Genomic DNA, 288,358 nt, shown 5'->3' on the forward strand with positions numbered 1-288,358 from the left:
CTGAATCAAGACATTGACTATTTTAATGTGGTCCTTTTGGAAAAATAAGTAGCACTGTTGCCATCTGCTATAATACCTATGTTTTTATGATTATCAAAACTGTATAATTTTTTCAGGAAGCAGTTTTAGAAGTGACCTATTTATGTGCAACTTTGAATTAGAGATGATTTTTTTTATTTTTGGAGGCAGAAACAATTTGTTTGTGATAAACCACAATAACATTTACTACATTTTTGGATGATGTCCTAGACACTTTTGTCATTGTCTTGTAACTACATTCTCTTTTGGACATTCACCTTATCGTACAGATTTTCTTTTAAGATTATACTGGATACTTTTAAGATTATACTGGATACTTTCTTTTAAGATTATACCTATTTACTACATGTCTTTTATACAAAATGTTTAAAATATATATATCACTCACCATATCACAGCTCTAATTGCTTGGAATTAAAAAAATGTGCATTAATATATTTGTAAAGTGCTCAGACCCGTAACCTTAGATGATGTTACTTCCGGGAGGTGGTTCTTGTGGAGCATTATAAAAAGAGCAGGTACAAATGGCACTCCTCTTTCAATCTTGATTCCCTTGCAATCCAAGTTGGTACTAGCTGTTAGCAGGTAGGTGAATAGGTATTGAATTGAATTAGTAAGTTATTTAAGTATAGATTAATGAATTGCAATAATTATATGTGATAACAATTTTGAATTGAAATAGCAATTTAGATATATTAAGATTAAGTTGTTATTTTAATTAACAGTGTCCCCTCCTGAGGAAAAGTTATGTTCTTATGATTCTGCCTCCACTGCCCTGCTCCAGACCCTTTGAGTTGGAATTCCTAAAGGGGAAGGAAGCTTGGCTGGCCTTCAGATTTTATTTACGAAGCAGAGTTTTGTAGGGTAGGATGGTGAGTTCTGCAGACTCATTCATTTTACAGAAGAATCCAGATTCAAGTAACCGGCACTCTCACCCAACCAGCAAAAAAAAATTGTCCCCAAAGTAAGCAGCAGTTATGAGATGCAAACCCCCCTCTAGCCCCGAAGCAGTAGCAGCGGTCCTGAGCCACAAACTCCCCCACCCTCCCTTACATGAAGTAGCAGTTGCAGCTGGTCAGCAGAGGCAGTGCTGAAAACAGTCTGCTTGCAGACAGCCTCGGTAGGGCCTTTCCTCTGATGCGTCACTTCTGCTGCAGCTGCTGCTGCTTCGGTAAGTGAGGGAGGTCCAGGAGTCCAGACTCGCGCAGTGGGGGGGAGGGGATATGTTCATTCATTAAAGATGCTGTGTATAAAAGCCCTGTACCATAGGGCTCAAAAAAATCTGCAAAATACTGCCAAGATATTCTGAGGTAAAATTGATTAATCCATTTTAGTAGGAAAAAATAATGCATAGTAAACCACTGTGATAATGGAAGAAAATTGATCAGCACAAAGAGTCAATTATAAAATTTCTGGACCCTTAAGTGAGGGGATAAAGTGGCTACAGAGGATTTCTACACCAGACATATACCACTCCTTTTTTGAATTAAGGGACAATGGGCTAGATTCACTAAGGTTACCTTTGCTGGGCGATCCGTGGCCAAGTCTTCGCGGGCGATTGATTCACCAAGCCTCCTCAAGCAAATTAATGCAATCGGAGGCACGCCCCACAGTGACTGCACGGATTGCTGTAGAGCGATCCTGATGCATGCACAGACCATTTTCTTTGCCTGTAGATCATCTGTACATGCACTTTGTTCTGTGGCTTTTGCTTTTTGACTTTCGCGAGCCCGTGATTTTAACCCATGGGTTTAAAGTGGGGCTGCACTACTCTGTGTTCAGGAACAGAACAGAACATGCCGTAGTGCAGCCTCACTTTAAACCTGCGGGTTAATACCATGTGCTGGCACTGCTGAAGACTGCTCTTTCATGACAGGTTCAGGTCTGCATAAGTCTAGCTGCAGGAAGATTACATGCCAGCAATCTCCTCCCGATGGAGAAGTCCTACTCTCACAGGTTCAAAAAAGAGCCCAAAAACTCGGCAGCAGAGAGCAGGAGAGTCCTTCCCTGCAGTGTGAGCCGGGAGAGTCAGGGAGGCAGAGAGCAGGGCAGTATGTATGGCGGAAGTATTACTTTGATTTCAGGGCAGCAAAGAGCAGGACAATCGGTGTTCTTTCTTGAGTTTAGTGAATCGCTGCCTTCCTACTTTGCATGCCATTTTTTCCCCTCATTTGCATGCACAGATCAGATCGTGAGGAAGGTTAGTGAATTGGATTGGGGTTGCAAACTGGTCAAGACACACGATCAGTGGGCTTAGTGAATCTAGCCCAATGTGTTCAGGTGGCCACCAAGACTTTTGTTAAGTCAAAATTGTCTTTACATGAAATTTCCAAGAATGAATCCTTGTTAATTTACTAATATGCGTTCAGGGATGATGATTATAGATAAAGTCAGAAAGGGTCTAAAGTTATAAATTGTACAACTGACCTGAAGATATTGCAAAATTCATGGGGAGTGATCAAAGTAAAGTTTATAAAATTGCTCAGAGATATGGAACTCTATAAGGAAGGCTTGAAAACCTCCCTTGGGTGAAGAGTTCACCTTCCAGTCATTGTAGTTTTATAAAAAAAACTTTGATCACTGACTCCACAGAATATTGCCTGAAGCTGTTTCAAAAAACTCTAACACTTGAGAGTCTCTGAGCAATTTTATAAACTTTATTTTGATCACTCCCCATGAATTTTGCAATATCTTCAGGTCAGTTGTACAAAAAAAAAAAAAAAAGAATGAATCCTTGGCTTAAATTCAAAGGTTGCACCTAATGAAAGCTCTATGGAGCAAAGACTGTCTCTGCTTTTGTGTCTGCATAGCATCATGCACATCTAGTGGCACTAAAGATGTGTTCAGTAATAATATCTGGTACTTACATGCAAAGTTGAATCAAAGCCCAAAGACTCTGAAGAATCAAATATAAACAAAATACCTTCCTGCACCAAAAAAAAAGTGGGTGCCTTGTCAGCCAATGTTCTAAAAGCAGTGCTTCTACAAACTTAGGAAAATAAAGTATAACTCACAAGCAATACTGCCATTTTCATATAAACTGTTACTTTGCAGTTCTTTGAATTTGTAAAAGCTGAGTGAGTTTAAAAGATATATTTATTATAATTAAATGTTGGTTGAACACATTTAGACCACGTCCTGTGGCATAGATACGGACTCTGATTTCAGGTTGATCAGAGAGTTGCTTGCTTGAGCCAGTTCTGCAATGGAGACTCTGCCGCGCTGCTTGATAAACTGAGCCACTGCTGTCATCTCCTCATGGGTGATATAGATAAACTTTCCTCGGTCATCTATCACACCTGTAAAACACATTACCAACAAATTCAATGCTAAGCCACCACACCCCAGCATTTCACCAAATAACCCTCACAACACATTGATAGAAAGGTGGTGTAATAAATTATTCTGTTACAATATAGGAGGTGCTGAAAGTTGTGAGTGACACACTTCTGCAAAACCCGGTTCACGGGAATGGATTGAATACCGTATTTTCACGTAGATAACGCGCACCCGTGTAAAACGCGCACACGGGTATAGCACACGGGAAACCGAAATATATGTAACAAAATTTTTGTATACCGCGCATGCTGCCCGACTCTCCTTTCGCCCGCCCCGACTCTCCTCTGGCCATCCCGACTCTCCTTTCGCCCACTCTGACTCTCCTCTCCCCCTTGAAGTCCTGTCCCCACCCTGAAAGCCTGATGCCCCCCCCCCGATGTCCGATTTACCCCCCCCCCCCCCGCAGGACTGCTCGCACGCACCCCCACACCCTCCCGACTCCCCCCCCCATCATGTAGAAGCTCCTACCGGTGTCCTGCTGCTTCCTCTTGGCGGTCCCGCCCTTTCTCTGACGTCAAGCCCTCTTGCCCCGCCGACTCCCCGACACGATCGGGGCAAGAGGGAGCTCAAGCCCTCTTGCCCCAGCCAACCGCGGCACCCCCGACACGATCGGGGCAAGATGGAGCTCAAGCCCTCTTGCCCCCCCGACTCCCCGACACGATCGGGGCAAAAGGGAGCCCAAGCCCTCTTGCCCCGCCGACTACCCAACTCCCCGACAATATCGGGCCAGGAGGGAGCCCAAGCCCTCCTGGCTCTGGCGACCCACCCCCTCCTGCTAGTTGTTTGGGCCAGGAGGGAGCCCAAGTCCTCCTGGCCCTGGCGACCCCCCCCCCCTGCTAGTTGTTCGGGCCAGGAGGGAGCCCAAACCCTCCTGGCCACGGCGACCCCCTACACCCACCCCGCACTACATTACGGGCAGGAGTGATCCCAGGCCCTCCTACCCTCGACGCAAACCCTCCTCCCCCCAACGACCGCCTCCCCAAGAACCTCCGACCGCCCCCCTGCCGATGGGGGGGGGTGCGAGCGGTCCTTTGGGGTGGGGGGTGCAGGTGCGTGCGAGCGGTCCTTCGGGGTGGGGATGCGAGCAGTCCTGCGGGGGGGTGAATCAGACGTCGGGGGGGGGGGGGAACTATGTAAAAAAAATTTTGTACAACGCGCTCATGCGTTTAACGCGCAAGGTTATGCACGGTTTGTAAAAATCGTGTATAACGCGCGCGTTATATGCGTGAAAATACGGTACTTAACATAGGGATTCCTGAGTAGATAAGAATAGGCTTACTGGATCAGACCAATGGTCCATCTAGCCCAGTATCCCGTCTTCACAGAGGCCAATCTAAGTCACCAGTACCTGGCAAAAACCCAAATAGTAGCAGCATTCCATGCCACCGATCCAGGGGAAGCAGTGGATGTCTATCTCAATAGCAGTTTATGGATGTTTCCTCCAGCAAATTATCCAACCCTTTTTTTAAACCAACTACATTAACTGCTCTTACCAAATCCTCTGGCAATGCATTCCAAAGCTAAACTATTCTCTGAATGAAAAAATATTTCCTCCTATTGGTTTGAAGTACTTGCCGAGTTTTACTTTTTGATGTTCCCCAGTTCAATTTTTATCTACTTAATTTTGTTTCTAATTTGTCACCCCATGTTTATATTTGGTGAGGATCTGTCAGCATGATAGTAATAACAAATGGGGAAATTGGAGGAAAGGGATCAGGGGGACCTCTCCTTTATTTCTGCCCTGGGCAACAGCATGTCCAACACTGGCCTTGACCTTTTCTGTAGCTGGTAGGATCTCCAAGCACAATCAGTTGAGGACCTCCTCCAAAGATGGCCGTAACTCCCTCTATTAAGCGTGGCAGCCGTTGGCAGCATCCTTGCACTAATGAGGTGCCAGCATCTCTATGGCTTAAGGTTGTTGTTGCCAAGCTCAGTAAAAGGCAGTTTTGGCCACCTTCAGAAGAAGTCTTCAGGAGGAAATTTTTTTTCACTCAAGAGAATAGTTACACTCTGGAACGCATTGCCAGAGGTTATGGTAAGAGCAGATAGCGTAGCTGGATTTAAGAAAGGTTTGGACAAGTTCCTGGAGGAAAAGTCCATAGTCTGTTATTGAGAAAGACATGGGGGAGCCACTGCTTACCCTGGATCGGTAGCATGGAATGTTGCTACTCCTTAGGTTTTGGCCAGGTATTAGTGACCTGGATTGGCCACCATGAGAATGGACTACTGGGCTTGATGGACCATTGGTCTGACCCAGTAAGACTATTATGTTCTTATGACAAAGCTTGAGGATCCTTATCAGCTAGAGTATTTATATTTTATATTTACATTAGAGTCTCTGGCAGAGACCCATTTATAAAGTATGTATTCTTCCAAATTAATAAAGTGTCTACTTATTTGTAATTATGTGTGCAGAAAGTGAAAAACTATCTAAACTTCACTTTCTGCATGTTGCACTGCTTTCAGCTGTGTATAGCTGAAATTATCAGAAGCAATTAAAGAAAGATTTATAAGCCATAAAGAGTTTTACCTCATGCAAAACTGTGATTTAGATTCTAATCTAAAGTATCAACTGCAAGAGACAAAATTTTGGTGTAGTCCTCTAGGCTTTTTTGTATAGGGGAGAATCAATATCCAACTTGTGCCTGGAAAACTTGTGCCTTAAGTGTTAACCTTCACCTCTCACCTCCTCCAGCACTGGACACAACCATCATCTTACATCAAGCAGTCACCGCCAGGAAAGGTGCCAAATTTCACGAGAGTTCACAAGATTAAGAACATAAGAAACGCCTTCACCGGATCAGACCCTAGGTCCATCTAGTCCGGCGACCCACACACACGGAGGCCAAGCTAGGTGCTCCCTGTTGGAGACCTTGATTACCTGTATCCCTCAATGTGATTTGCAAGAAGGTGTGCATCCAACTTGCGCTTGAATCCCAGAATGGTAGTCTCCGTCACAACTTCCTCCGGGAGAGCATTCCAAGCGTCCACCACTCTCTATGCGAAACAGAACTTCCTGACATTTGTCCTGGACCTGCTGCCCCTCAGTTTCAGTCCATAACCGCTTGTCCGTGTCACATTTGAGAAAGTGAATAATGATGTTTCTTGGTCTATTTTGTCGAATCCTTTTAATATTTTAAAAGTCTCTATCATATCCCCTCGCAGTTTCCTCTTTTCGAGGGTGAAGAGTCCTAGTTTTCCGAGGCGTTCTTTGTAGCTCAAATTTTCCATACCTTTTACTAGTTTCATGGCTCGCCTCTGCACCCTCTCCAGCATGCTATCCATTTCCCAGACTCAACCTGGTTCTCCAGCCCTGTAAGGACCCTGAAGAGGCAAGGCTTGAAGCCCCCGCCCTCTCCCCTCGTGTTCTACAGCATGTGGTACACAGATGCTCCTCTGCCAGTAATCCAGCACAATCCACACATGATTTTACATCTACACTGGTGGAGGAGTCCATCCCTGCCAATTTTCAACAAGTCGAGGGGTTGTGAAGCAGAAATTTGAAGTTTAAAATTAGATCGCTAAAAATCCAAGATGGCCGCTACCAGAAAATTCATGCCTAAAATGCCTCATGGAGATGTCACAAAAGTTCAAAAACCAGCAATAGGGGGTTTTGGGGGTGGGAGACCTGACCCCTATCCCCATAAATCACTGAAAACCCTGTTTTCATACCACCCCTCCCCCCCACCTCCGATTCTCCCATAGGAAGTTATGGGTCTGCACTTACATATTCCATAGTGCCTGCCTGTCAGCTCTGTCTGTGCAGCTGACGTGAAGGGAAAGAATTTTCTGCTTCAGATTTTCACCAAACAGCTTAATCTTCAGGATCTTTGGGCTGCCAGTCAGACAGATCCCGACCAAAACCTTCTCCCACACAGAGCCTCTTCACGTGACTGGGGGCAAGAAAATGCAGCCCGCGCCCTGATACCCTGAGGGCTGTTACACAGAGTGCATTCTGCCTGCGCTTAAACTTTTGACAAGGTCAGAAGGCAAACATACTCCCAGGAGGACAGACCCCCAAGCTCCGAAGGCAGCACATAGCAGGCTGGCTCCACAAGTCCACATGAAGCTTGCCCTGTGGAGCAGCAGTCTGGTTTCACAGAATTGTGTTCTTTCCCAGGCAGAGAACCCTCCAAAGGGTCTCCGGGCACCAGGGCCACCAAGAAACAAACTTTAAGCAACAAAAATAAGAAAGGAAGCAGAGCAGATCAGAAAGACCTCTGCATGGTTTGTTTGCAGAAATGAAAACTGCAGGGGGCTCTGTGTTCCTCAGACAAGTGGGAGGAGCAGAAGAGAAAAGTGTGTTGGATTTCTGCAAAACCTGGTTTGCAGGTTGGGATGAAACACCTGTTATAATGATTCTGGAGTGGATGTAACAGAATTAAGTGTTGGAAATGCTCCTTGGATGAATCTGTTGCAGTAATAGTAAGATGGTTGAGCAACTAGGCGTGTGATAGAAGGACACTGCAGATGTTAGGAGTGTGATCAGCAGGCAAGTTGCTTGTTGTCATATCAAAGGCAGAAAAGATACAAATGATGTCATTTAACAATGCTTCATTTAAATCCAAAAGCAGCTTCTGTAGTTTGTTTGTTTTGGTTTTTTTTAATCACTGAGTTCAGCTTCCATAAGAACTTAAGAATAGCCTTACTGGATCAGACCAATGGTCCATCAAGCCCAGTAGCCTGTTCTCATGGTGGCCAATCCAGGTCCCCAGTACCTGGCCAAAACCCAAGGAGTAGCAACATTCCATGCTACCGATACAGGGCAAGCAGTGGCTTCCCCCATGTCTTTCTCAATAACAGACTATGGACTTTTCCTCCAGGAAATTGTCCAAACTCTTCTTAATACCAGCTAGGCTATCCACTCTTACCATAACCTCTGGCAATGCGTTCCAGAGCTTAACTATTCTCTGAGTGAAAAAATATTTCCTCCTATTGGTTTCAAAATTATTTCTCTGTAACTTCATCAAGTGTCCCGTAGTCTTTGTAATTTTTGACAAATTGTAATTTTTGTTAAATTTTTCCATATTGATACTAGTATTTTATAAGACATTCCATCTAGCTGGAAAAGCCTATTTAAAGTCTAATCTCAAGCATCATGCACAAATGATATGAGGACAAAGTTTGTCCCCATCCCCGTGTCATTTTCTAGTGAAAGCTGTTACATAGATTCAAGTTAAAAGCAAATAGATAGTTTTAAAAAAGGTTTGGACAATTTCCTGGAGGAAAAGTCCATAGTCTGTTATTGAGAAAGACGTAATAATAATAATAACTTTATTTTTTCTATACCGCCATAATCTTGTGACTTCTAGGCGGTTTACGGTGAAAGAGAGCTATACAATCAGCAAATTATAAGGTGAGAAACAGGTAGGAGTCACTGAGTAATCAGTGTTTACAGCTTACAGTGTAATCTTAAGCATTTTACATCAAGGGGCTGGATGGTCAGCGAGTTACATAATACAGGTGGGGAGGAAGACACTGAATAGTCAAGAGAAGAACAGAATACATTTGTGAAGAAGTGTGGTATCAGCATAAAGAGAAAGGTTTTAGGATGGGGGGGGGGGTTATCTGGCTGGGAAATAAATCTATTGAATAGAGCAGCCTTGATTTCTTTCCGAAAGGCGCCATAGGTCTGCCTGGCTTTGTCGGTGAAGTTGCCTAGCCAGGTTTGCTGTCTGGCAGCTTGAAACTTAAAAGTTCTATCCAGAAAGGTTCTGTATTTGCAGCCTATGATCTTCGGGTAGGCAAAGAGGTTGCGATTTCTGGTTGTCCTTGTGGGGGTGTAAAGTTCGAAGTGAGGTAATAGGTAAATTGGGGCCATTCCCCACACCAATTATTGGCCTCCGTGAGGATGGGCTACTGGACTTGATGGACCACTGGTCTGACCCAGTAAGGGTATTATATTCTTATGTACTTTAAAAATAAAGTATCACTGATCATGTAACATAAAAAAGTACCTGTTAAAGATCCATCTGAAAGTAAGTCCTGTATCCTATGAATTGCATCCTGTGAAGACAAGAGAAAATGCTTTCAGGAATTGTCAATTTATTTTAACAAGGATGTTAAAAGCAATAGTAAAAATGAATAGGCCAGCTTGATGTCCCTGTGACAGTGCCATGCATTGTCACAGTAAGAGCAAGATTCCATTTTGAAACCTGGCCTCTGCTCTTCAGACTGAGTAGGATTCAATGTGCTACAGAGAGAAATACCGTATTTTCACTCATATACCGCGCACCCGTGTAAAACGCGCACACGGGTATAGCGCGCGGGAAACTGTAATTCATGTATAGAAATTTTTATATACCGCGCATGCCGCCCCGACTCTCCTTTCGCCCGCCCCGACTCTCCTCTCCCCCTTGAAGTCCTGTCCCCACCCTGAAAGCCTGATGCCCCCCCCGATGTCCGATTCACCCTCCCGCAGGACCGCTCGCACCCCCACCCCGAAGGACCGCTAGCACTCGCACCCCCACCCCGAAGGACCGCTCGCACCCCCACAGCCTCCCCACCTCCCCCCATCATGGAGAAGCTCCTACCGTTGTCCTGCTGCTTCCTCTGCCGGCGGTCCCGCCCCTTCTGTGAGCCCTGCGTCTGCGCTGCTTCCTCTTCCGGCAGTCCCGCCCTTTCTCAGAGAAAGGGCGGGACCGCCGGAAGAGGAAGCAGCGCAGACGCAGGGCTCACAGAAGGGCCGGGACCGCCGGCAGAGGAAGCAGCAGGACAACGGTAGGAGCTTCTCCATGATGGGGGGGTGGGGAGGCTGTGGGGGTGCGAGCGGTCCTGCGGGGTGAATCGGACATCGGGGGGGGGGGGAACTATGTAAAAAAAAGTTGTAAAATGCGCTCACGCATATAACGCGCATGGTTATGCACGGTTTGTAAAATTGTGTATAACGCGCGTGTTATATGCGTGAAAATACGGTAATCAAATTCCCTGGGAAAGGAAGAGTCACAGATATCATGGAAGGGAGGGAGGGAGAGCAAGAGGGAAGAAGAGGAAACAAATGACATGTCTCCAAAGTGATGTATTTTGTCTCAACCAAACAGTTGTACACTGCATTGGATACCACTAACTTACTAAAAACCTGCCCTGGCAGCTAGTGAAGTTTCCAAGCTATTTATGATTTTTTTTTTTCCCAATTCTTTTTTCATTTTTTCATCTTACATCAAGTACACAATATTACATCATTTGAACTTATACACATCACTTGAATTTCTTTCTATTATCATCTTAAAAACATTAATTTACTCCCTCCACCACCCATCTTTCCAGCAAATATTATAATCAAAAATATCATATAAACATTACATTTATAATTATTGATTAAACCTTTAAATATAACTATATGCCACTCCCCTTCCCATAATTATAAATGTACTTTCAGTGTAAAATGGTGTCTAATCATTACAATAAGTTATCAATGGCCCCCGAATCTTTTTTAAAATTATTATAATTCCCTTTTTGTACGGCAATTGTTCTTTCCATTTTGTATATATGGCACAACGAATTCCACCAGAAGGTGAAATTAAGTCTAGTGTAATTTTTCCAATTCCCGGTGATATGTTGAATGGCGTCTCCTGTCATTATCAATAAACAATAAATTATTGCTTGATGAAATTTGACTTTTTATTCTCATTGACGTCCCAAATAGAATTGTATCATATGATAGAGCTACATGGTTCTCTAATAAACAATTTGAGACCAAATTGATTTCCAAAAGACCATGATGCAGGGACATTACATTACATTAGTGACTTCTATTCCGCCTATACCTTGCAGTTCAAGGCGGATTACAAAAGAGCTGACTGGACATTTCCAATGACTTACAATAGTTTGTTTGTTTTTTTTTGGTTACAAAAGAGGTGAGAAAGCTGGATAAATTCTGGAAGAACTTGCAATTGGATAGTAAGATGACTGTACATTTCTAGGTAATATAACTTGCAATTGGATAGTAAGATGACTGTACATTTCTAGGTCATATAACAAATAGGTTACAGTTAGGTTACAAATAAGATTACATTACATTTCAGGGATCTGTATTCTTGGTTGGTGTTTTGAGGAGGAAGAGATTACCTAAGTGGAGGCTTTGGGAGGGGAATTTACCTGGGAGGAGGGGGAGGGGAATTTACCTGGGAGGAGGGGGAAGGAGGGGTTAAGATATCTGGATAAATTTTTTGAAAAGCAGGGTTTTGATTTCTTTTCAAAATGTTTTGAGGTCGCCCGTTGCCATCAGCAGGTTGGAGATGGAGTGGTTAAGTTTTGCTGCTTGCGTCGCAAGAAGGTTGTCCCTGCATCGCTCCTTGATAGGCTGCCACAAGTTCTCACAGGATTTGCAGTAGCCTATCAAGGAGCAGTGCAGGGCCGGCCGGCAGCACAAAAAGCTTGCTCCTGCGTGCCGGCCTGGGTGTGCCGCTGGCTACTACCTTTACAAAGGAGAATTTCAGTGCGGGATACAAGCTGGATCACCAGGGAACAGGTACGAGAGGGAGGGAAGGAGGGAGGATGATAATTATTAGTGTCGGCCGGGGTAGGAGACGTGAGGGATCCCTCTTGTCCTGACCTATCACTAGGTGGTTTAAGTTAAGGAGAAGGGTTAATCTGCTGGCTGGGTTAGAGGGGAGTAAGGGACAATCAAGCCATTGTAACATCACTGATGAGGTTGGCTCTTTTTAGGGGGAAGGGGGTATAGGGAAGGAAGGTGGGACAGTCTTCAGAGCCTGGCAAGGAGGGGGACTTGGTTCACTGCCTGGTAGGGAATGGGACTGAGTTCAGGGCAGGGAGGGAAGGAGGCTGGGTGCAGAACTTGGCAGGGCAGGACACTTGAATATTAAGCCGCCTGACTTATATTTGAGTCAACCATTTTTCCTCCTTTTTGGGGGGAAAAATAGGGGTCTCAAGTTATATTCGGATCGATTTATATTCAAGTATATATGGTAAGTATGTCAGGCAGGCCACATGAGCGACCTAAAGAGCGTACTTGTAGTGCTAACCATTAAATCACTCTGTGATGATAAAACCAAACTAGTATGAGCTGACTATCTAGACGGCTGTAAGTCCTACAATTAACTAGAAGCTCCAGTAGAAACACAAGCGTTCACATAGCTGGGTTACTCTGGCAGGCAATGCAAAGGGCCTGGAAGGCCATATATTTGTGAAATGACCATGCTAATATTGCAGGCTACCTAAAGTTTTGTGGCTAGAAATGAGAAAGATGGGTACCAAAGCAATATACAGGGATCTTGTATGCTTTTCTAACTGAGATAGTGGAATAGAAAGGAGGAAGACAGTAAACAGTCTGTCCTGGATATGAAGCAATATCTCAGGACAGGTGAGTTTGCTTTGTAGCTAGCAGCAGGCATATATCCTTAGTACTAAGGGCAGACAAGATGAGCCAGATGGTCTTTCTGCCATTATTTTGCTACTTTGTAATAACGAGTAGTATCCAATACACATCTCATTATTTTTCACTTTAGATCTTACCTGTGCTCTAAGACCAAAATGTGATCCCAAGTCTTCTAGAAGAACCACCTTGGAAGTCTATCAAAAGAATCATATGGAAAGAATTACATGGATGGATAAATTCAGTGAAAGGCTGCACAAAACATTTACGTTCCTTTAAAAAAGCATTATTTCCCTAAAAAACTACAAAAGGTTTTCGTGCTCTGAACTCGTGTAGATGCAATAAAAATCTTTGCTTTTTACTTTATTTTGTTTAATATTTATTATTTATTTAATATTTTAAAATTTCTATTCTGTTTAAAACCTAAGTGGATTACAAGCAAGAATAGTGAGCTGGTCACCATCTTGACTGCCCACTCTTGCGCCTTATTGCAGTCCTGCTGTATGGCATGCTGGCATATCAGCTGTGAGCTGCCCAATATTTATCTCATTCCAAATTTCACTTTCTGTGTTATTTCTATTTAAAAATAAACCATAGGGGTCTGGTCTATTGTCTTTTTTGGGGGTGAGAGGGGAAGTGCACAGTGAGGAGCAGGGTTTGGTCCTCAAGTATCATGTGACTTCCCTCCTCCCCTTCTGGATTGGAAGGGTGGGTAAGATCTTAAGCAATATGTGCAGCTGGATCAGCACTTAATTCAGGATTGTCCAATCCAGCACTTGCCTTACACAGGTTGATAAAATGAAACAATAGTGAATCCCTATACCCAACATGTATTAAAGATAAAGGACAGAGTCAAAGGGGTTTTGAAGGAAGCAAAAAGGTTCTCCCCTTAGGTATAATTAGGATTTTTCCACCTAGAGCAAGAGGAGTTGCATTTATTAGCAGCGAAGGGACAGGCATCTAATGGGGAAATATATCAGGTTTGGGAAGCTCCAGGAGGATTATGAATTAAATGGTAAGGATTACTTTTATTACTTACAAGTAATAAAGTATCTTAAGGGAACCGATTTACCAAGGATAATATTATTATTACAAGTATTGTTTATATACCACCTATTAGAGAATGACATGGGGACAAATTTTTCCCCGTCCCCGCAGGAACTCATTTTCCCGTCCGTCCCCATGAGTTCTTTTCCTGTCTCCACCCCATTCCTGCAAACTCCATCCTCATCTACCTCAAACATTTTAAAATCAAATGTGTTCGAGGCTTGTGTGGTTGAAGCAGAACTTACAGGAATGGGACAGGGACAGCGACAAAACTTGCTGGGACGGAATGGGGAAACTGAGTTCCTACGGGGACAGGGAAAAATTTGTCCTCATGTCATTCTCTACCATCTATCAATGGAAGCTGTCTAAATGGTTTATTCACGTAATAGAGGGTCTCACCCCACTGGAGCATCTTTAGGTGTTGAAAAGGCATCTAATGGTCCAATTTCACAATTGTATAGGATTGTGAGGGAATACATGCTTAAAAAGTTTAGATACACAGGTAGATGGGAGAGAGGTCTTTGGAAAAGCCTAATGGAAGAACCCTGGTGAGGGATTCTTGAAGGAGCTGGTTACTCATTAGTCTGCTGCAATAAAGGAAAACAGTTATAAAGATACTGTTAAGGTATTGAACACTAGAAATACTTCATAAACTGTCTCCTCTGATTTCAGAGAGATTGATTCACATTTGGTGGACTTGCTCAAAATGAGAGGGTTTGGGGGAGCAATATCAGAAGACCCTTAAAGATATTTTAAGGAGAAGGTCAAACTGAATCTTAATTTGGCTTTGTTGGAGTTGCTTCAAGGAGATATAAGAAACAAAAAATAGCATGCTTGGAGTAGTGGGTTAACAGACTACAAAAAGTGGCTATGATGGAAAAGATCATAGCCCTATAGCATGGGACTCTTGAGAGGTTTGAAGAGGACTGGACAAATATGCTCTCATTGACATCCCATGGGGGTGTAGCATTGTAATAATGTTTGCATTTCTCAGTTTATCAAATTAAAGAGCTAAGACCAGTACTGGACAGACTTGCAGACTTGTCCCATATGTGGTGATTTGGTGTAGGATGGGCTGGGGAGGGCATCAATGGGAACTCCACTAACTTGGAACATGAGGATGTTACTGGCCAGACTTTATGGTAGATATCCTGCAAACAGGATGGTGGGATAGGTTGGCAAGAGCTTGGATGGCAACTTCAGCATTTGGACCTAGGACAATACCAGGTGGACTTTACAGTCTATGACCCAGAAATATAAAAGAAGAGACAAGTTAATTTAATCATATATTTTTAATGGGTATAACTAATGGGCAGACTGGATGGACCGTTCAGGTCTTTATCTGCCGTGATTTACTATGTTACTCTTTTTATTAGTGTTTTTGGACTGAAATAAATCTAACATATCTCTGATGGGCTAGGTCAGGGGTAGGCAATTCTGATCCTCGAGAGCCACAGGCAGGTCAGGTTTTCAGGATATCCACAATAAATTTGCATAAGATAGATTTGCATCTCAAGAGGCAGTGCATGCAAATCCATCTTCCGTGGCTCTTGGAGGACCAGAATTGCCTACCCCTGGTCTAGGTAAACAGAAGATATAACAGCTAATGCTAAAACTAGAATATTAACTGCCTTATGGTCACAGTTTCCAAAAGTTTGCAAAATAGAAAAAAAAAAGCACTAATGTGATTACGATCACTGCTAAATTTTGTATGAGGAGGTGCTGAAAAGTTCTCAGCCCAACCAAGAAGAGAATGATGTGCAAATGTCAAACCATAGACAAATTGGCACTTAATTAAATAACACTCTTTTCAGCTACAGTGGTAGAATTTAGGAAGTTGGTTGGTTGGGCTGAGAACTTTTCAGCACCCCCTCATAACAGTCACATAGGCAAGAGTAAATGTGGCAACATGCACAACTTGTAATCACATTAGAGCAGTGTATATATAGTATTTGTTAAATCACTGGTATCAATACAAGTGAAATGTCACTTGCTGATGCCATATCAGCATAATTGCTGCCAGAGTATTGGATAGGAGCTCTTGAAAGAACTTAAAGTTATTACAAGAAACAGAAAGCTTATTGCTGTACTGTATATACTTGAATATAAGCTGAGATTTTTAGGGCCAAAAAGGGGGGTCTCGGCTTATATTCGGGCCATCGCCTTCCCGCCCCCTCTTGACCCAGCCAAATCCAACCTCCCCCCACCCCACACCTCATTTGCACACCCCTCACGTACCTCCCCCCCCCACGACTCATTGGTGGCCTCGTGGATGAGAACTTGCAATAGCCATTCAGACAGCGGCCTGATATGGAGCAGGAGAGCCCGAAGATCGCTCCTGCTCCATGCACACTGCACCGGCTGGCTATGTGGGACCTGAAAGGAACATGAGGGAGGTGGAATCAGCCAGCGGCTTCGAACAGAGCAGGAGGGCAGGAAGATCACTCCTGCTCCGTGCACCAACTGGCTACGTGGGACCTGAAAGGTGCATGAGGGAGGTGTGGATGTCCAATTTTGGTAGGCACAGGAGGCAGAAGGGATTCCTCCTGTCCCACCCACTGCGAGGCCACCAAGGAGTTGGGGAGTACAGGGGGGTAGATGGATTCGGCTGTGACAGTAGACAGGGGATCCCTCATAACCTGGACCACCAGGTCCTGCAGCAGACCTGGTGGAGGCCTGCAAGGTTATTGGGAAGGAGATGGTGAGGGAGGGGGGACAGGTTACAGAGCCTAGCAGGGCGTGAGGGAGGCTGGGTGCAGAGCCTGACAGAGAGGGAAAGGGGCTGGGTGCAAAGCCTGGCAAGGAGTGAGGGGGGCTGGATGCAGAGCAGGGAAGGGGGCTGGGTGCAGAGCCTGGCAGGTGAGGGAGTGGATGCTGGGTGCAGATCCTGGCAGGGCAGTTGACTATTAAACCCTCATTGTATATTTGAGTCAACCATATTTCCTTCTTTTGGGAGGAAAATGGGGGTCTCGACTTATATTTGAGTATATACTGTATACTATTCTATTCTGTTATGTGTACTCTTCAACTACTTGTTAGTAGACAAAGCATAAATATACCGTATATTCTCAAATATAAACCAAGATTTTTGGGCTCAAAAATGGGGATCTCAGTTTCTATTTGAGTCCTCTGGTCTGCACCACTCCTCCACCCCCCCCCACCCAGGCCTGCCTGAAGTCCTGGTGGTCCAGTGGTTAGCCAGGACAGGAGCGATCCTTCCTGAGTCCTGGCCTGGCCAACTGTAAACCATCCTGCCGCCCTCTCATCTCCCTGATCCCTGTAGACCTTACCTTTAAAACCCTGGTGGTCTAGCGGTAAAGCAAGGTTTATATTCAAGTCAACCTTTTTTCCTCCTTTTTGGGGGGAAACTGTTACCTCGGTTTATATTCTGGTCAATTTAAAGTCAAGTATATACAATACTTCCGAAATAAACTCATTGTCATTTTGTATTTAAAAAAATTAAATATGCTACACTAAAAACAGAAAGCTTAAATATAATAAGCCATATGATTATGCCTCTTTAACACTACAAAGCATTTGCAAAAGCACAACATGAAAACTTGAATGATCTTATTCACTGGAATTGGATCCATGTGGATCCTGCAATCCATGATTTAAAAAAAAAATACAAGAACAGCAGCAGGCTAGTTGTGAAGTCAGAGACAGCCAAGCTAGAGAACTGACTACCATGGACTGAAGACAACAAGCTGGAACCAGTTCATGGAATTCAGTTCTCACAGCTGGGAACTGCCAGAAAAATCATCAAATCTTCTTTTGTATGGATTAGTGCTTGGGGGGGGGGGGAGGCAAAGCATTTAACAGCAACAAAAGTCTCTCAAGTTGTAGCAGGATCTGTTTAAGTGTACCTAGCGTTCTCATAGATGTTCTCAAGTAATGTTCCTGATACAAAAGGCAATTCAGTGTTTAAGATTTATAAGCCAGCACACCGTTATCTACTAAAGCAGTTTGGGAAATTCATTTTGCAGCGAGAGTGGTTCTTTTTTTCACACTTAAAATGACAGAATGGAACAAATGACCAGTTTTTCTGAGAAATATGACTTACACAATAGGTTTTTTTTAAAAAGGCATTCAAAAGCTTGGCTTTTTACGCAGTCCTTTAAATGACTGAAGTAAGAATCAGTTTATTCCCTCAACTGAACATTTGAATCAGTTCTAATATGTACTTAAAAAGTTATTTATATAAGTTAAAGGAAAGGATTATTGAATTATAGGTGAAAGTCGGTGAATTTTTTTTGAGGGGGTAGCAATTATTTGAAGGCTTCCTGTGCTGTTGGTGAGGGATGGTTCCAGTGTTGCTTTGAGCAGAGACAAGCAATGATGTGTTTTAGTGGATGGGTTTTGTAATTTAAATGTACAGTATATTCCATGTTATTTAATATTTATTATATCTGTTTTATCATAAGCCACTCAGCTATGATGAGTGGCCTATACATGTTTAAATAATGTTTGCTTGTTTATTAAAGAGTATTCCACACCACTAATTCAGATGGGGTAAGTGGAGCTAAATGGCAAAAAGGTGATTAGTTTATTTTAATAATGTATTTGCCTACCCCAAAAGGAGGTAATTTTATAGGAGGGTACCTAGAATAAGGTGCTATGAAAGTGACACAGTAGGTGCCTATTTTTCTTTACAGAACAGTAGCATAAAGCACCTACACATACCACAGAGCCAATATAAATGCTTGTGCCTAAACTGCAAAAGAACATGCGTAGATATTTTTCATTGATTTTTCAGAACAAAATCTACAAGCACGATACTTGAAGGAAAAGCACATTTATCAAGAAGATCTAGAACAAATACAGTCGTCCTGGAACTAATCCCCTCCCCACACTGGATACCAGTGTGGGGAGGGAATTAGTTCCAGGACCCCCTGCAGATACCAAAATCCACAGATGATCAAGTTCTCTTAATTTCCTCCCTCTTTCACCCCCCCCCCCCCCATGACAAGGTCTGGCATCTTACACCTCGCTTTCTCTCTCTCAGATTCCCACATCCAGTGTACCTTGGCAGCCAGTGCACAGGCCTTTCCCTCTGACCCAGCCCGCCCAGGAAGTTGCATCAGAAGGGGCAAGAGTTACATCAGCAGGAAAGGCCCAGTATGTGAATGCAGTGAGTCCTTTACACAATGGGAAAGGACAGTCATATTCTAAACTCTGACAAATAGCACAAAGCTGTGAGGTTGAGGAGTAGGAATGCAGAAGAGCTTTAATCAAGGAGAGATGACCACTTCTCTACAAAACAGAACATCCATGTCTTTGGACTACAAGAAGGGTAAATGCACACTTACTAGGCACACAGTAAAATGGAAAAAATTGTTTAGCTATCCCAAAATTGAACCTTGAGAGCAGTAGTGACAAGAATTAAAGCTTTGAGCTCAAATACTATTCACAGGTTTCAAATCTGGGCTACTACATCCATTTTTCTGTACATGCTTGTGACAAATGAATTGACAAATGAAGTCGAGGACTGTAAGTGTCCAGAACAAAAAATATTCCATTCCTATTCGCTAGGGGACTCATAATAATAATAATAAAAAATATATAAATGTCCAAAAAGCATCCTAAATCAGCACTTGGACATCCTAATCGCCAGAATGTCCAAGTGCCGATAATCGAAACCGCCTTTCTGGACATCTTTTGAGGTGTCCTAGCCTCGGTGCATCCAGAGCTCGAGATGGGCATGGTGGAGGCATTATAGATAGGCTTTGGGCATGCAAGGATGGGTTACACTTGGGCATCTGGCAGTGATAATCGAATGTATTGCAAGATGTCTTGGATAGAACTTAGATATTCGGAGCTAGACTTGTTTTAGAAGCGTCTAAGTACCACAAAGTTGCCCAAACTGACCAGATGACCAGATGCATCAAGGTAAGATATCCCCTTACTCCCCCGGTGCACACTGACCCCCCTCCACCACATAAAAATGAGAACACAAAGGTACATACCTGACTATAGAACAGCGGCATTGGGTATGGGAAAGCCTAGTAGAGCAATCACAGAGAGGAGGACCCAGGCCCATAAGGCACTCTAACCACAACATCTGTGGCAGTGTTTCTCAAACTTGTTTGAGCCAGGGCACACTAGTGGCCACGGCTTGAGGCACCCAGAAGTGCACGGACGTCGCTGTGATGACATTACACGCATGCGTGACACCATCTCGCTGACATCCATGCATCTGCAGAGGCCCTCTAGATAGGCCCTGAAATGCCAATAGGGCATGCCAGCAGAGAAGTCTAACAAATATCAACTGAGTACCCCAACTCCACCCTAGACCCACCTAAGCTCTTCCCCAGATCCCACCCCCTTTACTAATCGTAATGTAATTTTTTTCCATTCATTTTTCATATACATACAATATACACAGCAGATATAAATTCTCAAATTGACACATTTCAATCACTATATATAAAATCATTTTCCCTACCTTTGTTGTCTGGTGACTTTATTTTTCTGTGCTTTTAACTATATTTTCAGGGCCTTCTTATCCAGTGACTCTTTTTCTCTCCATCTTCATTTTCTGCCTTGCATCCATCTTTGGCATTGACTTAACATTCAATATTTCCATTTTTCTGCTTTCTTCTCAAAATCTACTTTTCCATGTCTTCCCTTCCTATCTCTATCTCCTTCCCCCTCCCCCTCCTCGGCCCGACAACATCTATCTCCTTCCTTTCCCCCTTCCCAGTCTGGCATCTCTCTTCTCTTCTTCACATAATCTGGCATCTCTCTTTACTACTACTATTATTATTTCTATAGCACTACCAGACTCCCCTTCTTCCCTTCTATTACCTGGTCTGATATCTTGCCCTTCCTTTAGTCATCTCTCCACCCCTCGTGAAACATTTCTCTTTCCCTTCCTCCTTTCTGCCCCCTGCAGTCTATCTCCCTTCCTCCTTTCTGGCCCTCCTCCCAGTCCAACATTTCTCCCTCCTTTCCACCTGTCCAACATTTTTTCTTTTTCCTCCTTCATGCTTCTCCTCTGGTCCTCCTTCCTTCCCGCAACCAACATCTCTCTCTCTCCCTCCATGAGTCCAACTTTTCACTCTCTGCCCTCTCCCCCTTCCCCAGAGTGCAACATTTCTCCTTCCCTCCTTTCTGTCCTCCCCATCCATCTTGCCCTCTCCATAAGTCCAACACTTTCTCCCTCCTTCAAGCTTTCTCTCTCTGTTCTTGCCTCTTCCCTCAAGTGGCATCTCTCCTTCCCACCCACCCCAACCCAACATGCTCTCTCTCCCCATCTCACCCTCCCCTCTAGTGTGTAGCACCTTTCCTTTCCCTCCCTTTCTGCCAGGTTCAGCAGCACCTCGTCTTCCTTCCTTTTACCTCTCCCCTGTCCCACAGTACCCCTTTTCCCTTCCCTGCTCCCCATGTCCAGCATTACCACTTCTCCCTTCCCTCCTCCCCCATGTCCAGCATCACCACTTCCCCCTTCTCTGCTCCCCATGTTCAGCAGTACCCCTTCTCCCTTCCTGTCCAGCAATACCTCTCCTGTCACTGCTAGCAGCAGCTCACTGTGTGCTTTTAACTTCGGCATACAGCTGCCACTAGCAGTAGTTTAGCCCGGTTTCATCAGGCAGCCTCGGGGCCTTTGCTAGGCTGGCCCGCTTCGATGATGCGATGTGGGATGGCCTAGCAAAGGCCCCAAAGCTGCCTGATGAAACCGGGCTAAACTACTGCTAGTGGCAGCTGTGTGCCAAAGTTAAAAGCACACAGAGCTGCCGCTGCTGGTCCGAGAGCGCAGAGACGAGGAAGATAGGAGTCCTGGGGACGTGGAGACGAGGAAGGCAGGAGTCCCGGCAGATACGCACAATGCGACGGTAGAAGTCAGCTGACACAAACACCGGAGCCTCTCTTCCTGCCCTTTGAGCCGCTGCACACTTAAAATCTCAAAAGGCACACTAGTGTGCAGCAGCACACAGTTTGCAATACACTGATCTATGGTATTTAGTATGAGCCCATCAAAATCCACCCAAATCCTGCTATACTGTCATATAGGTGCCACCTGCAGCCAAGAGGACTATTGGGGTGGTATACAGATGGGTAGAGTAGGTTATGGGAGAGTTTGGGGGGATCACAATAAATTATAAGGGGGTTATGGTAAGATGTACATCTGACACCTTTTATGCGACGTTCACAGAAGTGCCCTCTAAGGTGCTCCACTGCTCTGTTGGGATGTCTATGTGGCTAATCTAAATCTATTATTATGCTGGCCCCTCCCACATCCAAAAGGTCTGGATTTGGATGTTTTGAACATGGATGTTTCTGTGTTTGCAAATGGCCAAAAAAGTTAAGATGTCCAAACAGGTCATTTAAAAAATAAAAAAAAGTGGATGTCTAGTGGTTTCAAAAATGGATGTTTTCCTGCCCCAATATTTGGAAATCTTGTGAGATATATCCAAAGTTGGACGTAGACACACTATCGAGTTTTAACAGATTCTGGATTTGTTTTCAATTCTAAAATTATAGAAAAATATTTTCATCTGCTTTCAAAGCATAAAATCACAAAGAAACAGAATATGTACCACTGATTCCTAAAATGTATGAAGGGGGTACACATATGCTATCTAGTAAGAAGAATGCTGGAAGCCTTGACAGCCAGCAGATTTGCAGATTATTAGCAATGGCACAAGAACATAAACAACCCTACAATTGATGACCTGTGTCCGCAACACATTTCAGGAAAGAAAATTAAAAAGTTAGGGAAAAGAGGTAGACTTACCTTAATGTAATCGATAAACTCTGTTAGAAAGCTACGGGACTGGGTATATCAAAAAGAAAACAAATTAACCAAAATTAAGATAAGAGAAATATTTATTTCATTAGATATGAGCAACATTAGACATACACATGACCAAATTTCAAGAAATATTCTTTTTTTCTGGACAAATACACTCCCAATCTTTTTTTTAATTTCAAATGAAATACTCAATATGGTGTCACATTTGCCATTTTTAAAAGTTACAAATTATCCAAAATTTCACAGTACATCTGATATTTAATCTGAATAAATTTGATATCTTTCCATTTATTTTTTTTTTTTTATCAGAAATTATATTGGTTTCCAATACAGGCCAGGGTATTATTCAAATTGGGATGCATTTGTTAAAAGATCATGTTTGGTTTAGTTCCTTCACACTTATATTCTCATATTTCATTTTCTTTACTAAAATGATCTTTGCAAAATATTACTTATTTCACTTTTCCGTCAGTAAAGGAATGCAAATATTAAAGATATGCAACCAATCTATTTTCCTACCAAATGGGAGTCTTAATTCGACCCTTAATTTCACTATCATTCCCTTACATGCATTTTAGAAGATTAATGAAAACTTAATTGTTTAGTAAACTCTGAAGATTATTTTTGAATATTTTAATTGATTATAAATTCAGCACTTAATTTGCTGGTTTTATCTTTTGTAAATCGCATAGGACCATGAGGTATCTGTGATTCATAAATAAAGTTTTATGTTTTGTTATTTGTGAACCCTTCTGCCACAACTCTACCCTACTATAATATTGTTAGACAAGTGTTATGTCTTATTTTTCACTACTGCCCTTCCCTTAAGTATCTTAGCTATTAAATACTAACTGTAGCTAATTTCTGTATAAATGTTATATTTGATTAACTTTGAAATTAATGTTTAGATTATATATATTTTATATAATTGACTCTGTAACTTAAGCCACCCCATCCTTTTCAAGTCCCTTTCCTTTATAGCAGTATATTAAATAAATTTGAACTGTAAACTATAATTAAACTTTTCAAGATAATTTTCACAGGGATTTCCACAGATTAAAAGAAATTTATTGATAGAATACATTCCACCCCTGCATTTAAAGACTGCCTTGGGACTTCCCTGGGGAAAATGGACAGAAACAGGGGGCAAGACCAAGGCAGGCCAAAGGAAACATGAATGAGGATTTGGTCTGAAATCTCCACATCTGTTTCCTTCTCCTTTTCCCCACAATAGTGATGACAAGGCAGATTTTGAAGGCAAACTCTTCAGGAAGTTCCTCTTCAAAATCTACTTGCAGGCCAACAAGTGCCTGGTACGAGGGGGTGCAGAAAAGTTTTCAGCCCAACCAAGAAGAGAATGACATGGATATGGTTCAATCAATGATCTAAAACAATATAAAAAAACATAGAATTTTATTTCTGCAAATTGGCACTTAACAAAAATGCCACACACACACTCTTTATGAAGCTGTGTTAGGCTCTTTTATTGCCGACCACAGTGGTAAAAACTCAGATGCTCATAAAATTCCTATGAGCATTGGAGTTTTTACCACCGCGGCTGGCAATAAAAAAGCCTAACACACCTTCATAAAAGCTACAGTGGCAAAATAATGCTCAGAATTTAGGAAGTTGGTTGGTTGGGTTGAGAACTTTTCAGCACCCCCTCGTACCTGTCCGCAAGCAATTGCCCTCATACACTCTAATGTAGCAGCATTAACAAAAAAAAACCCTCGAAAAAGAAAAAAAAAAAATTGAGAACTAAATTGGCAATTTAAAAAAAAAAGTACTTGAAAATTCTCTCTCCTCAATATCTCCCCTCACAGTTCTAAGTCTTGGTAATGCAGAGGCATTACTGTGCTACCCTTCATCAGAATCCCACACAAGAAGTATTGATAATTGACAAAATGAAAATAGCATTGATAGCTCAAAAGGGCACACAGCAAACTTTGTTAAAAAAAACCCCAATATGGGAAAATAGGCAGCTGTAATAAGTGCAAACTTTATAGTCTGAAAGGATTTAATTTGAGCAATAAGGTAAACTTGCACAGAAAAACACTGAATTCCTATAAATGCAATTAACCCCCCTCTTCTACTAAACCACGCTAGCAGTTTTAGTGCGGGGAGCCGCGCTGAATGTCCCGCGCTGCTCCCAACGCTCATAGAGTTTTTATGAGCATCAGGAGCAGTGCGGCTCCTGATGCTAAAACCACTAGCACGGTTTAGTAGAAGAGGCCCTAAATGAGGAAGCAAGAGTAAAGAAAAACACAAATTGCAATTTTAAATAACTGTTAGTATTGCTTCTTTAAGTTAGCATTTAAAGAAAAAGTATGAGCCCACCAGGACAGATAGGGAAAAATACTTGAGTACCTGAATGTAAACCACTTAGGCTATAAGTGGTATATAAATGCTTAAACAAATAAAAATAAATAAATTACAAGGCATGATTTACAGCTTTGATCTGCCCCCAAAGATTAGTTTCTACAGTTCTGTGCCAAATTCCCCTAAGTAAATCTTTTCCATTACTTGAAAATCAAAAAAAGAAGAGACATATTCCTACAAGATAGGAGTAATATTGTATATCTTCATCATACAGACAATTTTCGCACATTAAATTAACTTTTTCTTATAGCACCTCTGTCTGAATGGCTAGTGCAAGCACAGATCCACCACTTAGCTAAGTCCAAAAGCACCTTGGAACATGTTATAGGGCATTTTTTTAGTTCAACTGGAAAGAATAACAAACATGTAATCTCTAAACTCCTGGTTTTTAAAAAATCTTTATTATGATTATTCATTACAATAATAACAAATATTCATGAATATCCACAAAAACTCTGTATATAAAATACATTGAAACATATATAAGGTAATAAATCAACTTGATCAAGTCCACATTACAGTGGTCGCCAGAATTTAAACTAGGAAATCAACTCTATATATATTCTATCGTCATGGACAGGCTAAATTGTGGCTTACTTTATATATCATACATCATCCTCCCAAATGAAAATAGCGATAACAGAAGTTAAACTTTTCATAAAGGTTTTTCCTTCTAGCTGGGTTGGATCGAAAAACACATATTTATCATTTCCATACGAAATAAAGCATTTGCATGGGAATTTTAAAAAGAAAGTAGTTCCCACTGCCAAAGCTTTTGGCTTTAGCTGAAGGAATTGCTTTCTTTTAAACTGAGTATGTCTTGAGACATCCGGAAAAATTGTCACTTGTTGACCACAAAACAGATCTTGTTTTTTAAAAAAATATAATTTCAAAATAGCCTGTTTTTCAAGCTCCGTCTTGAAGGCCACCAACAGAGTAGCGTGTTTACTAATTATATCCTTAGAGGATTAAAGAAACTGCGATACATTCAAACTATCAGGTGAAACTAATTGGTCCATACCACCTTCTTCTATTATTTCCTTAGAAACTCTTGGAATGTAATAGAGGTTATCAACTTCAAAAGGTATTCACATTAGTATAATGTAATATATCCCTCAAGTACATTTTCAAGAGTTCTACTGGAGAAAGGTAATGTGTAATAGGAAAATTTAAAAGACGAAGGTTTTTAGCCCTAATAGACTTCTCCAGTTTCTCTAATTTAGCATTAAAGATGGTATGATAACCTCCTGCTTTTAACTAGAGATGGAATAATGCAGCCTTCTGACATGAGATCATACCAAGACACCCCAAATTAGGTTTTTAAAATATATCCCAACGACAATGGTGCACTTCCAGCATCTTGGAAAGATCATCTTTTATTCCCTCAATCAAAAAAACAAACAACTTATTGGCAGAGCTGGGGTTAGAACTCAGAATATTTTCACTCAAACCAAAGGCTAACCACATGGCCCTTGAATTTATATTTAAAAATTCTATGCAAGGTATTTCTATAATGCTTTAACTGTGGGAGTAGTAGTAAAGGTTCAATTCATCTCATTTATGAAAGGTTTTTCATTTCCCAGATAAGGAGCTGCAAAATGCAGTTTTTGTTGAATGAGAGGCCAAACCAACCAACTGCCACCCCAACCCCTTCAGTAATGTAGGGCATAAAGCTGGTAAGGCCATGGCCCCTGTGACCCAACCTGCTCTGCTGCCCATATGCCAAATCATTAAGGGGTCATTTTATAAAGACACATTTATGCCAGTATAAGGGTGTATAATGTGACTTTAACATTATCCTTCATGTATTTGTTCATGTCCTTTAAATAGCCATGCTCAGGGGTGGATTTTGGGAAGAATGCAAGCAGAGTTGCAATTTATGCACATACTTTATAAAATATGTGCATTTATACTTGCTGTTGAGCAGGTGTAATATCTGTGGCTTCCTTTTAGCTCTGATTTTTGCTGCTTTTCTGGGGCAATTTTATATAAGACATGTAGGCACCCAAAATCAGCCCAAATAAGCAGGTACTTGACCTTTCAATCTAGGTAACCTGATAAAATGATTACCATATATACTTGAATATAAGTCGATCCGAATACAAGCCGAGACACTCATTTTCCCCTCAAAAGGAGGAAAACTAGTTGACTCTAATATAAGACAGGGGTGTTAATATTCAAGTGCCCTGCCCGGATCTGCACCCAGCGTCCCCTCACTGACTCCTTCCCCTGTCATGCACTGCACCCAGCCCCCTTCTCTCCACCCTGTCCCCCTCCCTCCCAGGCTCTGTAACCTGTTCCCCCTCCCTGCCCTGTACCTTGTACCTCCTTGTCTGCCAATATCCTGCATGCTGCCGTGCCTTCCATATGACCCATGTACCTGGAATCCCTAGTGGTCTAGAGATGTAGCGAGACTCGTGAGAACTCGGCAGTCATTCAGGCAGCCGCTCAGCGCCAGGCAGCAACATACAGCTGAACTGTCAGAACTCGCAGTAGTGACTGGCTCAGCAGTGGGGCAGGAGCGCAGAAAGCTTGCTCCTGCCCACTACACCTCTGGACCACAAGGGATTCCAGGTACGCGGGTCATATGGAAGGTGTGGCGGCATGCAGGATATCAGCAAAGAGAAGGTACAATGACAAAGCAGGGAGGGGGGATAGAATGCAGAGCTTTGCAGCCCGGCTGAGGCCTGCAACAAGTCTGGGATGGGGCAGATGGGTGCTGACCCAAATATAAGCCAAGACACATTGTTTTGGCCCCAAAATCTCAGCTTATATTTGAGTATATACGGTAAGTGTTCTATATCTAGGGCACCTGCATATATAGGCTATGGATTGTTTTGTTTCATGTTAAATACCGTACTTTGCCTCTTTTTAGCTTTTCCATAAATTAGAGACATCTAAAAGCCTCAGGAAATTACATGATTTAAATTCTACTAGCATGCCCATATTTTAAGGTTCCTTCGAAGCACTGCTCTCTTCATTTTGTTTTCCCAGGCTGTGAGACTGCTCCTGTGCTCCTTTAAAAGCAAAAACAGTAATGAAGGGGGCAATGTGCAGTGATTAAGAAAAAGCTAAACTCCATGGTCCCTGCCATTTAATATAAAAACAGTGTCTTAGAAAGAGATTTCAGATTTAAAAACGTTCTTATACCACCCAGCCAGTAGCAAGTTGAGGAACAGGCAGTCTTAATGAATTCAGTCCGAATTGGAAAGCAGGGAGAACAAACTCAGTGTCTGGGGCACCGTAAAGTTAAATTTTAGATTTTCTTTTCCTATTCATTGAGCTACACTATCATGGCAGCAGAATTTACCTAGTTAAAGGCCACTCTTGTCACAAGGACTGCATCAGTCTGCACTGGGACTGTGGCACCACTAAATGCCCAGCTATTAAACTACAGGGATCCACACTAGCTACAGATTTAACAGCACAATAATGAAATTTTATGTATAACTTTGTTTAAAATAATCCAGCAAGAAAACAAAACAAAAATCAACCACACAAAAAGGAGCCACTGTGCAATCAGCTCCAATAAAAAGTAGCTGCTCTTTAAAATGCACAGATCTGAACCATTTGCTGCTTCATGACTAGTCTACTCCAATCATCAGCAACGCAGAACTAAATAACATATTTGTAGTTAATATTTATTTGTTTATTCTGCGTTTGTAATTCGCCTTGTACATCTTTATTGAAGCAAGAAGATGGAAAACAAGTGTTCAATCAAATTAAAGGCAGACAAGTAACACAGACACAACATGCATATGATGTATATGAAAGTCAATGATCATGAAAAATAATTTTATTTTAAATTGAAAAATAAAATTATTTTTCAAGATCATTGACTTTCATATACATCATATGCATGTTGTGTCTGTGTTACTTGTCTGTCTTTAATTTGATTGAACACTTGTTTTCCAACTTCTTGCTTCAATAAAGATGTACAAAATGGATTACAAACGCAGGATAAACAAATAAATAAACTACAATCACAATAATTCATACACATCCCTTAATCTCCATATCTTGTCTCCCATTCCTTAAAAAGCCACATCTTAAGAGCCTTACAAAACTAAATAATTGGTAACCTCCTTTAACACTTAAGGGAGCTTATTTTAATATGCAGGGACTGCCCCTGCATATTTTTTCATCTGAAACCTTATATTAGATTGTAAAGGATTATATACTCTATGTGTGTTTCTACAGCAGTGTACACCTGGCAGCTTAAAGGTTAGAGCAATGGACTGAGAGCCAGGAAAGCCCAGTTCAGGCCCTACTGGGCGACTCCATGTGATCTTGGGCAGGTCACTTAACCCTCCATTACCTTAGATTGTGAGCTTTTGGGGATAGAGACATGCTCACAATATCTGAATGTGCAGTGCTTTGATAGCTCTCAGACTTGCAGGTGGTAAATAAGAAATTCAACAACAAAAGAATGGCTTTCATCTTAGCCAGGAAGGACGCATACACTAAGGCAGCATAAGAGAAACATTTCAAAAACAGTGACATACCTCTTCCTCTGTCATTGCTTCTTCAAGCCCCTCTTCCTCAACCTCAAAAGTTTCCTTTAACTTCAGGTATTCTTCATGTTGCCGCTGCTCCTCTTCCTCTTTAGCCTTCCTAGCTTCCTCCTCCTATGGAAACAAATACAAAGCTAAGCTGTCATGTTGTCTTCTACAGCTTACAGGTATCCTTGCAGAGGAAGGCAAACTGTGCTGAAGATAATATTGCATCTATTTTGTTCAGAACAGTCCTGAAGCATAACGATTCTATTATCTGAGCACTTTTTCTTTTGGAAAGTCCAAGCTGGACTGAGCGCTTGATGTTTCACAGTGCATTTAACTGCACTGAAAGCAGAATATGGAATCTAGCTAGTGCCACAATGCCTTGGTCAAATTTGTCACAGGAGAAGCCCTCTTATATAGGAAACTGCCTCCTCAATTTGCATGTACATGTAGCATTTCAAATCTGTGGGAAGTCCCTCTCTCACACCAACCTCGCCTTTATTATAAGGCTTTATTTTTAGCTGCCAAGAGAAATTTTTTTTTAAAAAAAAAATTGTCCTGAACACAGAGCATACAAAGTACGAGGTGTCACAATTGCACATTTCCTGTGGTATCCTCTCCTTGCGCTTCTGTCTAGGCTCAGAAAAAACATGGGAATGTTAATGCAATTATTTCCTCAAAGCAGTTCTATCCTTGTCTGCTAACCTTTTCCAATCACAATGAATGCAGGAAAGTTACCAGTACACTAGATCCGATCACTCTCTAAGCAGACATGTTTTATGGAAAGGGTAGAAGGGAAAGGATTCAAAGCTTAAGTGCCATCTAGGCAAACTTTTGTTTTGTGGTGAATAAGGGGCACTTTTCATACTATCCACATTATCACAAAGTCTAAGGGTACTTCTTACCCACAGACGTCATGCCAATTTTTTAAAGTGAAAGCCTGTACATGCTTCAGTGCTTACCAAGATGAAGCCTCCTCACTGAAACTTGCACCTTTTTTTCTGACTACAATAATATACTACATTTCAAGTGCAATAGGAATAGTATGCTAAACCTTATGTTACTCTGTCCATTTTTGCGAGCATACTATAGAAAAATGTCAATTACAGCTTTCAAAACCTCCTCTTTCTCCAAGGAGTCTGCTGCCCCTTCAGTTTCTCTTTTTGCATGCAAGCATGAAAGGTGTCTTCTGATCTGCTCAATTTATTTCTTTTTTTTATTTTGTGATAGTTTTGTAGTTTTTCACTCTAGATTCCTTTTGATAAGGGTCTACTCTACCTGCATGGAGAGAAGCAAATTTTAAATCTGCAGCTGGCAGGTATATCCTTTGGGGCCTGTTTCAGCCAGCCTGTTGAAGATTAGTGAAGCTCAGGGTCCATTCCCCTGGTGTTTGCTTACCCCTTTGACTTGGTCAGGGGCTGGAGCGCAGGCTGTTTAGGTTCTAAAAATGTTCCTTCAGAGCGCTCATAGCACTAGTTGCGTTTCGTTGCCCCCCCCCCCCCCAACACACACACACTCTTTTCATGAGGTTTGGGAGCATTCAGAATCAGTCTGTAGAGGTCCGATTGGCAGCCTGAAGATTCCAGCAAAATGGCTGAGTGACTGAAAGCAGAGAGCCTCTCCTAGAACAGCTACATCTGAGAGATGCTGAAGCAGGCAGCAGCAGCAGCACCACCACTATTTTCCCACCACTTGGTCTGTGAGTAAGGCTGACAGCCAGTAGGAAAAATTGTGTGTGGGGGGGGGGAGGAGCTTTCAAAAGCTGTTTTTAACTGTTTCTACAACTAGGGCCTTGGTCCCCGCCCCCTCCCCTAAAGTCCTGTTTTTAAAAGTTTGTAGTCAGCCCTGAGGAGATTTTAAGCTGGTTTTTAGCACTAAAATTCACCAGCAGCAATCATTTTGGATTTTTCTGATCTTTTTCTAAGTTCTCAAACTTCTCCAAAACACCTCGTTATGCTTCCAAAGCGCCAGGGATGGAGTCCTCCGACTCTAATACCCCTATATCATGCCTTGTTTGCAAAGGATGGGTGCCGTGTCAAGCGAAGCGGGGAGGCAGGAACTTTAAGTTTAGCTTCCACATGGCCTCTGGTGCATGGCACACGGCTTTTGAACCTGTTAGGGGAGCGAAAATTTCCTAAGGAGCCCTGGAACAGCGGCATGGCACGCTAAACTGGTGCAGAAGCTCTGCAGCTAAAGAAGAGGCATCTCTTCCCTTCTAAAGGGGAAGGAGAGTTGCCTACTAAGGCCTTTACCCCAGAGTACCCCTCTTTATCACCGTGCATGTCTTCTATAGACAGATATAACTCATTTTAATTGCAGGGACCTGGTATTGAAGAAAGTTACTGGTAAATATTTTGCTCTTGATTACATGGTTGGAATGACAATAATTAAAAAAAATTTCATGAAAACCAGTTTGGGCCATTTTTCTCTTTCAGCAGCTTGTACTAAGATGCATGGACCTGCACTGCTGATATCTGACAAAAAATAGTACAAATACAGATAATTGCATTTGTTGAAGATGTGGGTTGCCTGAATCCATATCTAAGCAGCAGTGGTCCTGAGCAGCAAACCCCCTCCCCTCCAGCCCTGATGCAGTGACAACGGTCCTGAGCCATGAAACCCCCTCCCCCATCCCTCCCTCTCTTACCCGAAGCAGCAGTGGCAGCCAATCAGCAGAGGTAGTGCTGAAAACAAGTTGCTCGTGGCCAGCCCCAGCAGGGCCTTTCCTCTGTCATTTCCGATACAGCAGAGGAAAGCCCCTGCTAGGCCTGTCTATGAGCAGCTTGTTTTCAGTGCTACCTCTGCTGATTGACTGCTGCTGCTTCGGTAAGTGAGGGGGGTCCAGGAGGCTAGACCCGCATGGAAAAAGGACAGAAGGGGGGAAAGTTGGACCAGAAGTGTGTGTGGGCCTATTAGGGGAGGATCCAACAGGGGAGGGGCGATGGATGGATGCTGGACCCATAAGTGGGGGGAGAATAGGGGGAGAGAACGTGACCCAGAAAGAAGGGAAGAACAGATGCTGGACCTACAAGTGGGGGTGGGGGGGGTGATAGAGTGAGGTGGGAAGGGAGAGAAAACTATTTTTACAGTAATTCTCAAGCAACCAGATACTACAGTTATCCAGCATCCACCAATCCTCATGGGTGCTGGATAACTGAGAGTTTGCTGTACATACTACCTGTATTAGCTAAAATCCAGTAAAGCCAGAATTCAAATCCTACAGTAGCTCCTTTAAATCTCAGACAATTCCCTTAAACCTCTAGTGGCTCAGGTACACACGTAGACTTGGGTCAGGGAAATCTTTATTGTAACTGAATGTAACTCATCTTGAGCTGTTACTGTAAAAGCTGTGAGCTAAATCCAAATCTTAAATCCAGTACCAAGGATATTGTGAAGGACTTAGAGAGAAATTCTACCATACCATAAGAGCACTAATTTACAGACATCACCTAAAATCCAGAATTAATTTTCCTATATATTGTATTCTGAACCTCAATTCTGTAACCTGTATCAGCAATTGTTTGGTGGCTGGGCTTCATATTTCAGGACTCAAGGAGCATACCAGCTTTCACTCCTTGGCATGTCGTCTTTATGAACTTCTAACATCAGATCCTATTGTCTGACTGGAATTCACTTTAATTTTATACATTTTATTTATTTATTTATTTTTAATCCTAATTTAATTTATTCACTGAATACTTGTTGGGATGTTCATATCTTGTCTCTATCTCTGTTTTTTATATCTTTTCTATCTTTACTATTTTTAATAATTGTTTTCTCAGGTACTTTAGTTAGATTGTGAGCCTTCGGGACAGTTAGAGAACTTCCAAGTACCTATCTTTATTTATTTTTATTTTATTGTATCTTTAATGCATCTTTATTGTAAACCGCTTTGAACCTCACGGTATAGCGGTATATAAGAAATAAAATAAAATATAAATTAAAATAAATAAAAAGGGGGAATTCTATAACATGGCATCCTAGAATTAGGTGATAGGAACCTATTCTATAAAGTAACATAGGCTGATGCCTTTATAGAATACCAGTGTAACTGAGTATCAACACACCTAACATTTAGATGTGATCACTTATGCCAGCCAAAGAGTTGGTGTAAGTAGGGTTATCAGATTTCACAAAGTAAAAACCCAGACATGTGGCCCTGCCCCCAGTCCCACCCCCCACACAAACCTCCTCTTAAGTTTGCGGCTGTGTCTAGGGCCCTCCTCTGAGCAGGTGCAGATGTGACGCAATGATATCACACGCATGTGCGCATGCGTGTGATATCATCACATCACATTCATGCATGCTCGGTGGCCCTTTCAGACACAGCCAGCCCCGAGCCGAAAACTCGGACAAATACCTTACAGGTTAGAAAGACATCTGGATACCCGGACAGTCCTCAGAGGATATGTCCGGGTAAATCCGACGTCTGGTAGCTCTAAGTGTAAGTGTGAGCACCTATGTGATGCAGCTATTCAAATATCTCACAGTATTCATTAAATAATACATATGTCCTACCCACGTGTACCCTTCCTTACAAATACCCACTATGTAAGTTAAGTGGGCAGACTTAAGCTGATTTTATGTGGATTTGAGATAAAGAACAGAGCAGGAGTCCAGAGAATGCAAAGCTTAAATTCCTCATCAAATCCCTGTATAAGAGGTTTGGGGAGGTTAACCCTCCCTAGGCCCAACCACAACCTCTCCCATCCCCCCAACAGTCACTTTGCAGGTACTTAGTTATTCCAATAAAATGTCTCTTCATTTTCTATTTTTTCTATTAATTTGGAATTTAATGATTAGATTATATCAGTTTTGAAGAGTTACATTTGCAATCTTTTTATTTTGCACAGCAGAGGGGTAAATTTATACAGGGGAAAATATCACTGTTTCTGTATATTCGGTGTTGCACTGTATGCAGAATATGGCTTCTTGGAGTTTAATTTATGTCTTCACATTCCTATTATATTAAGTTTGTGGTTACTTATTCTCTTCTTAATGAGGGTGTGTATGGAAGAGAGTGAGGATGACTAACTGGCTTGGTGGTGGAGGCAGAGAGGAGATCAGACTGGTGAAAGTAAGATGAGGAAATCAAAAAAGAGAGGAGGATAATGAGAGTTAGAGTGTTTTGCGTATGTAACTCATTAGCTGAGAGAGATAATTTAGAGGGGTAATGATGGGAAGGGTTGCCGGCACCATTTTGAATCTGATACCAGAAAGAGGCCAGAGCAATGGGGGGGATCAATCCTGAATTGACCTCTCCACTAGACACAAGTGATTGTGTCAGGAAGTTATGCCAGGGAGTGGGGAGCTCTAAGTATCACATACAGTCCCCTTTAAGAAGTGCCTAGGGGAACTAAGCTATGGCTTTGCATCTTGATGCTCCTGGGATGGAATATTACCAGCTACTTTTTCCTGGCAGTATTGTTCCAGGAATAATGTGGTTTCCTCATTATTCAATTTATATAATAATGATCTGTTCTGCATACTTTACATCTCATTACTATACAGTATATCGCATTATGGCAATCTAACTCGCCTTATTGCCCATTAACACACATTAGCCCTAATTAATCTTAATAACTGCCCCTTTAATCATCTATAACAAAGCCTAAGACTTTCAGGATTTGAATTTTGCAGATTGTGAAGAAATGTACTTCACTAACCAGTTCTTCAGATAGAGGAAATACATGGACCCCCTCCCCAATATAATCAACATATATCTTTCCATTTCATACTTCAAATGTTCAGCATCTCCTATCCTCTTCTCTACCCCCTCCCTTCCTGCTATCAGGCCTACCTCTATCCTTTGTTTCTGCCATCAAGGATGTCGGCAGCGCCTGTTTCGCAGGTGCGGGGGGGGGGCTTTGAGCACATGTATGCACTCAAGGCAGGCCACATCCTGTCCCTTCTGAAACAGGAATTTTAGAGAGGGTGGGCTGAGTGAGAACATATGGTCAAAGATCCTGTGCTGATAGTCCTAATCATTCTTTAGTATCGCTGACTTCTACTGCATTGGCACCAATGCCAGCTCTGGAACTGTATTACCGTATTTTCACGTAGATAACACGCACCCGTGTAAAACGCGCACTTGGGTATAGCACGTGAAAAACACAAATTTATGTACAGAAATTTTTATATACCGCGCACACCCGTATACCGCGCATGCTGCCCGACTCTCCTCTGGCCACCCCGACTCTCCTTTCGCCCGCCCCGACTCTCCTCTCCCCCTTGAAGTCCTGTCCCCACCCTGAAAGCCTGATGCCCCCCCCGCAGGACCGCTCGCACCCCCACCCCGAAGGACCGCTCGCACGCACTCCCACCCGCACCCGCACCCCCACCCTGAAGGACCGCTCGCACCCCCACAGCCTCCCGACCCCCCCCATCATGTAGAAGCTCCTACCGGTGTCCTGCTGCTTCCTCTTGGCGGTCCCGACTCCCCGACACGATCGTGGCAAGAGGGAGCTCAAGCCCTCTTGCCCCAGCCAACCGCGGCACCCCCGACATGATCGGGGCAAGGGGGAGCTCAAGCCCTCTTGCCCCAGCCAACCGCAGCACCCCCGACACGATCGGGGCAAGAGGGAGCTCAAACCCTCTTGCCCCCCCCCCCCGACTCCCTGACACGATCGGGGCAAAAGGGAGCCCAAGCCCTCTTGCCCCGCCAACTCCCCAACAATATCGGGCCAGGAGGGAGCCCAAACCCTCCTGGCCACGGCGACCCCCTACACCCACCCCGCACTACATTACGGGCAGGAGGGATCCCAGGCCCTCCTGCCTTCAACGCAAACCCCCCTCCCCCCAACGACTGCCCCCCCCCAAGACCCTCCGACCGCCCCCCCAGCCGACCGACGACCCCCCTGGCCGACCCCCACGACACCCCCACCCCCCTTCCCCGTACCTTTGTGTAGTTGGCCGGACAGACAGGAGCCAAACCCGCCTGTCCGGCAGGCAGCCAACGACGGAATGAGGCCGGATTGGCCTATCCATCCCAAAGCTCCGCCTACTGGTAGGGCCTAAGGCGCCTGGGCCAATCAGAATAGGCCCGGGAGCCTTAGGTCCCTCCTGGGGGTGGGGCCTTGGGCACATGGTCGGGTTGGGCCCATGTGCCTCAGGCCCCGCCCCCAGGTGGGCCCAACCCGACCATGTGCCCAAGGCCCCGCTCCCAGGAGGGACCTAAGGCTCCCGGGCCTATTCTGATTGGCCCAGGCGCCTTAGGCCCCACCAGTAGGCGGAGCTTTGGGACAGATGGGCCAATCCAGCCTCATTCCGTCGTTGGCTGCCTGACGGACAGGCGGGTTTGGCTCCCGTCTGTCCGGCCAACTACACAAAGGTATGGGGAAGGGGGGTGGGGGTGTCATGGGGGTCGGCCAGGGGGGTCGCCGGTCAGCTGGGGGGGCGGTCGGAGGTTCTTGGGGGGGGGCGGTCGTTGGGGGGAGGGGGGCTTGCGTCGAGGGCAGGAGGGCCTGGGATCCCTCCTGCCTGTAATGTAGTGCGGGGTGGGGGTAGGGGGTCACCGTGGCCAGGAGGGTTTGGCTCCCTCCTGGCCCGAACAACTAGCGGGGGGGGGGGGTCGCCAGGGCCAGGAGGACTTGGGCTCCCTCCTGGCCCGATATTGTCGGGGAGTGGTGGAGTCGGCGGGGCAAGAGGGCTTGGGCTCCCTTTTGCCCCGATCGTGTCCGGCCAACTACACATTGTGAATATCCTGAAAATCTGGCCTGCCTGTGGACCTTGAGTACTGGAATTGAGTGGCCCCACCTAGGTGACATATTTTAATTTTTCTCAATGATGGCCTTTCTGTTTTAACTCAGAGCCTTTATTTGTTGTGTGTCTTGTCAGTCTGTCTTGACTAGATTTTAGGCTTCAAGGTATAGGGATTGTTCACTACGTATAACTATAGCCTTGCATGCATACGAAATCATACTTTAAAAAATATACCGTACATATGCTTTGAAAGAGTTTTGGTTGTGCAAGGAGAATGATGTTGATATGAGAAAAAGTCCTATGCATAGAAAAGCAGACCTTTACAGACAACCCTGCAGACCACTTGTGTCATGTCAAGTACTCTGTTTTGCAATAGAAAAGGAAGTTCTCTCTTGCTGATAAGCTGTCAGTTGGTAAACCATTTCCCCACCCAAAAAAACTCCAAAGAGTAAAAGGGAAATTCCCAGAGCAGTGCAGTGCAAAAGAAAGCACCAATTGCATACAGTAGCCTGTACTCTTTTCTAAAGCAGTCAATGATATCCTCCACACAATGCCAAACTGAAAAAAACATATCAAACGAAGCTGATTTGGCTGCAACCCTAGAGTGTAATAATTTATCAAAGCTACATTTGAAAAATTAAATAATGCCTAATTCTTCCAAAACAGTTAAGCATATGGAATAACGGATAAGCAGTTGACAGGATAGGATTCAGGAGCAACATAAAGAAATATTTTTTCATGAAATTGTAATGGCAAGAACAACAGTATCAGACTTCAGGAAAACCTGGGGCAAGCATAGAGGACCTTTACTTGTGAGGAAGGAAAGAAAGTCAGATCAAGTATGGAGGGAAAACAGGCAGAGAAACTGGGTCTTGCGATCTTATTTTGCCAATGATATTATTTCTACTGTATATTTTACTTTGAATACAAATAGCCTTTCCAGAAAGTTAATTTAAAATTAGTCATCTTATATACACTGCCAGGTAACATCAAATTGTGGCTTTTAAGGCTACAGTGAACAAGCTCACACAATAGAAATTTCTGAGCCTTTATTCCTGAGTTGCAGAATTCCTTAGTTCCTTAAAGCTCAGTATTTCCCCCAATGCTATTGTCTAAGTGGTTAATATTCAAAATGACTTAACTGGCCAGAAATGGCTGTTGACCAGTTCAAATTTTGTTTTGAGGCTATCTGCTAATTTTCAGCAGGACCAAACAGGTTATCACTGCTGAAAATAAATGGTTAGTGCCTAAGTGAAAACTGGTTATTTTGGGAGCATTCTGGGGGTGGAGTCAGCACTAGGCCTGAGACAGCACTGATATTCAGCACTTAACCAGCCAGGGTTACCACATAAATGAGACCATAATCCAGTGGTGTACCAAGGGCGGGGCGTGAGGTGCGGACTGCCCCGGGTGCCAGCCCTGGGGGGGTGCACAGCCAGTCAGATCTGTAACCTTCCGCATTGCTCTAAATGGCACCTGCACATCAGCGCGGCTGCCGTACTTATTCCGAAGCACAGTCGGCAGCCATGCTGAAGTGCAGGAAGGTCCCGCAATGACTGCGTCTGCCACCTCTGCCTCCGGAAGACGTGACGTCGGAGGGGGTGGACCAGAATCCGCAATCATCGCGGGACCTTTCCGCAACTCCCTGCATCTGCCGGTCCACCCCCTCCAACGTCACTTACGACTTCTGGAGGCAGAGGCAGCAGAAGCAGTCATCGCGGGATCTTGCTGATTTGGAGGGAGAGAGGAGCATAGAAGGGTGGTGGAGGGAGAGAAAGGGAGTCAGGGTGGTAGAGGGAGAAAAAGGGGCAGGGTGGTATGGAAGGGTGGTGGAAGGAGAGAAAGGGGGCAGATGCTGATGGAATTGGTGTGCAGGGAAAGGAGAGAGAAACATAAGGGGGAAGAATACTAGATGGAATTGGGTTGGAGGGAAAGAAAGGAGGCAGATGCTGATGGAAGTGGGGGGGGAAGGGAGAGGAGAGAGTGAAATGTCAGACCATGGAGGTGTGGGAGAGGGAAGGGAAGAAGAGGCGAGGATAGAGATGCCAGACTATTGGAGGAGGGAAGGGAAGAAGATGGATGCCAGACCAATAGGGGTGAAGGGAAAGATGGAAGGGGGAGACATACAGTTTCTGGAAGTGGCATAGAAGGACAGAAGATGACAAATAGAAGGGGCAGACAGTGGATGAAAGGAAGAGAGTGACAAGAAGATGAGGAAAGCAGAAACCAGAGAAGACAAGATAGGAAAAAAATATATTTATTTATTTATTTGCTTTAGGGGAGATAAAGATGCATTTGATAGCTAGAAAGCCAGATTAGGAGTCTCAATTGAATCCTATTTCCAAACTTTTTTGAAGCACACTGCTCTGTCCCCTCCTATTGTTTTTTTCCCATACTTGTCTTATTTACTATCAACAACTTGTATTTCTTTCCCCATATTTTCCTTTTGTTTAATATGTTTTTTCAGGTTAGTTCTATTCGTTTGTTTTGTTTCCCCCAGAAATTTGTAATTTTATTGTTTTGTACATCGCTTAGAATTTTGAATAAGCGATTAATCAAATTTATAATAAACTTGAAACTTGATAATAAACTTTATTTTTCTATACCGCCAACACCCAAAAAGTTCTAGGCAGTTCACAAAATAAAGAGGATTGGACATTCCAGTGATGATACAAAGCATACAGAAAAGCAGTACAATATTTCAATAGTGAAAAATACAATAAGAAACTATGACAGTCATCAATCAAGTAACAAATTTTTTGAACAAATAGGTCTTAACCAATTTTCTAAAGGTGCAATAAGATGCAGATTGTTGAATCAGGTCGTCTAACCATACCTGAGCTTTACCTGCTTGATAAGCCACAGATCGATAAAAATATTTTTTAAAACGGAAATTTTTGGGATTAGGAAAAGTAAATAAACCAATATGCCGAGTAGACCTAATCGAGCAGTACCATTCAAAATGAGAGAGGAGATATAGCGGAGCTAATCCAAACAACATCTTATAGCAAATACAAGCAAATTTGAAAAGTACTCTTGCTCCCATTGGTAACTAGTGCAGCTGAACGGTAGTAGGGGCTGACATGTTCTTGTTTTTTTAATCCGAAAATTAAACAGACTGCTGTATTTTGGATTAGCCTTAATCTTCCTAAGATGGTTTTATAAGCTCCCAAAAAGATTATATTGCAATAGTCAAGAATAGATAAAATTAATGCTTGAACTAGTAAGCTGAAAAAAGTAGGGTCAAAGAATTTTTGATGGAACGCAACTTCCATAATGCAAAGAAACATTTCTTTACAAGCATATCAGTATGTTCCCCCAGGGTTAAATGGCGGTCAAGTATGACTCTTAAAATTTTAAGAGATGAGGCTACTGGATATTCTTGTCCTCTTAAATAAAGAGTTTTATCTGTAATTTTATCGTTGGGACTAGCCAAAAAAGAATCTGGTTTTCTCAGTGTTTAATTTCAATTTAAATTCAATGGTCCATTGTTCAATCTGTTTTTGTGGTGATGCACTTTATGCAGAGTCCAGCTTCTTGGTGGTTCAATTTAACCTTTGTCTACGTATTTCTATTTTATCTCCCCCCCCCCCTTTTATAAAACTGTAGAGCGTTTTTTAGCGCCAGCCGAGGTGGCAACAGCTCTGATGCTCAGAATTCTTTGAGAGTCTGAGCTGTTACCACCATGGCTAAAACCCACACTACAGTTTTGTAAAAGGGGGAGGGGTTAGTTTGTGATTACAAATTCCAAACTAGGCGAAGGTGTTTTCTGTGTTCTGTGTGTTTGAAAGACATGGTTTTCTGTTAGGATTGATCTTTACTAGTCTGGCTTGTTTAGTTTTTCAATGGGTGTATTGATGTTGTACTGCTCACTGCAGTATGTAAGATGCTACCTTTTCCTAGGTACACTCTTGTGTGACATGTAGATTGTTACTAAAAATCATGTTTTTCATACAGATGGGGGGGGGGGGTGTCAAAAATGATGGACCCTGGGTGTCACACATGCTAGGTACCACAAATGACCCAGATATCATGAAAGCACAATGTGTAAAATGATAAACACTTTCAATAATGGTTGATACTTTAATGTCCTATAGTATTATACAAGGACAGCATAGGCTATTGAGTGAATCAAAATGAAGAAAAAAGCCTCAGAAAAGGGCCCTCCCACCTCCACCAAAGTGGTTAGTTAAAGGTGGTTGAGCGGTCACCTCATTGGCAAAAAAACTTCAATATAATTAAAGCCTTATGCTGTACTTCGCACCTGCCTCTTTCTGCCAAGGCAGATGGGGACTCGGGCGGCTGTCCAGCAGGGGAGCCTGCCGATGCAAAGCTGGACCACCAGGATTGCAGAAAGATAATGGGGGGAAGGGGGGAGGTTATGCAGAAAGATACCAGGGAAGGGGGCCCTCCTGCCAGAATTACGGTAAATTAATCATTTGTTTAAATTTACAACAAATGTAGAGCTGAGGCAAGGGGCCTTGTGCTGGACATGTGAATCGCTTTAAAAAAAAAAAAGAGGAAATAAAAATGTAAAGGCATCAGAGATTTGCATTTTCCAAAGCAGAGTAGGAAACAGAAAGACATCCCTGCCTGCCCTGCGCCCTGTCCCTACCTGCCTGCCTGCCAGCTACTAGGCACTTCCCTGTACCCTGTCTCAGCCTACCACTAGACCACAAGAGGGAGGACAGGGTACAGAGCCTGGCAGGGAGGGGGAACAGAGTGCAGAGCCTGGCAAGGAGTGTGGGGTTGGGTGCAAAGCCTGGCAGGGAGAATTTGGTTCAGAATGTTTTCTTCTTGTTTTCCTCCTCTAAATCTAGGGTGCGTCTTATGGGCAGGTGTGTCTTATGGAGTGAAAAATACAGTATTTGTATAGTGCTACCCAGTGTACATACATAGAGCTTTACAAACAATTAATGGTTTCTGCTTATTGGCGCTTACAATCTAATCAAGACAAATAGGCAAGATGTACAATAAGAAACTTAGAAGCCTTGCTTTAAGGTAAAAAGGTGTGTGTTTTTCAGAGAGGGTTTGCAAGCTATACCCAACTAATTTCTTGCAGCTTTACCAAAAATTCCCACATTTTTGGCATTTGCTATTTATTCTAAAATGAAAGATATCCAATTCAGGGCCTCACAACTACCCTGACCAAAGTCGTATTAAGGCATATGAAACTAGGCATGTGCCTTAGGCTCAAAAGTTTAGGGAGATGTGCTCAGGATTCAGGAGGCTAGGATTGCCAACTGTCAGGATTTTTTTAGGATTCTAAAGATGTTTGAACTATTTGTCTTAAAGCCAGAAAGATGGCTAAGAGTGTGCCTATTTTTCAGAGTTTAGCCCACTATAGCTCTCTAATACTCCTCCTTCTAGTGCAAGGGCTGTGGTAGATCCAGCTAATGGGAAGACAGGGCTGAGCTGCAAGGGCTATGGAGTAAGCTGAGCTGTGCACAAGGTCTCTGAAGAGAACCAGTGAGTGATCTTGGGGTGGAAATTGCTGAAAAGGAGTAGGACTAAAGAAAGAGGAAAGTGTGAAGGGTCTGCTGTCAGCTGAGGGAAAAAAAATTGGTAGCAAATGCTGGAATTTTACATGATGGTGGGCTGACCTGGGGGGGGGAGCAGTGCCAGAATAAGCACATGAATAGCAGGACAACATTTGAAGAGAGCTGAAGATGACATGCAGTGGTGTAGCGAGGGTAGAGGGCACCCTGGGTAGAGGTGCACTTTTGTGTCATCGTGTGTCCCCTACCTTCCCCCTCCCCCCCCCCCCGGCCACATGCATGCTTCCCAAACCCCCAGAACCCTCTGCAAATAAATTGCTAGGAGCTCATTAATATTTAAATGAGCTCTCCTATCGATGCACAAAAGGGAATCCCCCCTCATTTCCAGTCGCTAACTGCCAATAACTTGTGCATGTGTTATCCCATTGGGACATTTAAGCATTGTTACAGTAGAGACATTTTAGGGCAAAGTATTATATCTGCTGTCACATAATTTAAAAATGACCTCAGATGAACTGGACAGTTTTCTCTTGACTATTCTGTAAAGCATCCATCACCTTACTTGGTTCAGTGAGGCATTCTAGTTGTAATTCCAGTCTCCATGAGCCCCCCTATTCAAATATCTGTGTATTGTTTTAGTACCCTGTTAATGTATGTAGATTTAAAGGTACAATAATAATTCTGCCCTATGAACAAACACCTTTCAGAACTACGGCAAGGCGACCTATTACAAAACTAGCTAAAGAAAGCATAAAAGCACTATACATTCTATTAACATTTTCCATATTACCCTTAAATATCTATGTTAATGTTAGTACCACCTCCACAAGGTGATTTAGTATGACAAAAATAACAGAATGACATAATACACTTTCCATACTATTCAAGATACTGACCTTCACTTTTAAATATGGTCTTCTGTAGTATATGGACAAAATGCAGTCAAACACTGCCTACACATACTTACAAATACATATTTACTCTTAATGTATGTGTGAAAGACAAATATAGTGCAATTCTAGTTATCCTATGTAATAATAACATGAAACTCTAGACTTTCTCTAATAGGTTGTGCTCAAGTTCATGAACAGCTCTCACTGGCTAGTGTCCCTATTTGTGGGTGTGGGTGTGGGGGGGGGGGGTATTTTTTAAACAGTGCCTTTGTAGTGATGCTTCCTGACACCAGCAACTACATAGTAACCAGTTTCATTGACTCAGCTAAATGAGAGCTGCTGGTCTCTTTCCTTGGCCTGCTGCTATTACACAAATGGAAATCACACAGAACTGCAAGAAGTTGCTATTTACAGTACATTCATGTTTTTTCCCATCTTCCCACCAAACAAATGTTTCAGATGCACATATAGGAGGTAATTCTATAAAACAGATGCTAATGTGCTGATTACAAGTATAAATGCTTAGAACAAAGGCACACGTGCATAAATACCAAAATTCTACCTAAGCACTATTCTGTAAGTACTCTAAGCGTCAACTGCGACTCATAAGACCATACTTCCACCCACAGCACTTTGCTCTGATCGTTCAGATGATGGTCTTACCTCAACTGGGCTATTGCAACTCCGTCTACCTAGGCAACACCACCACTTTTATCCACATACTGCAACTCATCCAGAACACAGCCATTAGACTAATCTACAAATTAAAGAAATATGATTCGATCACAACCTTCATCAAGCAACTACACTGGCTCCCAATACCATCCCGAATAATCTTCAAAACCTCATGTATCCTACACCAGATTTTGTACAGAAACTCAGCTGCTCCCCTCATCTAACTATTCGCTACTGCTTGATCGACATCAAGAAGAATCCTTAACAGAATTCAACTAAACTTGCCATCCACAAAATACCTCCACTACAAGCAAATCTTCCACTCTATGCTAACTTATCTGGGTGTAAAACCCTGGAATGGCCTCCCAGAAGCAATCAGGAAAGAGACAAACTATACCTCATTCAGGAAAAACCTGAAGACTCATCTCTTTGACAACTACTGTTTCAGCTTTTGTTTATCACCCCTCCTCCTAGGCCCCTCCCCTTGCTTCTCCGAGCCCCCTTCCTTACTCCTTTTTCCTCTTCCTCTTCGATCTGTCGCCTTGAGCTTGTATAGGTTTGTGTGACTCACAAATGAAAGATTAGATTAGATTATATATCTACAAATAAAAAGGTTCTATGGAAGATGTAATCTTTTATTAAAAGCTCGACATGGCCATGTTTCGGCCATAGGCTGCATCAGGGGTACAATATGGACCATTTGCCAAATACATGCTATGTAAAATATACACATAATCAAAAACCACAGAGACTTGGTAATATAGAAATCCAGAAGACAAAGAACAATTTGACTCATGCTATAATGCCTTGTAAGGGGCATTATGAGAAAAGTTCTACATTGCTTTTTTATTCTGTAACTAAAATAATCTTGTGTTTGCTGTTTCATTGTGCCCCTGACACAGCCTGAGAGTGAAACATGGGCATGTTATGTGTTAACAAAAGATCACATCTTCCAAAGAACCGTTTATTTGTGATAATACTGTTTTTAGTCTTCTGGATTTCCACATGACTAAGCCTATGTATTTGGCAGATGGACATACACATAAGAAGAATCCAGGTGAAGCATGGTCAGGACTCATATTTACATATATAACTTACAGAACACTCTAAATTATGTATAAGAACATAAGAAATGCCATACTAGGACAAACTGAAGATCCATCAAACCCAGTATCCTGTTTCCAACAGTGGCCAACCCAGGTCCCAAGCACCTAGGCTAGATCCCAAATAGTGAAACATATTTTATGCTGTTTATCCTAGAAATAAGCAGTGGATTTCACCAAGCCATCTCAATAATGGCCTACAGACTTCTCTTTTAGGAAATTATCCAAGCCTTTTTCAAAACCCATTAAACTAAATGATTTCACTACATTCTCCGGCAATGAATTCCAGAGTTTAATTGCATGTTGTGTGAAGAAATATTTTCTCTGGTTTGTTTTAAATTTACTACTTAGTATCTTCATCAAATGCCACCTAGTCCTAGTATTTTTGGAAAGAATGAACAAGCAATTTACATCCACACTTTCCACTCCACTCAATATTTTATAGACCTCTATCATATCACCTCTATGCCATCTCTTCTCCAAGTTGAAGGGCCTTAGCCACTTTAGCCTTTCTTCATAGGGAAGTCGTCCCAAACCTTTTATCATTTTCATCACCCTTCTCTGTACCTTTTCCAATTCTGCTATATCTTTTTGAGATACGGCGACCAGAACTGCACACAATATTCAAGATGTGGCCATACCATAAAGCAATACAAGGGCATTACAACATTTCATCTTTGTTTTCCATTCCTTTCTTAATAATTCCTAATATTCTATTTGCTTTCTTAGCCACCACCGCACATTATGCTGAGGGTTTCAAAGTATCCTCAACAATAAGACCTAGACCCATTTCCTAGGAGGTGACTCCTAATATAGAACCCAACATCATGTAGCTTAGCTATAGTTCAGGTTCCTCTTTTCCAAATGCATCGCTTTGCACTTGCTTTGAAATTCAGGTGAACACCAGCTCTACAGCTGGTATTAGTGCTTGTGCTTACTTGTATATATGTGTATTTACTTGTCATTGTTCTAGAATTATCTCCATGATGACTGCAATAAATTGAATCTACATCCTGGATGAAAAGCAGTAATTTGGAAGGCAACATACTTAATGTCTGATAACATTATATGGTCTTTTGTTGTTTTCTTCTTTCTCCGTGGTAACCATCCATCTTCCATCTCTGTCCTCCCCTTCCAATTCCCTTCCCTCCCCGGAGGTCTGGCATATTTCCTTTTTTTCATCTCTATTTCCGTAGCTGCAGCGATGGACCCCACCATCCCCAGGTATACCATCAATCCTTTTCTCAACTACTCTTTCATCCAGCATCTCTCCCTCCTTCCCACCACCCCAGGGTCCACCAGCTCTCCCTTTCTCTAACTACCCTCCTATCTAGTATCTCTTTCCCCCCCCCTACACCATCCCTTGTGTCCAACTTCTCTCCCTTTCTGTTCCTTCCCTCCCTAAATCCCATTGTTCATCATCTCTTTCCCGCTTCTGTTTTTAGATTCATTATTTCTTCTATCCATCCCATATCCCCTCTCCATGATCTCCCCCTCCACCATCCATCTTCCCCCTTCACCAAGTTCATCTCTCCCATCCATCTTCTCCCATCTCTCCCTCTCCAGTCCATCAACCCTCTCAAGTCCATCTCCCCTCTCCATGATCTCCCCCAAGTTCATCTCTCTCTCCCCCAAGTCCATCTCCCCTCTCCATGATCTCCCCCAAGTCTATCTCCTCCTTCACCATCCATCTTCCCCCTCCCCCAAGTTCATCTCTCCCATTCAACTTCTCCCCATCTCTCCCTTTCCAGTCCACCAACTCTCCCAAGTCCATCTCCCCTCTCCACAATCTCCCCCAAGTTCATCTCCCCTCTCCATGATCTCCCCCAAGTCTATCTCCCCCTACACCATCCTTATTCCCCCTCCATCAAGTTCATCTCTCCCATCCAACTTCTCCCCATCTCTCCCTCTCCAGTCCACCAACTCCCCCAAGTCCATATTCCCTCCCCCCATCTACCTTTATTTTGACATTACAACATGTTGCTGTGATTTAGCGATTCACTCCTGCCGCCACTCTTTACGACTTTTCTCCACTGCGGCCTGCCCTCAGTGAAAACTTCCTGTTTCCGTTTGGGTCGATGAATGGAAAGAAGATGCCCGGAGTAGCGTCAGGGTAGTGAATCGCATTTGCTACCGCCGCTTTTGCCTGGCCGGGGAGGAGAGGAGAAATACTTCCGGCCAGGAAGGAGAAAGCCTTGCTGCCGCTGATCTGCACGCAGAGGTCCATTTGGGCTTTCCCTCTGCCACTGGAGTCCTTGCTTCTGATGTAACTTCCGGTTTCACAAAATCGGAAGTTACATTAGATGGAAGGATTCCGGTGGCAGAGGGAAAGCCCGAAAGGGTCTCTAGCAAGGGAGCCGACAAATCAGTAAGTTCAATTTTCTGCAAAAACAAAATCGATTTACCCGATGTGAATCAGTGAATCGGGCAGCACTACTTCACACACACGCAGACATTGACATGATGATGTCATGCATGCATGTGATGTCATCACGGCAATATCTGCGCACTTACAGGTGCCTCGAGCCATGACCACTACCTTTAGTGTGCCGTGGCTCGAGAAAGTTTGCAGGACACTGAATTAGACAGTGCCATCTGGCTGAAATACATGCTTCTAGTTTTTTTGGCGGTAGAACCAATGAAATGGAATGGACTACCACAGGAACCGAGTGTTACAGAGTTTAGAAAGAAATAAAGACAAAATAAAAAAAAAAACCAAATTAAAAAAAATACTGAGTGATACTAACCTAATGGTTAGAGCAGGGGGCTGAGAGCCAGGGGAGCCCGATTCAAATCCTGCTGCAACTCCATGTGATTTTAGGCAAGTCAGTCAATTAACCCTCCATTATCTCAGGTACAAAATTAGATTGTGAGCCCTCCAAGGACAGAAAATACCACATTGCTTTAATTGCTTTTGGGCTTGCAGGTAGTATATAAGTAAATAAGAGCTCTTTTTACAAAGCCGCGGTAGAGGTTTCTACTGCCGACTGGGAGGGAAATGCTCCAACTTTCATGCATCTTGATTTTAGCAGTGTGTGTTAGACTAGGTCAAAGGCTGCTGAGAGGTCCAGAAACCCTAGGAGCACATCTTCTCCTTTTGTTTGGTGTTTCAGGACTGAGTCCTGTACTGCTACTAGTACGGTTCCCTTGTTCAGCCCTAGTAAAAAGTGCCACACCCCTTCTGCTGGTGGAAAGGACTGGGTGTGAGAAACATGCTAAATTTGGTATGTATGCCTTGAGGACTAAGCAAACTCGGAAAAGTGCCACAAAAAGGTTGCGATGCACTGTATTAGACCATGCAGTCAAATAAAATCAATTTGAAGAAATAAGTAAAAAATGCACACTAGGAGACAATTCTATAATTGTGCACCACTATTTATGAATTACACTAGCATTCTATGAGAACACTTATATGTGTTAAGTGCTCTTATAGAATACTAGCATAAATGCGCCTAAATGTAACACTTACATAATTTACAGTATTCTGTAAGTTATGCATGTAAATATTAGACCTGTCCATACTCTTCCCTCTAAACACTTCCTTATATTTATACACTAAGGGGACCTTTTACTATTAAGGTGTGCTAATGGATTTATTGCATGCTAAATGCCATGCAACCCACTGTATACAGTACCTATGGGCTGCACGGCACTTTAATGTACACTGATTTGTTAGCATGCACTAAATCTGTTAGTGCACCTCAGTAAAAAGACCCCTAAGTGATTTGCGCATTTAAATTATAGAATAGTACTGCCTGTTCTGCTAGCATTCTACAAATTTAAATGTGCAAATGCACTTAATACCCTGTTATAGAGTGAGGGGGATTCTGTTGGGGTTTTTTTGTTTTTACAGACTCAGATGCCAGCTACTGCATTTGCTATTTCCTTACACAGAAAAGCAATTACAATGTTGAGTGTATCTCAGTATATGAAATGGATCATTTTACCTTTACGCTGTTCTAAACAATTTTTACGAAGCCTATCCAAAAGTGACTTTTAAAAAAAAAATCTGATATTATGTAGTTGTTTTGATGTTAAATCTAGACTGTCTGCATCTTGGTAGATGATTCATTTCATGTTCACAACAGATACACCCACACACTGGAATGGAGAAATTAGAATATTTGAGCATCACACCCTTCTGAACATCTCATACTACAGACACAACAATATTGTCCTTTAAATTCATCTTTTTACTAAGGGTAAAGCCTGTGCATATTAGTTCATTCAAGAGAGAAACTGACTTGTATTGCTATCATGGAGCTAGTGACGGTTTCTCCTTTCTAGCTCTTTAAGAGTATGTTGCTCATATTAAAATGCAAATCTAAAAGGCCATGCAGGGATCACTAAACTCAAGTAAATCCTAGAAGAACCAGTAATGTCTGCATATATAGCATATCCTGTGAGAGCTTAGATTTTGGACTTTTGACTCAACTGCCAACAAAAATTCTACATTTTTTAAAATCTGTCCCTATTTTAGCAAAGAGAGTACACAGAATGAATTATAAAAGGTCAAACACTACCTGTGAACTTGTCACCTTCATGACTGGGATGGTAGACTGTGGTTTAGATACAGCTATCGTATGGGTCATCTCACCTTAAAATGAAATGTTATTGTTCACATATCTGTTCTCTAGTGGGGATGTGCCCTCGAAGTTTAATGCAAGGAAAGTAGTATTCTTATTTGAAGCCTGTGTTTAGATAAATTAGATGGATAAATTAGATGGATCTGAAACCAACTGCTGTTCAGGTTATATACATCTGCCACTCAAGGGCAAATTCTATAAGAAGCGCCCAAAAGTTAGGCACCAATGTAGGCACTGTTCAGTGCGATTCAAGTAAAATTGGGTGCTGTTTAATGAATCACGCTGAGCGGCACCTATTTTGGAGGCGCCCATTAAACAGGCCAGCTCTATGCACAACTAAAAAAGTTAGGCACCCACGCGAGTGCTTAAGCACGCTTGAGAGAAATGACTCTGTAAGAAGGCGCCCAACACGTAGCCACGCCCATGCCTAACATGCATAGCGCCTATTTTTTTGAAGGCCGCCTAAATATTTAGAGGCGCCTCGTTAAAGAATTGCGATTTCTTGATAGGTGCCTATGTTTCAATCAGTGCTGATTAAAAAGCTTAATTGAGCTTGTCATTCATTTTAGATAGGCGCCTATCTTGATGGGCGCCTCCGAAATAGGTGCCTAACTTTAGGGGTTCATAGACAATGGCGCGAAATACAAAGGCGCGCCCAGACAATTGAGCACAGCGCGGAGGCGCGCACCGCTCAAAATTACTGTTTTTAGGGGCTCCGACGGGGGTTTTGTTGGGGAACCCCCCCACTTTACTTAATAGACATCGCGCCGGCGTTATGGGGGTTTGGGGGGTTGTAACCCTCCACATTTTACTGTAAACTTAACTTTTTCCCTAAAAACAGGGAAAAAGTGAAGTTTTCAGTAAAATGTGGGGGGTTACAACCCCCCACACCTCCCACAACGCCCCCACAATGCAGCGCGATGTCTATTAAGTAAAGTGGGGGGTTCCCCCCCACGCCCCCCCCCGTCGGAGCCCTAAAAACAGTAATTTTGAGCGGCGCGCACCTCCACGCTGCGCTCAATTGTCCCGGCGCGCTTTTGACCTGACACCAACTTTAGGCGCTGGTTACAGAATTTGGGCCTCAGTGACTACTAAAAAAGTATTATGATTCCTAAGATCCTTAGTGCTGCTGTGGAAAGATGCTGAACTGTTGTAACAGTTCATGAAATACCCAGCAAAATAACTATTTAAAACAGTGTATTAGTCACAAATTATGTTTGGTAAGTTATTCCATTTTGTTTTAGGTCTATATCTCTTGTCAAAGCTGATGACTGAGCTCTGGGCAACTGGGAAACCGAATAATATCATTACTCCCTTTTCCCTAAAAGGTCAGTAGCAACTGATATCCAAATATTGATATTGAATATCCAGGTAAAGTAGTGACAACCAGCATTATCTGGATACTGGCAATGTTCAGTGACGGCATCCAGGCAGCTACACTGACAACTTCTGACACAATTTTTGACTCTAGTCAGCACTGCATATTTGATTAATAGTACATGCTACCCAGATTAGTAGCTTAGAACACCTTGCCCTTAAAATTTAGATGCTAACAGTTCAATGAAATCCAAATATAGGAGAATTACACAAGGAACAGAGAAGGGTGAATAAATGATAAGGGATGGGACTACTTCCCTATGAGGAAAGGCTAAAGCGGATAGGGCTCTTCAGCTTGGAGAAGAGATGACTCAGGGGTGATATGATAGAGGTCTATAAAATACTGAGTGGAGAGGAAAGGATAAATGTGAATCACTTGTTTACTCTTTCCAAAAATACCAGGACTAGGGGGCATGCGATGAAGCTACCAAATAGTGCAGTACTCCCCCGAATTTTGAAAAACCGCAAATGCATTTTTTAGGCAGTGGAGAAAGGGCAACTGGAGTGCCGGCAAGTGAAGGAAGTCACTCGCAGTCTGCTCCGGCCGCCTCTTCCTGTAGTAATAATAATAATAATTTTATTTCTTATATACCGCTATACCCTAAGTTCGAAGCGGTTTACAGTGGAGTCGTGTCTAGAGAGAGTACAGTGTTGACAGTAGGATACAGGATAATACAAAGTGAGCAGGTACTGGGGTGATTACAGTAAGGTACGAGATATTAATACGAAAAAAACAGTTACAGTTGTAGTTACAGTAGTAAAGTTGAGCTACACCAATCAGGAGCTGCTTTGACATGCAGCTCCTGATTGGTGTAGCCCGACTTTACTACAGGAAGAGGCTGTTAGAGCAAACCGCGAATGACCGGGTCCCCAATTCGCAAATTCACAGGGGAACACTGTACATTTAAAACAAACCAGGAGAAAATATTTATTCACATAATGTATGATTACAGTAAACTCTGGAATTCATTGCTGGAGAATGTGGTGAAATTAGCTAGCTTAGTGGGGTTTAAAGAAGGTTTGGATAATTTCCTAAAAGAGAAGTCCATAGGCTATTATTGAGATGGCTTGGGAAAATGCACTGCTTATTTATAGGATAAGCAGGATAAAAATCTGTTTTTTACAACTTGGGATCTTGCTAGATACTTGGAATGGCCACTGTTGTAAATGGGATACTATGCTTGATGGTTCTTCAGCTTATCCCAGTATGGCAATTCTTATATTCTTAAGAGCTTGAAGCTCACTTATTTGGTGTGTGGATGTGAGAGATATGAGAAATACTACTTTCCAAGTGAGATGTTTGAGAGATGAAGATGCAAGTGGTTCAAAGGGAAGCTTCATTCGAGTGGAAAGGATAACATTGAGATCCCAAGCAACTGGAGGAGGTTTGATTGGAGATTTGGTATGATAAAGGTCTTTCATGAATCTGGAAACCAGAGGATGTACTGTTTATGGCTATTTTATCCAGAAGTGTATGGAAAGCACTTATAGCACTGAGATGAACTAACTGAGTAGTTTTGAGACCAGAGTTAGAGAGATACAGAAGATAGTCCAGAAATGATGGAAGAGGACAAGTGATCAGCTGTAGCAAGTTAAGATGACAAAAGATTGTGAAACGAGTCCACTTGAATCAACAGCAGTGCCAAGTAGAGGATTTTCTCAAGGCTTCAATAATAGTTCAGACTGATGTAGCTATCTGAAAAGTGTCCGACTGAGAGAGAGATACCACTCTGTGAGAGCTAGAGAATATAGGTTGGGATAGAGAAGATAGTCCTCATTCTATGTGAGTAACGCTGGAAGACTTGAAGGGTGATGGGTTCCCATACACTGAATTATAGGAGGAGAGAGGGAACCATGGTTGACATGGCCACTGAGGTGCTATGAGAAATCATGGTAGCTTATTCTTGGTGAAGTTTGAGTAAAGTCTTCCCGAGTAGAGGAATTGAAGGGAAAGCACAAAGGAACCTGTTCTGCCAGTCAAGGAGAAAAGCATCCAATTCCATGCAATTGGGAATGTAAAGTCTGGAACAGAAGGCTGAAAGTTTGTGATTGTGGGAGGAAGCAAAGAGATCCACCTCTGGAGCCCCTATCTGAAAATATCTGACATAAAATAAATTGAATTGAGTGACACTCGTGCGTTCGTAGAAGTCTGCTCAACTTGTCTGCCAAGATATTCTGTTTCCCTGCTAGATAAACCACTTTCAGGAATATGTTGTGAGGTATTGCCCAGAATCAGATTTGAATCACCTCTTGGCAAATTGGGTGAGACCCTGTACCTCTTTGTTTATGTAGTACATGGATACTTGGTGGTCTGTTTGAATGAGTACTATTTGATTGAGGAGGCAATCTTGAAAAGTGTATAGAGCATTGCAGATTGCTTGAAGCTTGAGGAGATTGATATGAAGAGTTTTCTCATAAGGATTCAAGCAAGATGCATCGTTATTCACGTTGTCAAATGTGACTCGGACGAGAGGTCATGTACTGAAGTTGAGAGGCGACAGGCCCAGGACAAATGTCAGGAAGTTCTGTTTCGCACAGCGAGTGGTGGACGCTTGGAACGCTCTCCCGGAGGACGTTGTGACAGAGACCTCCATTATAGGATTCAAGGGCAAGTTGGATGCATACCTCCTTGCAAATCACATTGAGGGATACAGGTAAACAAGGTCTCATTATGAAGCACCTAGTTGGGCCTCCAACGTGTGCGGCGTGTGCGGATCACCGGACTGGATGGACCAAGGGTCTGATTCGGTGAAGGCATTTCTTATGTTCTTATGTTCGCCATTGACCAACTGAGCATGAAAACATCCATTGTTAATATTTTTTGATATGATGGAGTATGGAATAGAAGGCTCCTGAAAAGATTGGCCTGTGATAACTACCACTGAAGGGAGTGATGAAGAACTGAGGCCACTTGAAAGCGTTGGGAAAGTGCTCTGGTGGTTTGAGACCATTGGGTTGAGAGTATCAACTGAGGTTCCCTGAGATGATATCATCAGTGACACGGCACAGGGAAGGCCGCAAAGCAACCTGTTCAGAGTGCTGCTGCCGCTGCTGTTTGGAGCAGAGGTATGTCAGTCTTGCGGTGGGAGGGTTGGCAGGGTTCTGCTGCATAGGGGGGAGAGAGGGATGGAAAGATGCTGCACAAGGGGATGGGTGAGAGGGGAAGAAAGATGCTGCACATGGTGGGTGAGGAAAAAGTCAGGGATAGAGTCAGGGACATTCAGGAGGGGCTTCGGCGGTTGATCTAACTAGGGCTTATTTTAGGAGCACTTTTAAAAATCACGCTAGGGCTTATTTTCGGGGAAACACAGTATTAGAGGCATCTGCAGGGCATTAGTGTGTATATACAGTGGATATCATTGGTATACTTACAAACAAACAAATATGCGCACACAAAACCCAAAAAGGTATAATTTCTGTAGTACATTCAATCTGATATGCCTACTTAAAATCATATTTCCATGTATTTCTCACAACACTGAACAGGGAAATTCAAAGTTCATAAGCTATAAGGGAAAAAAATTAAAAGCTGCTATGCAACATTGGCTCATAGTATAATTATAGGAACATGATTTTGAAAAAGGCTGTAGGAAAAAAATGGTGTTAATACAAACATAAATCAAGTGATTCCAGATCTAGAGTCTAATTATATTTTTTATTGTATACAAACAGGTAGATACTTACTGTTGCACCAAGCAACCGGGTTTAGTGTTTCATGCAAATATATTTTGGAAGTTTATGCAAATTATAGGAACAACAACAGGGAAAGAATGGAAGGCATTTTGCCAGTCAGTTTAAACCTCTTAGGAGGGTTGCGTGTACTTAATCGGGGGGAGGGGAGGTATTTTGTGTAATATGAGTGAAATGAGTTTGGGTGGCACACAAGTCAAATAAGTCGTGGCAGAAGGATGGGGGGATTACATGAGTCAAATAGAAAGGAAAAGCAAGGTTCAGGTGCATAACATTATGAAAGATCAGGCAAACAAGATGAACCGAAAAAATAAGTATCAAGCAGAGTGAGGGGGAGAAGGATGTGGAAAGGAAGTGGGAGAGATGAGTACATAATGAGTGGGTGACACTAAAAAGTTAAAGATAAGAGCAGTGAGTGTATAACATATGGTCTGAAGAACAGATCTGGATAATCTGGGTGTCAGAGAGTACCTGAGAGCACTAGATGATTCTGAAAAGCTTTCAGTAGAACTTAATTGCTTTTATCATGCCAATAAGATATTCTGTAAGGTTTTAAAAATTTACTAGAAGACATTAATGGTTGATTCTATAAACATCCTTATAAGTGTCAGTTAAGTGCTTCCTTTAGAAAATACAGAAACATGATGGCAGATAAAGGCCTAATGGCCCATCCAGTCTGCCTTTCCCCACTAACCATTTTCTTCTCTTCTCCCCAAGAGATCTCATATGCCTGTTCCATGCTATCTTGAATTCAGATCCAGTCTTCATCTTCACCACCTCCACCGGGAAACTATTCTACGCATCTACCACCCTTTCTGTAAAGAAGTATTTTCTTACATTACTCCTGAGCCTTTCACCTCTTAACTTCATCCTATGCCCTCTTCTTCTGTAATTTTCCTTAATTTAAAGAAGACTCACCTCCTGCACATTAACACCACAGAGATATATAAATGTCTCTATCAGATCTCCTCTCTCCAGTCTTTCCTCCCGCAGAGCGGGAGCAGTGCAGAAGGCACTCAGGGTGTGGGAGCGTGCTCCACCCCTCCCCATCAACTTTGCACCGTCTGGTTTTGCTCAACTGCTACTCTCAACCACAGCTTTCATTCCCAACTGTTACACCCAATCACAGTTTTCACTCCCAACATATGCTCTCTACAGCATTTACACTAAAATAATTCTTACTCCTACCCATCCAGGTACAACACAAGAAGAACAACTCTCTCACAGCCAACTACTCGTCTACCCCCCTCCAAAATGAAGCTAATCCCACAAACACACACCCTGGCCACCCTACTGATAATCCTCCTCATTACCAGTTGGAAAGCAGTAGCAAACAACTTACCAGCCCCACCCACATGCTCAACTGCAAACAAAATCCAACACCACAACAGGAGAACCCCAATAGTTAGAAGCTCAAACACCAAACTAGCGCTCAACATCCCATCACCTTAGCATGGAGAAGAAGACCACTTCCCAAGACCAAACCTCAACCTCCTCCTAAAACACTCATCTACCCTGAAACGACTCACAATTTCCAAACAGATATCACCACCCTAACATGTGCCTACTTAAACATCAGAGCCTTAGGACCTAAAACAGAACACATAAAAAAACTGGATAAAAACCGAAAACCTCACAGAAACCTGGTTAACCTCAGATGCAGATCCTAGAATAACAGAAGTTTGCCCTCAGGGATACAAAATAACAGTGACCTGCAGAGAGAAAAAAAGAGGAGGAGGACTAGCAATCTTAATCAAGGACTTCCTAACTCTAAATATACTCGAAAAAACATCCACCCCACAAATGGACTTCCTTGCCTGCCATCTCTCAAGCACCACTCTAAAAAACTCACTCAACTGCATGCTCTACTACATAACACCAGGAAACTGGACCACAGTAAGACCTGAATTTGAAAATTTAATATACCAAAACTCATTAACAGTAGAATACAACCTCATCCTAGGAGACCTAAACATACACTTTGAAGACCAAGCATCCAAACCAGCAGAAAACTGTCTATCATTTCTCAATGCCTTATCCTTCCAAATCCTAAACCCACAAACCACGCATGAAAAAGGACACCAACTTGACATTGCAGCCTTCATGATCCATCAACCATCTTCCCCAGAAATTCAAACACCTAATGGAACCTGGTTCCCATCCCTCTGGTCAGACCACTACACATACACATTCAACATCAACTGGACCAAGAACGAAACCATACCTAAATCCAAAAAAATAACTTACACCTCACGCAAACACATCAACCCCTCCAAATTCTGGACAAAAATAGATGAAACAATCCAGGACTGTGACCCCAAGGACTTCATCTCACAGTGGAACTTTCTGACTACCAACATCCTTGATGAACTAGCCCCACTACAAACCAAAACTAGAATCAGCAGAAGATCAGATCAATGGTTTGACAATGAACTACTCCTACTTAAAAAGACAATGCAGATGACTAGAAAGAAAATGGAGAAAAACTAATCTAGATCACACGAAAACCGCCTGGAAAAAAACTAACAAACAATACAAAATACTACTAAAGGACAAGAGAAAAACACATTACACTAATCTAATAGGCACAGAACCCAAGATACCAAAAAACTATTCCAAATATTAAAAGACCTAACAGACACCAAATCCTACATGACCACTAACAATACCCCACCCCCCTCAGCCACCCTCTTAGCAGAACACTTCAAGAACAAAATTACAAATGCCAGAGCCACTCAATTGTACCCCATCCCACCTAACGAACTCACAATTCTTCCCACAGATAAAGAATCAGCTGACAGAACATGGTCTCAATTCCCCAACATACAATGGTCTTAATTCAATAAACTCTACAAAAAGTACAGCCACGCATCCTGTGACCTTAACCACTGCACATCATATCTCCTTACAACCTCCAGCACAAAATTCTGTACTCTACTTCTGCAATGGATACAAACCATGCTCACTGATGGCCTTTTCCCAACTGACCTCAGCGAAATCATCATCACCCCAATCCAAAAAGATCCAAAAGAACCAACCATCCAACTACAGACCCATTGCCTCAATACCTCTATATGTCAAACTGACAGAAGGACTAGTAGCCAAACACCTCATCAACTATCTAGATCACAGTTCTTCAACCGCCGGTCCGCAAAAAAATGTTGCCGGTCTGCGAAGGATTCGGGTCCCCGCCGCAGCAAAAAGTGCCGGCGTCAGCTGACGTGCAACTTCCTGTTGCTGTCGCTATGCCGGCACTCCTGCCTTCACCTCCTACTCCTGCCGCGTATGTCTCCGCACCCCCAGATAAGCAGGGGCAGTTCTGTGTGCTTTTAACTTCGGCACACAGCTGCCCCTAAGCAGTATTTTAGTTGCGGTTTCATGAGGCAGCCTCGGGGCCTTTGGTAGGCCGGCCCGTTTCGATGATGCGATGTGGGCCGGCCTACCAAAGGCCCCAAGGCTGCCTCATGAAACCGCGGCTAAAATACTGCTTAGGGGCAGCTGTGTGCCGAAGTTAAAAGCACACAGAGCTGCTGCTAGCCTACATAGAGGAAATATTTGCTGGAGAGGGAAGGGAGTAGGGGTGCTCCTGGACAAGGGAGGGGAAGGGGCTAGAGTTACTGTTGGATAAGAGGAGGAGGAAAGGGAGAAGGGGGACAAGGGAGGGGAAGGGGGTACTGCTGACAGGGGAGAAGGGGAAGGGATGAGAATTACTGTTGGATAAGGGGAGGAAGAAAGGGAGAAGGTACTGCTGGACAGGGGAGGAGGAACATTGGAAGGAAACAGCTGGCAGGGAGATTAGAGGAGGGGAAGGAGTCAGGATGGAATGGAGAGATCAGATGAGGGAAAGGGGAGAGACAGAGGAATGACAAAGTAGAAAGAGATTGATGCTGGGAAGGGGGGTCAGATGAAAAATAAAGAAAGAGGGACAAAGATGCTAGATCTGGTGTAGGAGAGAGGGGCATAGAAAGAACGAAGATACCATATGGAAGGGGGAGGGGTAGAGGGCAGACAGTGGATGGAAGAGGCAGACGCTGGATGGAAGAGAGTGAAAAGAAGATGAAAGCAGAAACCAGAGACGACAAAAGGTAGAAAAAAATAATTTTATTTCTATCTTGTGATTAGAATATATCAGATTTAAAATATGTATCCTGCTAGAGCTGATGTTAGACATAACTGGGGAGTGCAAAGCCCAGGCAGTGCGTCTTTAGCTTCCAGCTGGCTTAAGGCTCTCTCTGACCAGGAAGCAGTTGCCCTAGTTCCACTCCCCTAACACCATTCCTGCCATGTGTGACTGTGGTATTCTGTTAGCATGATATTTGTGTAGCATTCTGTAATAATTTGGCTTATTCAGTTTTCTTGATAGTAGAGGGAATATATGTGAAGGGGAGGAGAGACGGGGGTTTTGTTGATCCTTGACCTGTATTATTTATATTTATAAAATGACAATTGTACAGAATATTGTTTCTTTTTATACTTTAATAAAATATGTTCAATATAAAATCATAACTATTTGAGGCTTGTGTGGATGGGATCAGATGGTTAACGGGACCGAGCTCGCAGGGATGAGGCGGCAATGGGTTTTTTAAAAATTTCAGTCTTATTAGTTTTTCGGTCCACAAAATAATTATTTTATTTCCGCCGGTCCATAGGTGTAAAAAGGTTGAAGAACACTGATCTAGTTGACCATAATATACTTCGCCCCACGCAATCTGGCTTCAGATCCAACTTCAGCACAGAGACATTACTAGGCTACCTCGTTGACACAGCCAAACAACACCTCAGCACAGGAAAAAAATGCTGCTCATACAACTAGACCTTACCGCAGCATTTGACCTGGTAGACCATAACATCCTACTGCAAATTTTGGATGCAATAGGCATCTCAGATAAAGTATACTCTTGGTTTGAAGGCTTCCTAAAATCCAAAACATAGAGAGTAAAATCAGATAAAGAAAAATCTGAACCTTGGTCCAACCCTTGCGGCGTACCACAAAGATCCCCACTATCCCCTACTCTCTTCAACCTATACACTGCATCTCTCGGAACATACCTAGATAATCTAGGCATCACCACCTACAGTTATGCAGATGACATTACCATTCTCATATTTTTTGATCAACCAAAGACCGCCATGACAAACACACTTCACCGAACACTAGAAACAGTAGCAACCTGGATGAAAGATCACAAACTGAAACTCAACACAGACAAAACTAAATTCATCCTCCTTGAAAATGACAAAGTCCCAACCATAACTAATATAGAAATTAATACAATCAACTATCCCATTCAAACTACCATAAAACTACTAGGAATGACTATACACCGATGCTGCACCATGCAACCGCAAATAAATAAAACAATACAGAAATCCTTCGCAGTGATGAGAAACCTAAGACAAGTCAGGAAATTCTTCGAAAAAACACAATTCCAGCTTATAGTACAATCCCTAATTCTAAGTCTACTAGATTACTGCAACATCCTCTACCTCCCCTGCCCTGCTACAATGACTAAACAACTACAAACAATCCAAAATACAGCTCTGAGACTCATCTACTCATTGAGAAAACACGGCCATATTACAGAAGCATACATCAACTCACATAGGCTACCAATCCAAGAAAGAATACTATTTAAATTCTACTGTTTGTTATTTAAAGCCTTAAACGGAGATAGCCCAACCTACCTGAACAACCGTCTCTTCCAAACCACCTCAATCAGACATAGAAAAACACACACCCCATTCACACACCCCTCGATCATAGAAGTAAAATGGGAAAAAAACTATACGATGGCCTCCTGGCCATTCAAGCAGCTAAACTAGATAACCAAATCTCCAATCTACTGATAATGACACCAGACTACAAGACGTTCAGAAAAGAAATAAAAACTATACTCTTCAAGAAATTCCTGAAACAGCCATAACTTCAGAAAAGAAATAAAAACTACACTCTTCAAGAAATTCCTGAAACAGCCCTAACTTCAAACTTACCGTTCTTCCCCCCTCCCTCTTCCCGCCACACAGAAACTACATAACCTACTCTTTACCTCTCTAGAAAGGACAAATGTTCTTCCATTGTAACCCTCTGTTTTTTATCTCTTTTGTAATCCGCTTTGAACTGCAAGGTAATGGAGGAATAGAAATCTCTAATGTAATGTAATGTAATATACACATTAAGTTCTCTAAGTCTGTCCCTATACGATTTTTGACAAGGGCCACTAACCAATATTATAGCAGCCCTCTGGACTGACTCCATTCTATTTATATCTTTCTGAAGGTGTGGTCTCCAAACTTGCACATAGTATTCCAGATGGGGCCTCAAAAGACTTATACAACAGCATTATCACCTCCATTTTCCTACTGGCACACAAGCATCTTCCTGTCTTTGACAGTCACCTGTTTTGTCACCTTGAGATCATCAGACACAATCACCCCCAAATCCCGCTCTTCTTTTGCACACAGAAGTTTCTCACTTCCTATACTATACCGTTCTCTTAGATTTTTGCAGCCCAAGTGCATTAAATCTTAGTTGCCAATTGCTTGACCAAGCTTTGCTAGATTTTTCCTCATATTATCCACACCGTAAAGCACATTGGCTACCTATTACTCATCGTCTCTCCTATAAAATACTCCTCCTCACTTTTAAAACAAAAAACTCTAACCAACCATCGTTCATAAATAAACTCTAACCAACCGGCGTTCATCATCTAGGACCCTCCGATCAAATGATCAAAATTTACTCTCCATACCATCAATACAGGAACTATTTTACGATACTACTCGCAGATCCATCTTTTCAGTTATCGTCCCCTCTCTATGGAATTCCCTCCCATTAGACGTTCAATTAGAGAACTCACTTGAAAAATTTAAAGCCAAACTTAAAACCTTCCTTTTTAAAGATGCCTTTATTCTTTAGTATTTGCTTCAGCCTCTTAATTCCTTGATTTATGTGAAGCTTTGAAACATCTAATACTTCTTTTGAAATGATTCCCCTCCTAATGTTTTTGCCACTCCCCATTTACCGTCCTTTTTTATTAATTTTACTTCGATGTATTTTAAACAACCTTTCCCTCCCTTACTTTTCTTGTTTTCATGTACGTTAATCCGAATTTGTCTAGTATCTATATAATAAAACCGTAGGCGGCGCATGCGCACTCTAATCCGCGTGCTTCCGTGATCCGTATGTCCGTGGCCGGCAAGAGTGCACATGCAAACTTACAACAGCTCGCACTCACGGTCTGGCTGGCTCTTTAAAGTTTTTTTCGGTGCCGGCTCACCTGCTCCGCCTTCCTCTTCCTGCCAGTCTCAGCCGGACTCACTCCTCCCCCCCTGGCAGCCCTGAACCTGTTCCTCCGTTCCCCGCCCGACGGGCCGGTAAGTGCTGCGCCAGGGGCAATGCAGGTGGAGACTATCGGCGGCGGAGCCGGAGGGAAGGGGGGGTGGGAGGCACGCGAAGCTGCAAGTCGCCGACTCCACCCCCCCCCTCTCTCGAACCGCACAAGGACTGCCGTTGACGAAATTTGCCCCACCGTTCCTTCCCTTCCTCCATCAGGTACAGTTCAGCTACGCCTATGTTAAAAGCAGCTGCTTTGAAATTGGAGTCCTGCCGCCACCGTAACACGTTCCCTCTGCCGCGGTCCCATATGTCAGAGAAGGGGCGGGACCAAGGCAGAGGGGAACGTGCTACGGCAGTGGCAGGCCTCTGATTTCGATGCGGCTGCTTTTAACATTGGTGGAGCTGCACTGCACCTGATGGAGGGAGGGAAGGAAAGGTGGTTGTGCGCTGTTGAGCCCCTCTGCACGCGCCCAAACCAAAAAAGGAGCCAGGACTCTTCCCCACCCGGCGCCGGCAGACCCGAAAAAACGGCCCTACCGAACAGACCCGCGAGCAGGGTTGCCATGGAAACCTAACCGGAATTACATGCAGTCGGCAAGGGTCAGTGAGAGGGGATCAGGAGCTAAAGAGAGATTGAAAAAAAAAAACAAACAGTGCACAAGTAGAGAGAGACACACAGACAGTCACAGAAGGACAGGGGGCTAGAGCAGAGATGCTTGCAGGGAGAAAAAGCTAAGCAGTAATGTTACAGCTTGAGAGTGCAGACTGAGGAAGAAAGCAGAGACAGCGCTACACAGGGAAATGGAGGGAGGAAAGAGACAGAAAGAAAAATACAGACAGACATAAATTCTAGCACCCGTTAATGTAACGGGCTTAACGACTAGTTTTTAATAGTTGATAAAATATTGCTTTAATTTACCTATTTTAATTGTCCCTTATAACTTTTTATATTGTACACCGTCTAGACACTTGTTTTGATAGATGGTATGTCAAAAATAAAGAAACTTGAAACCCTCTGGGGTGTTTATCCTATTATAGAGCTTGGTATCATATGCAAAAAAACAAACTTTGCCAGACAGTCCTTCTGCAATATCACTTACAAAAATGTTAAATAGAGCCGGCCCATGGGCAGATCCCTTCAGCATTCCATTAACAACATCCTTTTCCTTCAAGCAAACTCCATTTACTACTACCCTTTGTCTCCTTCCATTTAGCCAGCTTTTAATCCAGTTTGTCACTTTAGGTTCCATACCGCATGCATTGTTTATTTATTAATCTCATGCGGCACCATGTCAAAAACTTTGCTAAGTACACAACATCTAGCGCCCCTCCCATATCTAACTGTTTGGTCATCCAGTCAAATAAATCAATCAGAGTCATCTAACAAGACCTGCCTCTCGAAAAACCATACTGTCTCGGGTCCAGCAGTTCGTTCAATTTTAGAAATCTCACTATCCTCAACTTAAGAAGCATTTCCATTAGTTTACTCACTACCGAGGTCAGACTAACCATCCTGTAATTCCCAATCCCCTCCTTACTTCTGCTCTTGTGCAGAGGGACCACATTCGCCCTTCTCTAGTCCTCCGGGTCCATACCAGAAGCATTGAAAAAAAATGAAACAATGGAGCTGCCAGAATTTCTCCGAGTTCCTTGAGTACCCTGGGATGTATTCCCCTTAGGTTCCATTGCTTTGTCTGTTTTTAATTTAGCTAGCTTCTCACAAACACAGTCTTTTGAGAATCTTTCCGAATCTACTATACATCTATTCTCATTTGCATTTGTTTTCTGCAGTCTTACTCCCGATCTTTTGTCCATGAACACAGAACAGAAATAATTAAGCAGTTCAGCCTTAATCTTATTGGTTTCTGCATATTTATTCCCTTCATCCTTGAACTTCTATTTATTCAGATACTCCTTACAATTTTACTGCTTGTACTGTATTTTTCATGGCAAAACTATAAACTACAGGTTAGAAGTGGCTTGACGAGTAGGTAAACCTAAAGGTACTTTAACTTCAAGAAAAAGCTAATTAAGAAGCTTCAAAAATATAAATTTACTTTCTCTATATTTCAGAATACACTTGAAAGAGTATCTCACAAGAAGGAAGTCCCAATCTATAATACTCTGGATACAGTAGAATACTTTGTTGTATTCTTTTTTGGGTCATATGAGTAACATCAGGAAATACCGTGTTTCCCCGAAAATAGGACACTGTCTTATATTAATTTTGGGCCCAAAAAAGGCACTATGTCTTATTTTCGGGGTAGGTCTTTTTTTTCATGTACAATGATCATCTCTCCCTTTCTCTCCTCCACCCCAATTCTTCCTATTTCTGTTCTCTCCACCACATGTGCAGCATTTTTCTTCCCCTCTCACCCATCCCCTTGTGCAATGTCTTTCTATCCCTCCCTCCCATCCCCCAGTGCTGCAGAACCTTTGTTGCAGCTTGTATCCCTCCCTCCATCCCTCCCATCCCTTGTGCAACAGACCCCTTGCAACTTGTATCCCTCCCTCCCCCCACCGCCGTACACCCACCCACCGACCCTTCCATCTCTCCCACCGACTGCGAGACCGAAATATTGTACCTTGTAACAAATGGCAGCATCGTAGCAATGTAGACATGTAGCTTTGTGACTTTCTCCTGCCCGGGCTCGTGTGCCGAGTTGCTGATGGCATCATCAGTGATGCGGCAGAGGAACACCCGGGCAGGAAAAGGCCGCGAAGCAGTCTGTCTACATTGCCGCGATGCTGCTGTTGGTTACAAGGTACAGTATTTCAGTCTTGCGGTTGGCAGGAGAGATGGAAGGGTCGGCAGGGGGGTTGATGGGAGGTCGGTGGGGGGGTGCACGGGGAAGCGCTGCTGCTGGTGACTAGGGCTTATATTAAGATCTACCCCAAAAATCATGCTAGCGCTTATTTTCGGGTTAGGTCTTATTTTCGTGGAAACATGATATGCTTATTTTTAGTGAATCAAAAAATAAAAATACTTATAACTACTCTTTTTTTTATACAATACGTTTGTTGTTTTTTAGTCTTCATATTATGCCAACCACCAGCCACTTTATTCTTAGGCTTATTTCTCGTGTTGATTTACATATCATCATCAGACCTAAATTATAAATTTTTTTTATTTTTTTTAAAGTGCTCTGTGTATTTTTAGTTAGTGTCAAGAATTAAAATATATGTGGTTCTCAGAATAACTAGCTAATATATAGGAAACCACTGAGTATCTGTAGAACTGAGACTATAACTAGGAGAAACCTTTTTAATTTGGGTTAAGCCTCAGAATTTGGAGGTTTTTTTCCGAACAACAGGGGTGTCTTGTGGAAACAATCCACTTGCTCCTGTTCACCTCATTGGCAAAACCCGCAGGACGGTCACTTTATATTGCAAGGATTTACACATCAGGACCACCACTCCCCCATGTCGATCCCCCGGAGGAGAAATAAACCTCTCCCAACCAATACTGTTGAAGCTTCAACTGTTCAGCATCATATAACTGAGTCTTTTGAAGGCAAGCAAAAACAGCATCATGACTGCTCAAGGCCTGAAAAAGTTTTGTGCACTTTATTGGGGATGTGATCTCTCCCACATTCCAGGAGACTATCTTAGTGGAGTTAGGATGCATATGCTGGGGACACAGGGACCAGGTGACAATTCTCCCTTACAAAAGAAAGGGGAGGTTCCCAGCCCTCACCTCCCATCATACCTAGCTGTGAAGAAGCATTAAATGAAAGGAATAAAATCAAAGAAAAACAAAAAATTTAACAGTGTCATCCAATAATATCACCCATGCCTCATTCAAAATAATCCCAAGGAACCAAAAACCCACCCCCCTCAAGAGGAAAAATCAATTGGATATCGTGCACATAGATGTAAAAAGTGATACCCGGTGTTTGCAAAAGAAGTGCAAGTAGAAAGAGAAAAATATTGAGGACAGGTCCCATATCCCTATGGGACACCATAAGACAGAGTAACACTTGTGAAAAGAGACCTTCACCATTGTATCTAAAATACTCTGTTGGAAGCGTAGGATTTAAACCAATGGAAACTGGTTATTTGTGATAAACTAGATCTTGGAATCCTTAGGATTTATCTCATATTTCATGAGCATTTCTTTTGAAGAAATATAGTGTGGAGCACAATGACTGATGGCATGTTCTGAGCATTTGGGCTCCTATTTGCTTATTCCTACCTGTGTCATACTGGGTGTGAGTGCTGATGGCAATCTGGCAGAAGAAAGAGCTGGAAGCTCTAGCAAGAAAACTCTCTCAGCAGTGATAGAAGCAGCTGCTATTCCTGCCGCATTGACCAGGATTATGCAGGGGACAGGAGTAACCTCCCAGATAGAAGGGAGCAGCATTTCTGAACCAGTAGCTTTGGGATCACAAGCAGTAAGAATGAATCCTGTCTTTACTTCCACATTACATGGAATGCACTGCTTTTTGCATTTTTGTCAGTGTCCTGGATTGGTCACCCTGAGTACAGTTTACTGGGCTAGATGGACCATTAGTCTGAACCAATAATGTTATTCTTATGTTCTTACAACACCTAAATGAGATCTCACTGGACTCAATCCAACTGATATTCAATCCGCTGTGGTCAGCGTTTTTTTAAATGCTGACATCTGCGGGCAGAATTAGGCCAGTTATTCCAAGTCGGGTCATGTCCAGGCATTGGTACTGAATACTGGGGCCTAAAGTGAGACAGCTGTGGCTACCAGAGCTTATGCAGGTTCTGACAGATATTCAGCTTCCCGCCTTGAGCCTCATGGGCAAACTGATAACAGATGTGCTTGAGCTGATTAGGAAGAGCATATTAGGCTCCATATTCCAAAATGGAGTATAACATGTATTAAGTATAAATACAATATACCGTGTTGGATGTGTGAATAGGGCCCCGAATGAATGATGGATGCTATGAATGAGATGTGAGAAAATGATTTGTACTTATATTTAAATGTTTTATATATATATATATAAGATGTAAGAAACTCTAAGAAGAAATCCTTAGGCAACATCTGGAAATGGTTAGGTTAAAGCTAAAGCCAGGAACACTGTTACCATGGAAACCCTCTGACCTCTAGTATAGGAAGGGATCTGGGCCTTCTGTGTGTGTGTCAGTGAAACTTGAAACTGTCAGTTTTTGCAAAGCTCAGAGCAGAGGGGGAATAGCCCCTCCTTCATCTCACTGTGCTGACAGGAACATGAACTTTTCAGCAGGTTTAGATTTAAAGTTTTCTTTGGCTATGTTATAATAATGGGTTTATGCATATTCAGAAATTAATGTAAACAAAAATATGATTTTAAAAACTTTGCTTTTGAGTTTGAAAAACTTGTAAAGGAATTTCCTTTGTCCAAATCTAAGGACAGCCTCTGTTAATGGATTGGTTAACAAGTGTGATGTCATACTACCTTATGAAAAATATAAAAGGAACAGACCAGTATAGACTCAGAGATACCATCAGGAGAGGTGCAAATTTCAAGCCTGATGAGACTCCATCACACATATGATTTCTGAGACATGTAAGATTAACATTAATAAATAAATAAATTATAATATTGAACTGGTAATATATGTGTGAGTGCCATTATTCCTAAGCACCTAGAGCTTGGCGCAGAGCGCAGCACATGTGCGCTAATCAAGTCACACCCTGCCCCATGATGTAACTTCCTGTTTCCGAAAGGAACGCAGCACAGAGGAGACCTCCAGGGCCAGCACAGGCATCTTTTTCTGAAATGCTGTTGCTGTGCAAAAGAAACAAATTGAAAGGTAAACTGGGGGGAGGGGGGGCTGAGTTGTCACATAGCATGGGGGGGGGGAGAAAGTTCAAGACAGATTGGGAGAGGGAGGGATCCCCAATCTAGACAGGAGAGGGGAGGTTTAAAATATAGAAGAGAGAAAAGGAGGGAGATACCTGAGCTAGGCATAGAAGGGAGAGAGAAATGCTGGACCATGGGAAGGAGAGGAGATAGGGAGATATGTTGGACCAGGTGGGGGAAACAGCAGAAGGAAATGAGGGATTTTAGACATAGGACCTTGAGGCGAAATAGAAAAAGAGGGAGAAATGTTGGATTTGGATCCAGAAATGGAGGGAAAGGAGAGAGGGAGAGATTCAGATCATGGGTGGAGGGAGAAGAGAGAGAAAAAAAAAATGCTGGATTTGGCTAGAGAGTTGCACGGGGACAGAAATCCCACCCATCCCCGCTAAGATCCTCTCCATCCCCACCCATCCCCGCAAGGAATTACCTCCATCCCCGCCCGTCCCCATAAAAAGCAGCAATTACTTCTGACAGGATAATCAATTCCACAGTTTCTTTTGTGTTTGCGCTGCTGTTTTCCTTGTGGAATCTCTTTCGTGGAACCCTTTTTTTGTTTTCTGTTCAGGTAATTAACTTTAAACACCCTCTTTTATTAAGGCTATCGTGTCCATTAAATTACAGTGGTACCTTGGAATACGAGCATAATCCGTTCCAGGAGCATGCTCGTAATCCAAAATGCTCATTTATCAAAGCGAGTTTCCCCATAGGAAATAAAGGAAACTCGCTTTGATACGTTCCCACACCCCCGAGGCCAGCGGCGCTGCTCTATCCCCCCCCATGAGAACCAGCATTGCTCCCCCCGAAGGCCCCCCTGCGATCTGGCACCCTCCCCCCCTCCCCCGCGATTGGGCACCCCCCTGCCGCTTCTTACTGTCATCTCGGCACCGGCATGTCCTGAGCGTTGGTGCCAGTGCCCGAAGATCGGCCTCCTCTTCTTGCTGGGCCTTGAGCATCTGCGCATGCTCAAGGCCTGCGAGTTCACGTTCTCTCTATCTATACCCTTCTATCCCCTTTTCATTCAGGAAATCATCTAATCCCTTACCCCAATACCGTACTCTGTCCTATCACACCCTCTGGAAGCGCATTCTAGGTGTCTACCACCCTTTGGGTGAAGAAGAACTTCCTAGCATTGGTTTAAATCTATCCCCTCTTAATTTTTCCAAATGTCCTCTCGTTCTTGTAGTTTTTGAAAGTTTGAAGAATCTGTCCCTCTCAACTTTCTCTATGCCCTTCATGATCTTGTAAATCTCTATCATGTCCCCTCTAAGTCTCTGCTTTTCCAGGGAAAAGAGCCCCAGTTTCTCCAATCTTTCAGCATATGAAAGGTTTTCCATACCTTTTATCAATCATGTCGCTCTTTTCTGGACCCTCTTGAGTATCGCCATATCCTTCTTAAAGTACGGCGACCAATATTGGACGCAGTACTCCAGATGTTAAGTGCCAATTATCAGCACCAATTAAGCATATTAATCTATTAAGTTAGGCACCTACTCACCAAAAGCCTCACTTATAGGAGAAAAACCTGAAAAATAAAGAAAATTAATGCAAGAAGAACAGAGAAGCTCCTACAACTTCGCTGTAGAGAGTAAGACTGAAGAAACTTAGCACAGCCCAGAGTGAGAGGAGGACAAGCTGAAGAATATATAAATTAGGCTTTCTACAGACTTTGCAGTAGAGAATGACACAGTGGATGTTACCTGTGGCTAGCCGCGAGTAGCTGCGGGTAACCCGCCAAAATGGTGGAGGGGGGAAGGTGCTCACCGCAGGTACAGGGACAAGGCCATCCACCGCCCCGTGGAGCGGTGAATGGCCTTGTCCCCGCAGTTAAGGGAGAGAACGCAACTTCCAGTTGCGTCAGAGGATAAGCTTTTGCTCACACACGCACGCAACTGCACGAACACTCCGGTGGATTTCAACAAGCTACTCAAACCTTAAAACGCACCGCAAAGGTAAGGGGGAGGGAGGGAGATGCACAGACCGCACGAGGGGTGCCGAAGGGCAGTGAGGTGGCGAGAGGGAAGGATGGATGCTGCGGGGACGGGGCGGTGAAGGGGACGATGGGGACGGGGTGGTGGTCCGGTGACGGGGCAGTGACGGGGACAGTTTTTTTTTCCCCGTGTCTGCAGTAAAGGAGGGTAAATACTTGTTGGCCAAGACTGATATTCCTGTTGCATTAGAAACATAGAATCAAAAGTAATAGTAAAAACATCATAAAAACAGAACTACATAAAAATGTATCTTACCAATGGCATACCTAGGGTATGTGACACCCAGGGCCTATCATTTTTTAACAACCCCCCCTATAAAAAGGGATCAGAGGAGCACCCCCTAGGAGCTGCTCCTGGGTCAGACTGCCCCTCCCCGTATCCCCCTTGGTATGCTCCTGCCTGAATGGGATTTTGGTCTCCAAAAATTAGTAAAAAATGTATTAAAATTTGTCCAATAAAAAGATTACCTTATTTCCATTTTCTATTTATAAACATATATTAATACACTTCAGATTTTTTTTTAAACTCTCCTGTACTTCACTAGGAACTATAGCACCACCTGCAGTTAGTACCCAAGCACTGAGAGCTCTCATATTCAACGTGAAATAGAGACATGAAAGGGAAAATTCCCCCAAATAACTGTTCTGATCAACATGTAAACTCAAATTGAACAGCGAACAAGCATGAAAACAGCAGCTGGAATATCAGTGCAATAGAATGGCTGGCTGATTGAAGAGCTCCTCATACTCAGCAGTTATTTTTGAATATTTTATTAGTTTATTTTAAAAAATTTTTTAAAGAAAGTGCTGAAATGGCTTCATTAAAACAAACAAAACTAGAAAACTCCTTTTCTACCGGAGTTAAAGCAAAGAGATTGAAGCCTGAGTCGGTAATAGCTGCTCAAGTTCCCTTACCGAAAGAGAGTGCAGATCCTGTATCAGTGGATATTCTGGAAGAACTTCGGGTGATTAAATCAATGTTAAAAGATAACGCAGAAAATATGGCAGCTATGAGAGAGGAGATTTCTACTGTTACTAAGTAGCTGGCGATATCTAATCGAAGGGTGGATCAGTTAGAGTCCCGTATCGAGAAAACGGAAGTGGACCAGAGGCAGTGCAAAAAAGATCACGCTGAGCTTAAGGACCTGCAAAAACGTATGGAAGCTTATGAGAATTACTCTCGTAGATGTAATGTTAGGATCCTTGGGATGGCTGAAGGATCGGAAGGAAAAGACTGTGTCACCTTTTTAGAAAATTTGCTGCCAAATTTATTTTCAATTTCAACGAAGTTTTCGTTTGAAATAGAACGTGCACACAGAATTCCTGTGAGGCAGTTAAACGGGCAGCCTAGACCAAGACCTATAATATTAAAACTTCTCAGATTTCAGCATGCAATAGAAATTTTGCGGCTTGCTAAAGAAAAAAAGAAAATAGAATATAAAAATTCAGCTCTTATGTTTCCTCCTGATTTTGCCCCCAAAACAGCTGAAAAAAGAAAACAGTTTTTATTATTGAGACCGCAATTACAGCAATTAGGGGCAAGATATGGTCTCTTTTATCCTGCTTATATGAGGGTAACTCATGATAATCATACTATAAAATATGATGATCCTGTTAAACTTCAACAATATATTGAAGGCTGTGAAAATCGTATGGAATAGGATACTATCCAAGATTTAAACAAAAACTGCTATGATTTGTTACTAACTTCCTCAATTTGTTTGAATCCAAACTAGTTAAATCCAAACTAGTTTGTAGCAGAAATGTTTTAAATGCTATTACAACTTCAACATATAATACGAGACTTTTAATTTTCCTGAATTGCAATTTCATTGAAGCAATTTAACATTCAAAGGAAGAGTCCTGAAGAAAGACTTTTTACAAAGTTCTATTAATTTTTTGAGCATTTTTTCTGTTGTCTTTCCTGTGGTTTTAACAAGACTGACTTTCCTGGGGATATAACAAGTCTTTGAGGTCGACTGGTCCTGTGGTTTTGCAACTTCTTATGAAACCTAATATTGATTTGACAAGCTTGTCCTGGAAATTTTGTTCTGGTCATCAATTTTTTGAAATCTAATTCTATTTTCTCTGATGTTATGGATTAACAGATGATAGATGTTTATTTGATCTATTAATTATAATTTATATATCTTTTTTAATATTATGGCAGATACTTCCATAATAACATAAATAGTATAGAGATATGAGTTTTATTTTTATTTTATTTTTTTTATCCTCTAGCTGTAACATTAGTGTTTAGTAAATATGATTTGAATCTTTTATAAGTTGAGAAATGGATTACTTTTATCTTTAGATATGATTTTCTTCTAGTGTGACAAGTATTTAGTATTTATATATATTTATTCTTATATGTTCTTTGTTTGCTGATTTTAGGTTTTTATTTTATTATAAAATTTATAATGAGGGAATGAATGGATACGAATTTTAAAGGTTGGGAATACTGATTTGGAATTTTTATTATTTTAATGTTCATTTATATTCTGGATATCTACTAATAATCATTTTATTTAATCATTTAGTCTTCATTTTTAATATTTATTAGTTTTTCTAAATTTGTTACATGTTTTAGTTGAATAGGATGATAATTTTATATAATAATTTCTACTGTCTCTAATTTAAGATAATATAAATTATATAATTTAATATATTAATTTTAACATTTCATATTTGAATATTTATTATTTTAATATTTTATTGGGTATCTATTAATCATAAACATTAATTTATTTATTCATTTAGTTTTTTATATTTGGTATTTATTAATTTTTGTGATTTTTGTTTTGTTTGGATAAGTTGGAAATTTTATATAATAAGTTTTAATGTCTATAATGAAAAATGATATCAGTTATATAATATAATTTATTATTTTCAAGATTTCATTTTATGGTAATTTTAAGTAATGATTTTAATTTAATTTATTATTTTAAGATTTTATTATAGTATGAATTGATAGTTTGCTGGTTGGGGATTTCTTTCGATTTCCTGGTCTTTATGTGTGCTGTCATTCACTTATATTTGTTATGGGGGATGGGTGTGGGAGGGTATATAGGGGTTTTAAGGGAGGGTAATTGGATGTGTAATTGGGATAATTTATATATAAGAATTAAAATCTTTTCAGGTCATTTTCTTTGGTTCCTTAAAATAAATATAAATATAAATGTATTTTAAAATGTATTCGTTGAATGTTAATGGACTCAATCACCCTATAAAGAAAAAGAAAGCCTTATCTTTTCTTAAAAGACAGGGGGCAGATATTTATTTCCTGCAAGAAACTCATTTATCTGCATTAGAATCAAGTAAGCTGGAAGGGGGTTGGGTTAAACAGTGTTTTTTTGCCCCTGCTGTAGGCAAAAAAGCTGGTGTGGCTATCTTGATACATAAAAAATGTATGGCTACTTTTACTATGTTATCTATGGATCCTTTCGGAAGATGGGTCCAAGTAAAAATGAGTTCAGGGAAAGATACCTTGATACTGTTCAATATCTATGCACCTAATTTGAATCAATCTGAGTTTTTAAAAAACCTTCAACAAATAATTTTACCATCATCTTCCTCCAATTTAATTTTGGCAGGGGACTTTAATGCAGTAATGGACCCTATTTTAGATAAAAAGCCTAGTAAAATTTTAAAATCTTTAGGATTAGATAATTTGATAAATTCTTGTGGTTTAAAAGATATTTGGAGGATTTTTCATTTCAATGATCAGGAATTTTCATTTTAGTCCCATGTTCACAAATCATTTTCTAGAATTGATTATTTTTTCGTTTCAGATAATTTAGTACAGAAGGTTAAGAAGGCAAATATAGATTCAATTATACTTTCAGATCATGGGGGTATTTGGATTGATTTTGAGATAGATGAACAAGAAAATAATAGACCTGTTTGGAGGTTTAATAATACATTGCTAGCAGATTCCAATTTTATAGAAAAATTTAAGTTAAAAATAAGTGAATTTTTTCAGTTTAATGAATCAGAAGAAATGTCTCAGGAAATTTTATGGGATGCCTTTAAAGCTACCTTGAGAGGACACATAATTTCGTACTCAGCATATGTTAGAAAACAACTAAATAAAGATTTTTTAATTTTAGAACAAAATATTAGAGAATTGGAAATTAAATTAAAGGAAAAATGGGAACAAAGTATTTATCAGAATTTGCTAAAAGTAAAATTTAGATACAATGAGATATCTTCACAATTGGCTAGAAAGGAGTTTGTGTCCTATAAGGCATTGTATTATGGAACCTCAAATAAGGCGGGAAGATTACTAGCTAACTATTTAAAAGCAAAAAAAAAGGAAAGCTAATATAATGGCTATTTCAGATGATAATGGAATAATTCATTCTCAAATTAAAAATATTTTACAACAATTTTTGAAATTTTATGAAAGCTTGTATTCTTCTGAGCATTATTTTAATAAAGAGAAAGATGGTTTTGAATTTTTAAAGTTGATTAATGGGCCTAAAGTTCCTGATCATATGAAAGAAAATCTCAAAGCACCTATAACACAAAAAGAAATTCAGAGGGCTTTAAAGTCCCTTAGAGTTGGATCCGCTCCAGGAAGTGATGGATATACAGTATAATTTTTTAACTCCTTTCAAACTATCTTGTTATCCCATCTTTTCAAATTATATCAGTTTCAACTAAATAAAGGTTGTATTTCAGGTACTATGGCAGAAGCTTTAACAATAGTTTTGCCTAAGCCAAACAGAGATCCCATGTTGGTTTCAAACTATAGGCCTATTTCTTTGATTAATGTTGATGGGAAATTGTTAGCTAAAATATTGGCTTTGCGTTTGAATAAGGCTCTCCCTTATATTATTGGTATGCATCAAACAGGTTTTGTTGCTCAAAGACATTCTTCAAATAACACCAGATTAGCTTTTCATATTTTACATTTAACAAAGGATATGAAAGATCCGGCTTTCTCTGTCTCTTTAGATGCAGAGAAAGCATTTGATCGGGTAAAATGGACTTTTATGTATCAAGCAATGGACTGGTTTGGTATTGGTTCTCGATTTATACAAATGATTCAATCCCTGTATAGCTCCCCATCTGCTAGATTATATATAAATAATACTTTTTCAGAAAGGTTCTTTTTAGAAAGGGGAGTTAGACAGGGTTGTCCATTATCTCCTTTGTTATTTGATATTGTTTTGGAACCTCTACTTTTAGCTATTCAACAATCAAAGGAGATAGAAGGTATTCCTTATGCAGGTCGGGGATATAAAATCTCTGCTTATGCAGATGATATTTTGATTCATTTGAGAAATCCGGAGTCAACCATTCCACATTTATTGGATTTGATTGATAAATTTGGAAAATTCTCAGGTTATAAAATAAATTGGAATAAATCAGAAATTCTTCCACTAAATATACATTGTATAAAAGGCTTATTTGATTCGTTTCAGTTTAGTTGGAAGAAAGATGGAATAAAATATTTAGGAATTTGGATAAAAAGTACATTGGAAGAAACAATGAAGGTAAATGAAATATCCTTATTACTAAAAGTTACAGAATTGTGTGAGCAATGGAATCCTTTGCATATTTCTTGGTGGGGGAGAGTGCAAACAGTAAAGATGATGATTTTGCCTATAGTTTGTTACCAAATGAGTATGTTACCAGTTTATTTTCAAGAGTCCTTTTATAAAAAATTAAATAATATTTTGACAAAATTTGTTTGGCTTGGGAAAAAACCAAGAATTGCTTTAGTATCGTTGCAAAAATCAATTGTGGAGGGTGGGGTAAATTTTCCAAACTTTTATAGGTACCATCAAGCCCATATATTGCGTCAAGGTATGTATTGGATCCTCCCTGAGCTTATTGATCATCAACCAGATTGGTTATATTTGGAACGGAATTTGGTGTCCCCTATGAGACTTTCACATGTATTAAGTATCAAATTTCATAAATATGCTAAGGACAATATAATTTTATTGGATACTTGGAAAACTATTAAATTTATTGATAAATTAACAGAGGTACCAATAATGAAATCTACTTTACAGTCCTTATGGTTAAACTCCAAGATTCAAATAGGCAGTGTTGGAATAGCTTGGAAGAATTGGATGCAGGCAAATATTAGGACATTAGATGATCTTATTTCTAATGGTAATCTGCTTGAGTTTTCACAACTGCAGCATTCATTTGGTATTTCAAACACTCAACAATATAGGTGCTTGCAGTTGAAGCAGGCTATTCAGATGGGGTTCCCTGAATGGAAAAATTTGAAAACTTATTTTAGCTTACAAATCCTTTGCTACCAAACAGATTTAATAGGACATCAGGCTGCCCAGTGGTATAAATTGATTTCTGGATTTTTAAATAAAAAAACAAAAAATAGTCTTAGAGACATTTGGAGTATCGAGTTAAAACAGCATATTTCTGTTTCTCGTTGGCCACGAATCTGGACTTGGAGATTAAGATGTACAATGTCAGCATCTATGAGACAAACATGGTTGTTTTTATTACATAGAATTTTTTGGACTCCAGTTCGGTTGAATAAAGTAGATAGTTTTAAATCTAATAGATGTTGGCATTGTCATATTGATATTGGGACTTTGGATCATCTTTTGTTTTTTTGTCCATTGATACTTGGCTTTTGGAAGTCGATATTGGGGCAAATTAATAATATTCTTCAAACCTCTATTCCTTTGACATATGAAGCAATAATTTCTGGTACGATTCTTCAGGATAAACCCACTTTGAATAAAAATAATAGTCGTCTTTTTATGATCCTATCAGGAATAGGGGTTCAAATGATTACATCTAATTGGAAACATCATGATAGGATTAATTTTAGTTTTTGGTGGGCAACTGTATGTGCAACATATAAATATGAAAAAATTATGGCAGAACGTCTAGGGTTTATTAAATCTTTTAAGGGGATTTGGGATCCATTAACTAATTTTCTCGCATTATAATTAAAATGATTCCTTTTCTTTATGTTAGATTCCTATGCACATCCAGGGGGGGGTTTGGGGTAGGGGGGTGTTTTAATTATTTAGAGGTATAAATTTCATAATATTTTATAATATTGTTAGTTAAGTATACTTCATTATTATTGTAGGTTAAGAAGGGATTTAAAATATTTCTTGTATTAATTCTGATGTTAATAATGTAATGTAATGTAATGTAATTTATTTCTTATATACCGCTACATCCGTTAGGTTCTAAGCGGTTTACAGAAAATATACATTAAGATTAGAAATAAGAAAGGTACTTGAAAAATTCCCTTACTGTCCCGAAGGCTCACAATCTAACTAAAGTACCTGGAGGGTAATAGAGAAGTGAAAAGTAGAGTTAGAGGAAAAATAAAAATAAAATAAACATTTTAACAAGACAGCATTGATCTAAATACTTTGGAAGGTAGAAGAGAGGAGAGAAAGGAATAGAAGCAGAAGGGGGAGCCGTTGAACAGTAGAATTCTGGAGAAATTTAAATGATAGAAATAGAACAAAACAAAGACAAAAGGCAAAACAATAGATAAGATTAAAGATAAATCATAAGCTGGAAAGAAAAATAAAATAAAACTTTGTCTTCAATCCACGGTTTCAGCGTCAGTGATGAAGTGGAGCAAGTAAGTTTAGGAGGAGCAATTGACGTTTCCAGAAAGGGCTTCTTCAGGGAAGAGACTTGGCAGACAGTCCCAGGATGCCTATGTCTCCTCCCCTGCAATGTTCTCCCATCCATGCATTCCCTCCCAGACACACTGCCCGTGCCCCAGCCGCTCCAAGGAGGCTGCCCCAGATGAGGCCCACGGTGAATGCAGGATTCTCTCCTCTGCGGGAAAGCCGCCCGGAGCCGACAGTCAATCTTCTTAGCGGATTGCATGGGGGGAAGAGTTCACACTCTTGGTAGGATCGGGTCTGTGTGCTCTCGGTGGTTGTGGCTGGTCTCGTTGCTGCTTAGGTGTAAAAGCAGTTGATCTCCACTGCTGCTGATATTTAAAAGCAGGCAGATTGATCTCTCCAATGGACTGCAGGGGGAGGAGTTCACACTCCTGGCAGGATCGGGTCTGTGGGCTCTTGGTGGTTGCGGTAGGTCTCGCTGCTGCTTGTTTGTAAAAGCAGTTGTTTTTCTACTGCTGCTGATATTTAAAGCAGGTTTTCATACAGTATTCTTTTGATTTTATAACTGTATACATTGTCAAGTTCAAAATATCAATAAAGAAATTGAAAAAAAAAACAAAAAAAAGCATGAAAACAGCTCAGGAAAGACCCCTGCATGCATCAGAAATATATATACAGAATTATTCCCAGCCCAAAGGGCTGACAAGCAGCCAAGAATCAACTTGGAGAAGTATAAGCAGAATGAGACAGTAAGCAGGCACAGGAAGGACAGGGTGGGAGTCTGAAATGTTTCACCTATCTACTGGAAAATATATTATCAAGGTAAGGACAGTAAACAGCAGTCCTGGCTGGGAAATTACATTAATGAATCCAGGCTGACCTACGGCGCATTCCGGAAAGCAATTAAAACTGTATTATTTGACAAATTCATCTCCTAAACAGAAGCCTCACCACCCAGAGGAACGAAGCAAAGAGTGCTCCCACGAAAAATATTTTACAGAGGCCTGTCCAGATAATCTGTGAAGTTAAGTGGCATGATTCCGAATGGCAATCCCCAGTAATAGATATTACTATCAATGGAATAAAAACCCGGTGTACAATAGATACCGGATCAGTGGTATCAACTCTTGTAGCAAGCTATTTTTTCAAACATTTCCCTCATCCTGAAAAAATGGAAGAGGCTAGTTGGATGAAATTAACAGCTGTGAATGGCACACCATATTTGGTACTTGGATGTATAGAAGCAAAGGTGCAATTTGAAGAAAAAGATTTTCCTAACAGTTATGTTTTCACAGTGAGAGATCATCAATCACCTGAGGAGTTGGGAGATTATGCACCGGGATTAATTGGTATGAACATTTTAAAACATATGGGGAATTGTCTTCCTAGGATTTTGCAATTGTCTAATAACCAGTATAAAGAGACAAAATTACAAGTGATTAGAATTTTGGCGACGATTAAGAGAGTAAAAGAATATGAAGAAACTGCTGTAGAAACACGACTGGGATTTGTAAAAACAATTGGGAATGTAAAACATATTTTATCAGCTATGACCGAGAAATCTGTGATGGGAATATGCAACAAAGTAAAGAATATGTCTGTGTGTGATATGGTACTGACCGCTACCCGAGCGATGAATCTACCATTAGGAATTATGGTAGCAAGGTCATTAGTGACACCACAAGAAGGTATGGTCCCAGTGCGCATGATTAACATAAGCAGTAAAGATATAATACTTCCATCTCGTATGCTGAATTGTATAAACCGTGTGCAGTAATAAATCAAACTGAGATTTTAGAAAATAAATCAATTCTGGAATGTCAAATACAAGTGGAAGATAATGAGATTCCTCCTGTAGAAGTAAACTGGGATGAGTTGAACGCAGAGCAAAGTGGAAAATTAAAGGCCCTGCTGAAAAAACATAAAGAAGTTTTCTCATTGGATGACAGTGATATTGGTTTTACAAATATCATACAACATAAAATAAATACTGGGACTGGTCCACCTTTTAAATTACCCTATAGACGGGTTTCTCCACATCTGTTTAAGGAATTCAAAGATCATATTTGTGAATTGGTCAATAAGGGAATTTTAAGGAAGAGTAGTAGTCCATGGGCTTCCCCAGCAGTAGTCCTCAGAAAAAAAGATGGAAGTCTTAGATTTTGTGTGGACTATAGGAAACTAAATTCAATGACAATAAAGGATGCCTATCCTTTACCCCAGATTGATGAAGCTTTAGATGCACTGGGATCGGCTTGCTGGTTCACCTCCCTGGATTTAACTTCTGGCTATTTTCAGTTGGGAATGGCTCCAGCGGATATAGAGAAAACTGCTGTTACAACTCCGTTTGGACTTTTCGAACAGCTGCAAATGCCTTTTGTACTGTGTAATGCACCTGCAAGTTTCCAAAGGCTGATGGAAACTATATTAGATGAATATGTGTATGAACTCTTACTATTGTATCTGGACGATATACTAATTTACTCAGATACGTTTGAAAAGCACTTGGATAGACTAGATAAAGTTTTACACGTTTGAAAGAGACTGGTCTAAAATTGAAGCCTTAAAAATGCAAATTATTGTGTAAAAGTGTGAAATTTTTGGGGTAAATCATTTCCGAACAAGGAATTTCAACAGATTCTGAGAAAACTCAAGTCTTAAGAGGATGGAAGATTCCTGATTCAAGAAAAGCTGTGAGGAGATTTCTTGGTTTTGCCAGTTTCCACCGCAGATTTATTAAAGACTTTGCTCAAATTGCTGCACCCTTGCATAAATTGACAGGTTCCCCAAAGAAAAATAAAACTGAGAAGCCCTTTGTATGGACTCAGGAATGTCAACAAGCATTTGAACATCTTATAGAGAAATTAAGTAGTGCTCCTATATTATTATTTCCTGATTTCAAACTACCTTTTATTGTAACTATTACTTGCAGATGCAAGTAATAGGGGACTAGGTGCTATTCTAAGCCAAATACAAAATGGCACTGAGCATGTTATAGCCTATGCAAGTAGAGGCTTAAGGAAAACAGAGCGAAATGATCAAAATTATAGTGCGTTCAAGCTGGAGTTATTGGCATTAAAATGGGCCACTACGGAAAAATTCAGATAATATTTACAATATAAGAAATTTGTAGTTATCACAGACCATAATCCATTAAAGTACCTTAAGAGTGCTAAAGTACATGCTACGGAACAATGTTGGTTAGCCCAATTGGCAGAGTTAGATTTTGAAGTATTGTACAAGCCTGGGAGATTGAATCGAAATGTTGATATCCTGTCCCGATTACCTAATTCATCAGAAAGTGAACTGAATGAAGAGGAATCTATAGATGGAAAGGATTTCCTTGTGTTATTCCAAAACAGTAAAGAGGTGAAGTCGGATGATTCTGTACATCAGCCAAGCTATCTGGGTAAAGTTTGTACCACCAATTATCAAACTGAGACTGAAAAGCAACAAAGGGAAGATGAAGAAATAGTGGAAATAATTGAAGCAATTCAGAATAATAAAATCCCAGATTTGGAAGATCGCAGTTGGCAGTTTAAAAAACTATGGAGTCAAAGAAATAAGTTAGTAGTCAGAAATAATGTTTTATATAGAAAAATATTTGATCTGAGAGATGGATGTCCAATATACCAGGTTGTGGTGCCAAGAAAATTTCATCATGATGTTTTGAGAGAATATCATGATTTTGGAGGGCACTATGCTACAGATATCACAGAAAAAATATACGAAAAAAATATTTTTGGATAAATTTAAGCCAAGATATACAAGAGTGGATCTCTCGATGCAAGTCTTGTGCATTCTCGAAAGACGCCTGTCCAAAAGAGAGAGCTATGATGTAATGTTTTAATGTAAAAGAACCTTTAGAAATAGTAGCCTTAGATTTTACAATGTTAGAACCGCATTGTCATGGATTCCAGAATGTCCTAGTTATTACGGATTTATTTACAAGATTTGCAATTTCAATACCAACTAAAAATCAAACAGCCAAAACTGTTGCCAAGAAATTAATCCAAAACTGGATTACAGTTTATGATTGTCCTAGAAGAATCCATACAGATCAGGGCAATGCTTTTGAAGCCGAATTAATTAGAGAAGTGTGCAAGTGGTATGGGATAGAGAAAAGCAGAACTACTCCATACCATCCAGAAGGCAATAGTAGGTGCGAATGTTACAATTGAGCAATGCACCAAATTTTGAGAACATTAAGTGAACAGAAGAAAGAGAAATGGTCAGAGTATTTACAAGAAGTAAATCAAATATATAATAGCACCATTCATGGGGCAACTGGTTATACACCAGCTTATTTGAAAGATTGCCTCATAAAGAACTATTTGATCAGTCTGATTTGGACAATACTGAAATTAATTTGGATGATTGGTTCAAAGAGCATAGATTGAAACTTCAGAAGGCTCATAAATTTGCGACTGAAGCATCTGAAAAAGCTTCTCAAAATATTAAGAAGACTTATGATCGGCATTCTCGAGGAAGTCCTTTCGATATCAATGATTGGGTTTTGATAAGGAAACATAATTTCAGGCAAAGGCACAAAATTCAAAATGTATGGGAAACAGAACCATACCAAGTTATACAAGTGTTGGATGCACAAAGAAATGTATACAGGCTTAAAAGTCGTGAAGGAGTAGAAAAAATATTGCACCGTAACCAGTTGAAATTAGTGTCATGGGATGTATACAATGATGAACTTAAAAATATAACAAATGTACCACTCACTATGTGTTAGATCTAAATTTGAACAAAAAACTGATGTTGGGAATAAGTCTACTGTAACTTGTCCGTGGCATGTAATTCAAACAGTGCTAAATGATGATAATACGGGATGTGGAAGTTCATATTCTGATGCTTCAAAGGTGGATGAAAGTTTACAGTCAGATTTTGATAAAAACTATAACTTGAGAAAAGCAAGAGGTAACCTAAATATCTGATGGAACATTATGTACTAGAATGAAAAAATATGACTGTAAAACACTCATCTTGAGATTAGTGTTACTCAAAATGTGGGATGATTCATTGATAAGATTATCTAATCTAATCTAATCTAAACCTTAAGTTTATATACCGCATCATCTCCATGAGAATGGAGCTCGATGTATTAGTTAGGTGTTAGAGGGGATTTATATTGTTTTATTTTAAAAAATGTTTTTGTTAAACATTTTTTTTTAATTTGCCAGGGAGTAATATAACCAAGGTTATAATATAAATTAAATACCTGGTCCATTTTCCAGGGGCAGATACTGTGGAGTGTCAGATACTGTGGAGTATTTGTGCTGGTGTTGTGCTGTGGAATGTTGAGCCCACATTCAGCAGAGGTGCTGTTGGTAGTTTCCTAATGCAGTGCTATTGGAGTAAAGATATTGATTAGAATGTGTTGAGAATCTATGCTAATGTAAGAATGTTTCTGATTGGCTGCACAAGTCTGCAGGGACATCAACTGGCTTGTGACAGTTAAACAGACTGAGTTGTCTTTGAAGAAGGGAAACCGGTTCTGGTTTTGTTCTGTGTGTAAATGAGAGTAAGTGAGATAGAAGGTGAGGTATATGAATGAAACTTTAATAAAAATTGTGTGTATGACTAACAGATTTTTGGAACAGATTTAAGGCAAATTGTTATGTGAGAAAGGTGTGTGTTGTTTTAATGTCTGCCTAAGAAAATGGAAGAATATAAGTGAAGTGAACTCAGTCTGTTACAATAGTTTAAGGAAAATAAAAAAAATAGTTTAAATAGAATTCTAGTTATAGAAACTATTTTTATTTCTTTTAAACTTATTTAGTGGAACAGTTCTTAGGTATCCTGAGCTGACAGGCAAACTTAAGATACTTATAGGGAGTGAGGGTATTTTTCCTCTTATTTTTATTTGACTTAGAGAGGTGTAGGGAGAAGAACAGATGAAGGAAAGAGGCCTGAAGATTGAAGAATGAAGAACAAAGATAAGTAAAATTCACCAAAGACAGAAGTCATTTTAATCTCTACTAAGAACAACCTTTGCCTACCTGAAGTTAAGACTCTATGACTTTAAATGGCATTTAGGATCCTGAGAACTGTGAAATAGAAAGAAAGGTTTCTGTACTGTAAAGGAAACACTGTTGTTCAGTCATCAGTATGTAATTGTGATAAATAGTGAATGCTGAAACACATTAGAATATTAGAATACTGGATCCAGTTAGGCATATGTTATTAAATTATAATGATAAGCACTTTATAACTTATTAAAAGATTTTATTTGCTTTTAAACTTGTTTTTAACCATTTTAAAGACAAATTATTGAATTGGTGCAATAAATTTGTTTTTGCACCTTGCATCTATAGTCTGGCTACTCATTATAATGTTTATAACCTTTGTATATTTTATCTGATTTTCAGAACATTTAATCCTAGCCAGTTCTCTTAAAATCCAAGTTAAGAGTGGCTAGTGTTCATTTTTCTTCTGACTTTCCTCTTTTTCTGGCTGGGTGTTGAGCTAAGCCACTTGGACACCATGACTACAGTTTAGGATCCTCAGCACTTTGGTACAGAAAAAGGAGGGGGGGTTACACTAAGGCATACCTTCCCTCTGTCAATCTCAATGTAACATGCCATCTTTTTATCTATTTCTTGTGTAATAAGTTGTACCCTCATTTCCTGCATTCTGTAATTCGCCGATTGTCCAGCCTTCTTCGATGTGAACTGCCTAGAAGTCTTTCAACTGTGGCAGTATAGAAAAATAAAGTTATTATTATTATTATAATCTCTTTTTCCAGTGCAATAGGCGAGACATTCTAGACAAGTGGGACATACTAAAGCAGTCCCCAAAAGCTACGGCAGGCTGACTGCACGACCCTCAAGACTGAGGACCCAAAGGCAGAGTCTTGTCTTGCCACCACATCCACTCTGTAAAATTCAGCAAACGTGTGCAGAATGGACTTAAGTAGTTGCCCTTCAAATCTCCACAGGAGAGACCGCCTTAGCCCCGCTTAGAATGAGCACAAAAATATGTTCAGAGAGGCAAAAGTCATTTGTGACCTCTAGATAACGCAGAAGAATTCTGCAGATATCCAATTTCCGCAAAATGTGGTAATGCTTCTTATAACCAATAGGCTGAAAAAAACAAGCAAACACATTTCCTGATTAACATGGAATGCCAACACCACCTTCGGCAGAAATGAAGGAATCGTGCAGAGAGAGATCCCTGTCTCCGAGATCCTCAGAAAAGGCTCTCTACAAGACAGAGCATGGAGTTCCAAGACACATCTCACCGAAGTAACAGCCACCAGAAAAACTGCCTTTAGCATCAGGTCCACGAGAGAAGCATCCTTCAGACGCTCAAATGGAGCTTTGGTGAGCCCAGACAAAACCAAGTTATGGTCCCACGAAGGGAACAGCATTTCAATTGGAGGTCTAATGCAAAGAGTATCTTTCAGAAATCTGGCCACGTTAGGGTGAGACGCAAGCAAAGGACTACGGTCCTGGACTATGAAGCAAGAGAGCCCAGCGACTTGGACCCAAAGGGACGCCACAGCAAGGCTCCTGTCAAGACCTGCCTGTAGAAAGGATAGCATTACAGAAATAGGAGCAGAATACAGCCCCACACTTTCCTGGTCGCACCAATGTTAGAAAGTCTTCCACGCCATGGCGCAGGCAGACACAGTAGTTAACTTAGATTTCAAAAGAATAGAAATGACAACACCAGAATATCCTCTGCGCTCTAATGCTTCACGCTCAATAGCCTTGCCGTAAGAGAAAAGTGATCAGGATCCTCCACACAGACCCTGAGAGAGAAGATCTGGAAAAGCCTGCAACTGAAGGCTATGAGCTATGCAAAAATGTATCAGATCTGCGAGGTCAGTCTGGAGCCACCAGAATGGCCCTTCCCTGATGAGTCACAATCCGATAGAGGACTTGACTGATCATGGGACAGGAAGGAAAAACATACAGTAGGACTCCCTGCGGCCATGGCTGTACTAGAGTGTCTAAGCCCTTGTTTTTGGGCTCTGATCTTCAACTGAAGAATAGGTCAGCTTTCTAGTTCTTCGCTATGGCCATGAGGTCAAAGTGAGGCTGACCCCAGCAATGCACAATGGCCTGAAATGCTACCTAGGACAGCTCCCACTCGCCCGGATCCAAGACCTAAGTACTGATGAAGTCCGCTTGAACATGATCAACTCCCACCACAAGCGCTGCCAAAAGGGCCAGGAGATGATGCTCTGCCCAGAGAAAGAGCAGGCAGGCTTCCTGAACCAGAGAAAAACTCTTGGTTCCTCCCTGGTGATTGACATATGCCACCACTGTTGAATTGTTGGAGAAGACTCAGACCGCTTGGCCCTCCAGAGTCAACGGAAATTTCACCAGAGCCAAGCAAAGGCTCCCAGTTTCAATCAGTTGATGGACCTTTTCTTTTGAGAAGGCGACAATGCCCATGAATGGGACGACAGTTGCAATGGGCTCCCCAGCCGCGGAGACTGGCATCTGTCATCACAACTACCCAAGACACAATACGCAGTGGTATGCTCCTGAATAGAAACTGCAGAAGGAGCCACCAATTAATGCAAGAGAGAAACGCATGCTGCAGAGGACACATATGTGCCCTTGTCCAGGGGACCACATCTATATGACCACATCTTGGTCACCATGGACCCCAGGACTTGGGAGATAGTCTCGCACAGATGGAGCGGAGCTGGATTGTCCAGATGACAAAAAAATCTGAGAGCATAGCTTCTCTCTGCATGCCTGTGGAAGATAAACTTGGCCAGCTAGTTATTCCAGGGACTGCATCGGGGTCAAGTTGCTTTTCCTGTAATTCACAATCCAACTCAGGTCTTCCAGAACCTGGACTACTCGATCTACTGTGCGCTGACCCTCAGCCAACAAGGGGGCTCTGATCAGCCAATCGGCCAAATATGGGTGCACCTGCAGTCCCATCTTCTTCAAGTGAGTTGCTACGACCACCATTACCTTGGTGAAGGTATGAGGTGCCGTCACCAGGCCAAAAAACAGAGCTGAAAACTGGTAATGATTTTCCAGAACATGAAACCAGAGGAACTTCTGGTGCGCCGGATAAATAGGAATATGCAAGTAAGCCTCTGTGAGATCCAGTGAGGCAAGAAACTCTCCCAGGGCCACCACTGCCATGACAGACCGCACTGTCTCCATGCGAAAGCGTGGGACCCTGAGCACTGAAAGCAGTGGCTTCTCTCATGTATCACAATGATACATGGATTTTCCTCCTTGAACTTGCCCACAGCTTTTTAAAATCCATCTACGTTAACTGCTGTTCCCACATCCTCTGGCAATTAGTTCCAGAGCTAACTATTGTTTAAACGAAAAGATATTTCCTCCTATTTCCTCCCTTTCCCTAACTTATCGAGTGCTCCCTAGTCTTTATAATTTTTGATGGAGTAAAAAAAATTGATTCACTTGTACCCATTCTACACTACTCAGGAATCTATAGACTTCAATCATATCTCCCCTTCAGCAGTCTCTTTTCCAAGCTGAAGAGCCTTAACCTCTTTAGTCTTTCCTGATTTTGTTTGCTCTTCTCTGAACCTTTTCTATTTCTGCTTATCTTTTTTGGGATATGGTGACCAGAACTGTGCGCAGTACTCAAGATGAGGCATTATAATATTCTTGGGTCTTATTTAACATACATTTTAAAATAATTCCTAGCATCATATATGCTTTTTTGTTTTGTTGCAGCCACACACCGGGCAGAAGATTTCAGTGTAGTGTCTACATTGACACCCAGATCTTTTTCTTGGGTGCTGATTCCTAAGGTGGATCTTTCTCCATAAGCATCACTTTGCATTTATCCACACTAAATTTCATCTGTCATTTGGATGCCCAGTCTTCTTGCAATTTTTCATAGTTCGCATGTGTTTTAACAACTTTGAACAGTTAGTGTCATCCTAAATATATAAATGAACTTTTTTCTTTTACAACTAATAGACATAAAAGAACTTCAATTTGATTTTTGCTTTTCCGCCTTTTAAAGGATGCAAACTTTATAAATATCATCAGTATCTTCTTTCATATCAAGCAGCAGCATGGGGCACAATTGCTCATTTTTACTGAAATTTTTGGGGAATTTAGAAAACATCTAAAAACACATTTATTTCTGAAGTACTTAGGTAGTTAATTTGTAAAAAATTTATACTATGTAATTATCAGATTTTAGAGTTTTTAGCTATTGGTTCTTACTCTCTAATTTCCTTCTGCTTTTATTGTATTTCAAATGTATTTTAAATTGTGTAAACCGCATAGAACTTCACCATTTTGCGTTATATAAATAAACTATTATTATTATGAAACTGTTATCTGCAAATTTAATCATCTCATTTGTCATTCCAATTTTCAGATATTTTATAAATATGTTAAATAGCACCTGTCCCAGTACAGATCCATGTGGTATTCCATTATTCACTCTCCTCCATTGAGAAAAATGGCCATTTAACCCTACCCTCTATTTTCTGTCCAATAACCAATTTCTAATCCACAATAGAACATTGCCTCCTATCCTATGACTCTCTAATTTTCTCAGGAGTCTCTCACTAGTTAACGAAGAACTTGTCATAGTAGGTGGTGGAAGCAATGTGGACTTTGGAGTTTCAAATCCTTTGTGCTCTGGGGAGCGGAGGTGACAGAAGCTCGCTGCTCATAAAATCACCTTGTAGTTGCGATAATGAACCTGGAAGTTTCCCTTGGTATTTTCTGCACTACAATGTTTGCTTTTGGCACAGAGAATTTCTATATTAAGACCTGCAGTATAGTGGAATTTAGCCTCCTTTCCTTAAACATTTCTTCTTGGATATTGTTTTCTATTGTACCATGTGCCCTGTCCTTTTAAAATTTACTTCTAGCAATGGAATAGCCCACTGTAACCACTCTTATCTCTCTTGATTTATGCTTCCTTGAAGCTGGGGAGATAACCAAAGATGAATGCAGTGCTTCCATTTTGTAAACTCTGAGGTGCCAAGTTGTAGGTGACATCCAAGTATGGTAGGAACAATCTGAGACACTATGGTCCAGTCCCAGACATTTATAGCAGGTGGCATATTTCCAACTGGTAGGCATCTTCAAGTCATAAGGACATCTTTCAAATTCCCTGACAGCCACAGTAAATACAATTTTTGAAAGAAGCATGATCATAGATTTTTTTAAGAAGGTATAGAGGGGACTGGGAAGGAGGGAGAAAGAATTGTTCCAGTCTTCCTCCTTGATAAAGATGTCAGTCTGAGGGACAGAACAGGCTCCTCTGTAGAGGAAGAAAGAAGGACAAACCATCTTATTGTTCATGTGTCTTTACAGAGCTTATTGCGACATTAAAAGTGGATTCAGAGCACGGTATACTTTTCAGCTAGCTACTGACTTACAGAGAATCAATTTATAAAAGTTAAGATTCAGTATCAACTAATATAGCATGACAAATGATAAGGGCACAAATAGTAACAGCTTTATAAAAGTTGTTATTATAAAACAAAGCCAAGGCACCACTAAAGTAAATATTTTAGACTACCTAGATTCTTCTTCAGAAAGTTTTACTTCTTAAAACTAGTGCAGCTAATAACACCCCTTAAGTCAAATCAGGTTTTGTCATTTGAAATCATGTCAACTTTTTCACATCATGATCAAAGGTCTACCACAGAGGATTGCCAAATAAAATCACTGAGAAAACATAGTACTACATGTTAGATCACAGCCAACGGACCTAACAGTAAGAGTTTTGCGACCCCCCTCTACCCCCTCATTTTTCAAAAAATGTATGACTAATTACCAGTTCTTTCAACATTAGTAACTGTATTTTTCCATCATTAAACCAAGGCAGAACCCAGGACTAAATATACAAAACCACAAGAACCTCTTCTGAATTTGAAGTGGCACTGATGAGCAGCCCTATGAATAAGGAATTATAAGCCACACAGATTCCCTGTTGAAATGGGCATGATATATAGATTTGCAGTGCTCGTGGCACAGTGTGATAAATATGCCTCCGATACAGCCTCTGCCAGTTCATTAGGAAAGTATGCTAGGCAGCTTTGTTCTCTCCTATTGGTCCGCAAGGCATACTTGTAGCAGGGACAAAAGGTGCATGCACTTGAAAGCTTCCAAATCTTAGAGCTGCCCCTTTATCCAGGGAACAAAAGCCCTACCTGTCTTTCCTCTTCAAGGCGCAATCGCTCGTCTTCTTTGCGTCTTTCCTCCTCTCTTTTTTGCTCCAGTTTCTTGCGTTCTTCACGCTCTGCTTCTTCAGCCTGTTAAGCAACAGAAAAGGAAAATTACTACCACCTTGGCTCAAGTCTCCACAACTAAAATAGCAAGACATTTGGAAGAGGTGGTCTACATAAGCCCTGCTTCCACTAATACAATCTCATGCATGCTCTACTCCTGGTGGGATTCTGCACAAAAAAATTCAAATTCTGCACACAAAATTTACAAATTCTGCAAGTTTATTCGACAGTATTTAAACAATATTTTTTTGCTAATTATCATCCAGAATTTCAGTACAATTCAGTATGTTCATTAAATTATACTAGAGAAAACAGAGCCTTCACATTTTTATTACTTAATGACATTTTTCTAGCAGAAGGTTTCAAATTGAACAATGAAAACTTCTCTCTCTATCATTCTCTGGAGCAAAATCTCTCACCCCTGCGCGCCCCCCCCCCCCCAGCCAGCATCTCTCTCACCCCTGCACCCCCAAGCCAGCATCTCTCTTACCCTTGTGCCCACCCAGCCAACATCTCTCTAACCCCTGTTCCCTCCCTAGTCAGCATCTTTCACTCTCTCCCCATTGTCCCCATTCCAGCAATTTAGCTCAATGCCAATGCCAGTTAATAGCAACCTGCTGTTGGTTCTGCAGGCTTCCCTCTACCGTAAGGTCCCGCCGAAGAAAGAGGAAGTGACATCATTGATGGCAGGATTGTTGTAGAGGGAAGCCTGCACGGCCCACACAGGCTGGCCGAAGATGTTTTCAGCAGCGATTCGGGCCGCAGCGAGAGAGTGCCAGAAAGGACCACAAAATCTGCACAAATCAGAGGTAATTATGCAGGGGAATTCTGGACAAATTCTGCATTGCACAGTAGCACAGAATTCTGCCAGGAGTAATACTCATCAGGGATATACTGACCTGTTTGCACCCTCAAGGGCTGAATTTGAACACTAAAGGACTGGTCTAGTGACAGTGCTGAGCACAGATCATGCAGATGATCTGGTTTTAATCTCAGCTCATATCTTCTACCTCCAGGCATGTGGGGCAAATGCTCATAGCCCATAAAAGCTGTGATCTTACCTATTTTTTCTAGCAGGGGCCATGAGGATAACCCCCCTCCAAAAAAAAAACCTTCAGTGTGAGTGCAAAGATTATTACTTGATAAAACACTGGGCTGGAGAGGGAGTCCTTCAATGACATCTGTCTTGAGGGGTTCCCCTTCTGATGAAGTCTACTTCACCCCCCCCCCAAACATGTTGTTTCCATTAGCACATCTCTCTTTAACACATTCACCATTCCTGTTCCCCAGCACATAATCTTCCAATTCTGTTCACATTCCCATCCATTTTACATAAGTCAGTCTTCACCAACCAGTCTCCACACCAACTCCTTCAAGCTGCATCTGCTCCCAGTTTCTTAATCCTCCTTTATTTGCTGCATAGGTTTGTTGGCAGTGCTACCTCTCAACAGCTATTTAGCTTTCTTCTGGCTCTGACAAGTTTGAGTGGCTCAGTGTCCAACCTACCATGCTGCTCTACAGTGACATGCAGCAACATTTACAATAGGGTTTTCAGTAAATGTGCCAAAAAACAAGAGGGGCTCAATAGTACCAACACAGCACCTCCCATCTCTACAAAAACAACAAGAGGGGCTTGGAAGCCCCAACATCATATCTTTCACTGCAGCAAGAACACCATGGGTCTTGTTAGGCTCATTCTAACACCTGCCACTTCAAAGATAAACAAAAGAGATCTGGTGACCAATATTAACACTTCCCACTCCAGTGAAAATTAAGAGGATCTTGACGATTCTAACATAACAGTTTCAACCTTCAATGGAGTCAGTGGGACTCAGTGACCACCCATCCCAGAAAACCACCACCTGTACTTCATCAAAATCCTCTTTCCCACTGTAAACTATACCCAACAGCTTCTTCCTTTCCCTTTCTCTTACCCCTTGCACTTTTATCTTCAAGCCCTTCACCCACAATCTCCTTCCCTTATCCTGCTGTTCATTTACCTCTTCTCTCATGCCCACTACCTTTTCTCCCTCTCTTCCTATCCTGACCCCCCTTCCAACTTTCCTCTCTGTCCTATTCCACCACTCTTGCCTTCTTATGCACTGAACTTTCCTCTCTGCCCACCACCCCTCTTCCACTTTTACTCCACTTTTACTCCACACTCCCCTCTATCTTTCCATCTTTCCCTGACTCTGACCATATTTATCTTCTTTTTGCTAATCTATACTCTCCCTATGTAACTCCCAACCCTTCTCCCTCTGTAACCCGCCTTCCTTTGTTTCCTTATTCCTTCTATCTTAACATTCAAAAATCCAACCCCATTACATATTTCCCTCTGAGCCACACTGCTCCCATACCTTCTCTCCTTCCCTAAATTCCTCAACCATTGCCTGTCACCTGACCAGGCCAAAAAGTAACAGAAAATGTGTGTTTTATTGAGTTGAAGTTTGTTTTTATTGTAATCTGCTTTGGGATTAAAGTGGACTGTAAATGATTAAAAATAAATACAAGAGTCTCACTCAAAACCTATGCAGTCTACCACGTCAGCACAAATTCTAACGCAAGGACCCTACCTACAAAAAGGTATTGCAGTGGGTCCTATAATATCAATACATCTATCAGGAAAACGGAATAAGCCACTAGTAGCTAAGTGGTTAGAGCACTAGGCTCACAACCAGCCAAGCTCAGTTCAAATCCCGCCTCTGCTCCTTATGACCTTGGGCAAGTCACTTAATTCCCCACTGCGTCAGGTGGAAACAAACTGTAAGTCATCTAGAGACAGGGAAATGCATATTGCACCTGAATGTAACTTGCCTTAAGTTACTACCGAAAAAAGATGCAAATTATATGCAAATTAATAACAACAGAAAATTCATGCTAACAGAATACCTGGCCTCAGACACATACACAGAACACAGATAAATACAAATTAAATGGCCATAAACTGTACACCGCTCAGACATTTATGCACGGTTTATCAAGGCTAAAATAATTTGAAACTAGAAATAGAAATGTGTAGGAAGAAATTAAACTAAAACTCCAAGAAGCTTTTATCCCTGTATTGTGCTAAATATAATGATAGCAGATGTCAGGAATGTGTTAGGGGAAAGAAAAGGTGACCAGTTCACGTTTAGCATCTCCCTCCTCTGTCTCTATCTATGTTCCTGTCTTATCTTCCTTCTGTGTCCAAGTCTCTCCGAATATGATCAGTATCCCTCTGTCTATATTTCTTTCCTTAGGTCAAGAATCACTGCTCTCTCCAAAACCCTTCTTCTATATCTAACATCACTCTTCTATCCCATATCCTTCTCCCTGTAACAATAACTCTGCAAGATCATATTTCAATTCTGTCAGTACTCTGGGATGTATACCATGTGGTCCAGTCAATTTGCTATTGTTCAATTTGTCAAATTGACCCATTACATCTTCCAGTGTTACAGAGATTTGTTTGAGTTTTTCTGGTTCATCAGAACTTAATACTATTTCTGGCACCGGTAACTCCCCCACATCTTTCTTGGTGAAGACCAAAGCAAATAATTAATTTAATATCTCTGCTATGGCCTTGTCTTCCCCGAGAGCCTCCTTTTACCCTTCAGTCTTCTAGCAGTCCAACTGATTCTCTTCCCAGCTTCTTGCTTTTAATATACCTAAAAAATATTTTATTGTGTATTTTTGCTTCCAGCACAATTTTCTTTTCAAGATCTCTCTCTGCCTTCCTTAAAGCACCTTCCTTGTGCTGTTTACAATTATTTTCAGTGGGATCCTTCTTCCACTTTCTGAAGGATTCTCTTTTAACTCTAATAGCTTCCTTAACTTTTAAATCACACTGGATGCCATTTGGTCTTCCTTCCTCCTTTTTTTAAAACATGGAATATATCTAGTCTTGGCTTCCGGGATGGTATTTTTGAATAACATCCACACCTGATGTAAATTTTTTACTTTTGCAGCTGCTCCTCCAAGTTTCTTTTTTACCATTCTCCTCACATTATCATAGAGATTCATTTTCTAAGCACTTAAGACACACAGGGCAGATTCTGTATAGGATGCCGGTCTCAGCAGCTGCCTAAGAAGTGGCTGAGAATCGCACACCAGCGTCCTATACAAAATCGCGCCTAACCCTGCCTAACCACCCCAATTCTCTAAATGATGCCCATGTCACAGGCACTAGTTAGATAATCACCTAGTGATCTCTTGACATCAGCTGATCATGGCACGGTACTACCCCTGCCGTGATCAGCTGAGTGGCCATCTCAGGGAACCTTTCTCCCATGAAGTCCTCCGGCAGGAGAGATACCCCTGAACCCCTACTAAGCATCTGGGCAGGAGGGGTGCCCACTTCCTCCTGCCCCAAAACCCATGCCCCCCAATTGAAGACCGGCAGGAGGTATGCCCACTCCCCCTGAACCCCTATGAACAAGAAACCACCCCCAATACCCCCCAAGGCTGCAGGCTCCACACCCCTAACTCTACCCCCCTAACTCTACCTTGTATTTGAAAGTCCGACTGAGAGAGGCTCACACCCTCTGGCTGTCTGGCCTGGCACTTCACAATGGTGGGCCTACCCCTTCCCATTCTGGGATGCACTGGGGAGGAGCCCAAGGCTCTGATTGGCTCAGATGCCTAAGGCCCGTCCCATAGGCACCTGGGCCAACTGGTCTTAGGCCACTTCCACTGCAACCCAGGATGCACCAGGAAGGAGGCCTAAGACTCCAGTTGGCCCAGGTGCTTAAGGCCCCTTCTATGGGAGGGCCTTAGGCATCTGAGTCAAACAGAGCCTTAGGCCCCACCACAGTGCATCCCAGAATGCACCAGGAAGGGGAAGGCCCACCAGTAGACCACAAAATCATGCTACTATGCCTAGATGCAATGGGGCTCTCGGGAAAGGTAAAGAAATGGTTCCAAGAATTCCTAACTAACAGATCCTACCGTGTAGCCAGCAATGGAAATTACTCCATTACATCGCATCCTTAGGTCATCTACTACAAAAATTAAACTTAAAGCATTACATATACGCAGACGATATATCCATCTTAATCCCCTTAAAAGACATAACACATGAAATTATAGATAACCTCTCTCACACAATGATAGAAATCGAAAAATGGACAACCAACTTCAAACTGAAACTAAACACAGAAAAGACAAAAGTCTTCTTGGCAAGCCCAAAGAACAAAATAACCAGAGCATCGCTAAAATTAAACAACCACGAATACCCAATCTCCAAAACCATAAAAATACTGGGTATCACACTAGATACACATTTAACCATGACTGACCACACAAACTTACTAGTGAAGAAATGCTTTTATACGCTGTGGAAACTAAGGACCATTAAAAAATACTTTGACACGACATCCTTTAGATTACTGGTGCAGTCTCTGATCCTATCTATCCTGGACTACTGCAACATTGTTTACCTAGGTATCCCAAAAAAACAGTACAAAAATTAAGAATAGTGCAAAACACTGCAGTTCGCATGATCTTAGGACTGAAGAAAAACGACCATATTAGCCCTTACTACAAAAAATTGCACTTGTTGCCAATGGAGGCGTGAATACTGTTCAAGTTTGCATGTATCTGTTTCAAACAGATCTGGGGACAAGCATCTTCCTACCTACTACCACACTTCACACTACACAACCCCATACGAACAACCAGAAACCGAAACATCTTTACATACCCAAAGATCACAGGCCTCAAATACAAATCCTTTTTGGACAGAACCTTCATGTTCCAAGCAAGCAGACAGCAATCCTGGCTGGGAAACTACATAAATAGAGCCAGGCAGACCTACGGCACATTCTGAAAATCAATTAAAACCGTTCTATTTGACAAATTCATCTCCTAAACAGATGCCCTTCACCCACTATGATATTTCCCCTTTGCCAACCCCGATGTAATTTCTTACGTAATTCCCATTTCTTATTTAACATTTCACTTCTTGCATTCTGTAATTCGCTGATTCTTGCATTCTGTAATTCGCTGATTGTCCAGTCTTCTTTCAATGTGAACCGCCTAGAAGTCTTTCGACTATGGCAGTATAGAAAAATAAAGTTATTATTATTATTATTTTGGAGTGGCGGGCCTGACAGCCAGAGGATGTGAGCCTCTCTATGGCCAGACGTTCAAATACAAAGTACAAGGGGGGAGTTGGAGGGGCCTACAGCCTTGGAGGATGTCAGGGAGGGGTTTGTTCACAGGGTATAAGGAATTCCAGGGAGGTGGCAGCAGGATAGAGTGGACATCCCTCCTGCCCAGATGCTTCAACAGGAGGTGGGGGCCAGGAGGAAATGGGCACCCCCCTACCTGGATGCTTCGGGGGGGGGAGGGTTCGGCGGCAGGAGGGAGCAAGTATTCCTCCTACCAGGGGACTTGTAAGGGGGGTTTCCCTGCTGCAGCCACTCAGCTGATCGCAGTAGGGAAATTTCCTTGCCATGATCAGCTTGTAGCTGTATCTATTTGGCCCTAGGAAGTAGCCTAGAGCCGCTTAAGTTCACCCAAGGCCACTTCTGGGTGAAACCATACCCATGTCCAGCCTTGGGGGGTGCTTAAATGTCTTCTCTAATTTCTGATAACATTTCATCATCTGTCTGTTTATCTAGGTCAGGTTGATGGTAGTACACTCCTATCACTGTCCTTAAATACAGAGCAGGCTGATTTTAAAGATTGCAAATTATCCATGCCAACTATTGAGTAAATTGTGAATAGATATGACAAACATTGTTTTAAATGTCTGTATGCAAATGCCAGAAGCCTAAGAAACAAGATGAGAGTTAGAATATATTGCACTAAATAAAAAGATAGATATGGTGGGCATCTGTGAGACCTGGTGGAAGCAAGATAACCAATGGTATACTGTTGTACCAGGGTACAAACTATATTGCAGTGATAGGGTGGATCGAATGTTTAGGAGGGCCTTGAATCAAATGTACTGAAAATTCTACAGGAGCCAAAACACACCTTGGAATCCCTATGGGTAGAAATTTATTGTGTAAAGGGAAAGAGGACAGTGATAGGAGTGTACTACCATCGACCTGACCTGGATAAACAGACAGATGATGAATGTTATCAGAAATTAGAGAGGCTAACAAATTTGGTAACACAATAATGTGTGATTTCAACTACCTTGATATTGACTGGGTAAATGTAACATCAGGCATGCTAGGAAGATAAAGTTCCTTGATGAAATCAAGGACTGAACATAAGAATTGCCGCCGTTGGATCAGACCCGTGGTCCATCATGCCTAGCAGTCCGCTCACGCGTCAGCCCTCTGGTCAAAGACCAGCGCCCTAACTGCAGCTGGTTTAAGAAATGACAAGAGAGGAAGCAATTCTTGACCTAGTTCTTAGTGAAGCGCAAGAATTGTTATGGAGGTAATGGTGCTGGGGTCGCTTGCTAATAGTGATCATAACATGATCAGATTTGATATAATCCCTGAAATAAGTTCAACAGGAAATCCAATACAATAGCATATAACTTTAAAAAAGAGACTATGGGGCTCATTTTCAAAGCACTTAGACACAAATACCTTATTTTTCTATGGTACTATGTGGGGCAAATCCTATAAACGGCGTCCTGATAGTAGGTGGCGGTAGGCATCCTATCGCTGTCTAACCAGCCAATCGGGATGCACTTTTTCTTTAAAAAATAAAATAAACCCCGAGGGAGGCATCTACACAGTAGGTGTCTGTCATGATTAAGGGAGATGCGTCGGGACACTTAAGTGCTCCCCAAGGCTGGACGTGGGTATGGTTTCACCCAGAAGTGGCCTTGGGTGAACTTAAGCGGCTCTAGGCATCTTCCTAGGGCCAAATAGATATGGCCACAAGCTGATCACGGCAAGAAAATTTCCCTGCCGCGATCAGCTGAGTGGCTGCAGCAGGGAACCCCCCTTACAAGTCCCCTGGTAGGAGGAATACCTGCTCCCTCCTGCCGCCGAATCCCCCCCCCCTGAAGCATCCAGGTAGGGGGGATGCCCATTCCCTCCTGGCCCACACCTCCTGTTGAAGCATCTGGGCAAGAGGGATGTCCACTCTCTCCTGCTGCCACCCCCCTGGAATTCCTAAAAAAAGTGTGCCAAAAAAGCAACACTCAGTGCAAAAAACTGGATAGCCCCCATCTTGCTGCTGGACTGCTGCCTGCATCTTAACATTGGTGATTTCATTGTTAAGTTGCTAAGGGAGTTGAAATATGTGCACTAAAGTCCCCTAAGATTGCTGGTTATATTTAGGCTATGGTAGCATCCAGCATCCTCTTTGTGACCCTGTCCCTATGCTCTGCCGGTTTGGCTTTGTACACCACTTTGAAGAGCTAGTTTTAGCTGGGGAAGTGGTTAAGAAGAATTAGTCAATAAAATGATTTTGATTTTTGCAAATTTCAAAACTCTTCACCAGTTTGGATCTCTGCTTCCATTTCTGACTTTGGAGTTGCTGATGGAAGCAACTGACTGGTGTTTTCTGCTGCTGGTGGACAGCATTAGTAGTTGTGGCTCTTTTTCTTTCTTTCTCTTTCCTGCAGAAAGAATACCGCAGTTTCCCTGTTCACTCCAATTTATGCCCTGAAAACAGCCAACAACTTGCCAAATAGCCAGAGACAAGTCACTGAGCCTGAAAACATTGGCTCAAGTTAGAGAATATTGATCATGTCAAATTATGTAGATAGCATTAGTCTAATATTGATTTTCTCATGTTGCTTCATGTCATTTTTATCCCAAAACAACTAAATTCTGGGGTTTATCCTGTGCTATAAATAGCACATATTCTTTGGAAAATAATGCACCCTTTTATAATATTGCCCCGAAACAAAAAAAAAAAACAAAAACACACCCCAAAAAACAACCCTATAAAACAAAAATTCCTAACACGGAAAACTAAACAAAATGAAACTTTTTGGGCCGTACCATCCTAATTGTCTAGCACATGTACAGTTATTTATTTAAACCTCTGAAATGAAGCACTTACCTCTCTCTGTGCTTTCCTTGCTTGTTTCTCTTCTAGTTTCTTCTGTTTCTTTGCTCCAATTTTCCCAGACATCTGCGCTTCAGGTGCCTCATCCCTTTCTTCCACATCTGCAAAATTTTGAAAAAGAATTAAAAGAGATGTCTATAGTCTGAGATACTTAATTTTACTTTATAGCACCTTCATTAGTGTTGAGAATTGCTAACATATTATGTCACAGACACCATACATTCAAGGGCACCAAGCAAAGATAACATGGTTTAAGATGGATACACGTGAGACCGCTGAAGCAAGATGAGATAACAAGTAAATAAGATAAACCATTTTTAAGTTTTCCCCACCGTGGCCCATTTTTGTTTCAGTGCAAGGTCCATTTTTAACAATTCTTAGCATAATGTTTGTTTTTTTGGCCACCGCTGTACACTGGACAGAAGATTTCAGAGTAGGGTCTACAATTACACTTAACCTTTTTCTGTCCCGGATGACCGGACATTCCAAAAATGACATAGACAGTGGATAAACAGTCTGTATGGACTAATAAAGAGCCAGGAACACAAAATATTTGAATTTACAAACTTATGACTTATTTACATTATGTTTACAATAGCCGTAAATGATAACAGTGAATACAAAACTTTGCTAAAATAATTACGATTGGAACCAGAGTAACGTAAAATTTATTACGATAGGAAAAGGTTAAATTTTTTTCTTGGGTGCTGACTCTTAGGGATCCTAGTATCAGGTGACTATGATTTGGAATTTTCTTCCCAATGAGCATCACTTTGCATTTCTCTACATTAAATTTGGATGCCCAGTCTACCAATTTCCTAAGTTTGTCCTGCAATCCAACAACAAGTTAACCTACCTCTTTGGGGTCTCTACATCAGTGTTTCGCAACTTCTTCAAGCCAAATACCCCTTAAGTCAAACAAATATGAACCTAGTATCCCCGCCTGAGCTCCGCCCCTGACCCCACCCCCATAATAATAGTACTAATTGTAATGCAATTTCTTCCATTCATTTTTCATATAGACACAATATAATTTTATTAATACATAATGGTAACCACAAAATTTAAAAAAAACCCACAAAGCACACTATGCAGAGAAAATGTTAATTATCATTTATAATCATTTTTTTCAAAGAGGTCAAGGAAGATGACTTTAAAATATGCAATGTCACCTCAGTAACAACTACAGAAAAATAGACAAATATAGTACAAAATATAGACAGCAGATATACTGTAAATTCTTAAAACTGACATTTTTCAATCACTAAATTGAAAATAAAATCATTTTTCCTACCTTTGTTGTCTGGTGATTTCATGAGTCTCTGGTTGCACTTCCTTCTGAGTGTGCATCCAATACTTCTTTCTGCATGCTTCCTCTCCTCCAGACCTCATTCCTCCCCCAACCAACATCTCTCTCTCACTCTCTCTCCCTCCATGCGTCCAAATTTTTACTCTCTGCCCTTTCACCATGAGTGTGACATTTCTCCTTCCCTCCTTTCTACCCTCCCCATCCATCTCTTCCTCTCTCTATGAGTCCAACACTTTCTGCCTCCTGCACGCTTTCTCTCTTTCTCCTTGTCCCTTCCATCAAGTGACAACTCTCCTTTCCACCCCCCAGTCCATCTGTCCCCAACCCTACTCACATGTTCTCTTCCCATGCCCCATTTCTCCCTCTCTCATCACTCACTCATCCTGCAACAATTTTTCTTTCTTCCTTCCCTCCCCCAATCCCATTCACAACTAATATGCTCTCTCCCCATGCACCATCTCACCCTCCCCTCCAGTGTGCAGCACCTTTCCTTTCCTTTCTCCTTCAAGTCCAGTCGCACCTTTCACTTCCTCTCCCTTCTGCAGGTCCAGCAGCATTTCTTCTCCCTTCCCTTTGTCCAACAGCACCTCTCCCTCTCCCCATGTCCAGCAGTACCTCTTCTCCCTGTCCAGCAGTACCTCTCCTCTCCCTAGCGTGATTTTAACTTCCCCACACAGCTGCCACTAGTGTTAGTTTAGCTATGGTTCCATCAGGCAGTCTCAGGGCCTTTGCTCGGATGGCCCGCCTCCAATGATGCAACTTCCTCTTTTGTCAGGACACTCCCAAATAGCTGCTTTTCAGTTCAGTACTAATCAGTTAAGTGCTGTAGGACTGGACAGGACTTATTTCTAGCTGGTTAAAGCATACCCCAATAATTTTAGAAATGCTTTAACTATAATTTTATTCTGCTCACTTTTATAAACTAAGGCATGTATGTTTAGTAGAAAAGTTAGGTCATGGATTGGATTAGTGTGTAGGATGTGACAAAGCAGTTATCAACTGTTTTCACCCAGGGTTCCATTTGCTGAACATCCATCATTGGTTGCTCTGCTATCAAAAATCTTGACCTAGACAATCAGTTTAATTGGTCTTTTTCTAGTGCATTATGCTGTTGACTCTTAACATTTCTTTATGTATTTTTTTTAAACTTGTCTTCAGATTGTCACCTAAATTCATCATAGCACCTCCCTCTTGGCCACATTATTTTATCGAAGCTCAGATTTAGTAATAGATACTGCCAAATAAGTTCTACTTGGTGCACTAAAGACTGTCACCAGATTAAATGGGCATCCTAGGGAGTTTTGGTAGAGGCAGGAGTCCATTTCTCCTGTTGCAGCAGCAGCCAGCAATTTTGTGTGGAAGAAGAAGAGCCCTTTTCTGATGACATGACCACCTGGGCAAGAAAGGCAGACCTCAATGAACCAGCTCCTTTTCCAAGGACTGCCACACTGGAACTGAACAGGAATTTATTTCCACTGCAGCTGCCCTGAGTGGCCATCTATCTCATGGGAAATTTATGTTTGTCCATTGTTTGTATCATATGTTTAGTGACTAAAGGGCGACCAGGATATGTATGTAGCCAATGTGTAAACCGCATAATTTTACGCAGTATATAAATGGTTAAATAAATAAATCTACGTCTGATGCCTTATACCCTATCTCTACTTATAATCTTCCTTGCTTTTATCAGTTCCTTACTAAGATCAACTAGCAGCCAGAAAAGATTGAGAGCCAATGATGAAACAAGGGTGTCATGGGTCTTCTTTCCTGCTGGCATTAAAAAAAAATCACTGACCTGCAAGGTGAAATTTTCTGAGTGGCATGCTCTTTCCAGCAGAGGTGGTGATCCGTCAAAGCAGGTACACTATCTCATAAATCAATGTATTAGCAAGATATTGCATCACAATACTTGCATGCATGTTTTGTCTTGATTTCTGCAATATGATACTGGTAAAAACTGTTCTCTGATGATCCGTGCAGTTTAGCTCAATTCAAAACTCCAAGCCTCTGCTCTTTAATAAACCACAGCTTTCATTTTGCCAGCCGCTGATTTACGGCATGATTAGGATACTAGTCACAAAGTCACAATGGTGGTTAATCAGTTACTATTCTACAGCCACCCACCATTTTCCACAAGGCAAGTTTAAATATGAGCAACTGGGTGACAAATCGGTACAGTCATCCTTGCAAACCTATTTGTTCACAAAATCTTTCATCAGTTATCCCTTTCAAAATTTCAGCAAAATCTGTCAATCTAATAGGCCTATAGCATTGCCGTATGTAAAGGGCATAGTCCCCTTTTAGGAAGCTATTTTAAGCTCTTGTGATTCCAAATAAAGGCATTACATTATAAACCATACACTGTCTGGGTGTCTGCCCTGTCTGTTGCACTCAAGTTGCCACTTGGGGCAATTTCATTTTTTGCTTAAATTCATTTTAGGCAAAAAATTGAAGAAGCATGGTCTACCAAGCTGGAGCAACACCGACAGCCAAGGAAACTAACCAATCTGGCTGCATGCCCCATTTCAACTTCTTCCATTTCTTGCACTTGTATAATAAAGGGAACTAGTCCACCACCTCTATCCTCCAAACCCCTATACACCAATTTTTTGGCAGCAAGCAATGTGAATATGGAAAGAACTCAGAGAAACATAGCAATGATGGCAGATAAAGACCAAATGGTCTATGCAGTCTGCCCATCCACACTAATTGTGTAATTCTATAATCTGTCTCTTCCATGCTTCCTTGAAATCATATACACTAATCTCCACCACCTCTCCTTGGAGGCTTTTCCAGGTATCCACTACCCTTTCTGTATAGAAACATTTCCTTAAATTACTCCCAAGTCAGTCCACCCAAGATGGTCGAAGGTACATAACTGGAACAGAATGCCTTATGACTCTGTCTGTTTAACATTTTTATTTGTTTTCTGGTACTGATAATGGGCAAAAGAAAGGGGAAAAAAAGGTATTTTTCACCAAGAACACTACTAATGGCCAGATGATGCCGACACTGTTTGACGTGACTTCTTCATAAGAAGGCTCTGTATGTGTCCTTGCTGGTGCATTGGCACAAGGAGGGTCAATGCACTCTGAGGAGAGCATCTCGATTGGTTACAATCTGCTGCTATCAGTTCATTGGCTCCTGCAGGAAGGGCAGAGTGCATGATTACTCTGATGGATATGGCCATAGGAGAGAGGGCTAAGGCCCCTTGCATTTGCAAACATCAGGTCCAGCTATCCAGCCCAAGTGATTCTGGTCTGGGAGATGGTGTGGTTCAGATGGGCTTGTTATAAGGCTATGGCATATTCCAGGGCTAAGAAACCTTCTTTAGAACCAACTATGAAGTGTTGTATGGAGTCTTTGGAGATAATCCTTGCTACGATATGGCAAACTATAACCAAGAGGGAAACAACTGTGATTAGCAAGTTGGATCAGGAAGAGCAGTCTACTGGAAATGTGTTAATCAGTTGACTGGGATGGAGCCCTCTTTGGAAAACTGAAAAACTCAAGGTTTGGAGGAGAAAATTAAAGGGCTGCAAGAAGTACAAGACAAGATCATCCAAGACTTATCAATTGTCCTCATAAATTAGAGCACATAGAGAGAAAGGCTTTGTAATCTTACGATTTTTCTATTTCTCTAGAATAGCTATTATGCCTCCAAGAGAGTTATTTAAGTAGTATATGCTGAAAGTGTTGAAACTTTCTACTGATGCTTTTCCTCCAATAAAGTGTGTGCTATTTGCAATCTGTGGAACTTTGTTTCAATTGCAGGTTTGGATCCTGTTTCTTCTATCTTTAAAATGTCCCTGAAATTTTGGAAACTTCTGGATATAGTTGAGATTCTGGCTACTATCTTGGTATATCTTCAGGTTTGAGAGAGAAAAAAAATTTAGCTTTGAAATTGTTTTTCATGAATCTTGCATAATGTTTATAGGTCAAATATTTTAGTACTTTCTGGATATGTGCTGAAACCCAGGACAAGCCTAAATTCTCCCTGGCTCTTTATGCCTGTGCAGTATAGCATAATGCTAAAATTTTTAAAATGCTTTCCTTCAAAGTGTTTGGTTAAATTTCAAAATGTATTCTATATTTTCTTTAACCCAGAAAAGTATAAAGCTTTGAAAACAGATTTCCTTTATAGCTTGGTGGAGGTTCCCATGTTCTTGACTAAGAGGGTATTTTTTTTCAGAATTAGGATAATTATGTCTGGCCCTTAGGCTTTACTTTTGTTTCCTAGATTACCTTAGTGTGTTCTCTTTATGTTCTTCTGTTGGGCCTTATTATTTGGGAAGAAAGGATAGAATTTACATGTATTTTTCTTCTGTTCAATATTTTTCTTTTAATTTTTATTGTTGGTATAGTAGCCCTCTCTTGGATGATCTTGTCTTGTACTGATTTATGCACAACTTTATAACTTGTAAAACCTAAGGCCTCCTTTTACGAAACTATGAGCATTGGGAGCAGCGCGGCCATTCAGTGCAGCTTCCCGCGCTTGAAATTGCTATTGCAATTTCGTAAAACATGAAGTAAAATTTAGAAAATTTTTAAAAAATTGCTCCCGAGACTACCCCCTTACATCCTATGTCACTTGTTTCTGAGCCTTCTTCCCACTGAAAGAAGTTTGTCTCTTATGCATTTAAGCCTTTGAAAGCATATAAGAACATAAGAGTTGCCATACTGGAGCAGACTGAAGGTCCATCAAACACAGTATCCTGTTTCCAACAGTGACCAACCCAAGCCACTTCATATTTCTCCTAATAGACACCCTCTGGAGTGACCCCCATCTAGTTTATATCCTTTTGAAAGTGTGATTTTCAGAACTGTAGACCATATCCTAAAGGGGTAGTCTCATTAGAGGCTCATCCAGATGCAATATCACTTCCTTTTTTTTTTCATTTTGTTTTACAATTGCCAAATACAAGTAAAGAAAATAGAAATATGGAGGAAGTTTATAAAGATACAAATTATAAAGCAGTTCACATACTTCAAACAAATCCTAAACTAAATATTCCCTGTTGTCTCTTTTCCCATGTAAAAAGGATTCCTACTGAGCTGGATCAAAAAAAGATTAGAATTTTTCCCTAATACATTTCCAAGTTTATTTTGTATTTGATATACCACCAATTGGCACAGCCATCTGAACGATTCACAACTGATTCAGAATCTAATCAGGTTCTCAACGTATTTTCCCTATCTTTCCCGGGCAGGCTTACAACCTAACTATGGTACCTGGAGCAATGAAAGGTTAAGAGACTTTCCCACAAGGACTTTCCCACCCATCGCCCCCTAAAGCAGGAGTGGCAGCGCTGCTCTTGCTGGCCGGCCGCTGCCACACCTACTTTAGAGGGCGAGGGGGGAGGGTCAGTGGGAAGTGCTGCTGTCGGCTTCCCCCCCTTGCGTCCAGTTCCCCCCACCCAGTGTCCGGTTACCCCCTGGCGTCCGGTTCTCCCCCCCCTGGCCTGTGTTTCCACCCCCTGGTGTTCGGCTTCCCCCCTGGCCTCCCCACACAGTTTACCTGCGAGGAATGGCCTGCAGATAAGATTGCGATGCTAGCGATCTTTCTACTGCTTCGGAGCTTTTTCCTCCGCGATCCTGCCTCTGACGTCAGAGGAGGGGTGGGAACGTGGCAGAGGAAACAGTTCCGAAGCAATGGAAAGATCGCTAGCATCGCGATCTTATCTGCAGGTTGTTCCTCACAGGTAAATAGTGGGGGCAGGCCTGGGGGGAAGCCGGACATCAGGGGAGGCCAGGGGGAACACGCAGGCCTTCCGTGGGGGGTGGGGTATGAGCAGTCCTTCGGGGTGGGGGAGACAGGCAGGCAGGCAGGCCTTCAAGGGGGACAGGCCTTGAAAGGGGGGAGACAGGCCTTCAGGGGGAGGTGCAGGTTTCAAGGGAGACAGACCTTCAAGGGGAGGCAGGCAGGCAGGCCTTTGGGGGAGATGCAGGCCTTCAAGGGGGGAGGAGAGGCTTTCAAGGGGGGAGGACAGGCAGGCCTTCAGGGGTGGGATGCAGGCCTTTATGGGGGGAAAGCCTTCAAGGAGGAAGCAGGCCTTCAGGGATGGTGGCACATGCCTTCAGGGGGGACAGGCAGGGCTTTAGGGGTGGGGTGCAGGCCTTCAGGGGGAGGTGCAGGCCTTTGGGGGTGACAGACTTTCAGGGGAGGGGGGCCTGGTGTAGAAGTACAGGGAGGGAAGAAATAATGGGTCTGAAAATAAAGGAGAGGGAGAGAGATGATAGACAATGGGATTTAGGGAGGGAAGGAACAGAAAGGGAGAGAAGTTGGATACAAGGGATGGTGTGGAGGGGGGATAGAGATACTGGATAAGATGGTAGTTGGGAAGAGAAAGGAAGAGCTGGTGGACCCTGGGGTGGTGGGTAAGGAGGGAGAGATGCTGGATGAAAGGGTAGAAACATAGACATAGAAACATAGAGTATGACGGCAGAAAAGGGCTGACGGCCCAACAAGTCTGCCCACTCAAGAACCCTCCCTCCTTCGAGAATCCATCTTTTAAGCATTCCTCTGGAGCGACCCCAACTGTCTGTCCCATCATCCCTTGAAGTCGAGCGTGGTACTGGCCTCGACTACCTGACGTGGAAGACCATTCCATCGATCAATTACCCTTTCGGTGAAGAAATACTTCCTGGTGTCCCCATGAAATCTTCCCCCCCTGAGTTTTAGCGGATGCCCTCTTGTCACCGTGGAACCCGTAAGACAAAAAATTTCTTCCTCCACATCGATACGGCCCGTGATGTATTTGAATGTTTCTATCATGTCCCCCCTTTCCCTTAGCTCTTCGAGAGAATATAAGCGCAGCCTGCTCAAACGTAATTCATATGGGAGATTTTTTAGTCCTGAGACCATCCTAGTGGCCATTCGCTGAATCAACTCCATTCTCTTCACATCCTTTTGATAATGTGGCCTCCAAAACTGAACACAGTACTCCAGGTGAGGTCTCACCACTGATCTGTACAACAGCAGTATAACTTCAGGCTTACAACTGATAAAGCTCCTTCTGATGCAGCCCAGCATTTGTCTAGCTTTTGCTGTTGCTTTCTCCACCTGATTCACAGCTTTCATATCTTCTCGGATGATTACTCCCAAGTCCCATTCTGCTACAGTTCTGGTTAGGTTTTCACCATTCAGGGTGTATGTTCTGCTTGGATTTCTGCTACCAAGGTGCATAATCTTACATTTTTTGGCATTAAAATTCAGTTGCCAAGTACTGGACCATTGTTCTAGTAAAAGTAGGTCCTGTTCCATAGTGCCGGGCATGATTGCGCTATCAGATTCTGCTGTACTGCCCACAATGTTGTATAGTTTAGCGTCATTGGCGAATAATGTAATTTTACCTCGAAGTCCCTGAGGCAGATCCCTTACAAAGATATTGAATAGTATCGGGCCCAAGACCGAGCCCTGCGGCATTCCACTGGTCACTTCTGACGTTTTTGAGGGCATACCGTTTACCATTACCTTTTGAAGTCTACCGCTAAGCCAGTCTTCTACCCATGCAGTCAGTGTTTCTCCTAGGCCCATCGCGTTCATCTTGTTCAATAACCTACAGTGTGGGACACTATTAAAAGCCTTACTGAAGTCTAAATACATGATGTCCAGGGACTCTCCCTTATCCAGTTTCTTGTTACCCAGTCAAAGAAGTTTATCAGATTGAATTGACAAGACCTTCCCTTCGTAAAGCCATGCTGGTGGGGATCCCTTAGTCCTTCGTCATCCAGAATCGTGTCCAATCTATTTTGATCAACGTTTCCATAAGTTTACATACTATTGATGTGAGACTCACAAGCCTGTAATTTTCGGTCTCTGAACTGCATCCCTTTTTGTGGAGCGGGATAACGTTGGCAGTTTTCCAGTCCAAGGGAACTTTTCCCTTTGTTAGGGAAAGATTAAAAAGCTCAGCCAACGGTTCTGCCAGAACATCTCTCAATTCCCGAAGTACTCTGGGGTGTAGATGATCCGGACTCATGGCTTTGTTCACCTTTAGCTTTGATAGTTCGTGGTAGACATTGCTCGCCGTAATTGTAAAGTCCCGGAATGGGTCCTCCGAGCACCCTTTTGTCTGGGGCTGAGGTCCGGATCCTGGCGCTTCGCAGGTGAAGACTGAGCAGAAGTAGTTATTGAGTAGTTCTACTTTGTCCGCGTCTGAGTCAATGAAGTTGCCGTCAGGTTTCTTTAGGCGCACAATATCGCTTGAGAAAAGGTGGATCTGTGAATGGAGACGAAAAAAAGGAAAGATGCCAGACCTCCGGGGGTGGGAAGGGAAACGGAAGGGGTGGACAGAAATGGCAGATGGATGGTTAGCACGAAGAAGGAGATCCTGGCAAGCAAGACAACCAGAGACTGGGACCAACAAGATTTGAATATTGACCAGACAACAAAAGGTAGAAAAAAAATTTTATTTTCTGTTTTGTGATTACAATATGTCAGATTTGAAAAGTGTATCCTGCCAGAGCTGGTGTTAGACCGCAAACGTGAGCTAGGATTTAACAGAGAGAGGAAAAGTCCTTTTTGTTTCTTTATTTTGTTTACACCACAGCGCCAATGTGGTTAGGAGAAGCCAAAAGGGGTGAAAAAGCTATAAAATAAACCCACCAGAATGTTTGAAAAAACACCCAATTGGGCAAGAAAATCGAATCGAATCGAAAAACCAATTCAATAGGCTGAATCGAATTGAAATTTTTTTTCCTGAATCGGGCAGCACTAGTCTGGCATTATATGTACAAAAATGGCCACACAGACATCCCTGCAAAACAGAGGGGAAGCCTAGTGATCAATACAGTGAACCCAGATACAAGTCCCATCTTAATTCTATAAAAATGTTATTGTGAGCCCTTCAGGAACAGATAAAAACCTACTGTACCTCAAGGGACAACACTACAATAGCCAATATGCTTATAGGTGTCTTATAAATTCAGGTATAATAGGTATTTCTGTGTGCCAAGAGGACTCATATTTGTACAGAAATAAAAGCGTTACACTTGGGTCACAAATTGTTCAAACTCCAATGCACGGACCACTAGGCTACTCCTTATACTTGATTGCTGATCCATTAGTAATGGCCATAATATAGTAGACTCCAACATAACTGGTACACAACCAACTGACACGCTCAACTAACCGACAAAAAAAAAACAAAAAAAAGAATTGTTCTCCCTCCAGCCCTCAAAGTAGCAGCAGGTTGTGAACTGATGGCACCCTCCTCCCTCCAGCTCCTGAAGCAGCAGCCGCGGCAGCCGGTCTAGACCCAACAATCCCCCCCTCCCCTCCTCCAGCCTCTGAAGCAGCAGCAGCCAGTCAGCAGAGGCAGCACAGTAAACAGGCTGCTTGCGACAAGCCCTGGCAGGGCCTTTCCTCTGCCGCATCTCTTCTGACATGGCAGGGGAAAGGTACTGCCAGGGTTGGCAATAAGCAGCTTGTTTACAGTGCTGCCTCTGCTAACTGGCTGCCGCTGCTGCTTTGGGAGAGCCACAGGTAAGAGATACAGGCTCTACCTGTGTGGAGGGAGGGAGAGAAGAACCATAGGAGAAGAAGTGGACCAAAAGTGGGAGAGAGGGGGGAAGGAAGGGATATGGATGCTGGACCTGCAGAGTGAAGGGCAGGGGAGGGGAGATGGATGGATGCTGGACCCATAAGTGGTGGGGGGGAAAGAAAGTGACCCAGACCAGAAAGGAGGGTGGGAAGGGAGAAACAGATGCTGGACCTACAAGTGGGGATGGGGGGGATGATAGATAACAGGAAGAGAGAATGACTCAGACCAGAAAGGTGAGGTGAGAAGGGAGACAACCAGAAACTACATTTATCCGGCATCTACCAAAACCCAAAGTGCCGGATAACTGAGAGTCTACTGGTATCCAGTGTCACTTTTACTTCTTAGGGGGTTGGAGGGGGGTCAGTAATCACTGGGAGATTAAAGAGAGGCTCTGCTTTCATCTCTCCAGTAGTCAGCTGCTCGATTAGAGCACCTTTTTGTATCCTGGATATGCTTGAAACAGGTCTAGATAAAAACATCTTTCTTTTTTGCCTTGGACACTTCTTCCTGTTCCATTATAGCTGAAGGACATCTTAACTTTGGGTGTGCCCTAGTCCCTCTCAAAGCCCACCTCCAATACACCATCCCTTGTTATCTGGATGAACTGCAGCGTAAAACATCCAAATTCTGCCTTTCAAAAACTGCTATTTGAATGTTTTGGTTAGATGGGCTTTTTATGGCCATCTGCTTCAAAAATGACATGCACAAATTCAAATCTGAGAAATAAGTAAATGTGCTTAAAGTCCCTGGGGTAATTTTGAAAATCAAAATGTGTATAATGTACTTTAGAAAATTTGCTTGTACCCGCACAGAGAAAACTATAAATATATTATTTGTCTACCACGTTTAAAATTAACCCCCATAATAAATGCAACATTGTGGATTTAGTTAAAAAAAAAAAATAGCATAAGCCCATTTTTTAAAAGTTGAAAACCCTCTCAGTAAATTCCAGATGTTCTAGTTATCTTTTAAAATTGCTGCTTTACCAAGTCTGATGAACCATCTACAAAGCCAAAACATTTTTGCTGACTGAAGTGGCCAAACTAGAATCTAACACTGAAAAGAAGTTACTCCCCCATATCCACTACGTCACAGTTCTAAATACTGGAACCCATCTATCACTCTATTGCCTACGTATTCAGTTTTATGAGAACTCTTCATAGCTTTTTGCCATCAGCCAGCTCACTTTTTTTGATACATAGCCCGACTCAAAATTTCCTGTGGGGATTCAATGATAAAATGTGAATACAAGTAAGAGCAAGTCATAATAGGACATTCTTTCAAGTGAGTTAGCCTTTACATTTCACTTACAACAGCACTAAAATGCCTGAATCACCGATCAGTATTTCAATATGTCAAATTCAGAATTTTCACTCCGAGCTTCATATGTTCCAGCGCTAGGTCTGCTCTGATCTCTACTTATGACAAGTTATCAGAGTTCCCTATGCCTCAGTTTATCCAACTCTAAGTTAACAGTTCTTTTGCTTGAGTGGGTAACACTACTGTCAGGTCTCGCAGTGAGGATTTTTTTCTAAATAAATATTTAATAATTAGCCAGTTTCTAAAGATTTAGAAAGAATCCTCAAGCTGAAATAGCTAAGATGAATCTTTGAAGCAAATACACTAACCCCGCATGGCTTAAATGAAGAAAAGGAATGGTATCCATAGCAAATTAAATGATAGATAATCTTTACCAATTAACTTGACAAACTCGAGAAGCGAACTGTCTAAAGGTACCTTTAAGTAATGCAGGATCTCTGAAGTATGCTGTCCAGCTGTCAACTGACATCATGTTCAGGAGGAACTCTTTAAAAGACTGGAAAGTTGCTGCAGTCATTTTAATTTTTTAAGTTCAAGTATTTTTATTAAGTTTATAAAACAAATAAAGTGTACTAGAGAATGACACAGTGGCAGTTACCCGCGGCTAGCCACGTTTAGCCGCGGGTAACCCGCCGAAACGGGGAATAAAAAATAGTTACCTCTGCGGGGACGGGGACAAGGCCATTTACCGCCCCGTGGAGCGGTGAATGGACTTGTCTCCGCAGTGAGGCAATCAAGGATCGCGCGGTCCCCACTCGGCCATCTCCCTCCCTCCACCTCACCTTTGAATTGAAGAGCACTGTTCCTCAACCGCCGGTCCGCACAAGAAAAAAAAACAACCAAAAAACAAACCCTCTCCTTTTCCCCTGCTCTCAGTTGCAGCCGACAGGCAATCTTTCCTTTTTTTTTTTTTTTATTTATAATTTTATACAATATTCCCAAGCATAAACATCTTGTACAGAAAGATTGTATTAAGACAAATAAAAAGAAAGAAAATAAATTACAATACAGTATAGAAGATATTAAACATCTTAACATCTTCTCCTTATAAAAACAATCTCTAGTCCACAATTATTGGATCCAAGACTTCAATAGAGTGAGAAAAATTGCAAAGATCATAATAATAATCTTAAACTTAAGAAAATCTAAGTGGATGACATCGCGGGGAGCTTAATCATGAGTTTCTGTTGTTACTTTCATTTTTTCTCCTTTCTCAAGACGTTTCAACGCCACAAATTTAGTTAGGTGCATCGGATCAAAAAAACATATTTATCTGAACCATAATGAACAATACATTTACAAGGAAATCTAAGGAAAAATTTTCCTCCCACTGAAGTTACTCCAGATTTTAATAACAGAAACTGCTTTCTTCATTTTTGAGTCTCTTTGGTAACATCTGGAAAGATTTGTACTTTCTGACCCACGAACTCTTTAGTTACGTTGAAGCAGATTCCGATAAAGCCGAACTACTCAATGAATACTTCTGCTCAGTCTTCACCTGTGAGGCACCGGAACGAGGTCCACAGTTGAAGGCAACACAAAGCACAGAAGACCCGTTTCAGAATTTTGAGTTCACACCAGGTGAAGTTTACAGTGAACTGGCAAGACTCAAGGTGAACAAAGCCATGGGACCAGACAATTTGCACCCAAGAGTGCTCAGAGAATTGAGCGATGTCCTGGCGAAACCGTTGGCTGAGCTATTCAATCTCTCCCTAAGTAAGGGGAAAGGTCCCCTGGACTGGAAATTAGCTAATTTCGTTTCTCTGCATAAAAAGGGTTGCAGGGCAGAGGCTGCAAATTATAGACCGGTGAGTCTCACATCAATAGTGTGCAAACTCATGGAAACACTAATTAAAAGCAAATTGGACATGATCTTGAATGAAGGGAATCTTCAGGATCTCAGTCAGCATGGATTCACCAAGGGTAGGTCCTGCCAATCCAATCTCATCAGCTTCTTTGACTGGGTAACAAGAAAGTTGGACTTGGGAGAGTCTTTGGACGTCGTGTACCTGGACTTCAGTAAAACTTTTGACAGTGTCCCACACCGCAGGCTGCTAAGCAAGATGGAATCGATGGGGTTAGGAGAGACACTAACTGCATGGGTCAATGATTGGCTGAGTGGCAGACTTCAGAGGGTGGTGGTTAATGGTACCCTCTCTAAAACATCGGAGGTGACCAGTGGAGTGCCGCAGGGCTCGGTCCTGGGTCCACTCCTTTTCAACATATTCATAGGGGATCTGACTCAAGGGCTTCAAGGTAAAATAACACTATTCGCCGATGACGCCAAACTATGTAATATAGTAAGTGAATGCAGTTTACAGAATTATATGGCGCAGGACCTACTTACATTGGAAAGTTGGTTCTCAACCTGGCAGCTAGGCTTCAATGCTAAGAAATGTAAGATCATGCACCTCGGAAGCGGAAATCCATGCAGGACGTACTTCTTGAACAGAGAAACTTTAACTAGGACTTCAGCAGAACGAGATTTAGGAGTAATCATCAGTGCAGACATGAAAACTGCCAATCAAGTGGAGAAGGCTTCATCTAAGGCAAGGCAGATATTGGGTTGTATCAATAGAAGTTTCGTCAGCCGAAAGCCTGAAGTCATAATGCCGTTGTACAGGGCTATGGTGAGACCTCATCTGGAGTACTGTGTGCAATTCTGGAGGCCACATTACAGTAAAGATGTGCACAGAATTGAATCGGTTCAGCGGACGGCCACCAGGATGATCTCGGGGCTCAAGGGTCTCTCATATGAAGAGAGACTGAACAAATTGCAGCTCTACACTCTCGAGGAACGTAGGGAGAGGGGAGACATGATCGAAACATTTAAGTACCTCACGGGACGTGTCGAAGTAGAAGATGATATTTTCTTTCTCAAGGGACCCTCGGCCACAAGAGGGCACCCGCTCAAACTCAGGGGCGGAAAATTTCATGGCGACACCAGAAAGTATTTCTTCACAGAGAGAGTGGTTGATCATTGGAACAAGCTTCCAGTGCAGGTGATCGAGGCAGACAGCGTGCCAAACTTTAAGAATAAATGGGATACCCATGTGGGATCCCTACGAGGGTCAAGATAAGGAAATTGGGTCATTAGGGCATAGACAGGGGGTGGGTAAGCAGAGTGGGCAGACTTGATGGGCTGTAGCCCTTTTCTGCCGTCATCTTCTATGTTTCTATAATCCAGTTCTTATCTGGCATCAATACAACTGTTACCAGCAATGTCGCAGGTTTAACTAATTCCTTCATTGAACTTTCCAGTAGTGTAGTAATGTCCAATTTTGATTCCTGTTGTTCCTCGTTGATCAACTGCTGGTCCAATTTTCTATCAAGCAGGTAAAATACTTGTGTAAATGGTGGAATTAATTCTTCTGAAACTGAGAAAATCTCTAAAAAATATTTTTTTAACATTTCCCTAGGAGACATAGAAGAAATCCTAGGGAAGTTTAGGAACCGCAAATTATTGGCTCGTTGGCCATTTTCAATCATTCCAGTTTCATCCTGATATTTGTACTATCTCTAATCAATTCTGACATCGGAGAGGACGTTCTGGGCCAGCCAATCGCTGCCTGGCTGGCCCAGACCGTCCTCTCCGACTTCAGAATTGAGTCGGAAAGAAGACTTCTGGCTTTTTAGCAGCTGCAGCATGGCGGTAAGAGAAGGGGAAAAGGAGGGAGGCTTCTTTTTTTTTTTAAGCGGCAGGAAGGCAGCAGCTGGCTTTGGCTAGGGAGGGCGAAAGGTAGACAGGCAGGCAGGCTTTGGGGGTGGGACAAAGTGTGGAAGGCAGTGAGAGGGACATAGGAAGGAGGCACTAGGGGCACTAAAGACAGGAAGGGGCACTAAGGACATGGGAAGGAGGCACTGGTGGCACTAAAGGCAGAAAGGGGCACTAAGGACATGGGAAGGAGGTACTGGGACATTAAAGACATGGGAAGGAGGCACTGGGGGCACTAAAGACAGGAAGGGGCACTAAGGACATTGGAAGGAGGCACTAAAGACATGGGAAGGAGGCACTGGGGGCACTAAAGACAGGAAGGGGCACTAAGGACATGGGAAGGAGGCACTGGGGCACTAAAGACATGGGAAGGAGGCACTGGGGGCATTAAAGACAGGAAGGGGCACTAAGGACATGGGAAGGAAGTACTGGGGGGTACTAAAGACATGGGAAGGAGGCACTGGGGGCATTAAAGACAGGAAGGGGCACTAAGGACATGGGAAGGAAGTACTGGGGGGTACTAAAGACATGGGAAGAAGGCACCGGGGGCACTAAAGACATGGGAAGGAGGCACCGGGGGCACTAAGGACATAGGAAGGAAAGAGAGAGGGAATAGAAAGGGACAATTTTTGGGCCTGAGTGCAGAAAGAAAGAAATGAAAGAAAGGATACACAGACAGAAGGAAACGCAACCAGAGACTCATGAACATAAGAACATAAGAACATAAGAAATGCCTCCGCTGGGTCAGACCTGAGGTCCATCGCGCCCAGCAGTCCGCTCACGCGGCGGCCCATCAGGTCCAGGACCTGTGCAGTAATCTTTTATCTATACCCCTCTATCCCCTTTTCCAGCAGGAAATTGTCCAATCTTTTCTTAAACCCCAGTACTGTTCGCTGCCCTATAACGTCCTCTGGAAGCGCATTCCAGGTGTCCACCACACGTTGGGTAAAGAAGAACTTCCTAGCATTCGTTTTGAATCTGTCCCCTTTCAACTTTTCCGAATGCCCTCTTGTTTTTTTATGTTCTGAAAGTTTGAAATCAATCACCAGACAGCAAAGGTAAGAAAAATGATTTTATTTTCAATTTAGTGATCAAAATGTATCAGTTTTGAGAATTTATAACTGCTGTCTATATTTTGCACTATATTTGTCTATTTTTCTATAGTTACTGAGGTGACTGAGCTTGCGGAGATGGGGCGGAAATAGGGTTTTAAAATTTTAGTCCTAGTAGTTTGCCGGTCCACAAAATAATTATTTTATTTCTGCCGGTCCACAGGTGTAAAAAGGTTGAAAAACACTGATGTAGAGTATGCCGGCTTTCTTTTTCGCCCAGCCGCATGCGCGGCTGCTCGAGTTGATCAATCTTCTCCTCTCTTGCAACTTCCTGTTTCCGGTTGCGTCAGAGGAGAATATTGAACAAATGAGCAGTCGCGCGTGCGGCTGAGCGAAAAAGAAAGCCGGCATACTCTACAATACATCTAAGGTGAGGTGGAGGGAGGGAGATGGCGGAACGCTGCAATCGGTCGGGTGTCTGCTGTTTTTGTACCACTGCCTGCCTGCGCTTACGTTCCAGATCCTCCTGCATTTTTAGTGTGCACAAATGACCTGATTCGAGCTATATGGGGACACGTCATTGCAATGGAGGACAAGTCAATTGATTTATTTTATGTTCTGTTTTTACTACAGGGCAGAGGCACTGAAACAGATTCTCAGTTCAGTAGTAGTAGTAGTGGCAGGACTCTCTTCTGTCTTCATGGTGTTTCGCAGTACTGAGGCTTATATAGATGCTGCGGGGACGGTGAAGGGGATGGCTTTAGCGGTGGCGGGGCAGTGAAAGGGATGGCGGTGATGGGGAGATGAAGGGAACGGCGGTGACAGGGCGGTGCAGAGGATGGTGGGCCGGTGACAGGGAAAGATTTTTTCCCCATGTCATTCTCTAAAGTGTACAATTATTGAATAAAACATAAAACAAATCAACATTGCAAATCATGCAGATTATGTGTATAAAATATATATAACAGATGTGTAAGACTAGCACACGCATTATCAGTAAACATTATGTCTGCCTGCATACAAGCATATAAGAGAACTTCCAATGAGCATTACTTAATTGTGATAAGAGAAGATGATTAGTATAATCTTTATACCATATGAACTAAAATACTGATTGACGGTGGTCTAAATCAGTGTTCTTCAACCTTTTGACACCTATGGACCGGTGGAAATAAAATAATTATTTTATGGACCGGCAGTTGAAGAACACTGGGCTAAGTCATGGGCCAGACCCCGCCCATCTCCTCCCAATCTCCGCCCCAGACCCCGCCCCATAATAGTACTAATTGTAACACTATTTTTTCCATTCATTTTTCATATATATACATACATACACAATATAATTGTATTAACAACACATAATGGTTAACTACACAAAGCAAGCACTTTGTATGCTTCTCAATATTCATTTCTACAGAACACAGACAACCCCATGCAAATACGGGACCAAAAACTAAAAATACTAATATATACAAACAAACCCTAAGATGCAAGACTTGGCATGCAATACAACCCCAGAGGAAAAAGAAACAAATGCATTTCTTCCTGAACAGACAGCAGATGTATCTTCAGGCCAGCTCCCTCTTCCTCAGTGCTGCAATGCACAAAACCGTGGGCAGCGGCTCCTCGCGCATCCCACGCCTCATCTGGAAGCCTTCCCTCTGACATTGCAATGTCAGAGAGAAGGCTTCCAGTTCAGGCATGGGAGCCTCTGCTCACGGCTTTGTGCACTGAAGCACTGAGGAAGAGGGAGCCAGCCTGAAGACAATGCCGAATCCATTGCACCATGGACTGGCAGCTGAAGAGCACTGTCTGGGGCCTGATGCACATGCCGGCCCTGTGGACTGGCAGGAAATTTTTGTGGACAAGCACCGGTTCAAGGACCAGCGTTTGAAGAACACTTGTCTAAATTACAATAAGATTGGACCGGGCTTCAAATTATAAGGAATGATCTAGTGAAATGATGTTTTTCTGCTATTACACTTTCAAATTTGCTAGTAATGCAAACTGTGATCCACCATACTATGAATTCTACCTTGGATAAATTCTTCCAGCAGTGCAAGATGTTTTGGATAGCCAGAAACAGTAGAATATTTAGCAAGCAAACGTTGGGCTCCGTTAGGGATTGTGTGAGACCTTGTTGTAACGGTTCATGGATCTTTAGTATGGAGGAAATGGTGCTCCAAACTCTGCCAATATATCGTAAGCAGAGAACATTGATAAATCATTTTAAATTAACGCATCAAATGTGCAACACATAGACAAATGTGTTAGTGCTATGCAATAACCTTAGTTCTACCGGTAGTTTTGGTACAAACACAAACAATACCTATTTCCAAATGTGCCAATTTTAATATTCCAACTTTTGAAGATCTTAAAAAATATTTACAAAATATCAATATAAAGGGTACAGACATTAACACAATTTCTATTAAAACGACATCTCTCTTTTTTTGGTCCTTTTATTCAGAGAATGATAGAATCTAGTCTAATAACAGGACACATACCAAAAGAATGGAAAGAAGATATCATCCGACCAATCATAAAAAACTCAAAAGAAACAACTGCAATTGAATCGAATTACCGACCCATAGCCAATATTCCATTCCTTGCCAAATTAATAGAAAAAGTTTTTACTCAGATAACAAACTTTATTGAAAAAACTTACGCCCTTCATCCCAATCAGACAGGTTTTAGATCAAATCACTCAACTGAACATTCTATGATAGGGCTCAACTAATATACAGTATCACTTAGATCATCATAAATTTGTTCTTTTGATTTCTTTTGACTTATCTGCGGCATTTGATACTATAGATCATTATCTACTTATCAAAAGATTATCTTCAATTGGCATTTCCGACCAAGTACTAAATTGGTTTAAAGCATACTTTCAAGATCGATCGGTCAAGGTCATTTTCAATAACTCAACATCTAACAACTTCACCAATTCCTTTGGGATTCCACAAGGTTCAATTCTTTCCCCCCTTTTATTTAATATCTTTTTATCACCTCTTCTAACCCTCAGTCAGTCTATTGGATTTTCTAAATTTGCATATGCAGACGATATCCAACTTGTGTACCCTCTAAATTCAGAAGACACAAAGGAGATAATATCCTATATAATAAAAGACTAAGCGCACATGCGCACTTAGGATTTCGTGTTGCCTGCCGCTGTGGTGTGTGTTCCGTGGCAGCCAACCCAGCGGCAGGGAACATTCTGGCCACTCCCCTCCTCCCGCCCTCATTCACCCTGGAAGCCAGGCAAGCTCTCACCCTGCCCGCGTCCTCGGCAGGGAACACACCTCGGCCCTCACTCGCCGCCGCCGCCGCTGCTGCTGATCCTCCTGTAAAGAGCAGCCTGCGATGGTGGCCAGTTTTAGCGAACCTCGCAGGCCACTCTCCAACTCGGTTGCACGTTCCCTCTGACGCGATCACGTGCGTCAGAGGGAACGTGCTACCGAGACTGGAGAGCAGACTGTGAGGTTCGCTAAAGCCGGCCATCATCGCAGGCTGCTCTTTACAGGAGGATCAGCAGCGTGAGAGAAGCCGCCGCCGGCACTTTTAAAACTTAAAACAAAAACCTTTGGTCGCAGCAGGCCAGCTCGTGGGAAGGGAAGGGGGAGGGGCCTAACAGAGCAGGCCAGATTGCAGGGAGGGGCCAAACGGAGCAGGACAGCTCAGGTAAGAGAAGGGAATTGCTTCAGCAGGGATCTGGAGGGGAAGGGAAATATCACTGCTGCTTCTGCAAAGGAAAGTGTGGGGGGGAGAGAAGCGAATGGGGGGTGGGGGAAAATGCTGCTGCTACTTCACAGGGACCTGGAGGGGAAGGGAAATATCGCTGCTGCTTCTGCAAAGGAAAGTGGGGGGGAGAGAAGGGATTGGGGGTGGGGGAAAATGCTGCTACTACTTCACAGGGATCTGGAGGGGAAGGGAAATATCACTGCTGCTTCTGCAAAGGAAAGTGGGGGGAGAGAGAAGGGAATGGGGGGGTGGGGGAAAATGCTGCTACTACTCACAGGGATCTGGAGGGGAAAGGAAATATCACTGCTGCTTCTGCAAAGGAAAGTGGGGGGGGAGAGAAGGGAATGGGGGTGGTGGGGGAAAATGCTGCTACTACTTCACAGGGACCTGGAGGGGAAGGGAAATACCGCTGCTGCTTCTGCAAAGGAAAGTATGGGGGGGGGGAAGAGAGACAGAAAGAAATACAGACAGACAAAGGAGGCTAGGGAGAGAGACAGACAGAAAGAAAGACAGACAGGGGACTAGAGAGACAGACAGAAAGAAAGACAGACAGACAGACAAAGGGTGCCAGGGAGAGAGAGAGAAAAATAGCAGGAGGGAGAGAGACAGAAAGAAAGGAAGAAAGAGACAGGAGCAGGGAGAGAGACATAAATAAAGAAAGACAGACAGGCATATATTCTAGCACCCATTAATGTAACGGGCAAACACTAGTCTATTAATAACAAGTTAAAACAAATAAGCCAATGGCTCAAGGACAATATGTTGGCCTTGAACGCATCAAAATCTTCCGTAATGTTTTTCCAATGGAAAAAGGATCTAAAAAAATTTTCATCTTAGATACTTCTAAATAACATCCCTCTCCAAATAGTAACTACAACAAAAATATTGGAAGTAACATTGGACCAGGAACTCTCTTATCATAATCAAATTAGTTCAGTAGTTAAAAATTGCTTTTATAAACTACGTCTCATCAGATCATTATCAAAAGTCCTAAAACCTGAAGCTCTCAATACTCTTATTCATTCATTAATCATATCCAGGTTAGATTATTGCAATACTTTATACCATGCCATAACCAATAAAGAAATAAGAAGGTTACAGATAATACAAAATACAGCAATAAAAATTATTACGAGATCAAAAAAATATGACCACGTTACACCACTTTTACAGGCTGCACATTGGCTACCAATTACACCTAGAATAACTTTTAAAATCATATTGCTTACCTTTAAAATTCAACAATCATACGCGCCGATATTTTTGGATCAACTTTTGAAACCGTACTCTCCATTTAGGGCTCTCAGATCAATACAACAAACTTTACTAACTATTCCTTCTCTAAAAATAATAGGGACCAGGAGATATACCATTTTCTCAGTCATAGCTCCTCAGCTGTGGAACAACCTACTACTGGTACCTACGTAATGAACCATCCTTAGAAAAATTCAAGTGCTCCTTAAAAAGCTTTCTGTATAAGGATGCATTCAATACATGGACAGCTTAACCTCCCAAATATAAAATCTTCAGATCCTAATAGATTTTATGTGATTCCAGCCTATATGTTCCTCCCCAAATGTTTCTTTCTTTTTTTTTTTTTTTTTTTTTTAATTAAAGACTGTAGTCCATCCTATTTACCCTTTTTGTATCAGTTTGTATTAGAACTTATATGATTTGTATGTAATGTCATATTTTGTCCACCCTTTTTTTATTTTTATGCATTGGAAAATTGTTATACACATTGAAATATATGATACTGCGTAGATAACAAATCTTATTAAACTTGAAACTTGAAACTTGTCTTTAGATTTATTAGGAGGGCTAAGTTAGTAATTTTTGGCTTTCATTGTAGCAACTACAGATTCTAATCACCTCCCCTTGAAATGTGTATCATGTTGGAAAAGATGCTGTTGCAAAGACAAGCCCAGCAAAGATAAGTTGGCTAAGTTCAAAGTCGGAGGCCCAGCTCCCTCTCATGGTTATTCCCCCAATTGTGTTTAGTACAAAATGAAGTACTTGGCGAGTTTGTTTTGGGGTTTCCAGTTCAGTTTTGGCACATTTTTCTTATGCAACAATTGTTCTGCTTTAAATTATTTTGATGTTGTATTGTTTGATTCTTTACTCATTGCTGCATTAAAAATCATTTGTGGATCTTGGAAGGACCTCTCACAAGTTACCTACGCCAGATTTGTTTGCTGTGAAAATTCCTTAAACAAGTTCAAAACTTAACCTATAAACATTTCTATTCAAAGATGCTTACCAAAATTGCAGTTAAGAACCGTGATCAAGGGAAAATAAAAACTAATAAAATAGAGAACCGCTTTTAGGAAGCAACACCCCCTTTTTTCCTCCTATTTTAACCTCTCCCTCTCCCTCTTCCCTTCCTTTTATTTTCTCTTTTTTTTTTTTTTTTTTAATTCTTTATTTATTTTTAACATGAAAACCATCAAGAAAAAATAACTTTCTTGTTCAGATTATTGAGAAAGACATTACAATATATAATAAATGAATATAAAATATAAAGAAAATAGTTTTCTTAATCAATCTTTAGTCCATTATTTATAGATCCAAGAATGTTAATGAGTGAAAAAAAAAGAGGAAATGGAATCATCCAATTAAACAATAAGATAGTGATTTCCTGACTGTGGTTACAGGATTAACTACTAAATTAACTTGATGTTATTGGACCCCCTTCAAGGCGTTTCATGGTGAGAAAACCTGTTAACTGAGATGGTTCAAAGAATATATATGTATTGGATCTATATTTTACAATACATTTACATGGATATCGTAAAAAGAAAACTCCCCCCACTGCTGCCACCCCTGGTTTAAGAAGCAAAAACTGTCGTCTACGTTTTTGGGTTTCCTTTGTCACATCCGGGAACATCTGTATCTTATGTCCAAGAAATTCTTTGTCTCTATTTTTGAAAAACAATTTCAGTAACCAATTTTTATCAGGTGTTAATACCACCGTAAGTAAAAGAGTAGCAGGTTTTACTATTTCTTTAAGAGAAGTTTCCAAAATTGTTGTTACATCCATTGGAGAATTCTGATTTTGTTCCAACTGAGAAGATTCTTCTTTTATTTTTGTTGGCAAGTAAAACACTTGTAGGAAAGGAGGAAGCATATCTTCAGGAATATTTAATATTTCAATCAAATATTTTTTCAACATTTCTTTTGCGGATATCGTTGAAGTTTTAGGAAAATTCAAAATTCTAAGATTATTTAAACGCGAAGTATTTTCTAAACTTTCAACTTTCCTTCTTAAATTGGTATTATCTCTGATTAAAGTACCCTGTACCTGTTTTACTTCTAATAGTTCCTTCTCAATTGTGTCTACTTTAGTTTTCAGTAGAGAAGTATCTTCTTTCACAACTTTAAATTCTTCCTTTTGTTCCAAAACTTTCTTTTCCAAATCCAATATTTGTGGAGATAAAGTCTGTCCCAAGCTTGCAACTAGGTCCCAAATTGAATCCAGGGTGATATTAGTAGGTCTTATTGAAGCAAATGTACCTGGTTGTATTGATTGAATTCCTCCAGTCTCAGGGCTTATCTCTCCTTTGCCTTGTTCTTCTAACTGCTCCACCGCTGTTTCTGCCTCAAGATTGAGAACTTCCGGGGCCAAGCTCAAATTAGCCTCCCGGGGTAGAGAGTCCACCACTTCGGTTAGACTGTCGTCCCTCGGTGAGCTGGCTCTCTGGGGCTGTGGAGGCGGGGATCTTACGTCGGGGCTCAGCGTCGACTCGAGCCCAGGGAAGTTCACTGCCGCCTCACTCGTTGCCGGAACTTCCAGCGGGCGAATCCCCGACAAAATTGGATCCCGTTGTAGGCGCCTCAGAAACTCATCTATAGCCACCGTAGGAGGGGTATCTGCACGCCGCGAGGCTCCGACTGCGCTTCTACCCCTTCTCTTCGGCATTTTGCGAAGGTAAAGTAAGAAGCTATTCCGAAAGCGTCTCACCCACAGTCATTCAATCGCGGCCATCTTGGATCGCTCTCCTTTTATTTTCTCAATGTAATTATAATCTCCCTCCTCCCCCTGCGCCTCTCGTATACAACTTGTCTTAATTTTGTCCTTGTCCCAATCTCCCCCATTTTTATGTGTATTTTATTTTTTAATCTATTTTAAATTCTTAACATTGTAAACCGGCCAGATACCTGCAATAGTCGGTATATCAAGCTATAAATAAATTTGAAACTTGATATTGCCAATAAATCCAACTCATTTCTTTTAACAAGAAATGGTCAACCCTACAGTCATATGACCTAAAGTCTATTCTAATTTTTTCCGGTGATGTATGCTTCTATTATTTCTGTTCACTGTTATTTGTTTATATTGTATTTTATTGTTGGATTAAATAAACCAAGACTTAAAAAAAAAAAAAAAATCAAAACTGTCAGAAGTAATTGCTGCTTTTTATGGGGACAGGTAACTTTTAGGGGGGGATGGGCGGAGACAGAAGAGATTGCTCACGGGGATTCCTCGCAGGGTCGGGCAGGAATAGAGGAGGTTCTTCGTAGGGATAGGTGGGGTCAGAGGAGATTCTGGCGGGGACGAGTGGGATTTCTGTCCCCATGCAACTCTAGTGTACAATCAGGAGAGGAGGAACATATTAGGGGTCAGATGATCAGCAAGGAGCTCATGAGCCGAAACAGAAGCAAACAAGTTATGGCCTTTTTGCTGGATTTTCTTAAACAACATAATTAAATTAACTGCATAATTAACATTTTAAAGACAATTATATGACAAAAGATGCAGTTCAGACTCTTTGTATGTTCAAATAAATATTACTTAATTTCTACATATTTCAACTGTGATTTGATGTAAGACTCACTTCTGTATAAACCTTCCAGATACAGGGGTCTCAAAGTCCCTCCTTGAGGGCCGCAATCCAGTCAGGTTTTCAGGATTTCCCCAATGAATATGCATTAAAAGCAGTGCATGCACATAGATCTCATGCATATTCATTGTGGAAATCCTGAAAACCAAACTGGATTGCGGCCCTCAAGGAGGGACTTTGAGACCCCTGTGGAAAAGTCCAGAAGGAAAGCCAGGACTATCTAACTGGGAGCCTCCAACTGATTCCTAGTTCTCTACTGTGAGAAAGCCTACCAGGCTTTGGCAGAAGAAGCCATAGTAGACGGCACTTCGAACCTTGATGATGAGCGGTTAGTTGTAGGTAGTTTAGCAGCTTTACGAGAGAGATCATTGCATTACTCAACAGAGCGGCCATGCTCTTATGATTATCTATTTTGCCCAATCTGATAATTGGCTTGAACATTTTAACTATAAGAAGAAAGTTGTAATACGGCACTCTACACTGAGAATCAGACTCCTGAGGCAGGCCTTACGATCGAAACACGTACGTGTCGGGTCTTGATTTTAAATAAAGACATTGAGCACCACAGATCGCCTTTTCTGTTTTATTTTGTTCTACTGCAACAAGGTAGAATCTCCTGTTTGGATCTACAGCTGCACAGGAGCAGGTGTAAACATTCATGCATATTTTATGAACCGCACATATAAATCACAATTCTCCACCCAAACTCCACCCATGAAAATATCTACATGCAATTCACTTAAAAGTATATGCCTTCTTGTTACCATGTGTAACAGCTGGTAGTTGTATAAAAGTCCCTTATACATGAAAAATCCTTTACAAAGCTAACTAAAAAAAATCCCTGTGTGTATTGGGATGGGGGGGGAGACAACTGATAAAATCTCTGTGCCAATTAGTTAAAATATGCTAAAACATATTTGACTTCCCTTTGAGGCAAACATATTTCAATTGGACTAATTGAGTCCCCTGTACAAGAATGACCTTTCCCAAGAAAGTTAGATCTAGGTTTTGGCAAGTCAAATGTGACCAGGGTACAGTATTCTTCTTGACCCATTTTAAGCACTTTGCAGAGGAGTTCTGAAACTCCTCTATCTTTAAAACACAGCAGCCCACATAAAACCTGCTTACGAAAGCTGCACCTGCCAGTATATTACATGCCTCAGTAGTTACAGATATATTTCAAAACCAGTCTTGAGAAATAACCTCCTTCAGAAAATTGAGGCATGAAAAAATTGTAAATCAGCATTTTCACTCAATCACACAAAACATGATCAATATGGAATCCGTGAGCAAAAGCACGGCCTACATAGTAATCTCTGCTCTATTAGAGCCTCCATGGAAAATGCCATTTGACACTGAACACCCTCTGATTTTCTTTGCTTGTCTTGTTAATTTTAGCTCTTTTTGCCAACTACAGAATGAGCCAGAATTTAGTCATTACAGCTACATCTGACTGCTTAATATTCTACCACCCTACTATGTTTATTCGGGCAATTCCTTTTCCACTTTTAACAGAGTACTTTTGATATTGCTAATAGATTTATTGCCAAGTTTTTGACCGTTTAAATTATTTTTTCTTTTTCAATCACTGCTTAGACTTCTGCTTACTTTATATGTATTTTTTAAGTTTCAACCTTACACAAGTAAGGTTAGACTGAGAAAAATCATCTAAGTTGCATCAGAAGAGAGATTAGTAAGTAGCTACCAATCTTTTAATGGTATTTACCTAGTTCTCACTCTCAGAAGAGGGCCAGTTATTCATTTCTGCAGTAGTGTTGGATTTTTTTTACATGTGCGTTATACTATTCAAACTTAGGGGATCCTTTTAATAATGTGTGCTAAACAGTTAGGTGCTGTTTATAGAATCTGGACCTAAACATGCCTACATTGTATTTTCAGACAGCACTTAGGTCCCATGTCTAGAAGGATCTAAGCAGACTTAGGTATTGCTAGGCATCATAGAAGATAGGTGCTGGTATATAAGATCAGGTGTATACCAACTAGTGACAGAACTAAAAGATATCATGCATTCTCAGATCTCAACAGTCTATGAAACTTTACTGCCTGTGACAAATACAGAGGGTCATGCTTGTGTGGTACTCTATAAATAAGAATCAACAATTTATACTAAACTCTATATAACACTGGCAGCTAATGCAACTGTTTCAGGCCCAGTGTTACATGCTCCAACTTGCTGCGGAATTCTGGATGACCTGCCTTACACCATGTTTTTTTGCAATAAAACTCCAGAGTCCTATGTTGACTCGGGTAACAGCACAGCAGCAAAAAGGACATAAGACCTGAGTGTTAGTGTCCTGTTTACAAGACTGGCAGGGCTTCGCTGCAAGAAAGAGGAAATTAGAACAATCCTGGGACAGGAGAGAACAAGACTGCCACTACTGGAATTACTCAGGCTAGCCAAAGGGGCAGCACAAGGAAAACAAATCTCACAGTAGACAATGCTCTAGATCTCTTGACCAGTAGGAATATCTGTCAACTGAACTTCTGTGGTTCAGAAGCAAGGGAATCAAATAAAGGGCAAAAATGGTTGATGGAGGGGATAAGCCTTAGGAGCACTAAACAGATATGTATCTTAACACTGTTTAGTCCATTTTAAAGTTCTTCAACAGCAAAGAGAAAGAGTTTTCATTTGCCACTTGAAGGGTGTGTGCTCTAATCATACTAAAAATCAAAAGAAGCATTTATTTCCATTTACTCATTCTGAGAAATGTATATGTTCACAGCAAATATTCTCAGCGTTTAAAAAAAATAAAGTTTAGATGATGTGACATGTTAGTACTGAGATTCCCAGATGGTGGTCAGGAGACGTGACAGAGGCAGAAGTCTGTGTAAAAAGGTTCTACTGCTAGAGAGGCTGAATCAAGAATTCCATGATAGAAAAATAGAGTCGTCAAACCATTGACTGCTAATTGCATTGCCTACAAGAGAGATGGCATCAGAAAGGCATGTCATATTGGGGCTAATTTTCATCGAGCTGGCAGTGTATGCAAGGCCATGAAAACTTTGTACCTGTGGGCATACAGGCCATGTTACAAAAGTTAACTTCCAGAGAGCTTCCTATTGAAACTCTAATGCAGCCAGACAATGCTATGGGGAGATTTATTACATAATCTAAATCCCTTTTTTAAAATTCTTAAGTTTCCATGTATAAAGTATACAGGTTAAACATCATGTAGGGATTTCAAATAAAAAAACAACACTTGTATATACCAAGTGTGAAATTCTTGTGCTTATTTTCAGAAACCAGGAGAAAAGCAACCCATACTGTACAGCAGGTATTGCCCTAAGGGAGTGTGTGGCACAGTGGTTAAAGCTACAGCCTCAGCACCCTGAGGTTGTAGGTTCAAACCTACACTGCTCCTTGTGACCCTGGGCAATTCATTTAATCCCCCCATTGCCCCAGGTACATTAGATAGATTGTGAGCCCACCAGGACAGATAGGGAAAATGCTTGAGAACCAGTCGAGCCCTCTACAAGGGATGAATCGGTATATAAAACTAAAGGATTGGATTGGATTAAATAAATTCATGTAAACCGTTTTGAGCTCCCTGGGGAGAATGGTATAGAAAATTAAATAAATAAATAAAATACTAAGCAACCTGAATGCACCATAATGGTCTTTATCTACTATCATCCACTGTGTTATGTTTTGTTACCTCAGTCAGCTTACCCTTCTTCCCCCACAAAAAGCAGTCAATTTTCAGAGACATTTCTGTGGGTAAATGAACATTTCCTTGTAGAAAACCCTTGGAAAAATCGGGCCCACAATGCTTTTAGCTAGCATCCTATTTTTTGGTACTATGATTTCCCTTTGATTCTTTCAGCTTCAACTGCTTGGTCACATTAAAAAGAAGTTCTAAAGCTAGATTTACCTTCCATCTCTTCCTCGGCCTGCTGTGCTCTTCTTTGGGCCATCATTCTATTCATGTTCCTTCTCCGCCTTGGCATTCCTTCTCCTCGCTCCTCAGGCTGAGGCTGAGGCCAAGCCACTGCAGGCACCACATCCTCCTGATGTTCCAGATCAGCTGGGAGAACAAATAAGTTTGTTTTAAACCATTATACAATACAGTACAATCTTTATTTATATACCACCAATACCTCAAAGAAGTTCATAGTGGTTTACATAAAACAAACAAGTTAATACAAAAATTGTGAATTGGTTATCCTACAATTATAACTTAAGTACAAATTCCTCAAAAAGATAGGATTTCAGATCTTTTTTTTTTCCAAAACAGTTTTATTAAACGATAAAGGCCAAACAAACATAGTAGGTGAGACAGCATTTTCAGTCTACAGTATACAGGAACAGAAACAACAACAACAAACCACCCAAACAGGTGGAGACCGGTAGAGTTCAGGTTGGGTTCTTATACCCAGACTCGGCCAAGCCCCACCCAACAAGAGAAGCCTCCCCATCCCTCCCCCCCTACTACCCCCCACCCCAGTCCCCCTCCCCTTTAACCCACTGTCAACACGGGTACCACTGGTTTCCGCAACCAGTTGAGAACTTGGCTTTTAATCAGAGGGGGAAGAGTGTCCAAATAAGGTGCCCAAACAGACAAAAAAAAGCTTAGTACGATGACGAGAAAACCGAGCTGACAGGGATTCCCAGACCATTAGCAGATGGAATTTATTGCGTCAATACCAAATGGTGGGTGGGGAGTTCTGGAGCCAATGATTTAGAATACATGTCTTACCCACTATATAGCCCTTGCGAATAAGTAAAGAATCCCCAGCAGAGAGCCCACCCAAATAACCCGTGGCCAAAAAGAGGATCCTCTCCACCTGAGAAGGAAGTGTACAGCCCACCAGGGTCTGCAAATAACAACAAACCACCAGCCAAAAGACAGCAATGACCGCACAAGACCAAAGACCATGTGCCAGAGAGTTATCAACCCGGTAGCATTTCAAACAGATAGAGTAAGAGGCACACCCGAAGTGAAATGCCTGCTTCTGGGAAACATAACCCCGATGAAGGACCCAAAATTGACATTCCTGGAGGTCAGTGTTCTGCACCAACCAGGGTATCTGCTGCACCAACAGAGACAAGGATGCAACCCGAGGGTAGCAACCTAAGTCCCGAGTCCACAGAGACAGAAGCTGATGAAAGTCCCTCTGCGGCTGCAGAGCCACCAGACGGCGATGGTATTGAGACACCGACAGCCAGTCCCAATTATCGTCAAAAAAGAATTCCTGCAAGGTAACTAGAAAAGCGTGCTGGAGGGAGTCCCTGGGCAGAGTAGCAACATAGTGAGCAAGCTACCTATACGCAAAATGATCCAGGCCACTCAGGGACCAGGACACTTGAAGAGCCAAGAAAGGAGAAAGACTCCTATCCACCTGAAGGAAATGCCCCAGATTGCAAAGCCCCTTCCACGCCCAACGTTTAAAAACCACATTATCCTGGCCCGGACAAAAGGCCGTGTTTCCCACCATGGGTAAGAGAACTGAGCTAGAATACGAGTGGCCCCATAACCGCGATACACACCATCAAGCCCATGTGCAGCGGTCGAACCAGACAGCTATGAGCCCCTGGACCCAACTGCGGCTTCCCATCCCAATGTAATAGGTAAGGCAAAGCCCAAGGAAAAAAAATAGTCAGCCTCCAAGGTGACATCCGTGTGTTGAGAACCAGCAAAAAGCCAGTCCCACACGTGGCGGAGCAACAGGCCAAATTATAAAGGTGAACCGAGAGAAGGCCAAAGTCACCCGTGGACCAAGAGCCATAAAGAAAGTACTGTTCATCTTACCTTTCCTACCCCCCCCCCCCAACAGAAGGAGAGAACCAATCACTGAAGACTGACCAGGTCTTTCTTCAAAAGAAAAAAGGGAAGCATTTGTAACAGATATAACCACTTAGGAAAGATAACCATGGCTTTTTGGGAGATATCGTTGGGTGCTACATGGCTGGAGTTTGCTTTTAAGGCTGGTTCGGGACCTGGGGGGGTTTCTAGGTTTTATCAGGCTTTATTGCATAGAGAGGATCCGTGGGATCCTTATCGAGTGGCATGGCAGCGAGTGTTTATAGATGGAAGGTGGTCCCCTAATTGGGAGGTGGTTTATAAGGGCCTCTTTACTCCGACTCTTTCTATTAACTATGTAGAGAATGGTTATAAGATTTATTATATGTGGTATTTTACTCCTGCTAGGTTATATCGTATATTGGGGAGGGGTACAGATGGTTGTTGGAGAAATTGTGGGGAGCGAGGGGATTTCTTGCATATTTGGTGGGGGTGTCCATTGGTTAAAGAATATTGGCAATTAGTGGGTAGATTATTGGTGCGTATTTTGAAGAAGCACTGTCCGGTATGTTTGGAATGGTGTTTGCTGAATGTAGGAGTGCCAGGTTTTACCAAGTATGAACGGAAATTTGCAGCTTGTGTGTTTACGTCTGCTCGCTTGACTTTAGCTTCTCATTGGAGATCCCCAGGTATTCCTGAGGTTGGTGAGTTGTGTCGTCAGTTGGATTATCTTTAACTGATGTCTAAATTAACAGCTCTTCGACATAATACATTGGGTATTTATTCTAAGATATGGGATATGTATTTGACTTGGAGAGCAATATAATTTATTATGGTTTTGGGTTTTTTTTTATGATACCCCTTCTTGTAACTGCTTGATGGGAGGGTTGGGGAGGGTAGGGTTGTGGATTGTTAGTGGGCAAATTGGGAGGGGGGAGAAAACTGGAAAATTTATGAATGCTCTTTTTGTATTTTGTTCTTTTGCAATAAAGTTTATTGGGAAAAAAAAGGAAAGATAACCATGCAAAATAAGTGAATATGGCCCATCAAACGAGAGAGGAAGATTCATCTAGCGACGCAGGAGCCCTTTAGTCTCAAGTCAACAAACGATCTACATTCAACCGGTATAAGGCCCAAACATCCACGGACAGCTGAATACCAAGGTAACAAAAGGAACGATTGGCCCAGCGTAAAGGGAACCCGGGGTCCCAACCCACCCGGAGAGAGTCCGGAAAAGTAAGAGCCTCCGACTTTTGGTGATTCAGACGAAAGCCCGAAAAATCCCCATACTCCTGAAAACTCTTCAAAAGGACAGGCAAGGAGGCCCGAGGATCGGTCAAATATACCAAAAGGTCATCCGCAAAAGCCGCCACTTTGAAATGATGAGTGGACTTCAGATCTTTTTTAAAACTCTTACCCCCTCTTCTACAAAGCCCTGAAGCCCTTTAAATCTCTATGGACCTTCGGGGCCGTTACCGCACAGCAGCTGCTAGCACGGTTTAGAGAAGAGGCCCTTAAAGTTACTTTGCTGAATAATCTGAATAGGCAGAGTTTTCCATAGTTTAACCGCTTGATAAGTCCAAATTGAATTATAAATTCTGTTATATTTTATATTTTTAATTTCAGGGAAACGAAAAGGATGGTTTTGCCTTAAATTAAAAGCTGTCTCAGTGGAGAACTTAAAAAAAGTTGTGGTATATAATCTGGAGTGTCCCCATAGCGAGTTTTAAACAATATACATTAAAATTTATAATAGATTCTTCAACTGGTAACCAGTGAAACTCCTGTAGATAAGGTGTAATCCTATCACTCTTCTTCAATCTGAAAATTAGTCTTATAGCTGTATTGTGCAGAGTTTGTAGGTTTTTTTTTTAATGTTGTTCTGGGACAGTCTAAAAATGTAACATTGCAATAATCCAACAGAGACAAGAATAATAGTTGCACCAGCAAACAGAATTGATGATTTTTTTAAATATTTCCTTAATCTTCTTAGGGATACTTTTACAAAGGTGCGTTAGGGCCTTAACGCGCGGAATAGCACGTGCTAAAATGCCAGCAGGCGGTAGTTTTTCGGCTAGCGCACGCGCTAAAAATGCTAGCACACCTTCGTAAAAGGAGCCCTTAAGTTTCCAAAAAAAGACCAAATGATTTTTTGATTAACATGCTGACTTGGGGCAACAGAGAAAGAGTTATCAAAATTGTACTCCTAGAATTCTGATTATTGAAGCCAAAGTACAGTCAATATTGTTTACTGATAACTCTTTAACTTCACACCCCATTATTAGGAAATGCCCAGATATAAAACAGAATTGCAGATCACCCATACAAAATTCAATATTACAATAAAGGCAGACATATACAGCCCTTTATAAATTTTAAATGGAAACTCCAGCTGCACATAGATAGGGCTTAGTTTGACTTAATTTCTTGAAAATTATTTTGACTAGGGCTCCTTTTACTAAACTGCGATAGCGTTTTTAGCACACGCTAAACCCACGCCACGCAGCTAAAACTAACGCCAGCTCAATGCTGGCGTTAAGGTCTAGCACGCGCTAAAACCGCTATCGCAGCTTAGTAAAAGGAGCCCTTAATTTATTGAAAATACTTCTCAAAAAAAGCATTCTCTCAATTTTGTTTTCTATAGGTTTTCTTCAAATATATTTTCATGCTTGCAGCCCTACCCCTTCACCCTCTTGGAGTTTTGTATACTAATTTGCAAACATTTTCAGGTGAGATATGGTAGCATAGGGTGATTTGGAGTAGAGAATGATGCGGGGGGGGGGGGAGGGGGGAATCTAGCCTCATCCCCGCAAGCCTGGTCCCCGCCACCGCCTGATCCCATCTACACAAGCCTCAAATAGTTATGATTTTATACTGAATTTATTTTACATCAGTAGGCCTTTGAAGATTGTTCTCTGTGGCAGCTGAGGTTAAAAGTAAAACAGGAGCGGGCCGAGAGGGGAGTTGAGGAGGAACATTTAGATGTGCCGACTCGCAAAAAGGGGGGGGGGGGCTGCTGGACATGCAGAGATGCCAACCCGGGTGCAATTTTTTTTTTTTACCATGGGAGCAAGACCTTTTATGTTCCCATGGGGAGGTAAAAGGCCTTGTTACCGTTCCAGCGGTAGATGGCCAATTTTATCCTGTCCAGGCAGTTAAAACTGCGGTCTACCGTGATTTGCCACACTGTTCATTCACCATGTCAATCTCTTAATTTGGAGAAAGCGGTATCAGCAGACTTCAGTCAATAACATCATTTGCTTTTGTACAAGAAATTAATCACAGCTGTAAAACACATATCCAAAGTGTAAGTTAGAGAGCAATACTGTATATTTTACTTTCCATGATGAAGTAAAACCTATGATTTATGGCGTACACTACAACTTTAATGAGCTGAAAAAATATTTACATTGTGTTTCTTGCTAATATTTGGCCTATAACACTTCAGATTAATTCATCCATTTTGAGGCCAAAAAAGAGGGGGGGGGGGAATCCCTCCAATTTGTGCTTCTTTCATCCAATCAAAACTGATACTTTCTAGTCCTGGGACATATGTCAGCTTACAAATGACAAAGAGAGGAGGATTATTATTAGTATCAGTATAGAAATACAAGTGGGGAAAGCATGCAGAGCTTGGTTCATGAAATTATTTCCATGTGTGTATGTATGTATCTTTATGGATCAATAGGTTTATATCAGCGGTCTCAAACTCAAATCCTTTGCAGGGCCACATTTTGGATTTGTAAGTACCTGGAGGGCCGCAGAAAAAATAGTTAAAATGTCTTTAAAGAAATGACAACTTTGCAGGAGGTAAAACTCGTTATAGGTTATAAATTTTTCCTTAATTGCTTATAATTTCAATTATACACAGCTGAAAGCAGTGCAACATGCAGAAAGATGCAGGGAAGAACTTGCGTGAGGTTACAGAAGCGAAGCGGACAACATTCCAGAACAAGGGTAATATACCGAAGCCTCAAAATAGTACCTGGCGGGCCGCAAGTTTGAGACCACTGGTTTATATGGAGATGAAGAGTGGTCTAGTGGTAGAGCTGCTGCCTCAGCACATTGCAGTTGTGGGATCAAATCCCAACACTGTTCCTTGTGAGTAAGTCACTTAATCCTCCATTGCCCTGGGTACAAAATAAGTACCTGTATATATGTAAACTCTTTTGAATATGTAATCACAAAAAGGTGGTATACAAGTCCCTTTCCATTTCCTTGTGTTTTGTATATACATGCATGTTTGCATGTAAATCAGAGTTCCAACTGCTGCAGCATACAAACAACTTTTCCCTTGAAGGTTGTAGTTTTTTAGGTGTTGGAAGAATAGGGAACAAGGAGTGTCAGTAAGAAAGTACGAATACCCTGTTATTGTGCTGGATGCACAATGTATATCCATGCATTATTTACACAGTCAGCTAAACCAGGCCAACATGTAACGGAAGACTCACTTAATTTCTGTTTATTGTAAATAAGCAAAACAGAAAATGTATTGCATGCAGATAATCAAAAGCAAGAGTTTTGCCCAGGAAGGGTGAATCCTTGATGCTGATCTATTAGTTAACAGACTACCAGATTTAAGGAATGAAATTGAGTGACTAGAGCACAGGTGTCAAAGTCGGTCCTCGAGGGCCGGAATCCAGTCGGGTTTTCAGGATTTCCCCAATGAATATGCATGAGATCTATGTGCATGCACTGCTTTCAATGCATATTCATTGGGGAAATCCTGAAAACCCGACTGGATTACGGCCCTCGAGGAGGGACTTTGACACCCCTGGACTAGAGGGATGGATTCTTAATTATTGCATAGGTGGAACTTAAACTTTGGTGGAAAAGGAGATGCAAGGTTAGGATATTGGCCTCTTTGGTAGAATCCAGAGGGGAGAGAGGGACAGAGAACTGAAGTTAACTTGCTTTAGAGTTCAAGATGTAGAATTCTGTTCTGCGGAGAATTCACAAAGGGCTGAGGAAATAACCAATAGTCTCAGAGAATGTGCTTGGGGGCTAAGGCTGGAACCTGGAAGATTTCTCAGTGACTGAAGGAAATGCGTCATATCCAAAGGGTGACTTATGAAAACAGAGATAAGTCCTACCAGAAAGTAGTATCTTGGCTCATTTAATGCAAATAAAAACACAATAACTGTAAGTAGAAGCTCACAACTGTGAGGGTGGGGGCAGAACACCTATGTTTTACAGTATATAACTTTCTATATCACAGAAACTGGAAGCTATCCTTCCATAGAAATGCAATAGGGGAGGGGAAAGGGAGCTTATTTTTATTTCTCTGGAATCTCCAGTCCAATTTGGCCCCTTTTCAAAGTGTGTTTTTAAACTGTCTCCCTACTTCCAATGTCCAAGCGTCATTCTATTGTGGAGAATTATTTTGGTCTTGGAACCCTTTTGTCTATATATATAAAATCGGAGGTATGTATGTGTGTATGTATGTATGTGTGTGTGTGTGTGTATGTGCCGCGATCACGCAAAAACGGCTTGACCGATTTGAACGAAACTTGGTATGCAGATCCCTCACAACCTGGGGTGATATGTTCTGGGGGTCTCACGGCCCACCTGCACACGTGGGCGGAGCTACAAATAGAAAATCATATTTCACCCATTCATGTCAATGGAAAAAATGTAAAAAGCTGCCATTCTCACAGTAATTCGACAACGGCTTGACCGATTTGAACGATATTTGGTATGCAGATCCCTCACTACCTGGTGTGATAAGTTCTGGGGGTCTCGCGGCCCACCTGCACACGTGGGCGGAGCTACAAACAGAAAATCATATTTCACCCATTCATGTCAATGGAAAAAATGTAAAAAGCTGCCATTCTCACAGTTATTCCAACTACCTGGGGTGATATGTTCTGGGGGTCTCGCGGCCCACCTGCACACGTGGGCGGAGCTACAAACAGAAAATCAGATTTCACCCAGTCATGTCAATGGAAAAAATGTAAACAGCTGCCATTCTCACAGTAAATCAAAAACGGCTTGACCGATTTGAACGAAACTTGGTATGCAGATCCCTCACTACCTGGGGTGATATGTTCTGGGGGTCTCGCGGCCCACCTGCACACGTGGCCGGAGCTACAAACATAAAACCAGATTTCACCCATTCATGTCAATGGAAAAAATGTAAAAAGCTGCCATTCTCACAGTAATTCCAACTACCTGGGGTGATATGTTCTGGGGGTCTCGCAGCCCACCTGTACACGTGGGCGGAGCTACAAACAGAAAATCATATTTCACCCATTCATGTCAATGGAAAAAATGTAAAAAGCTGCCATTCTCACAGTAATTCAAAAACGGCTTGACCGATTTGAACGAAACTTGGTATGCAGAACCCTCACTACCTGGGGTGATATGTTCTGGGGGTCTCTCAGCCCACAACTCTATGTTGCTTGCTCAAGGGTGGGTTCACCCAACAATTTATATGTACTTGCTCCTGGAGGTGAAACTAAAAATGTTGTTTATAATCACGTTTTGCGTTAGTTGTATTGTATTCATTTTGTCAAATATTTCACATTATAATTTGAATATTGTACTTTTTATTAAGCTGTAAAACAATAATTTCATTCACCACTATAAAGTATCTTTATTTGAATCTATTTACAGTGTTATTGCTATAATTAAATACCCGTGCAACGCCGGGGCATCAGCTAGTATAATATAAATAAAAAAATAGCACAACAAGCAAAATACCACAAAATATTTTAACATATTTTGTATTAGCCTGTTTGCCACATTAATGCCTGTTTAGGGCTTAATGGCCTTTAGTAAAAGGGCTCCTTATAGTTTGCTCTGTCACACAAAAAAATTAGTCACACCTGGGAACCTTAGATTTATATGGTACAATACAGTTACAAAGAGGTCTAGGTTATTCTTTAATAAAGCTCAGTGAAGAAGTCTTGTTCTTAGACTACTGGGGGCTACTCTAGCAAATAATAATACTTGATGGGAGCGCTAGAAGGCTGACACCTTGGGAAAGGAGGGCATGAATCTCTTGCCACTAATGTGGCTGAACTGGGGCAATTTACCATATATACTCGAATATAAGTTGATCCGAATTTAAGTCGAGACCCCCTTTTCCCCCAAAAAGGAGAAAAAAAAAATATAAATGATTGACTCGAATATAAGTCGGGCGGCTTAATATTCAAGTACCCTGCTCTGTCAGGCTCTGCACCCAGCTCCCTTTCTGCCATGCTAAACTAAACTAAACTTTAAGTTTATATACCGCATCATCTCCACAGAAGTGGAGCTCGACACGGTTTACAGAAATTAATAAAGAAAGGAACTCCAATAGAAAGAAGAAGGGCTTGGTAAAAAGGAAGGAAAGAGGGGACTTAGTATAATGGAGAGGGAGGGAGTAGTTACATTTTGGAGAAAAGCCAAGATTTCAAATGTTTTCTGAAGCGTTGGAGGGAGGTCGAACTCCGAAGATGGGCAGTACCCAGCACCCTTCCCTCCCTCCCCTGTCAGGCATTGTACCCAGCCCCCTTCCTTCATTCCTTTCCTCCCTCCCCTGTCAGACTCTGCACCCTTCCTTTCCTCCCCATCAGACTCTGCACCCTCCCTCCGTCCCAGGCTCTGCACCCTGCCACCCTCCCTGTCCTACCCTCATACCTCTACTGCCGATCCCCCGTGGTGGTGCAGCGGACAGGAGCGAACTTTTGCGCGAGGATTTGCGGGAGCCATTAAGGAAACCGCTCAGCACTGAGCAGCAGCGCCAAATCGTGCGCCTGCTCGTTCTTCTCAGTGGCTGAAGAAACTCGCGGCAGCCAGTTAGCAGCGGGCAGAACTTGGAAAGTTTGCTCCTGCCTGCTGCACCTCCACAGGGAATCGGCAATAGAGGTATGAGGCTAGGATAGGAAAGAGGCAGGGTGCAGAGCCTGGCGGTGGCCTGCAATAATTTTGGAAGGGGGTGTATTGGCTCAAATATAAACCTGGACCCCATTTTTGGGCCAATTTTTTGGTGCAAAAATCCCAGTTTATATTTGAGTATATATGGTATGTAACTAAAATGTAGTCTACTCCCCCACATTTTCTCTCTCCTACATAGCAGCCTCTCCCTTCATCAACAACAGGAGATGTGTTAAGACATCATCTCTTATTGCCGCAAGACCAGTCTCATGATAAGAAATGCAAAGTCTCATATCATGATACTCAACCCGCGGTGGCAGGAAATTATGTTTTATTAAGGAATCTCCTGCTGCCAGAGGGGGCATCACACTTCAACTCTGGGCCTGGGGCACCAAGGAATGAAGCCAGAACGCAGACTAGATGGGCCATTTGGCCTTTATCTGCCGTCATGTTTTCATGACACGGGGACAGAATTTTTCCCCATCCCTGTGGTTAACCATGGGAAATCATTCTCATGTCATTCTTTAAGGAAAGGGGGGTGAATCAGAGTATGAATGGGCACAGCCACGTTATGTCAAGCCTTCCATTGAAGAAGACTGGTGTAAGAACAGAGGTTGAGACACTAAAGAATGACATGGATGGTTTCCTGCGATTATCCACGGGGAAGGGGCAAATTTTGTCCCTGTGTCATTCTCTATGATTTGAAGGGGCTGAGACTTATCCTAAGAGCTCCTTCTCAAAAATCAGGTACCCCCTTAGCAACTTTGCTCCTTTAACCCCATCTCAGCCAGATCAACCTTCATCAGCCTCTCTCACTTATCTCCCACCCTCATCAAGCTTGTTCTCATGTTAATTTGTTATCTATCCCTTCTAATCTTCATTAAAGGCTTGTTGCCAATGCTGCCTGCAAATATTTGCTATGTTTTCTTCTAGCTCCCAGGGCTCCTTTTACAAAACAGTGCTATGAATTAGTATGTACTCTCTTCTGTCAATACTTGCCCAGCCATGCATTGCGCTCTAGTGAACAGCATTGCTTGGAGGTCCCACCATTGAAGCAGGTTCAGCTAATATGCTATTGTCGCTCTATGATTGCAGTGCAGAGGGCCCAATGGTGGAACGCCTTACTACTTAAAATTAAAGAGGTGTCATTTTTACTGAATTTCCACAAATTACTGAAAACAGCATTATTTCAACAATATTTCTCTTGAAAACGAGACCGTTGACTATAAGTTATTGTTGGTTTTGAAGAGGTATCATTAGATTTTATCTATGAAATTGATTTTAAGAGTATTGTTATGTAAGATGTTATTTGTTTGTAATTGTCGATAATTGCATTATGTATGTCTTCTGTAACTCACTTAGAATTACATGGATGAGCGAGTAACAAATTTTTTAAATAAATAAAATGTGCTGAATGTGAAGAAGCCCATGAGAATTGAATGCGCTTCTTTGCATTCTGCACAGCGCTAACTGGTAGCACTGCTTTGTAAGAAGTCTTCAGTGAGTGTGCCTAAACCCCTACATCATTTTCATAATCTCCAAAACATAGCAGCCAGTTCTGAGCACAGTGGGTGCTAAGCACTCCCAAGCTCCTTCATTGTGTGCAAGGAGTAATTTGTATTGTTTTTTTTTACACTCACACGGAAATGTTGGTGCATATGCTCTAGAGCAGGGGTGCCCAACGCGTCGATCGCGATCGACAGGTCGTTCGCTCAGGCGACCCCAGTCAATCGCACAGCAGGTTCCCTTCTCTTTTTTTCCCCTCCTGACTGGCCCGCCTCTTAAAGAACACTGGCCAATCAGAGGGCTGGAAGGGCAGGGTGAAGGTCGGTGGGGGGCAGAGCTCAGCGCATCACAAGAAATAGAAGCGCCTGTAATGATTGAGGTAAGAGCGAAGCCTAATGCTGCCCGATATACAATTTTAAAAACCCCAAAATCGGCCTCCCAATCAGTGGCGTACCGAGGTGGGGCGGTCCGCCCCCGCCCCGGGTGCACGGCTTGGAGGGATGCACAGCCGTCCGGGTCCTCCTGCCCTACCTTTCCACCGGTCTGCGCACGGGGCTCGCACCCGCCACCCAAATGGTGCTGTTGGTTATCGCGAGACTCGTGGGAGTTGACGGCACCATTCGAGCATCGGTGCGGGACCAGGCAGGGGCAAAGCCCCGAGCGCGGACCGGGGGAAAAGAAAGGCAGGATGACCCGGACCTGGCCGGCTGTGCACCCCTCCAAGCCATGCACCCGGGCGGATCGTCCCCCTTCTAAATCCTTGTACTTGTCTTTTATTCAGTTCCACTAATGAGCATTGTGACAGGGAGTTCTTATGGGGCAGTTCTTGGAAGTATTTCTTTGTTTTTCTGTGCCTAAGTATTCTATTAATTTAACTTCCTTATTCCTGTGGGGATCTCCAAAGGGGATGAATGGGAGACGGCCGGTGGCAGGTGGTACTTTAGCAATTCTTACAGGTTGCCATAGGCCTCAGGGGCTGTCTTCCCTCTGCCGTGGTCCTGCCCCTCCTCTAAGTCAGAGACAGGCTTGGGGGCAGAGGGAAGACAGCTCCTGAGGCCTATGGCAACCTGCAAGGATCGCTAAAGTACCAGCGATCCTCTCTGCAGACTGCTCCCTGCTGGAATTAGGTAAATGGATGTGGGGAGGGTAGGCCTTCGGGGGGAGGGGGGGGGGAGTGCAGTCCTTCAAGGGGTAGTCAGGCCTTCGGGGGAGGGGGGCTGTATAATAAAAAAATATTTGAACATAAATACAAAGTACACTCGTTGTGTGTGTATATATATATATATATATATATATATATATATATATATATATATAAAAATAAATAAATATATATATGTTTAGCATTTTTATTGTTGGTAGATCATTTTAACTTGGTCATTTTAAAAGTAGCTCGCAAGCCCAAAAAGTGTGGGCACCCCTGCTCTAGAGCACTGGTTCCCAACCCTGTCCTGGAGGACCACCAGCCAATTGGGTTTTCAGGATAGCCCTAATGAATATGCATGGAGCAGATTTGCATGCCTGTCACCTCCATTATATGCAAATCTGCCCCATGCATTTTCATTTGGGCTATTCTGAAAACCCAACTGGCTGGTGGTCTTCCAGGATAGGGTTGGGAATCACTGCTCTAGAGCAGTGTTTTTCAACCGCTGTTCCGCGGCACACTAGTGTGCCACGAGATGTTGCCTGGTGTGCCGCAGGGCCGCCATCAGGGCAGTACTACCAGTCCTGCATTCAGGGGCCCGGAGCTGACAGGGGGCCCGAGGCAGGGGCGCCAGTAGCTCGCCAAGGCAAAGTGAGTCGATCACCCAGGACTCACTTTGTCTTGGCGATCTAATCTATCGAGCCGATAAGTCTTCTTCTCCCCGACGTCAATTCTGCAGTCGGAGAGGAAGTTCGGGCCAGCCAATCGCTGCCTGGCTGGGCGGAACTTCCTCTCCTATTGCAGAATTGACGTCAGGGAGAGCATGCGTCGGCGTCGGCTTTGGGGCCTGTTATCCATTGGTGGGTCCTGTTCCCCGATGGCGATGGCAGTGGCTTGGGGAACGGCTGGGAGAAAGAAAGAAAGGGGGCAGGCAGGGAAACAGAAGGAAAGAAGAGAAACAGAAAAAAAGAAAGAAAGGTCAGGGATAGAGGAAGAAAAAGTTGGGGGAGGGAATGAGGTGTGGAGGAGAGAAAGCATACAGGCTGATAGAAGGGAAGAAAGATTGGATGCACAGTCAGAAGAAGAAAGTGCAACCAGAAATCACCAGACAAGGTAGGAAAAATGATTTTATTTTAAATTTAGCAAAGTGGAGGCAGTATTACCACAGTTTTCAAAGGAATTTGCCCAAATAACTTAATAGTTAACTGGGTAAATTCCCAGAGATGAAAACTTCCCTTCACTTACTATGCACAGTTCTGAATTTATATCTGCTGTCTATATTTTACAATATGGTCACCTTTTACTAAACCGCAATAGTGGTTTTTAGCGCAGGGAGCCTATGAGCGTCAAGAGCAGCGCTGGGCATTCAGCGCAGCTCCCTGCGCTAAAAACTGCTATTGTGGTTTAATAAAAAGGATGGAGGGTATATTTGTCTATTTTTGTATGCTATAAAAACCAAATACAGAAAGAGACTGAGAGCTGTTGTCTTTCTTCGATTCCAGCCAGAATATCAGCTTTGTGTTCAGCCAAACAGGCCCAGGTTTCGCACTGAATAAAGTATTTTATAATTTTTCACTATTCTGTTTACTTAATATTTCATAATAAAGTAATTATAAAATACTTTCTTTGTGTTTATTTGATTCCTATTCAAGAGAATTACTTTATATATAGTCAATATAGGCACAGAGTTAAATTTTTTAACATTTTCTAATGGTGGTGTGCCTCGTGATTTTTTTCATGAAACAAGTGTGCCTTTGCCTAAAAAAGGTTGAAAAACACTGCTCTAGAGCAGTGGTTCCCAACCCTGTCCTGGAGGAACACCAGGCCAATTGGGTTTTCAGGCTAGCCCTAATGAATATGCATGAAGCAAATTTGCATGCCTATCACTTCCATCATATGCAAATCTCTCTCATGCATATTCATTAGGGCTAGCCTGAAAACCCGATTGGCCTGGTGTTCCTCTAGGACAGGGTTGGGAATCACTGCTCTAGAGAACAGGTAGGACTTGAGTCAACACTGGTTGACTCTCTCTATATATGTAACTTACAAGTCTCCAGGAAAGCCACATTTAGGGTATAAGGGACCTGTCACGAGCCTAACAGTAACATATATACAGTATACTGTAGTCTTAGACCTGGATAATATGTATACAAACACCTGATGAATACAACTGAGGATTTTCTCACGAATCGTACAGCAATGTTAAAATTAATCCACTTAATCTCTCATTTCCCTCTCACACTATAAGTACGTTGATTCTGAAGTGCCTCTCATACAAACAGAACAAGCTAAGGCAGCACAAAAACTGTGCACCAATTGCAAGTGCATCACCACACAAGTCATAAACTCTCGTTCCTTGGGCTGCTAACAACCAAAATCCTATCTGACAGCGCACGGGCACATGCGATGACTACAACTCCCTGAATCCTGTACAGTGGCTCTCACTGATAACGTAATGGCCCGGAAACATTAGTTAAAAGATTTGCACAAAAGCCGGGAGAAGCAGCTCCACTTCCCCACCGAAAACGGAACAGTCACAGGGTATCCACAGCGGCCAGAGAGGCGATCCCAGATGTTAGAACAAGGAAAACATGCTGCTGTTGGAGGCTACGCCACAAGCGCGTGCACCTTTCCCAGATTACGCACCCCTAGCGGTGCCCGTGAGTCCTTCACACCCTGAGCAGGTGCCACAAACAGCGCGTGCGTGCAAGCTTCATTACCCGGCCGTCCCCGTCCTCGGAGAAGACTGCCAAGCACCAGCGCCAGCACCAAGACCCCGGCGGTTATCAAATACAGCACTGCCGGCTCCATCTTTCACACGTCACCACTTTGAGCTCCGCCCACTCTCTACCGCTCTTCACGCGACGGTGAATTTGACGTCCTGACGTCAGACCCAACTGCAGTGGAGATTCCCATGGCGAGGGCGTACATTATGTTAAGCGGCAATTAGTAACGAAAAGGGCGGGCTCGTGGAATTTGTTGGGGGGTCGGGAAATTGTTGAAGAATACTTAGTTGCCGTTTGAGGCCGGCAGTAAACTAGCAATCAGTGTACTAGGCCAAAATACAGTACAGTATTTAACTAAAAGTCAAAATAAATTTCTATTTTAACACCTAAATAAAAATGCAGTGAAGATCACATAAAAAACGTACTTAAGTGAAATTTTAAAAGTTATTGCCTAGTATACTGCTACTACAATTGATGCAATTATTATTAACATTATACAGTGTAACACCGATTATCTGGACTCACCTTGGCAGAGGATAGGCCAGATAATCAAAAATCCAGATGATTGGATATTCATTTTTTTTTTTTCTTTTTAATAAAAAAAAAAAAATACCTTCAGCACCCCCCCCCCCCCCCCCCAACAAGAAAAGGCAGCAATCCACCTTCCTCCCTGAACAGGCACCACTAACCTCTCCAGACCCACAGGAAAGACCCTAGGCCTACCTTGTTTCCCTGGTGGTCTAGCAGCAGTGCTGGAGCAGGAGCGATCCTACTCACTCCTGCCCATACTCTGTCAGCTACAAAAATAGCTGCTGAATCTTCGAGGGGGCCCCCTGCTAGACCACCAGGGAAATAAGGTAGGCCTGGATCCGGGAGTAGGGTTACCAGATTTTACGTATTTTTCATATACAGTAGTGTTCCCCCGGTCGTTCACAGCTCCTGATTGGTAAAGCCCGACAGTGCAGGCAGTGGCGTACCTAGGGTATGTGGCACCCGGGGCCCATCATTTTTTGACACCCCCCCCCCCCCCCCATGTAAAAATTTTTTTTTTTTTTTTTTTTGCAATAACCATGAAATGGAATAAATGGTCAGAATAGAAACAGGCAGTGAAAATTTTCTTTTATTGAACCTCATATATGTAACCATTATTCCAAACATAACATAACATAAATTATGTCTAAATTGTCATGACATTAGAAGTACATATGGAGTAGTTGCAGGTGATGCTTGGGACAGTTCTAATTGTGTTAGTTCGGTTTTATGTGTTTTTTGAATAGAAGGGTTTTTATTTCTTTTTGAAGGTTTTGCAGTCTGTGGTTGATATCAATTGGTTGTAGAGTTGGGGGTCGAGTGTTGCAGCTCGAATGGCTAGGAGGTTGTCGAACAGTTTTTTTCTTTTGACGTTTTTGGTTGGAGGGTGTGTGAATGGTGCACAAGTTCTCCTATGTCTGTTTGAAGTGGATTGAATTATTTAGCTGAAGAAATTAGTTACCCCCCATTCCACACACATTAATTCTCTTCCATTTTTGTTCCCATTATAAAAAACACTGATAAGTTCCCAGAAAAAAAATACATTAAAATAAGAAGTGAAAACAAAGGCCCCTACAGATGAGAACATAACATAAGAATAGCCTAACTGGGTCAGACCAATGGTCCATCATGCCCAGTAGCCCATTCTCATGGTAGCCAATCCAGGACACTAATACCTGGTCAAAACCCAAAGAGTAGCAACATTCCATGCTACCGATCCAGGGCAAGCAGACACTTCCCCCATGTCTTAATAACAGATTATGGACTTTTCCTCCAGGAATTTGTCCAAATCTTTCTTAAAACCAGCTACACTATCTGCTTTTACCATAACTTCTGGCCACTTCATTTTTAAGTTTAGATCTTTCCTTTCAAACAGAGACCTTGCTAGATGTCAAATACAGCACAAGGTAACTTCACATGGACTTAGCTGTGCAGGAAATGTGAATCTCCTCATACACCCACCATATAGTGCAAAAATGTGCAAAGGTCTGTTTTTTTCTTTCGATCACTACATAGCCTAATGCCACACAAGCAGCGCTGTTACAAACATATTCTGTAGGTCAATGCTAAGGATAACAAAGTTTCCTTCCTTGGACCAGAAGGAGATAAACCACTGGAAGAGATCCCAAAACAACACCCAAAGACCCACTCAGTGTGTGAATCAGTTGAGTGGAGTGGACTAACTGGGGGGTGGAAATGGGCCCGAAGTTTGCTCAGCAGAATTTCCCAGACCACCTCTTCCTCTCAACACATTGACACGCTGCCACCATCACCACTAGGAACACCTCACTGGGTAGGCCAGCTATGCTATAAACTTTATAAAACACATTATTATATTTTCTTATAAAGCACATATTTTAACTGACCTCTCTGACATCCTCAGCCTTTCCATTCACAAAAATAGAAGGAAGAAAAGTTCCCATTTCCTGCTGTCTCAAGTCCCCGGCCTATACAATATTTTTTTTCTGCAGACCCTTCAAAAGTCTGACCAAATCCTCGTTTCACTTGCATTATAAAGTACTGAGGATGCCATCTCTCCCCAATCCCAGGTCCTAAAGTCTAAGACAGTAGCGCAAACTAATGCTGCCAGATACAGGAAAAAAAAATTTTGATTCGATTCAGCCCTATTGAATTGGTTTTTCAATTCGATTTTCCTGCCCAGTTGGGTGATTTTTTTCAAAACTCCTGGTGGGTTTTATAGCTTTTTCACCCCCTTTGGCTTCTCCTAACCACACTGGCGCTTTGGTGTACATAAAATAAAGAAACAAAAAGGACTTTTCCTCTTTCTGTTAAATCCTAGCTCACGTTTGCAGTCCAACACCAGCTCTGGCAGGATACACATTTCAAATCTGACATGTTATAATCACAAAACAGAAAATAAAATTAATTTTTCTACCTTTTGTTGTCTGGTTATATTTCAAATCTTGTTGGTCCAAGTCTCTGGTTTTCTTCTGATAACTTGCTTGCCAGGGTCTCCTTCTTTCTGCATGCTAACCATCCATCTGCCAACTCTGTCCTCCCTTTCCATTTCCCTTCCCTTCCCAGGAAGTCTGGTATCTTTCCTTTTTTTCATCTCCCTCCACAGATCCACCTTTTCTTAAATACCCTTTCATCCGGCATCTCTCCCTCCTTCCCCACCATCCCAGAGTCCACCATCTCTCCGTTTCTTTTCCTAATTACCCTCCTATCCAGTATCTCTATCCCTCCTCCACACCATCCCTTGTGTCCAATTTCTCTCCCTTTCTGTTCCTTCCCTCCCTAAATCCCATGGTCCATCATCTCTCTCCCTCTCCTCTATTTTCAGACCCATTATTTCTTCCCCCCCCCCCAAAGTTTGGCATATGCATGTCTCTTTGAACACCCCCTTCCCTCCGTGTACTTCTAAATCATGGTCCCCCCCCAAAGGCCTGTCCCCCCTTAAAGGTCTGCCTGTCCCACCTTGAAGGCCTGCACCCCCCTTGAAGGCCTGTCCCTTCCCCTTGTAGGCCTGTCCCCCCCTTGAAGGCCTGCCTGCCTGTCCCCCCCTTGAAGGTCTGCACCCCCCGAAGGCCTGCACCCCCCCCGAAGGCCTGTCCCCCACTTGAAGGCCTGTCCCACCCCCTTGTAGCTTCTCCCCCCCCTTGTAGGCATGTCCCCCCTTGAAGGCCTGCCTGCCTGCCTTTCCCCCCTTGAAGGCCTGTCCCCCCTTGAAGGCCTGCACCCCCTTGAAGGCCTGCACCACCCCCCTCGAAGGCCTGCACTCCCTTGAAGGTCTGCACCCCCCCCCCGAAGGCCTGTCCCCCACTTGAAGGCTTGTACCACCCCCTTGTAGCATCTCCCCCCCTTGTAGACCTGTCCCCCCCTTGAAGGCCTGCCTGCCTGCCTTTCCCCCCCTTGATGGCCTGCACCCCCTTGAAGGACTGCACCCCCCCCCGAAGGCCTGCACTCCCTTGAAGGTCTGCACCCCCCCGAAGGCCTGTCCCCCCCTTGAAGGCCTGTCCCACCCCCTTGTAGGCCTGTCCCCCCCTTGTAGGCCTGTCCCCCCTTTAAGGCCTGCCTGCCTGCCTTTCCCCCCCTTGAAGGCCTGTCTCCCCCTTGAAGGCCTGCACCCCCCTTGAAGGCCTGCACCCCCCCTTGAAGCCCTGTCCCCCCCCCTTGTAGGCCTGTCCCCCCCCTTGTAGGCCTGTCCCCCCCTTGAAGGCCTGCCTGCCTTTCCCCCCTTGAAGGCCTGCACCCCCTTGAAGGTCTGCACCCCCCCAAAGGCCTACACCCCCCCCGAAGGCCTGCACCCCCCTGAAGGCCTGCCTGCCCCCCTTGAAGGCCTGCACCCCTTGAAGGTCTGCACCCCCCCCCCCCGAAGGCCTGTCCCCCCTTGAAGGCCTGCCTGCCTGCCTGTCACCCCCTCCCCCTTGAAAGCCTGCTTGCCTGCCCGCCCGCCCCACCCTGAAGGCCTGATGCCCCGACCCACCCCGAAGGACCGCTCGCCCCCCTGGCCTCCCCGCACCACCTATGAACAGCCGCAGCAGGATCGCGAAGTCAGCGTCAGCGATCCCTGCGCTGCTTCCTGCGCCACGGTCCCGCCCCTCCTCTGACATCAGAGGAGGGGCGGGATCGCGGCGCAGGAAGCAGCGCAGGGATGCTGACGCTGACTTTGCGATCCTGCTGCGGGCTGCTTCACAGGTGGTGCAGGAAGGTCAGTGGGGCGAGCGGTCCTTCGGGGGTGGCGGGGGACTGAACGGCAAGGCCGGGAACACCCCCTTAGGGCTGGTACCCGGGGCGGCCCGCCCCCCCCCGCCCCCCCCTAGGTACGCCACTGAGTGCAGGAAGAGGCGGTTGGAGCATACAGCAAGTGATTTCCTGCACTCACCGGCGCTTCGGCTGCTCTCTCCTGCCTCTCCCGCTGCCCTCTCCAGTCTCCCCCATGAAAAACTGTATTCGCGGTTTTTCAAGATTCGCAGGGGTTCCTGGAACGGAACCCCCGCGAATATCGGGGGAGTACTGTATATACATACAATATAATCTTATTAACAATACATAATGGTTAACCACCAAATTAAACTACACCGTATGCTTCTCAATATTCATTCATACGAGAACATCTGGTCTTGGTCACACACCCAGAATACAGATAACCCCTATGCATACACAGAACCACAAACTAAAAGTACTAATATACACAAATGAAATCCTAAGATGTCAGACTCTATATAGTATTATAACACCAGAGAAATAGAAATTGACACATTTCAATCAATAAATTAAAAATAAAATATTATTCCCTATCTTTGTTTGGTTATTTTATTTTTCTATCATTTTTTTACCACTCTCTGCACTGCCTTCTGTCTGTGCTCTTAACTGTGTTTCCAGGGCCTTCTTATCCATTTGCTGTTTTTCTCTCCTTCTTCACTTTTTGCCCTACGTCCATCTTTATTCCAAAATAAACAAGGGGTATAGCAGAGTATATATTTCTGGGGGTAATATGATATAAATTTACTCCAAAATCCACCAGGACCAGAGAATCACTTCAAATCACTTTATAAATCCCAACTATAAAGCTTCTGTGTGCTCATAAATCAATGATTCACAGCACCATGCGGTAAAAGAAAACTTTCATCAGCAGTGCAATTCACAGCTTAATCATAGCACACAAACTTGTTAACACATATAGAGTTGAAAACATACTTGTTAACATAAAGAGTTGAATCTTTCAAAAGTAGCAAAGTTCAAAATTTAAAAAAACAGGTAAATTGAAAACACTTAGCTTTGCAGATCTGAAACCCAGCTTTGACACAAGCAGTGTTTCACAATAGCTGTTTCAAAAAGCCAAGCAGCAAACATTTGTGAGCCAAAGAATCTGAGACCCTTGAGGCTGACAGCTTCAAGACTGCTAAAGTAAAACTTTAAAATTTTTTGAAAACAGATGCCATCTTTGGAATTAACTTTTAACATTCAATTTTCTTCCATTTTTCTGTTTTCTTCTTAAAATCTACTTTTCCATGTCTTCCTTTCCCATCTATCCATGTGTACCATCTTTTCTCTCTTTCTTCATCCCTAATCCCATCTATCTATAAGAAGCATTTTTCTCTCTCTCTTCCCTGCCACACCCATTGCTGTGCACCATCTCCTCCCTCTCTCTTCCCTTTTCCTCCATCCCTGTACACTATCTCCTCTCTCTTGCTCTCTCATGGTCTGATATCTCTGTCTTCCACTAGCAATAGAACCTTCCCATAATTGGAAATCCTCTCCAAACTATTGGATGCCCCCAAACCAGGCCCCCCCCCCCCCAATGAACCAGCCTCTTCTGATTGAAAGCCCTTTGTTTGGAAGGACCCCTCCCTATAGCATCAGGGGCCTCCTGAAGAGTGGTCCCCCCTTCCCTATCCCAGACCAGCTGATTGTATTCTTTCTCATCCAAGGGGCAGCCTTCACCTGCCCCTGGAGATGGCTTTCATGCTCTTGAGTAATGGTCTTGCGAGACTACTGCTAGGGGTCAACCTTAGAATCTTGTAATTCTACCTCTGGCCTTATTCTTTTTCACCAATATACCTCAAAAAGTCTTGTCACCTCACTTTACATCTTTAGCCATCCTGATTTCTTTCTTTCTCTTTCAGCTATATCAGGCATTCAGGTACTCTGTTTTTATGTTTCTCTGTTTCTGAGGTCTTGTATTTTGTGAACACAACCTTTCTTTTTTTTTCTTAATTTTTGCAATCACATCTTTAGAGAACTATATTAGCTTATTTTTTTTCTCTTGCTTTTATTTACTTTCTTTACGTAAAGATCTGTTGCCCTTTTCACAGCTCTTTTCAGTTTAGCCCACTTTCTTTCTAATTCCCTTATATTCCCCCATCCTGATAGTTCCTCCTTCAGATATTTCCTCATTTTTCTGAAATCAGCATATTTGAAATCCAGGACTTTGAGTTTGATGTTACTGGACCCCACCTTAACTTTTATTATATCAAGCTACACTGTGTTGTTATCACTGCTACCCAGGTGGATGCCCACCTGGTCATTAGACACACTTTCTCTTCTTGTGAATACTAAATCCAGCATTGATCCTTCCCTTATGGGTTCCATCACCATTTGTCTAGCTCTTTGTACTACACTCACAATCCTACTTCTTTCCACTTTTGCGGATGGAATTTTCCAATCTGCATCCAGTAGATTAAAGTCACCTAGTATCATCATCTCTCCTTTCATTCCCACCTTTGTGATCATTGATTAGGTCTCTGAGCAGTGCTGTTTGATTGCCATGCAACAAATGACTGTGTATTACCATAGCAGGGTGTGTCATGCTGTTTTTTGACAGCACATACTTTTTCATGCTGTGGTAATTTGCATGCCATTAGTTTACTGCATCAGGAATAAAATATTTTTAGCGCATGCATTGGAATGCTTAGCGCAATAGCCTAACACACTGCTTCACTTCCCTCTCTGTTTTTATCCTCTGTGGGTGAACGGACACGTATCAGAACTTTAGTAAGTGTCCTTAGGCATATGTTGTTTAAAGATGCAAAGGTAGGCCCTGTTTATCTTTCCCTTCCTTGAAGAGAATACAAGGACATGAATGTTTAAACAGATATGTAGTGAAGTGAATTCAATTGTTTTGTTAAGCCGTATTTACAGACAGATTTAGATTAGAAGCTCTGCTGGTTAAGGCTTTTTCTGACCCTCAGTGGACTTCAATCTCCAGATAGGAAAAATGCTGATGTGTTTAAAGTTTCATGTGACCTTCCATATATGGTTTGTATTTACGTCACATGCTGACACATGCTGACAAACCTGATTCGTATAAATATGTGAAACTCATAATAAAATTTGGACATGTTTTGGAAGACGATTTCTGGTCTTTAAGATGTGTCCCCAGGTACCTGACTTACAAATGACAGAGACAGAGAAAGTATGGGGCAGGAATTGGGACCTGAATCCTTTTCAGTGGGTTGTTCTACCATACAGTTAGGAAGTCACGTGTTATATATTGTGAAAAAAAGTCATAACTAGAGCAAGCATAAAATGGCAGTACTGTATATCTAGATATGTATATTTTTTTTATTCCTTGTTTGTGAAGTGTTCCAAGTGCTTATATGTGTTTTTCTCAAGGATTGCAAGTGATTCTAACATGCAAAATAACTGGTGTTGCAGGGAAACTTTCACCTACCAGAAGTGCACTGGCAGTACAGTATTGTATAGTGTATTCTGTGTGCATAAAGTCATAAGAAGTAGAAAGATGTTGGATGCTCTTCAAGGGACTCTGCTCAGACATGTGATGATGGAACTCAGAGAAGGTTTGACAATGGATTCAGTACTCATAAAGGAGACAAAGTACTATGCCAAGGTGTGTGCCTACTTGAGCACTAGAGAATGACACAGGGATTCGACTGTGCTGGCCTATCAACCCAAAAAGCAACTGCTGAGGACCAGTCGCTGAAGCCCTTTCCGACTGCCTTCTGCCACCCTGCTCTCAGCCCTGTCAGCCCCAATCTCCTGCTTCCCCGATCTGCCTGCCTGCCCCGACTGTAGCTGCCCTGATCGCCTGCCTATCCTGATTTACCTGCCTGCCCCGACGTCCTGATCGCCTGCCTGCCCTGATCTGCCTGCCTGCCCAAGGCTGCCCTGATCGCCTGCTTGCCCCAATCTGCCTGCATGCCCCGATGTTGCCCTGATCGCCTGCCTGCCCTGACTCTCCCACCCTTCCCCGCAGTGTAAGCCCATGGTTTTAACTCGCAGGCTTTAAGTGGATTAAAACCACGGGCTGTAAAAAAAGTTTTTAAAAAGTGCTGGGCCGTTGGTCCAGCGCTTGCGCAGACCATCTAAAGATGGTCTGTGCATGCGCGGGGATCGCTATAGAGCGATCCATGCCGGCAGATGGGGGCATTCCTCCGATCGCCCTTATCTGCATATTGGAGTTTGCTGAATTCGTTGGACCTGCCAGGATCGGGCTCGATCAGACAGGTTAGTGAATCTGGCCTTAAGATTGTTTTGTAGCACTGTGGTAGGTATAGGGTGGAGAGTGTGCATGCTCTGTGCTAATTGATTGTCGCAGCTACTTTGCCATGTGATGATTAACACATGGTTAACATGTAAGCCCTTAATGCCTACAAAATAGGTGGCAATAGGGACTCATGCCAATGAGAAAATTAGTATGTGGTCATTAATAGAGAATACTGAAAAATCATCCATTTTATCCCAAAGATAAAAAATGACTTTAACGTGCAGCAATGACCCATATAAGGGCACACTGTGGCCACTTTTCACTGCAATTTGATAAAAGGGCCCCTAAATGTGTAACATAGACAAGAATATCTGGGAAACCAGAAAGAAATCTGGATAGCAAAATAATAAGATTGCTAAAGAGATAAACAAGGTGATGACTTTTTTCCCAAATTTGTCAGAGAAAGGAGGAAGTCCAGTATTGAGAAGAATTACAAGGAAACATAACTTCTGTGTGGTATTCATGGAGGAAGACTGTAACACTAAGAGTTATAGACAGGAATGGAGGATGTCACACTGTTCACAAAGAGAGTGTTTATGAAGGACTTGCAAAACTGAAAGGAGATAAATCCATGGGATGGATGAGATTCATCTCAGATCCAAAGAGAGCTCAGAGAGGTTCTTGTGGGTCTGCTGTAAGATCTGCTTAATAGATCTTTGGAGAATTTATGTAGAGCTGGAGAGACATGGTTATGATCTCTCTTTGCAAAAGTGCTAGCAAAAGGTAGGAAAGTACAGGCCATAAGCCTGTAACCCTGAATGGTTGGAAAATTTATGGAGATTCTATTAAAGGAAAGGATAATTATCTACAATCCAGGGGCTGCAAGAACTGAAACAGCATTTTTTTTTTGCCAAAGGCAGATTATGTTATATAAATCTTTTTCAGTTGAGTGACTTTAAACTTAGAATATTGGTAAATGTTGGATGTGATTTAGTTGAATTTCAGAATTCACATATGACACTCATGGGTAAACTGAACAGCCTGAGATGGGTCTCAAGGTGATGGATTAGCATAGAAAACTGATTGAGTGACATAGGGTAGGGTAAAATGGAATTCAGAGGAGAGACGGGTAAGTAGTGGAGTGCCTCAGGAATTGGTGCCAGATCAGTATTTTCTAAGTGAAATAGTGCAAGGGTTAAAAAAGGTTTACTTTTTGGGGGATGACATGAAGGGCTGCACAGAATCAATTTCTCTGAGAACATATTCGTAGTAACAGACAAAATGAAAGGTGGTATATAAAAGACTGGTCAAATACCTGACAGTTAAGATTTAATGAAAAGTGCAGAGTGATGCATTTGGGGTGCAGATATTCAAGAATTCTGAGCAATGGGGAGAAAGGCTGATGTTCATGAAGAAGGGAGAGACCATAGGGTAACAAACATTGATTGATGATCTACAGCAAGTTAGTGAAACAGTGTGAAAAGGCAGTAGCTAAAGGAATTCTGAGCTGACTCGTAGCCAATGAAGGCTTCATGAAATAGGAGACATGTGGAGGGGCATAATTAAAAGAAACGTCTAAGTCTGTTTGGGCATAAGTCGCAAGTCGCCCAAAATTAGACATGGTATAAGGTCCATTTTCGAAAAATACATCCAGCATATATATATATATTTTTTTGAAAATCGTCTAACTGTACGTCCAGCCATCTGATCGTCCAGACCGCTAAGTCGTCCATCTTTAAACCCCATTTTCGTCCAAAAATTTGTCCAAATCAAAACCTCTTAGAAAAAGACCTTTTGGTCGTGGGAGGGGCCAGAAAAGTAAGGGACTGAACACCCAGACATGGCACCACAGTAGTGGATACCTTACAGGGCACTGCTGTAAACTTCACAAAAAGGGTCCTACATACACATCTCACTACAGCTCCCTTATAGGTCATGGCCCCCCAAAACACCCCCAGAATCTACGGGACCAACCTATCTATCACCCCAATAGCCCTTATGGCTGCAGGAGCCACTTATATGGCAATACAAAAGGGTTATATTTTTTTTGTGGGGTGCACATTTTTCACCATGAATGCAGTGATTAGAGTGGTTTATGGGCCTGGGTCCTCCTCTCTATGGTTCACTAACCCACCCAAAAGACCACTTAAGGCACCTCTGTGTAGCTCTACTAGGCTTTCCTATGTCAGGCTGCCAGGTGTTGATGTTCTAGAGGCAGATATGTAAAGTTGTTATTACAATTTTTATGGAGGTGGGGGGTCAGTGATCACTGGGGCAATGTGTGGTGGTCTGTACTTTGTGTCTGAAGTGCTTATCTGGTCACTTTGGATACCTTCTTGTGATTTACACCTGGTTTTAGATGGCCTAAGTCACAATGTCCAGGTTCCGTCTAGGCAGTGTTGTAAAACTTTCGGTTATATATGCAGGACGACTAAGTCTAGGATGGCCCACGTCCCACCCAAATCCCACCCTCGACACTCCTCCTGGAACACCTCTTATACCTCTGGTTGTTCAGCAGCACTTGTGAAGGCCTAGGTCATTTTTAAATACATCTAAAACCTGGTTCGATTATCGGCACTTGGACGACTTGTCTTTTAGATCGTTCAAGTGCTGATTTAGGCCGGGTTTTAGACATTTTTCAGTTTCAATTATGAGCCCCATGAGTTCTATATTCAGTTCCATAGATAATCTTGGCTGCTGCATTCTTAACCAACTGCAAATAGTACAGATGTTTTCCTAGCAGGTCCACCAACAAACTGTTGCAGGGATGAAGTTTATGGAGCACTATGTCTTGCACAGCTGACCAAAGATGATCAGTTTAAAAAAGAGATTTTATTAATTGCAGAGAGAAAAAATGGACTTAAAGATAGCTTAAAATAATTAATTATCCATGACTCAGTGAGTGCAATCATCAGGGATCACCTTTACTTACCAATAGCACCTCTATCTTTGACAAATTAAGTTGTAGTATGTTATCACTCAATCACTGTTAATGGCTGATTCATATAATAATAATAATAATAATAACTTCTTCTATACCGCCACAATCTTGCGACTTCTAGGCGTTTTACATTCAAGAGAGCTGGACATTTCAGCATATGGAACGTTTACTCAATAAACTTGCCATTCTGCTTCCATAGGTAAGGACAGATCTTATGTTTAAATCTTTTTATTAAACATTGACAACAGCAGAAACAACAAAAGCATAAAACAATATTTACAACAGAATTTAGCCATCACGGAGGACTGGACTCTTATTTCCTCCATGGCCACTTAACAAACAATAACCACCCCTCCTCACAGAAAGAACCCCTCCCAACCCCCCTTCCCCCCCACCACCACCAGAAAATACAACATTGCACAGAGTTGAGATGTCAAACAGGTATGGCAGAATATAATTGGAGTCTATTTAGTATACGGCTACGACTCACTGGAGACAAAATGTTCAGATATGACAGATCTTTAGTTACCTGCATTAAGAAGTACTCAGTTTCACGGGCAGCCAGAACAGGGCGGGGCCATATGTTAAAATAGGGAATAGGGAAGGGTTTTTGGGATTTAAGTAATATAATATTTTGGAGATCAAGGGAAGATGGAAAAGATTTACATAGTGAATTAAGGGAAATGAGTTATGCACATAGAAACTATAATAAGATGAAATATTTGATGGGATTCATGTGTTCTGTAAGTAAATATCTTAATGGAGCTTAAATTATTTTTGTTAAATGTTAATGGCCTCAACCATCCAATAAAAAGAAAGAAAACACTATTGTTTTTAAAACAGCAGAATGTAGATATATGTTATATCCAGGAGACTCATCTATCAGCTTTAGAGTCCCAAAAACTAGAAGGAGATTGGATAAAACATTGTTTTTTTTTGCCCCAGCTGTGGGAAAGAGGGTGGGTGTAGCAATTTTGGTGAATAAAAAATGTAATGCTATGTTTAAGTTGATTGCTGCTGATCCTTCAGGAAGGTGGTTACATGTAGACATGAGCCTGGGAAATACTACGCTGGCGCTTTTCAATGTGTATGCACCTAATTCAAACCAAATTGAATTTTTTAAATCTCTACACCCGTTGTTACTACCACTGGCTGTTTCTAATTTAGTTGTTTAAACATCCAAGCTATTAGGTTCTAGATAGATAATGTTATATATATCTTAAGGAAGCCTCAGCCCCACCACTCCACCGCAACTGCGGGAAGCATTACGTGGTGCCTCATCATTGGCCATCCATATTAATGTGCTTAGAATGTTCTTTAACTGATTTATGTTTTTCAATAAATAAAGGAATAAATATCCATTATCAAAATGTATAAATGTAAAATGCTTAGTACTTAGCTTTAGATCTACTTTGAATTAGCTTCATTGTCAGCCAAACCTGGGAGTCAGACCCGACATGTTTCGCTCAAAAGAGCTGTATCAAGGGTCTCCCTGAGTGAAACAAAACAGTTCAGAGAAGAAAATTATAGGCAATCATTCATGTTTCATCCTCCTCTCACAAAAAAGTTTTTCACTAGTTATAGTATGAACATTCAGTCTTATGCAAAAAATTTTTACCGAGGTTGCCGCTGTCATCTGACTCAAATTTCAATATATGAGAAAGATGGCCGCGGCGTTCTTACCTCAGGTTTAAATTCTCCCGCTACAATCAACAATGTGCACACCCCCTTTGCCTCATTCACTCAGCCTTTCAATCAATCACCATCATCCATTCTATCTCCATGTTCAGACCCCTCGGTTCCACCGTATCCAATCTGAAAATAAAACGCTGTTCACTCATATTCAACCTTATTTGATCTTTATTTGGAGCATTGAGATTAAGCATCAAATTACTGCGTCTCAATGGCCATAAATTTGGTCTTGGAGGATGAGGTGTACGATGTCTGCATACAATTGGAAAAACTGGAGTAGACTAAACTATAGTTTTTGGTGGAATTCAGTATGTCATATTTATAAAATGGTAAAAACATTAGCTATTCTGAAAGGGAATTTTACTAACTTTCAAGATGTGTGGGGGCCATTAACAAATTATTGCAATGAATAATTATCATTTCCCTGATCTGTATAAATGAAGTAATGGGAGGAGGGGTAATTTTTGAAGATTTCATTGTTTGTTATGAAAGGAAAGGATAATCTTTATTATATGATTTATATATTGTGATATATTGAAGTGTAGGGAGGGAATGGGATAAATGATATTGAATATGAATAATTATAGAATTTCAAGTGATGTTTTTAAGTTAAAATGATGTTACTTTTTATTCCACTTGATGTAAGTTATAAAAATGAATAAAGAATTAAAAATAAATAAATAAATAGTATTTTAACCACCTGATAAAGAGGCAACAGAAGAAATGAAAGAACAAACTTGAGGAACTCCAGAAGACATCTGGAAGCAGAAAGGTGCATTTATAAGCAGGGATTTGGTTTGTTTTGGAGCCCTAATAGTGCACACAAAATCAATTTTAACATGATAGCCTTTGAATTAATGCATTTAAAATTGTTTCCTGTGAGCTCTGACATATGTTTAAAAATGTATTTCATTTACAAAACCTAGAGAAAAAGCCCTTTAACTTTGGTAAGTTCTGTTTTAGAAACTGTCACGTCCTATACCTGGTATGACCACTAGAGGTCTCTACATTACTATTCAACTACATTGCAAGATTCTTTGCTTTTCCTGAAACCAGTATGAATGTAAAAACATTTATCCATTCTTACTATGTATACATATGACTTTTGTATTCTTTTGTATTTTTTTAATATCAGGGTGATGACTTTTTATACATTATACATGACCAGGGCAAGATTCCATGGTACCAATCCCAGGGTAAGTATGAGTAGCTTTCCCTAAGTCTGTCTCCAGAATCTGCTGTTAACATACTATAGAAACATAGAAAATGATGGCACATAAAGCTCATATGGCCCATCCAGTCTGCTCATCCATATCATCTGCTATTTCCTTCTCCCCCAAAGAGATCCTACATGCCTGTCCCATGCTTTCTTGAATTCAGACAAAATCCTCATTTCCATCACCTCCACCGGGAGTTAGTTCCACGCATTTACCACCCTTTCCATAAAGAATTAATTTCTTAGATTTCTTTTGAGTCAATCCCCCTTCAACTTCATCTTATGTCCTCTTGTTCCAGTGCGTCCTTTCAGTTGCAAGATAGATATGAGGAAAGCCACTACTTATCCCTGGGATCAATAGTATGAGGTCTTGTTACTCTTTGGGATTCTGCCAGGTGATTATGATCTGGTTTGGCCACTGTTGCCAGGGCCGCCATCAGGGCAGTACTACCAGTCCTGCATTCAGGGGCCCGGAGCTGACAGGGGGCCCGGGCCAGTAGCGTACCTAGGGGGGGCGGTGCGCCCAGGGTGCACGCCCAAGGGGGTGCACAGGAGAGAGAGCTGAACGGGGACGATGGGGGACCCGCGGGGTTAAATATAACTCAAGCCGCAAGGCTCGTCTTCTACTCCGACTGCCCTGCCACTCACACAGCCAATCGGAAGTCTTCCCCGACGTCAGCGCTGACATCGGAGGGAGGGCTTAAGCAAAGCCCGCCCTCCGACATCAGCACTGAAGTCGGGGAAGACTTCTGGTCGGATATGTGTGCGCGGCGGGACAGGCAGGAAATAGAAGACAAGCCTACGCAGCTCAAGCTACATTTTGCTGAGAAAGTTGCTAAGATGGGCTGGGAGGCAAAAGGGGAACACAAAAGGGGGAGGGAGTGTTAATTCCGCATGATCTCGCTACTCTATATGCTATTAACGTGGGGCCCTTGTTTAGTTCCTTGTCTGCGAAGCTGCATATGTGGCATACTTTACCTCTCTCTTTTATGGGTAGAGTTGCATTACTCAACATAATTGTGATCCCCTCTTGGTTATATATCTTTCAAGTCTTCCCATTGTATCTGTTACATCCAGACGAGACCAAGTATATTCGTTCTCTTCAGTATTTCATTTGGAGGTGTCGTCAAGCGTGGCTATCTTATCTGCAGGCGGCGAGCCCACTCAATAAAGGGGGTCTGGGATTGCTTAATCTTCGCTACCTTACTATTGTTTGTGATATGCGCCATATCAATGACTACTTTCGGGGAATATATGATTTTTCCAATACTGTTTTAGAACTCACTTGTTTTCTGGGGGATCATTTCAGTGCATATTTGCATTCCATTTCTCCACCCTCCCCCTCTCATCGGGGGCTTCAGGTGTTCGGTTTATCTCTGAGGCGTGTCTGGGCATGGCTGTGCCGTTTTCATGGCATTAGTGCCCGCGAGTCCCCCTTTCCTGCCTATTCGCTTTAACAGATGCTTTTTTGCCTGAAATGCGGGTCTCGTGGTTCACTCATTGGGAGGCAAGGGGCATTTGGTTCATAGGGATGGTACAATGAAACCCTTTGCCCAGTTGTGTCATGACTATGGCATGACAGGTTTGCATATTTACAGATTCAACATTATGTGGCTTCTCTTCAGTGACCCAATTTGGGCGCTGACAGACTCCAAGGTACTTAAAAGAAGCCTCGGCCCATTGTAACGGAAACACACCTTCCCACTGATGACGAATGGAAAGATGAGACGGTAAAGCAACTGATTTATCAAGATTAATAACCAAGCCCGAATAAAACCCATATTCCGCTATCAAATCCAAAGCTACCGGAAGAGAGCGGGCCGGGTTTAAGGGTATAAACAGTAAGTCATCTGCAAATGCCAATGTTTTAAGTTCCTGCCCCGCAATACGCAACCCTCTCACCTCCGCAAAGTTCCTCAAAGTACATAATAAAGATTCCAGGGTAAGAATAAAAAGCAGAGGAGACAGGGGGCAACCCTGACGAGTTCCCCGGCGAATAGAAATTTCTCAGAGGATGTCCCGTTGACCAAGAGGGAAGCCATGGGGTTCGTATAAAGGGAACCAATAGCATCACATTAAAACACAGAAACACCAATATAATCCAGCGTATGATACAAATAGGACCAAGAAACATTGTCAAATGCTTTGGCCGCATCCAAACTCACAAACAAGATGGGAACCTCTACATGTTGAGCATGAGCCAGGGCAAGCAAGATCTTACACATGTTCAACACTGATTGCCTCCCCGGAACGAAACCCACTTGATCCCCATGAATCAACAGGGAGATATATGGAAGGAGTCTATTCACCAAAATACGGGAGAAAAGCTTAATATCTACATTGATTAGAGAAATAGGCCGATAAGAACTGGGGAAATCAGCAGTCTTTCCAGGTTTAAGCAAAAGAGCTATGGATGCCTCTTTAGAAAACTGCGGAAAAGAACCGCCGCGCACAGTCTCATTATAATAGGCAATCAAGGGACCACAAAGCTGATTCTCTAGGATGCGATAGAAATCTCCCGAAAAACCATCCGGGCCTGGAGCAGTGCCAGGGTTACTAGCCTTCTGTATCTCAGAGGCCTGCAAAGGCCGATTTAGCTGCTGAACCGCCTCCACTGGCAAACGCGGCATCCCCAAAGAGATTAAGTAATCATTAACCAAGTCCGCTGACGGCGAAGGGCCAGCATCATATTGGGAAGCAAAGTAGTCCCACAAAATACTGGCTATGTCAGTGGTGCGAGAAGCGACCATGCCCCGGGGTGAATGTATAGCCAGAATAGGCTGCTTGCCCATATGGGCATCCACTAATTTAGGCAACAATTTACCCGGTTTGTTACCATACCTCTGAAAATGGTATTTACGATAGGAGGCCCATCGCTGCATCTGGGACTGAAACAAAGTATTAAGAGTGACCTACAGACAAATGCAACTATCTCCACAACCCCATTTTCCACCCCTCACATAAAAAAATCCATTATACTCAGCCAAACCACACAATACCACTGTATCTGCTTTTATCAAGCTAAAGGAGAATGGTAAGAGTCAACTGTGGCCATTGAAAGATTGGAGACCCAGAAGGTCTAACAGGATGCAGCCACTCAGGCTGAATGGGGCTTACAGAGGAAGAGGAGAAACCTCTTACCACATGGTTCATGTTGTAACAAAGACGCTAGCCACCAGTGACCATAACATGGTATGGTTTAACCTTAAGAAAGGCTTCCCTAGGTCACAAACAAAAACAAAGGTACTCAATTTCCGGGGCACCGATTTCACACGCATGGGAAATTTCGTCCATCAGACGCTCCAGGTTCAAGAAGTAACTGATAATGTGGAAGCTATGTGGTCAACCTTGAAATCAACCCTTCATGAGGCAACTAAACGCTACATTAAATCGGTAACCAAACAGCAAAGAAAAAAGAAACCCCAATGGTTCACTGATGAGATCTCGTACCTCGTCAAAGAGAAGAAAAGAGCATTTCTCTCATACAAACGCATGGGGGAAAAAGAAGCAAACATTGAATACAGGACAAAGTCTGCAGCGGTCAAAACAGCAGTCAGGGAGGCCAAACTTCAAATGGAAGAAACTCTAGCGAAGAACATTAAGAAAGGAGACAAATCTTTCTTCAGATACATTAGCGACAGGAAAAAGAACGCAAACGGGATAGTACGCATTAGAACGCCAGAAGGGAACTATGTGGAAACAGATTCCGATAAGGCCAAACTACTAAATGATTACTTCTGTTCAGTCTTTACATGTGAGGCACCAGGGCACGGGCCACGTCTGGAAGCAAAGCAAAGCATGGAAGACCCATTTCAGAATTTTGAGTTCACACCAGCTGATGTTTACAGAGAACTGTCAAAACTCAAGGTGAACAAAGCCATGGGACCGGACAATTTGCACCCAAGAGTGCTCAGAGAGCTATGCGATGTTCTGGCAGAACCGTTAGCCATGCTCTTCAATCTCTCTCTAAGTACGGGGAGAGTCCCCCTGGACTGGAAAACAGCCAACGTTGTTCCTCTGCACAAAAAGGGTTGCAGAGCGGAGGCTGCGAATTACAGACCAGTGAGTCTCACATCAATAGTGTGTAAACTCATGGAAACTTTACTTAAAGGTAAATTGGACACGATATTGGATGAGGGAAATCTGAGGGATCCCTGTCAACATGGATTCACTAGGGGCAGGTCATGCCAATCCAATCTTATCAGCTTCTTTGACTGGGTGACAGGAAAGCTAGACTCGGGAGAGTCTCTGGATGTGGTGTACTTGGATTTCAGTAAAGCTTTTGACAGTGTCCCGCACCGTAGACTATTAAACAAGATGAAATTGATGGGGTTAGGTGAGAAACTAACTGCATGGGTCAATGATTGGCTGAGTGGAAGACTTCAGAGGGTGGTGGTCAACGGCACCCTCTCTGAGACATCGGAGGTGACTAGCGGAGTGCCGCAAGGATCAGTCCTGGGACCATCTCTTTTCAACATATTCATAAGGGATTTAACCCGGGGGCTTCAGGGTAAAGTAGCACTGTTCACCGACGACGCCAAACTGTGTAATATAGTAAGTGAAAGCAGTCTCAAGGGTAGTATGACGCAGGATCTGATCATGTTGGAAAACTGGTCCTCAACATGGCAGCTGGGCTTCAACGCTAAGAAGTGTAAGGTCATGCATCTCGGCAGCAGAAATCCATGCAGAACATACACCTTGAATGGAGAAGTACTAGCTAGGACTTCAGAAGAACGGGATTTGGGAGTAATCATCAGTGCAGACATGAAGGCTGCCAAACAAGTAGAGAAGGCCTCATCCAAGGCAAGGCAAATGATGGGATGTATCAAGAGAAGCTTCGTCAGCCGCAAGCCTGAAGTCATAATGCCACTTTACAGAACCATGGTGAGACCTCATCTGGAGTACTGTGTGCAATTCTGGAGGCCACATTACCGTAAAGATGTGCTTCGAGCCGAGTCGGTCCAGCGGATGGCCACTAGAATGGTCTCCGGACTCAAGGGTCTCTCATACGAAGAAAGACTGGGCAAATTGCAGCTCTATACTCTAGAGGAGCGCAGGGAAAGGGGGGACATGATTGAGACATTTAAATATGTCACAGGACGTGTCGAGGTGGAAGACGACATCTTCCTTCTCAAAGGACCATCGGTCACAAGGGGGCACGCACTCAAACTCAGAGGAGGGAACTTTAATGGTGACACCAGGAAGTACTTCTTCACAGAAAGGGTGGTGGATCACTGGAACAAACTTCCGGTGCAGGTGATCAAGGCCACCAGCGTGCTCGACTTTAAGAATAAATGGGACATCCACGTAGGATCACTACGAGGGTCGAGCTAAGGAACTAAGTCATCAGCACCCAGACTTAATGGGGTGAGTCAGTAGAGTGGGCAGACTTGATGGGCTGTAGCCCTTTTCTGCCGTCATCTTTCTATGTTTCTATGTGTTAATTCTGTTAGTGTGCATTAAGATTTAGTAAAAGGGACCCCAGGTGAGTTGCTGTACTGCTGTCCTATTACATTTTCTAGGTTTATAGCGATGTGTTAGACCAGTGTATCTCAAACTGAGATTCCAAGTGTGCCATGGCACACTGAGGAGGAAGAGAGGCGCCTGCCACTGACTTCCTTACGCGGTACAGCGCCAGCACTGCCTTATTCACCAATGGCCTGCATGTTTCCTCCTTCTCTCTAGCGTCCTCCTGCTTCCCCTCTGTCCTCCTGGTCTTACCTTTAAAGCTAATTACAGCAGCCTGCAGAGGATCGCCAGTAGGTAAAATGATTTTATTTTCAATATAGTGATTAAAATGTGTCAGTTTTGAGAATTTGTATCTGCTGTGTATATTGTGTGTACAGTGGTGCCTCGCATAACGGACGCCTCGCACAGCGAACGCTGCGCACAACGAACTTTATGTCTTGATTCGTACAACGAACTTCGTTTCACACAACGAAGTCGCCCGAGCTGCATCCTTCCGCGCAGGCACTGCGCTTAACTGCCCTCTCTCCGCCTGGCTCCCTCTTGCCCCCCCGACTCCCCGACACGATCGGGGCAAGAGGGAGCTCAAGCCCTCTTGCCCCCCGACTCCCCGACACGATCGGAGCAAGAGGGAGCCCAAGCCCTCTTGCCCCCCCCGACACCCCGACACGATCGGGGCAAGAGGGAGCTCAAGCCCTCTTGCCCCCCCGACTCCCCGACACGATCGGGGCAAGAGGGAGCCCAAGCCCTCTTGCCCCCCCGACTCCCCGACACGATCGGGGCAAGAGGGAGCTCAAGCCCTCTTGCCCCCCCGACTCCCCGACACGATCGGGGCAAGAGGGAGCTCAAGCCCTCTTGCCCCCCCGACTCCCCGACACGATCGGGGCAAGAGGGAGCTCAAGCCCTCTTGCCCCCCCGACTCCCCGACACGATCGGGGCAAGAGGGAGCCCAAGCCCTCTTGCCCCGCCGATTCCCCAACTCCCCGACAATATCGGGCCAGGAGGGAGCCCAAGTCCTCCTGGCCACGGCGACCCCCTAACCCCACCCTGCACTACATTACGGGCAGGAGGGATCCCAGGCCCTCCTGCCCGCGACGCAAACCCCCCCTCCCCCCAACGACCGCCCCCCCCCAGTCCCTCCGACCGCCCCCCAGCCGACCCGCGACCCCCCTGGCCGACCCCCACGACACCCCCAACCCCCTTCCCCGTACCTTTCTGTAGTTGGCCGGACAGACGGGAGCCAAACCCGCCTGTCCGGCAGGCAGCCAACGACGGAATGAGGCCGGATTGGCCCATCCGTCCCAAAGCTCCGCCTACTGGTGGGGCCTAAGGCGCCTGGGCCAATCAGAATAGGCCCGGGAGCCTTAGGTCCCTCCTGGGGGCGGGGCCTGAGGCACATGGGCCCAACCCGACCATGTGCCTCAGGCCCTGCCCCCAGGAGGGACCTAAGGCTCCCGGGCCTATTCTGATTGGCCCAGGCGCCTTAGGCCCCACCAGTAGGCGGAGCTTTGGGACGGATGGGCCAATCCGGCCTCATTCCGTCGTTGGCTGCCTGCCGGACAGGCGGGTTTGGCTCCCGTCTGTCCGGCCAACTACAGAAAGGTACGGGGAAGGGGGTTGGGGGTGTCGTGGGGGTCGGCCAGGGGGGTCGCGGGTCGGCTGGGGGGGCGGTCGGAGGTTCTTGGGGGGGGCGGTCGTTGGGGGGAGGGGGGGTTTGCGTCGAGGGCAGGAGGGCCTGGGATCCCTCCTGCCCGTAATGTAGTGCAGGGTGGGGTTAGGGGGTCGCCGTGGCCAGGAGGACTTGGGCTCCCTCCTGGCCCGATATTGTCGGGGAGTTGGGGAATCGGCGGGGCAAGAGGGCTTGGGCTCCCTCTTGCCCCGATCGTGTCGGGGAGTCGGGGGGGCAAGAGGGCTTGGGCTCCCTCTTGCCCCGATCGTGTCGGGGAGTCGGGGGGGGCAAGAGGGCTTGGGCTCCCTCTTGCCCCGATCGTGTCGGGGAGTCGGGGGGCAAGAGGGCTTGGGCTCCCTCTTGCCCCGATCGTGTCGGGGAGTCGGGGGGGGCAAGAGGGCTTGGGCTCCCTCTTGCCCCGATCGTGTCGGGGAGTCGGGGGGGCAAGAGGGCTTGGGCTCCCTCTTGCCCCGATCGTGTCGGGGAGTCGGGGGGGGGGCAAGAGGGCTTGGGCTCCCTCTTGCCCCGATCGTGTCGGGGAGTCGGGGGGGCAAGAGGGCTTGGGCTCCCTCTTGCCCCGATCGTGTCGGGGAGTCGGGGGACAAGAGGGCTTGGGCTCCCTCTTGCCCCGATCGTGTCGGGGAGTCGGGGGGGCAAGAGGGCTTGAGCTCCCTCTTGCCCCGATCGTGTCGGGGGTGCCAGGGACCACACGGAGTCACCCACCGTACCACCCGATTCGGGTAAGCGCAGGTATCGGTGGGTGGCTTATTTGCGGGGGGGTGCCTTATTTTACATTTTTTTCTAAAAAGGGGGGGCTGTCTTATTTGATGGCCCTGCCTTATCATCGGGGAAACACGGTAGAAAAAAAAAAAAATGAACAGTTAAGTCCCAGTTTTTGCCGCTGAGACTCTGCCCTCTCTCACTGTAAAATTAGACTCTACTTAGTCTGTCTTTAAATTTAAAAAATGTGTGTTGTTTTAAAAAACAATTATGTTTTTAGATGTATCTAAATAAAAAATAATAACCAAAAATTTATCTTTTTTTATGTCATCTTAGCATATTTTATGCTGCAGAACGAATTATTTTTTTTTACATGTATTCTTATGGGAAAACGCGTTTCACATAACGAACGTTTCGCATAACAAACTTGCTCCTGGAACCAATTAAGTTCGTTGTGTGAGGCACCACTGTATATGAAAAATGAATGGAAAAAATTGCATTACAAGGGGATGGGATCTGGGGCAGAGCTTGGGTGAGCCCAGGGAGGTCTATGGTTGGGGTACTAGGTTGATATTAGGTTGATATTAAGACTTAGGGCGTGCTTAGCTTGAAGTAGTTGAGAAACACTGCTGTTGGCCATCAGCTGGTGCCAGTCCCTCTCCTTCTCTCTGGCCCTCTTCCCTGCTGGCACCCCATACTGGCATCTCAGGGCCCATCTGGAGGGCCTCTGAACATGCGCGGACGTTGACGTGATGATGTCACGCATATACGTGATGTCATCACGGCGACGTCCGCACACTTCTGGGTGCTTCAAGCCATGGCCACCACCTATAGTGTGCCCAGGCTCGAGAAAGTTTGAGAGACACTGTGTTAGACAGACAATTGCAGGCAGCAGTGGCTTTGCCTTCCCCTCTCCCCCTTCCTCCCTGCTCCCATACACAATGTGCCTGATATTGAGACCAAGGCAGGCAGCCGGTATCTGGCCACTGGCATTGAAAATCTGGGTCAAAGTTCCCAGCTGTGGACTTAGCTGGCAAAGCCACTATTCATCAGCTGGCTGGCTAAGACCTAGTGGCCAGAGATAGATAAATGGATATTGGAGTAGAGCAAAAAATACCAACAGCCCCTATACTTTTGCTTCATCGGCTATAGCAAAGCTTTTGACTGTGTGGATCATGGTAAATTATGGAGAACTCTAGTGTAACCCAGGCAATTTCCAGTTACTCAGGAAATAGCCAAAGCTGCATAAAAATATTTTTTCACTCAAATATTTCAAATAAAATAAATTTAATATGCATTTAAAATTAACAATATATTACAGTTACCACAACTGTAGCTCAGGAGAAGTTTTTTTTCTTAATGTCCAATCACACACTGGTCTAGGACAGATGACTTCAGGCAAACAGGTGTTTATTTTTCTCTTCTTCTTTCTTTCTTGCGTGGGCTAGCGTTTGTTTGCAGTTCTTGTTGATCCCTACTACTCTTATCTATTAACAAATCAATAAAGGAAAACCCTAACTACTCCCCAAGATTCCACTTTAAACTAACTATATAAAAGAATAGATAATTGAGATAGCCCTAAACTATACCCACCCACAATTAACTAATATTTCAATAAATCTCTTATAACCCCAAAACACAAGTGCAAGTCACCAAGGTTAAAACTTGAAAAAAAACCCAAACATTGAATAAATGTTTCAGAAATACTATTATTATTACACAAATTACTCCAAACAGGATACAGTATTCTAACCAAAACTAAATTATTATTACTGTTCTTCAATAAATTAAAAATTTACCTTCAAAAATACAAACAACTTCCAACACACAGCTGTCTACAGAGAAAACCCACCCAAACTCAACTGCTCTCTTTGGCAGTTTAGAATACTAGCCACTTCTGACTTCCTGGAGAGAGAGCTGTGCTGTCCAGAATTCCAAAAGTGACATCTACAGCTCTGAATTTTTAAAGGTACAAAAATATGTTTAATAACCTTGGTTACACTAGCACAAATGGGAATACCTAAACAAATAACTCAGTTCATAAAGAGCCTCAACAAAAATCAAGAAGTTGCAGTGAGAGCTGAATATGGTAACGCTGATTGGTTTCCAATAAAACATGGTGTCAGGCAAGGATGCATCTTGTCAACCTTTATGGCGAAGCCATCTTCAGAAAAGCAAATTTGGAAGAAAAGAGCATTGGTGGCTGAAATATGAACAACCTGTGCTATGCAGATGATACAACGCTCATCACCAGCAGCAAAGAAGACATGCTGTATCTACTGAGAAAAGTCAAAGCCGAAAGTCATAACATGGGATTAGAACTGAACATAAACAAGACAATCATCATGAACATGAACATGGAAAATGATGAAGATTTTGAACTTGAGGGCGATAGAATAGAAGTTGTAAAGGATTTCAATCTTCTGGGCTCTTTCATAAACAAAGAAGCAACTAAGCAGGGAAGAAATACTCCGCAGAATAGCACTGTGTCACTCTTCAATGAAAGCTCTTGACAAAGTATTCAAAGGCAAGGAAATAACACTCCAAATGAAGATCAGACTTGTCCACACACTCATTTTCTCAGTGATCAATTACAGATGTGAAAGCTGGACACTACGGAAACAAGACAGAAAGAAAATTGACTCATTTGAACTTTGCTGCTGGAGAAGGATTCTATATATGCTGTGGACTGCCATAAGAACAAAAAAAATCGATTCTGGAAGAGATCAAACCGGCTATGTCACTCGAAGCCCAAATGATGAAGTTACGACTATTTTATTTTGGTCACACTATCAGAAAAGAAAGATAATTGGAGAAGGACATTATGTTTGGGAAGATCGAAGGAACCAGGTGAAAAAGACAGCCTGCAATCAGATGGCTGAACATGTTGAAAACAAACATATGAATGACGCTAGATGACCTTACTGGACAAGCACAAAATTGATCTCATTTTAGATCTGTAATTCATCAAGTCGCTAGGACTCAAGCATGAGTCGATGGCACCTAACTTAGCTACCCACTAGCCTTAGTTAGCCAGCCACTGAATATTGGCGGTGACTGGCTATGCTGTGCATCATAGCCAGTCACTGGCCAATCTAGCAAACCAGCTATTCAACAAGAGATAGCTGGCTATCTCGCACTGAATTTCAGCAGATAGCTCGCTAAGCCATGCTTAGCTATCTGGGAAACCCAGCTGGTTAAGTACTGCTGAATATCAGGGGGGGGAGGATGCTCTTTACTTATCAAGGCAAAGTCAGTCTGCTTTGGGAGGCCTTGAACTGGCACATTTGATTGGGAAACTCATAAATATTTGGCCCATAAGCATGCACATACTCATAGTTTTCTAATGCCTTGATCCTAACCTCTCTCTCTTTCAGCAGTGTCTGTCTAGGTCTTTCTGTTGCTGGGTCTGGGCCCTCTCAGTTGGCTCATATGCTGTGGCTCTAGCAGTGCTTTTACTCACTGTGTCCGTACTCCTCGGCTATCCTTAGATTTTCCTGCAGCCCATGCCACCTTCCTCTGGCACAGCATTTTACTCATATCAGAATGGTTTTGTTATTCACTGGAAGCTAACAAACAAGCCAAAGAGAATTGACCCCAAGAATCCACAGAGAAGAAAATCCAAAAAGCACTGTGGAACGACGATGATCCTTAAATGGGCTTTAATTAAAGATACAAAGTTCCAAATGCATATCAAAACATTCCACAAAAAGATAAAATAATCCACATAAAAACCTATAGGACCTAGTCCGCTGGTAGCACAGGACCCAACATGGTCCGCGTTTCGACAAAATGTCTTCTTCAAGGGTCCCTAAGTGTCCTATGGTAATGGATATGTGGAAAAACTGGTATGTGGAGAAAGAGGCACTGGGCACACACTTTCTTCATGTGACTTGGTCGTTCTCACCCTTTTCTCACAGGGAGGATGAGCTGCTACAGTAGCAAAAGAGGAAATGACTTGTGCAGCCGAGAGTCTTCATCTTGTGTGCCTGTTGAAGATACATTAGCTCAAAGTTGATAATGAGGGCTAAGAGAAAGTTCTAGAAAGGTGACAGTTTGTGTGTGCAATGTAGCCTAATCATTTAATTTGCTTTTGTGGCTGAATGCCCTAGTACTTGCTTGTTTGGATAAGTTGTTGTCATTTCCCTGAGTATCCCCTAAGGTATGATTTCATTTTTCATTGCACATCCATCATTCACATCTGGTGTTTCTTATGCAGGTGTTTGCTTTTATATTTCCCAGAAGTTGCTCAAGACCTTTTCTTGTCAAGGGAATAATAATGCTTCTCAGAAATAGAAGGTATGCAGTATGACCTGAATTAAATTTTAACAAGGACGTGCATGAAAGGGAATTTTTTCAAACATGAATTAATTTATTTTTGTTGGTAGTGTCTTTGCAAATTTAACCATGTTTCCCTTTAATGCTGGCCTTTTTTTCCACTTTTGTTTTATAGGTTTCCTTCCTAGCCACGTCCTGCTGAGTAGATATTAAAATAATGACTTCGCGGTAGGAAAAACTTGAGTTTTCATCACTATGGATTTGGGATTAGTCAAGTGCTGCTTTCCTAGCATGAGAACAAAACAAACAGCTCAGTTATCATTGATTTTTACTGTTGACATTTAGGTGCTTCCCCCATATCTTTCTCAATAACAGACTATGAACTTTTCCTTCAGGAACTTGTCCAAACCTTTCTTAAAACCAGCTATGCTATCCGCTCTTACCACATCCTCTGACAATGTGTTCCAGAGATTAACTATTCTCTGAGTGAAAAATTTTTTCCTCCTATTGGTTTTAAAAGTATTTCCCTGTAACTTCATCGAGTGTACCCTAGTCTTTGTAGTTTTTGACGGAGTGAAAAATTGATCCACTTGTACCTGTTCTACTCCACTCAGGATTTTGTAGACTTCAATCATATCTCCCCTCAGCCATCTCTTTCCAAGCTGAAGAGCCCTAACCATTTTAGTTTGCCCTGGGTGCCATCTTGGTGGGGGCATCGGCACCCATCCTTCTCTCCGCCACACGCTCCTTCCCAACCCCCCTGACGCATGCGTGCGCCCCTTTCCTCGTACCTCTTTAATTTTCCCAGCACGAGCAGCATCATGAACTTGCTGTCCGCATAAGTGTCAGCTCTCTGTGATGTCACTTTCGGCTCCCACGTCTAGGAAGTGAAATCAGAGGGAGAGCCAACACAATGCGGACAGCAAGTTCATGATGCTGCTCGCACTGAGAAAATTAAAGAGGTATGGGGAAAGGAAGAGGGGCGCACGGGCAGCAGGTGGGGGTCAGGAAGGAGTGGGGGGGGCAGAGAAGAGGGTGGGTAGGGTCGCTACTGCCCAGATGCCACTCACCCTCACTACCACTACACCAACCATAGAGCTAACATAAATGTGGGCACCTAAATGTGGCATGGATGCACATAACATACTGAATTGTCTAAGTTACATGCTATATAATTCCAGAATAACACTGAGGTGCCCTGTTGTCACTTTCATGGGTGCATTTTACATGCATAAATGCTCGCAGTCTACACATTAACTCATTTAAAAAGTGTGTGCTTAGATTATACAATTCGGGAGAATAGCCAGCAGCCCATTTTTATGAGGAGGAGGGGACTCTTTCCTCTCTGCTCTCTCTCTCCCCCATTAAAAATTGTACCTATGCTGTTGGGGATGTCTAAGCCCTACCAACTGAACAGCTCCACAGCCTGAACCTCACCAGTGGCATGTTTTCCAGCTGTTGAATTCTCACTCCTCGTACATACTCAGATTGTGCGCATGAGCTGATCATGCACAAAGAATGGAAAGCACTTCCTCACATCATGGGAGGTTCGGGCTCCTGCAGAGCTCTTTGGCTGACAGGGCTTGAACATCCCTGCTTGCCATTCAGGGTACTACAGTTTGTTTGGTTTGGGGGGGGGGGTTTGGGGGAGCTCCAAGCCCAAAGAGTGCATGGGAGGCCCAGACCCAGGCCCCTGTCCATGGCTATGCCACTGATACAATTGTCCTTTAAATGGGGGGGGGGGGGAAGGCTGGATTTAGGACTTTAACACACATAGGCACTTTTGGCAGGTGCTGAAGAGTGGACCTTAGGGTGCCCTACTCAGATCCTCAAAGATGATAATGATCCTTGCTTTCTACACACCCCTCTTCTTCTCTTCGACCCTCTTCTCACTTCCTCTCCTCTCATCCAGTATAAATAGGAGCACCCATATTAAGCATGCTAATGTAGGTTTATGCTTGTATTCTCTGAAGACATGCAGGGGAATGCAGGCACACTACTTGGTGAAGTCCTAGACTTATCCTGTGTGTCGGTGCTCTCCCCTAACTACAGTAAGCTTTTGGCTTACTGGTCATATGCAGGGACTTCCACTTTCTGCCTTGCCAGTTTTTATTCCTAGCCACTCCTAATCCAGATTCTAAAAAAAAAAAAAAAAGGACCGCCCAGCCATCTTAGTTGCCTCCTCAGGAACCCATCTGACTTGAAAAAACCCAAAACAATGAAAACAGATGGAGGAACTCGTCAGAATTAAAAGCTACTAAATCAACTGACACTGGAACCACAAGGAATTATTTTCTGCTGAAGAAATCAACTGTTCCTGCTTACCTCGACTCCTTTACTTCAGCAACATGACCTCGCCTCTCCTGCCAGCTGCACCGATAGCTCTCTCCCCCCAGGTCCCTGTTTTGGCATTGCTAGGGGAGGTGACACGCCGCTCCCCGACATGCTCAGACCGGGATAAGTCGGCAGAGCCAGCTGGAATGACATTTAGCAGCTGCATGAAAGCTTCATCCAGTTCATCCCTTCTCTGACTACCATGATGCCAGCATCGGGGGACTTTCTGCGGGTTGCCTCAACATCAGGGAAACACTAATTGAAGAAAAAGGCTCCTGTGGGCCCAGATTCAGCCTCATAGTCCTTCTAGATGATCCACAAGCAGCATTCAGTTTCAAAAGGTAAGGCTGCAAAATCTACTAATAAAAATGCCCCTCATGTCTCTAAGGCTACTTCACAGGCCCAGACTAAGTGCTGAGCACTAGAGAGCCCAAAGGCCGCAGATCTCCACCACCACATAAGCAGCAGCATCCACAAATTATCATGCCTCACCTCACCTAGCAATCCCCTCAGCAGCAGGCTCTATGTCAATAATCAGCTTCAACATTTTTAATGTTATTGCAGCGTTTTAGTCAGGGTAGTGCTGCTCTTCAAGAGGTTTCAAGCTACCCCACCCTCCCTCTCAGAGTCCCAAGTTCCTTTGTGGTCTGACGACTCATTTCAACTTTCAACACCAGGATCTATGCCTATTCTGCCTACAGATCCTCCATCAGCCAGTGAATGGGGACCATGTACCGCCATCTGTGCCTCCCTACCTCATGTATCAGTCACCCCAGAGTTTGGTCTGACGCTGAAAACAATGTCACACCAGATCAGGATCCACCAGAGCCTGCTCAGCTGCTTCAGGTGTTCACCAGAAGACTACTCATACCACATATTCCTCCTAAAGGTCTTTACCTTCCTCATCTTCAGCCAAGCTTCTACACTGGTGAACAAATGAGATTTACAAGCTGTTCTTCAATCTTGTCAAACGCCAGCACAGCACATCCTTCAGGACCTCCAGCTATCAAATTGGCAGAAACCTCAATCTGTCTTCACTACTTCAAAGTGTCTAGACCTCAAATACAAAGTTCAGAAGGCCCCTGGTCACAATGTTCAACAGTTACCACACCACTCAGTCTCCAAGTCAGCTATCAAGAAGACAAAGTCAACCAGAATTCAAATTAATGTGCCACCAGGTAAGGTCTGTTGCCTTTTGTATTCAGTCAGCCATAAAGTATACCAGGGGGCCATGCTCTCATCTATAATCACAGGCCATCAACTTCAGATCCTTCATTATCAACACTCAGTCCTACAACAACTACATGGAGCATCTCTAAAATCTATGGCAAATCTCCAAGTTGCGCTTCAAGAATCTACATATCATTTTATCAAGACCAACTAAGACACCTATGATATTATATCCTGTACAGCATCAGTTGCCATTGCAATTCGTTGCATGGCTTAGCTTAAGGCTTCAGATCTCAGAGATGATCTTCATGATCACCATGCAGATGCTCCCTGCTTGAGAGACAGACTAATTGATGAAAAAGTTAAAGATACAGTGTCCCAAATCAAAAAGGACTCCACTGCTATGCATGAACTCTCATTCACCCCTCTGATCAAAATCCACAGAATCGCAGATCTTCGTCCTCTGCCAATTATTGCAGATCCTACCATCAACATTTCTTCTATCAATACTAACCCAGGTGACAATTTACCCCTTACAATAGACCCAATCCATAGCGGAAACAACAGTCTTCCTACTCTTAAAAACAATGTTCCAGAGATTGGAAACAGGCCTCTACTACTCAACTCCCTCCTCTAAAGCCCAACCCTAGTATTTGATACACTGCCAGTGGGAGGCCAGCTCAGTCACTTTCTTCCAGCATGGAAGCCATTACATCAGAGGAATGGGTCCTGAACATCATATCATAAGGTTATTGTATCAATTTCCTTATAAGAACCAGATATTCCACAGGTCTCACATGCCATATCATCACATTCTCACATTCCACTTCTAGTAGCAGAACTAACCCATCTTATTCAAAACAATGCACAAAGTACTTCCCTTTGGCTTATCTTCAGTACCACAATTCTTCACAAAATGCCTAGCAGTAGTAGCAGCAAATTTGTGCAGGAAACACCACTTTGTGTTTCCATGCCTGTCATCAACTGCAAGAAATCTTCTCAGTTTCCAGTTTGCTCCTTAACATTCATAGTAGTGAACATAGACACCATCACACCGTGAGCCTACCTGCCCAGATAGACATTGCACAATCATAGCTCTCTCCACCCAACTGAGAAATTCCACTCACCTGCCTGCACATCACTTTTTGCGCTCATTAGGGCACATGGCAGCATCTCTCTCTCTCTTGTACCGCATGCAAGATTCCACATGCGGCCTTTGCAGGGTACCTCAAATTACACTGGAACGAATGAACCCAACCTCTTTTATGTTAAATTCCACTAACAGAGTCTGTGTAAGCATCTCTCCAAAGGTGGGTCAAGTCTGCATCTCTAAAATAAGGTTGTCTGTTTCAGCTCCCTCTACCTCAACTTACCCTCACGACAGACACCTCCAGCACTGGCTGGGGAGCACGTCTTGGACACCTCAAAACCAAGGCTTACTGGAAGCAAGCAAATCTATGTCTGCACATTACCTAGAACTTTATGCAATCTTCTACATATTGTGAACCTTTCAAACATTGGTGCATCACAAAAGAGTTCTCATATAGACAGGCAACCAGGTTGCAATGTTCTGTGTCAACAAACAGGGGAGTTTGGGTATACTACTCCTCTCAGAAAGGCCTACAAGCTTTCGCAATTTACTCTGTTCCTACAAATGCACTTCCAAGCAGTTTACATCCCAGGATGATCAAATATAATAGCGGACTCTCTCAGCTGCAAACTCAATCCTCACCAATGGTCTTTCAACAGCACAGTACTTCAAGGGCTATTCCAACTCTGGGGGAATCCAGTCATAGATCTTTTTGCCTCACAGGACAATGCCAAGTGCCCACAATTTTGTTCTCTCAGACCAGCGCATAAGGCCATAGGGAGGGATGCCTTTTCCATTCTGTGGATGGGATACCTGCTCTACACCTTTCCACCAACCCCACTCTTCTCCAGGGTCCTTCAGAAGGCCATCAAGGACTCCGCCCATCTCATACTCATTGCTGCATGTTGGCCCAGCAAGTCTGGACCTTCTCAAAGCTCCACCCGTCTGTCAGCCTTACGAGGCTAGCTGTCAGTATTTTCTGTTGGCCTAACCAATGTCAGCAAAAGCCTATGGGAATTTATATTAAACAGATCTGATCTTGAGCACGTCAGTGTAGAAAGTTCTAGGAATGCCACTAAATTACTTCCAAATTATTAGTGCTTAAGGTTAACAAAGAACCCTGATAGAAGTCTGGGTGGATCCACAGTATTCATAGATGTGCTAAGGTCCAGTGCTTAAAATAAAGAATAGCCCCAGCTGCCTCTTCTTAAAAGACAGTTATGGTTAATCAAGAGCTGTAGATACTGGAAACTACCAGAAACTCAAAACTATGAGGGACAGTTTCTCTCTCTTTTCTCCTTCAGTCTTTCACACCTCACATACCTTTCCTTACCATTGTAACAATAATAGATGCTAATTTTAGAACAAGTCTCAAACTTATTAATGTGGAGGTTAACATGCTTAACTCTCTCTCTCTGGAGCCTTGTTCATACCCCTCTCTCTGGGCTTTTCTCTTTCTCTCTCTGGATTCTTGCTTTCTTGATTCTTGGCCCTTGGCTCTCTCTTTGCCTCTTCCCCCTCTCAGCCACACACCTTCACATCTCACCCATTCAGAAACACACATTCATGCAGGTAAACTTTCTTTCTCTTTTACACACATAGAAGCAGCCTCTACATCTAACTGTATACTTGTAAAAGCCAATTTCTATCTCTATAATAGAATATTTTTCTGTACTTTAGTACCAAGCATATGTTTGATGTATCTTTCTACTAAGCTTTACATTTCTGTAAAATTAAGTCTATTTCTACACAATATATTTTATGCAATCACTCTTGGCTGTCAGTTATTAATTTCACTTCCCACTGAACCTCCTCTGAAGGCTTTGGACCCAGGACCTCTGGTGCATTATAGGCCACATCCTTACATTTGGGGGGCTCCGTCTTGGTCCTTCTAGGAGACTTTCAAGCTGGGTAAGTAGAATTTAAATTTTCTTGAATGCACAGTGCACTAGGTATGATATATGCTGCATAGACAAGGTGAGAGATTGTATTTTATACTCAAAAATCCTTGTGCAGTTTTGATTGAAGATATGATATAGGCAGAGTGCGATAGGAATCAATAGACCTTGTGAACCCCTTAAATTGTGGGTTTTAGACTTGCTAAGATTTTCCTTATCACAAGGCTCTGTATTAATCCTTGGTTTTAATTTTTACCTGTGCCTGATGCCATGTGGTTTGCATTTTATGATTTGCTATCATAGGCTTGTCAGAGTGTATTACATGTCAGAAAATTTGGTTTAATGTTTCAACTGTTCAGAATTGTGGTACTAAGGACTCTTTTTACTAAGCTGCACTAGTGGTTTTAGCGTGCGCTAAAGATTAGCACGCGCAAACCCTGCGCTAAACAAAAAATACTAACGCAAGCTCTATGGAGGCATTAGCGTTTAGCATGCGTGACATTGTAGCGTGCGCTAAAACTGCTAGCACACCTTAGTAAAAGGAGTCCTAAGTTTAAGTCATTCAGTTAAGATACCCCATGCCTGTACATGCTAACAACTCTACTTTTTGTAACTTCTATTTTCCTGTCAGTCTCTGCCCTGGTGAAAGACCAGTTCAGATTGGGCTGGAACTGGCAGCTGGCAACCCTGCTCTTATAACACCTTTGTATTCAAAGTAGGGGCATAAGTGCGGACTTTATGCTGACAACTCTGGCCTAACTTGCTTAACCTTCACTTTTTCTACTTATAACTAAAGTCTTCTTCCTTCATAAGTGGGAGCATTTCGACAGCAAAGGCTACACTCATAGGGCCATTTATAAGGCCATGTAAATAAATGAGTGAGGCCTCAGTACCAAGGCAGACTTCTGCAGCTTCAAATATGGATGCTTTTGATTTTAAAGAACACACAGCTATTGTACAGCAATATTTTGAGAATAAGGGAGGCCCATATGAAGGTGATTTCCCAAAAAACACATGGTTTGATATTCAAAAACAAATGGTTAATCATTCTCTGAGTGAAAAAAATATTTCCTCTTATTGGTTTTAAAAGTATTTCCCTGTAACTTCATCACGTGTACCCTAGTCTTTGTAATTTTTGACAGAGTAAAAAATTGATCCACCTGTACCCATTCTACACCACTCAGGATTTTGTAGACTTCAGTCATATCACCCTTCAGCTGTCTCTTTTCCAAGCTGAATAACCCTATCCTCTTTAGTCTTTCCTCATATGAGAGGAGTTCCCTCCCCTTTATCTTCTTTGAACTTTTTCTAGTTCTGCTATATCTTTTTTGAGATAAGGCAACCAGAATTGAATGCAGTACTCTGTGAATATACATGAGAGAGATTTGCATTTCCAGAAGGCAGTGCATGCCTTGAAGCTGAGATAATTGGGGAAGGAATATGTTGCTTGCAAATCTATCTCATGCATGTTCATTGTAGACATCCTGAAAACCTGCCTGGTCAGGTGGTCCCTGAAGACTTGGTTGAAAACTACCGATCTAGACTACTGCAATTCATTTGATATAATGGTTTGAAATTTGCTACCCTGAAAAGGTTACAGCATATTGAAAATAGATAGAGCAGATAAACTTTTTTTACTGTACAGTGACATTAATAAATTCTTTCTTTTACTGCTGATGCCTCTCTGCAGCCTAGCATACAGAGGAACAGTATCAAAAGTTTTGCTGGATCTGGTCTACTTAGATTTCAACAAAGCCTTTGATACTGTTCTTCATAAGATGCTCATAAATAAACTTACGACTTAGGATAAATTGGATCCGAAATTGATGGACCGATAGGTGGCAGAGGGTGATGGTAAATCAAAAGAAACACCAAAATGTTTTACGGTGATGCAGGGAAAACCAAGCAAAAGAAACAGGACTGTTGAATCTGATCAGTATGCTTTCATTTACTCTTTTACTCCACTCTTTTCCACCATCATTCATTTATGGCATGCTAACATTTCTACAGCACCTCTCCACTGTATTTCCCTAGGCTCAATGTATTCATTTAATTGGCCACCATCCATTATTTTGACATGTTTTTAATTTATCACATTCACCCGTACAATATCACTAGTGTGATATTGATCATTCTATTTTCTAATCACACATTTTACACTCATTCTGACCCCCACAATGGATCACCATCACTTTATGGCTGATCATTATTACTCTATAAACTACAGCGCTGTAGTTTATAGTTTATAGTGTACTTGTATATTCAAGTTAAAAAAATTCTTTGGTCATCTTTATTACTCTCCATAGTCCACTTGAACACTCACATTGCTGCATATCTTCATAGGACCCCTGAAGAAGGTTGTTATTGCCAAAACACAGACCATGTCGGGTCTACACCATATATCTGTACTGTGATATACATGGAATGATCCACTGATCTACATCACTTTTATTGTGAGGACTTTCAATAAACTTCTAATCAAGATCATCGATTCCACAGAGGGTGATAGTATACAGAACTCATTTGCAGGAGAGTAAGATGACTAGTGGAGTGCCTCAGAGATTGGTACCAGGTTGATTCTGTTCAATGGTTAGAGAGTAAAGATTGCCTTTTTGTAGCTGTCCATGACACAAATATTTGCAACAGAGTAGACAACCCAGAGGGAGTAGCCAACATTAAAAATGATCTGCAAAAATTAAAAGAATGGTTTAATGTTTATAAGCTAAAATTAAATGCAAAGAAGTATAAAGTAATGCACTTGGGGCCAAATTCTGTAAAGGATATCTAACTTTAGGTGTCCACACTGGACATCCATCGACTTAGGTGTCCAAATAAAGTGGATAATATGTCCAATTAATGACTTTAACAAGCATTAATTGGAACTTAGACATCTAAACACTGGACGTGATTCTACAAATAGATGTCCACAATTTCGTGGACACCCATCGGAAAAAGCTGCACCTAAAAAATGGGCGTGGGCATAGCATAGGCATGGCATGGGAGTGGCTTCAATTTGGATGTCCATTTAGAGAATCACATGCTGATCAGTGCCCGAACATGTTTACCTAATGCCTAAAATATATGTGTTGCAAAATCAGGTCTACTTTTGAGCTGGGCGCTAGGTAGACGCGAGTTAGGTGGATGTCACTTATGCGTGCCATAGGCATCTGTTTATAGATAAATGGGGTCAATCTCTCCTGCTGACACCTGCCGCGACTCCCTCTGAATAATCACAGCAGGAGGGATGCCCAGTCCCTCCTGCCCGGCACCCACTGCAATCCCCAATAGTACTCCAGCAGGAGAGATACCCAATCTCTTCTGCTGTGATCATGGGTGGGGGGGGGGCGCGGGTTGCCTGGGCTGCTAAACTGATCGCGGCAGCCGCCTAAAACCCTGTTTGATTATCGGTACTTGGATGACCTGCCTTTTTGATCGTCCAACTGCCAATTTGGGTGGGTTTTTAGATGTATTTCCATTTCTATTATGTACCTCATAGGTTTTTGTCCCAATGCAGACAATCTGAAAATTTTTCCCTATAATACAATAAAAGAGATAATATGCATCTTAGGGAAAGCTATAACAAATTTTAATATATGATCTTGTTTTTAGCTCAGAAAATAAGCACTGGGCCTGTCAAAAGTAGCTTTTACATAGGAAACTTATGGTGCCCTTGAAAAATAGGGGAATGATGCTGAAAAATGTGATGTGTGTCTTTTTCTAAAATTACTAATAAGCATTTCTGTAGAACTACTAAACAGACAAAAATGCTGTGCACATTATATGCAGGTTTATTTTCTGTGTCCATAGTGGGCTCACAATCTAAGTTTTGTACCTGGGACAATAGAGGGTTTTGTGACTTGCCCAAGATCACATAGAGCTGCCATGAGAATCAAACCCAACTCACCAGGATCAAAGCCCCCTGCATTAACTATTAGGCTACTACTTGTTAAAGTATTTTTCAAAACTTAAAAAAAGGGTTTAAAGTACAAAAGTCACTCCCACAAAAAGAAACGAGCTACAACCATCCTCATAATATTTAGGTACAGGTGTTCTGGAAATGAATAAATGCATTTATATCTAAAGGTTTCAGGAGGTGATGAAAAGGTATACAGGGGTGAATTAGTCTTTGTGATCCAATATGTAGTTGGAGTGGAGGACATTAATGCATACTTTGAATATCTTTTGCTTTTGCTATATTACTCTGCATCATTTTTTATTATCACATCTTTTAAATATCTACAATAATGCTGACTAACCTTTTTTTCTGATATTCACACTTCAGAGTTCAAAGCTAATTTAGGTAAATGGAATCCTGAGTAATTCTCTTTCACTTAAATAGTACTGTGGTTGCTGGATTCTTACTATAGGGTTACCATGTGGCTTCAGAAAAAGGAGGACAGATAGAGACATCTGGGTTTTATTTCCATTGAAAGCAATGGAAGTAAAACCTGGATGTCTCAATCCATCCTACCTTTTTTTCTGGAGTCATAAGGTAATCCTACCGACCATCCAAAAAGAACTCATTGAATGGGGGATGGGATGCACAGAAAAATGCTTTCATTTTGTTCTCCCCCCCCCCCCCCCTTCATTTTATTTGCCCTGTCATTTCATTTGTTTTGTTTGGTGTTTATTTTTATTTTAGTTTGTTTCGTTTTAAGAAGCATACAATGATGCATTTCAAATCTACATGGATGGATAGATGGGCAAGTAAATAAATGGACAGACCCTTCCCAACATACACCTACATTTGAACAAAGAGTATCTAGGAAAAGAAAATTAAAGGCCCTCCATGAAAACCTCTCTGGCTCTTACTCCCACTAGACTCACCCCTCCCCTTCCTGGTGCTGCCATTGAGATCCTCCTAGTCTGGCTTGCCCTACTGCCAAAAAATAAAGAATAACCATGTAACAAAATGGCCCCCAGTTCAAGGTCAGCCGATACCATTTTGAAAAGAGAACAAGACAGGCTAGGAGTGACTGGGAATGGTGCCTGCCCCATTTAGAGTATGGCAACCCCATGTGGGAAAGGTGTTCAGGACTGGTGGGGGGAGGTGTCAGGAAGGCTGTAGGGGTTAATTTGAAATACTGGGCTATTGTGTTGGGAGGGAGATTGGGGGAATGCCTAAGTGACAATCCTGAGGTTTTAAGCAGTAGATAGAGGACCCTTCAAGGCTCAAGGAACACAGTTTGTGTATGGATTTCTTTTCATTTCTAAAATAAAAGATGAAGAAATTTAAAAAAGAAGTATTTCAGAAGTAGATGATTCATTTCATTTTCTAATTTTATATATATAGTTTTGTCCCCTTTCATTAGAAAATGAATGCACATCCTACAGTTGAACTGCTCTCACTTCATGCATGAATTACCTATCTAGGAAGTAATATAGGTTTAGTTTCTGTCTTCGTGTCAAACTGCCATTTTATTGTTTCATTATCACTAGTGACTCAGTTATGCTACCTGTTTCAATACATTAATTTCTTCATTGACTTTTCCCTCTTACTGTGTCTGAAGATTGCTCTATTAAATCTGTATCAATCAGTTTTGTAAATAACTGACTGATGCATTAGGCCATTACACAAAAGGCCCTAACACCAGAAGACTATTGATACCATGTTAGGAAAAGCAGCTAGGAAGGACAGTAATTCCATTTCAGAATACACAAATTATATTTTCCATTGATTATTGATATGGTTATCAGTGTAGTATAATGGGTGCAACACACAGCAGTGATACCTGGAGTGTCTAGTACTAATAAGGCCTTGATTTTGTAAAATCCTGTGATATTTAAAATCTTAAGCATAGGGACAAATCCTGGGAAGTTTCTCTTTGAAAACTGGCATTTAGGCCTGTGGTACAATGTACCTGTGGATCTGCAAGTTCCGTGAGAAGTTTCAAAATTGTTTTCCCTGTTAACAGTATCCAAATCCAGTACAGATAAAACCTCTTAGATACCATGGCCCTGTAAAATCTTTCATCATCGGACCCTCCTCTTCTTGCCTACATACACCTATATTTGAATACTATACCTTACCTTTATCCATATTGTCCCTCACAGCCACTTGAATCAGTGAAGTAATAGGATTAAAGGGAGTTGCCTTGCATTTTTTGTTAAGAATTAGTGACAGCTGGTGAGTGATATAAGGAATGTAGTAGGGTGGTCTCTTCACTCTCTCTAGTCTCTTGTCTCCCTTTCCCATTGTCTCTCTCCTGTGCATGTAACCCATATTTTCACTTTTCCAAAACTGATTATCCTGTACCCTTATCTCTCACTTTTTGACTCCCTTTTCCCCCTCTTCCTGGGCCCTGGATCAGTAGCTGCTGTAGCATGTTCTCAACTTCTTTGTACTGTGCTCAGGCTTTCTTTTCCATGGCAGGTTTTGGGATTCGTTGTCTAGCCCCCCTCCCCCCCCAAGGAGTGGTGTAGCCCAATGGCAAAGTTTTGGAGGGCCAATGGATAGAATGGGTGGCTCCCTGCTCAACCTAAAAATTAATACTTTGGCTGGCGGGGATCCTCGCCAGTGGCAGTGCTCCCAGCAACTGATGCCCCATGCATGCCTAGTTCTTGTGCACAGAGGTTTTTTTGGTTTTTTATAGCCATTCTATATACGGCGCCTAAAAAAATCCAGGGCCCAGAAAGAGGGGGAAAAGGGAGTCAAAAAGTGAGAGATAAGGGTACAGGATAATCAGTTTTAGAAAAGTGAAAATATGCAAGCCTAATTCTATAAAAAGCCCTAAAACTTTGGGTACACTCCTAATTTGCATGAACAATTTAATTGACTAATGAGCCAATTAGTACTGATAACTGGGATCTTAACATGCAATTATTGGTGCTAATTGGAATTAATTGAAATTTATGTGCATATTTTTGGCTATGGGATCCAAATGTAAAATTTACGTGTGGTTCCAAAAAGAGGGTGTGGCCATGAGAGGGTCATGGATGGATCGAGGACCTTCCTTCAATTTATGCATGCGGTTATAGAATAAGGGTGGACCTGCACCTAATTTAGGTGTTAGGAGTCACACCATGTTTCAGTTGGTGTAAATCACCACACCTAATGCTAGGTCTGATTTCTGGCATCAAGCGCTATTCTTTAAACAGTGCCTAACTTGGAGCACTGTTTATAGAACAGCGCTATGTGCTATTTTTTTCAGCACAGATTTTTTTAGGCGCCGTATAAAGGTGAGTATGTGGGAAACAATTGTGTGGTGATCCGGAAGTGAGACACTGCGACTGTTTGAGTCCTCCAGCTCCCCCCTCTTTATCTGCCCTCCCGTCGTCCCCCTTGATGCGGCCCTGACCAATCCCGAGTCTTCCCCTCGGTGGGAAGACTCAAATCTTTCCCCCTACTCTAACCCCTCTCACAACCCCGCCCCCCATCCCAACAGGCGCTCTCGCGGGCCTCCAGCCCCACCTTAGATGCGCCCATCGAGACAGATTCTCGGGCTTTCTATAACAGCGGAACCTGGAGCAGCTCGCTCTCACAACAAACCTCTTATCACCCCACCCATCCTAAGTCCCAATAACACAATCCACACTGTCATTGGTGAAAACCTGGCCGCAGCCCAGTTTATTGAAATAAACATATAACTTCAGTAAATTATAACCATGTTTAACAAACAGGCATTGTAAACAACATTGTAAACAAACACATCTTGAACCCGAGCTACTATGGCCATTAAATGGCCCCCCGACCCCGCCATGCTAGCAAGGGTCTGTAATATAATAATTAAATGGTCCCTGACCCCGCCTTGCTAGCAAGGCTCCGAGGGGTGGCATGTCTCCACATGCCCCATTGTCCAGGGTCATCCGACCCACCAGGCACGGCTCCGCGCCGGCCCACCGCTCATCCCTTGATGAGCCTAGCAGCCAGTAGCTCGGGATACCGCCACAGGCCTCCCCCCCCCCCAATGAACAGAGCTGCGGCTAAGGTCCCAACCAACGCTCACAATAGAGGCAAAGTCATTCAACAAAAGGTCCAATCCAATGTCAGAGAGTTGCACCCGATCTCTAGAAAACAAACCCGCACATGCCACATATACCCAATCATGCCGTATTTGCACACACACCCTGACCTCGATCCATCTACCCACCTGCCTATTCACCTTACAAAGTCCCCTAGTCCACCTAGACAAAATGGCCATTTTTGAAACAGCCAAATGTCTATCTATCTTTTTCCAAAAATGACCATTTCTTAGTGCATCTATCTTTTTTTCTTCTTTTTTTTTTTACCATTTTTGGAAAACCAAACATGTTCAAATGAAAAAAAACGCACAGAACAAGCCATTGGGATGTAGGAAGGGCCAGCATTTTTAGTAGACTGGTCACAAAGACACTCTGGCAGAGCAGTGGGGCACCTTAGAGAGCACCATACAGAGCTTCACATAAAAGGTTCAAAGTCGAGCCTTACTGGGGATTCCAAGATGGCGGCAGCTTACCCTCGGTGGCTCTGACTTTGACCTGCAGGAGCGTCTGAGTTTATGCTTCAGCAATTATGACCATGCCGCATTCAAAGAGGAAGGGAGTAGTTCGAGCCGATCCCCCTGCAGCATGAACTTCTACTCTCTCACAGCGCTCCATGCTCGAGTTCGTCGGGGCAGGTTCCCTTCTCATCGGGGCAGAGTCTGGCGGCACCCCAGCTGGAAGAGAGGCTGGGGACTTGGACTGGGAGGTATCTCTCTCCCCTCCGATGTCAGTTCCATCGCCGTTCCCAGCACCCGACGCGGCTGACCCGATGTGACTCCCGATTTGGCATTTTCGAGGGAGACCCCGGGAGCAGGGGCTGTAGCCACACGGAAGAAGCTGGAGGCAGGAGAAATTTTGGAGATTTCTCCCCAATCAAAGAAATCTGAGGCAGTGTCACTCGAGAGCATTTGGGAGGCTCTCATGAAGATTAACACAACAGTTTCTAGCTCTTTTAAAGAAATTGCAGCACTTGTGAGTACTGTTAATGCCTTGGGAGAGAAACTGCAGGGTACTATAGACCAATTTAATGTGGAAGTATCCCAGGTCAAGACTAAAGTTATTGATTTACAAACTCTATCTTCAGAATTGGTCAAAAATAAAATAAATTTGAATAAGAAAATAGAACAATTGGAAAATTATAATAAAAGATTAAATGTGCGAATTCTCAATTTTCCTTATTCAATTGGAGTGTCATCTAAGGAAATGCTAAGAAAATATCTTGTTGAAGTATTGAAATACTCAGTTGACTTAATTCCTCTGGTTAATCGTATTTATTATATTCCTACAAAAAAGTGAAGAGCCACTCCTCAAATTCCTCAAGGTCCAGCTATGGAGCAATTAAATTTTACAGATATACTTGAATCATCACTCATAGACTCCACAGAGTGAGCCACTTTACTGGTTTCTTTTGTGTTTCAGCAAGACGCTAGTTCACTTCTCAGATTATACTTTTGAAATTCTCAATTACCTTTTCTGGGGAAAAGGTTTTGGATATACCCAGACGTCGCAAGACAAACACAAGAGAGACGTAAACTTTTCTTGGCAATGAGAACTGAGACAGTGACGCTGGGAGCAACTTTTCTCTTAGTCTATCCATGTAAATGTGTAGTTAAATATGTTTGTTTTTTTACCTGAACACTTGCGCGCATTTCTTGATATGAAGAAACTGTCTGCTGTTAGTGTTAAATAAGTTGTACAGGGAACCTTACTGCTAAGCCTATTCTTTTATATTACGTTGTTGTAAGAATTATTGTTTCTCTTCACATTTTCTAGGAATTCTCCAAGGATTGACTGTGGTCTAAGAAAGTTTAAATTGTTTCTTTAGAGGAATGATTTAATTTGTATTTGTACCATTTACAACTGATTTTCTTGAACAAGGTTATCTTGTGATTATTTTGAAAATTCAATAAAGATAAAGTTAAAAGAAATAGGTTCAAAGTCCACATCTCACCATAACCCCCTTATAGTGTATGGTGAGCCCTCCAAAACCCACCCAAAACCTACTGGACCCAGCTGTACACCACACTAATACCTGTTTGCCTGTAGGTATCACCTGGATGGACCACTCGGGTCTTTATCTGCTGTCATTTACTATGTTACTATATATTTTACTGTAGTTCAGTAGAATTTAGGTGGGTTTTGGTAGGTTCACACTTTCTACCACAAGTGTAAATGGAATATGGGCCTGGGTCCCTCTCTCTGAAGTCCACTGCACCGACCACCAGGCTACTCCAGAGACCTGCTTGCTTCTCTAATAGGACTACCCATTCCATCTGAAGCTATTGTACAGGCATGTATGTACTGTTTTGTTCACATCTTTGGGGGTGGGAGACCACTGGGGGAGTGTGGGGGGATCTTGTTTACATCCCTCCAGTGGTCATCTGGTTAGTTTGGGCACTTTTTTTGGCACTTATTCATTATTAGAACAGATTTAGCCCCAAACATCCTAAATGTACCTTGGACGTATTCCTAAATGTTTTATTATGGCAGAAAAATGTCCAAGTCATAAACCTGCCCTAGTCCTGCCCATATCGGGCCTTCAATACACCCTTTAGAGATGTGGAGGAGCATACTGTATTTCCCCATATATAGGCCACGGCCTTTACATGGGTTTTATAAACCCGTGTATGGGGCGTGGCCTAGTTATATGGGGTAGCCTATATAAAACTTTTAAATCATCCCCCTACCCCCAGTACCTTTATAGGAAGCCCCCTCGCTGGTGTGTAGCTTGAGTCTCCAGCAGTGCAGAGCAGCCGCGATCTCTTAGGCATCTGGCCTGCCACCACACCGCTTACTGAGTGGCTGAGGTTAGTTCTCGTGGATCACAGCTGCCCTGCACCATTGGAGATCTGAGCCATGCACCAGCAAGGGGGCTTCCTAAAAATGTACCAGGGGCGGGAGGGATGAATGTAAAAGGCAAGGGAGGTACCAGAAGATAAGCTGTGGCTAATACCATGGGGTGGCTTATCTTCCGTTTTTTAAACATAAGCCGCTCTTTTCTATGGCCTATACATGGGTGCGGCCTATGCAGAGGGGTGGCTTATATGTGGGGAAATACGGTAATCAAAAATATGTCTAAGTCCATTTTGGGCCTAAGTCGCTAGTCGCCCAAAATCGGACATGTCAAAAGTCCATTCTCGAAAAATATGTCCAAAATATTTCTTTTTTTGAGAATCGTCTACTTCTACATCCAGCTGTTTGTTCATCCAGACCACTAAGTCGTTTATCTTTATACCCCATTCTCGTCCAAAATTTGTCCAAGTCAAAGACACCTTTTGGATGTGGGTGGGGTCAGCAAAGTAATGGACTGGACACCCAGACATGGCAACAGAGTAGTGGGGCACATTACAGGGCACTGCTGTGAACTTCACAAAAAGGGTACCATATAAACATCTCACCACAACTCCCTTATAGGTTATGGTGAGCCCCCCCAAACACCCCAAAACCTATTATACCCACTTGTCTATCACCCCAATAGTCCTTATGACTGCAGGTATCACCTATATGGCAGTACAATAGGGTTTTGGGGGGGTGCACATGTTTCACAATGAATGCAGTAGAGTGGCTTATGGGCCTGGGTCCTCCTCTCCATGGTTCAATAGCCCACCCCCCCAAACTACTTAAGCTACCTCTGTTCAGCTGTTCATAGCTTTCCTATGCCAGGTGCTGATGTTCTGGAGGCTGGTATGTACATTTTTATTCTGATTTTTATGGTAGTTTGTTGGGGAGGGGGGGTTAGATCACTGGGGGAGTGTGTGTGTGTGTGGGGGGGGGGTCTGTACTTTGTGTCTGCAGTGGTTATCTGGTCACTTTGGATACCTCCTGTGCATTTAGACCTGTTTTTAGATCTCCTAAATCACTATGTACAAGTTCCATCTAGGTAGTCTCGTTAAACTTTCGGTTATACTTGCAGTACGACTAAGTCTAGGTCAGCCCATTTCCCACCCAAATCCCACCCTCACCACTCCTCCTAAAATGCCCTTTTCAGCTTTGGGCATACAGCGGCACTGAAAAGGCCTAACTCATTTTGATTATCAGCACTTGGACAACCTGTCTTTTTGATCATCCAAGTGCCGATTTAGGCAGGATTTTAGACGTGTTTCCATTTTGATTATGAGCCCCATAGACAGACTACTATTCAACAACATAGATATCTGTTTAGAACATAAGTTTCAAAAATAGTGAACTAGAAGAGGTTTGAGAAGAAAAAACATCCATCTGTCCTTTTATGCTACTTTATGGAACCTTTTCTGTTTTGAAAATGAGCCCCAAAGACAGTTAACTCAATATGAACAATCAGGTTAATAAAGTAATAAAAAAATACCTTTATGACTTTGAGGAAATGATGAACTGTTAAGAAGTATGTCGAACCTCAGGTCTTTCAACTGCACAATTATTGGGCCTTTCCTAGATAGATTATAGCAATATCATTTACATATGATGTATGTCACAGAAGGTTAGACTTCAACTTATACAGAATGCAGCCATTAGATTAATTTGTTCTATTTCTAAATTTGAATCCATTTCACCTTATTTTGTGCAATTGCATTGGTCTCCAGCGGACTGTCAGATATATTTTAAATTGTGTATTTTTAAATCTTTGTATGGTGATTTACCTTCATATATACAACATTTATTTCAACCATTGCAGTGTCCAGTGAATAGGAAGACAAAAATATCTATTGGGATTTCCTTCTGTTAATGAAGTTAGATTTTACAGATTACATAATAATATATTGCCTTATCAGGAAGCGTTGATATGGAACTCCCTTCCTTTAAGCTTAAGACAGGAATCTAATTATCTCAGATATAGGCATAAAGACTATTGTGATGTACAGGTGGGTACAGTAAGTTTTTGGGTGGGTTTTGGAGGATTCACCATATAATATAAGCAGGTTATGGTGACGGGTCCCTTGGGACTTTTTAACATGCCATTCACTGCAGTACCCCCCTAGTGTGCCCCTTTGCTCTGCTCATATGTCTGTGTGACCAGTTTGTTAAGAATGCTATTTGTAGGTCTCAATGGCTTATTTTTGTGCATATTTCATTTGAACGTTTTCATGTTCAAAAATAGTCAAAAAAGATAGATGCACTAACATAGAAACATAGAAACATAGAAATAGACGGCAGATAAGGGCCCACGGCCCATCTAGTCTGCCGACCTTAATGTCCCTCCCCTACCTTTGCACTAAGAGCCAAAATGTCTGAATAGGTTATTTTCGGGAAAAAAGTCTCCCTCTTTCGAAAATTGACATTTTTCTACTGGATTTTGGATGTCTTTCCCAAAACATCCAAACTCAGACTTAGATGTCCTATTGAAAGTGCCCCTCTTTGTGTGCCCATGCTCTATCTATGTACCATATTTTTCACTCCATAAGACGCAATTTTTCCCCCCCAAAAAAGTGGGTGGAAATAAGGGTGCACCTTATGGAGTGAATATAACCCCCCCCACCCCTCGGTGGTACCTTTAAATTGTAGTGGTCACTGGATGGCTGCCTCCTTGTTATGTTGGGGCCAGTGGCACACAAGCGCGATAATGCCTGGGCCCGCGAGACTTAATTGGGCAAAGTGGGAGATCGGCATTCGGCTAACACAGTGGAGATTGCCGCAGACATCTAAGAGGCAAATAATGGCAGGCTGGGGACGGCGTTAGAGAGGGGAGAAAGTTTATCAATGCTGGCGATCCCAGCAACGCAGACTCCACCCAAAGGGAGGCAGCGCGCAACTATTGTCATCGGCCTCCGAGCTTAGCAGCCACCAGCATGGAAGAGAGCAGGGGAGAGGCCAGGGCTTCGTTAACGCTGAAGGGGGACTGACTGCTGATACAGCTGGAGTCGGCATCCCCCAGCAGGAAAACCGAAGCATTATTGGCCTGGGTCGCACCATGGAGAAATCCGATTTGGTTTGCAGTAAACAGCATTTCCTTGTCCATGCACTGAGCAGATCTACCGGTAATTTCAAAGTAGACTTTAACAGTCAAATAAGGCCCATTTATTTTGGTTTCATTCTCACCCATTATGATTTAATTTTGATCTAATGACATTTCTTAGTTTTTTGTAAATCTTTATTTTGGATCTAATTTTTTTCCCCTTTTCACAGCATACAACCGTTGGTTCTAACTGTCCACCAGTTTCTCACGCACTAGGCATTCTACTTATCCTTCTGCAGCAGGGTTTTTGCTTTAATACTTGGGGGGGGTTCTCATCTTCATTCTTTCCATTTTATTTTATTTATTTTTCTGTTTATTTTATTTATGTTTTATTGTTCTACTACTATTATTGTATATATTTCCTACTGCTGGCCCCAACATAATCATAGGGGGGGCTGGGATGAAATTTATAGGTGCCTGGGACATAATTTAAAGGTGCCGGGTATATATTAATTTACAATTTGATTCAGAATGGTTTTTTTCTTATTTTTCTCCTCTAAATCTAGGGTGCGTCTTATGGTCAGGTGCATCATATGGAGCGAAAAATACAGTATATCCCCCCTCTTGCAAATGTGTGCTGTAGAATTTAGGCAATAACTTTATAGATTTAGTAGTTCACTGCAGTTACCTACATAAGTGCAAATTTTAGCAAATTAATAACTCTTAATACTAATTATTCCCATAGTTATTCATGCAATGTTATAGAATTAGGGGGTAAGTGATTTTATCATGTTTTTTTAGTCTGCTTTTAATTTTAATTCTGTTGCTTGATTCTCGTTTTGCTTGACTTGCACAGCATCAGTTTCTGTCTTTGACTGTGGTAATAGGAAATCACAGTGAAAACATTTCACTGCAAACAGTAATGCTCCATTTGTACTATTTCTTTAAATGGAGAAATACATCTTATTTTAGATTCATGCTAATCTTAGATGCATGCTAATAGACAGAAAAGGATTGACTTGGCATAAGTTTGAAACATGTGAGCTTTAGTTAGCATCAATGCTTCAAACCTGACTACTGTCCATTTGCACATTTCTCATATACATTGTGTAACGCCCCCTTCAGGGCAGCTCTGGTGCTAGAGCCCAACCTGGCTGGAGTCCCCCGAAGGCAATCTGTATCGATTCCTCACTCAGTTAGTGCTTGGTGCCTCCACCTGAGGAAAATAATTGTTAGCGAGTGGGTTCACCCTCTTCTCCCACCAGGAAAAACCAAAATAAAACTGTGAACAAGGTTGGCTAATAAATTAAACAGATTTATTTGAACGGTGTACATAGGCCTAGTCATAAAACAAGCTGTCCGTAATGATATTCAACAAACTAATAGCATTAATTTGTATTTCAGATATCCAAAACCATTAGCTCATAGTCTTTTGAACCTTTAAATCTCTTTCAGTTCTGACTGCCAACATTATAGCTGCAAGCTCCTCCTAAATTTCTCTGTTTAGTCAATAGGTGGGCGGTGCTGTATGTTTAAACCCTCCTTTCCAATCCACCCTCACGTAGTCCCCAATATCTTATTCATTTGTTGAAACTCTCACAAGAGCAGCTCTCAAGAGATTTCGGCAGTTGAAATCTCTTGAGAGCTGCTCAAGCTGGCTCGTGGACCCTAAAGTAGGAGATTCTTGAGGAAGCCGGAGAGTAGGATCTCTGCTTTGCTTCTGCAGTTTGTGAAGTAGATCACCGCTGGAAACAGCTGATGATGTCTGAAGGAGCACAGCTGTAATTGGAGCAAGCTAAGTAGATTCTGTTTTTCTGCTGTTCTGCTGGTTTTTTTTTTTTATTCATTGCTTGCTGTGGTTGTTAAATTTGAAGAATTTTGAAGACTGTGGGATATCAAGTCAGGAATATATTTTCCAATCCAAGATCGTATTATTAATATCAGAAGTAGTTGGGAGGTTTTATTGGCCTATGATGCTCAACTGAGGCCTTTTTCTCCCGACTTAGGGATTGTTGACCACCAGCAGTTGAGGGTGTTAGGCAAGGGATTCCTGTATTTTTGATGCGAGTAAGATATTGAGAGTTCGTAGTGAGTTACGAACTTATTCATTCTCCTACATAGATTGTGGTTATTATGCCTTCCACCATTTTCACTCCCCTTTGAACTCACAGGGAGTAGAGTTCTACTTCCCTTATTCTGATTTAGCTTTTCTCAGTTTATATCCCCACATTTGTTTAGGCCAACAAGCTGTATTCACATTCATGAAATAGTGCCTTAAAAAGTATGATATTTCTCTCAAATGTTCTCTGTGTGTTCATCCATCAGTGCATGATTTGCATAAGGTATATTATCCAGCCCTCTGTGCTATGTAATCTGTGTGAACTGGATGTAATTCTCCTGCATCACAAATGGATGGCAGTCATAACTGTTCCCATTCAGTTTCCATGCAAACAGATAAAAGCTGATTTTAAGCCAACTATACACAAAAATTTCCTTCTTTTCAAGCTTTATCAGAAATCCACCCCCATTTGGGAAGGTGGGGGGGGGGGGTAAATTATATAATTCAAGCATTGTTAAAGAAAACAACAGTCTACAACAGAGAGTAAATTTCACATTGTTTACCTCATGCTTGGTTCCAGAGTGACTGAACAGCATGCTGATTTGCAAACTCTTCATGAGTTTCCTTGGCAAATTTAAATATGTTAGTGAACAGATTTGTAGATGAATGTAATTTTCCAGGGATGAAAGGGGAAAGGTGGTTGGCATGGTGTCCTGGGGATTGAATCTAAACTCATCAAAAACAAATATGAAAGACCTAAACAAACTAAAAATAAAAATATAGAGATATAGTACTCCCCCCGAAATTCACGGGGGTTCCAATCTTGAAAAACCGCGAATACGTTTTTTCATGGGGGAGACTGGAGAGGACAGCTGGAAAGGCAGGAGAGAGCAGCTGGAGTGCCTGCGAGTGAAGGAAATCACTCGCTGTATGCTCCGACCGCCTCTTCCTGAACTAAAGTTGGGCCTTACCAATCAGGAGCTGTATGTCAAAGTGTCGAAGTAGAGCTTCTTATTTTAGGTGCTCAGTTATACAGTGATAATTACACCAAGAATGTGAAGTCTCAGAGTAGCAATGGCTGGCTTTATAAACCTATGCTCATCTTTAACATATTTCAAATACAATCCAAGCACAAATGAAATCCGATCCAGTAATGATGATGGGGCAGAAAGTCCAAAGCTTTTCAATGGAAATAAATATCTTAATAGCAAATTCAATTAATATACCTCGTATATAAAATGCAGTGCTATGCACTTAGAGCCATTTTCTATATATGGCACCCAAAAAATGGGCGCCAACTAGAATGGCACTTATCATAATTCTATAGAAGGTACACACACCTTATAGAATCACTCTAAGTACCAGTGTGTGTCATAACCTATAGGTGCACCCATTTAGGCCAAGGAAAACCAGGCCTAAATATCTGCGCCTAACTTGTGTGCACATCAGGCATATTCTATAACATTATTTTTTTTTTTTAAATTCTTTATTCATTTTTAAACTTTCAACAGGTGATTTAGAATACAATCATATACACTTTAATATCACTTATTAATCACACATATATTAATTCTTAATATAATTCCTCCCTCCCTCCAATATAACATTATAGTTTCAGATAACTTTAAATTAAACCCACCCTCCCCCCACCATATACTTCAATAAATAAAAGGGGAAGAAATAAATTATTAATTATAATCAATCCATACAATAATTTGTTAATGGCTCCCAAACATCCTTAAATTTTGTATAACATCCCTTCTGAATAGCTAATATTCTTTCCATTTTAAAAATATGGCACAGTGAATTCCACCAGAAATTATAACTTAGTCTATCATAATTTTTCTAATTTTTCGTAATTTCTTGAATGGCAACTCCTGTCATTGTGAGTAAAAGTTTATTATTTTTAGAGGATATTTGGCTCTTTGTCCTCATTGATGTACCAAATAATATTGTATCATATGAAAGCGCTACCGGATTTTCAAGTAAATTATTAACTTGACTCCAAATAGCTTTCCAAAAGCTATGTATTAGAGGACAAAAAAACATTAAGTGATCTAAATCACTTTAAAATATGTTAACATATTAATGAATGTTAGCCAATTTAGCCCACAATCTGTTAAATGTTACAACTATCAAATTCAAACAGTGTACATGACATTAATATTGATTAAATAAAATTGCAATGCAAGATTATTAAAATGTTGCTAAATGATGTAAGATATTATACCTGAATGTCCAGCATGCTCTTTATAAATGGTGGATAATCAGTTAGTAAAAGGCAGTTTTCATATCCCTTTTCTCATATAAGAAGATCACTTACAGATATTCCTGTACAATTCCGAGTCTCAGTTCATTGTTCCCTAACAATATATGTTTGATTAGTGTCTATACTTTAACAAGCAGCTTCTGTGAGGAGAATCTTTTTGATAGCTCTCTGTCATCATGAAAATCCATAGTGGAACAAAGGTTTGTTATATTTGCCATTTGCATGGTTCTTATCCTTTCAAAGATCCATTTTTTAAAAACATACCTCTCAAGAGAAAGCAAACATTTCCTGAAATTGAAACATCATTAAATCTTTAGCACAGTGGCTTTTATATTTATATTTGCCATGGATTTATTTCAATAGTTAAATTTAATGACATTTTGGTAGCACATAGTAGGATAAGTTGGCATTAGGCATAAGACAGCATGCTGGAAATAATTTTGTTTTAAAAAACCCAACCAGTTATTTCAATCCAATCCTTTAGTTTTATATACCGATTCGTCCCTCGTAGAGGGCTCGACTCGGTTTACAAGTATTAAAAATCAAAACAAAAGAAGATCATGGTTGACAGAGAGAAGATCATTAATTAGATACAGGTGAATTTTTTTGAAACTTCTGAAACAAGTAAGTTTTTAACTTTTTCTGAAAAATTGATAATTGAGAAAGGATTCCAATCTCTGATAGAAACTCATTCCAAATCTTTGCAAATAAAAAGGTAAATGAACGACAGAAATTAGCTGTAATTTTGATACTCTTTAAGGTAGGAAAACTATGGGCTCCTTTTACTAAGGTGCATTAGTGTTTTTAGCATATGCACAAGATTAGTGCACGCTAGCTGAAAAATTACTGCCTGCTTAAAAGGAGGCAGTAGTGGCTAGCATGCGTGGCATTTTTATGCGCACTAAGCACACACTAAAACCACTAGCGCGCCTTTGTAAAAGGAGCCCTAAGTATATTTGTGGGCACTTCTAGAATTAAATGCAAAAATTTAGAATTACACTAACACATTTAAAATGTATTCTCCAATAAACTGGCCTTTAACAGAGGAGTAACATATACGTTTACCAAAGATCAATTTTGCAGCTGTATTTTGAATAAGTTGCAACCTTTTCAGGTTGCATTTACTCAAACATATATAAAGTGAATTAGCATAATCTAATTGGGATAGAATAACTGCTTGAACCAGAACACCAAAGTGTTGTTGAAAAAATAAATGACGGACCCGTCTAAGTATCCGGAGACTAAAAAAACATTTTTTTGCCACATTATTAATTTGAGAAGAAAAAGAAAATGTAGAGTCCAAAATAAGGCCCAAAACTATGGAAGTGAACTTAATCTCCAATAAATCTGAAACCAGTTGTACAGAAGGAGGTAATAATTCTATCTTAGGCCCAAACCACAATGGTTTTGTCTTTGTAGTATTTAATTTCATATGAACCGAAGAAGCCCAAACCTGGATTCTTGAAATACACGAATTAATGTTAGCTGTTAAATTATTTAGAGGGTTGACTTGAAGCAGGATAAAGATGTCATCCACATAGGTGTATATTGATTCAGTTGGAAATAGTTTCAAATATTGTAATATTGTCATATAAATATTAAACAAGATTGGGGACAAAAGTGAACCCTGCGGCACTCCACAAACTGGGGACCAGAATGAGGAAAGTTTACCTTCATTATGTACTTGATATGATCTTAATGTTAAAAATCCTTTAAACCAGTCTAGAATTTGCTCATCAATGCCGGTTTGCCAATAGACGGATCAAAATATTATGATTCACAACATCAAAAGCAGCTGATAAATCAAATTTTAATAAAAATAACATAGTGACCTCATAATTACCTCATAATTACTTCATAATTTGTACCACTGTGGTCTTCTTGCTCTTGGAACACCAGCATGACTCAGAGAGATGATCTCTGATATTTCTATAGCCAAAGATTATAATATAGGAGCTCACTGAATAGTAGATTGAAGAAAATATGCCGTAGATATCATTAAACGGTTTGCTCTCACGCTCATTGTGTATGAATCCTCCTACAATGGCGACCCATACTACGTCACTGGAAATCCAGCAAACTACATAAAGAGAAAGCAGTGAAAGCAAAATTTTAGTTGCCTGGAGTGTGTGTTTGTTGTGGCCATTGAGAGTTGTTAGCATACCTCTGATTTGTCTCCGGTGCTTGCAGATAAGGTCAATTATAAAGACATTTAAAATGATCACTATGATGATTACTATTAAATCCAGACTGACTGATGCATATGTTGTAAACATGATGTAGAAATTCTTTGATGTGGTTAGGCAGTTGGTACTTATAAAATAAGTTATGGTCTTGTTGTGGTCATTCAGCATACTGTCACAGAGGAGATAAGGAATATGAAAAATGATGCTAAAGATCCAACAGCCAGCAGTAGTCCAGTTGGTATATTGTCCCTGATGGCTATGAATGTACTGCAACCACTGGCAGCTAGGTCGCCTAATTTTGATCAAATGGATGAAGCTTAAGTTCTCAACCGAACAAATGCTGACCAGCCTTAGAGTATGGTAAGTGTAGAGCAGGATCCTGCAACCTGCCGTTCCGTAAACTCTTGTTTGGAAAACAAGGAGCAACCCAGAAATCTCCTTGAAACAGCATAGCAGAAGGTTCACCAGAGCCATGTTGACTATAATTCTGTCCAGGGGCTGTAGTATTTTGTATCTGATTGCATTACTGATGAAGGCAAAGAGAATAATAAGGTTACCTATAGTGCCGAACAGAGCTGAGAAATAAATGATGATAGAAGCAACATCTGGACTGTTAAATATCATGTTGAACTGTGCTTTTCTTTTATCTTTTCAGCTTGTCTCGACCTTTGAACTTCTGTCTTCTTCTCTTCCTTAATGCCCTCTTTGTTTTGCCTTAATGACCTTAACATCTCAGTAATTTTTTAAAATCCTGTATCCCAGCATTTAAGCTTGTGCCCATGAAGAAGTAATGATGCCGTTTTTCTGGCTTGGATTTTTTGCATTTTCCTTTGTATTTTGTTTTAACATGATGGGCATCTCTTTTATAGTCTCCTGTGGAGATCACTGATAGGTGCAGTTCCTTTATTTGCATAACCATGGTTACCTTATTACAGCCAGAAAGGTTAGTCATGTAGAATGCAGGCTAGATGGTGACTCAGAAAATATGCAATGATGGTAAAATACTGTACATTTAGCTGCAGAGGAAGAAAGTCAAGGTGAAAACAGCTTCTGGTTTTCTGGTAATTCAGTGGAAATATTAGTATTGTGTAATAATTCTCCATTGGCTTAGTTTATGACCCAATACTAGTTTTGATATGTTAAATGAATGCATCTTAGATATATTGATATTTTAGGTAAATGGGATTATTGCATACTGGTACGTTTTAGGTTTGAAATACCGTATGTTAGGCTCTGTGTTGATGATTACGGTAAGTGGTTGTAGTAGAAGGTACAGCAGATCTGTGATAAAGGCAAACCATCTTCATCATTCTTTTTTTTTTTGTGTGTGCAACTTTAACTAATTTTGCATTTCATGAAAACTCATAGGGGGAGAGAGAGAGGGGATTCTACATCCATACCTGCTAGCTAGTAAGTAAACTTAACATTTTTTGTGAAGTTGTTTTTTTTTTTGTACACGTCCCTGGTAAGCAGTGTGCAACTCTGCTGATCTCACTTCTAGACCCCTGAGATTTAAACCATCTGACGAGCAGTGCTAGCCACTAGTGCTGTCTGATTCACCGATTCGAATCAATTCACTTATTCACTTTGGTGAATCGATTCAAATCAATTTGTTGTCTTAAATCGAACTGACCGATTCAGCGACCCCCCCCCCCCTGACCAGACATACCTCCATGCCTCCTAAAGCAGCAGCAGTGGTAGCGATGGCCGGTCAGCAGAGGCAGTGCTCTGAAAGGTTCATAGACAAAACCGCCGAAGACAAAGGCGCGCGCCGACAACTGAGCGCAAGACAGAAGCACGCGCTGAAGAAAAAGAGTGTTTTTAGGGGCTCCGATGGGGGGTCTTGTTGGGGAACCCCCCCCCCCAGTTTACTTAATCCAGATCGCGGTGGCGTTGTGGGGGGCTTGGGGGGTTGTAACCTCCCTCATTATATTGGAAACTTAACTGTTTCCCTGTTTTTTAGGGAAAAAGTGAAGTTTTCAGTAAAATGTGGGGGGTTACAACCCCCCAAACTCCCCACAACGCGGCGCGATCTGTATAAAGTAAAGTGGGGGGTTTCCCCCACACACCCTCCGTCGGAGCCCTTTAAAACAGTCATTTTCTTCAGCGCGCGCCTCCGTGCTGCACTCAGTTGTTTGTGCGCGCCTTTGTCCCGGCGCGCTTTTGACCTGACACCCTCTGAAAGGGGTGCTCATGGCCTGCCCCACTGGGGCCTTCCCTCTGCTACATCTTAGTCAGGCTACATCAGGGGAATAACAAAAACACTAACTTCACATGACATCCAGATCGCAACAAACTTGCTTTCAAAATTGGAGTGAATGGTTAGAAGTGAATTGCTTGTTTGCTCTTTCTCAAAAATACAAGGTGGTATGCAATGAAACTACTACCATAAGAAGTACATTTAAAACAAATTGTAGAAAATATTTCTTCACTCAATGTGAAATTAAATACTGAAATTTGTTGCCAGAGACTTTAGTAGAAGCAGTTAGCTTAGCAGGGTTTGGATAATTTCCCAAAAGTCCATAAGTCATTATTAAGATGAACTTTTGGGATCTTGTCAGGACTTGTGACCTGGATTGGCCACGGTTGGAGACTTATAACATCCAGGATCATAGTCTTTTTCCTTCATCTACAATTTCACATGAAGAGCACACCCCCTTCCTATTGTACTCACTCTTTTTGTATATCTATCCTATTAATTATTGTATTTCCCCCCCCCCCACCTTACCATATGTATAAGAATGTTTTGTCTCAGTTTGTGAATTAGTATGTGATATTCCTGATTTTTAAATTTTTATATTTCAATGTACACCACTTAGACATTAATTAAGCGGTATATCAAATTTTAAATAAACTTGAAACTTAAGGATGGACCTTTGATCTGTCCCAGTATGGCAACTCTTATGTTATCATAACATTGGCACTGTAAGCTTCCCTTTAAAATCATTCAACACCATGATTACCTATGAATATCATATGACTCAAGCACCTCCCCTGAGATACAAAAAATACAATTAAAGAAATCCTTCCTCCTGCTCCTCTACAAAGCGTACACCTTCTTTGTTTGTTTTTTTTGCTGCAGTTATGATCAGCTGATATGTGTGTGTTGGCTGAGGATCAGTAATGTGAAAAAAGTATGTAATTTCCAGACACACATGTGGTATTTCTGTCATTCAGAAATAGCACATCCCTGTTATTTCACCTTTTTTTCCTAGTAATGATTGACTCTAATCGTACTGCTTGTAAGCAGATGGAAAATGTTTCCATAGAGTAAAATACTGTGTTTACTAGGTTTCATGCCTGTCATCTGTATTCAGTTAGTTGATAACTATGAGAACTCGCAGGTGGCCAACTCATTAAGATTAAAAAAAAAAAAAATCCTAGTACTTGTTAAAAAGGAAAATGATAAAGTCTTTGTATTCATCATTACTTCATGACAGGCTCACTCAAAGAGACTCTATGGGCTCCTTTTACTAAGCTGCGCTAGCGGTTTTGGGGCATGCTGAATTGCCATACATGCTAGACCCTAACGCCAGCATTAAGCTGACATTAGTTCTAGCCACGTAGCGTGGGTTTAGCGCGCGCTAAAACACTATCACAGCATAGTAAAAGGAGCCCTATAGCTTTTGGTGATTCACTTTTGATGGTTAATAAAGGGAGGACAATTTTTCAAAGCAATTTCTGAGGGTACATTACCTGTGGGAATAGGGTTTTATAAAATTGCCCATTCAGTATATGGGTATAAGAAATTTAGGGGCCAATATAGCTGGTTCTTGCAAGGGATCATTGAGAATCCCAAGTAATAATATTGTAGCTACTTTTTATCATATTGGGACATTAAAATCAAGTTCCAGGGAATATGCAGATGCTCATGTAGCCAAGTCTGTCTGGCAAACCATGCAGGGGATCTAGGAGCCTGGATGTGCTATTTAGATTATTCTAGAGCCCATGTGTTCTGTACAGGACTTCAAATGAGGAAGACAAAAAGACTGTCATAGAAAGCAGACAAAGCCATGGGCCAAATGAGATACATCCTAGAATATTGGGGGAACTCAAAGAAATCCTGGTGGGACTTCTGAAGGATTTATTTAATAGATCCTTGAGGATGGGAGAGGTACCACGGGATTGGAGAAAAGTGGATGTGATCCTGTTTACAAAAGTGGGGACAGGGAAGAAGTGGGAAATTACAGGCCAGTAAGTCTCATTTCAGTGGTTGGAAAACTAATAGAAATTGCCAGAAGACAGAATAATCAACTTCCTAGAATCTAACAGGCTGTAAAATCTGAGGCTGAGTGGCCAGAGAACTGCCCTTCTCTCTCTCTCACCTCCACCCCCAAGATGTCCTTCTCTCTTACACACACATACACAGGCCACCTGCCCTCAGAAAAGGAAAAACAAAACAAAAACAGCAGAAGACTTAAATATCAAATGGAACATAAGCAGGGGTTGGAAATTTAGATGGTAAAAAGAGATTATGTTCTTTCCTTGATATCTTTTCCAGTAGATAGGTGTGTCTTTCTAGACAAGCAGGTTATCTACCCATGGCTGCGAGCCATAAGCGGAAGTAATACATTCCAGATTTTTTTCTGTGACCTTCCTACTTCACTGGGAGCTCTACTGCCATCTGCAGTTAGTACCCAAGCATGCAAGAGCTCCATCGAAATCATGTGAAGTAAGAGAAAATAGGACACTTCCCAAATCAATAAACTGTTCTGCTTGAACATAATAACACTTTTAATCTAATCTTTCATTTGTGTGTTACGCATACCTATTCAGGCTCTAGGCGACTTACAGAGAGGCTTAGAAGGGGATCAGGAGGAGACATAAAAGGAAGGCCTTAAGAGAGAGGTAGGGGAAGAAGGGAGCGAGGAAAAACCCCTCAGTTATCAGAAGGAGTAATCCACTTCATCCAGGCTAAGAGTTAGGTTCTTTTCTGATGGAGATGTGTTGGCTTAGCTGTCAAAGAGGAAGGTTTTCAACTTCTTCCAGAATGACGTGTGGTTGGTTTCTTTTCTGATCTCTTCTGGTAGGTCATTCCAAACTTTTACTACCATGAAGGTAAACATGGAAAGAAAAATTCACCTATAGTGGAGATTTTTTTATAGAAGGCAGGTTTAATTGTATTCTATTTATGATTCTTCTAGAGGTGGACCACGCCATTGAGAATAGTTGGGTGAGGGGGGGGGGGTGGCTGAGTTTCAATGGATTATGTGGTGTAAGATGCTGGATATTTTGAAGAATATCCGCAATGAAATGGGTAGCTAGTGCAATTGTTTGAAGAAGGCTGAGCTCGAGTTGTATTTCTTTAAGTTGAAGATGAGGTCTAACAGCTGTGTTCTGGATGAGTTGTAGTTTGTGCACTAGAGTGTTATTGATTCCCATGTAGGTGGAGCTGAAGTAATCCAGCTGAAGCAGTACCATCAACTGGACGATCAGAGAGAAATGGTGTTGGTGGAAGTATGGTTTGGTGAGTTTTAGTTGGCGCATGGTGAAGATGGTCTTTTTCCGGAGGCTGGAGATTTGTGGTTTCATTGTGAGTGTGTCATCTAGGATGCAGCCAATCACTTTAGAGGATTTTTCTAAGCCAGGGTGGTACCGGATTGGAGGTTTATGCTTGTTGGGGCGATCTGCTGAGCTGTGTGGAAGCAGATGGCTTTAGTTTTGCTGGCATTTAGTTTAAGTTTGTTTGTGGTTGCCTAGGTATGGATTCTTGCTATGTTTGAGATTTTGTCCTCTATGTGTGGCTGGTTGTTTAGTTATAGGGATGAGAAGAAGAATCAAGGATTTTTGTTATAATAGGGATGCAATCAATGAGCCTTTAGTTTGAGGTTATAGAAAGGTCTGCTGTAGAAGTTTTCGGTATGGGTGTGAGAGTGATTTTTCCCATTTCTTTGGGTAGTTGGCCTTGATTCAGGAAGTTATTTAGGAGGTTGGCAAGCCAGGCTATAACTTTTTTTTTTTTTTTAGCGGGGGGGGGGGGGGGGAGTAGCAGATAGGAGGTAAGCAGGGCAGTTGTCTAGGGGGCTACTACATGTAGAGAACAATCAATGAACAACTAACGGCCAACAGAAGCATCAAAGGAACTCAGGTAGTATCCCTGTAGATGCTAAAACATAGTATACAACATTCTTCAGGGCCCAAAGGGCTGACTGGCATCCAAGACAGGAAGAACAGGGGGTAAGGGGTGTGCAGTGGGCAGTGGGCCTGAGTCCAAAATGGGTGGGCACTAAATTTCTTTCCGCCATGCCCCATGCCTCCTGCCCAAATGCAAAATTATAAATACTTAAGTTGGTGGGCTTCCCAAAGCCCTGCCAGCTGAAGACCTCTTCCTCTAGTCCGGTGGCCAGAATTTTTCAAACTCTGCAGCTGGTGGCCACTAGCTACAGAGCTTGGAGATTTCTAGCTGCCAGAGTGGAGGAGGTGGTCTTCAACTGGCAGGCACTAGCTACAGAGCTTGGAGATTTCTAGCTGCCAGAGTGGAGGAGGTGGTCTTCAACTGGCAGGGTTTTGGGATCCCCACCAGTCACAGCAAGGGAGATGACTAGTTTTTGGTAACCTGAGCCTAAGACCCCTTTATATTCAGTTCAGAAAGAAGTACATATCTATTTTCATTTCTCCATTATTGTAATACATTGTTAGTTTAAGTTTTTAAGTTTCTATTTGTGATCCCATGTTCTGTATTTGGTAAAAGTTTGTGTTTTGTATGTAAAGAACTCCCTTTGGAACAATTTTTGTTCACCACATACCCAGTTGCTGTACTTTGTATGTAAAGAAGCCATTTAAAGTTGTTATATGTGTGGTAGTAATGGGAAGTGGGGATATTGGGGGAGAGTGCAGAGAGGAGAGGGGATCAGGGGCCCCCTCCTTAATTTCTGTCCTGGGCCCCAACATGTCTAAAACTGGCACTGGCCTACCTTCTTTTTGTAGCTGGGATTTCTAGAGGAGCAGGACTGGTACTCTTTACCCTAAACCTTAAGATAGGTAGGAAAAAACTCTTTCAAGTAATTGCCCCATGTGAACTCTTCTACCACAATCTCTGAATCCCCTTCATAGTCAGCCAATTACTTCCAAAAGTGCAGAGATCCAGTTCAAATGACTGGTCAAATAAAAGGGGACTTTACATTTTTTAAATTCCAAAATCAACACAAAGGAGAAATTAGATTCTTACCTGTTAATTTACTTTCTTTTAGCCTCTCCAGACCAGCTTAGGGTTAATCTTACAAGCGGGTACATATCTCATCATGATCAGCAGGTGGAGACTGAGACAAAACTTTGGAACTGTACATATCATGTGACTCCTCCCTAATTATCTCAGTCTGCCGAATAGCCAAGTAGAACTAAGAACTATATACAGAAAACAAACAGGACTCCAAACAGGAGTATCAACAAATAAAAACAGGAATGCTGTTGGAAAATGCAAAGGAACAAATGCAAATAGCAAAGGTCCCCACAGCTCACCAGCTACGCCAACCAAGCCACAGCCGCTGTTCTTACTCTCCCCGGCCCTAGAAAAATACTAGAAACCGACTGAAAAATGAAAATCTGCACACAAGAAAACGACAAGAGACAGGGTGGGGTCCTATGCTGGTCTGGAGAGGCTAAAAGAAAGTAAATTAGCAGGTATGAACCTAATTTCTACTTCTTTAGCAACTCTCCAGACCAGCATCGGGTTAATCTTACAAGCGGGACATACCAAAGCAGTCCCCATCATGGGTGGGACCTCCGAAGGGCTAGCATTAGAACACGCTCACCGAACATCCACATGGTAGTGTCTGACAAAGGAATGTAGAGAAGACCAGACTGCCGCCTTACAAATATCAACAGGAGGCACCAGCGAAGACTCAGCCCATGAAGCTGCTTGACCCCAAGTAGAATGAGCCTTGAGAAATTCTGGAACAGTCTTTTTCTGAAAAGGATAAGCGGAAGCAATAGTCTCCTTGATCCAGTGTGCAATGGTAGCCTTGGAAGCACCATCCTCCCTACAATGACTTGCTAGAAGGACAAAAAGATGATCTGATTTCATGATCTCCTGGGTCCTCTGCAAGTAGACATGAAGGACCCGCCCAACATCCAATTTGCGCAACTGTTTCTGCTCAGAAGAACCTGCCCGACTACCCAAGGCCGGGTGGACCACTGACTGGTTGACATGAAAAGGAGAAACTACCTTTGGCAGAAAAGAAGAAACAGGCCTCAACACTACCCACTCCCTAGAAAACTCGAGGAAGGAAGACCGACAAGAGAGAGCTTGCAGCTCTGAAACACATCTAGCAGAAATAATAGCCACCAAGAAGATCGCCTTAAGATTAAAGTCTTTCAATGTGCAGGCACCCAAAGGCTCAAACAGGGGGGGGGGGGGGGGGCGCACAAGCCCGGACAGGACCATATTCAAATCCCAAGAGGGAATAGATGGTCACACGGGACGCTTGAGCAATTTTGCCACCCACAAGAAGCGAACGACATCAGGAATGGCAGTCAGACACTGACTCCGTAATAACCCATGATAGGCTGAACCTGGAGAGAAGGCCAAGCCAGACCCCTGTCCAGGCCATCCTACAAGAACTCTACGATGTTAGGCAGGGAAGTGTGAAAAGCAATCACTCCTCGTGCCGTACACCACTCCTCAAAGATACGCCAAACTCGCACATAATCCCGAGAAGTGGAAAGTCTGCGGGACCCCAAGAGAGTGGAGATCACTTGGTCTGAATACCCCTTCTTACCTAGGCGAATCCTTTCACGAGCCAAGTCGTAATACAAAAGGGACTCAGATCGAACATGGGAATGGGACCCTGAGTCAGGAGATCGTGCGAAAGAGGCAGAGGAAGAGGATCCGACACCAGATGCCTCACCAGATCCGCGTACCATGGTCGCCTGTGCTAATCCGGAGCCACCAGAACCACAAGGCTCAGGTGATTAACAATGTGGAGTAGAACTCTGCCCACTAATGGCCATGGAGGGAATACATACAACATGGTTGAACCAGAGCATCCAGACCCTTGGCCTGATCATCTCTGCGATGACCGAAGAAGCGAAGAGTTTTGGCATTGACTCCTGTGGCCATGAGGTCCACTAGGGGCTGACCCCAAGCCTGCACTATCAACTGAAAGGCCACGTGGCTTAGACACCACTGTCCGAGATCTAATGTGTGATGACTGAGGTCCGCTTGAACATAATAATAATAATTTATTTTTATATACCACCTAACTAGCAGTTCATAGCAGTTTACACAATTAGGTACTCAGCATACAACATAATAATAACATCATACATAATAAAATCAGAGTAACTAATACAAGCATTAAAACTAATGAATAAGGATAACATAATATCAACTAAAATAAGTACAGATAAAAAGATAAAAAGTACATTATAACTATACGATAATATGAAAATCAATAATGTATATTATATTGTTTAAATAAATGGGTTTTAAGATCTTTTCAAAATTGATAGCAAGTAAGAAATGGAGAAACAAGCAGATTCAAACATGGATTCATTAATCCTGTTTGGAATGCTAGGGTCCTATCCAAAAATTTTTTGTAGCGACATGCATTTGCTGAAGGAAAATAAAACCAACCAGATCTATGGATATTTTTCTTAAAAATAAAAAAACTAAAATGAGAAACATTCTCCACTCTGTCTATGTGGGATGCGATTCTGCCTAGAGCATGAGCAGAGCAGCCTCCTGCACTACCTGCGTGCTCTTGTTGCCCCCCTGATGATAGACATAGGCCATCGCCATGGCACTGTCTGACAGAACCCAGACCGATTTGCCAGTTAAGAAGGCTAACAGCGCCAGACGGATGGCTCTAGTCTCCAGAACATTGATTGACCAGGTTGCCACCTCCATGAACCAGGTGCCCTGAGTTGAGTGACCTAGACACTGAGCTCCCCAACCGAGAAGACTGATGCCCAATGTGGCTGATTCAGACTTGTCCCTTGAAGAAGATGGGAGATCTGGAGCCACCAACGAAGACTGGAGTGAGCCAAGCCCGTCAGAGTAACAGGGTGATCTAGACTGAGGGTCTGGGGCGACCACCTCCAAAGCAGGGCATACTGAATAGGATGCATGTGGGTCCGAGCCCACCTCACCACGTTGAGGGAAGCTGTCATTGTCCCCAAGACTTGGAGGAAATCCTGTGCCCAAGAACACCGGAACGCCATAAGCAGGCAAATTTGAGAGTGTAATTTGCTTACCCGGGTCTCTGGGAGAAAGACCTTCCCCAAGGAGGTGTCGACCACCACCGTAAAATACTCCAGGCACTGCGAGGGGACCAACTGGCTCTTGTCAAGGTTGACAACCCATCCCAGTGACTGCAGGAACTCCACCACCCGAGTCTTGACCTGGGTGCTATCCTGGAAGTATTTTGTGCGAATCAACCAGTTGTCCAGGTAAGGATGCACCAGAATGCACTCTGTGTGCAAGGCCGCCGCGATGACCATCATAATCTTGGTGAACGTCCAGGGAGCTGTGGCCAGACCAAAAAGGAACGCACAGAACTGAAAGTGCTGGCCCAAGATTGCAAAATGAAGGAAGCGCTGATGAGAGATCCTGATTGGAATGTGTAAGTAGGCCTCTGTCAGGTTGAGAGAGGTTAATAATAATAATAATAGCAGTTTATATACCGCAGGACTGTGAAGTTCTATGCGGTTTACAATGATTAAAAAGAATGCTACAATTGAGTAGAACTTACATAGTTGGAGGTTGGTGACTAACAGAATATGAGAGTGGTTGTTGTGGGAGAGATTGTGTGGATCAGCTACCTATGTAATTCAAGAACAGATATGTTTTTAGGTGTTTCCTAAATTCACCATAGTTATTTGTATGCCTAAGTAGTTTTTCCCGGTCTTTGCCCCATGATGCTGCTTGATATGAGAGGAGATGTTGATTGTGTCTTTTAAATTTACATCCTCTAACCAGTGGGGAGACGAACTTCAGGTGTGAGCTTCTCTTATGTTTGTTGGTTGAGAAGGAGAAGAGGTCAGTTATACATTTAGGGGCTAAACTGTATAGTGCCTTAAAGCAGAAACATCCCAGCTTAAACTTCGCATGTGCCTCCATTGGCAACCAGTACAGGAGTCGGTAGGAAGGGGTTATGTGATTGGACTTCTTCAACCCCAAAAATCAGCCTAACTGCTGTGTTCTGCACCAGTTGTAGTCTCTGCAAGTTCTTCTGGGAGATTGCCAGGTGGGTGATATTACAGTAGTCTAGGTGGCTTAGTATAAGGGATTGTACTAGAATTACATTACATTACTTTACTGACTTCTATTCTGCCTGTACCTTGCAGTTCTAAGCGGATTACATCAGAAGATAACTGGACATTTCCAGGAACAAAAGTTACAATTAAGAGAACTGGATATTTCCAGGAAAAAGTTACAATTAAGGAGCTGGTTACATTATACAATTAAGGAGCTGGTTCATAATAAAGTTTTGAGAAGAGGGTACCAGATAGATAGAGAGAATAGGAAAAGCGTCAGATGAAGCTAGAAGATTACGAGGATGTTAAAGGGTAGAAACTGTTACATTGTTGAGTCTTAGGGGGATAATACAGGTAGAAAGGGCGAGAGGGGGGAGATTGCAAGAGGGGAGAAGAAGGGGGTTAAGCTATCTGGATAAATTTTTTGAATAGCAGGGTTTTGATTTCTTTTCGGATCGTTTTGAAGTCAGTTGTTGCTGTGAGCAGGTTTGAGATATAGGGGTCCAGTTTTGCTGCCTGTGTTGCTAGTAGGTGAATGATGAAGTGTCAAAGTATGCTTTGATGGACCGAAGCTTCCAGAGAGTGAAGAAACCCCTTCTAACCAATGAGTCCACTTGGTCTTTCATGGTTAGGCCTTAGTCAAGTATTACTCCCAGAACCTTCATTATGGTATCTATACTGTAAACCGCTTTGAACCTCACGGTATAGCGGTATACAAGAAATAAAATTATTATTATTATTGTAGGTTGGATAGGGTAACTAAGTTTGTTGATGCATAGTGATGTTTTAGTGACGAGAGGGTATAGCGAGGCTACAAAGAATTTAGTTTTTTCTGAATTAAGCTTCAATCTAAATTCAGTCATCCATTGTTCCATCAAGTTTAGTACTTCGGTTGCCATAGGGGTAGCTTCAGAGAGAGAAGTAGCGAATGGGATAATGATTGTAAAATCTTCTGCGTAACTAAATAATTTTATTCCCCGCTGGGCCAGTTGTGCACCTAATGATGACATGTAAACGTTAAAGAGCAGTGGGGATAGTGGTGACCCCTGAGGAACTCCAGATGGGTTGCTCCAGGTATTAGAGAGGTTGTAATTGAAACATACTTGATAGATGCGGGATATAAGGAAACCTCGGAACCAGTCCAATACCTCTCCTCTGATGCCAATTGCGTGCAAGCATTGCAACAATTTCTCATGATCCACCAAATCGAAGGCTAAACTCATGCCAAATTGCATGGTCAGGGCATTGTGGCCCTTGCTAAATAAGGAGCGTAAGTTATCCAAGATGGCTGCGATTACTGTCTTGGTGCTAAATAAAGGTCTAAAACCAGATTGGGTTTCATGTAAAAGAGAGAACTGATTCAGGTATTCCATCAATTGGGTATGTACCAGTCCTTCCATGATTTTTACAAAGAATGGAATGGATGCCACTGGTCTATAGTTGGTCACTGAAGCCAATGATTGTTTACGATTTTTTGGAATTGGGGTAATCATAATGTGACTGTTATTAGTAAGGAATTTTCCATTTTTGAGATTATCGGTCAAATAGTTCCACAACGTTAATTTAAAGTCTAATGGAGCTGCTTTCATGATATCAGGGGGGCAGGAATCTAGAATGCAGTATGATTTTGTGTACTTGTTGTATAGTTTGATGTAATTATTCCATTCTAGATCTTGGAAGGAATTCCAAATCATATCTGCTGGTATTTCATTTCAAGTTTCAAGTTTATTAGGATTTTATATACCGCCTATCAAGGTTATCTAAGCGGTTTTTACAATCAGGTACTCAAGCATTTTCCCTATCTGTCCCGGTGGGCTCACAATCTATCTAACGTACCTTGTATGTTAGTTATTTGATGTGCACATATGCCATTTATCGAACAGTTATTTCTTAGGTTTATAATTTTTGTATCAAAATGTTGTGCTAGATCATTTGCTGAAGGCAGCTCAATATTCTGCATGGATTGAGTGTGGTGTGTGATGTCGAATAAATTTGTGACCAAGTTGAACAATTCTTTTGTGTTGATTCCTTTCGAGTTTGTATTGGATGTGTCAATTTTGGATGAGTAGAATGCTTTATGTTTTTCTTTTGTCAATTGTTTATAGCTTTTTATGTTGGATCTCCAATTGTTCCGGTCTGATAATTTTCCTGTTTTTTTCCAGATCCTTTCTAGTTGTCTTACTGATTGTTTCATTTTTAGTAGTTCGGTGTTGAACCATTTATTATATTTATTTGAGCAGTTTTTACTATTTCGTTTAGGGACAATTTTATCTAAAATGAATGTGCTTGTTTTCATCCAGTGATCCCCGAAATCATCCCCTTCTCCTATCTCCTCTCGTAATTCGTATTGTGACCAATATTCCTCTGGATTGATATGGCCCCTTGTGAGATGTTCTTTTTTTTATCTTTGTGTGTGTTTTGGATTTTAAATGAGTCCATATTAAATTGAAGTAGTAGGTAAAGTGATCAGACCAGATATCATGACACCAGGTACCGTCGGAAAGAGAGATAGAAGGATCTATGATCTCCTTTGTGGACATAGCTATCACGTCTAAATGATAGCCTTTTTCATGTGTTTTTTTGTGGGTAAAGGGAGATTATAGTTGAGCGAAGATAGAAAGTTATTAAAATCTTTCACATCTGGGTTGTCTTGGTTTTCTAAATGTAGGTTTATGTCTCCTACAATAATATTGTAAGAAGGAATAATAGTATTATGTAGAACAAATTCTCCCCCAGCTGAATCACCAGAATCACCGATCGCAGTGTCTCCATGTGAAAAGATGGAACTCTGAGATAGAGAGTTGCGCGGGGACAGAAATCCCACCCGTCCCCACCCGTCCCCGCCGAAATCTCACCCGTCCCCACCCGTCCCCACCCGTCCCCGTGAGGAATCCCTCCGTCCCCACCCATCCCCGTGAGGAATCCCCTCCGTCCCCACCCGTCCCCGCGAAGAATCCCCTCCGTCCCCGCCCGTCCCTATAAACTTCAGAAATAGTTATTTCATTTAATTATGCTACTGAATTAAAGGCTCTGGTAGAAACCCATTTACAAATAAGCAAAAAGACTTTATTAATTTGAAAATATTAATTGGGAAAAATACATACTTTGTAAACGGGTTTCTACCAGAGCCTCTAATGTTTATAAATTTTTATCAACACAACTAATATACTACTTTATCCTGAAGCAAAAAAAAAAAAAAAAAGAAATAGAATTCTTTTCCTATCTTTGTTGCCTGGTTTCTGCTTTCCTCATGTTCTCATTCAATTCCTTCCATCCACTGTCTCTCTTCCTTCTGCATCTTCCATTTGCTCTGTTACTGTGCCTCTCCCTTTCTTCCCCCTTCCAAATTGGTCTGGCACCCATCTTCTTCTCTCCGCTCCCCCCATAGTCTGGCATCTGTCTTCTTCCCTGCCAGCGTCTTCTCCCTACTCTCTCTTCCTCATTTCCTTTCAGTGTCCTTCTCCCCCCCATCTTCCCCATGTCCTTTCAGCATCCTTCTCCCTCTCTGTCTTCCCCATGGCCATTCAGCGTCCTTCTCCACCCCTTTGTCTTCCCCATGTGCTTTCAGCATCCTTCTCCCCCCTCTGTCTTCCACAAGTGCTTTCAGAGTCCTTCCCCCCCCCCGCCCTTCCCATGGCCTTTCAGCGTCCTTCTCCACCCCTTTGTATTCCCCCATGTGCTTTCAGCGTCCTTCTCCCTCCTCTGTCTTCACCATGGCCTTTCAGCGTCCTTCTCCCCCCTCCTTCTCTACCGCCTCGGGTGCAGCACAGCCGGCCAGGTCCCCTTACTTTTGTGGCACTTCCCCGACCGACCGACAACAGCCCCGGTCCGACAAACCTCCATGCCCTTAACCGCGAATCTAAATTACCTTCTTACAGCTGCTGTACAGCTACCGCCCCCCTCCCTTGGTAGCCACTTGAACCGCGAGGCTACTCTCCTTCTCCTTACCTGCCCTGCCTGCAGCACAGAGCCAAACAGAAGTCTTCCCGACATCAGCGCTGACGTCGGAGGGAGGGAGGGCTTTGTTTAAGCTTTGTTTAAGCCCTCCCTCCCCTCCGACGTCAGTGCTGACGTCGGGAAGACTTCCGTTCGGCTCTGTGCTGCAAGCAGAGAAGGTAGGGAGAAGAGCCGCGCGACTGAGTACATCCAGCCCCGCAGGAGCCCCGCGACCCTCGGAGGCGTCCCCATGGGATCCCCGCGACCCTAGGGGGCGTCCCCACAGGATCCCCGCGACCCTAGGGGCATCCCCACGGGATCCCCGTGACCCGAAGGGGGAACCCGCGGGATGCCCGCGGGTCCCGCGGGATTCCTGTCATCCCCGTTCCCGTGCAGCTCTCTACTCTGAGAGCCCTGTTGACCCCCTTCAAATCTAAGATGGGCCAGAAAGTCCCCACTTTCTTGGGCACCACAAAGTAAATTGAATACCTGCCAGTGCCCGACTCCTGAGGGGGCACTAGAACCATATCTCTGAGATCTAGCAATCTTTGAAGGGTCTGGCAAAAAGCCTGCTTCTTCCACTTGGCATGACAAGGAGAAGCTAGAAAATGATCTGGCAAGGAATGGGCAAACTTTAGAGCATAGCCATCCCGAATCACCTCCAAGACCCACTGATCGGACGTGATCTCTGACCATTTGTCAGAAAATTTTCGCAGCTGGGCACCCACTAGAACCAGAGGGGGCACCGGCAAGGAGTCATTGGACAGGACGGGCTGCAAGGAAGTGGCAGGAGGATTTCCAGCCCCTCGAAAGGACTGCATGCGGTGGAAGAAACACCCCTGGGAAAACCCAGAAGACGGGAAGGTAGCAGCCCCACGACCAATGCAAAATCTGTGGAAATTCCGCAGACGCTCCCTAGCAGTGCCTCCTCTAACTGCCTGATGGGCACGATCCTCAGGCAGGCGGAACACCTTAGAGTCTGTCAAAGTCTGAACCAATTTATCTAACTCCTCTTCAAACAAAAAAAGACCCCCGAAAGGGAAATTTTGTGAGTTTAGTCTTGGATGCCACATCTGCCGACCAAGCGCGCAGCCACAAGGTATGACGCTCGGCCACCCCAAAAGCCATAAACTAGGCAGAGAATAATACCAAGTCAGAGAGGGTGTCAGAGAGGAACGAGGCCGCAATTTCAATATTTGTGACCTCTTGATCCACTAAGGACCAATCGTCTGACTCACAGTCAAGAATACGCTCAGCCCACTGAAACACGATGCGAGCCACAAATAGATGCCTGGACTCCTAAGGCAGAGACATTAAAATTCTGTTTAAAGAGAGTTTCCAATTTATGCACCTCAGAATCATGTAAGGCAGAACCACCCTCTACAGGCACAGTATGCTGCTTTGAAATACTGAGACCACCGCATCAAAGTAGCCCTATCCATCTCTGGGATGGGATACAAATGAGCCATGGAGCGTGAAAACAGAAACGGCTCCTCCGGCATATTCCACTGTGCCAGAACAATATCCCAAATATCCTGATGCATAAGAAAAGAGCGGGACGCCGGGCGGATCCCCCGATGAGGGTCCCCCACCCACAGGGTCTCAGGAAGCATCTCCTCAAAACTTAAAACCGAGGAGAACTGCTGAATAAAAAAATGGGAGCTCGTCTCTGTGAAAAAGGTGCACTGCGGACGCCTCCTTGCCGGTAATCGGAAAAAACGAGCTCCTACTACAAGCAGTGGTCCCCTCAAGAGGATCCCGGAGGTCCTCCCAAGGGTCCAGGTCCTCATTGAAATCTGCACGCTCCTCAGACCACAAGTCTTCGTCCCAAGCCACTCATGGGTGCTTGGACAAAGGAGGAGGAGGGGAAGTGAAAGAAGTAGAAGGGGGCAAAGCCGCATGGGGTGCGGGGAGCACAACCTCCCCCGAAACCCCTGGGCCAACTGGAAAACTCCCAGCCGCCTGAAAATAAGCTCTGCATAAATTAAAAAATAAATCAGGGAAAAACCACCCCCAGTGGCCCCATGGGACTGCCTGCCCGAGCAGGGGTCCCAGCAGTAATCTGCCCCTATTTTTTCAAGACAGGGGGAAGGTTACCTGAGGTGGCAGAGCTAATGGAGGGTTTATTCAGTAAAAATGGCGAAGTTCCTGCCAAAAATAAACCCTACAGGGCCTGTAGCGGCTGGGTAACCTGAACAATCCCAGCCACTAAAGCAGGCAAGCCAACATCAGCTGATTTAGAAACAGCTGAGAGGGAGTCCCAAGCCAAACCGGTGATAAGGGAATCCTTTTTACCCTCACCGTCGGCGGCTGAGGAAAACCCTCTGTGGGCGATAGAGGAAGACTGGGCTTCACCACTGCTCACAGCCAACTTGTGAGGTACCAGCGGCGCGGAGTTCTGGTCACCTGCAGCCGCTGCTGATGGAGCTCCTGTACTGCAGTGGCCTGTACACCGCTTGCACAGGCTGGCCGGGAGTGTCTTGTGTCTGGAGCAAAATGAGCACTTCTTCCCTTGAAAAGTGCTCATTGCTCCATTCGTGACCTAGCTAGAAAAAAGTGCCGGTTAGTTGAAAAATACAGCAAATTTAAAGGGAAAGCAACCCTTCAGACCAGCATTACCTCTGGATTTTTTTTTTTTTTGTGCTTTTAGAACAGACTCCACTAGCTCTCTAAATAATATGCCTTACCACTAGGGGGTAAGACTTACTGTTGAGGCACCTCTACAAAAATGTTGGGAGGTGGAGGAAGGTGGGGGAGGGACTCTGCTTGAGACCCACAGGGTTTGACACCCCCGAGGTTGGATGGACCCCCAAACAGGGTCCACCCAAGCTCAATCTGGCATCAAAAAGGGACAAAAATTCCTAAACAAATTCCAACAGCCCTACCAAGGGATGGGTACAGCTCACCACACCTGCTGGAGCCTGAGAGAAGACTGAGGTAATTAGGGAGAGGTCATATGATATGTACAGTTCCAAAGTTTTGTCTCAGTCTTCACCTGCTGGTCATGATGAGATATATACCCGCTTGTAAGTTTAACCCTATGCTGGTCTGGAGAGTTGCTAAAGAATGACATTTTTTTTTTTTAAACTAAATTCAAAACACAAATCAGATAAACACAGAATGGTAAATCTTTTCACAATAAACTCCAATCTTCACTCCTATAAGAAAAATTCAGACACAGTGTTTCCTCAAGACTCATGGTTTCTGTCAGGCTAATGACCAAACTACTGAATCAAGTGATTTTAATTCTTTGAAGTCACTCCTCCTTTTTCTCTCTGGTTTCTTCATCCTCTTAGTTTCAGGTTTTTGAGCCCTCCTTAATTTGTTTTAACTGAAAGAGCATCAATGGATAAAAATCTTTATTGTTTTAATAGAACATAGATAGCTTACAGATTGTGCTTGGAGAAAATGGCTGACTTCACTACCTTTTGCTTAGCTTCTTTCCTCTATATAACACTATTGCTGAACCTTTGGTTCCCCCTCTCTTATGGTCTCTAAAGGCCAGATTCTGTAAAGGACGTCTAACTTTAGGTGTCCAGAATGTGGACTTCCATTGACTTAGGTGTCCAAATAAAATGGATAATAAGCATAAGCATAAGCAGTGCCTCTGCCGGTCAGACCATAGGTCCATCCTGCCCAGCAGTCCGCTCCCGCGGCGGCCCAAACAGGTCACGACCTGTCTGAATCACTAGAAGGGGCTTCCTTGCCACCTTGGTATCTCGTTTAAGTCCTGCCTTCCTATCGAAGTCCTAGCCCTCCAGTCTTGCACATGCACGACCTGGTTGGTTTATACTCATTACCTGGTTAACATTCTATACTTGTGTTACATCCCAGCTCCTCCCTCAGTATCCCATTAATTGGAACTTAGATGTCTAAACATTGGACGCAATTCTACAAATAGATGTCCACAATTTTGTGGACACCTATCAGAAAAAGTTGCACCTAAAAAATAGATGTGGGCATGGTAAAGGTGTTGTGTGGGAGTGGCTTTGATTTGGACATCCATTTACAAAATCACATGCCGCTAAGCGCCCGAATGCGTCTACCTTACGCCTAAAATGTAGGAATTGCAAAACTAGGTCTACTTTTGAGCTGGGTGTTAGGTAGAAGCGAGTTAGATGGACATAATTTAGGCGTCGGTTGGGTGTGCCATAGGTGTCCATTTATAGGTGAACGGTGCTTTTATTTGTGGGATATAGAGGATTCCAGGTTGATATTAAGGTCAAAAGATGTTTAATAATGCACCACTTAAACAAGGCACATGAAAAAAATATATTTTGCATACTAAACCTTCTATTTTGGGGGCTAAAGAGGACTACTTTTTGATAATAATAGAAAAAGATATTTAATAATGCATTACTCAAGCAAAGCACATGAAAAATATATATATATTGCGGAACTTCAGGGTACGTATTGTCTCCAGCAAAATACCAGCAAGGAAAGTGATCGACACTTTAAATAACAGATATACGTTAACAGTTTATTGCATAAAATAACATTTAACCTAGAAATTATTCAGGTAAATATTCTCTTATAAAATTTCTTATACCTTATTGTTTAACTTATCTCTGAATTCTATAACACTGAAACTTTATCTTTTCTCTCATAGGTAAACATTCAGGAGTATTGCAGATAAGTACCCCTTAGTTTCCTTCTTTTACCTCTTTGGCCCAGATTCACTAAGGGCACTGGTCGGATCTGATCCATGAGCGATCCGATCCGTGTCTGGGGGGCTGATTCTTGAATCGCCCTCATGCAAATGAAGGTGATCGGAATCACGCCCCCCAACTGACCTCCCGGATCGCTCTATCGCAATCCCCACGCATGTACAGACCATCTGTAGATAGTCTGCGCATGCATCAAGGAGCAGTGACCTTTTTTTTTTACTTTTAACTTTTTACTGAGCCCAATGAGCCTGTAGTTTCAACCCTCTTTAAACCCGTGGTTTAAAACCACGGGCTCACACTGTGGGGAAAGGCCAGGGCAGAAGCATGACAGCACTTGAAGCAAAAGGCAGGAGAGTCGGAGGCAGAGAGCTGGAAAGTCATGGCAGAGAGAGCTGGAGATTCGGGGCAGAGAAAACAGGAGAGTCGGGGCAAAGAGCCGGAGATGCAGTCGGAAATGATGTGAACGACTGGTCCCCAGCAGTCACTTGTTTGTTGATTTCCCAGTCGGTGTTGCAGTTATTTTTTTTTTTAGTGAATCGCTGCCTGCCTACATTTGAATGCCGTTCCCCCTCATTTGAATGCATGGATTGGAGGATGATTGGAACAGAGGTTAGTGAATCGGGTCGCAAAGGGGTTGCAAACTGATCGGTTTGCTTAGTGAATCTAGCCCTTTGTGTCTACTTCACTCTTTTCTCTATTGTGTCTTTTCTTTATTAAAGTTTAATAATTGTTTCTTTTCTGTGCAGGAACCTACTGAAGCTTCTCAGGTAAATGTCACTTAAACAAAATTAAACCTACTGTGTGCACACAGAAAAATAAAGTTAAAAGAAAACCTTTTCTCTGCTTGCAGGCTTTCTTGCGGTGGCTTGCATTAGTTGAGGAAGAACTCCATCAGGAAACTGGCATCGGATGGCACTGGAAGCAGTTGACACTAGACTGTAGTCTTAACTCTGGAAGCCACCACACAGTCAGAATACACTGGAACCAGGATCAGCAGAAACCTCAGGAACAAGTTTACCTACTACTCTGACTTAATTAAATAAAAGGAGGCAAATTTCACTCCCCGTGTATTTATATCTAATAGAAATAAAATTAAATAAGGTTCCCTAACACTAACCCTCTCTCTCAGGGGTAGACACACACTTCCAGTCTTAGAAACATAGAAACATAGAAATAGACGGCAGATAAGGGCCACGGCCCATCAAGTCTGCCCACCCCGGTGACCCTCCCTATCTATCTTTGCGGATAGTTCCCACATGTCTATCCCATCTGGCCTTAAAATCCGGCACACTGCTGGCCTCAATAACCTGAAGTGGAAGACTATTCCAGCGATCAACCACCCTTTCAGTGAAGAAGAACTTCCTAGTGTCACTGTGCAGTTTCCCGCCCCTGATTTTCCACGAATGCCCCCTTGTTGCCGCTGGACCCTTGAAGAAGAAGATGTCTTCTTCCACCTTGATGCGGCCCGTGAGATATTTGAATATCTCGATCATATCTCCCCTCTCTCGACGTTCCTCGACGCTCCTCGTACGGGAGCTCCTTGAGTCCCGAGACCATCCTGGTGGCCATTCTCTGGACCGATTCCAGTCTCAGCACATCCTTGCGGTAATGCGGCCTCCAGAATTGCACACAGTACTCCAGGTGCGGTATCACCATGGATCTATACAGTGGCATAATGACTTCAGGTTTACGGCTGACGAAACTCCTGCGTATGCAACCTATGATTTGCCTTGCTTTGGATGAAGCTTGCTCCACTTGGTTTGCAGACTTCATATCTTCCCTGACAATCACCCTTAAGTCTCTTTCTGCTTCAGTTCTTGTCAGGATCTCGCCATTTAGGGTGTAAATCTTGCATGGATTTTGGCTTCCCAGGTGCATGACTTTGCATTTTTTGGCATTGAAACTGAGTTGCCAGGACCTAGACCAGTGCTCCAGCAGAAGTAAGTCATGCACCATATCGTCTGCCATTGCTTTTTTGTCTGTTGAGCTTTTGCTCACTACATTGCTCAGTTTGGCATCATCAGCGAATAATGTTATTCTACCTCGGAGCCCTTCTGTCAAGTCTCTTATATAGATGTTGAACAAGATCGGTCCCAGGACGGAGCCCTGTGGCACTCCACTTATCACCTCTGACATTTCGGAGGGGGTGCCATTCACCATCACCCTCTGAAGCCTACCTCCAAGCCAGTTCCCAACCCATTTGGTTAATGTGTCGCCCAAACCTAAAGAACTCATCTTGTTCAGCAACCATAGTCAGCACTCTCTCTTTCTAGTTTCCCAGTTTTACAATATTTTTAATTAAACTAAATTAAATTATCATCCATTAATTTCTCAGGTTAATCTCTGGAACACTTACATTTAATTTTAGTGAGTCTCTGCAGCTTAGCACAGCACTGCTTCTCAAAGTTCCATGACACCTTACTCTTAAAACTATTTTTCTTCAAGGATTATTTCACCCAAAAAGTGTTAAAAATAAACCCATAAGGGTTTATTTTAATTTATTTTTAACCTTTTCTCAAAGCATCTCCATAAATTATAAAGCATCTCAGTTAAATTTTCTTCACAGAAAAAAAAAGTTCCTTCACCAGACTACATTTACCAAAGAAATTCACATTGGCAAAACTTTTAAAATTACTTACTTTAGATTAGCTCCTTCAGAGCAACCTCAGTTTCTCTAACCATAAATATCAAAAAGTGCCAATAACAAATCTGTTATTTTTCCTCATAATCTCTCAAAACAGCCACACAAACAACCCCATTAGCAATTACAAACATATTACCAATCAACTAATTAAATTCCCATTTTCTACTCAATTTTCCTTAAATATTTACTCTTTTCCTACAGACAACCCCCAGCTCTGATGAAAATCTCAACTGTCTGTATCTCTAACCGACTCTTCAGAACTGTTGAGAATTTCCACATGCATACTCTCTTAGAATTTCTACACTTCGTTACATCTGGAACTCGTTACCAGAGGATGTGGCAACTGCAGTTAGTATATCTAGGTTTAAAAAAGGTACCTGGAGAAAAGGTCCATAGTCTGCTACTGAGACAAACATGGGAGAAGCCACTGCTTGCCCTGGGATTGGTAGCATGGAATGTTGCTACAATTTGGGTTTCTGAATGTATTATGAGAATATGGGGTAGTAAAAATCTATTTTTACCTATAACAGAGACTCTCTCACACTTCATTAACAGATTTTGTATATAGACACTGTTAACGAAGTGTGCAGAGTCACTGTTATAGGTAAAAACAGATTTTTACTATTTCACATTCTTATAATGTATTCAGATTTCTATTGGGGTAATTAGTTAGAAGCGTTTTTAATACTTCCTAGCCATTCGGAGAACAATTTGGGATTCTGCCAGGTACTTGTAACCTGGATTGGCCATTGTTGGAAGCAGGATTTTGAGCTAGATGGATCATTGGTCTGATCCAGGATGGTAATTCATATGTTTTTAATTTCTTATGCTTGAAGCTATGCTAGTCTAACTATCCTTCTTGTCTTAATTTTGTTTCTTTTGCAACATTTCCCCTGCCCTCCTACCTTCATCTCAATTTTGCCAGGTAGCATTATTTATGTAAATTATGTCATCTCTGTCCTGTCTCAATTATTATGGATGTACTTTGTAACCTGTTCTGGGCTCCTTTGGGAGGACGAGCTAAAAAAAATGGAATAAATAAATAAATAATAGGGCATTGTTCATACACGATAGAATAATTGGTCTCATATGGTTCTGTGCCTAGCATAAAGGGCTAGATTCCCTAAGCTTTGCGAGCCTTCTCTGACCATTTTTGAGCCTTCTGCGACCCGATTCCCTAACCTCCTGGCCGATCAACCTCCCACCTGATCTGATCCACCCATGCAAATGAGGGGAAATGGCATGCAAAGTTGGAAGGCAGCGATTCACTAACAGAAGAAGGAACACCGATTGGGCTGGCCGATCCAAAAAGAAGCAACTGTTGAGGACCAGTCGCTCACGTCCTTGCTGACTGTCCTGCTCTCTGCCACCCTGAAATCCCAGCATCAAAACAGAAATAAAACCAACAAAATAAAACATTGTACAAAAAGCACAAGAAGGCAAGCTCTACTGCTCTCTGCTGCCCTGTCCCTGCCAACTCTCTTGCTCTCTGCCGCCCTTCCCTCCAGTGCGAGCCCATAGTTTTAACCCGTGGTTTTAACCCACGGGTTAAAAGTGTGTTCTATTTCTGTTATATAGCTCTGGCTAAAGCATGTTCTGTTCCATTAAAGCCCCCTCCCCCTTATGTGAAGAGCAAGTGAATGCACGGACCACATCTACAGGCAAAGAAGATAGTCTGCGCATACGTCAGGATCACTCTGCAGCGATCCATGGGGTCGGTGTAGGGCGTGCCTCCGATCGTGTTAATTTGCATAAGGACTCGTAGTGAATTGGTCACCTGGCCACGGATCGGATTGGTGAGTTTAGTGAATCTAGGCCATTGTAAATATACCAAGGATTTTGTGAGAACAATATGGAAGCTTCAGTGTGATTTCTTTTTTTTTTAAAATCACTAGTTTGCCTGTGAAGTGGAGCAGAGGAACACTTCACACAGCAACAGAGGGTGAAGTGTTCCAAGACCTCACCCTAAGTAAGATGTTGGGTTTATTGATATGGGTTGCTTGCTGAAGTTGCTCCTTTAACACTGCTAATGCTCAGTACTCAGCTTGCCTGCTGCTTCTTCAGCAGTACGGAGGTGTGGAAGAACACTTGAATAGCTGCTTTCACTATTGTTTGCTCTTATCTTTCCTCTATTTATCCACTTCACCAGTGAGAGGCTTGTTACCTGGTAACCAGTGTCCTTTGATAGCAACCATTACTCTGCAACTGCACCAAGCTGCTACAGAAATGAAGGGGGGGATCATCAGCTTCCGTGCACTGTCTCTAGAGAACCACAAACAGGGCTGGATGTACCGCACATTTGCAGTAGGGAACCTGTAAAATGATACCTAAGAAAAGTTTTAAATGGCTTGCGTAGATGCAAAGTATGCAGGCAAATTTTTATCATGTTTAACTTGCACCTAATTTTCACCACTAGTTTCTTTTTGACAAATAGCTATCAGAAAAATCACATGCAGTACGTATTATGTGCCTGCTTGTTATACAGGTGAATGAGATGGGATGAAACACATGTTTCTGAAAATGTGATGTTAACGATGATGTTTTCCTCTTCTGAGTTAAGATCACCAAGAAATGCTTTCTAGGCATGTTTTGCACCAAGCGAGAGAGCCTGTTGGCAAAGCTGTGTCAGCTTGTCTCTTTGGCCATCTGTCCTAAAGCACCTATTTGAAAATCATGGGTTTGGTATGGCCTGTACATGAACATACATCATATTCCACCCACATCTGCCCTACTTCCATTTATATACCCTGCGTATTGTCTTCCCAACCCTTCACTCACAGTCACACACCACCCAACCACTCACACTTTTGTGCATACACATACACTTTGACCAGTCACATATGAGCTATTCCACTGACTCAAAAATATCCCATCCACCTCATTCATGCAATATCCCTGCCTGCCCACTCATATATAGACAAACTGTCACACTCGCACATCCCTATATACAGATATAGAATATTAACCATACTGACAAGGGGAACATGCATATGTGCAATGCTTCTAGCAAGTGCATCTTACAACTAGTTAACGCTGCCAAAAGTACACATGCCTGCATGTACTTTAGGATGTGAAGGGCAATTTTTAACCAGGCCAATTCACTGGAGTAAATGGCTTTGAAAATTGCACTAAGTTTGAAAATTAGTGTGTGGTACATGTGCTAAATGTGGCCACAACTTTCTACCTGTTATTTTGTATGGGCAGCCAAGGGGACTAATACAGTACCTGTAGTTTTTTCAAAATATCATGTATGTGGGATCCCAACAATTGGTAGGGAAATAATTTGTAGGAAGACAAGTCGTAGGATAGGAGAAAGGGAGAAAATATAATTATATTTTGTATTTTGTGATTTCAATATTTCAGATTTGAAATGTGTATCCTGCTAGAGCTGGTGTTAGATAGTGAGCGTGAGCTAAGCTAAGACTTAACAGAGAGAGGAAAAGTTTTTGTTTGTTTATTTTGTTTACACCACAGTGCCGGGATATGATGAATGAAGAGGCTACACAATAAACCTGCCAGGATGTTTGAAAAAAAAAAATAAAATAAAAATACCACCCAATTGGGCAGGAAAACTGAATCGAAAAATTGATTCAATAGGCTGAATTGAATCAAATCAAATTTTTTTCCCTGAATCGGGCAGCACTATTCCCCACAATCTAAACACTTCCAGAAACACTTTCTCAGGCCTCTGCTTCATATGTGTATATTGTGAAAGAGCAGCCCTGTTTTTAGCTGGCCTCAGAAAGGCAGTTTTCAAAGAAGGAAACAAGAACATTAATGCAGATAGATTGCTTTGGAAACTGCCTTCTCCAGGCCCATTTGAAAAATCTCACTGAACCTATAACATGTGAGACTAATGTAATCCATCCTCTGCTTATCTGTGTTGCTCTAGGCAATGTTTGCGTTGGGGGATGAGATCTGCATTGCAAAGAGATATGTCTATTATATTCTCATGTGTGGAAATATAACTTCTATTTGCAGGGCATCAGCTATCTCATGTAGTATTCTGTACTTTTGCAGGGGCTATGGCAGTGGTAGGCAATTCAGGTCCTTGAGAGCCACAGGCAGATCAGGTTTTCAAGGATATCCACAATAAATATGCATGAGATAGATTTGCATCTCACGGAGGCAGTACATGCAAAGCCATCGCATACATACATACATCCTGAAAACCTGATGTGCCTGTGGCTCTCGAGGACCGGAATTGCCTACCCCTGGGCTATGGAAAATTAGTTTGCTCCTGTTGTTTTCGCATAGATCGCCCCAGGCCTTCCCAGTTCCACCTCATTATGCCACATCACACCCCAACCTTACCACCAGCCCCACCCCCTCAGCCTGTTCTCGTTAGTTGGGAGGGCATCCATGCATGCACGGATGCCCCCTCCTTATGCAATCTGAAGAGGAAGCTTTTCATAACCCGGACAAAGTGTTGGGTTTTGAAAAGCCATGTTTGGAAAAATCCAGACATCTGGTAATCCTAAGTATAACCCCATACTTCTCCAGCTGAGCATCAGGTGGGGGTTACTCTCAGTAAATTTTACAGTTTTGTAAGGAGTTCAGAGCTGGGATCAGCTCTGATGTGGGAGGCCAATTGGCACAGAAATTCACTCATTCAGCACTCTCCAATCATCCAATAAGCCAGTCCAGGTCAGAATTTTAGTTCTGAGCTAAAGGGTTTACTTTAACTTGCATTATTCAGACAAAACAATGGGACAATGTTCTGAGTATCAGCTATACAGAGATGCCAAGTTACTCACCAGACTGGAAACTTTTTGGCCAGCCCTGGTTCTGAACTTACATCCCACAGCAGTGTAGAATTTGTAGTGCCTCATTCTGCCCATTAAAATTAGTGCACAAGTCCTATAATGCACCAAGATGGGGTGGTCAGAAATCCAAGCTTGTCCCAACATCTCCAGGCTGGAAATGGATAACTTGGCATCTCTGACTAAATACAGTAAAGGCAGAAATAAAAGCAAAAATAGTTTAATCATTTATAGTCTCTGTTGGGTTTCCTTAGGAATATTCAGGTTGCAGGAAACTCCTAGCAAAAGACCCTGTAGAGCTTTACTTTCTCTGGGTCCCTCCTCCAGAGAGAAGCTGCTCTGTAAGCCTCTAAAGCTCTGAGCTTTTTAATGCAAAACTATTTAGTAGCTTGTCCCTTCCCCAGTGGAAGTTGTATTGGGGTTTTCTTTCCTTTTGGATCTATAAGGACTTACTCCTCTGACTCCTCTTGTTCTCTCAGGCTGGTTTTTTGAGCACTTCACTCCTTTTTGTAAGTGAAAATAGGTTAAAAACTTACCCATTTGGGAGGAACGGTGGGCTGTCCTGGGCTTGTTGGTTGTTTTTTGTTTTAGGACCTTGGCATGGCCCAGAACATCTTTATGCCTGCCAAGGTTTGCAGGTAGTACTATTCAGGAGCTGTATGGCTATGTAAAAGTCCAGTACAATTTCAGTGTCAAGCGGTCACTTTGTTGCTGTTGGCAGAGACTGCTGACTGGTCACTCTTATGTCTCTGCATTCTCTCTCTGGTCTTTTCCAGTCACTACTGGCCACTTCTGGTCACTAATGGTCATTTGGGTCTCCCAGTACCTTGGTCCTCATAGACCCTCTAGTTATAAGTCAGTTCAGGTCTCCTTGTAATTTTGCCCCTGTTGACCCTCTGATCACTAGGGTTAGGTGGATACCAGTACACATCCTCCTCATGCACATTTATGCTACATAGGTATTTAAATATCTCCCCTCTCCCACCTTTCCTCCAAAGTATGCATATTGGCATCTTTAAGTATGATAATGAAGGGAATAGACTTAGAAGATAAAGACAGGATGTTCACCCTCTCCAAGGTAGAGAGAACAAGAGGGCACTCTCTAAAGTTAACAGGGGATAGATTCCGTACAAACGTAAGGAAGTTCTTCTTCACCCAGAGAGTGGTAGAGAAGCGGAATGCTGGAGTCTGTTATATGAGAAAACACACTCCAGGAATTCAAGACAAGCTTGGACAAGTTCCTGCTGAACCAGAACGTACGCAGGTAAGGCTAGTCTCAGTTAGGGCACTGGTCTTTGACTTAAGGGCCACCGCGTGAGCGGACTGCTGGGCACGATGGACCACTGGTCTGACCCAGTAGCGGCAATTCATATGTTCTTATGTTCTCATATGCCTTATGATGATGGCCACTGACCATTTTAGTTGCTTTCCTCTGGACCAACTCCATCCTGTGTATATCATTTTGAAGGTGTGGTCTCCAGATTTATACACAATATTCTAAATGAGGTCTCACCAGAGTCTTATACAGGGGCATCAATACTTCCTTTTTCCTATTGACCATTCCTCTCCTATGGTCATTCCTCTCCCTATGCACTATTGGCCATTCCCTCTCCCTATGCACTATGAAATTTTCCTATTGGCCATTCCTCTCCCTATGCACTATGAAACTGTACTTGACGTCTAGCTTTCGCTGGCGCCTTTTCAGCCTGTTTTGCTACCTTAAGATCATCACATACTCTCACACCCAAGTCCTGCTCCTCTGGAAGCCCTGAATATGTATACCCTAGAGGAAAGGAGAGACAGGGGAGATATGATTCAGACGTTCAAATACTTAAAGGGTATTAACGTAGAACAAAATCTTTTCCAGAGAAAGGAAAATGGTAAAACCAGAGGACATAATTTGAGGTTGAGGGGTGGTAGATTCAGGGGCAATGTTAGGAAATTCTACTTTACGGAGAGGGTGGTGGATGCCTGGAATGCGCTCCCGGGAGAGGTGGTGGAGAGTAAAACTGTGACTGAGTTCAAAGAAGCGTGGGATGAACACAGAAGATTTAGAATCAGAAAATAATATTAAAGATTGAACTAGGCCAGTTACTGGGCAGACTTGTACGGTCTGTGTCTGTGTATGGCCGTTTGGAGGAGGATGGGCAGGGGAGGGCTTCAATGGCTGGGAGGGTGTAGATGGGCTGGAGTAAGTCTTAACAGAGATTTCGGCAGTTGGAACCCAAGCACAGTACCGGGTAAAGCTTTGGATTCTCGCCCAGAAATAGCTAAGAAGAAAAAAAAAAAAAAATTTTTTTTAAATTGAATCAGGTTGGGCAGACTGGATGGACCATTCGGGTCTTTATCTGCCGTCATCTACTATGTTACTATGTTACTATGTTACTATGTTACTATGTTACTATGTTTCATGCACATAAGTTCTTCACTCCCTAAACTGTACTGTTTCCTCTGGTTTTTGTAGCACAAATGCATGACCTTGCATTTCTTAGCATTAAATCTTAGCTGTCAAATTTTGGACCATTCCTCAAGCTTCACTAGGACCTTCCTCATGCTATCCAAACCATCAAGGCTGTCTCCTCTATTGCAGATTTTGGTATCATCCATAAAGAGGCAAATCTTACTATAGAGCCTTTCTGCAGTGGGGAGTATGTGGTGCAGTAGTTAGAGCTACAGCCTCAGCCCCCTGAGGTTGTGGGTTCAAACCCTACACTGCTCCTTGTGACCCTGGACAAGTCACTTAATCCCCATTGCCCCAGGTACATTAGATAGATTGTAAGCTCACTAGGACATTTATGGAAAAATGCTTGAGTACCACTTAAGCAATAAATGACATTTAAATACTTAAATAAAATAAATAAATTTTGTTGTACAGCTGAAGTCTGATCCTCATTTTTGCTTTGAAATGTCTTTACTTTTTATTCTTTTAGAATAATGCTTCACGGCCTTTCTTTTTATTTTGTAGCACACATGAGTAGGCCCTGCAAGATTACCAAACTTCACACACTGATGTGAGAGTAAAGCCAGCAACAAAAGTACATGAGCAAGAAGTGGGGCTTTTCTTCTGCTTGTTGGAAGGAAGGAGAAAGGGAAGATTTTCTGGTGAATCAAGTGGACTCTTTCCATGGAAAAGTGTACTAATCTACTCTCAAACTACACTGAAATCCACTTTATTTAAATGTTGTCTTTGGGCTGGTGGTTGTATCCTGCATCCAAGAGAATTTAGTATGCATCAGAAAAACATTAAAATAGCCAACACAAATCAACCATTTCCAACATGTAAATTCTATGTGGAAATAAGCTGAGGACAGAGATTGTGAACTGGGTTTGACAGCTTTGAGATTACTCCTTGAGTCATACAGCTACTAGATCTAGGAATCTATTTATAAAGGACCTGACATGGTCATTCCTAGATCTCTTATTTTCTTTATCTCACATCCTCCATTCTCCCTGTGCAAAGACTGGCTTTCCTGTGCCAGGTGCTGATGTTCTGGAGGCAGGTATGTACATCTTTATTCAGATTTTTATGGCGGGGAGTGGGGGGGGGGGGGGGGGTCAGTGATCACTGGGGGAATATGTGGGGGTATGGACTTTGGGTTAGATTCATAAACCTGCCCAATCAGGACCGATCCGTGTCTGATCTAGGTAGGTCTGATGAATTCACAAAACTTTAATATGCAGATGGGGGCGATGGATTGCTGTTGTCCAATCCCGACGCATGCGCAGACCTGACAGTAGTGACAGGAGAAGCAGCCTCCTGTCACTGCTGTCAGGGCTTGTAATTTTTTTTTAATTGGGCACATATTTTGCATATTAACACACGCAAAATATCTGCTCAGTTAAAAAAAAAAAAATACACCTCCCCGGAAGTGCTTCCTACCTCCTCAAACCCCTAAAAATTGCACACACCCCCAAATGTGGCCCCGCCAAAGAAAAGGCAGGAGGGATACCAAAACTCCCTCCTGCCATGTGAAACCCCTTTTTGCCTTGCCAGGCCGGGCCCACCTCCCTCCCTCCCTCCCTGTACCTTAATCTAGGCTGGCTGGCTGAGCCCAGCCCACCCCCTCCCCGTACCTTGTAATATCGTTGGGATCAGGAGGGGTGCTCAGTCTCTCCTGCTCCAGGCCTCCTCCGAAGCTGGCCGACTGACCAGGCAAGGCCTACCCCCTCCCCATATCTTGTAATATTGTTGGGAGCAGGAGGGATGCTCCACGCCTCCTCCACCACAAGTACAGCCTTAGGCAATGCCACAATGCATTATAGCAATACAGTTGAAAGAGAAGGCAGTATAATTAATAAGCACGTAATAGAGAAACAATGGATTTAACAGACAATATAACAGTGCAATTGAGATATAGAGCAAATATATTTATCAAACAAATAATAGAAGGTAATAGATTTACCCTGCAGATTGCACTAATAAGGTTTAAGCAGCAGTAGAATTTACTTGTGATTCATGTTTTATATTCTGGTATTGTCGATATGGCTGTATTTCTGTAAGCAAGTTGTATCTTGTAAAATAATTTTAAAGTTGCATAAATAAAAAAAATTAACTAAAGTAAGAAAGAGAAAAAATGTTTTATAAAATTAGTTTCTATATGCCCTACATGTTGAAGGTCTTGCTGGCAGACTGATACATCAGGCAAGATGGTCTCAATTGAATAAAAACTCATCAATAGAGATGGACTTTTCCAACATTGCCAGGGGAAGTCCATCTTTTCAAGCCCCATTCCATCTGGTACAACTGAATCTGTTCATGTTATGGAGGAGTAGCCTACTGGTTAGAGCTCTAGGCTGAGAAAGAGGGGAGGCTGGCTCAAATCTCACTGTAGTTCCTTATGATCTTGGGCAAGTCACTTAAACTCTCCGAGAGCAGTGCGGCCCGGTGCTGGATTGTTCTTTCTCTGTGCATCTTCTGCCTGAAAGCGATGAGTCAGGGCTGCAGCAGCTGGAAAGCCCAAGATGATATCTGTCCTGTCTGGACTTTTGCCATTGGGATTATTTAAAATATGCTGAGGCAACAGAGCTGCTTCAGGAAAGTGGATTTCTGTCAGACTAATTTGATTTTTTTTCCCCAGTTTATGAATTATTTTAAATTTTATTCCATTGTTTTTTACCCCTATTGTTTTTATTTTATTAACTGAATTCTATTGTTTATCGGTTCCTCCCTTCTATTCCTTTTTACATATTACTTTAATTCATTTAGATATCATTTACATAGATGGTGCTCCTATCTGTAAAGTTAGGAATTTCTATGAAATATTCTACATGCTTCTCTCCTCTCCACTCCTTCCTACCCTCTATAGTTCTCCCTCTCTACCCTCTTCTAACCCCCTCCTCTTTAATGTCGCATAAAGCTTGTATAAGTATGTGCGACGCACAAATGGAATAAATAAATAAAATGCCTCTGGCACAAACCAAGATTGTGAACTCTGCAGGGACAGAAAAATATCTACTATACATTAATGTACACCACTTCAGTAGCCTGCAGGCAATACCTAAAGGAAAAAATAGAATTGACTTGCAGTGGATTTAGAGATTTGTCCTCTCTCCATTTTATTGGTTTTTTTTGTGTGTGTGGGGGGGGGTGGGGGGGTGGGGGAGGGGGTGTCCTTCTGTCTTGTTTTCCAGGTGTTCTGATGGAAATTCCCTGATGCATCTGCCGACATGTTTCAGTGATTCACTATGATGTTTGCTTTAATTTGTAGAACTTTTTCTGAAGTTAATGTAGAAGGATTTTTTTTAGATTTCTTACTATATCTGTGCCAGTAAATAGCTTCTAGTGCTAAAACTGGTATTATAATGTTCTGTACAGATGGTGTACCTCCTTGTCTCACATTTGCATTGCCTTCTTTAATTATGGACATGTATTTGGCTTATCAAAGAAACATATATGTATAAAGCATAGCACTGAAAAGGTATAAACAGATCACATAACATAGGTAGCAGTGGTTAACAAAGAACTTAAAAAAGCAGGGTTGGGTCACTGAAGGTCAGGCAGCATGAGATGAGTGTAGGATGTTACTCCTACGTGATGTGACTAAACTGACTTAGTTGAAAAGCAGCTTATGAATGATGAGGCCTTTACAGCTTTGATGCCTGTGGAAAAAAAATACCAGCACTTTGTTCTTGCTAATTTTAAAAACAAAGAAAAAAGTTACCAAGACTAATTGTGTCACAGAGGACATAAAGTGTAAAACCAGTAACTTACCTGCATATATAGATGGATGGACACATTATATTCACTGTAGTTTTCTTTATGACTGATATTAAGAAGGAAAAAAAAACCAGGAGAGTGGAAGATAAACCCTTTCCAGGTAGTATTAATGCAAATTTTATTTCTCACCTTTGTACCTACAATTTTGATTGTAGGATAAATTTTTGCAGGATGTGGACTGACATTTCTTCATAATTGCCAATGAGTTGATAATTTTGCACTTTACCAGGTAGTAACACTTCTGTATTGTTTCTGAAGATCTTTGCTCCAGTGCGGCCTGCCACATGTGCCAATGAAACCTCTCACTGTTTGCCCATCTGCTGGTTCTTGTAGATGAGCAAGCACTCTTCTTAGTCTTAGGAATGGACATAGATCAGAGAGGATATAAAATAGATGCAGGCAATGTTTGCTGTTATTCACTGGTTAATCAAGCATGTATAATGTTGTGGAGAAATGGTGCTATCTCTGTAGATGTGACATCTGTTTCCTATGGATTAGCCTCTTGGAATTTTCATTTGAAGGACTGTGGTACAATGTGAGTGGGGTTAGGTTTGGGCCAGTGTCCACACAGCCAGACGCAGTCACAGGCAGTAAAGAAAAACTCTATTGATTAAAAAAAAGAAACAAAAATACCTTGTACCCTGTACATAGATAATTAGATAAAGAACAGTCTCTTTGTCTCTTTGAGGAGTGTGTGGCGCAGTGGTTGGATCTACAGCTTCAGCACCCTGGGGTTGTGGGTTCAAACCCTGCGCTGCTCCTTGTGACCCTGGGCAAGTCACTCAGTCCTCCATAGCTCCAGGTACGTTAGCTAGATTGTGAGCCCACCGGGACAGAGAGGGAAAATGCTTGAGTACCTGATTGTAAAACCGCTTAGATAACCTTGATAGGCGGTATATAAAATCCTAATAAACTTGAAACTTGTTCAGAGAAGCAAAAGTCCTGAGATGGCTTATGGCTTGTAAGTGCCAAACATAGTCTGTAACAGTCCTTTCTGGAGATAGATACAAGATCTGGTCCCCACCAGACCTTGGAACAAGACCCATAAGTGTTCAGTCAAGGAAACTTTGTCTTACCTCAACCAGAGTGTCTATTAGTTTTAGTTGAGGTGCATATGGGAATAACCTTTTCCTTTCTCTCCCCTGGGCCTCCTTAACATAGCTCTGGCCCTGTCCTTATACTTCCTGATCCCAAGCTCCTTAATTGCTCGCTCCCGTGTCACTTTCCATTAAGGTAGCTCTGACTTTGAGAGGGAGTATCCAGCAGGGGGAGTGGTAACGTCCTGTAGACTCTCTCACAGGTTGGTTGACAGGGCTTAAAATTGTTCAGGTCTAACATAAAACAAGCAGAGCCAGTAGCAGGATCAGTAGTAGAAAAGACCAGCTGGAATAGAACAACCCATGAAACTTGGTAGGCATTGATCAGTTTTCTTCTAGGAACTTGAAAATTCATGGTTTTGGAATGTGCTAACTAGACCAGCTAAAGTAAAAAAGTTTCAAGGACTCAAGCAGAGAGAATTGCTAACATAGAGGAACATTTTCAACATGACGTCTAAATCCAAGTATAAACATCCCAAAATTCAGTAGAGGAAATGACCATTTTCAAACTAGAAAGCAATCCATTTTCCCCTAATATGACCATTTCCTAAAGGTGTTTGCCCTCTGTTCCTCTATCTATTTGAGCCATTTTTGAAAAAACAGTCCAAATGAAAACCACACAAAAACCAACCATTGGGATGCAGAAGGAGGTCACCCTAAGGGGCACTGCAGTGAACTTAACATAAAAGATGCCAGGTACACATTTCACTATAAACTCCTTACATAATATGGTAATCTCTCTAAAACTGCCCCAAAATCTACTGTACCCAACTGTACACCACAACAATATCCCTTATACTTGCAGGTGTTTCCTATATGTTGGCACAGGAAGTTTTTAGTGGGCTCACATTTTCCATTATAAGTGTAATAGAGTGGGATATAATCCTGGGTCCCCTTCTCTGTAACCCACTACACTGACCACTAGGTTACTCCAGAAATCTGCTTGCTACTCCACTAGGACTGCCCATAACATCTTAAGCTGTCATGAAGGCTGGTATGTTCTTTTTCATTCACATCTTTGGGAGGTGAGGGGTGGGAAGAGGTCAGTAACCATGGGAGAGGGCTTAGGGATCTAGCCAATTGGAATTTTAGGCCACTCCCAGTGCATCCCAAAATGCAATGGGAAGAGGGTCTAAGACTCTGGTTGGCCCAGGCACCTAAAGCTCCTCCTATGGGAGGGGCCTTAGGTACTTGGGCCAATCAAAGCCTGATGCACCAGGAAGGGGAAGGCCCGCAATTCAGAAGAGGTGGGTGTCCCAGCCAGAGGGAGTGGCCTTCTACAAAAAAGAACAGGGGAGGGTGTGAGTGAGTTTTGGGGGGATGGGGGTGTTTGGGGGGGTGCCAGCTGGATAAATTGGGCATCCCTCCTGCCAGGGATGTTCTGGGAAGATGCCAGGGTTTCCCAGGCCTATATTTCAGTTAAACTAAACTAAACTAAACCTTAGGTTTGTATACCGCATCATCTCCGCAAGCGCAGAGCTTGGCACGGTTTACAGAGGTTGAGAGGAAAGGAACTACAAAGATGGATATGGGAGAGGGACTGAGAAGATAGGGAGGGAACAGGGTACTAGAGAAACGGGGGGTGATTAGATTTTTGAGAAGAGCCAAGTTTTCAGGTGTTTACGGAAGGATTGGAAGGAGCTAACATTTCTGAGCGGGGATGAGAGGTTGTTCCAGAGTTCTGTGGCTCTATTATGCCTATTATGCCTATTATGGCATGATTCATGGCTGGGTAGCCGCTTTAGATCGTCTTAACGCCACTTCGGGGATTGACCATGCCTACTTTGGCATTCTGCGGCCTAAAGCGGCTTACTAGCCGCGATTCCAGCAGCCATTTCAGCCGTCTTTTATTTAGGTGTCGTTAAGCGCTTCAACCCTGCTTTTTCTGACCATTGGCAGGGCGCTTACTGATGCCCAAATTTAGGCGCTGGTTATAGAATTTCTCTCATTATATCCAAGGAGTGCTCAGTGGGCAGGGATCTATCCTGGCTCTTAATCTTCCATTTAACAGGAATAGCACTGAATACAGAACTGTTGGAGCACACATCCAAAAATTTATTATTAAACTGTATATACCGCCTGTTACCAAGCGGTTTCCATTTAAACATATATATCATTAAGACAAATATCATTACGAAGACAAGAACATCTTACTTTGCATCTTCATTACAAACTGCTAAAAAAATTACATAAATGCATTAACAAATAAATGTTTTCAGCAACTTCTTGAAATTTACATGATCAACACAGAGTCGCAAGTTCCCTGTTAGTTCATTCCACATGTTCACTCCAGCTATTGAGAAACATTGTAGCCCTAGTGTAGCATAGTGTGCTCCCAATTCCCTAGTCACTGTCAATCTCATCCAACCCTCGGACCTCAACATTCATCCTGGTCGATATATTTCCAGAAACATTTGAAAATACACTGGGGCCATCTGACATAAAACTTGATGTACTATGGGTATTGCACTCTCTGCTGTACCGGAAGCCAGTGTAACTGTTTCAAAACAGGTGTAATATGGGTTATTGTAGAGACTCCAGTAATCAGCCTCGTGGCTTTAATGCAGGTACATTAGATAAATTGTGAGCCCACCGGGACAGATAGGGGAAATGCTTGAGTACCTGATTGTAAAACCGCTTAGATAACCTTGATAGGCGGTATATAAAACCCTAATAAACTTGAGACTTGAAACAGCAATTGGTACAAAATGTGCTATTGCAGCATTAACTTCAACAAAGTTTACTAAATAGGAATCACTAAGAGAATGCACAGCAAGTTCATTTTGAACATAATGCAGATCTGAGCTTCTTTTATCCTCCCTGATGAATTAGAACTATATTCAAAACCTTGAATACTATAATTATCAAAAGTAATGTTTGTGATGATTCAAGCTAGTGAATAGGAACTCAGCTACCTGCTTTCCATAAATGAAAGATTATGAACCCAAGAAACCTTTACTAATATCAAATGCACCAGAGCTGTTCTGAACTAAAAATCACATTATCAATGCAGGCTCTTGAAGAGACACATTCTTCTTTCTGCAGCAATGCCCCACTTCATACTTTTATCACATACTTCAATAAACTCATTCTGGGTGGTGGATGCCTGAAATGCGCTCCCGAGAGGTGGTGGAGAGGAAAACGGTGATGGAGTTCAAAGAAGTGTGAGATGAAAACAGAGGACCTAGAATCAGAAAATAATAGTAAATATTGAAGAACTAAGGGCTAGATTCACTAAGCAAACCGATCGTGTACCAATTGGTTTGTGAGCCCTTTGCGACCTGATTTCCCTCCGACCCGATTCACTAACCCGTGTAACAATCTGATCCCGATCCTCCCATGCAAATTAGTAAAACCCCATGCAAAATAGCCAAGCGATTGATTCACTAACAATTGCTTAGCTATTTTGAATCGGGTTTTACTATTGGCAAACTCGACTGCTGCAGACCTGTCGGTAACTGACTTACCCAAACTATAAACACGGATCAATTTATAAATTATCCAACCCACACTCCAATGTATACAAATTAGCAAAAATGGGGGTCTAGGATAGCTTATACTACCTTTATTGTGATTTTTCTTGCATCTAAAGTGCTTTAAATTATAAACGATTTAATTTATTAACCCACTTGTTTTGAACCTATAGACAGTAACCTAATTTAAAGATAGAACTCATCCCCATCCTATAATGAGGTTGAAGTATCATAAATATGCATCATTCTCAGTAAAGAGACCTCTTATAACCTAGATGGTATTTCAAGTCTTCATTCTGAAAGCATATGATGTAATCATCTACTTCAAAACTTCCTACCTATAAATGTATTTGTTTCTATATGATTTATTAAAATATTTATTGAAATATTTATTAATGAAATGGTTAAAAAACCAACTAACTAACTAAGGAATACAATTTTAAAATTATTAGGCTTAATCAATATGTGTATTATTCTGGATATGTATTTTATACAAGAGCAACAACACTTATCTTAGTGGCTTTCCAGCCAAAGCCAACGTTGGGGGACCATGAACTGCCCCTTCATTTATGGTGTGTAAAGAACACAGGAACAAGTAGCTATCAATAAAACCCAACCACACAGCACACATACATTGGAGTGTGGGTTGGATAATTTATAAATTAATCCGTGTTTATAGTTTGAGTTTTAATATATGTGATAGGATCAATTATTGATAGTTGGATTAGGGTTTCATTTACACAGCCGTGTGCTATGTGGTTGGGTTTTATTGATAGCTACTTGTTTCTGTGTTCTTTACACACCATGAATGAAAGGGCGGTTCATGGTTCCCCAATGTTGGCTCCTTTTACTAAGCTGCACTAGTGGTTTTAGCACGCGCACTAGACTCTAATGCCTCCATAGAGCTAGCGTTAAGTTTTTCCATGTAGCGTGGGGGTTTGTGTCCGCTAATCTTCAGCGTGTGCTAAAAACGCTACCGCAGCTTAGTAAAAGGAGCCTAAGGTTAGCATCCAAGATTATTTCTTTCATTCTAGTTATATTCACTCCTGAGAAGGCTCGCTGGAGGGTATCACATTGTACAATTTCTTTTGATGAGGGTACAAATTATTGCTGCCCGATTCATGATTCGAATCGATTCACCAATTCACTTTGGGTGAATCGATTCAAATCAATATACCACCACAAAAAATTGGCTTCCCGATTCGTTGACTGATCCTCCCCCCTCGCCCTTAAAGCAGGAGCAGCAGCACTGCCTCTTGCTGGCCTGCCCTTCATGCTTTAGAGGGCGAGTAGGAGGGTCAGTCGGGAAGTAGCTTACCCGCTGGCCTTCCGCTGGTGTCCGGCTTCCCCACTGGCCTCCTGGAATCAATTTACCTAATTTCAGCAGCCTGCATAAGATTGCTGGCACTACCAATCTTTGCAAGCTGCCATACGTCTTCGGAGCTCTCTTCTCTTTGCTGCGGTCCTGCCCATTCTCTGACATCAGAGGAGGGGCGGGACCGCGGCAGAGAGAAGACAACTCCGAAGACGTATAGCAGCTTGCAAAGACTGCTAGCGCCAGCGATCATATGCAGGCTGCTGAAATTAGGTAAATTGATTCCGGGAGGCCAAGGGGAACACGCAGACCTTCCGGGTGGGGGGTGCAGTCCTTCGGGGGGGGGGGGAGTGCAGGCCTTCCAGAGGGGTACAGGCTTTCAGAGGGGACAGGCAGGCCTTCAGGGGTAGAGTGTAGGCCTTCGGGGGGGGACATGCAGGCCTTCAGGGGTGGGGTGTAGGCCTTCAGGGGTGGGGTGCAGGCCCTCAGGAGAGGGGGCCCTGGTGTAGAAGTACACGGAGGGAGGGAGGGAAGAGGGGTTTCAAAGAGACATGCATATGCCCGACTTTGGGAGGGAAGAAATAATAGGTCTAATAGAGGAGAGGGAGAGAAATGGTGGACAATGGGATTTAGGGATGAAAGGAACGGAAAGGGAGAGATGGTGGACTCTGGGATGGTGGGGCAGGAGGGAGAGATGCTGGATGAAAGGGTAGTTGAGTAAAGGTGGATCTGTGGATGGAGATGAAAAAAAAGGAAAGATGCCAGACCTCCAGGGGAGGGAAGGGAATCGGAAGGGGAGGACAGAGAAAGAAGATTGATGGTTAGCACGGAGAAAGAAGAAAGAAGGAGACCCTGGCAAGCAAGTTATCAGAAGACAACCAGAGCCTGGGACCAACAAGATATGAATAATGACCAGACAACAAAAGGTAGAAAAAATAATTTTATTTTCTGTTTTGTGATTACAATATGTCAGATTTGAAACGTGTATCCTGCCAGAGCTGGTGTTAGACCGCAAACGTGAGCTAGGATTTAACAGAGAGGAAGTCTTTTTTGTTTGTTTGTTTACACCAGGGGTGTCCAATGTCGGTCCTCGAGGGCCGCAGTCCAGTCGGGTTTTCAGGATTTCCCCAGTGAATATGCATGAGATCTATTAGCATACAATGAAAGCAGTGCATGCAAATAGACCTCATGTATATTCATTGGGGAAATCCTGAAAACCCGACTGGACTGCGGCCCTCGAGGACTGACATTGGACACCCCTGCTTTACACCATGGCGCCAGTGTGGTTAGGAGAAGGCAAAGGGGGTGAAGAGGCTATAAAATAAACCCACCAGGATGTTTTTAAAAAACACCCAATTGGGCAGGAAAATCGATTCAATAGGCTGAATCGAACCAAAATTTTTTTCCTGAAATGGGCAGCACTAGTACAAATAGTGATGCTCCATGAGATGACCTGAGGTCTCGATGTTGTATAAAGGGTTAGCTTGTTCTTTAAGTATTCTGCCCCATTTTGTCTGAGGGCCTTGAAAATCAAACAGAGATTTAAATTTAGCCTTCTAAGATTCTGGTAGCCAGTGTAGTAGGTGCAGGAAAGGTGTGATGTGCCTTCTATTAGTCATGCTGAAGCATTCAGAATTAGTTGTAGCTGATGGAAACTCTTTTCGGTTAGACCAGTGTACAGGGCATTGCAGTAGTCTAGTCGTGATGTTATCATGGCATGGACCATGGTCAGACTTGTCTTTTCAATATATAGAGATGGATTTCATAGCTGTTGAAGATAATAGAGACAACTTTTAAAGGTTGTTTGAATTTGTAGGATCAGAGTGAGTGTTGAGTCTAGCAGTATCCCAAGATTCCTAACCTGTGATTTTAGGGAGAGTTCATACTTTCCAAAATATATTTTGAAGTCTGGTGTTTGTCCACTTGTGTTAGAAACCCAAAGAATCTCTGTTTTGCTTGGGTTCAGGCAGAGTTTGTTTTTGATTGCCCATTCCTGAGTTGCGTTAGACAGGAAGTCAGTTTGCTCAAAGCTGTGGGTAGATCTGGTTCAATGGATATGAGTAGTTGCACATCACATGATTGATTGTTAAGTGCTTAGAAATGTAGTAATAAGTGGATTATACATAGGGTTACCCATTTGGCTCCAGTAAAAGGACATATTGAGACATCTGGATTTTACTTCCATTGCTTTCAATGAAAGTCAAACCCAGATGTCTCAATCCATCCTCTACTTCCATTGCTTTCAGTGGAAGTCAAACCCTGATGTCTTAATCTGTCCTCCTTTTTCTGGAGCCATATCGTAACCCTAATTATACATCTATTAATTTTATTTGAAAATCTTTTGAATTATAAATCTGTTAAAAATGAAGGGACTAGTACTCAGCTGGTGGCGATCAGCATTTTGTTGACTACTACTACTATTTATTATTTCAATAGCACTGAAAGGCGTACGCAGCGCTGTATAGAGTCAGAAAGAGTAAGAAAACAGTCCCTGCTTGAAAGAGCTTACAATCTAAACAGGCAAGACAGACAAACAAGATGTTATGAATATATTTAAGGGGGAACGGTTAATCTCTGCCTTGGTATTATCTCTGGAAATTCAATGCCAGGCCATGTCCAGGCTCCAGCATTAAATCTGTGGGTGTTTTGGAGCATATCCAGTTAAGTGCGATATTCGGTACTTAACTGGCTGAGGCAAACTGCATAAAGACAGGACTGCCTTTTATGCAGTCTTATGTATGTGGTTACCTTGGCCAATTAAGTGCTGAATGCCCCCCAAATAGCCAGTTTTTTGATGGGTGCTAACAGGCCATTTTTCAGTGGCAGTTACCTGTTAAGTGCCGCTGAATATACTGGTTAGCCCCAAACAAACAATTTGATTGGCCACAAGTCATTTCTGGCCTTCGCATACAGTTCAAGCATCTATTGCTAACCTGCAAATGTGTTCATTCTGCAGCCCATCAGTATCTCTCCTCTCTTGTCTCTCCTTAAACACTTCCCCGAGAACTCCATTCCTCAGACAAGTTGTTTTTATCTGTACCCTTCTCCTCCACTGCCAGTTCCAGACTTCATTCTTTTCATCTTGCTGCCCCATATGCCTGGAACAAATTACCTGAGCCTGTACATCACACCTCTTCCCTTACCTTGTGCAAATTCAACAATCACATGCTCCTATATTTCTGGATCAGATCTTGATACCATATTCTCCATTTAGGGCACTTAGATCAACACAACATTTACTGACTATTCCTTCTTTAAAAGTAATAGGGACCAGAAGATCTATCATTTTCTCTGTTATAGCACCCCAGCTTTGAAACAATTTACCTTTGTACTTAGCAATGAATCTTCTTTAGAAAAATTAAAGTGTTCCTTAAAAAGTTTCCTTTATAAGGACGCATTTGGAACATAGACAACATAACTTACCAATCACTAAACCTTTTAGACCTTAATCAGACCTACGAGTAGGTCGCAAACTTATCCTTTATTTTTTTTTTTTCTTTGATTATTTCTGCCTTTATATCTCCTTTTTTTTTTCTTATGTGTTCCCACCATATGTGTTCTTTCCTAAATGTTTCTTCTCTTCTTTTAAAGAGTTCATCCCCCTTGCCTTCTGTACCAGTTATGTATTAGAACATATATAATTTGTATTCAATTGTATAAAAACATTTTGTTTTGTTCTCCTTTCTTTTAAAAATGTTATACACATTGAAGTATATGATATTGCGTAGATAACAAACCTTAATAAAACTTGAAACTTGCAAAAGTAGACTGAAACTCTACCTTTTTGAGAGAACCTTCAACTCTTAACCCTTCTCCCCGCTGCCTCTGCTCACCACCCTAGCCAGCAATTCAACCATCCCCGCGGCGCTAACTGTAACCCCTAGCCTGACATCCAGGCATTTTTTTAATGTTTTGATTGATTAGATTGTGAACTCATTGAACCAAGGACTGATTTGTGTCGGCTATCCCTCCGATGTCACCTCCTAGGCGCGGGGCCCAAAAGTGACATCAGAGAAAGGCGACACCAACGCAGGCAGCAAGTTCGTAATGCTGTTCGCACAGGGAAAACCAAAGAGGTACAAGGGAAGGGGTGTTGGCGCGTGGCAGGGGGAGTCGGGAATGAGCTGGGGGGTGGGCGGAGAGGAGTACAGGTGCCAGCACCCTTACGAAGACCATGCCTGGGGTGGACCCACCCCCTTTACTACACCATTGCCTGCTCATGAGAGCATCAGGATGAAACAGCAAAGCCAGTGTAGCTCAGGACCAGAATAAGAGAGACACTGTGCACAGCAGTTTTTAGAAGCATTAGGGGCTCATCTACATTAAATAAATCTGTCCTTGGTGCTTTATGCACAAAGCAGCAGAACAGCGTAGTGCTGGCCTCATTAGCTTATTTGTGCTGACAACAAATCTTAATAATTATTTTTAGCTCCGCTTATATTCTCTGTACTAAAATCCAGGTTGCATTCTTCTTCAGTCTGTTAGCTCTCTGTATGTGGACCAAGCCAATATTTCAATGTAGATTAATCATTATGTGATACATAACATAGAGAAAACATTAGTTAAATCTGTTTAGTCTTAGAAATATCACGCAGAATAAATGCATCAATATACTGAACAATTTTTCAAACAGAAGTCATTCTTTAAGTTAATAACCAGATACATCAAAATAGAAAAAAAAATCTGCATCTCCTGTAGGGAAAACAAGTTGTTATTATAAGTTCTATTTTTCTAGTGTGCTGAAATATGACATTTATAGGGTAGTTATTAAGCTGCACAATGGCTACAGCACACATAATTTGCCTCTTAATGTATGTTAAAGGGTCAACGGTATTGTAAGTCTAAAATATATGAATGTAAACAGCTCCTTACATAGTAAATGACGCCAGATAAAGACTTGAATGGTCCATCCAGTCTGCCCTGTAATCACAATTTCATGATTAAATTGAAATATCTTTTTTCTTTGATATTTCCTGGCCATAGACCTTAGAAGTCTACCCAGTACTGACCTTAGTTTCCATCTAATGGAGTTGCTGTTGAAACTCACTCCAGCCTATCCAAACTATTTCCTTTGTGGGATTCAGACCATGAAAGTTTGCCCATTCATATTCTAAATAGTGATCTTCTGTGTTCATCCCACACTTTTTTGAATTCCATCGCAGTTTTCCTCTCCACCACCTTCAGAAGGGCATTCCAGGCAACAATCACCCTCTCAGTGAAAAACAATTTTATAACATTACTCTTAAGTCTACCACCCATCAACTTCAATTTATGCCCCCTAGTTTTACTAATTCCTCTTCTCTGGAAAAGATTTGGTCCTATAACAATACCTTTCAAAGATTTAAATGTCTGTATCATATCACCCCTGTCTCTCCTCTCTTCCAGAGTATACAGTACATGTTGAGGTCTTCTAGTCTCTTCTCGTACTTCTTTTGGTATAAACTCCCTACCATTTTCATCACTTTCCTCTGGACCGCTTCAAGTTTTTTTATATCCTTGACCAGATATGGCCTCCAAAATTGAACATAGTACTCTAAGTGGGGCCTCACCAATGACCTGTATAACAGCATCAACACCTCCTTTCTTCTGCTGGTTATGCCTCTCTTTATACAGCCTAGCTTCTTCCTGGCTAGAGCCACCGTCTTGTCACACTGCTTTGTCGCCTTCAGATCCTCAGACACTATCACCTCAAGGTCCCTCTCCCCATCCGTGCAGTTCTGGATAGTTCTTGATATGGAAGAATTTAACTGAATTTATGTTACCAATTTTTTAAAAAGTTTTCTCCTTTACAGTGCTGCATACACCTTTCAGCGCTATATAAGTGACGCCACTGCAATTTTGGATATGAGTTTGAGAGTAAAGACGTTACTAAACCTCTGATGCAGCCAGCTAGTAGCAAAATAGGGAATCCCTGTCAGGTTATCAGGCAGCAGGATTGTGAGACCCGTGAAGTCTGCTTGGAATTGGAATCATGAGAAGATTACTGCAGCTAAGTGTCCCGGTTTCATTAATTTGCCTTGCCTTTACTATGAAGTTTAATTAAATGTACTATGGCACAATTTCAACGGAGTATGGATTGTGCTAAATTACTACTGAACTAATTCTCTCTATGAAGTCCAGTTTATGACGCTGATTTAAGATTTGAAAGAAGAATAATGGACAAAGTGGAGTTTTTTTAACCTATGAATAGGGTTACCAGATTTTACATACGTAAAATCCGGACCCATAGACCCACCCCAGGCTTCCCAGTTCCACCCATCCCTGCCCCATTACGCCCACACCATGCCCCATCCTCACCCCTAGCCCCGCCCCTCAACCTGCTCATCTCGGTAGGGAGGACATCCGTACATGCACAGATGTGACATGATGACATCATCGTATTGCATCCACACATGCCCCTACCGACACGATCTGTTTTTCAAAACCTGGACATAGTGCTGGGTTTTGATAAGCCGTCTGGATGCCCAGATATGCCCTCTAAAAAAGAAGGCATGTCCGGGTAAATCCGGACGTCTGGTAACCCTTCCTAGGAAGCACAACTGAGGTTTTTCTCTACTTTGTTTTTTCTTTTTCAGTATTGTGTTTTGAATAGCTTGGTTTGGTTCCTTGAGCTGGGGCTTTTGAGAATGGTTCTGAGATGCATATGGAGCATATGTAGAATTTATTAGTGATTTCAACTACCCCAACATTGACTGGATAAATGTTATATCAGGAAGTGCTAGGGAGATAAAAATTCCTAGACGTCATAAATGACAGCTCCCCCTCTTTTTGGGTCCTGGACCAGTTGTTCCAAGAAGCAATTTTAGATTTGGTCCTTAGTGGAATGCAGGACATAGTACAGAAGGTAACTGTGTTCGGTCCGCTGGGAAACAGGGATCATAACATGATCAAATTTGAGCTGATAACTGGAGTGACGTTGCTAAAGAAATCTACTATAGAAGCATTTAATTTTTGCAAGGGCGATTACATGAGAAAAATGGTTAAAAAGAAGCTAAAAGGGTCTGTGGCAAAGGTCAGAAGTGTAAACCAAGTGTAGATGTTGTTTAAAAATACCATTGTGGAAGCCCAGATCAGATGTATTCCACTTATTAAAAAAGGTGGAAAGAAGAGAAAACGAGAGCCGGTGTGATTAAAAGGTGAAGTTAAAGAGGCTATTACAGCCAAGAAAACATCCTTTAAAGAATGGAAAAAGGATACCATTGAAGAAAATAAGAAGAGACATAAACACTGGCAAGTTAGATGCAAAGCATTGATAAAGAAAGCTAAACAAGAATATGAAAGAACAACTTGCCAAAGAGGCAAAATTCATAGTAACAATTTTTTTGGGTACACTAAAAGCAGAAAACCCTTTAAGATAATCTGTGGGAGTGCTGGATGATCAAGGAGTAAAAGGTGTGCTCAGGCAGGATAAGGTCACAGCAGAGAGACTGAATTAATTCTTTGCTTCGGTCTTTACGGAAGAAGATGTAAGAAATGTTCTTAAACTGGAAATGGTTTTCAAGGGTGGATGAGGCAGAGGAATTGAAACAAATTTCAGTGAACCTGGAAGATATACTAAGCCAAATCGACAAGTTAAAGAATGATAAATCACCTGGACCGGATGGTATACATCCCAGGGTACTGAAAGAACTCAAACATGAAATTACTGATTTATTGTTAGTGATTTGCAATCTGTCACTAAAATCAACTGTAGTACCTGAAGATTCGAGGGTGGCCAATATTAGATCGATTAGAGAGATCCGGGGAATTACAGATTGGTAAGCCTGACCTCAGTGCCAGGCAAAATAGTAGAAACAATTATAAAAAATAAAAATGTGGAACATATAGACAAACATGATTTAATGAGACAGAGTCAGCATGGGTTCATACAAGAGAGGTCTTGCCTCACTAATTTGCTTGACTTCTTTGAACCAGTTCATGTAGTGCAGGGATCTCAAAGTCCCTCCTTGAGGGCTGCAATTCAGTCGGGTTTTCAGGATTTCCCCAATGAATATGCATGAGATCTATGTGCATGCACTGCTTTCAATGCATATTCATTGGGGAAATCCTGAAAACCCGACTGGATTGCGCTCTCAAGGAGGGACTTTTTGATCCCTGATGTAGTGTATCTAGATTTCCAGACTGCTTTAGACCAGGGCTGCCCAAGTCTGGTCCTCGAGATCTACTGGCAGGCCAGGTTTTCTGGATATCCACAATGAAAATGCATGAAAGATTTGTCTGCACTGCCTTCTTGGTATACAAATCTCTCTCATGCATGTTCATTGTGAATATCCAGAAAACCTGGCCTGCCTGTAGATCCCAAGGACCAGACTTAGGCAGCCCTGCTTTAGACAAAGTTCCTCATGAGAGGCTCCTGGGAAAATTAAAGAGTCATATTATAGGAGGCAATGTTTATTTGTGGATTAGGAATTGGTTATCGGACAGAAAACAGAGGGTAGGCTTAAATGGTCATTTTTCTCAGTGGAGGAGGGTAAATAGTGGAGTGTCACAGGGATCTGTTCTAGGACCAGTGCTATTTAACTTATTTATAAATGATCTGGAAATTGGGATGACAAGTGAGGTGATTAAATTTGTAGATGACATTAAACTGTTCAAAGTTGTTAAAATGCATGCAGACTGTGAAAAACTGCAGGAAGACCTTAGGAAATTAAAAGACTGAGTACACAAATGGCAGATGAAATTTAATGTGGACAAATGCAAAGTGATGCACATTGGGAAGAATAATCTAAATCAGGGGTAGGCAATTCTGGTCCTCAAGAGCCGGAGCAGGCCAAGTTTTCAGGATATCCACAATGAATATGTATGAGATGGATGCATGCACTGCCTCCTTGAGATGCAAATCTATCTCATGCATATTTATTGTGGATATCCTGAAAACCTGACCTAGCTCCGGCTCTTGAGGACTGGATATACCTACCCCTGATCTAAATCATAGTTACCGGATGCTAAGGCCAAACTTGGGGGTTAGCGCGCAAGAAAAAGATCTGGGTGTTATCATGGACAATACACTGAAACCTTCAACCCAATGTGCAGCAGCGGCCAAAAAAGCAAACAGGATGCTGGGAATTATTAAAAAAGGGATGGTTAACAAGACTAAAAATGTTATATTCCTCTGTATTGCTCAATGGTGTGACCTCACCTTGAGTATTGCATTCAGTTCTGGTCTCCTTATCTCAAAAAAGATATGGCGGCACTAGAAAAGGTTCAAAGAAGAGCAACCAAGATGATAGAGGGGATGGAACTCCTCTCGTATGAGGAGAGACTGAAGAGGTTAGGGCTCTTCAGCTTGGAAAAGAGACTGCTGAGGGGAGATATGATTGAAGTCTACAAAATCCTGAGTGGTGTAGAACGGGTACATGTGGATTGATTTTTTACTGCATCAAGTTTTACAAAGACTAGGGAACACTCGATAAAGTTACAGAGTAATACTTTTAAAACCAATAGGAGGAAATATTTTTTTCACTCAGAGAATAGTTAAGCTCTGGAATGCATTGCCAGAGGATCTGGTAAGAGCAGTTAATTGTAGCTGGTTTCAAAAAAGGTTTGCACAAGTTCCTGGAAGAAAAGTCCATAGTCTGCTGTTGAGATAGAAATGAGGGATGCCAGTGCTTGCCCTGGATTGGTAACATGGAATGCTGCTAATGTACTTTTATTTATTTAAAAATTTATATACCGCATATAACTATGCAGTTTACATATCACATACATAAAATCTTATTTCCCTGCTATTTCCACATATAACATGGACATAACTAGACAACATCATTAATATCCTCCCAATATAAAATGTCACTATATCAAATCAAATCAGATTTCAACAATTAAGGAAGCAAAAAGGCATTAGATCAAATGATCCATTCCAAGGTAGATGACAAAACAGATCCACATATAGAGGCAAAACAAATCAAATTCCAACAATTCAGGAATGCAAACAAACTTTAAATCATACTTTACTGTCAGCATATTCTGAAGAAGATATTTTCAGATGGAATAAGCATTAGTATTGTGCAATGGTGCGGCCGCATCTGGAGTACTGTGTCCAGTACTGGTCGCCGTACCTCAAGAAGGACATGGCAGTACTTGAGGGAGTACAGAGAAGAGCAACTAAACTGATAAAGGGAATGGAAAATCTCCCATATACCGACAGGTTGAAGCAGTTGGGACTTTTCTCACTGGAAAAGCGGAGACTTAGAGGAGACATGATAGAAACCTTCAAGATCCTGAAGGGCATAGAGAAAGTAGACAGGGATAGATTTTTCAAATTAAGGACCACCACAAGTACAAGGGGGCACTCGGAGAAATTGAAAGGGGACAGGTTTAGAACAAACGCTAGGAAGTTCTTTTTCACTCAGAGGGTGGTGGATACATGGAACGTGCTTCCAGAGGCTGTTGTAGACAAGAAAACATTAAATGGTTTCAAAGAAAGTTTGGATAGATTCCTAGAAGAAAAAGGGATTGAAGGGTATAGATAGATATAGACCACTACTCAGGCGATGGGCCTGATGGGCCGCCGCGGGAGCGGACCGCTGGGCAGGATGGACCTATGGTCTGCCTCAGCGGAGGCAACTTCTTATGTTCTTATGTTCTTATCCTCCCAACACAGAATTGTAGGATACCAGGCAGGGCATTCCATAGTTCTACACCAGCCACAGACATCATTGATGCTCCAATGCTAACATGCATAATCGATATTCTTCCCTCCAAACTTAATTTCATCCCATTTACAGATCTAAGCTCTCTTCTTGGTTTACTTGTGATTTGGATTGGCCTTCGTGAAGACGGGATACTGGATTAGATGATCCATTGGTTTGACCCAGTAAAGGCTATTCTTATGTTCTTACTAGTTCAATTCTATAAAAGGTACACCTTGAAGAATTGTGCTAAGTGCTGTTCTAGTTGGCTTTGATTTTTTTTTTAGACACCATATATAGAAAGTGTCAGGGGCAGAGAATGGGGATGGATATGATAATCAGCTAGCACACTGATATTACCACTGCGCTAACTGGTTAGCGCATCCATAATTCAGAAGCAGTGACATACCAAGGATGAGGTGTGGGGGCAGTTCACCCTAGGTGCAGTGATCTTGGGGGTGCTGGAGTGGTAGCAGGTCTGTGTTCTACCTGCATGCAGCCATCAGCTCCACTGGCCCCTCTCCCCTTTGATATCAACTTTCTGTTCCAGGACGGGGGACCAGTAGAGGCGACGGCCATGCACAGGTGAACAGCAAACCCACGACCGATCCACGCACCTTCCCACTGGCTGGAAGAGGGGGGGGGGTGCTCTAACCAAAGGATAGGGTTTTCTGCCCCAAGTCCCCATCCTGCCAGTTATGCCACTGTGCAGGAGTCCTTAGCATCTCCTGAATAGAAGATGGCAAGTGCACCCGCATTAATTGTTTGAAATGACCACATGCTAGTGCTAACATTAGCACACAGCCAGAAATTCAACAAATAGAAAAAAATCCTTCATGATGGCCATGATAGAAATTGGCTTAGCGCACAGGAAAGCCCTGCATAAGTATATGCTAAGCCCATTTACTAATGCAACTTATTAAAAGGGTCTTCTATGTGACTTGCCCAAGCAGGTGTGGGATTTGAACTGGTCTTCTTGTTAACCCAGTGCTCTAACCTCTGTGTATACAGAGAGTTGAACAAGATATGCCAAGAAATAGATACAGTTCTCAAGCTCCTGGATATTGGCCCTTTATATTTATACTTTCAAATGCAGAATGACAAGTTTGGTAATGAGAAAGAACACAGTGTGATGGTGCACAAGATACAGAATTATTGTTGCTGTGAATATTCTATTAACATTAGCACATTCTTTTCTTCCAAGAACATTTCATTTCTTAAAACCAGGCTGTTTCTGCAGCCTCTTCATGCAGCCATTGTTCAACTGATTGTTATGTCTAACTCATTAGTTAGATATTCTTATGCAAATTATGTGCTTGAGATGGTACCACCATAGTTTCTATTTGCAATGTTCCATTTGAACAATCCCAGCTGATTTATGTATAAATAAAAACTGGCTTATGGTTTCTGCTTGAAATCGCAATTGCAATGAGTCGTTATTCCCTCCAGAGCATCCCACTTCTGTACAGCAGCCAGAAACACCAAGGAACAGATGGATTGGGAAACTGTACCACATTTTGGCAACCCTGTTTTATTTCTGTACACTATGAACTTTGTAATTTATTTCCAATTATACTATAAACGAAAGAGCAGAACACACTGATGTAAGGCTGTATCAAAAGACATGATGCTAGCTATCTTGTATAGTCCTTTTAATTAAAAAAGGCAATTTAAAACAAGCTCACCAGTGGCAGTCTGTAGTATCACAGTATGAAATAATGTCCCTTAATATTGCTTTTTTTTGGCCTAAGATCAGGTGGAACATCTTAGCCATAAACTGAGATTGATCTCAACCTTTTGGTTGAGATTGTTACCCTGCAGCACTTGGGGAGTTAATAATCTATCATCTCAGCCCACTAGATAAAGCAAGATAATTAAACATTTTCATACAAAAAAAATATCTACCAGTTTTCTAAGTGATTTTATGCATCATTTCCTGGAAGCTAATTTTATCATTAGATGAGTTTATGCTCTGCAGTAAACCCCCGTATTGCCATGGTACATATATTTTTAATGATTGGATTTTCTTTGTTTCTTGTTATATGGTTGGGTCAGAGAACGTTGGAGCCAAAAAAGGCACCACTACTGTAAATGACGAAAAAAAATCTAAACTAGTGTCTTTAAACTTCTTAATGACAGATGGGCAATTGAGCCAAGTTCAGAAGAACCATCGGCTCAGTTGTGATGTGTGTTTACTGTAGGTACTTGTATTGTAAGACATTGCTTCTATATCAAGTTAAAATTTAATAAAATGTTTTGCTTGTCTTGCAAATCACTTGCAAACCAAGGTTTTACTGTATATTGTATTTATTACCACAGTCCTAAGGAACACAAAAGACAGAACTGATGACCATCTGTGCCTTATGAAGTCAAACTAACTATTCTGATGAAACCAGCTTAAACCCAGCCTTTTAGTTTGGAGAAAAAATTATTTCAGTTCTTGCTTTAGCTCTAATAAGGATTTTCAAATGATTATTGAAGTGGAAAGTAGCTCTTAAAGTTCTGACTAATAATAATTATTTGGCAGCTTTTAGAATTAGCTTTGAAACACATTGTAAGCTTGCCTTGCCTAGATTCTTTGAAACTGTAATTGTAAATGCATCCACCCCCAGAGAATAATTTGCATGATTGTTTGGATGATTTTATGAATAGGAGTATCTAATTTACAACTATTTGAGGATAAGAAAGAGAATCAAACAGAAGATAAGTTGTTATCATAAAATGCACTCAAAACTGATATGCAAAATATGTATTTATCAAGGAGTGGGCATTAAGCCTTTAATGTGCCATTAGTACACTCAAACAGGCGTCTTGAAAATCATTTTAAAGCATCTTTTTAAAATGGTGTTTTTCACTTAACTTAGACGCCAGCAGGGCATCTACTGGCATCTAAGTTAAGACATTGTTTATAGAATATGGGTCTTTAGTGTCCCCTAAATAAGAATTGACAGATGCTTCAGTATTCACTTTTGTAGAAACCACATGCTAATATCAAAATTAGCACATGACCTCAATAAAATATATATTTTTTAAATCCCTCAGATCTGCTGCATTAAATCTGAGCTCAGCATGTGGTACAATCCCGCATTGATTTTCTCCTGCTTTCTCCTGCCTTGAGGACTGTAGCAGAACGTGACTTGGGGGTGATCATTAGCGAAGACATGAAGACTGCCAATCAAGTGGAGAAAGCTTCATCCAAGGCCAGACAAATCATGGGTTGTATCCGTAGAAGCTTCATCAGCCGTAAGCCCGAGGTCATAATGCCGTTGTACAGATCCATGGTGAGACCCCATCTGGAATATTGTGTACAACTCTGGAGGCCACATTATCAAAAAGACGTGCTGAGAGTTGAGTCGGTTCAGCGAATGGCCACCAGGATGGTCTCAGGACTCAATGATCTCACTTATGAGGAACAGCTGGGTAGGTTGCAGCTATACTCACTCGAGGAACGCAGAGAGAGGGAAGACATGATAGAAACGTTCAAATATGTCATGGGCCGTTTCGAGGTGGAAGAAGATCTCTTTTTTCTTAAAGGACCCATGGCAACAAGAGGGCATCCGTTGAAAATCACGGGAGGGAAATTTCATGGCGACACCAGAAAATATTTCTTCACCGAAAGGGTGGTTGATCGCTGGAATAATCTTCCACTACAGGTAATTGAGGCCAGCAGCGTGTCAGATTTTAAGAAAAGATGGGATTGGCATGTGGGATCTCTTCATTGAGGAAGTTAGGGGGTGGGTCATTAGTGTGGGCAGACTAGATGGGCCGTGGCCCTTTTCTACCGTCATTTTCTATGTTTCTATGTTTCTATTAAGCCAGGATTCTAGTAAAAGGGTCTTCAAAAGTCATTCTAAACCTATACTCTTTCCATTTACAGAAAATTACATAACAATGAACAGTTTAAATCATTATCTCATTCAGATATTTCCCTTCCAACTAAACCTAATTAATCAATTGCTTGTTTATAATGAGGCTTGCTAAATTCTCCAAAGTCTGAACTTTCAGTTTCAAAGACTGAACTTCTGAGAACTGTTGGTTGGTAACCTGAGTTTGAGTGAAAACAGCCTCAGAGAATTCTCTCTAGTCAAAGCACAGAAGTTTACCTGCCTTTTATAGTGTCCCGCAGTGACTCCAACATCAGAGCAGCAGATCTCTGTTTAGCCCGAGTTTCAAGAATGGAAGCGGCCTGGTTCATCACCCTAACCAACTTACTTGCAGTTTCCTGCCAAAAGATCCTGGATGCAGTTTCTAATATCGGAACTTCCTGTAGAATGAGAGTCATATTTGCTACAGTCTGCCCCCCTTAATGACAGAAATCTGCCTCCAGTTCCTGGGGCCACTCAAGTAAATTCTGAATGGGTTGTGAGGGCACCATCTATTCCATGAGGCTCAATGAAACTCCTTCCAAACTGCTATCAATGCTTCTAAAACAGGCATGGCAGAAGGGGAAGAAAGCTTTTGGGCCACCAGGACCCTGAAATCACTCCAGAGTCACTTGCTTCAATATTGGGGTAGAGATGGGGACCAAGTGGGGAAGGAGAAATGCCGGTCGAGAGGGAAGGACAGATGCCGGGGCTGGGGTGTGGCAGAGGCAGCGGCTGAAACACCTGATTAAAGAGGGAGAGATAGGAAGGAGGGAAGTAAAAATTTGCTGCCCCCTAAAAAGGGTTACCAGACGTCTGGATTTCCACAGTCACGTCCTCCTTTTGAGGACATGTCTAGGAGTCCAGATGGCTTTTCAAAACCCGGCACTATGTCCGGGTGTTGAAAAGCTTTCCTTCGTGAAGTAGAGCATCCGCGCATGTGCGGATATGACGCAATGATGTCGTACCCATGCACGCGTGACATCATCTCAACACATCTGTTCATGCGCGGATGTCCTGTCCGCCAAGAGCAGGCAGCAGGGGCGGGGCTGGGGTGGGATTGGAGGCAGGGCTGGGGTGGAATCAGGGTGGGATTGGGGGAGGGACCAGGGCGGGGATGGGTGGAACTGGGCAGGCCTGGGGACGGGTCTTAGAGTGCAGATTTTACAGACAGAAAATCTGGTAACCCTACCCCTAAAGAGTGCTACCTGAGGCCCTCGCAATGGCCTCATTATAGGGCCACCCCTGCACACTAGAATACACTAAACAGAAAAAAATCTTTTCAATACATTTCCAAATCATGTATGGACTCTTTGGTCTGCAGTTGAAAGAATGGACAAATACCAGGAGTGTTCAATAATTTATCTACCTGAGTATGAAAAAAAAGTAGCAAGTGTGTTGAAACAAGTCTGTGAATGTTGTGATGTATCTCTAGGTTACTCGTACACAGGTGCTGCTCAGTTAGAGTCCATCATTCAAGAGACAGAGTGTCAGGAGAGTCCTCGTTCGAATCAAGAAGAAACTGCTAGATTTGGAGCACAGTTCAGTGATAACATTTCTCACAAAGGAAGGGAAAAAGCTAAAGGATATCTATGAATGCATGACTGCAGTTTATGGTGAGCCTACCCCATCATCCTATAGAGTAAAATTTTGGAGTAAGCAGCTTATGTGGGGTAGAAAGTCGATTGAAGATGATCCTCAGTCTGGATGGCCTGTGGAAGTAACTTCCACAGAAATGTGCAAGAAAGTTGAGGATTTAATTTTATCAGACAGATGAATTAAGGTTTCTGAATAGCTGAAGAAATGGGTATCTTGGCAGGTACAGATTGGAAAATAATTCATGAAAAGTTGAGCCTGTCCAAGGTTAGTGCAAGATGGGTTCCAAGAATGCTGATGTCATGTCAGAAGGCCACGAGACTCCAGTGCTGTCAGGAGAACTTGGAGATGCTCTGTGAAGACCAAGGGAATTTTTATCATCATTTGGTGACTGGGTTTGAGACTTGGGTCTCTCACAGAGATCCTGAGTCCAAAATGGAGTCAATGCAGTGAAAGCACAAGTCACCCCACCCCAAAAATGTTCAAGACAGAAAAATCTGCAGGCAAAGTCATGGCAATTGTCTTCTGGGATGATGGACTCTTGCTTCTGGAGTTCATGCCACACAAGACAACCATAACCAGGGAGAGTTTCGCCAATACAATGATCGCTTTATGGGAGTCAATCAAGGACATAAGACAAGGAAAACTCACAGCAGGCGTACTGCTTCTTCACAACAATGCATCACTGCATATGTCAGAACAATCAAAGGCTGCCATCCGAGACTATGGGTTCCAGAAGGTGAACCATGCACCTTACAGTCCTGACCTGGTTCCCTTGGATTATTTCCTGTTCTGAGTTTTGAATAAATCTTTCCATGGACAGTGGTTTAAAGTGATGAAGACATCAAGGAAGCTGTGACATTCTGGTTTGAAGGTTAAAGAGAAGAATTATTTTCAAAGGAGTTAAAGTCCATTGCAGGAAAAGTGGATAAAGCGTATGGAGCTATCAGGAGACTACATTGAAAAATAAAACAAACATTTTTTGAAAACTATTTTCTTTTCTACCTAGGTAGATAAATTATTGAACGCCCCTCGTACCACTATCTTGCAAAAATGTATAAAGCCAAGGAAGCAGTTAATACATTTTTCAGGCTTGCTATATTCTTAAAATTACTTGTTAAAATGCATAATGCAGCTCAAAATATCAGAATAGAAATGTTCTTATGTAACTAATTTAAAATAGGTTGGGTTTTTTTGTTATTTACTTTTTCAATTGATGTACTGTTTCAAAGTGCCTGAAGGCTGTCAGCACTGCTTAATGGGGAAAGAGAAAGAAATAAATGCAGATGTTATCAGTCGTAAATGAATTACATCTATATTTAGCTTAAATGATTGTTTTCTTCTGTTTTCTGGCACACTTGATGCATGACTGATGTACCTACCATTCTTTATCCCTAATTTACCATTTGCCTAAATAATTAAGAATCTGTCATGCAGGTAGCAGGCACAATATTCTACAGCTTTATTTAACAATGGCCCTCAAGTCGTGTTAGAGTTTTTTTTATCGCCGGCTACTGAGGTAAAATCTTCGACGCTCATAGAATTCCTATGAGCATTGGAGCATTTACCTCACAGCTTTTAATAAAGGTTTGGACAATTTCCTGGAGGAAAAGTCCATAGTTTGGGCTAGATTCACTAAGCTCAACGAACATGTCCCGACCAGTTTGCGAGTGTTCCCCGACCTGATTCACTAACCTTGTGGCCAATCAATCTCCCACCCGATCCGATCTGCCCATGCAAATAAGGGGAAATAGCATGCATAAGTAGGAAGGCAGTGATTCACTAAACAGAAGAAGGAACACAGATTGGGCTTGCCGATCCAAAATATCCCTGACAACTTTCCTGCTCTCTGCTGCCCTGAAATCCCAGATTGTCCCTGGTGACTATTCTGCTCTCTGCTGCCTTGAAATCCCAGTAAATCCTTATATATTCTGCAAAAAGCGTGAGCCCGTGGTTTTAACCCACAGGTTAAAAGCGTGTTCTGTTCCACAATCTGGCTGCACAAGCGTGTTCTGTTCCATATAATCTGGCTGCACCTAAGCCAAATTAAAATGATTCCTTAATGTCCACTCGTAGGGCCAGCTAAACTGCAGCCACCGCTCCCCCTTTGACCTTGCTTGTGCTAAGAGCTAGCGCATGCGCAAATCACATCTACAACCAACAAGGATGATCTGCGCATGCGTCTCGATTGCTCTACAGCAATCCCTGGGATTGCTGTAGAGCAGTGTTCTTCAACCTTTTTACACCCGTGAACCGGCAGAAATAAAAGAATTATTTTGTGGACCGGCAAACTACTAGGACTAAAATTTAAAACCCCGTTTACGCCCCATCTCCGCGAGCTCGGTCCCCGCAAACCATCTGATCCCATCTGCACAAGCCGCAATTATGATTTTATATTGAACGTATTTTATTAAAGTATAAAAAGAAACAATATTCTGAACAATTGTGATTTTATAAATACAAATATACAGAGCACGGACCAACAAAACCCCTGTCTCCCCTCCCCTTCACATATATCCCCTCTACTATCAAGAAAACTGAACAAGCCAAGTTATTATAGAATGCTACATAGAAATATCATGCTAACAGAATACTGCAGTCCCCAGTTATGTCTCTAGCAGGATATATATTTCAAATCTGATATATTCTAATGACAAAATAGAAATAAAATTATTTTTTTCTACCTTTTGTTGTCTCTGGTTTCTGCTTTCATCTTCTTTTCACCCTTTTCCTTCCAGCATCTGCCCGTTCCATCCAATGTTTGCCCTCTCCCCCTTCCATATGTATCTGACTTCTTTCTATGCCCTCTTCCCTGTCCATCCAGCCTGTTCCTCCTCTCTCCTTTTTACATCATTCATTCCAGCTTCACTGCCTTCTTCATTTTTATCTCTCCTACACCAGATCTAGCATCTTATCCCTCTCTCATTTCTCTGCTGACCCCCTTTCCAGCATCAATGTCTCTCTACTTTCTCATTCCTCTCTCTCCCCCTTTCCCTCATCTGATCTCTCCATTCCACCCTGACCCCCTTCCCCTCCTGTAATCTCCCTGCCAGCTGTTTCCTTCCTTTTTTCCTTTCTCCCTTCCCTCCTTCCTTTTTTTCCTTCTCCCTTCCCTCCTCCCTCTATCCAACATTAACTCTTCCCATCCCTTTCCCTCCTCCCCTCCCAGCAGCATCTCTCCTTCTTCTCCCTTCCCTCCTCCCTCTATCCAACATTAATTCTCTTCCCATCCCTTTTCCTCCTCCCCTCCCAGCAGCATCTCTCCTTCTAACTCCCTTCAAGTCCAGTAACAGCTCTCCCTTTATCCAGCAGCTTCCCAGCCTCCTACAGTGGCTTCCTCCCCTTCCAGCAGCTCTCAGTACTTGCCTGCAGGAAGTTGCTGGTAAAGCACTGCCCTGGCAAGTAGGAGAGCTGGTGGGAGGGGAGACAGCCACTGATGAAACTTGCCCGTTTGGTGATAAACCATAATTTTTTCTGGTATAAGGGAGAATTTTACAATCAAATACAGGGTGTTGCGATGGGAGAGATTCTGGCACCCTCTGTGGCTAGTCTCTATGTGGAAAAATTTGAACAACAACAAGTTTACCCTGCTGAAAACTTTAAACATGTCCTCCTGTGGAAAAGATATCTTGATGATATTCTGATTTTTTGGGATGGATCCGAATCCGAATTACAAATATTTTTTGGGTTGGCTTAACTCCCTAAACCTGCATTTATCTTTTACTATGACCCATCACTTTGATAACATTCCATTTTTGGATATACGAATAATGAGAGATATTAACCATCAACTATACACTACTTTGTATAGGAAAGAAGTAGATAAAAATCATTTTCTCCATTTTACTAGTTTTCATCCGTATTTCCTAAAATTTAACATTCCTACCAGCCAATTCTTGCGAATCCGAAAGCTTTGCTCTTATCAGGAGGAGTTCGAGAAGCAGTCTAGGGTACTAAGTGAACGATTTTCTATAAGGGGTTATCCTAGAAAAGCTATCCGTAGAGCTTATTTAAGGGCTAAATATGCTCAACGGGCCCTTTTGCTTATGGATAAAGATGACCAACAGATAGAAATTCAGGAAGACCGTTTAATTATGGTGCTTCCTTTTACAACCTTGAGTGTCTCTTTTTTTGAGATCGTTAAACGTCATTGGTCAATACTTCAACTTGATGCTCAGTTTCAACAATACCCTATTGCCTCCTATAGGAGAGGGAGAACCTTAGGAGAGATTTTATCTCACCACAAGTTTGAAATCAAAATGCGAGATAGATCTACTAGTTTTGAGCATTCAGTCTGTAATGATTGCCAATGGTGTGAATATGCCATCACTGGTCCCATTTGGAAACATCCAGTGACTGATAAAATTTATCATGCTTTTTCCAACACCTCCTGTCAGAGCTCTATGGTTGTATACATGATCCAATGCCCATGTCAGCTCCTTTACATTGGGAGGACTAGTCGTAAGATTAGTGTGCGTCTGACAGAGCACAAGTCCCGCATAAATACTGGCAACATTGAGGCACCTCTAGTACAGCACTGGAAGGATAACAATCATAAAATTACGGATTTAAGATGGAGGGTTATTGATCAGATTCATGTGGGGTGGGAGGGTGGCGATTTTAAGAGCAAACTAAATTATATGGAGCAAAAATGGATTTTTTCTCTAAATTCTGTGATTCCCACTGGCTTGAATGCCGAAATAGAATGGACGACCTTAATATGAGGCTAAAAAAGAGTAGGGGGGCGTTTTTACGCTAAGATTGATGTCATCACGCTCTGGAATAATCAGGATATTTAAAGGTGTGAACGCCGCGGCCATGTTTCCTGTCTTTAAATCCGACGCGGGGAGCATGAGGTAATTTAAAATTATGCTGAAACTACTAAACTATGTCTAAACTATGCTAAAACCACCTAAGTGTGACTTATTATAGTAGAGTGATACTACAATAATATTTCTAATATTTTGCAGGGGGATTCCTTGATACAGCCCGTAAGGGCAAAACGTAGTCTACGTCGGAGTGCGTACCCCCACCCGCGTAGCTAAAGATAAGTAACATGCTTTACAATATAAATCTTAATCAAAATTATTTAAAAATTACTAAATTGATAAGAGACCAATGACGATCAGGGGTGCCAATAATTCTACATGCTTTAAAGTATAATGGCATGTAGCTGGTACTACTGAGGTCTGAGATATAAGCTAAATGTCTAGTTCAATCAGGGATAGGCAGGTTCCCTGTAGTCCTGTAGAGCATGCCTGTCTCTCACTATTGAAAATAGTGAAACAGCACCACCCACTGACAGAGCTGTAGGTGGAGAACTCCTGCTCAGCTTAGAGGAGACAGTGCCTTAAAACTACTGTATTTACTAAAGCCCGGACTTGCAAAAAAAATATAGAAGAAATGTCATAATAGTTTTGAAAGGTTTTAACAGAAAAAAGAAGCTTTTTAGCATGAGATCAGATGGAAATCAGTGATTGGATGTCAGAACAACTTTCCAGTTGCAGTGGCCTGGAGTGCAATGTTCACACTTTGCAATGCTAAAAGTCAACTGATTTCTTTATTTAGTTCAGTTCCAAAGCAACAGTGCGTGACACTGTGTTTATGGCTAAAGCACAGTAAACACAGTTCGGCGTTGTTTGCAAATGAAATGCTACTCCAGAGCTTCATTTGACTGAAACAGCATGTTCATGCTTTCAAGTGCCTATGTAATGATTCATCATTAAATGGTTCTGTTTTACATGTAAATTACTGCTTTACAGTTTCACTTTGCTGAAACTGTATGCCAGCACAGCGGCACCACCAGCATTAAGCTGTTATATATTCATGATGCAAAATTGGTTAAAGGATTATGTCTGAAGGATTGACATTGGACAACTAGAACTGCTGTTGCAGCTTTTGAGGCGAACAATTGAACCTTTGACGATACGACCTGCCAAAGGCTACAAATATCAAGTTACATTTCCTTGTAATAAATATGTTCTTGAAAAGTGCCAGTCTATCCTGGTTTTAAAGGAGCAATTTTGTTGAATTATACTGACTTCTGTTATTATTCAGGCACTACTGGATGTAATAGTTGTATCCTTTGAGGAAGCCTGAATAGCGGACAGTGGGCGTTGTCGGCACTGCCCACAGCAGTGCAAGTTTGAAAAGTACGAGTTTATTCAGCTAAGATTCCGAAGGATATGTAGATTAATAATCATCAATCATATATACATATCTGAATGTACAGTTTTATTCAAAAGCAATCACAGCATGAGTTCAAAATTTTTTTGGACGTTTTAAAAATAGAAGACTCATTACACAAAAAGAGACTACAGTGGCTATGACCGATGTCTTTTCCCTCCTATTATTATATACCTGATGGACTTTATTTTTGGTGAAGGCACAATTGTTTGGTGTCACGGATCTAGCATTATATACTGAGCACAGCAAAAGCGAGAGAAAAAAAAAGTCCAAATAGGAGAGAGCACAGACATACGGACAGGCTGGTTTTCTTTTAGTGTCACAATAAATTGACTCTTGTAAAAAATTATAATTATTGGACTGTCTGGATGTGGGTCTACTGAGTATAATGAGGGTAGAAGAAAAAAAAAAAATCTAGACAGAGCAGAGGCACAGGCAACCTGTTTGTCTGCCAGTATCATAGAAAACTGGATTTTAAAACTCTCTTAAGCTCCAAGGATCCAGGCAACCTGAGTGCCTAAGGCCTAGATTCGCTAAACTCACTGTTGTTGGGCGATCCATGGCTGAGTCTTGCCGAGCGACCGATTCACAACAGCTTCAGCATGCAAATGATGTGATCAGAAGAATGCCCTACAGCAATCCCATGGCTTGCTGTAGAGCGACTGAGACGCATGCACAGATCATCCTTGTTTGTTGTAGATGCGATAAGGAATCATTTCAATTTGGCCCAAGTGCAACCAGATTATATGCAACAGAACACGCTTATAATCTGTGGGTTAAAACCATGGGCTTGCACTGCACTGCGCTTTAGGAGAGTCGGCAGGGACAAACTGGGATTTCAGGGCGGCAGAGAGCAGGAGAGTTGGCAGGGACAGGAAGCGACTGGTCCTCAGCTGCCTTTCTACTTATGCATGCCATTTCCTCTCATTTGCATGGGCAGATCGGATCAGGTGGGAGATTGATCGGCCAGAAGGTTAGGGTCGAGGAACGCTCGCAAACTGGTCAGGACACGATCAGTGAGCTTGGTGAATCTAGCCCTAAGTCAGGAAGAAAAGGAAGCTATTAAGTACAGGCAGAGAAGACAGTCTGTCCACTTCTACCTGTCATCTACAACTACTGTGTACTACTACTACTACTATTTATCATTTCTATAACACTGATCTTGGCACTCTCAAAACTTTCCCTTCCCTTACAAGGCTCCCTTCCAGCCCACAACTAGGAAAGGTTTTCTTTGTGGAGATTTCTGCCCAGGGACCAGAAGAGGCTACAGCATTTATTCAGTTTCCTGCCTGAGGACTGCCTCTGGGACTCAGCAGGGTTGCTGAGCCCAGAGCATCCTGGGGTCTGTAGTTCATCCCCTCTTGTGCTAATGCCTCCTGCTGCCCAGTGGTACAACTGCAGTCCCAGTGAGGGAGAATCTCTGACTCCCTCACAGCGAGAAAGGGATAAAAGTAAAAGGAATTAGGGCAAGAGAGACATGGAGTAGGAAAGTGAGAGAAAGAGACAAGGAACAAGGGTGGCACAAGGGAAAAATGGCAGTCCTAATTGTAAGGATAACCTAGGGTGGAGGTGAGATGATTATGGTGTGGCTACTCATTCTCAAAAATAGCTATGTATACTAGATTACTGTAGTAGCAGTTCACAAAGGCTTTTCTTTCCTTCTAAAAGACCTTGATAAAAGATTATGCCAAGGACACGGACAAATACAGCAATGTGTTCAGACATAGACATGAAGGCACACAGACACATACAAATAAGCATACTGCAATGCAGAAGTTTAGATCAATTTTTTTTACTTTCCAAAGATTTTGAAATATTAATCATAACAGTAGAAATTTTAACATTCTGGCCAACTTTGGTGTCTAAAATATCCTTCCCCTCTAGATCGCTCTCAAATTATAAAAACTGGATGCCCCCTGTACAGTCTGTTTCCAGAAAACTTGATACAGCTAGATCCAGTAATTCCAAGCCTTCATCTTTAGGGATACAGTTCAAATACAAAAGTGAGACACATACATCAATCATATATAGTTTTTATGAGAAAACTGGTATCTTTTCCTTCTCCTTCCTCCAAGGCACTTCCAGACTGAGAAAACTGAGGAGGCAACTTCCTGTTCTGCATAGGTAGGATGCTTCACAAGGAAAAGTGAGGCTCTGGGGCAGCTCATTTCAATTGCTGCGGTGTGTCTGCCATAGCAAATGAGGCACGTTAGCACCATCAGACCTTGGGGAGCCAGCAAGAGGACGAGACGCTGGAACCATGGGGAGGGGAAGAAATGCTTGATCTGTATGGGGAGAGGGAAAGGGAACTAAGTGCTGCTCTCTAGACTGGGAGGGAGGAAGGAGAGAGGGACAAACATGAAGAGGTGCTAGAGGGAGATGACAAAAGAGATGCTGGACCAACTTGTAGGGGGTAGAAGAGTGACTGGCTGACTGACTAGGGGAAGAAAGGGTAAAAGATGCTGAATGGAAGGAGGCCCTGGAGACCTATAAAGGAAACATACAGAACTGGGGGGAGGGAGTGGAATGAGAGAGGGAGAGATCCTGGCCTCAGAGTGGGGGTGGAAAGAAGGGGAGGGACAGGGAGACAGTGAAAAGATGCTCGGTATGGAGGAAGAAGAGACAGGAATACAGTGGGCCAACACTGGAAGGGGGGTGGAGGGAATAGGGACACGGAAGCAATGCTGATCACAGGAGGGGATAGGGACAATGAGGGAAATGCAGGATAAGAAAAGACAAAGATAAGAGGGGAAATTGATGAATGTAACAGCTTTGAGGGCAGATACTGAAACTGGAGAAAGGAAAGGGACAGAGATACATAAGGTTGTAGGAGGCAGCCAATCAGAGTTGCTGCCACAGGAAATGATTTTCTTAGACCAGAAGGTGAGGGGAACGGGAGAGTAATGTCAGGCTTTGCTGGGGGAAGAGGAAGAGATGCCAGGATATAGGGCTCCCTGGAGCTATTTTAAGCTAGTTGTGGGAGGAGGGAATGAGAGAGAGGAGGGAAAATACTGCACCAGAGGTGGTGGGAGGGGACTGGAGGAAAAAATGATTGGCTTAGAAACTAGGGTGGCAGGGGTGAGATAAGATGATGGATAATTGAAGGAAGGGAAGAGGAAAGGAGAAGTAGTGGAATCAGGAGTAAAGAACTAAAATGGGATTATTAGAATTTCAGACAGGTGTAATACATAAACAATTAAAAGCAAAATGGATACCAGTTACTGGAAAGAGAATTAACAGAAGACACAGAAAGGCAGAAAAGGGTATTTTATTTTGAATTTAAGTGGAATATGTTAGCACTGGGATATGCGTATCACAGGTATCTTTGTATTCTGTTCAGTTGCACAGCCAGACCGCTGATTGGGGGGAAGGGTGCCAAAGTTTCTCCATTCACGCTGCCCAAATGCAAAATAGAAATAATTGACCTGGCAAGGATCCCCAAGCCCCACCAGCTGAATTCCCTTCCTTCATTTCAGCAGCCAAATCTATCTATGCTCTGCAGCCAATGGCAACTCAGGGACACTGTAGCTGTCTGCCAAGCTTGGAGACTTCTGGCTGCTAGACTGGAGAAGGAGTAGGTAGTCTTCAGCTGGAAGGGCTTCGAGATCCCCACCAGCCATAGTAAAGGAGGTGGCTAATTTTGGTGGGGCCTAGACTCAGGACCTCCTATGGCTGTGCCACTGATTACACTGGGCATCAAGCATTTTGCTACTGGAGTTCTGTCACCTGTACCTTAACAAGGGCCACATGCTGACTCTAAATCTGAAAATAGTTTTTGTCTATCACATCCTGTTGTTAAGTTATGTATCAGTTTATGTTTATATCATTTTCGTCAATAACGCTACTGTGAAGCGTCGGTATTTTACTGTTTCTGTAACACAATATAGAATTTTAGGACAGTTCATCAATCACATACTGTAAACCATATTGTAAATCAGTAATTTGAAAGTTTATACTAAAAAGTGATTGTGCTGCTTTTTCTACCTGTGAATTTTTATATTTTGTTTGTTTTTGTCTAAGATATTATAATTATGAACAGACGAGGTTGTGTTAACCATCCTGATAATTTCTGTTATGTCTGCGGACAATTTACTGCAAAATCAGCACCTAAGAAGTACGTTTGGTTTAGAGAAAAGTGAAGCCAAAATCAAAGAAGGTATTTTTGTTGGACCCGAAATCCATGAACTGATCCTTGATGATGCGTTCAAACAGAAGCCGAACCAGTTGAATCAGCAGCATGGCAAGTATTTGTGCTGGTTGTTCAGAATTTTCTTGGTAATCACAGATCAGAGAATTATACTGAGCGTGTGGAGAACATCTTGACAGCATATTAACTAATGGGTGCCAGAATATTACTTAAAATGCACTTCTTACATTCTCACCTCAACCTCTTCCCACCCAATCTTGGTGATGTCAGCGATGAGCACAGGGAAAGATTTCATCAAGATATCAAGGTGATGGAAAGCAGATATCAGGGAAAGTTCAATCCCAGTATGATGGGAGACTATTGTTAGCTCTTGCAAAGAGAGACAAATGTACAGTACAAGTATAAAAGCAAGTGTCTCAAACATTTCTGAACAAGCTGACATCACTTTATGTGAGTTAAGAGAGGCGTAAATACTGTATATGCTCTAACATGTCTCCTTATTGTCTTCGTGTTTGTTTTTAGAGTAAACTCCTTAATACAAGTTTGATGGGACACAGTTCATACTCGCAATATTGTGCCAATATGGCAAACTGTCTAAAAAATCAGTAATATGTATCTCAGAAACCTGACGTGCTAGCTGAATTTCAATTACAGATCTGAAATCAGCGTCATTAAATTAACTAAGAACATTTCTTAAGTTCTCAGTATCAAAGAAAAACTTTTTTTTTTGTTGACCAGTGTTATGTTCAGTACAAAAAGAAATGCACTTCTGGTTTCGTTTCTCTAGTGTTGCGGTACTTGCTGAGTTAAATGTCATGGGGTTCCCAGTTCAGTTTTGGTCTTCATATTTCTATTTCTATTTGCAGTCCTTGTTCTATATTTGGTGAAGGACTGTCTGTGTTTTGCGTGTGAAGAAGACATTTCATTTAATGTTGTTTAATGTGTGGTAATAATGTCAGGTAGGGAAATCAGGGGGGATGAGAGTAGGATTTCCATATGGCTCCAGAAAAAGGAGGATGGATTGAGACATCCGGGTTTTACTTCCATTGCTTTCAATAAAAGTAAAAGCCAGATGTCTCAATTCATCCTCCTTTTTCTGGAGCCATATGGTAACCCTAGGTAAGAGGCAGGGAGGAGACACATCTGGGTTCCCCCTCCTTAATTTCTGCCCTGGACCCCAACATGTCTAAAATCATCCCTGGTCACTAGTACTTGGCACAAACCCAAATAGTAGCAACATTCCATGCATCTTGGGCAAGCAGACTATGGACTATTTCTCCAGGAAATTGTCCAAACCTTTCTTAAACCCAGCTACGTTAATCACACTTACCACAACCTCTGGCAACGCTTTCCAGAGCTTAACTATTCTCCAAGTGAAAAAAATATTTGCTCCTATTGGTTTTAAAAGTATTTCCCTGTAATTTCATTGAGTGTGGCAGTCTTTCAACTGTTTATGAACACTGCCACAAATTAGAGAATAGTAGTAAAAATAAAAACAAAGTCTCTTTGAATTCACTGAAATGTGTTTCATATAATAGTTGCGAGGCTTTTTTTAAATATTATCTCTCCATAGCCAGCAGAGCAGGTGGGCCACTGTGACTGGGGCCATGGCCTAACCAATGGGAGTAGGACCACTGCTTAAATTTTTGGGGCCATTCCAATCAAAAATGTTCTGCTGTTTCTGATATCTTTCTTGAACTTTGTTGAAAGCCCTCCTCAACAGGTTGGTGAGTTAATTGTCAAAAATACTCTCACTATTCCTTGAAAAGGATAATCTTCAGGCCAATGTGAAGTAAGAATCATAAACTTACTGATGCTATCATTAACCGATCCAGTGCTTTATTGCAAAAGACATATCAATTATGCTCACAAGAATACAAATCGCAATAACAAAATATAAATTCAATATATGAAAAATTGTTAATAGCCTAGTGGTGGAGATACCCCATGAAAATACATTTATAATAGGTGGAGAAAAAGCCTCAACTTATCAACAATATACGGACGGCAACCCAATGAGTTCTTAAGCCAGTCCTGCTCTGTATCATAGACAAAAAACTCCACACTTTTCAAAATGTAATATTTCAAAACGGGACCAAAGCCACCAATTATGCTACCATCAGACTTGTATCAGAGAAAGTAAATTTTCATATACTCTGTTGATTGCATAGGATCTCCACATGCACAGGTAGGAGAGTTTTTAATGTGCCATTTATGCATAAGGGGGCCAATTCTATAGACGGTGCCTAAATTGGCCGGCACCTAAAAAAAAGGCACTGGCCATGTGCCAATCGCACTTAGGCGCCATTTACACAATCACCTATGTAACAACTTAGGTGTCAGAAATGTAGGCGAGGATTTAAAGGCCTAAATTTCAGGTGCCTAGGTGTTTGGAGAATCGAGCTTAGCGGCACCTAACTCACACACCACCCACAGAAATGCCCACTTAGGCGTTAGGTGCTGCTAAGTACATTGCGTTAGGATGGTCTCGGGGCTCAAGGATCTATCGTATGATGAAAGGCCGAAACATTTGCGGCTGTACTCACTCGAGGAACGTAGGGAGAGAGGAGACATGATCGAGACGTTTAAGTATATTACCGGCCGTATCGAGATGGAAGAAGAGATTCTCTTTCTCAAAGGACCCTCAGCCACAAGAGGGCATCCGCTCAAACTCAGGGGCGGGAAATTTCATGGCGACACCAGGAAATATTTCTTCACCGAGAGAGTGGTTGATCCTTGGAACGAGCTCCCAGTGCAGGTGATCGAGGCAAACAGCATGCAAGAATTTAAGAACAAATGGGATGCCCATGTGGGATCCCTTAGAGGGTTAAGCCAAGGGAACCTGTCACCAGGATTGGGATCCCTAGGATAGTAGACTTGGGGGGTGGGTCAGTAGAGTGGGCAGACCTGATGAGCTATGGCCCTTATCTGCCGTCATCTTCTATGTTTCTATGTTATTGCCCATTAACATTTTTTTTAAATCAATTATTGAGGCTGTTAAGGGTATTTTGCCAATTAAGTTAGGCGGCTAAGAGGCATCTAACTTTAGGCGCCCTTTTATAGAATCAGCCCCAAGATGCTTCCATCAGCTATAGTCGATTTAGGAACAGCCATGCTTTATATGACATTTTAAGTCCACAGGCATTGCAGGGGGTCAAATAATAAGCTTTTGCTATAATAAAACTCACTTTTTTCATTCATCTTCAAAATTTTAATTGTAAGGTAGAGCATATCACATTTGTACTTTGCAGGCATGTAACACATCTCCATGGAGATAAGGTCTGGTCAGCAGCTAGGTCCCTCTGACTTACACAGAACTGGTATTCACTGTGAGTTCTTTGCCAAGTTTCTTTAGAAGTTTGGCTGTCAGTACTTCTTTCAGTATGTTCCTAAAGGCCTGTTTCAAGACTACCTGAAATAGAGATACCAGTGTAATATCTTGTTATCAGTTTGGTATGTCCCTTGAGGAAGGCAGTGTTCTGCCGAAACCAGGATCCTAATTGAGACTTCCCATCGGAACTTTCAATAAAATCCCTTGTGTTGTATTGTGACATCAACTTTGCCTTTCTTTTGTTTTGCTTCTTGCTGTGCTGGCAAAGGAAGACTCCTCTTTTTCTGTTGAGTTGTTACACGGAAGGACGTGACCTGCAAACACATAACATGCAACCTTTCCCCTCATTGCTGAGACCTCTGGAGTGTTCTGCTTCCCCTTGTCTATGTTTGCAGCGTATCCCTGTTTCTCTGATTCAATGCTTATTTATCAGTTCCATGACATTATGACTCAACAAAACCAAATCCATGTAGACTTGATCAAATAAGTCTGTGTGGGCCTGTAATCACTGTGGCTTGGGGCGTAGAAATGACGATTTGTAGGACCCTAAGGCTTAGTACTACAATTCACATCCAATTTTATTATACTCAGCATCTCATCATGAAAACCAGATTAGGGCTGTTTGATTGAAGCTGCTGCTTTACACAGCCTGAATCAAATAGATTTAAATGGCATTAAACAGGCCAGCTCTGTACTTTATGCAAACTAGGATTTCATTTGTCATTTAATTTGATTGCAGTGTTGGAAAAGGTCTGGAATGAGGTTAAGTTTGTTATTAAAAGCTCTTTTATTTCTTTAGTAAATGTCAGAAGAATTCTAAAGTGGGCACTTTTGGACTAGACTCAATAAATCTGGGCACCAGAAAAAAAAATCTGTGCCTAGTGCTATTCTTTAAAGCTGTATCTCGCAAACTATGTCAAGCCACGGCACACTAAACGTAGTGGCCGCGGCTCGAGGCATCCAGAATTGCCTGGACGTCGATGCAATGATGTCACACGTGAGGCCCTCCAGATGGGTCCTGAGCTGACAATAGGGGGGTGCTGGCAGGGAAGACGCGCGGAAAGAAGGAGAGGAGCTGGCGCCGGCTGATTGCCTACAGCATCACGCGGCACACCTGAACTCTCAGGAGGCACACTAGTGTGCCGTGGAACACAATTTCTGATACACTGCTTTAAAGGGTACTCTGGATTGAGAGCTCTTAAAAAAAAAAAAAAAAAAAAAAGCAACGATTCCTGCACTGAAATGTGGAAACCAGGACTTTTGCCTGTTGAAACTAGGTGAAATTTCTAGCAGCCAATTTGGGTTTGCATCCCCAGCGTTTTAAAATATGGTGTCAAGAGTAAGGGCCTCTGGAGCGCTTGAGACCTTTTGGTCACCTTCTCTATTGTTTTTTGGAGGGTTGGAGAGGTTACTAGTTCTTGGTTGATTGGGAAGGGTTTGGATGGGATGGGATGGGATGAATACTATCAGAAAAGTTGTGAATTGTTGAATACTGTTTACTATGGACTGTGTTAGAACATAAGAACTGCCATCTCCGGATCAGACCTTTGGTCCATCAAATCCGGCAATCCGCACACGCGGAGGCCCAGCCAGGTGTACACTTGGCGTAATTTTAGTCACCCATATCCCTCTATGCCTCTCGTAAGAGATGTCAAAAAAGTAAACCTCCCAAACCCAAGAACTGGAACCAGAGAAGGGGGAGAGACAAGAGCGGAACTGGTGGAGTGACAAGTATACAACTACCAGTAATTGATGAGTGATAAACACAGGAGAGCCCTCAGTCACACAGCCACCCACTGGAACATCCAGCGGGAAAGGCTGTCACTTGGCTTACACCCAAAAGGGTGTTAACTGTGAAACATCCCCGGGCTTTTACTCCGTGTATAATTTATAATAAAGTGCACCAAACAGTGCTCGGTGTGAAAAAAGATAATAATTAATCAAAAAAACACACACAAATACTCCACCATTAACAGCGATTGTCTCTGCCCCTTATCCGGGGGGCCAAATTCAAACGTCCAGATCCAGCAAAGTAAAAATGCCAACAGGAAGTACTTAGCTTCTCCGTGGAAACAAACAGCCAGCAGAGATCTTAAGGGGCATATTAAGCTTTTTCAAAGCAATTTTCATAAAGCTTCATAAGAAAGTATTGTGACAGGGTAAGAGACAGATGAATCCCAAACCAGAAGAAGAAAAACAGTCCTGTGCCTTTAAAAACTTCTCTCAGTAGCAGAAAGGAGAGATCCCCTCCCCCCAAACATCCCTGAGACCGTACTGAAAAGCCTAACTGCCCTAGAGCAGTGTCTCGCAAACTTTGCCAAGCCGTGGCACACTAAACGTGGTAGCCGCGGCTCAAGGAATCTGGAAGCGTGCGGACATTAACGTGATGACATCATGCGCATGTGGGATGTCATCATGTCGACATCCATGCATGCGCAAAGGCCTTCCAGATGAGGTCCTGAGCCGCCAGTGGGGGGTGCTGGAAGGGAAGACGTGCAGAGGAGAGGTGCTGCTGCTGGCTGACTGCCTACAGGATGTGCCTCTTGCTATGAGAGGCACATCCTGTAGGCAGTCAGCCGGCACCGGTGCCTCTCCTCCCCGGCATCTCGCGGCACACCTGGAATCTCGGGCAGCACACTAGTGTGTCGCGGCACACAGTTTGCGATACACCGCTGTAGAGACTGGTCTGCTCTAACATAGTTTAATCAAATTGAAGGACAAAGTAGGACTGGATTGGGTAAAGCAGAGTGGCAAAATCTCAAGCAATTCCCTTGGGAGTCTAAAACAGAGCCTAGCCCAGCTCCTTGTTTTGAAGTAGAGAACGACATGGTGACAAAATTCATCACCATTCCCGTCCCCGCGGATAACCGCGGGAAACCATCTTCATGTCATTCTTTAAGGAGAGAGGGAAGAATCAGAGTATGAATGGCCACAACCACTGACCTACAAGCTTTGCTTTGAAGAATGCTAGTGTAGAAGGACTGAGGTTGAAATAGACACTAGAAAATGACATGGGATTATTTCCCGCGGTTATCCGCGGGGACGGGAATGGTGATGAATTTTGTCACCGTGTCATTCTCTATTTTGAAGTTCCCCCTGGTAGTGCGTTCCTGCTGGTTAATAACAACCTCTCAGCCGACACAGGTGAGATTTATTGGGAGACTCTTGCTAACCAGAAAAAGGTAACTTGCCCAGAGGAATTTTGGGGCAGCCTTGGGCTCTGAGGAACAATGGAATAAACTGTGAGTATCAGTAACATTCTCTCTAAAACAAAAGGTCCCTTTTTGGGGTGAATTCCTAGCTGTGCAGTTAGAAAGGAAAGGAATTCAAAAGGGTTGGAGGGAAGAAGGTCTTTTAAGAGAGCCATAATACTTGGAAGAAAAGAGAACATTGAATTTAAAGAAACGAGAACTGTATAAGGGATTTTTAAGTTACAAATCTCCCAAATAGACACTGAGAAATGACTGAAAAGGGGGGGGGGAAGGGGTAAGGGAAACTCAAAGACCAATATTACTGACAGGCTACAAGTTGGCAATTATTTATTTGGTGGAAAAGGCACTTTAGCATCTGACTGTTAATATAGCTGCAACCCAAATTTTCTTTTTTGTTGTTGTTTTTTGCTCAGACTGGAGATTTGTTTGAGTGGATTAGGAACTGCATGTTGAGGTAGTCTTGAAGAAAAACCTGAGGTTAAGGCTGGCTAGTGAGGGCCCTACAAAGCGCTGCGAGCTGCCGTTTGAAACAGGACTAATAGAGCTGGTGATTTTTCTGTTTGAGAGATACTTCCTTTGATTTTTGGTGATCTGAAGAGACTTTTGGTACTATACCAATCGCTGAAGAAATTACTTAAATCTTCCTATAATAAATTGCCTTAACCCATTTTGGACTAACTTGTTTGCTGGAAACATTGATTAAACATAGACTTCCCCAGAAAGAGTGTAGTCACATGAAACAGATTCATAGGGGCATTTCACAGTATGTATACTTTTAGAAAATTCTTTAATAAGTTTTCTGAACCATGAAGCAGGTGCAATACTAAGTACACATGCTTTCTCTTTTGACCTAACTTTTTCCCATTTCCTCTCACTGGCAAAAGCATGCATGTTGTGAGCAATGTGTATGTACACTTCTACCCACATAGGCTGGAAGGGAGTAATATTTAATTTAGTTCTTACCAAGGGTAAATTCTTCTTTACCCAAATGAAAAGTTCTGAATATTATCCTCTGAGAGTGACTAGACATAGCTGACTGCCGAAATTAGATAGGTGTATATTTAGCTACATAAGACTTGCCGCTGCTGGGTCAGACCAGTGTTCCATCGTGCCCAGCAGTCCGCTCACGCGGCGGCCCTTAGGTCAAAGACCAGCACCCTGACTGAGACTAGCCCTATCTGTGTACGTTCTGGTTCAGAAGAACTTGTCTAACTTTGTCTTGAATCCCTGGAGGATGTTTTCCCCTATGACAGACTCCGGAAGAGCGTTCCAGTTTTCTATCACTCTCAGGGTGAAGAAGAACTTCCTTACGTTTGTATGGAATCTATCCCCTTTAAATTTTAGACAGTGCCCTCTCGTTCTCCCTACCTTGGAGAAGGTGAACAACCTGTCCTTATCTACTAAGTCTATTCCCTTCAGTACCTTAAATGTTTCGATCATGTCACCTCTCAATCTTCTCTGTTCGAGGGAGAAAAGGCCCAGTTTCTCTAATCTTTTACTGTACGGCAATTCCTCCAGCCCCTTAACTATCTTAGTCGCTCTTCTCTGGACCCTTTCAAGTAGTACCGTGTCCTTCTTCATGTACGGTGACCAGTGCTGGATGCATTACTCCAGGTGAGAGTGCACCTTGGCCCGGTACAGCGGCATGATAACCTTCTCCGATCTATTTGTGATCCCCTTCTTTATCATTCCTAGCATTCTTTTCATCGCCACTGCACATTGCGTGGACGGCTTCATCGACTTGTTGATCATAACTCTCAAGTCTCTTTCCTGGGAGGTCTCTCCAAGAGATCAATATAAGCACCTCTGTGGTTAGATAGCTGGATCCCTTTTGATATTTTTTCTGTACGTTTGTTCTGCCCCTGGCAGCCCTGCACTAGTTTAATGGCACAGCTCTAAGATGTGTTTAATGCTATTCTCATTTAAGGAACCTTAATGCTACAGTCATTTCCTGCTATGGTGTGTAAACTAGGCATTGTGGGTAATGCGGCCCACCTCAACCACTCTTGCTTATCCTTATAAGCTTTGTTTCTAGTGGTCTTTCTCCTATAAGACCTCCTCCCTTTCTCTTAGCTAAATCTGAATCCTTTGTCTTACTTCTGTGCCTCTTGCTCTCTTTAACATTCTGTGCTCTGAGAAATCAGTTAAGGTGTGACCTTTCCTTGCCACCTCTGGTCAAGCTCTGTTCCTATTGCTCTCAACTGCACCCTCCCCCTGCCTTGTGGATGCTCTTTCCAAATCCTATGTTCAGAGCTCTCTCTCTCTCTCTCATGCCTCAGCAGCACATGGCTGGTCTCTCTGAATAGAGGACTGTCTTTTTCACCTTGAGCCATCCATCACATGCCTGTATGATCTTCCACCCAGCCTCTGGAATCATCTCACCTTAACAACTGTTCTTCAAAGTCTGCCTCAAACTTCTGCCTTTCCAATCTCTTGCTTTACCTACTGAAATTACAAAGCCTGTGCCCAGGGACCACAAAATCTACCAAATGTAAGTACATTTGAATACTGTTCAATAAAGAATATTTCATAAAATTTATAAGGACTTTCTGCATGTGCATTGAGGCCAAAGTTTAGCTACGTGTTAATGTAGTCATGTTTGCCAAGAGAGCTCCTAACTGAGGCTATTGCTACAGAAAACACGACAATGTTTTCTTTACAAAAGTGCTTTCCAGACACATAAATAGCCTACATATGTGATATCTTATATTTCTCATTATAATGGAGTACTGTATATCAGGAAATGTTTCAATACGTAGCTAAGAGGAGTATTCTAATGGTTAGTGCAGTAGGTTGAAAACCAGGTTCAATTCCTACTGCAGTTCTTGTGACCCTGGGAAAGTCGCTTAACCCTCTATTGCCCCAGGTACAAATACTTATTTTATACAGTTACAGTGATATTATTTATAGCTCACTATAGCCAGAAATACTATAGTTCATAGCAGGTAACAACCAAAGTTGCTAGATCAGTAATCTAGGATGTAATAATATTTAAATACCAAGAACATTTTAAATGAGTATCGCTCAGTTTTACCTGTCAAGAATATATTTTTGAAACAGAACGGTATCAGAGCTTTTTTGAAGAGATTTAAACTAGATAAAGATTTCACTTCATTTGGAATGGTAGACCAAATATTTCCTGCTTGGTAAGAGAGCAGAGACATGAACATTGTTTTCAGTGTAACCCACCCTGGGGCTTAGAAATAATAAGAACATTGGATTTTGGAAAATTATAACATTGGCAAGCAAATGACATGTACTGTATATTAGATAATTCATATATTCAGGATCAAACCATTCAGAATTTTAAATATCAAGCAGCACAATTTGAAGACTATTCTGGCCTCAGCTGTCTCGTCGGCTCACAACCTCGGGGTCATTTTTGACTTGTCTATTTCCTTCTCTTCAATATACAGCAGACTGTCAAACCTTATCACTTCTTTCTATACAGCATTGCTAAAAATCTGGAATTTTCTTTCTGAGTATGCTGCCAAGACCCTCATCAAACTCTTCACCTCTCGCCTAGATTACTGCAACTTGCTTCTCACAGGTCTTCTGCTTAGCCATCTCTCTTCCTTTCAATCTGTTCAGAATTCTACTATGCACCTCATATTCTGCCAGTGTTATTATGCTTGCGTTACCTTTCTCCTCAAGTCACTTCATTGGCTCCCTGTCCACTTCCTTATACAGTTCAAACTCCTCTTACTGACCTGCAAGTGTATTCACTCTGCAGCTCCTCAATATTTCTCCTTTCTTATCTGTCCCTATACTTCACCCTAGGTACTCCATTCATTGGGCAAGAGTCTTTTGTCTATACCCCTCTCCTCTAGTGCCAATTCCCAACTCTGTCCCTTCTGCCTTCCAGCACCGTATGCTTGGAACAACCTACCTAACTTGGTACGTCAGGCTTCATTCTGGCTGTATTCAAATACAGGCTGAAAACCTACTTTTTCGAGGCTGCATTTAAGTCCTAATATGGTAAAACACCATATTTATTATTCCCATTGTAATCCTCTGTCCTCTCTAGTAGTATGAAGGAAAAAGAGTTACGGGCTAATTATATCAAGACTAGGGGGGGCACTCCATGAAATAAATTCTTTGGGGAGTTTTTTCCCAGTCAATGCACAATTAACCTGTGGAATTGTTGCTGGAGGAAATGGTCAAAATCAGTAATATAGCTGGTTCTAAGATTGTTTGAACATGTTTCTGGAGAACAGGTTCATTAAAAACTGGGAAAACTTGGCAAAAACATCTCTCTTCTGCTGGGAAATGACAGAGAACAACAGGAAATTAATCTCTCATAGAATCTTCTGGGTTCATGATCCAAACAATCAGGATTAAGCTACTGTTAAACAAAGGATGCCAAGCTTGATGATTAGATCCAGTATAGCAAAGGCAGCGGAACGCTTTTTTGTTTAGGAGGCCCAAAATTTCTGCCCTGACCCCACCCAATCTCCACCCTTGACCCCACCCCCATATTAATGATAGTATTAATTGTAATATCATTTTTTCTATTCATTTTGTCATATACACACACACAATATAATCTTACTAGTGTTTAAGCCCGTTACATTAACGGGTGCTAGTAGAGCCTCCTTCCCTCACATGTGCCCTATTTTCTGCCCCAGCTCCAAACCCATTTTTACGCCCCTCCCTCCCACCACGGTCCAACAGCACCTCTTCCCTGCTCCCCCGGTCAGCAGCACCTCTTCCCTGCTCCCCCGGTCAGCAGCACCTCTTCCCTGCTCCCCCGGTCAGCAGCACCTCTTTCCTGCTCCCCCGGTTCCTCTTCCCTGCTCCCCCGGTCCCTCTTCCCTGCTTCCCCAGTGTGACAGAGCCGGTACCTGTATTTTCCGGAACCCGGTCTCTGCTCACCCGAGCGCAACTCCGGCGTGCTTCCGATGAAGGAAGGAAGTCCTGCTGGTATATCCTTACTTGTCAGAAATCCAATATAAAAAATAAACAAATCAGCTTTACTTGTTCACAGTCACTTTATTCAGTGAAGCGATGATGGGAGCAACGTCTCCCTTAAGCATTCAAAGCAAAATCAAAGTCCAAGTAGAATGCTGTATCCAAATAACAAAAATAAAGTATGGAGTGGACCCACCGGAATGGGTTTACCACTGCTACCTTCAATCAGGCAATTCAGGTAAGTAACAGTTCAGTATTGCAATCACTAACAGAACTTTAGAGGGGTTGTCTTTACCTTTAAGAAGGCAAAGGAACCTTTTTTCCCTCACACAAGTTCTGGGCCTACAAGCTCAGCAAGTCTCAAAGCTGGGCTGTAACCAACAGAGAAGCTGTTGGTGGGGGAGGGGAGTAAAGGAATTCACTTATCACTTTTCTGATATTTCAGAATGCCAATAATGGCCCCACTACCCCAACCTGGATCTTAAGTGAATTCTCCCCAAAATGACAACATTTACTTCCCTCACATTCACATACATGAGTCCCCAATTCAGGCCAATTGAATTAACAAAACAAAACGTTTTTTTTTTTTCTTAGCACAAGTCTATGCAGTTTCCCACACACAGCACTACTGCACAACAATACTCTATTAAACAGAGAAAGCTCCTGCCTGCACAAACCTCCAGACCTGCCACTTATCCTCACTCCAGGAGCATGTCTTCAGGCAGTCCAAGGTTTTCTCCCCAATCCATGGGTTCAGGCAGAGCTGGCTGGTTGGCAATAGGGTCAGTGTCAGCTTCCTGCATTATCACATCCTCACAGTCAGGAACATAATCAGGAGAGACCCTTCCCTGAGCTGGCTCAGGGCCAACTAACTTTCCTCTCCTCAGAGCAGCCTCTATATTGTTCAACCGAACACACCCTGCTCTCTGAGGGGGAGGAGTTACCTGCACTGTTTGCTTAGTTTGTCTTGGGTTTTTCATTATGGGTCTCAGCTGAGAGTGAACAGGAGGAGGGAGGTTCCTCTGAAGCTCTTCTGAGCTGTTCTGCTCCCCTTCCTCTACTCCCTGCAGTTCAGCCTGCTTTAAGTTAAAGGGAAATCCACATTTTCCCCTGGGACTAGTCACAATCCTATCCCCGTGGTTAGCTCGCTGTATGACTGGATAGGGTTTAGTCACCGGCAGCTCTGGGATGAGCGGAGCCACAGGGGACGGATTGTGACACCAGTCAGCAGCACATCTTCCCTGCTCCCCCGGTCCCTCTTCCCTGCTCCCCCGGTCAGCAGTACCTCTTCCATGCTCCCCTGGTCAGCAGGACCTCTTCCCTGCTCCCCCCGGTCCCTCTTCCCTGATCTCCCGGTCAGCAGCACATCTTCCCTGCTCCCCCGGTCCCTCTTCCTCGCTCCCCCGGTCAGCAGCACCTCTATTCCATGCTCCCCTGGTCAGCAGCACCTCTTCCCTGCTCCCCCTGGTCCCTCTTCCCTGATCCCCCCGTCATCAGCACATCTTCCCTGCTCCCCGGTCTCTCTTCCCTGCTCCCCTGGTCAGCAGCAACTCTTCACAAATCTCTCGCCTGTAGCAGCGGCCGCAGCACTCTACACACGCTGCTTCACGGCCTTCAACTGCCCTGATTTGATTTGCCGCATCTCTGATGATGTCATCAGGGATGCGGTGGAGCAATCAGGGCAGTTGAAGGCAGCGAAGCAGCGTGTGTAGAGTGCTGCAGCCGCTGCTAGAGGCAAGAGGTTTGTGGGGACCGCGTGAAGGGGGGGCGGCAAGGGAGTAAGGATAGCGGTCAGACCGCGTGAAGGGATTCGTGTGCGACGACACACGGAAACCGACTCCTCCTGGGGTCCGCGGGAAGGGAAGGGTGGTGTGGCAAAGGACTTGGGTCCGGGGCGGCGGGGTCAGTTTTTCGGTTCGTCCCGGGGGGGGGGAGGAGGCGGTCTTTGTACCCCAGTCCCGGCTTGTGGAGGCGATCGTCGGGTGGCTTGGAGAAGGCTTGTGGAGGCGATCGTCAACGTATGAAGAAACTTACGTATTGTGAGGTGGCTGTGACGTAAAACCCGCGCATGTGCACTTGTGTTTTCGCGACGGATCAGGGAACACGTTTTTTTTTAGTGCGCATGTGCGGCCTATCATTTTATTATATTAGATTAACAATACATCCTGTAATGATTAAACACAAAATTAAACTACACAAAGCACACTGTATGCTTCTCAACATCCATAACACCTGGCTTCGGTCACACATGCAGAACACAGATAACCCCTATGCAAACACAGGACCACAAACTAAAAGTACTAATACAGTTATACCTTGGAATCCGAACGTAATCCGTTCCAGAACCCCTTTTGAGTTCCAAAGTGTTCGAGTTCCAAGACAATTTTTCCCATTGAAAATAATAGAAACTGGCCTAATCCGTTCCTGGGTCCCACAAACTCAAATTTTAACAGGAAATACACTGGATTTTAAGGTAAAATATTAACAAATGTTCCAAAGCAGCATTCAGATTCTGGGGCACAAACACACACATACAATGTGCAGAGCGTTCGGATTCCAAAGCAGAGTTCGGATTCCAAGACAAAATTTACTACAAAAAAAGGTTTGGATTCCAAGTCGTTCGAGTTCTGGGATGTTCGGATTTCGAGGTACCACTGTATACACAAACGAAACCCTAAGATGTCAGACTCTACATGCATTATAACACCCGAGAAATAGAAATAAATTCATTTCTTCCTGAACAGTGCAAAATATAGACAGCAGATATAAATTCTCAAAACTGACACATTTCAATCAATAAATTGAAAATAAAATCATATTCCCTACCTTTGTTGTCTGGTGATCTAATCATCTTTTAACAGTCTGTGGTTGCACTTCTTTCTGCCTGTGTTCTTGTGTTTCCATGGCCTTCTTAACCATTTGCTGGTTCTTCTCTCCTTCTTCACTTTCTGCCCTACATTCATCTTAGGTGTTAACCTTTAACATTCAACTTTCTCACATGTTTCTGCTTTCTTTTCAAAATCTACTTTTCCATGTCTTCCCTTCCTATCTATCCATGTGTATCATCTTCTCTCTCTTTCTTCTCCCCTATTCCCATCTATCCCATAAGAAGTATTTCTTCTATCTCTCTTCCATGCCACACCCATTGCTGTGCACCATCTTCTCCCTCTTTCTCCAGTGGTCTGAATCAGTCTTCCCCCTTACGCCATCTTATGGTCTGGCATCTTTCTCTTCTCCCATGGTCTGGCATCTCTCTCCTTCCCTCCCTCCTCCCATGGTCTAACTTCTCTCTCCTCTCCTTCCCGCAGTCTGGTATCTATTTCTTCTCTCCTTCCTTTATCTGGTCTGGCATCTCTTTCCCCTTCCAGTAGTCTGACAACTCTCTCTCCCCTTCCATCACCTTTCTCCAGAATTTGACATCTCTCACTTCATTGAGTCATCCCTCCCAGTGTAATATTTTTCTTTCTCTCGTCTCCACCACTATCATGTCTAACAATTCTCTCTCTTCTTCCTTTCACCATGTATACCATCTCTCTTTCCCTCCCACTCCATGCACCTATGTACAACAATTTCCTTTTTCTCTTCCCTCCCCCACTGGCAGCATCTCTCTTTCCCTCACTTCCCAGTACCCCATCCATGCATCATCTGTCCTTCCCAGTCTCCCCCAGCCCGTGCATCATCTGTCTTCCCAACCCCCTCCCAGCCTGAGCAACGTCTGTGCTTCCCTGCCTTCCCAACTGCCCTCCCATGCCATATTTCTCCCTTTCCAACTATCCTATCCTCCTGTTCTATACATCTCCCTCTACACCACCCCCAGGTCCACCATCTCTGCTCACCTTTTTGTTACAGGAGAATGCCAGCTGTGGCAGTGACTCTAAAACACAGCCTGCGGCCTACCTCACTGCGTTCCTCGTGCTGAAGTCCATCCAGGCTGAAAAAGAAAGTTGTGTCATTGGGAATGGAACATGGCGCAAGGAACGTGGGGAGGAAGGCTGCAGGCTGCATTTCAGAGGCGGTGGTGAAGGTGATGTTGGACCAGCACGCTTAGCTGCCCTGTTCGCATGCCCCCTAACGCTGGCCCTGCAGCTCCAGACTTCCACACACCTGCCCCCCCCAGGTCACTATCATTTTAAATGTTACGGCAGCCACAGCGATGTATCCACCAGATGAGACTTCTAACCTCAGCCTGCACTGGAACTCTTAATGCAGCAGCCACCTGCCTAGGCGGGAACAGGAAGTCGCTGCTGCATGAAGAGTTCCAGGGCAGGCCGATGGCAGAAGTCTCATCTGGTGGACGCTGTACCATGGCTGCCGGAACATTTAAAATAATAGCAATCCGGGGGGGGGGCAGGCAGCAGACAGGCAGGTGTGGGGAAGTCCAGAGCTGATGGTGCCGCAGGGTCCCGCTGGGGGGAGGGAAGAAGGAAGGAAGAGGAGGAACCGTAGCAATGGGAATTTTTCGGGAGGCCACGGCCCCTGTGCCATCCTCCCCTCCTCCCAGTTCTGACGCCTATGCAGTATAGTATTTCTTATGTTTGCCAGCCAGTGGTGACATTTCTGCTTTCCCTGTGTCCCTTTCTCCCCTTCCTTCCACCAAAGCAGATGATGCTTCTTCTTGATCCTTCACACAAAAATGTTGGTTGTCAATCACCTCTGCTAGTGATCCTACTCCTTTGTGGTGATTCTCTTTTTGCCTTATTCTCTGACAGTGATAGTTTGTTTCCCCTTACCCTAATGACAGCTTTCTTCCTTTTCCAATCACCCCTTCTCATCACCCCTTCCAATCACCCCTACCCTTCATCTCTTGCCCAATATTTGTCTCCTACCATCCATTGATGATGGTCCTCCACACTTTTACCTTTAGATTCTAAAATATCTCACCCATGGCATCAAGAGCAGGGTAATGGTAGAGAAGAAGGCTCACTGACATTGGGAAAGACAAGAATAAAGAAAGAGGGAATCAATCCCAGGTTAGATTGAACAGGGAGATTCAGATGACATGGCAGAAGAACCAATGGAGGAAGCTCCTATTGCACTAGAGCAGTGCATCACAAACTGTGTGCCACGGCACAACAGTGTGCCTCCTGAGATTTCTGGTGTGCTGCGACACACTGGCAAGGAGGAGAGTCATTTACGCTGGCTACATGCCTACAGGACAAGAGGTACGTCCTGTAGGAAGTCAGCCGGCGCAGATGACTTTCTTCTGGCCAGCGTCTCTCCTCTTCTCCCTGCACCTCCTGGATCCCTCTACCGGTGGGGTCGCGGCCAGACTGGTCTCTGAGCATACATTGAAGTCAGCGCGATGACATCACACATGTGCATGACATCATTGCTTCGACTTCTGGGTGCCTTCTAGCTGGGGCACTGGATTTAGTGTGCCGTCGGCCAAAAAGATTGCGAGACACTGCTCATGAAGCTAGGAAGATGCCAAAATATAATACTGAGGATATGGCCAACATAGCCCTTGCCAGTTTAAAATACCATACTGGACTGAGAAAGACAGCAGAGGTTGCTACTGCTGCCTAGATCGATGCAGGACTCATCACTCACTTGAACACTGCTTTGGTGATTGATAACAGATTAGAATCATGAAAAAATGGAAGAAGAGCAGTAGAATGGCATCAGTTCTGTTTTCTTTCAAGGTTTTATTAAAAATTTGATTAATTGCCTATTAACATTCTAGGCGATATACAATACAATTAAATTGAGGGGAATCAAAATTAAAATAATTAATGAGAACCAAAACACGGACAAGACCCATCGACAAACGGAAAACAAGAGGGTAGAGGGTGAAATACAATATTTTAGAAAAGAAAACAGTTAAGGATAACACAAAGGGGTAGGGGAAAGTTAGCTGAGAGTTGCCTTATCATAGATTGTAGAAGAGTCCTGAATTATGGAGTAAAAGCGTCTCTGTAGAAGAAGCTTTTTAATGCTCCTTTAAAATTTATCAAGATTTGATTCTTCCCTCGGATAAGAGGGCAGGAATGATACCAGGGTCGTGTTAAAGACAGAAGAGAATGGTAAAATGTACCCATGTATGGAGCCAGGTGGCATTTTATTTCTGCAAAGGCAATTAAAGAGAAGACTCATGCAGAAATAATTGCTGATGGCTGATCATAGCATTGCCTCTGTAAACTGGATAAGAAAAAAGATTTCTTCTAAATCTGTTAACACTGATTTTGAATTCATATATTCTATTTCTTTACTAGAGGATCTTAAGATTGCCAACCAGGTAGCATAACTCTACAATTGCCATCGGTCCAACTAGAGGTTTTTTTTTTTGTTTTTTTTTTTTTAATAATCTTTTCTATGTGCATATGAACCCCAAACTGACAGTTAAGTTTACTATTTCCTTATACTTTTACAATTATCTTGCAGTACCAGCTCTTCCGATGCGACTCACGTTTCGTTACTTTCAGGGTTGAGGTGTCCCATGCTGCAATAAGAGCTCAGCGTTATCATTATTACTTTTCACAAATGTTTTCTTAACCAAAAAAAACCTTACCTATCGAGTTTACCCTACTTTGACTACGCATCATCTACTGCTGCACAATTTAAAATGGCTGCGACATTCTTACCTACATATTATAAAGAAAACCCCCTCAAGACATCGCTACCAATCCTGATCTAGGGGAATAAGACCCTCCCCCTGCATTACATTCATATAATAGTTGAAAATTACAAAAGCAAGATAGGTATATTTGTGTGTAAGCAGCCTATCTATAAGAGCACATACAGAAACAAGAGATTCAAAGACTGCTAACTGTTGAATATCCCTGGAGTTATTAATCAACTACGTCCGTCCATTCGGCATCCTCATTAAGACTGTGGGGAGCTGATTCCGGAACTTGGAGGCAATGAGGATGGCTGTGTGAGTGCAGAGCTCCTCCCTTGGACAGACACACTGAATAATTTATGACTATCTGATTCCCTTCAGTTGACCAATTTGATTTCTGATGGCCTCAGGAACACAACTAACTCTGGATTCTGCATTTGCTACTAAGGGGAAAAACAAAAGATCAAAACCAACCCCAGTGACTCCATCTAAAGTGCCTTTACCATCTGACTCTATGGAGATCCTTGAACAGCTGATGGAAGGAATGAAAAACCTGCAGGTGATGTTACAAGATAACTCTCAACTAGAGAATGACATGGTGACAAAATCCATCACCGTTCCCGTCCCCGCGGATAACCACGGGAAACCATCTTCATGTCATTCTTTAAGGAGAGAGGAAAGAATCAGATTATAATTGGGCACAACCACTGACCCGCAAGCTTTGCTTTGAAGAACGCTGATGTAGAAGGACCGAGGTTGAAATAGACACTAGAAAATGACATGGGGTTATTTCCCGTGGTTATCCGCGGGGGCGGGAACAGTGATGAATTTTGTCACCGTGTCATTCTCTACTCTCAACAGCTACAGGATAATTCTCTAAAGTTAACCTCACTTCAGGATGAGCTGACAGATTTGACCCATCAAATACAAATATCCAATACCAGGCTGGATAGTTGTGAACAGAGAATTTCAAACTATGAGACAAAGCTGGTCCAGTCCCAGATGGAAAGAAGGAATAATCTCTGGCTTCTAGGAATTCCTGAAAATATTGAGGGACAAGATATGGCAGATTTCTTGAAGACTTTAATTCCTAAAGTGCTATCAATAAAATTTTCTCCACCTCTAGAAATTGAAAGGGCTCATAGAATCCCTTCCAGGAAAAATAATACTGCTACTGGCCCCAGACCCATAATTTTCAATTTACTAAGATACACACAAGTGTTGGAAATTATAAAGGTAGCCAAGGAACAAAGAAACATAAAGTGGCAGGGGGCTAAACTGTCTTTTTTCCTGACTATGCAAAGGCCATGGCTGATAAAAGAAAGCAATTTTTGGCACTTTGCCCCCAGCTGAAATAAATGGGGGTGTTGTATGGTCTATTTTCCCCTTCCGTGATGAAAATTACTCACTGCAACAACACAATATATTATGAGGACCCGTTGAAATTACAAGAATACATCAACAAGCAAATGGAATGTCCTACAAATAAGGAGTGATGTGATTTAAATCAATACATTTTATTCTTTACTTTTTGATAAGAAGATGGAGATATATGTTTGTATGAAGTTGGTTTTTCTTTACTTTTAATTTACTTTATTTTACTTTTAATTCTTCCTTTCCAGTTTTTGGCCTCAAATTGTGTAGTCAGTTAAAATTTGAATTGGGTTCTTTCATTCTCTCAACAGTGAAGATTTGAACACTCTAAGAAAGGATGGTGGTTCATCAGAATGAGGCTTGGAACGCTAAAAGATGACATCACTTACCTATGTGGCTCTTTGAGTGGTTTGGGGAGTCGTGCTCTGCTCTTCTCTCTGAGATGCCCTTGTGATTGGAGGCTGTTGGATCGCAGTGAGTCAGTGTCTGTTGGGGCTCTCCCTTCTTCGGGCCAACTTGTGTGTGACATGTCCGCATGGCAGCCGTGAAGACGCAGGTCTGCGGTTGACGCTGGGGGAATGGGCCTCTTGATTGGGGTTAAGGAAGTGCGGGACCGCTGACTTTGCTGGATTGCTTTTGATGTCTCGGAGGGGGCAGGCCCAGGTCTCAGGTGGATGTTCGGGGGCTGTGCAGCTCACTTTAACATTCCCTGGTTTAAGAGCTTATACAGCTGCGGGCCATGCGTATAGCCCTCACTGAGAAAGTACTTGTTGCACAGCAGCACACAGTCCAGGCCCTTCTTGGCGCGAGACACCACCTCACCGATGTTGTTGCACCATCTGCGTATTTGCCTCACTAAGAGCGAAACATACCCAGGAAGGAAAATTTTTCTAAACAGAATATCACAGATTTTCTCCAGACATGGGGAGTCAATGGAGAGACTGGCGCATGGGCAGATATTAAGGAGTTGGGTACTTGGGAGCTGGCTGTCAGACAACAGACCTACAAGACAGCAGTTGAAACTGCTATCCTGCTCCTTCGAATTGACGATATTTGTCTTGGGGCACAAGAAGAAAGGCGATGAACAAAATAGACCTGCTCCAGAGCCCAGCCCAGGACTGATGGGGTGCAGGAAAGATTAGGGAGAAGTGCACTGATCCCAGAAAGGAGTGCAGTACTGACTCGGTCCTGCTGCTTTACATTTGTCCTCTTCCATGCTGTGTTCAGACAGGGGTGATTGGTTTACAAGTATTTACTGTCTGAAGAGGCAGAGAAAAAAGCTATTCCCGGGCACAAGATCTTGGAAGATCATTGATGGAGTTGGCTTTTCTGATGCACTAGATCTGTTCCACTCCTCTTTGCTTTCAAATAATAAACATCTATTCATTTTGCTAATGTTACTCAAATTGAAGATGCGGTTTCACTGTGGGGGAAACTGAAACAGCAAAAGGCGTCCGATAGGTGGCAGCCTGACACCAAGGAGGAGTACGTAGACTCCAGTTGAAACGTTGTCAACAAAAAACATAGGGGAAGTTAAAATGAGGCGACATTGAGCAAATGTTTCCTCAGATTCTCTGGCGCTGCTGAAATCAGTAATCATAGTAAAATACTAAAGGAACTAAGGAGTAACTACTGGAATTACTTGTGTTAGATCAGTAATCATATCACAGATGAGAAGGGTGAAACATTCTCAAATTGGAACTATTTTAAAACAATTTTTGAACTTTTATAAAGCTTTATATTCTTCTGAGCTTTATTCAAATAAAGAACTTGAGGGTTTAGAGTTTTTAAAGTTAATTAAGGGATCAAAAATTCCCAAGCATATAAAAGGAAATCTTGAGGCACCTGTATCACTGAAAGAACTTCAAGCAACGTTGAAGTCCCTTAGAGTTGGATCCGCTCCAGGTGGTGATGGGTTTACTGTATAGTTTTATAAATCATTCCAAATTACCCTTTTACCTCACCTATTAAATTTATATCAGGCATAACTAACTAAAGGTTGCATTAAAGTACTATGGCAGAATTTTTAACTATAGTTTTACCAAAGCCAAATAAAATCCCATGTTAGTTTCAAATTACAGGCCCATTTCTTTGATTAATGTAGATGGAAAACTTCTGGCTAAATTATTGGCTTTACACTTGGCCAAGACTCTCCCTTATATCATCGTTATGCACCAAACGAGGTTCGTTGCTCAAAGACATTCTTCAAATAACACCAGACTGGCTTTTCATATGTTAAATTTGATGAAAGCCATGGATGATCCTCTTGAGCAGGCAGTAGTTTTTCAGCTAATCCTGTGCATGCGCTAAAAACGCTAGCGCACCTTTATAAAAGGAGCCCTTAGAGTGGCAACTTATGTCCCCATTACGTTGTTTCATGTGTTGATTATCAAGTTACCTAGTTATTTTAAGGACAATAGTATTATATTTGACACCTGGAAAACTTTAAAATTTATTAACAATTTAACAGAAATTCCAGTAGAGAAATCCATGTGTCAATCCTTATGGTTAAACTCCAAGATTCAAATTTGCGAGTCTAAGATCACCTGGAAGCACTGGATGCAGGCAGGCATACGTACACTAGATGATGTTATATCAAACGGGAAAATGCTTGATTTTTCAACGACTGCAACAATCTTTTGGTATTTCAAAGTCTCAAATTTATAAGTGGTTGCAGTAAGGGTTCCCTGATTGGCGAAATTTAAAAAAATCAGTATAGCTTGCAGGTCTTATGCTTCCAGACAGATTTCCTAGGGCATCAGGCCGCCCAGTGGTATAAATTAATATCTGGTTATATAAATAAGAAACAAAAAACTAGTCTTAGAGACATTTGGAGCAATGAGATAAAGCAACAAATTTCTGTGTCTCAATGGCCACGAATTTGGACTTGGAGGATGAGATGTATGGCGTCAGCATGTATGAGGCAAACATGGTTTTATGTGCTACATAGAAATTTCTGGACCCCTGTTTGTTTGCAGAAATTAGATAGTTCTAAATCTAATAGATGCTGGCATTGTCATCTTGATATAGGGACACTGGATCATCTGCTGTTCTATTGTCCTTTGATACTCAACTTTTGGAAGTCAATATGGGGACAAATTAATACCATACTGGAGTCATCGATTCCATTGATGTATGAGGTTGTCATATGTGGGATGATATTGCATCTTAAACCCTCATTGGATAGGTATAAATGTCAGCTTTTCCTTATTATGACTGGGATAGCCATGCAAATGATTACTCGCAATTGGAAAAATTGAGATTGCCTTAGTTTTTCTTTTTGGTGGGCGAATTTATACTTAAGTTATAAGTATGAGAAAATGAATGCTGACATGCTAGGGCATACTAAGATATTCAAATTAGTTTGGGGTCCATTGACGTCTTTTGTGGATTCGTTATATTTGTTCTTTATCTTTATTTTCCGTTGTTTTAGCACCCACACATCCAGGGGAGGGGGGTATATCTTTTGTTTGGTATTATTCCCTGATGGAAAATGTTGAATGGGAGAGGAAGTTTTATTTTTGTATTGATACTGATTGATTATAAGTGCTTATTTGATTATTATTATTTGTATGTATATTGTATTGCACTTCTTGTTGGCTTTGAAAACTAAATAAAGATTAAAAAAAAAAAGACTGTGGGGAGCTATTGTGTTCAATTCAAAGATCCATCTAAGTTTTTTCAAACTAAGTATCTTTTCATAATTGCCTCTCTCCCACCCTACATATACCGGATCAATAATTCACCATTTCATATCTTCTAAGGTGTGATTCATCAACTTCCAGTGGCGTACCAATGGGGCAGTTTCATTCTGTGTATTCACCCTGGATTTATGCTCATTTAATCTCACCTTTATCGATCTGATGATTCTACCTGTGTATACTTTTTGGCAGGGATATTGTATCATGTATGCTGTATTATAGACTGTGTTAGCTCATACCCTGTAGGATTTCCCTGTAGCTGGATATATCCAGCTATTGCCTTCGATAGTAAAAGGGCATCGCTGACATCTGCCACATCTTGTATGTCGACCATAAGGTCCCCTTCAATTGAGTCTTCTGAATGCATGTTTTACTTAATTCACCAATGTTCTTAGTATGGCAATAAGAAATCACGGTTCTATCCCCCATTTGATCATTAGCTAACTTGGCCACATGCCAGTGTTATAACGAATGCAATTAAAACTAAGATGAGAAACTGACTAGAAGTTTAATACCTTACCAATTTAATGATTAAAATATATCTACACTCAGGAAGCAGTGTTAATCTGAATAGTGTTTATAATTTGTGGAAAAACAAGAGAGGAACATGGAAATAGTTTTCACACCATAATTTGAATGTAGCCAGTTTTTTTCTATGTATATAAGCTTGTTCATGTCTGGTTCTTATGAGTTTGGAATGATGTGTAAGTGATATGTCTTGCTAGTTATGTTTCAGCCACTGATAGTATCTATCTATCTATCTATCTCTTTCTCTCTTTCTCTCTCTCTCTCTCTTTTTCTTTCTCTCTTTTTCTCGCTTTCTTTCTCTCTCTCTTTTTCTCTCTCTATTTCTCTCTTTCTGGTAGATTATTCTTGAACACCCACTGAGAGCTAAGCTTAAGTCTTAGCGGTGATGATCTAAATCTGCATTTATCCCTAATTATGTACTGAAGTGGTACACTCTTATTTTACATTCTTTGTGGTGCCTGAATAGTTTAAATGAACACGCTACTTCAATAAATACCTCTTCAATGTATAATGCATGAAATTTTGGCTTATTTACATATAAATGAATTACCATATTGCATAATACTGAAGAGTGCTTACAGGATAATGCAACCGAAAATTTTTACTGATGAAGAAAATGTTAGTTTACATAGATGTCAAACATAGATGTCACAGGGAACTTTGATCACAAGACATGCATGTAGGTTATAAAATGCACACGTGTACATAAGTATTTCAACCAGGTACATTTACACTTGCTCCTGATGTAGTGTAAACATAGGCAGTTGCAATTTTGGCAGTTTTTATCCTGGTATTTTATAGGCATATAGGCAACCAAAATTACCCTCCAGAAATTCTACTTACGGGTAAATGCTTAGCTAACATGAATGTTTGTTGGCTGCTGAGCAGATTAAACAATAATATTACAACTAGAGAATGACGTGGTGATAGAATGTGTCACCATCTCCCGGGAAACCATCCCCATTTCATTCTTTAAGGCAGTGTACCACAAACTATGTGCTGCAGCAGATTTCAGGTGTGCCGCAAGATGCCGGCGAGAAGGAGAGGCGCCGGCACCAGCTGACTGCTTACAGGATGTGCCTCTTGCGGCAAGGAGGCATGTCCTGTAGACCTTTTTTCTTCAACCACCAGTCCATGGACCACTGCCGGTCCACAGAAATTTCCTGCTGGTCCACAAGGCCAGTACGTGCATCAGGCCCAAAACCGTATTCTTCAACCGCCGGTCCACGGTGCGATCGATGCGGCGTTACCTTCGAGCCAACTCCCTCTTCCTAACTGATTCAGAGCACAAAGCCACAGGCAGTGGCTCCTACGTGCATCCTGCACCTGAACCGGAAGCCTTTTCTCTGACGTTGCAACGTCAGAGGGAAGGCTTCCAGATGAGACATGGGACGTCCAAGGTGCAATTAGTACTATTATGGGGGCGGTGTCTGGGGTAGAGATTGGGTAGAGATGGGCAGGTCTGGCCCACATCTTAGCCCAGTGTTCTTCAACCGCCGGTCCACGGACCGATGCCGATCCACAGAATAATTATTTTATTTCTGCCGGTCCATAGGTGTAAAAAGGTTGAAAAACACTGCTGTAGACTGTCAGCCGGGCACTGGCACTTCTCCTCCTCGCCAGCGTCTCTCCTCTTCTTCCCACACCTCTCCTCTGTCAGTAACCCCTACCGGCGTAGAAATAAACTCAGGGCCACAGCTGGAGGGACTCTGTGCATGCACAGATGTTGATGTGATGATGTCACGCATGTGCATGACATCACATCGACATCTCCGCACTTCTGGATGCCCTCCAGCTGCGGCACTGAATTTAATGTGCTGTGCTGTCAAAAAGTTTGTGGGACACTGCTTTAAGGAGAGAGGGAAGAATCAGAATGAATGGGCGCTGAAGGCTT

At 42.4% G+C, this 288,358-nt stretch overlaps 2 protein-coding genes across 3 annotated transcripts; both read right to left on the bottom strand.

Moving 5' to 3' along the window:
* Positions 1-3,116: 3,116 nt before the first annotated feature.
* On the bottom strand, positions 3,117-143,506 carry DDRGK1 (DDRGK domain containing 1). Of its 2 annotated transcripts, XM_033953084.1 has the most exons (9): positions 143,352-143,506; positions 128,253-128,405; positions 98,828-98,934; positions 89,789-89,890; positions 29,399-29,521; positions 22,497-22,535; positions 12,853-12,909; positions 9,336-9,384; positions 3,117-3,338 (listed from the first exon to the last, which is right to left on the bottom strand). In XM_033953084.1, the coding sequence occupies exons 1-9, from the start codon at positions 143,440-143,442 to the stop codon at positions 3,166-3,168; spliced, it is 894 nt and encodes a 297-aa protein (XP_033808975.1). In that variant the 5' UTR covers positions 143,443-143,506; the 3' UTR covers positions 3,117-3,165. The 2 variants fall into 2 exon arrangements, with proteins under 2 accessions (XP_033808975.1, XP_033808984.1); XM_033953093.1 differs by lacking the exon at positions 22,497-22,535.
* Positions 143,507-196,781: 53,275 nt separating this feature from the next.
* LOC117367302 (vomeronasal type-1 receptor 1-like) lies at positions 196,782-197,741 on the bottom strand. Its single transcript, XM_033959771.1, has one exon. The coding sequence runs from the start codon at positions 197,739-197,741 to the stop codon at positions 196,782-196,784; it is 960 nt and encodes a 319-aa protein (XP_033815662.1).
* Between the last annotated feature and the right edge of the window lie 90,617 nt (positions 197,742-288,358).

Source organism: Geotrypetes seraphini, chromosome 1, assembly GCF_902459505.1.
Source record: "Geotrypetes seraphini chromosome 1, aGeoSer1.1, whole genome shotgun sequence".
Lineage (NCBI taxonomy): Eukaryota > Metazoa > Chordata > Amphibia > Gymnophiona > Dermophiidae > Geotrypetes > Geotrypetes seraphini.

Bases quoted from the DNA above. Each gene is read 5' to 3' on its own strand.
- DDRGK1 (XM_033953084.1), bottom strand. From the start codon at position 143,442: ATGGAGCCGGCAGTGCTGTATTTGATAACCGCCGGGGTCTTGGTGCTG. The intron at 89,891-98,827 runs GTAAGTGCTTCA...GTTGCTTAACAG, and splicing joins CAAGGAAAGCACAGAGAGAG to GCTGAAGAAGCAGAGCGTGA. The intron at 22,536-29,398 runs GTATGTCACTGT...TGATATACCCAG, and splicing joins AAGCAATGACAGAGGAAGAG to TCCCGTAGCTTTCTAACAGA.
- LOC117367302 (XM_033959771.1), bottom strand. From the start codon at position 197,741: ATGATATTTAACAGTCCAGATGTTGCTTCTATCATCATTTATTTCTCA.